This window comes from Aulonocara sp. 'chitande type north' Nkhata Bay, linkage group LG13 (genome assembly GCF_057382095.1).
Source record: "Aulonocara sp. 'chitande type north' Nkhata Bay isolate Kocher_YH1m ecotype deep benthic linkage group LG13, A_spYH_male_GT1.1, whole genome shotgun sequence".
Taxonomy (NCBI): domain Eukaryota; kingdom Metazoa; phylum Chordata; class Actinopteri; order Cichliformes; family Cichlidae; genus Aulonocara; species Aulonocara sp. 'chitande type north' Nkhata Bay.
Window position 1 is genome coordinate 24,036,167 of NC_141356.1, and position 262,336 is coordinate 24,298,502.

Consider the following 262,336-nt stretch of genomic DNA (forward strand, 5'->3'; position numbering starts at 1 on the left):
ATCCTAATATAAAATGTGAATATCTCATAATGTCATTGTAAGATGTGCACAAAGGACAAGACCTGGCTCTCTGATAGCATGAGGATGTATTAGTGCTTATGCAAATGGGAGCTTGCACATCAGAGTACAGGAGCCTGGGTGTTGAGCTGACCCGCCTGCAGTCCAGACCGTTCAACATTTGGCACATCATGAAGCAAAAATACAACAAAGAAGACCCGGTACGTCTGAGCAGCTAGAATCAAGAACAAGGGAGGTTACACAGGGGTAAACATGCTTGTGTCTTGACTTTTCTGAGACGTGCTGCTGCCATCAACTCAAAATGTTAGTTAAAAATTAGTTTAAACATATGTTTTCTGTGGGCTACTGTGAATAAAATATGGGTTTATGAGATTTAGATTGCATTCTGTTTTTATATGTTAAAAAAAAAACAAAAAAAACCAACTGTGGCAAACTGTGCTTGGTGTCACAGTTTGCCACTCTCTGTACACATGGCCCACGTGCGGTATTGCAAATAAGCATCTCTATTTTTAGGGACTTTAAAAGCAGTGGCACCCTTTTGGGTCATTCCATATCCTTAGAAAGAGCTCCAGAGATTAACAAATTCTCCTGGCACTCAGATGTGATCCCATTTCTCAAGTCTGTAGTACTGTGAAACCAAAACCAAGCGTAAAACCTCCCTCTATCCTTGGTGTTATTTTTGAAACTCTGCTAAAATTTGGGTTGACATGTTGATTGAAAATGCACAATATTTTGGTTATCTTGCGCATCAAAGGTCCAACTCAGCACATTCCCAAGGGGCTTGAATTGTGCTCAGAAGCCTCAGTCTAGCCTCCTGTTTCTGAAATGTACATTTCAGCCCTTCTCTATGCACATTTCCCATTCTAGCTGTCTCTTTGGCTTGTTTTTCCGCTTGTCATTGGGTGTTGGTAAATATTTGGTGGACAGATATTGCATTCTGAATTGGTACCCCTTTGCATAATAGTTGTTGTGAAGGCATCTCATTGTGTCTCATTTAAGCTGACCACAGTGTATTTTGGTGACGTCGGCAAGGGTTGGTTCTCCACCACTCTAATTAGCATTCCTTCCAGATTAAACAATGATCACTTGACTACGAGTAAGCTAAGGTTGCAGGAAGTGATTTAAAGAGCTGATAGGAACCCATGATTACAAAGCCAATCCTCCATGCATAATGTTTTAATTCAGCATAAACCCCATCACCCCATTTTGTCCCATCACTAATCTTGTCTTAGGTTATCTTCAAACTACCACTTTGCCCTGCAGCTACAGACCTTATCAATTATTGATTATGTCTCTTAGATTAAAGGACCTGCTTTCATTTCCACAAGAATGTGCCCCGCTCTTTGTGTCCACATGGAAGCATTTGCTGGACAGATGGGGTATTTTTCCCCTCTAGACAAGGTCCCACTGGTCAGAAAGGGATTCACAGGGACACGGTAAGTAATGGTGTTGTTGATATCCAATTGTTGCTCTCTTTGAAGTCCAACTACCAGGTGATCTGTATTTGACCATTGATGAGAGATAGAGCGACAGATGGGTAAAAAGGAAGAGAGAGCAGTGAAACACACACACACAAAGAAAAACATGAAAAAGTCATTGCAGTAACCCAGCTGGAACTTCTAACATTAATCACAGAAGCATGTTTTACAACAAGTCATCTTAATTCCTCCAGACAATCCAGGGCTGTCAAATGGCTGCATAATACTACCTCAACCCTCCCCTCCAAGCCTCCCAGACATAATTCCATGTGCTGAGAAGCTGAATTGCCTGAATGTGGGTTACACACAAATGACGGACATTTTGTCTTGGGGTAATTACTAATATGCCACTGTTGTTGCCCAGGCTGCCTGTATCTGGGTTTTGGTTTAAATGTTGGGTTTACTCTCCCTGGGCTGTGTGGCTTGCAGCAGCTTAATCACAAAGCCACAAGCATCTCAGCCATTTTGATAGGAGCCAAACTGGGAATGGCTTCATATGCAACGCTGTTTTTGTTCGTCCTACATATAGCAGCATTTTCTGCAGCATCAGCAGGGCAGCTAAATTGACATATTTCATGTTGACAAGCTGAAAATGTGCATATAAAATGAAAATAAACTCAATTCAGTTGTGGACTTTAAAGTATTAGAAAAAGTAATTCTACTTAACAAGTTTTATTTTTCTTGTGCAAAAAAAAGGGAAAAAGCTCTTTTTTAATCTGCTTGAAGAGACTATAATAGATTTGTTGTTTTCATATTTGTCATCATTATCACACAGTTTCCTGTAGTTTTCCGGTTTTCACTGACAATAGCTGAGGGCATTTGGAGAGAGTTTCCAGACCAGTTTCAAGTTTGGATGAGAGGATGAGTAAGAAACCAAAGCCTTGCAAAAAAGATGAAAGAGTATTAAGTGATGAAAGATCTTCAAATGGACATTAAGAACCACAAGCTTGTGTGAGATAACACAGATCACCAGTCTGTGAGCAAACACATGGGCAGCATTACTCTTATCAGCCAAGGACAGACTCTTCAGCATCAAGTGTCCTGCTCCCATACAATATTTCCCAGCACACAGGTGTTAACAATCGTTTTCAAACGGCCTTGTTTACAAAAACACCAGCATTAAAAAAAAAAAAGGATTCAGCGTTACAAGCGACGAGGCAATTAACGCCTGTGTACTGCGTTGAGCGCCTCAGCTCACTGCTAATGGTTTGAGGCCAAGTACCAAGCCTGCTTTTTATTGAGCCTTCTGCTTGTGAAGCGTCCAAATTTTGCCTCAAGAGAGGTGTGGAAACTTTGGCTCGCTGGAGACGAGAGGCATTTTTGTTGTGCTGTATGTGTAATTTACAATCAAGCTGATATACGAAGAAAACTTGCTACTGTTGACTCCTGCAGTGCAATCACATAAAGGTTCATTCTCATTTCCTTTCTCACGTTTTACTTTGCATCAAGTCCTCTGATCTGAATGAGGTGACCTACGAGTTCACATCACATATTTTTACAAAGAAACAGTTTTTCTAGTTTGGCTTCTTTACATCACCACAGCTGATTTTAAACAAACAATGAAGGTGTGATTGAAGTGCAAAGTTTCAGCTTTAATTATAAGGGATTTAACAAAAGTATTAACTTAACTCTTTAAGAATTACATACATTTTATATCTATTTTATATATGAACATCACCAAAAGCTGAGGTTCCTCCCTTGAGATGCTCTGCAAGGCTGTTACTGCAGCTGCCTTCAGTTGTTGCTTGTATGTGGCTCTGTTTGCCTTCAGTTTAGTCTCCAGTAACTGAAAAGCATGCTGTCTTTGACTGAGTTCAGGTGATTGACTTGGCCGTTGAAGAGTACCCCATTTCTGTGCCTTTAGAGACTCTTGAGTTGCTTTAGTAGTATGCTTCGGGTTATTGCACTGTGAAAACTGATCTTCATGTTTTGCAGCATTTGTCTGAATCTGAGCACAGCGTATAGCTTTGTGCACTTCAGAATTCATCCTGCTGCTTCTATTTGCAGTCACGCTATCAATAAACACTAGTGACCTGGTTCCGCTTGCAGCCATATATGGTCATGCTATAGCATTGCCTCCATGTTTGACAGACAATGTGGTGTGCTTAAAGTCATGTTTTCCTTTTCACTTCATTCAGGTATAAGTTAAACTTTGTTTAATCTGGCCAACGATGAATCCAAGCCTGAAGTATGCAGGATCTCTTAGATTCTTTCATTCTAATCTGACCTTCCTACTCCTGAATCTACTCCTGGTTTTGTGCCTTGTTGTGAACCCTTGGTATTTAAATTCATGAAGGTGTTGATTGCAGACTTTGACAATAACATACCTACCTCCTCACCAGTATTCTTGACTTAGTTTGGTGTTGTGTTGTAAAGGTATTTTTTATTTATTTATTTTTTTGGCCAAGGAAAGAATTCTGTCGTTATCCACTTTAATTGTCTTACACGTTCCTCTGGGACTTCCGGTGTTGCTAAGTTGGAGTTGCAGTGCATTCCTTCTTTTTAAGAATGTTTCAGACTGTTGATTTGATTAGAGAGCTTTAGCTATCTCTCTAATAGGATTATTTTTGTCTTTTAGCCTAATGATGAACTTCACTTGCATCAGCAGCTCTTTGGATCCCATACTGAGAGCTTCAGCAAACAGCTACAAACCAGTTCACAAAAATGACGGCAATTCTTAAACAAATACTGCAATACCTTTGTTAAACTGTTGAATTAAAGCTAACTCTCCACTTCTGTTATATCTTGATTGATTGATTGATTTAAAATCAAAGGGTGCACAGAGGCCAAATTCCAAAAATGTTTCAATAATATGTTGAGATGAGCTGCAAATGGAGCGAGCGGAGTGTATTTTTGTGAAAATAGTCTCTTGTGTTAAAGTCAGTGTTTTGCCAGCCCATCAATCCACACTGACCTCCCCCATACAAGCATGTAATCTTCCTAGTTTGCTTCAGTCAAACTTACTTTCTTATTAAGGGAGGACAGTCTCTTATATTTATACAAGTCTGTCCTCAGAAACCAATATTTCAAGTTTCTGTCCCTCATTTTACCACTTGTATTTTGCGGTTCAGTCCTTTAAAAAAAAGAAAAGAAAAAGTTGAGTTGTTCCTCTCATCATCCCATGCCTTTTCCTTTTCTTCTTCCGCTTCACTTTCCCTCTGATCTGTCACAGAAATTGCAAGGAAGTGAACCCCAGCTCCTCAGAGATCCTTGAGGACATTGTCAGGAATGTGTGTCCTTCCTGACATTACAACACTCTTTATCAACTAACAAGAGGAGTAGGAAGAGAGCAGGGAGGAAGAGAGAAGGATGTCAAGATGTTAGGAGCAGTTAGAAGTCGGGGGGAAAAAAGGGAGCTCTTTGTGGTTGCTTATCTGACAGGATATGAAGCAACCCAATGGCTTTGGCATTTGACAAAATAGCTTCCTTCAATGGGCATTCAGTAGAGGAAGCATCCCTTGACATGAGGCCACATAAGTCTGAGCAGCTGACGGAGGGACAAAGAAAGAACAGGAGAGTTTCAGGAAGAAAAAAGACAGCCGGAGGGTGTTTTAGAAGTTCCGTATTTTGTTAATTGCCCAGATAAGATGTAGCAATTTGCCAGTAGTTGTGATGATTATCAATGGCAGCAATTTAACAGATGTTAGTGCACATTTAGAGCTTTTAAACACATCAGTCTTTCCAGCACAGACTAAAGGGCACTTCTAACAAATTTATAAATCCAGGAGCAGAAGATCAACCCTCCAAAAGATACTTAAAGTTCGTGCATGCACGAATGCACACAGAGCATCAGACACTTGCACACACATGCACAACTGCTTGAATATTATTTTTGTTAATGGGATCTAAGGGGACATCATTCTCCTGATGTGGTGTAATTGAAGCTGCTGTATTAAAGGGTTGTGTTCCTCTCCTGCTGTTGAGACACAAAGTACTGCAAACCTCATCCCAGTTATTAACCCAGGAAGTCCGCACGGTGCCTGCACTCTAATGAAAGAGGTCAGAACGCATTATATTTATTTATTTCATTTAGACGTTGCCCTTTTGACCGAAGCGAAGCTATCCGGTCCTCTGTGTTCAAATCTCTGATGGTTCTGTTATCATAATTTTTGATTATTTTCTCTCTAATCATACCAGTGGATAAAAACAGGAAAATTACACTGTCAGTTTTTCATTCATTCATGCATGCTGTAGTAAATCTACCCTTTTTTTCCTACTTTTGGGAGAGTAAATAAAGTAATGGAAAGAAAATAAAAGAGAGATTTCAGCGCAGGCTTCCGAGGGAACTATCACCTGATCGGGAGCATTACCTTTTGAACTTCATGAGAAAGATACACAATAGATTTGCTGTCATTAGGATTAGCCATGTCTTCCCCAAAGAAACATTTAAACCATCTCATTATGTGGTTAAACCATGCATTTGTATCACAGGCTGTCCCCATTCTGTCATCTAGTTACTCTTTAATATTGAAATTGTACATATTTCTTTGCTTTCCTTCTCTTTAGCCACAGCATTTTTAATCAATTCTGTCTGTGTGTTTGCTTTTTTTTTTTTTTTTAATTAACTGCGCACAGATATTTTCCATTCATTATGAACTGATGTTTTCATCTGCCAACATTTGCAGATAAATCTAATTTGCCCTGTCCACACCCCATTCTTAACACAATAGGCCTTCTTCTCACAATACAACAGCTCCTTGTCTTTAAACAAATTAACAGTAATGCATCTTAATGGGGTTGAAATTACAACCCCTTGTTGCCAGAGGGCAATTTCTGACAGGGACTTGTTATTCTGGATCTAACCAAACATCTGGAGTTTTCCATAATGCACTTTTTATTGGTCCTCTAGCTCTATCTCTATTTTTCACCTGATTGGACGTGTTTCTTAAGTGTATCTCCCGAGGAATGCCATCCTTGTTGTGTATCCAAAGATGAGATTAAGTCTTCAGCTCTCAAAACACTCCTGATTTTCTCACACAGGGCAAAAACCAGTCACAATTGCATTGTTTCCTTTCCTTTGATGTAGGATTTGAGCCCTGACGGACGTTTAATATCATTAACAGTCAAAATCAGGGGTGGTCTTTCCTGATGTTAACAGCTCACCCTGCTTTTTGTCTCGCTGATTCCAAAAGACCTGATTTTTCCCAGGCTGTTGAACATTCACTGAATGGTTTAATTGCAAGCAGACTCAAAGAGATGGATATTTGAATCATGCTGAATAAAATATGTCTCCATCTGGATTCGATAAGTCCATAGATGAACACCATCTGATGCTTTACACTTCAAACAATTACATTAATTCCAGGGCACCTACTATACTTTAAGGCGCTAATCATAGAGCAGGCACTTGGTTAGAAAATATGCAGTTTCATGTTATGAATACTTCACGTTGCATCAGCCCAGAGGAGGGAAAAAAACACAATGTACTTGTTAAGAATAGCAAAATACATGAAACAAATTGGCCTCTTGATGAGTGAGAACTATTAGATTTTATCGCATGCATGGATAGTCTCCTCTGAGACAAGGGATTGAAGGGTTTCCACTTTTTAATACCAAAACAGTTTTTAAGAATGTTTGGAAACAACACAAACATTTGCCAAAAGATCTGCTGCAATCCCTGACTCAATAACATTTACACACCAATAGCTCTGATCACAAGAGTTCACAAAATATGTGTCAAAACAGGTCGCAGAGGAAGCATGAATCTATAATTATATAGATGGTATAATTATGAATCAAGCGCATATACAATTCATGGTATAATTATGAACCTCTGCAGCTATAAGCCACTAATGGGAACTGGGAGTGTGGAGTTATTCAACATGCAGACAGCTAATTACTGTGTAGGCCTCGTTAATTGGTTATGCCCCCTGTTTAGAACGGGAGTGTGATCAGGTTGGCAGATTTATGGAGTGGCACGACACAACACTGATGTTTTGAAGAAGCATTTTTTTGGGGCCATCTTTCAACTGCATTTACCAGAATATGTGTGAGTAGTGTGTATTACAGGGGCTGAACAGATAGATTTGTTTGCACTGAGGACATTTGATCTTGCCTTTAAAACAAATGGGGATGTGACATCTGCCACTGTTTGTGTGATACTGAGACTTTCACACGTGATAAAGATGAAAAGGGAAAAAAAAGCAGGCTTGCAGAAGCATCCAAACGATTAGCTTTGTGGTAGTAAAAAAGAGAGAGAAAGCATTTGGATCACCAAAGCAGCTTGGTTTTGTATGGAAACAACTGCGGCTGGATGTTTGGTTCTCATGGAAGCCACATGACAGGGAGGTCATGAGAAAGACAGCAGGCCAGGCGCTGTGTGTGATCCCACCACACTCGTTCTCCACCACACTTTTGATGTTTCTCTCCTCAACTTTTATCATTGCTCCATGAGAGACCCTTACTCTCACTGTCAGTGAGAGCAGACACTCACGCACACACACACACACTCCCTCTGCTCTTTCTCCATCTAAGTAGAAGCTTGGCTACTGCCGCCCATTTCCAGCTTCACACAACTATTTTAACAAGCACAGAAATCATTTAGCGGACACTTTCCTGGATCATAAAACACCAAATGATGGCTTTGGGATCCTTAGCTTTTATTGATCTGTGATCTCCGATCAAATGTATATAACCTGGGCCAAGTCTAGTCAGCTTTGAGGAGAGGAAATGGGGGGTGTAGGACGAGGATAAGGGAAATGAAGAAGGGGGGCTGTTCATGTGAGGCTGAAATGTGATATGGAGCCTGTGTCGCATTAGCCTTAACGGGCCGTGTGGCAGACGCACTGGCACCACGGAGTGGAGAAGACGGGTGGAGGAGGAGGAGGAGGAAGATGAGGGAGGCCAACCGGCCGACGGTCTGACGCAGGAGGACTATATGGAGCTTATGCAGCAGGAAGGAATGTCATCATCCCCACTGGATTTTCTGGCACCTCCCCAAACAAAGACACAAGAGAGAGGGAGCATGATGCTTATCCCTGGATCTAAGTCACCTTTGTACCCACAGCACACACATCATCACACATCTCCTGTCAGCCTGTCATCCCGCAGGGTCACGGTCAAGCTGGCGCTCCATCTCTGTGTGTCATGTTGTCTCTCTCCTGCTCTGTAATTTCCTCTTTTTTTTTCCTCTCCTCTTTCCCGGAAAGAATGTGCCTCCTGTTCCTCTACCAGTTAGTGTCGGGGGGCAAAACAACCCATTTCAGTGTCTGACTCAGCTACAGACTCTCAGAGGTGCCTGAAGGATTCCAAGAATTCCAGCATTTGCACCCACAACTGTGACGCTACCTGAGGGAATGCCATACAGATCATACCAGACACTTCCTGTGCATACTCATGGCTTATCTTCCCGCAGTTTCATCTTCAGATGTCAGAATTTAAGATCAGGGGTGAAAAGAAAGTAATTGCACTTGAAGCTGAGTGGATTATTGCACAAAACATTCTTTCTGTGCACATTGCATGACAATGAATGGAAGGAAGAGTGATGATGACAGAGAGGATAAAGGAGAAACAGAGGCAAAGAGAGCAACAGAGAAAAGGAGAGACAGAGCCAGAGTGAGATGAGTGGAGGGGTAATGACTAGGTCTGCTCAGGACAGAGGAGGCGGCAGAGGGGGAAGCGTCTCCGATCGTCTCCTCGTGGCTCCTCTTTGGCGTCTGTGATCCTCGGACCCTTCACGCAATCTCCCTTATTACAAGGCTTCCCCTCTCCACACGGGCACCACTACAAAATGGAGCAATTACATTTAATTAGGCTGCAGAGGGTAGCTAGCCTGCCCCATCCCAAAACCTCAGAGAAGTGCAGACTTCAGGTAACACAACGGTCGGGGAGGACTTCAAAGAGATGCAAAATTACAGCGCCATTAGTGGAGCCACCACAGAACTGCTGTGAAGCCAGGGAATCATTTGACCCAGAGAGGTAGATTCAAAGGAGTTAAACTGAAAAGCAGGCCAGTGGAAAAAAAAAACATCTCAACAGCAAAGATTAAGGGACAGACCAAGCACTTTTTTAAACATTGTTTGTCTTGCATAAGAGACTTTAAAAATAAAGAGTCTTTACAACAACTATTAGTTTCCCTCATACCTACAAAGGTATCTTTGTAGCCTCTCTGGAAGGATGCTCATTTGGGCCATGTCAAACATTTTGTGGTTTAAAAAAAAAAAAGAAAATTCATTTTGCTCCAAAACAAACAAATCAAAAGTAAGTGACCCGTTCTAGGCTCTCCTGGAAAGATGATATTCAAAGCTATGCCACTTTATCTGGCTTCTGCTTGTAGCCCTGGGGTTCGGTTCACACAGGGCATATTTACCCTAAAAATGTTATTGATGCTGACTCACATGGTCTCCAACCAGAATGGAAAATTCTGACTTGAATGCTATTAGGCATGCTTTGGAAACAGGAACACTGCTGTTTAAAGACACAACAGCCACACAGGTGAGGTAAGAAACAAAAATGACTCATCCAGCATTTTTTCCAATTTTTCTTGTTGCTTGTAGTGCAATTAAGTGGACTTAGTCTAGTAATGGATTGTGGTTTTTTGCAGCAAATTAAAGGACAGCTTATGTTCCACTATAAATGAGTGGTGGAACATAACAAATGGTGCTTGTTAGACGTCTGGAAAAAAAAAAGAATCACTTCACTGCACCTTTCAGTGTCTCATGTTGTCTTCACTTCCATCAGTCTTTTCTAGTAGGGATGCAAATGCACAAGAAAGTCCAACATTCATGTCATATTTCTGCATCTTTTAAAGCTCTAACACATAGCTGCACTATTTGTGCAGGCAATTGGGATTTTTTTTGTGCCTCCACTGGATAGATGATAATGAAAAGACAGGACACAATCAGAGATAAAGGAGGGTATATGTAGCAAAGGTCCCAAACTGGGCTAAACCACAGTGGTCACCAGCACCAGACAGTGGATAAAACCTTAAAGCAATTACTGATCCAGATTTAAATAAGGTGAGACAATGCCTTTTAGAAGACTAATTTGTCTTTTAGGAATTATAGAAGCTGAAGCTAATTTTGCATCTTAAACTACCACACTACCCAATGGAGTCGCCGCATGGAGCTGCTTGTCTTAATCTGTTGCCCATATTTCATAAACACAAACAATAGTAAATTTTTATTTTCATTTTCATGCCTTGCCTTGGTGCTTACTAAACCGTTCTTTTGCACATGTTAATGTGTCTTTTGTAGTTGACTGTGACTCCATAAAGGACGGCCAGTTCTCTCTTTTTTTTTTCCCACCACAAATTAGTTTCATGCTGCGTCATGATTTACTGTCTCCGTTATAGTAATCACAACCAGATCTGCGCTCACCGTAGACTTCTGCAAACTGCTGGAAACGTTGACAGCCAGCCAGTCATACCGTTGTCGCCTGAGCCGCCAGTGCTCTGAGCGTGCAAGGAACACTAGACATACTTCAGGGACTGGGCTGATGGTGGACTGTAGTGTTCGAGTGTATCCACCCACTGGATTTTCTTTTGTTGTTGTTTTATTTAGTATACTATGTGGTTAGCAATTATAATACTATCCCCTATAAAATGCAGATACAAAAATAAATTCTGTTGAAGAAAAAAACGGAGAAATACAAGCAGTATGCTAGAACATTCGACTGAATGTTGAGTGCATGTCATAGGAAAAATGCCTTGATTATATCCTTAAAATGCACGACATTTTAAATGCATACGTAGCTCACATACTGGATCAGGAACCAGGAAACCAACAGGAGTCTACATCCAATTACAAAAGAAAAAAGACTTAGTTGTTCTCACAAGGGCTTCTTGCATGTGATAAAGTGTTTATATATGCAGCACGACGACTTCACATACAGTAAACTATTGAAGAAGACAGTGTGTCTCGCTCCTACATCCTGAACTTGGTCTGCTGTGGTTGGATCTTGATGACAACATGATAAGACCAAAAGCATTCCAGCGTTCATCAACTGCTATCTGAACAAAGCCTGTCTCTACTTTAGACAGCATGCATCTCTTTAAAGGGACGTCGAACTTAAATGCAGCGTCTGATGATGGTCGCAGCCTGGAGATACAGATACTAATGTAAGTCTCAGGATAAGAGTGAGCAGCACTAATACTGTCTAGATAAAAGCACTTCACTTGTTTGACATTTTATGAAAAGCACATTCCAATAAAAAAAGAATGGCACATTAAAGTGTCATCGTATTTTCACCAGCAGAAGCTTTGTGTCTTTCATGACAGAAAGATACGGCATGCTGCACCAAGCTTTCACCGCAGCCGCATGTGGAATCACTCCCTCTTCATCTGGTTTTCAGCGAGTCCTAGGGTAAGGTGACTGACTTAACCTGTCAAAAATATTTTCATCTAGTTACTTTCCTGTTTTATCATCGTCCTGCTGGTCATTGAAGTGTCCTGTGTCTTTTTGACAAAACTGACTGAATCTCAGCACACGCTCACATCTCTCCATTCACTGTGTTGCTTCTGTCCGCAATGAGGTCTTCATTAAATGCCAGCGTTCCACACACATAAGCATCACCACTATATTTGACAGATGAGGCGGTGCTCAGGGTCTCAAACTGCAGTCCTTTCCACATATTTTGTTCTTTCCATCATTTCTATTTTCATAAGTTGGTGGCAGAACCCCACCTGTTTCTTTTATGTTTGTTTGTTTTGGGGTTTTTTGCAAACTGCTGTGTGGCCTTTCTGTTTTTTGGGCTTATCACTGGTTTGCAGCTTGTTCTGTATAATCCAAGGTTCTGTTAAGTCTGTTTTTCTTCTTCTTCTTCTTAACAGTGCCAGTTAATTCATTTTGGTTCGGTCATCATATGACTCATTTTCTTCAATCTATAAAGTGGTTTGCCCTTTCCAAGCTGTGTTTTACTATGAACCTCATTATTATCTTGTTCTCTTACATGGTCACCTTTTACCTCATCATAATGACAGCCAGGCACAGTCAAATCTAAACAGAAACTCTCACTACACGGCGAGCCACATGTGACCTCTTTTTGAACAAAATCACTAACCTAGCATATTTTAATTTGCAATTTGACCACTGTGTGTAAAAATGCTAATATGTTTCAAGCAATTCTATCAGTACTGATATTAACTTACTCCTATTAAAGCCTTTCAAACTGAATTTACTGAAGCACATGCCCAAAACAACAAAAAGTTAAGTAAATAAATAAATAAAAAAGTGCAAATATCCATACACTTGCAGTCTGGACTGGACTGCTCAGTGAAGTGAAATTAAGTGGGAAGCAATATCTTGTCTCTGAATGGTTCAGAGAACGCGGATATGAGGCATGTGGTGCACAGCTGTGTTTAGCCTGAAGCAAGTCCAAACTTTCCTAGAAATATATATTACTGCAACAAAGGTGTTCCTCGAGCTCTTCTATCAGGATGTACTCACATTCAGCTGTATAAATTTAGCAAAATCTACACAACAGACGCTTACGATGAATATAGCTACTGCATGATATGTAACATTTAAAAAAAATAAACAACTTTGTCAGAGATTCAAATGCGAGATAAACTAAAACATTTTGTAAACACATTCTATATTTTATAGAAAAATTGCTCCTCCAAGCAATATGTCATGCTTTATTCCCAAACCCACACATCCAAACAATGTCTGGCACGAGCCTCGCACATTACTGGGTCAGACAGTGCGCTTGTCCTTACTTATCTATGCAAGCATGTCATTGGTCACATGTGCATGGCATTAACAAAGACATAAACAAGGCAGGGGTGTACCACAGCCCTATGATTAAGCTGATTTATGAAGATGTCAAAATGCACTCTGCAAAAAATTTGATCCACTTTCCCTAAAAAGCAGAATGGATGAGCATTTAATGTAGCGGCCTTTCTTGGTGACATCAAATTGCAAAATGCTCTGAATTATGGCCGCCACAACATTCTTTAATAAGTAGGAAAGCTTAAATTTGAGAGGAACTCATATTTAAATATACACTTTACAAACAACAAATCACAAAGGCCACTGAGGTTGTAAAACTTTGCGAATCATCATCACCGCTGGAGTTCCCTAACAATGACATCCCAGCTCTGAAAAACAGGCCCGACTACAGCATCTCCGTCTCAGGAGCAATCAGTGAATTCTGAACAGACACTGTACAAAATGCACTGTGGGCAACATTTCTGCAACGTCCTACTGTATCATAAATTACTTGTTAGACCACCATGCTACCAAACCATAAGCAACTCCTAAAGGGATCAAACTTATGTTCAAACTCCTTTAACTGATAAAGAGCTGAAGCCATGAGTGACATTATACTTGTTTCTACCCCACTGTCAGCGATTTCTTGTAAAATTACTTTCTCGAAGACGTCCAGAATAAATTTTTACCTGCCCAACACTTTGAAATCTCACTTTTATTTCCAGAAAAACTACAGCTCAGAAATGTACAGTTTGGTTTCCTATCATTAACCATAATTTCAAGATAATATTTATAATATAAATCCTAATCCTGCACGCCTCTGCTGTTCCTGCCTGTACACTTGGAGAGGGTGATTGGTCAAATTTAGCTGCTGTACTCCACGGGAAAATGGACCATACAGGTTGCAAAACTCTCCCTCTTGAGAGGTCTCTCTCCATTTCTTTTTCTCCCTTGTCCTCCTTTCAGTAAACACCTCTACTTTGAGACGAGTGGCAATTTTCATCTCACTGATTGAAGAGTAAAGCTGCTGCTGGTCCGCCACACAGACTCCTGTCCTGCCCTGCCTTGCTCGCTCTCTCTGTGCTATCAGTCATTTGAAGTACCTCCCCCATAATCTTAATCCTTCAAGTCTCAAGGCCCCTTAGGGACTGAGTCTGAGCCCTCGGTGTCTGGTTTGTTTTCATTTGCTCTTCAGACACTAAGCTGCAAAAGTGACGAAATTTTAACTTCGAAAAAAAAAACCCCTCTTTTTTTTCAGTATTGTGGCTTTGTGCATACATTTACATGTGCAAGCTTTTAAGTATGTTAAGACGCACGGACAACAAACAAAACTTCCCTAACTCCCAGCCATTAATGAGTCAACTGCTTATAATAACACAAAAAGCCACTTCATTTCTCCTGCCTTAATCTGCCAGTAGCCTGTCCCATTAATAGCGCTGCTTAATTGTAATGACTGTGTTTGTCTTGGGATGAACGAAGCTCTTGGATGGAAGGGAGGCGGCAGCCCTAGACCACATCAGCAAGGCTGGGCAGTGGTGACGACTAACAGCTCATCAGTATTGGAGACGGAGGCCACCTCATCAAAGACTAAATCAACTAAAGTGTCCCCCCACAGATTAGAACCACGAGCGGCTGAAGCCTCAAAGCAATAGGATAATCTGAACCTCAACTAATAAGAAGAGAAAACACTAAACTAACCACAGATTGTGTCTAGACAGAGCCTTAATCAACTCTGATGACTTATTCTAAGGACTTGCAAACGAGTGTACTGACATCACTGGGTGTAGTTTCATAAGTATATAATGCCGAGAGGCACACATATGTTTGAATGGGGAAAAAACTGTTTATTTGGATCGCAAAGTTAAAAATATTAGACAAGTAGGGAAAAAACACTATCTGACAACAAAAACAAATGTTGACAATAAAAATGAACAGTTTTCAGAAGAAAACGGTTGTTTGTTTGTTTTTACACACGTTCAGCTTTGAGCTCTGCAAGCAGTTAATTTAAAAGACGTGCAGCAGAGATTATATGTTGTTTTAAATCTAGTGGCTATTAAAGGTGTGCCTCAGGACCCTCAAGCTTTTTGATATGGCATGTGTCAGAACTACACAGACCTCAAAGCTGATTCTCAAGTTCTCAACTGAGCTGACTGCGCAGTGATTTTCCATAAATGACATCTGCTTTCAAACAATTACAAATTTCTAGGTCATGCTGGATAATTAATTCTTTTTTTCTTCTTTTATTAAAACAATTTGTACCTCAAAATCAGCAAGGGCCTGCATCAAAGTGGTTACATTTAATAAGTCACAAAAGTATAGAAGATATTAATATTAATTCTTATTATTAAAATATATTATTATTAATATAAGATTGTTATTAACTCATTTGACTTTAATGTGTCACTTAAATAATTAATCTAAGCAAAAGTAAATTGTTAATAGACTGACATATGGTAAGGGTGATAAAAACTGTAATGAAAAAACAAACTAAAAAACTACTCAGCATTTCTCCACCCCTGCACGCTGGAATCCCACAAAATATTAGAAGTTATGTACAAACTTCAGTGAGGCCCGATTATTGAGATTATAATATTATTCCAGTATTTCACATTGAGCTGTTATAATACCATCTATTAGATGTACATATACTGGCCCTTGAGTCATATGTTGTGTGCAATATTTGCAATATTGAAGAAGTGGAATGAAAACCGCTTTCCTTTAAATACTGTACTTGTTTAGATGGACAGGAGAGCACCTGCAAAATAATAATTAGCTCCGAGGATAACTCCAGACTGCAGCATGTGATGATAACACTATGCTTGATGAGAGGCACAAAACAACATGCCTTCTTTGCATTTCTCTCACTGCCTCAGTTGATGTTCCTGCATGATGAAAGCATCCCATAATCCCGCTGGAATGGCAGTGGACAAAACACGGATAAGAGCAGGGAGGAAATTGCAGTACAAACAGCCTGATGAGTGCCAGAGACACGGCCCAATGAGTATGGTCTGGTCTATGTTTGCACAGGACCGAAACATGTAGATTGAAGCGCAAAGCCTCTCTCTCCCCCCTCTCTTTCTCTTTCCCTATGTGTGTGTATGCATTGAGCAACACACTGAGGTTGGTGTACTAACAGAGAGCCAGGGCAACAGGTGATTCAGTAGACACTTCTGCAGAAGTGGATTCCCATGGGATTTGTGGCCAATTTTTTTCCACTCTGCCTGTTTCCTCTCCCAGATCCCAGAGGTGTGATCAGAATGACTTTAGCTAAGATCTGTTGTGGATTATTGACAGGCAAAATCTGACTCACAATAAACATCTCTCCCTTTTTCACATGAATTGAGCAAGGCACAAGGTTTTGGATGATAATCTTTTCTTCCTCTCAGAAAGCATCTAATTGCATTGGCTGGTAAGCCCACACAGAATGGTATGCAGTTATGAATGGTGTGTTTACGCAGGTCGTTTTCATGTGAAGTGTATGTTTGCTCTCATATTGCATATAATTTGCCCAATAACACTCACATCTGCTATTAACTTACCACAGAGTTACTTCAGGCAAAAACACAAGGGCTTGATGCTTTGTGTTGTAGTCTGGACGGCAAAAACAACAACAACAACAGCAACACAGCGCTGCAGTTTTTGTGCCCAAAAATTTCAATTGTAGGTTTAGAATTATAAAATTCAGCTCCCGTGGAACGCAGACATCCAAAACATCATATTAAATAGTTGTTTTCGTTAACTCTATATATAACCAGCCGCGCAGTGGCGACATATGCAGATATTAAAAAGACATCAACATCCAAAATCATTGTTAGAGCAGCATGAAATAGGGGGATAGTGCCATATTCGCATTGTCCCTCCACACACAACCATAGCTAAATCAGTGGCGCCACAGCCACAGAAGCAGGTAGTAATAAGGCTCTGGATGGTGGCCCATAGATGTGTTAGCTGATGTGTTACTCAGAGGGCCCCTATGAAAAGACCCCAGGCGCCTATCCCAGTGCCTGTCTCCACAGCACTAAGCGACCATTAGGCTGGATTTAAAGGGCAAGACATTTAGGCTGCTGTCATCTTGTGTCAGTCCACCACAGGGACCGCGCCGTGGTTAAACGGGCTCGTAAATAAACACCACAGGCATACAGGCAGGGAGCTGAGCTGTGGTGCTGCTGCTGCTAGTAGTGGGGGAGTTGACCGCAGGTTTGGACCAGAACTCTTTTCAACGCCCCTCTCCCCCACCCCCGCCAGCATCTCCATGATTGCCAGACGTAACCTTCAACTTCATAAGTCATCGACTAGACTGACAGCTCCCCACACAGTCGCTTTGTCCCCGTCTTGCTTTCTCTTCTCCATCTTTCTTTCTCCTCTTCTCCCACGCACACATTTTGCATCTGCCTCACACTGTCCCCGGGCTCTGCTCAGAGACAACACCACCACCATGGTGGTGGCGACAGCAGTGATGGAAAAACTGAGGGCTTCTTTCTGAACAGCCCTGGGGTCCCACAACCCCTCCCCATCTCCTCTTCCTCTCCCTCTGTCTCTCCCCTGTCTGTCTTCTTCTGGAGTGAGGACCACACAGATGTTCCAAACCACATCCAAGCAGTCTGGCTGTGATGAGCACATTTGCACACATAGTGTAAGCTAACAATCTGCCAACAGCTAAAATGTGTCTGAATATGTCCTAGCACTAATCTTTGTCTAAGACAACGGCCACTGGAACTAAAATTGAAGCTGCTTACGTAATTCTGGTAGACTTACTGGGAGACACACACTTATAATGGCAAATTATCACATGGAATACAGGATGAGCTGTTGCTTTGGAAACAGGGCGAACAACTTAATACCTCATGGATGCCTGCTGAAGACTCTCAGCAGTAATGTTTTGATCATCAGAAATAAGACCAGGTATAACAATGTTTGCAGAAAGGCTTGTGGCTGAAATCACTCAAGAAATGAGTGTACTGAGCAAGAAAGCCATGGATTAAGAATGTATTACTGTCAGGAACAGCTTAAATGATGCGATTCAGTCAAACTCCACTGAATAAAAAGGAATATAACAAGAGTTACTGAATGCCACGTCCTCTTTGAGTAATCAGCCATCTTTACCAGCCTTGCAGACATCAATGCAAGTATGTCTCAGCCCCTGTCATTTAAGACAGCTACTGTTTTAATGCACCAAAAACTATTCAAACCCCTCAATTACTCTTCATGTGAATACTCGGTGTGTGTGTGTGTCTGTGTGTGTGTGTCTGTGTGTGTGCTGATCTGAAGTCTGTGGTTTGGTATGGTTTGGCGGGTGTGGGAAAGTGTGGTTAGAGCTACACTCACACAAATAGCGGTTTTCTGTGTGAGCAGACAGTGAAATTCTCATTTTAAGACAACAACACAGTGTGTACCTCGAGGCTCGCCAGTGGCCAAACCACACGATGTTTAAATCATTTTGGCTTAATTGCTTTTTAACAAGGCTCCCTCCTGCGTTGACATTATACATTAACACTGTGGGTGCTGAAAGCTCGCAGTCTGACAAGTTTTGCCACGTTAAAATACGTCTGATTCACAATAACAAAAGGGAGACTTTTTTTGTGAAAACTCCATTATGTGCCTTTTCCAGAAATACCAACAATAAAAGCAGAAAAAGCCTCCAAACTGCATTAGAATCCACTCCTGTGTCTCAAGATCTATCAAAAACACATTTAAATCGTTACTTTGTGTCCACGAATGATGTCCAAGTGTGGCATAGACATTGATCAGAGGTAGCTGGCATATATAGGATGTGATCTGACCTTGTATCCAGTGATAGAGCAGCGCATGATACATGGTACAAACACAGGACTGCCACTCATAAACCCCTTCATTAGTAGAGCCAGACAGTGTGGAGCATGTATTTTACTACACACCCAACATTTCAGAGAGAATATAACCTTTGGGCGGGATGTCATAGCACCGGACTCACTGAGCTGCACTGTGTGTATGTGTGTGTGTGACCTGTCTGTCAGTTAAACCTTACTTTGGGTTTTGAGTACATTTCCAAAATAACAATGTGCAGCACAGAAATTATAAAGCACTCAAGATGTACAATATATAGTTATGGAAACCAAAAAGCATTCGAGATGACTTCTGAAATGGCATTAAATCAGATGGCACACGCTTTGCGCACACAACGGCCGACCAAGGTATAGAAAAGTCAAAACAAAACGGAGACATCCTAATATCCTTGAATTATTTTGAAAGCACATCCCCAGATAGCTCTGACTGCGGTCATTGGGCACCTATTTTGGAGAGGCACAGTCTTAAATAGCTTCAGGAAATGAGGAGATGATGATGGACTTCTACTCTCTGCCTAAGCGCTGCTCGCTGAAAATAGGAGTGATGTGTTGTTTTCTACATGTCAGAAAGAAGGGAGCAGAAAATGATCAGTATAAAAGAAATGTTTACCAATTAGGTAGGCGCTGGAAGCAAAAAGCCACTGATCCACACAATAATAATATACCATATTTATACAGAGCAAAGCAAAAAAAAAAAAACGTAATTTTAATACACCAAAATGCAAGGACATTAAAAAACCATCAAAAGATGAGAAAAGATGTGACTTTGTCAAGTTAAACAACAACTTTCATTTCTATTTTGGTCAAATTTGCAGCACTTGTTCACTTAGTGAAATACTACCCCACACAAGATAAATAACCAGTCATGCTGCAGGGCCTCTAACGTCCAGAGACCATAACAGTGAATTGCATTATGTATAATTTCCACCCTATCAGCCACATTGGAAACATTTTTTATCACTTCATTTGCCTTGTCATTTCAAAGGCAGATGTCAAGCCCCAGCTGTGAGTTCCAGGCGCCATCTTGTGGCTATTTGCGTACAACATCTGGGATCACTTGAGGCCAAAAACACGCAATGAATTAAACATTTTCAGAGCACTTAGAGTTATTTAACGTTACAACAAAGAGCCAATCTTTCTTATGGTTTTATATAATATGAGGTTCAATAAAGGCTTAATATTTATGTGCATCGTCACATGACTTCTAAATGCATAGCTTTCATCCAAAATGAATTCTAGTCCATGAGATAATGACTAAGGTGTAAGGAAGTAAAAGGCATCATATTTATAAGTCATTACAATGTCACGTCTTTGTCTTGCTTCCATTTTTAATATAATATTTTACAGTATTTGATTTATTGTGAAAATCAAATATTATGTGTGTATGAGTGTCAACAACAATTAACATTTAATAACGTTGGCATGTATTAAAATTTAATAACTTGCACAATCTAAAAGAAGAGAAATGATGAAAGAAAAAAATACTGGTGAATCCTTGGAAATTTTGCAGCGCTGAACTCTGGCAGATTAACTTCGAGTACATTCAGATAAATTATCAGACACTTACAAGCTTTCCATACCTTTTATCCATCAGACTGATAATAAAGTTATTTATTGATTGTGATCCCTTGTCAGAGACACTTACAGCTCTGACTACTCCTACGACTTGTCTGCTTGTATAACCTGCCTCTGTATTTCACGAGTTTACAAACATGATATATTTTGCGCAGTTGCATGACTGATACAATCTATTCATAGGTAGGCACCTGCCAAACTACTCAAAACTGCCTCAGTGGTAATTCCCAAGTCTCAGACATAGAAGTTAATTATTAATTTTGAGTAGTTTTGTAAACTTTGATGGGTCACAGATGGATTCCAAAAGTTATTATCAGCTGAGTTCTTTTAAAATCTCTCCAATCAGTTTTGACTTTACTCCACTCCACAGGAAATATAAACAGTAAGCAGTAATGTGCTGAAATGTGAAGAGGTCAGTGTTATCTTAACAGGCAGATGAGCTGCAAGGCATAACTGAAAAGGTGAGAGCCAATTTGATCAGCAGGAAAATGACCGGCTTCTGTGTTGCCCTGCAGGGAGTTTACAGGATGTTTATGAATTGCGCTTAAGTGCTGTTAATCAAGTTATAGCCGATGGGAAAGCTTTGATGAATTTAGCATTGATCAGGAAAGGCCAGAGCTTCTACAATACCATCACTTGTCAGCTGGAGTAATGAAAGCAAGGAGAGCTGCACCAACATCAGAACTCGATAAGTGTTTCAGCTGTGTAAGCAATATAGAAAAGGGCAGGAGAAAAACACAGCGGAATAACTTCAACTGCTACAAAAGAAGCAAATAGAAATATAGTGAGATGCATTTTCGTTCCTGCTGTGTGCAACTAGTTTAATGTTTCTTTTCAAATAAAAAGGTACACCAACAGGAGCAGCTGCCTCTGAATTCTTGTTGGCATAGGAAATCTAGATGTTAGGTTTTGCATTTTGAATGTACCAAAGTAAACCTGTTAGCAATCAACACCTGCTGCATGCTATATATGTATTCATCGCTAGCACCAAGAGTTATGTACATTACTTTGCAAAAGTCTTGAGCCATTCTTTATTTCTTCATGTTTTGCTTCCAAGGAGCCAGACTTGTAATATTTTAAAGTGGTTTGAGCAACAGTGCTCCAAGGATTTCCAAAGTGTGTCAATGTTTCTCTTTGGACATTGGCTACTTTTTCACTCATTTTTAGTACCTGACCATTTTTAGAGGGATATTTTCTGTTTTTTAAGCTGCTTAACTCTAACCTATGACTCATCGAAGCATAGAAAAACACGAAACTCAAGGGATAAACCAGTGTTATTTATAGACATAACTGATAACTTTGCAAAGCACCAATTTCTTTAGTTGAATGTTTGAAAAATGCCAACAATAACACAGTGTGACAGAAGTTTGGTAGTTTGGTACCAAGGTTATGTGCCAAGGCTTTATACAGAGCTATTGTGTCCTTAAAAAATTGAGGAAACTGGGCAGGAGAAGGACAAAAGAAGAAGCGACAGACCTAGAAAACTATCTACAGCAGATGAAGAGTATCTGAAAGTAATTTCCTTAAAAAATAGAAAAAAATCCAGCAAGACCCAACACAGGATCTGAGAGAGGCATCTGGACCTTCAGATGATGAATCTACTGTTAACTAAAGCCTCATCAAAAATGATCTTAGGGGAGGGATGGCTGTCAAAAAGCCATTCATAAAGAAGGAAAACGGAGAGAAAATGCTGAGGTATGCCAAATTACTGGAACTGGACTGAAAATCAGTAGCAAGAGTGTGGTGTGATGTGAGTGATGAGTCTAGATTTGAAAAAATCTGCTTCAAATCATTCACGCACACTATACTTAAGGACGAGGTCAGCAGAGAGGCATGACAGTGAGTGTTTACAGCCATCTATAAAACACAGTGGAAGCTCTGTCATGTTTTGGTGCTGAATTTCAGCCACTGGTGTTGGGATCTGGTCAAAATTATGTTTTCCAGATGTAACACCATCTGGACAGCATCTGATTGGAAATGGCTTTAATTTTCCAGCATGGCAGTGATGCCAAAAACACACACATACTTGCCTTCACAGAGCCTAGACCCCAGTGGTAAGCAGTTTATGATCATCTTAAAACAAAGGGCAACTGACATTGAACAAAAGAGCTTTGAAGGTTCTTCAAGAAGCCTGAAGAATTATTACTCACTAAATTACTAAAATCTTACCTAAGAGAGTTCAGGCTATGTTGAAAAATAAAGGTGGTAATACTGAATATTAACTTTTAAGCTTATAAACTTATGAATTTAGATTTTGCCATATAAATCGTATTTTTATGTATGTTTCCACATTAATTGCTAATTTCCATTTTTTCCAGCAAAATATAAAGAAATGAGCGTTAGTTCAAGACTTTTGCACAATACCATATATAAAAAGTGAAGACTGGAAAAAAGTCTAAAATATTATTTTATGTGATATTTTCATTCCTTATCCTCTTAAACCCTTAGATAACACTTTAAAATGACTTTTTAAGCTCCTTTGGAGAGAGCCTGGGATAATTCTTATATAACCAATGATGGTTGTTGGGCTATCTATATTTTAAATGTAATCAATTCAGTCATTATTCTACTATATAAAAATAATTTAGGGCACTATGAATAGCCAAGCATTTGCAAATTATAACTGATGGCAGCACTGGGTGAGCTAGACTCTCCAGGAACACCACGCCATCAAACTTGTTTACCCGAGTAAAAAACGAATTCAAGCTATAAACCAAAACAAACAAAAACAGCAGCAATAACAGCAGTTTCGGTGTTTATCAAAGAAATGACCCTTACACCAGATGGTGTATGCTTGGTATAAACACCATTGCACAGCACCATCTAATGTGACTTCACTGAACCAACATTCAACCAGCCCCAATCTGCCCTGCAGCTTGCAACAGGGACAGATGGGAATAGTTTAGTGCTGCAGGGCAGACATGATCTAGTTTAATGAGTAAAAATGCCAGAGTTCACAGAATAACAAAAATAATGACAACGGATTCTTGGCATATGATGTAATTGCTCCAGTACCTGTGATATGTGGTCACCGCCTCTGCATTTTGTTTCGGGATTACAGAATATGTGGTAACGTGACCCTTTTGTTGTAACATTAGTCATGAAATAAATCATTATATTTTGGCGTCAGGATCTGGAGGAAATGCAGAGTCCCACCCTCCAGGTCTGAGCATGCAATAAGCAATGGTGACGGATAGGTATTATGAGGAGTTTCCTCCTGCCTCCGTTAGGGATTTGCAATAATCTCCTTTAGAATGAGTCACTGGTAGATTACCATATTGCCTGCTGTAGGCCAGGATATCCTATATAGGCTATGCTAATAGGTGAAACAGGAGGTTCACTGGTGGACTTGGAATAGCTACAGTGCTAACCTGTGCCTGGGAAGCACTTTCCTCTGCACTATTAATGTATTAGATACTCCTGCTGTGCACACAGAAAGCCATACCTGCATGCTTATGAAATGGCTGCTGTTAAAAAAAAAGGACAGAAAATCTCTTTATGCATTTATGACAAGCAGTATTTACTGTGACGATCAGGATGATCTTTTTCACACACACTCGGGAGCAAAGATCAGCAAATATACCCATAGAGATTTATACAGCAATTTGAATACCATGTCTTCTCTGTGCACAGACCATGCATTCTTTATGGGGACCATTGTTTCATATTGTACAATTATCAGTGCGTGTTTCACTATACATAGATAGCGTTAGCTAAGTTTGGAAGCTTTTTTGATCATCGGTGTTTTTGAAATTGAAGCCTCGTTATAACTGGTGTGCTGATTCTATTTTTCCAGAGCAGATTGTCTGTGCAGCAAATAAAATGATCCACAACCCCGAGAGCGTCTTAGTTCCTCATGTGGATTAGGTTATTATACATTAGTCATATATGTTATAGTCATTGTCATGATTGTGTAAGGGTTTGTTTTTAATTACGCTTATATATCTCAATCATTTGTAAACAAGATTGGCTAGTGAAATATGCACTAAAAATCTAAATCCAATTTATGAATTATAAATATAGAGTTTCTACTCCTATTTTTCCATTTACTATGGATATTTGATTACAGGGTAATTTCAAGTAGAATCTTTTCTGTGAAGTTTCCTCCGCTTCTTTCAGTAAGACTGAATGCAAAAAAAATCTGCAGCTATGTGGCACTACCTACTCTGCAGTGACACTACATTCTCAGCAAGCTAATGCATTTACTACACTTGCTTAAGAGGCGTCAGGAGTGTCTGAAGCTCTTTGCACTGATTAAACTAAAGGCCAGAAACAAGGCCTCAAAAGGGCAATTAGAATAAGCATGCTGCCACAAGCTAGCATACAGACAGAGCATGACCCTGTACATTTGTTTGGCGCATACATAGCACTTCTAGCTTTGCAGACTCCCTGGTGTATGAATAATTACCATGCATAAAACCTTTAAAGATTTATGAATCTCTGTGAAGCACAGCAGTATTTCTGTATCATGATTCACATCCGCAGGTCTATTACAGAATTACTGCTGCAGAAAATGACTTCACATAAACACAGACTTTGGCAGAACCTGTTTTGGAGGATATATAAATACATTTAAATGAACCCTGAGGTTAAGATTATACGATGCAGGTCTATAGAAATACTGCTTACAACTTCTGTGATCCTTTCTGTAACTGAATTTCTACATATCTGGTTTACTGAGAAGGCAGTAACATTTACAGAAATAAACATTCAGGAAATTGTAAATTATAGTAAAATTGTGCATTGTAGTACTGCAACCTTAAGTGTTCACGAAAGGTCACAAGAACATGAATTAAAACAAGACTGAAAGACTACAGGCGTGAAGGTTTAAGTTAAACCTGCCGCAGGTACACTCACCAGATGGTTTATTAACACCTGTTGTGTCAGGAACTGATTGTCTGTCAAAAAGCGATTAAATATGGCCTGTATAGCGCTTTACTAGTCCCTAAGGACCCCAAAGCGCTTTACACAACCAGTCATCCACCCATTCACACACACATTCACACACAGGTGATGGCAAGCTACATTGTAGCCACAGCCACTCTGGGGCGCACTGACAGAGGCGAGGCTGCCGGACACTGGCGCCACCGGGTCCTCTGACCACCACCAGTAGGCAACGGGTGAAGTGTCTTGCCCAAGGACACAACGACCGAGACTGTTCAAGCTGGGGCTCAAACCGACAACCTTCCAATTACAAGGCGAACTCCCAACTCTTGAGCCACAATCGCCACAATAACATTAAGATTCACGATTTATTGGCTTGTAATATGTGAAACATATGCCAAATGTATCCATCATGGATGACATCAAGCCATCTACAGCAGCAAACAATATTCCTGTCACAAGGTAGAAGCTGTTTTATATATCCAATATTTATCCAGTTAAAGAGTATCAGTGACATTAAAAATGTCTTCTTTAAGAGGGATTTTGTCAAGAGGGTAGGAGAAATTGGAATAAATATAACATAACAGTTCTATAGAGGTTTTTAAAGTCTGGTTGGTTATAGTGTTGGTACTGTATTACAGAGTCATAAAGATACTAGCAAAACATGTAATTTATTTTGTAATTTTATATATAACCCCTTTGTAAATCCTGCTGAGTACAGTCTATTTACCAATATCAACAAAGACATTACACATAAAAAAAAAACACTAGATGCACATCTGTGATGCGACTCTCCCGGCAACTCAAAGTTTGGGATGATCTCAAAGAGCGTTGCTATATGGTACGTCCTGATCTTTTGATACAAGGAAAGGTGGATCAATGATCAGGCAACATTTTTCCAATATTCTGTTGTCTAGTGAGCTGGTGTGAATTATAGCCTCAGTTTCCTGTTCATGGCTGACAGGAGTGGCACCCAGTGTAGTCCTCCGTTGTTGCAGCCCATCTGCTTCAAGGTTTAATGTATTTTGCATTTGTCTTTTGAGCTGCTCAAGAGAAACTAGCTTGCTACTTATTGAATATTTTCTCATTTTCAGACAATTCTTTTAAACGGTCCCTAGATACGGTTGTGCAAGAAATCAGCAGCAGTTATGGCGGCATGATTACCAGAGTCACAAAGACTCATCCTCTTTTTGCCGTTACTTTACAAAACCTTCCAATTGATTAATCTATCAGCTCACTGATGAGAAACTTCAGTAATGGTAAATGGCCTGCATTTGTATAGCGCTTTTCTAGTCCCTAAGGACCCCAAAGCGCTTCACACTACATTCAGTCATTCACCCATTCACACACACATTCACACACTGGTGATGGCAAGCTACATTGTAGCCACAGCTGCCCTGGGGCGCACTGACAGAGGCGAGGCTGCCGGACACTGGCGCCACCGGGCCCTCTGACCACCACCAGTAATAATCATGGTGGCAAACTAGCATGAATCATTGCTTTCCCCCCCCTTTTTTTTTTGTGCAAATGCTACAAATGTCTGCCATTTTTTCAAACCTTTACACATTTTTGTACTTTAAATAATAAATATAAATGGCAAGTAAATCCCGTTTGAGACTGAATTGCGGGTATGCTCAAGCTTAACCTTCTTTTAAAGAGAATTGTCTATTCTTAATGCTGTAATTTAATCTACTAAGTGAAATGATCAGGGTGAGGAGTGAAGCAAAAAAAGGTTTTGGACATAATCCTGTGACAAACGGAAACGCTTAGTAGAAATGCTTCCATTATTCATTGGGCCAGCTTTAATCCAATTCATTAGGAGAATTTCACAAAAGGTGATCGGTGAAGTCCTCTTATGTCCTTTTTTTTTTTCTTTTCTTGTTAAGATGAAATGCATCTGTGCCCCCCTCATATCCAAAGAAAATTTATTTGCATTCTTGTTAGGAATGCTCCTGTTTCATATTAGTACGGTATACACATAGAATAAAATTTTATACAAGAATTGGCAAAAAACAGTGCATAATATTGTACCCAAGAGCAGCACTGTGCACTGAGCTGACAGGAGTGCTGTTCTCCTGTCAGCTGTGAAGGTTCCTGTGAATGTGCATGCAGAGTGGACTAGCAAAGAAACCAGGTGGCTGTTGAGACACAGTAAACACAACATACACGTGAAAATTAAACAACCTCATCTTTATGCTTTTGGGTTGGTCTTGCTTCTATGTATGCATTTTTTTCTTTTTCCCAGTGCAGAGATCAGTTTGGATCCTTAAATACACCGGGCTTGTTGTTGTAGGAACAAGGTTTCCTCCTGACCTATTTATGGAGCATCTTTTCAAGCCGTTTCACTCGCATTCAGCTGCTGCTCTTTCTGAACATGAGCCGATGTAAAGAATTTGACTGACATTCTCATGGTGTGAATGAGTGCAAAACACTTATTGTTAATGCTATTCTGGATGTGGTAGATGTGCAACGCTATGATAAACCAACAATCAAACCAAGGATGTTATTAAGATTTCCATTTACAATTTTCATTTTGCCTTTTTTCCCCCTCTAAGCAGGTTGTGCTGATAGTTGAGAAAGTAGGCTCAGTGCTGTCAGTTTCTTGCAGTTCCAGTCATACTTCCCACAGTTTTTCAGAAATACAGTAGCTATCCACAACCCCATATTTGGTGACCTGTCATTGCTCTCCTTTAAAGTGAAAGCCCACTCGACAGAGAAAGCATCATTCTGAAAGCCCTCTTTCTGCAGATGCTATATTGTTTTGAGATTACTGCAGAGTTCTGCTACTTTCCTCCTCATTATACAATTGAAGGCTGTCTTTATAACCTCAAACAGTATCATAAAGGCATGCAATGATGTAGTTTCATGTTTGAATAAGACCCAGCTGCTATTAACATAATCCTTGTTGCTAAAAAACCTTCATGTTGAGCATAGGGCAACGTGGCAGAAACGATAAATGCCAGAAATTATGCTTCACAAACCAATAAAATAGGCAGAGCTTTATTGTTGAATGTGATACATGTTTTTGGTTTTCCTTCCACTGTCACGACATGATCAGACTGAACCTGCATCATGTAAAGGGACTGAAAATATCACATTCTGTAGGTACAAATGTCCATATAAAAACACTATGATCACACCGTCATATTCCACTGTTGAAATACAGCAATGACAGTCATGTGGCTATTATGTCTTTAATGTCATATGTTAGACTCTTCATATCTGTTAGATAGAAAATAGACAAAAATAATTTCATATATTTTTCATAAATTCTCAAAAACATCACCGAGTGATCACAACATAAAATAATCAGTAACAATTTGAATTATTCGCAAGTACAACCCCATTAGCAAAATAACGTTCTTTTCCCACATCACAAACTACATTACCACCATTTCTTCATATTTCTTTAAAGTACCTTTTTAACAGCATAGTGTAATGGACAATTTGTTTCAGAAAAAAAAGATAAACGGATGCAAAAAAAGGATTCACTCCATAAAATAAGTCCATCTTCTGTGCTGAATAAAATTAAAAGTACACTCAAGCACTCAATCACATATAATTTCATATTTCTTTGAGGCACTCATTGCCTTTCAGCTCAATGTTCCCACCTGTAACGGCCCTGTTGGTGATAAAAACTTGTTACAATAAGCTTTAACATATTAGGACTAAATAAAATGTGACTATAAGGGCAATCACCCATCTGTGATTGAAGCTTATCCAGCTTAGGCACACATTTTTATGACCAAGAAAAAAAACACTTGATAGAGAATGGAAAACAACCAAAAAAGGGGGATCAATTTTTCAGCATGGCCAGTCAGAGTTTTGTCATTGGTATGTGCAGGTTGTTCCAAGGTCCCATCCACAATTCCTCCTCATCTGATAATGTGTGGTCACTGTGGGACTCCAGTGTCTCCCTACTGTTCTTGTGGTTGTCAACTGAAGTCTCTTGCTGCTCAGTGACACACGGGCCACTGCTGTTTCTGTCAATTGTGGCCTTAGCAATATTGGTTTTGGACCCAAAACTTTTAAGCTCTTTAATGGTGGAACCCAGGGAACTACAAGAGGACCGAGTGTTGAGGTTGATGTCCATGTTGGAGGGAACACTCGTACCTCTTTCATTTTCTGCTTCGTTTCCCATGTCCTCAACACTAATAACCGGAGGCGGTTCTTCATGTGTTACGCCCAGCTTTTCTAGTTTTTTAAAATGCTTACCCAGCCGACATGGAGAACCCATCTTTAGGTTGTTTAGATGAGGCGGTCGCCTAGTTCGCACAATAGTGCCATTCTGTGCGAGGTAGATATTCCCGTTTATGTTGCTGTGGCTGTTTGGGAGTCTGTTCCGTTGCGTCTCTGTGCTGCTGTCCTCTGCAGTGGAGCTGGTCTCGTTTTCCCGATCTACAATCAACTTAATCCGCTTCTTTCTCCCAGGCTGAGGAGAAAGTGGAGGGTTATTGTTATTATATTTACTTTTTTTAAGAGGGTGCAGTAAGTGAAAAATCTTTTTTTTAAAAACCCACACACAGAAACAAGTACTGTATAATTAAAAAAAACTGGGAAACAAAGCTGTTTTGAAAAGAATTTGCAGTAACTGTTTAAATCAGAACCTGGCTAAAAACCTGTTTTATCATTTTTTTAAAGTTTCTGTTCTGTGCTAGACTTGCATTTTAGTGAGAAATCTCGTGTTTCCATAGAAAATGACAACCACACAGTAATAATCTGAACATCACAAGAAACACAACCTCCCAAAAAACACACTGAGCAATAAGTTAGTGTTTTGACATGCAAATTTCCACTCTAGAAACACGGCATGAAAACATCAAAGAGAACAGAAAGCCAAAGATGTGAGAAAGAGAGATTCCAATATTGCAGCAGGAAAATCAGGTCCTTTCTTGCTAAGGGGGAATGAGGAAAAAGTGAATGTGAACTCTCTAGAGGCAAGCAATATTTCTTCACTCCCATGCAAGGGTAATTGATTTTATTCACTCTTACTTCACAGTGGACAATATATCTCTCTAGAAGGCAGTTGACTTTCCCTCAGAATCTGAATCAGCATCAGATGTTTCTTCAGTTTCTTCTGAGCTCTTTGATGCACTGCGGGTCCCTGATCCAGAGCCCCTGACTGAGGATCTGTCAGAGGAGATGGCATCCTCGTCCACCTCTGTGATAGGAGACAGTCCTCCATATGTCTCTTCCGAGGTGTCACCAATGCTTCTGATCTCAGAGCGGGCAGGAGGACCAGTGTAGGACGTAGAAGGCCCAGGGTCTCCAGATGCCACACTGGATCTCCTAGATGATCCTGCATCACTGAGTTCGCTGGTGGACTCTTTGCTCTCGTCATCAGCCTCAGAGTCGTCTTCATCCTCCTCTTCACTTTCCTCTGTGATTGTGTCCTCAGATCCACGGCTCACAATAGACTTTCGGGAACTTCGGCTGCCACTAGTTGACTTGGAACCAGCTGAGCTCATGCTGCCCAAAGAACTCACGTCTGAACCAGACATTTTTCTCTGGCTGGACCGAGATAATGAGCCTTCACTTCCTGAACCTGATTCTGGCTCACTGGCTGTCCCTGTCCCTGACTCGGCTTCACTGAGGTCCCCGCTGGACTTCTCTGAGGTTACTGCTGATGATCTAACACTTGAGCCAGATAAAGATGCAGCAGTACCACCACTACCACTGCCACTCTCACTTGTACTTTCACTTCTGCTACCACTGACACTGGAACTCCCACTGACACTCTTTCCAGAAGCACCACTCCCCTTGCTGGCTTCAGTCGCAGAGGATCTCGTGGAAGAACGAACAGAAGAGCCACTTTCTCTAGTGCTGCCTGAAGCTTCCTCAGACTCGTCTTCAGAGTCTTTCTCTGTTTCTGAATCCTTTTCTGTGCTTGTTCCCCCCTCTGTTGCTGAGCCTGTTTGTGATTCTGTTTCTTCCTCAGACTGTGACTCTTTCTCGGTTTCTGACTCTTTCTCAGTTTCTGACTCTTTCTCGGTTTCTGACTCTTTCTCAGTTTCTGACTCTTTCTCAGTTTCTGACTCTTTCTCGGTTTCTGACTCTTTCTCGGTTTCTGACTCTTTCTCAGTTTCTGACTCTTTCTCAGTTTCTGACTCTTTCTCGGTTTCTGACTCTTTCTCGGTTTCTGACTCTTTTTCTGTAGCTGACTCCTTCTCTGAGTCTGACTCCTTCTCTGACTCAGATTCTTTCTCACTGGCAGATTCCTTATCCGTCTCTTCTCCTTCAGACTTGGACTTGCTTTCCTCATCGGAATCTCCTGGCTCTTCATCAGGCTCTTCCTCTGAGTCCACGGTGCTTTCATTGGCATCATCCCGGTCTAAATCAACTTTGAGATAATCTCTGTCAACACTGCTTTTCTCTGAGGTTTCATCGTCAGAGCCCTTCTCTTTACTGCTTCCACTAGCACCTGCTTCTGGCTCACTTTCTGTCACACTAATGGACACTTTAGACTTTCTTTCATCCTCACTAGCTGCTTGTGAGGCTTCCTCATCTAGTTCACTGCCAGTGGCTGAGCCACGACTCACACTACTCTGTGACTTTCTTCGGACCTGCAACTTTGTGCCCAAGTTGATTTTCCTCAAGACTTTCCCAAGCTTGCTACGGGCATCAGACTTGCTGTCTATTGGTCCCATAACTGCTGGTCCATCAGCTAGACTTTCCTGGCTGTCAATACGGCGAGCAGACATCAGTTTGGCATAATCCTTGTCCGTCTTCCCGGCGCCAAACATCTTGAACATCCTGGCTTTTTTCCATGGAGATGTGCCAGAAGCACTGGCATCAGATGGCTGCTCTCCTCCCTTGCTGGCAGCCAGAAGTTTGCTGAGTTTCATGACAGACTTCAGTTTCTTGGCAGCCTTAGAAGGTTCACCCTCCTCTGCTGGCTCAGCTTGTTCAATTTCATCCTCTGGTGGCAAATCCCTAAACGCAACTCTCTTCTGCGGACCTCTACCTCGCATGCCACCACGGCCCCTGCCTCTGCCCCGGCCCTAAGATAATCACATTTCATTTAGCAACCATGAATTTGTGAATATAAAGCCATCGTGCTGCATAGGTTTCACACACATTACTGTTCAGTAATACCTTGAACACACAACTTATTAAAACAAATATTTGAGATAATACTCAAGATAATCAGTGAAAGTCTGAAATTCACATTCAAGCAAGGGTAATACCTCAGGGCCATGTGGACTGTAGTAATACCCATCATCCTCCACAATAACCTCTCCATATTCATCATACATGGGTGATATCAGCCTCCGCCGACTGCCGTACTGAGGAAAGTCGTACCTATAGTTGTTCACAGAAAAGGGATTCGAATTAGTTTAGGCTGATGATTAGTTGAAAACACCAAAGTTGACACACTGCAATATTAAAAAAATAAATCTCAACCAGATTTATTACTTTAATATCAAAGACCCACTGTATCATGTAAGGGACCTGTTATTATTAGTGATAGTAAATATTCTGCATTGCAAAGGAAGATTATCAATCTCCTATGGGAACAGGAATTATAGCAATATCAATATACTCACAAAGAATCAAGCAAGCTAGAAGGTTATTTACCCCATATCAGTGTTTTAAAACCTGCATTGTATTTACAGTACAGTGTGATTTGCTCAGTAGCTAATAAAGGGGCTTAGTTTTGCTGTCTGGAATTCTTTCCATTATTATTTTTCAAGTCCTTTCTCTAAATTGCCCTCAATTATATCAGGCTGATCCCATTAATTACTGCTTTTGGTTGTTGTTAATATAACTGAGAACGTCTTTGGTCAGACAGACAGTAATTGCTGTGGTGATTTACTGCACTTTTTGAAATTACTTTTCAATTTAGTGAGAAAGCAAACAAGAGGGGGAAAGCATGCAGGCTAAAAGGCTAAAAGAGTGTTCCTCCAAAAGAAAAGAAGACAAAACAAATATTTTAGTATATTTGCCTGTGTTTGTCAAAATCCTCTATTGAATTACAAGAATGCAACCACATGTGGAAATGGAGACTGTAACAAGCAATAACTAAATGCCCATTAAAAGCACGTGAATTTAATTAGCTTGTTTAAAGACCACACACTATGTATGCAGAATGCTAACAAAGAAACACAAGAGAGAAGAAAAAAGTGTTAACGGTCAAATTACATAACATCGTATGGTAGCCGCAAACTTTTAAATATATAAATCAAATTTTGCTTTACTATATAATATGAGGCTGTACGCGTTAATGCGGTTGTTTAATGCCTCACCTAGGATGTGAGTTAATATTTACTTTAAAATACTAAATTAGAGAGGTGGCTACACTTTACGTCTGCTGTAAGGCCCGTGCAGTCTGGTGACTGCAGCATTAAAAGCTTAACTGCTAATAAAGTTTGCCCCTCATCTCAAATAGGAGCAGATCAAAGTCTTCACATAGTGATGGTACACTCACTGGCAGTGGCAGCTTTTACAAAAAAAAAAAGTGACATGTCATTAAAATATAAGTTCAGCTTGTTAGAAATGAAGGTGTGATTCAGACAATAATTAAGCTGGCTGGTGAGAAACTACAGAGGCAATTAGAACACTTGATTTCACTACGCACAGTTTTTTCCCCCTAGTTTGTTAGAGTTTCGTTCAGCGATTTAAGGCTGGAAGATATAAAAGCTTCATCCCGTTTTAATAAAAGTTGCAGCATAATTCCCCACAGCAGCGCAAGTCACCTGCAACAGAGCAGGAGCGTTTAATGAATAACAATTTCTCAGCAGCTGTTACAGCTTTGAGTTCCATGTTTTTCCTTTTTAGACCATATGGGCAAAGTAACCGGGCAGCCAAAACAGCCTTTATCCATTAAGCTATGGGAAGAACATTCAGACTCTCAGGTGCCTGACTGAAGGGAACATAACTGATCTCATTTTGGCAGGAGTAAAGAGGGCAAATGCTTGGATGGTACTGAAGGGGCAGCTTAAGTTATGTGCATCATTTTATTCTGAGCTTCTTTGAAAATCTCATAATTCTCCAAGGATCTCGGCTCTCAAAGAGAGCTAGAAGGCAAGGTCAGGATGAAGAGGTCCTAATGATGTAACTTAAGAAAAAAATTTTTTCTAAATGAACCAAGGGAGATCAGGTCCATGGATTAAAGTACAACTGATTAGAGATAAAACAGTCAGTCGGCTGCATGCTCACCCCTGGTCATAATTATAGTAGTCCTGTGTGTAGTAGTCCTGGCCTGGGTCGATACCTGACTCCATGGAGAGTTCCTGCGTTTCAGAGGGGCAGAGAGGGAAATTACTCAGCACTCCTCACAATAAGACATCAGAAGATGAGCAGCAGCAGCACAAAGGGCGGGGGGCATGCACAGCAGAATGACCACAATTGCTTTAAATTTAGAAAAGCAGGTGTGTTTCTACCTCAGGTCTCAGAAGAGATGGCCTCAGCAGTTGCTGTTGCTGCCAGAAGTTAGTAGAGAATAAGGATAAGGTAAAGGAAGGGACAGGCAGCAGAGAAACAAACATGCGACAGACCTCAATCTACTTCAGATTTAAAGCCAGACAAAGCTGGACTCACTGAAACATCTACGGAGAAGGAAGGTGAAAAGATTGATAAATTATTGATGGAAACAAAGCAAGGAAGGAGAGTGAAAATCCCAGCCAAGCAATGGAGATGAAAGAAACTGCGCTCAATAAAAAGGAAGGAAGAAAGAAAGAAAACATCCCGTGCTTATCTGACACTGACAGTTCAGATGATTTAAAAGATTATTCGAAAGGAAAAAAAGACTTTAATGTCAAACTGACAAAAAGAGTCACACTGTTTGGTTCCTGATTAGTTATTTTTCCACCAGAGGAGAAAAACTCATCCAACTGCTTATCTGCTATTTGACGGGAACATTGGAGAATACAAAAGACTCTCAAAAATCAAACCTAAACTGTAATGTCAGTGTTAGAACTTCTATCACCGCGATCTCATCTTAATCTCATTCACTGTTTTCCATAAAGTGAATCGCAGATAAGAATAATGGGATATAAGCTTCCTCATGCTTCCTCTAGTGTCAAAATGTCTGAGCACAACAATAAGGTGTAAAAACATCACGATGGGAATCCTTACCTGTCGGCCGTACCCTCGCCTCCTGCGTGTCACAGAAAGGAGAAAATAAGATAAATAATGAATATGGACTGACAACAACATTTCAAGTGCTTATAGATAAATTAAATGTTAAGTCTAGTGTGCCTACGTTCTGCTGACCAGAGAAGAAATAACAGCTTTACTTACTCTGCATTTTCAAGTGTTAAATTACAGCGTTGCAGATATTGTTCTGTTTTAAAAAAGGGTGCCTTAGGCTGCAATGTTATCACGCTGGTGTGGGCTGTTTTTTTCTCTCTCCCTCTGTTATCTCATCCAAACAGGAACAATAAAAAAATACAATAAATGCAAATATGGAAAGGGCTGGGAAAATTTGAAAGTCAGTGTTTATAAAGTCATATCTAATGAATCTACCAGCAGATATGAAAAGGACATTGTGATAAAGGGCAGAATTTCTGACTCAAAGAATTTTAATAAAAATCTCTTTGGTTATCACGTCATAATATGCCTACAGAAAGTAATGGATTTCTTTTCTAATGAATTGGGGAAAATCTTAGAAATGTCACTATATTAACCACATGAAAAACAACTCAGAACTCCTCCTGAGGATAAAAGTGCGCCTGCATTGTCTTCAGTACGAGTGAATGAAACGGCAAGTAATGGAGCAGCTCGGCTGAAAGCTCCAGCTTCACGGGCGTACAACTGTAACCTGTCTGGGCCCATAAATGATGATGACTCTCACACACTCAGATATATGGCCAAGCAATGATGTGAGATTCCTCTGGAGAGTTGTAATCTGTTATTATGGGCAAGGATCAGGGGACAGGGCAGAGCCATATGCCACACCTCCCAGGCAGAGTGGACGATGGGACTGGGATCTGATGGATGACCTGTTGGCTTGGCTGCTGGCTACTTCTGTTTCATGCAACATGAAGAAAAATGGCCCAGTGGACAATAGCCATAGGAAGTTTGCACAAGAGAGGAGTTGGCAGAAGATGTGTGATGAAGAAATGTTATAGAAAAAGAGGTAAGAGTGGTGAACTCAAAATTACAGCAAGACTGGAATATTGAACAGCCTCTATAACAGGAGGGTGATGTTGGCTCTGTTAATAAGTAGCTTTACTATCTGGCGGTGCAGATATTTACATGGAGACTAAAAATAGAATCTTTATCACCCTGCTGGTACAACAACATGTAGTAAAGCAAAGATAAACATGAAAAGGTTGAAAAATATAAAGATGAGGAGCTTGTTTTACCACATTTTTTAAAATTAGATATGTAACTGGAGTGAGCACCCTTTTATCTTAGCAAACAAACAGAAAAACAAAAAGAAACGGGGAAATATAATCACATTACCACCATCTTTGTGCAGAGATAACAAAGCTATCTATCAAAGCTCACAAATTAGCAGGATGCTATATTACTAGCGATCCATAACTGTCTAGCCAGGACAGGAAATGGCCAATTTTCATCATTCACAGGCACAACTGGTTACTGGCTGGTCAGTCTCATATACGTCTGTTATAAGCCACTCTATTTCATGCGTCACAACATGCAGACAAATACAACTATTTGTGCTGTGAGTGTGCACAAACTTCTACAGAGTGAAGACACCGGGTTTCCCAAAGTAAACCATCGAAGGTTGACCACGGTCATCCTTTGATGGTTTACTTGGTTTTAGTGCACTAAAACATTTGTCACAACGAACCTAATCAGACACCTAAATAGCCTCACACAGCTGAGCATGGACATTTTAAAGAAGCTAACAAAGACAAAGTGGCTACAGCTAAAGCTATTCAGGGCTCACAGCCAGCAGCCTCGGTAAGAGCCTCGGTATTAGTGAAGGATCGAAGAAGTCAATCTCCTCTTAGTTGGTAAATTTCTAAACATAATAGAAAGTCTACTAGGTGTATGAAATTTGTTTTGTTACATAAATCTGTTGTACCTGCTTTTGCCAGTAAGGTAACATATGTCAAATAAAGGTGGGTGTACAGCAACACATTTTCAGTTAAATATTAGTACGTCTAGTAGAAAACCACTTTATTTTCAGTTTTTTTAAGAGGGAGAGAAGATCTTACAACCTACTCATGCTTGAGGAAAATTGTGAAGTTGAATCATTTCTTCTTATTATTTTTTTCTTATTGTGAAAATTATATTTTACATTGAAAAAAGCTGATTTTTGTTTGCAAATGCTGCCAGTTATAGTTCTTAGAAAAAAATCAAAACGGCCAAAATCTAGTATTAATCTGAATCTGCCAAGGATATTGAGGTTGATGCATATCTATTTATCAAATGCTACCTTGTTTGTTTTAGCTGTAACCCTGATATTATAGCTAATTTATTGTGGCTTTCGGGTGTGTTTGTTTCCTTTGGACAGAGCTGTTTCTTTATAACAGGATTTAGTTAAATATCTATTATGTGGACCAGAATAGAAGGATTCTTTTCTAATGTAACTCACAGAAAGACAGCTGCAAATCACCAAATGTTTAACTTTTCTTAACAAACAATAAATCTGGTATAAAGCTGCTTACTAATCGGCATTTTTTGTGCACACACCCGCTGTTTTCTATAGGATACTGTATAATGATTGGTTTGTATTTTCTCAGTTGCAGCTTAGATAATTCTACTAAAAACATAGTAATAATAATGGATTGGATTTATATAGCGCTTTTCAAGGCACCCAAAGCGCTTTACAATACCACTATTCATTCACTCTCACATTCATACACTGGTGGAGGCAGCTACAGTTGTAGCCACAGCTGCCCTGGGGCAGACTGACAGAAGCGAGGCTGCCATATCGCGCCATCGGCCTCTCTGGCCAACACCAGTAGGCAAGTAGGGTAAAATGTCTTGCCCAGGGACACAACGACCAGGACAGAGAGCCCAGGGATCGAACCGGCGACCTTCCGGTTACAGATGCGATTCCCAACCCCCTGAGCCACGGTCGCCCAAACATAGCACGTTATGTGTATGTTACTCTTGACTTTGACTGGTTTTTTTTTTTGCATTCCCAATCAAAACTTTTTCTGAGAATAATTCTCTAGAAATAAACTGTTTAGCTTTCCTTTCTTTATTTTTTTTGATATTACTGCATTGAACTGTCAGCTGGAATACAAAACAATATTGATAAAACCAACTGTAAAAAAAGAATATAAAGAAGACAATCCATTAAGACGGCTCTTTGGGTTGAAAGAAACAGCGTGTGATCACCTAGCCTCTTTGCAAAAGAGATTACCCCATGCAGTGAACATGGAATACAGAATTAGAGGACCTTCGATCAGCCCATCAGGGGAACATGTGATGAATCAAACATTACATTGCTCTGGAATTGAGGTATGCTAAGACCATTTGCCTTAGGGCATGGAAGGTGAAACAAACACATAAAGGGTATATAGCAGAAAGACAGAGTGGAGAGAAAGTGAGAAACATGAACACAAGAAGAAGAAAAAAAAGAAGAGAACGGGAGCAGAGGCTGCATTGCAATGAGTCTAAAGAAGGTAATAGAATCTCCAGAGGACCAAAAGGAAAGATTAACAAGAAGAGGCCAAGGATTGGAAAGTATCAGAACTAACTGCAGGGAGAGGGGCGGTGTAAGAGACAGAGAAACGCAGGCAGGGAGAAGGTCAGAGGAATAGAAAAGGAAAGGAGAGAGTAACAGTAGTTGACAGTCCCACAGGCAGCAACCCTGGTTAACGATTGATTGCTTCTCTAATTAGCCTTTTCCAGAGTGCAGACGAACATCACAGTGACTACTTTATCATGCTGAGAGGATCTTTGCGGACATGTGAATAGACAGGTCCCCCAGCGGTTGGCTCTCTTAATTCAACATGAGCCTCCTGGGATCAGCCGATGTATATCTTTTTATAGCTTCAACCAACATAAGAGGCTTTCAAATAAATGTAGCTGGTACAGGCATTCACTTGTTTGAATAAAGACACTGTGTACAGCTTGTCATATTATATTATCCCGTATTTTTCGTTTGCTTCAGTATACATATTTTTGATTCTTTATGTACATATTTCACAGAATCCCACATCTCTTAAGGTTAGATTTCATTTTCAGTCACCATGTTATGTACTTAAATACACCTACAAGTAACAAGTTTCTGAATATGGGATTACCCTCACTGAAAACTGAGAAGCTTATTCCATAGATTTACATACCTTTGGGAAATTGGTGAAAACAGATATTGAGAAAAAAAAAAAGGTCTAATATTATGTTGTTCTTCTTGCCTGATTTGGATTCTGGATGAAGCAATTGCATAGTAAATTTTCATGCTCTTATCTCAGAGAAGAAGTAAAAGAACAAATTCAAAATCCCCAATATGAAGCCAGCCAGTGGTTGAAGAAACAGACCCCAGGGCTGTGGGACTTGAAAAAATGCTATTTAGTATAATTTAATTAAAATAGTTTTGGCTATGAAATGTTAATGTTAAGATTAAGATGGTGCATATGTATAACATGCTGAACCGACTAATCCGTGAACTCAGGGGCATACTTAATGCTATCACAGTCCTCATACCAGTTCACATAATTAAAATATGAAAAAAAAAGCCAAACCCATACTAAATATGCAAGCCTCTTTTTTATACTGCTAAGAAAGGATCTGAGGACATTCCTTGGCTGATGGCTCTAGAATTTAAAAAAAAAAAATGACATGACTAAAGCATACACTAACTGTATACAACATAAAATGCAGAAACAACAGGAAAAAAACAGGCATGGAAATGTAGAAATGAACATAATGAGAATATGGAGACAAAGGAAAAGTCAGAACACAGTGGACTGAGAAGTAACCTGCTCACTGAGCTCAGCAGTGTTTGGACTGTTTGAGTTCAGTTGGCTTGTCTGCTGAATGTCTGCTGCTACGTTCAGTTTACTTGCAGCATTTCCAGCACAATTCATACTTGTTGAGTTGATTTGGACTTCAGAGCTGGAGTTGTTTGCTTTTGGCATGCTCTGCTCCTCACTGGTGTCAGAGCTTTGCAGTTTGTTAGTACACTCTGATTCCTCAGTCACTTGTGGTTTCGTGCTAAACTTGGGCATCTTACAATTTTTGTCTACTTGGCTGTACAGGTTGGCAACAGACCTTTCTATGTCAGCTAGATTCTGGATGTTTTTCAGGATCCCTTTAAGCTCCTTCCTCCCACCGTCAGCTTGTGATGGTGAAAGCGGAGGAGGGTGTTTTCGTTCGGAAACAGGGCGAAGGGAAGACACGGGCGGCAAAGAGGTTGGGATAAACTGAACGACTGGGCGTGGCTGATTGCTAGCAGGTGATAGAGAGGGAGGCAGAGGTGGTGGGGGCGGAAGAGTGATGTGTTTATTGACAGGAGGAGGAGAAGAGGACTGAGAAGTACATTCAGGTTTATGAAGGGAGGAAAGTGGAGGTGGAGGTGGAGGAGGAGGGCTCGAGGGAGGAGGTGTGGGCGGGGAAGTTGGACGTGGCTGCTGCTGCAGTGGAGGAGAAGGCGGTGGATTTTCTGGTGGGTCAGGTATGATCTCCACAGTGATATGGCATGGCTCCTCTGTCAAATATTTGGAGATGCCAGAGCTAAACGTCTTGAGAATAGGCGCAGTTGATTTCTGGCTAGCCAGGGGGAGTGGCTCATCTCCCCGGGTAATGCTAAAGCTGGGGGGCACATCTCTGCCCACAGACATTGGACTGTAGGGGTAATCGATGATGGATAGCAGAGCCTCTGAGGTCAGCTCCAGCATGTCATCACTGTCTCTATCCCTGACAAGGATGGAAGAGAGGGAGCCTGCGGGTGCTCTATTTTGCTTGAGGGTTTGCTCCTGGAAGCCCCGATGCCCAAACTGGCTGGCCTGCTCACGGAATGACAACTTGGTCTCTGTGCTGCCACTCGCGTGAAGTATGTCTGAACTCGCTGGCCTTTGCTCGCCACTCATGCCTGCCTGGAGTATCTGCAGCTCCCATTTGGCTGGGTCTATAAGAGCCTGTCTCCTTGGTACCTCATAACCATGCTGTCCTCCATGAATGCGACCAGGCATTGACCAGACGAACCCTGACCCTGCTGTGTGGGGAGGAGAAAAGGAGAACCGCTTTTCAGATGGGCTCTCCCCACGTGCGTCAGGACTGCAGAGAGGAGTGTTATCATCATAGACAGGGTTGTGGGTGGTGAGTGGGTTGTGGTCAGAGAGGAAGGTCACGTTGCTCTCTGACTTGGGTAAGTTGACACGGAGTGCTCCGTTGCTGCGGGCTGCAATGGCACGACAGGCAAAGGTGCTAAGAATCCTCTGGTGGTCAGCCTCCTCAATGACAGAGTTTTTAGCCCTGCCCCGGCAAAAGATGGAGGTGAAGAAGAAAAAGACTTGAAACAGATAAAGACTGATAGGTTTGAGCTGAATAAAGCAAAGAAACAAAGGGTGAAGCAAAAGCAACTGTGTGAAAATATCTTGACAGACAGTCTCTCGTAGTACTGTGACTCAGAAATTTGTTTTGGGTTTGGATGATTAAATATCTGCACAGTATAAAGTAACTAAAGCGCATCTGCGTTCTTAAGAAATCAAAATAACAATGATTTGAATAAACTTTGCAAACTTAAAGAAATTACAAATCAAATATTGAAATTGTGAAATTATTACACTGAAATATATGAGCTCAGTAGCCATCATGAACCTATGCAGGATGCATTAGTGCCATCGGTCACAGCACAGAGAGATGTAGAGAGCAGTGAAACTAAGAGCAGCACAGTACAAAAGAACACAACAGTCTAATGGGACGCAAGAGAGGAGACATCTACGGCGATATCTTATGAAATGCACTACCTCTAACCAAACTAAGCCTTCTCTTTTTTCTCACAAGAATGAAGTACGTGCATGAAAACCCACTAGGTCTTTCCACCCTTCATCAAGATCAATTACCAAACAAACTATGCCACTTAAATTCCAGAATTTAAGTATATTAATTATGTGCATATGTTTAAAAAAAACAACTAAGCAGGCAGGGCAACAAGGACATTTTTCTTGCAAAATTTACGCACAATATTGTTCATATTTATTGACCTCTGTCATGTTTTGGCATTACTTACTGCAGTCTGAATCCAGAGAGACAAGGGAATTGAAAATGAATGAGAAGATATAAACACAGACAGATGGTAAGAAGACTAAAGGAGAAATATCAGAGGTGTTAATGGAAAATGAAAACATGGATGAAGCGTCGACACGAGGGTACGGCAGGTTTCTGCATTTTAAACTCAAATACCAGACTGATTAACTTCTGTCTACATTTGACACCATGCTGCGTGCATACAGTATAACTTTGAGAGCTTTTGTTTTTCACAGATGGAAATGTATAATTTTAACAATATGATTGTTTTTAAGAGAAACTCTTCTTCTTCCTGGTGAAAACTGGGAAATAAGCTCCGTGTACACAATTCTTAGCTACAATACAATAATGCCCATAAAAATTCTACTTATGCTACAGAATCAAATGTTTCTGCCTACATTTAAAAACTGCGGTGGGCATATTGTGGACGCTCTTCGTAGCTTAATGTTAGGTTTACATTTTTTTTTAAAATGCAAAAGTGACATTAGAAGCAGTATTCCTTGAACGAGCTGAAAATCAAAATTGCTAAGCCCATTACCTCAGCAGTTTAAATGTAGTCTCATTTAATCTGCAAACATTAACATTTCATCACACATTTAGGGCAGGATTTAATATTAAAGCTGAAATTCGATTGTGCTGATGGCAAAACACTTTGGACCAAAGTTAGGGAAGCACTTAATGTAGGCTACCGCAGGTTACATTTTTAAAGGTAACTCGTGACAATCCTTGAACTTGGACATTATTCTGTATTTGTTTCTATTTCTAGGAAACCATGTGCTTTTTTATTAACCTAAACACACTCTTACCTTAAGAGAGGTTCTTGCTAAAATGCATAGGCACTCAACTAGAAACACATAGATACGCTAAAATCTAGTCACCTGCTGTGCTGCACCATACGGTGCAGTTTGCAGACATCAAAAGTGGATCATAGTTACAGAGACAACAAGCAGAGAGATCCTTTGATGCAACTATTAATGTGTCTCAAGCAGTGTGGAGACTCCTGAGGTCAACATCCAGAGCAGCCAGTGGCCATTTCAGAAAAGAGGATTGATAGAGGGGTAATATTTTTTTCTGAGCTTGAATAAAACACTCACAGGGAGAAACCTGCGAGGCCAGATGCAGCAGCATCTGATCATGGGGACTAGAAGAAATGCGTGGGATGGGAAAATACTTAGAGGACAAGCTTGACTCACATGCTGCTGTCGCCCAACTCTTCATAGAGGTTAGCAGTGGGAGCAGCTGCCGGAGCTGCTTTCCCTCCCGGTGGTAAAGCCATCTGAATCCTGGCAGTTTTGGCACACTCTGCTTGTCGCCTGCACAAAGTGTTAATGTGGTTAAGAATAAACCAGACACATGACTTATGCATCAAGTCTCTACTATGAATTACCCATGTGTTTTGAGAAGTCATTCTCACCCCAGAAAGAGGAACACGAAGAGATATTCTAGATGCAAAATTCAGTTTTAGCAACATCAAGCTTTTAAACTATATAAAAAAAAACCTCCAAAACCATTTTGCAGCAATTAGCTGTGGTATTCTTTTTTATTTAATTTATTCACTAATGTTAGTCAAACAATTTTATTAAAATGTATCAAAACAAATAGCCCTTGTCTCACACTGCATTTTAGGCTGATTTGTTTTGTCAATTGCAGAGTAATAATATAATAATCAGCTTCTTTTGGCTTGCAAGGAAACAGTCAATGCTGCTGCAGTTGTGCAAGTAAGATTTGAAAAGCATTTTCATGGTTTTCAGCTATGTGCTAGATTATTCAAGCTTATTTCTTTTGAAATACAGACTAAAAATTATGCAAATGCAGTATACTGTATGTGTAGCAAAAGACATGATGAATGTGCCAACTCAACTGTATCCAGCAGAGTGACAAGTGTAACTATAATTTTTCTTTTGAATCTAATCAAATTTTCCACATTAAGAGAAACTTTTCAGCCAAAAATGCACATTCAGTATGTGACCTAGAAGATGCTTGCTCTGTGCCCTTAATGCTAGAGACACCTCAAAAGGTTGGCATTAGCTGGCAAGCATTCTGTTCATCACATTTTCACAATATTCAACTCGACTTTAAATAACTAATAATAAAGATGAAAGAAAGTAGTGTCACAACCACACAGACACACACATCGAGCAATGAGCAGCCACTTGTAAAACATGAGAAATTACTTACTCTTTGAACCTGATCACAGCGTTTTTGATGCAGAGCAAAGGAGATGAAACAAGAAGAGAGAGAGATGGGGGACAAAAAAAGACATGAAATTACATAACTATAATTACATAATTTGGCACGAGTGCAACCTCACAATTTCGATGCTTTGAGGTATTTATCTAAACGCAAAATAAGTAACATTTTTATACTTCAAATTGCCGTTACGTATTCACAACTACATTCAGGTGCTCGACGTGAATGTGCAAATTGATGTCTTAAATAATATATTCATCATATATTCAAATTTAGACAACAATGAATTATGTTGACAAACACAACTGAGAAAATTAACTTTACCAGAGTAATGTCGCCACCAACAAAGCACCATCTGCTACGACAGTTTGTGTGTTAGGTCTACTGTCACCATCAATAGTTTTCTGCTGTGTGTCTGATCTGTGCATTTGAATAAGTACAACCGCTCTACCCATCTGCCATGAATAAATATTTCTCAAATATTACCGTTTACGGTACACTTGCAGCATACCAACATTTAGATAAGAACCTGGCTTTTGCCAAATGAGAGTTCAATTATCACACCAGTCTGAATGATGCTTCAAAGCAAAAAGTGTCATATTTTTTTGAGGATTGCACTGCGCGCATCTAAGGGAGAGAGGGCACCGTCTGTTGTGTGTGTCGGGCAGAGATGATTAAGTAGCATGAAGACGCACTGTGACGGTCACAATTGGCTGTAGATGTTTGTCACAAATGAGTGTTAATTAATCTGCTTTCACACAGCATGAGCAGGGAGATTAGCCCAGCAGAGTGCGCAGTCAGCATGTCTGATGAGAGCGAGAGATACCGAGGAAGAGAGTTGGAAGTGAGAGAGAGATAGAGAGACGCACACACAAAAAGCTAAAACTAACACAAGAAGTGCTCTTATTTTATCTTAAATACACTTTTCAGTGATGCTGTTTGCGGTTTCGCTGCTTTGCTCTTACAAGCCACAGGAAACACGATATTAACATTAAGCTACATTCCTACAATAACTATCTGATTCGTCTGTGCAGAGCAAACCTTTCAATAAAACCCAGAGTGACATGCAATATCTCCTAAGACGATGACCTGCTAAATTAAAATTTATTCGCTGACATCCAGTTAAAGCCTAGTGATTATTATAGTAATACTGACTGTTTGTAGGTGACCATGACGATGAGAATGGCAGGGATGCAGCAAAGGATAATGATGATCGCCAGGGCCAGGAGGGCACCCTCTGTGTAGCCGACAGCCTGGGCAGCCTTTTTCACACTGGCTACAATATCTGGGGAGCGAATCTCAAGAATGCGGCCACCTTCACCCAGGTATGGCTGAAACTCCTTATTGATTTGCAGCACGTTCCCATCAAGAAATCTGTATTCCACATACAAAAAAGACACTTACTTTGTAATCAATGTCAAGAGAACATAATAAATGTTTTTTATTAAATATTATTAAAAATGTGTCAAAAGGCAATATATTACAGTTCCTCAACATGAAGCATGATGATGAATCATCTAAATCTGCAGCTGTTTTACTTCTTAACAGGCTTTGTAACAAGTTTATACTCTTTTACACATTATGTTTTGCCACAGCAGTCTCCTGCTTACAGAGGACAGCTCTAATTACTCACTGTAGGTAGTTTACAGCTAAAGGAACCTATTTTCTAAAGAATGTGTAAATAGAGAGAGTAAATACTGAACACAAGACATGAATCATACTGATCATAATAATTAGCATTAAGTGCAAATGAAAAGCAATTATAATACTTACACTTTTCTACAAGTGTCAATTTACACTTGTTTTTCTGCATAAACCAATGGCAGTATATGCGTCAATATTTTCAAAAAAACATACATGCATACAAAGCAATTCATTTAGAGAGGATGCAATGTTACTATGCAAAACAAACCATTCCAAAAGGACAAGCGTACATACATATGTAACCACCATCACTTTTGTTTTTCTGTAAGGTGATGTGGCAATCTGTACTCTAGACTGTGACAAGTGGGAATAGGTGGAATACGACTTAATGCACTGATCCACTTACAATGTTGTATTTCTCCCTCTCCTCCTGTGATCTGGCTATATGACATACAATTACCCCACAACATTGTCAGACATGCGCTGCATGCATAAAAAGCCCATCTCCGCTAATCTAAATTACTTTTTCTGACAGTATCTGTATCTAAGGAAGTAGATCTTATTAAATCAAGGATGTAGCAGACCTCTTTTAAAATTAGCTTGTAAGTCTTAAAAGCTAGAAGTACGAAGATGTCAAATAATTTAGGTTAAAAAAAAAATAATAATAATAATCTGATTTTATTGGATGTGCCACCTTACGTGAAATGATGTGGTGCTCCTCCTGATAGTGGAGGGCATAAAGGTGTTTGTAGATTAATTTACTACCACGCTGCTTAAAGAAATGCAGAAATGCTTTGCAAAATATAAAATCAAACTTTGCAAACAATGAATACCACTTTTTAAATTAAATATAGTGCCAAAACATCATGTTAAATGTTTAAAACTGTTACTTTTTTTAATGCATGATTATTTCAAATTTAATGCCATAGACAGCCTTTTAAAAGTCGGTGCAGGATCGTGTTTGCCACTGTGTTACATCAATTCTCCTTTTAAGAATTTGTGACCAGAGCAAACCAATTAAGTTTTCCCATTCTTGCTTAATATATTTCTATTGCCCAATAGTCTGGGCGTCCATAGCCACAATTTCCCTTTCAGAATTTAGGGCAGTCTGGATTGCATGAAAGTACTATTTTCAATTATATATTGTGTTTAAATAACTTACAAATTATTGAACTCTGTTTTTGCAGAGGACAGTTCCAGGCTGCTAAGCATAAAGTACACGGATGCAATTTAATCAAGAGTGGAAGCCGGAACTCAGAATGGGCATGCTCTCATATGCTGGTCAAGTTTATTAAGATCTGTTGCTGATCAGTTCAACAGAAGGGATGGGAAACATCAAAACAGTGAGTGAAACACTTTCCTGAGGTGCCAGGAAAGAAGGCCAAGGTCTTCTTTCCTCTGATAGGATGACAAAGTATCTTGTACTTATTTCTACTGTGGTGCTGTGCGCCTCTTTGGTGTTTAAGCACACTCTCTGGCAGACTGTGGGCACTCTCTTCAGCTTTATGTCCGGAAATAAAAGGAATAAAAATGTATTGCTGGCATATCTCCCAGCCCTCAGAACAGTCTTTGAGGTACTGCAATGATGGGTGGATGGACTGATTGAAATATTCCCTGCTCCAGTCTCACTTTGTCCCTCCATGACCTCATTGCTTCTTTTCGCCCTTGTATCTTCCACTTTCCTATGACATATTTCAGTTGCAGTGCACCAGCAGCATAATCAAAGTCTTTTAAAGAAAATAGAGGCAGTGAAGTGGAGATGCTGTAGAGGAGGAAGCTAAAGGGAGTCTGAAAAAGACATATTTGCTGACTCACTGCTTGAACAGAGGGTAAAAAGAGGCAGCAGGGACAACATGCAGCACAGCGGGGACATTAGGACATCAATTTAAACCAAATGGTGGACTGAACTTCTTGTAACACAATTCACCCACTCACTTGAAAAGCTCCTGACGTGAAATGGCCCTGTTCGTGAGTGGGTCAATGGCGTATACCATCAGGTCCGACTTAGAGTAGTCTTCTAACTCAAAGCCATCACCATGGCGACGTGGCCCGATAGCCTCTACAATCACCTTGGCACCTGGAATCTGGTCCTGGACGTGGCGCTCCAGAATACTGAGATACACACAGATGAAACTTTGTATCCTATACTTTACATTGTATAAATACTATATGTGCAAATACATACACAAACATTTTATACACTTAAAGAAAAAAACTGAGAAAGATGAACTATAGAAGGTAAAATCCAGGTTCAAACAATTTCTAATGCCCAAAAGCAATATGACAGCCACCAAGATTAAGTACTCCAATCTGGCAGTGATTATCCCATTGGGCAGCAGTTTGTCTCTCCACATTGGGCTCTGGCAAAGTAAGGCTCTGATAATCCTTTTCAGGAAGGGAAAAATCCACACCTCAAATTACAGCCAATAAAGGAAAGCCTTGCCGTCTGCCTTTGCCAAGGTGGATAAACAGTTTGAGCACTCAGGTAAAATGGCCCTGGATCATCATCAGCGCTGTGCAAAATCTCAAATGGCATCACTGTAAAGAGCGTAACACAACTAATGTCTCTGTTTTTCAGCCTAAAGAGCTGTGTCACTTCTGTGAGAAAGACACAGTAAGCTCTTAAAAAACAGCTATTAACACCCATTTGCCTTTCAGATTGACTAATTAAGCTAAACACTGTGCCCTAAGAGCGGTAAAAAGATGCTTCATGAATCTCTATCATTAATTAATCTAAACTGGGAGAACCGACTCTAGAGGACAGACTCATCTGTCTAATTGGCCCATCCATGATCTTAATTGATCAGTCAATGTTTACTGTACACAAAAAAGCTGCCCAAAAAAAACCCTACACAGGTTTTTATGAAATATCCATCTTTACTAATGCATATTTGCTTTTATTAATTGTTCAACCAGCTGACTCATATGCATCACTCTAGTCCTTACATTTTTAATGGAAATTAAAGTTCGGCCTTGAGCCTTATGTCGCAATAGACAAAACTCAAGCTGAATTTTCTTTTCTGTGCCAGCTTTAGCTGGGAAATCTTTTAAAGAAAATAATTTCAGATGAGAAAATAATAGGTTGCATAGCTGAGATTAAAAGAAAAAATATTGCAAAGGACATTTGATGAAAGGAATACTTCATCTTACACATGATCTTGCATGAAAAAAAAAACTGTGTTAGTAATACATACCGCTTCTTTTCATTAAAATTTGTTTTTTTTAACTTATGTTTAATGAAATGTGAGCTGTGTCCTACCTAATGAGCTCTTCCCTCTTCTCTTCCACTAAAGTGGGTGGGACAGTGGACACAACAACCTGCATGTCCAATGCGTTGACCACAGAAACCTGGGAGAAAGTGTGAGATAGCGGGAAAGACAGAAAAGAAAGATAAAGTTTAAAAATACACCGTGTAAGCCAGTTATTGACACATCCTACCGTATGTTAAATCATTGAAATGCTTCTTTAGGTGGACCCACTAGTCGCCAGCTTGTATCTGTGCCATGCAGCAAACTTAAGAGCACCTAATTCCAGTGCCAGAGTTAAGTGCATAGGCAACAGCCTCTGTGCTCTGAAGCCAAATTTCCCATGTGGCTCCTGTGAAATTAGGTTTCCCCTTGAAAATTAACAAGCACCTTAGTTAAGCACTCACTGGTCTCTCATATACAGCCAATGTCCCACACCCTCCTTCTGTCTTGTTAGAGGCTTGTTAGCTAGACATATTTCACTGCAGTAAAAAATAAGCTTGGCCACAGTCAGGAAAGATAAGCATTGAACTGGGGGCAAAGCTGAGCCCAAACACAGCGGGTGCATGCGTAAATGAGTGGGAAACAGACATGCACTCAGAAAAAGACACAGACATATATTTAGATGAACGCGCACGCAGGGAGAAGTGCATAATGTTTGCAGAGCTAATACTCATGGATAAAAGAAAGACTTTAATTGGATCATCAGCTAGTGGCAGAGGCCACATATCGGGGTGTGTTGTACGTCCTGTGAATAATTCAATAGACTGGAACCAAAACATTTAATACTCAACAGAAATAAAAACAAAGCAAAACAAAACAAAAGGCAGGGATCATCATGTAAGATCATAAACCACAAGGTATTATGAAGAGAAGCTTTGCACGAAACAAATCAAACTCGCTCTCACGTATTAACATCATTTCTGAGGTTGTTTCTTAACGCAAGATCTTTTTTTTAGAAACTGTCTCAGGTTATACACATTTATATACTGACATGGACATTAACAACACAGAAGTATAATATTCCAAATAACTCAAATAACAGGTCACACTGATATCAAACCAGAAAAAAAAACACATCTGAAAAGAATTATCTATAAAACTTTTTTTTTTAATATCACAAAAGAAACTCTTTTACTGAATATGTTTCTGCATCTTTTTATTTGAGGATGACATTACAGCCTCTTACAGCAACACATATTTACCAGAATTTCTTTTATGTATTCTTCATGGGTTCTCAATTGGGCTGATGTCAGGAGATGATGGAGGCCCACGCAATGATTTTTCTTCCTTTTGTGTGCCTCCCTCGGTGGTTTGGCATTAGGCTCAGTCCGATACTGTATCAAGTTTTTTCGAGTTTTGTGGGACTTGATCCCTCGCTTGTAATACTGATAACTCATTTGACCTCAACTTTCCTTAATATGCTCTTAGCACTACTTGTCAGTGCTCTAAATCCCCCACAAATCTTTTCATGGTTCAGTCATCTTTCTTCACCTTTCAAAAAATATCAATGTTCTCATGCAAAACACAGCACTCGTGCTTTTTTCGTTAGAAAGATTTCCCTTTCTTCAAATACTGCATGACAGATGTGACTCGCTTATTAATCTGATACAACCTCTTTAAGTAGTCTTAATGAAGACCCTCTAATGCAGTGAAGTAATTAACAATGCCGAGATTCATACAGTGATGCAAAAGAGATGAGAAATAGAACAGGCAGATAAATGAAAACCTCATTATGCTAAAATCCTACTTAAATGTCTAATTTGGACCATGATATGAAACAAAGTACACACTCAAGGCATACTCCAGTATTGTACTTTGATATAGTCCCAGGACTTTAGTTTAAAATCTGTGTAGCTCTTATGGGTCTTGCTCCTAAAAATAGAGATCATACTTCCTCTAATGAACCTGCAAATCTCATGCATTTTCAGTTTGGCACATAACCCACTGTGGAAGACAAACTGCAACTTTTTACACTGTGGTTTTTAAACAGATTCAACGAATAAATTCTAAAGTGTTCAATTAACAAGCCTGAGATATGGTAAATATGGTAATAAGCCAATTCGTCCTGATTTTTACAGTTTTTTTGCTTGTTGTAGTTTAATATTCTACATATGATACACAGACAAAAGTAGCTTTTTTTTAATTGAAATCCTGCCCACAGCCTACATGGATCTTTCTCAAACTGTTAAACATTTGAGCTCACAAAGCCAACATCTAAGATTACAATAATTCTGAAAAGAAAAAACCAAAAAAAAAAACCAAAACAAAGAAATTCCACAACAGTTTGCTAAAGGCAGTGCTGCACTTCCTTGTGACTACTCAATGCACTGGCACAGCCATTCACCTAGGCTTTCCTGTATAAATGAATTGTGGACAGTTGATGCCTTCGCTGCATAAATATGATGCTGTGGAAGCCAAAAAAATCCACAACCAATAAGCCTCTGCCATGCCAGCGGCATGCAAGTCAAAGATTAGCAGGGAATCCTATATTTATCTCTACATCCCTGCATCACATGGAAAGCATCATATGGATACTTACCACCACTTCAGCGCTGTTGCTAAGACCTTTTCCATAGTCATCAGTAGCAATAACCTCGAACTTGAAGTAGGATCTGCGCATGTTCCGAAACATGATGGCCGACTTGACGATACCAGTGTAGGTCTCAATGACAAAACTGTCCTGGCCCTCTGGGGTGGGTGGGATGATGAGGCGGTATGCCATGGCACTGTAATTCCCAGTGTCCTTATCGGTGGCCTGTAATACAAAACACCAAATAATCTCAGAAATATTAAAAGTTTAAGGTCATCAAAAAGAGAATATATTAATCAAGTCTTTCAAAAAAAAAATGGTGATTGTGCATTCCATGACAGAAACCAACTAGTGAAGGAAAATTTGAAGTTTACTTGTTGGTTGGATTGCAGGTTGGGAGAGGCTGCCAATCTAGGTCTCTAGACCTGTATGAAAGTGGTATTAGGCTAGAGTCACACTAGGGAAAGTTATTGTGACCATGTGAGATCAACTTGCAATCTATGTCTTCAAAGACAGGAAGCAGGTCTGAGACCACTCGCAGTCAAGTTGCCATCTTCAAACAGACTTAAAACAAGGACAGATGGCAATAACACAGAGTCACCCCGCTATCAGCTTGCACGTAAGCATCAAGTTGGCACTTGCATGCAATCTGTTTCCGATTAACTGTGATAACTCTCAAATCTGTTCTCTCTTTCAAATCTTTTGCCGTCTACATCAGAAGTGTAGCACTGTACTGGAACCAGGGGAAAACTTGTCACCTGTGAATCGCACAGAATCAATCACAACTCTCTCAGCTACAGATTGGGTCAGATCCAAGTGGAGCAAATTTATAATTTTCCCATTTACAAATAAAACAGGCAGGTAGTTCATTTAATCAATGACCAGCATGCTACCAAGACCAGAGCGAATAGGACACCCTCCAATAATTTAGTTCTATAAGCGCCGATTTAACCTAAAAAGCGGGCTGAGGTGCATTCGTTTTACTGTTATTCCTCAGCTATTCTGCAGCCCTGTGACAAATCAAAACACAAACAGATCTTTTTATTCCCTTTGTTCAGTAAGTTATTAAAATATGTTTGGACAGCATTCATAGATAGCCATTTTACTGCTATTGGTAGAGTCTATTAATAATTCAGTGAACACACCAAAAGAGAAAAGGAAACAAATGGTATAAGAGTGGAGCTCTTCATTTATGTTGATCTACTGGGGGATTTGTTTATAATTTTATTCCAAGCAGGTGTTCTCTAAAGTAGCTGACAAGAGAGAAAAGAAGTGCAGCTGGAGGCTCGTAAGTTATCTCCCCCTCATGTGGTTTGTTTCAAGCTGCCACAGCTTTACCCATTGTTATCCACTGTAAAAGGCTAAAGAGATGGCGAGGGTTGCTGCCAAATCTGAGTATTCTTAACAGTTTTTGAATGATTTCTGTAAAACACCTGCAACTACATTTATGAGCTTTTACATCACATTATTACCTGTAAGCTGACATGTAAAGCTTATTAGAAAAGGCTTGCTTATTCACACATCCAGCAGCTACAGATAAAAAATTACTGTTGATTTGGTGCAGCGCTTCTGGCCAATCCCAGTCGCAACTTTCTTTTTGAAAAAATAAAACAAAAAACAAAACAAAACAAAAAAATGCTCACTGATGGAAATATCTGGCTCTTCAGCTGCTAAGCAATAGGTTACACTACGTTTACCAGCTTGTGGCTAACACTCCGTCTGCCATTTGGTGCTGTATACAGTGATGTTTTTTGCTCAACAGCTGCCTGCTTTGGTCAAAATGATCCTGCGAGAGTAGTTAGATTGAATCAAACCACTAAATCTGTAGCCAGACAGCGAAACAGTGACCTGGAACGCACTATAAAGCTCCATAAAGCAGTGGGGAGCTGCAGAGGCAGGTGGTAATTCATCACTATGAGCAATACCTAACATCAGTTTTGATACATCATATTGATCCTTAAGTCAAAATTCTGAAGTGCATTACATTTTAGCAATGACTGTTTCCTGTTTGAGTGATTTTAGGGGTAACTGTTCTAAAATCAAAACCAAACCAAAAAGATAATTGATGATTCTCACAATCATCCAATGCATAGAGATTTTAATATATGAATCTTGTCAAAGCATTTTATCGAAAAGCAACAACAGAATTCACCCATCAACCTCTGAGGCATATGCTCTGATTGGCGACTGAGCTTACCGGGCAGGGATAGCTCAGTAGGTAGAGTGGCGGCCCCATGATCGGAAGGTCGGGGGTTCGATTCCCCTGAACAGCTATCCTGAGGTACCCCTGAGCAAGGTACCGTCCCTACACACTGCTCCCCGGGCGCCAATGGCTGCCCACTGCTTCACTGAGTGAATGGGTTAAATGCAGAGAGGGATTTTCCCCACGGGGACCAATAAAGTACACTTTCTTCTTTCTTTCTTACAGGCAGGCATCAATTTTCACAGTACTTGTCTTGGGAAAGTGACACTGATAAATAGGAGCAATCTCTTTTTTTCTGCAGCGGTTCGCACAGAAGAGGGTTGGAGCTAAGGGGGGGTGCAAGGTCCCAATGGAAGGACTGCATAAATCAACAGAGTGAGATATCCTCGCTGGACAAAATTTGGCCGAATATACTTTATCTGAGCATCATTTATGCATGCTAAAGGTTTTATGGACACCGGGGAAAAACTGTCACTTAGAGATGTTTGTTTCCAAGCTGCCATGAGACAGCAAAGGGAAAATATATGGACCCTAAAAGCTAGGTCAATATTAAAAACCTGTCATATTACCAAATATGGACATAAAGTAGCCTTGAGAGCTTGAGGCATTTCTTTCTTCTTTCCCCCTCATTTGCTTTCAGTCTAGGAGGGAGTGAGTGTCACTTTTTTTGGCAACCTCTGAGTCCTAAATAGTAAATACTATTACTATCACTACTACTATCTACTCTGTAACATTTACATACTCCTAAAATTACACTGCACAAATAAAGCAAACATGTCTGATATTGGAAAATTCATCTACTTACATAAAAATGTCTGCCAGTTAGTTGGTGTAACTCTTTTTTTAGTATTATATTATGTTACTGTTTCTGGAAAGAGTCTATCAGCAGAAGGTCAGTAGTGTCATAAATTTGTTATTACTTTTAAATATTATCCCGAGGGAGAGCAAGCGGCAATGAACTTTCTGAAATAATGTTTCACACCAGCAATATTCCAAAGAATCATGGGCCTCTGGGGGAATCTGTTGTGGTCCAAGAAAGTTTGAGAAACATTTAAACTATATTTCTTTTTCCATTCCTTTCTCGTTTTAGTAGTAGCCATTTTTCAATAAAGAGAAATATCAAATATTAAGGAAAAATGTATGTGAGCCTCTCAGACTGCCAATTATTTTCAAGATGAAGTCAGAACCATGTGTTCAGTCAATGGAATGAGAACCAGGTATCAGTGGGCACCCTCTTGCTTTTATTTAGGCAACAAACCCACACATCTGAGCAAGTGAATAATAAGATGGATGATATTCATGAGGAGGAAAAGAATTGCTAATGTTCACAAGGTTGGAAAAGGTCTCAGGGTCTTTCTTACATTGGCTAATTTTCATGTTTGTCAGCCCACCATCAGGAGAACCCTAAACAACAAAGGTGTGCATGGCAGGGCTACAATGCAAAAACAATGCTCCCTGTCGGTCTGCAGTTTGTACATCATATGGAGAAAGCCAAAAGGCTGTTAGAATAATGTTTTGTGTAGGCATGAAACCAAAATAGAAGTTTTTGGTTTAAATGACACGCGTTGTGTTTGGAGAAAAGAAAATGCTGCATTCCAGCATTTCATGCTATGAAACAGGGTGGCCCTGTTTGGCTGCAAACTGGCTGGGACGACTTCACTGTCACTGGAAAATAAAGAATATGTTAGGCCATGTGGTGGAATGGGTAAAAACTCCATGTCAGGTTGGAGGAGTAACTACCAGAAACATAGCTACAGTTACTAGCGTCCAAGGGGATTTTGACAGTAGCAGATATAGAATATTAGATGACCTTTTACAAGATATAATTAACCACGTGTAATGTTTAATTTTAGGTTTGTTTCAACTCAGTTCTCCAAGTATATAATTAAAGGGCTTGTGTATTGATGTGCTAATGTTTTAGGTCATGTTTATGTTTATGTTTATGTTACATAGTGTCGAGAATTCTAAAGAGTTCACAAACTTGCATGTTGGTGTCAATTACAAGTTAATCAAGAGGCAGAAAAGATGGAGACAAAGCTGTACTGATCATGTGTTTTATGGAAATCCACAGTTTTTGAAATTTGAAAGCTGCAATAATTCCCATCCCTGCCTGAGGTCTCAGTTTGTACTTTACTACCTGCCTACATCTAGCTATTATAGTGTATTTTGCAAGATTTCCTTTTTTCTTTTCACTCCCTCAGTCTTCTATGGGCTTTAGTTTGGTACCTTTTTTACATCAGAAGGAGAGCCCGAAAAAGCTCTTCCTGCAAGGCAATTATCAATATAAAACCCTGGGAGCACAGCAGAGTGCAGACCTTGTCTTTTTCTCGCTATGAAGATTTCTCACTTTTGGTCCAGCACCTGCAAAAAAAAGTCTTTAGATGTGCATAGCTTTTCTGCTTGTACCCACAAGTACAAGTGCACAGACTGTATAACATTCAGGATTATACAGGCTACTGAAAAATAGGTTATGTCTTAAAGGACATAAGTCATTTAAGGGCATTTATGCCTTTTTTATGAGATCACAGATATAATATTACTACTACTACTACTATAACTATTACTACTAGTACTCCTAATGTTGATACATTTTTGCAGGTAATGCATGAAGTAGCTCTTTAAAAACTCTGTGGACAAACACGATCCTAAATGCACAATCATACCCATAATGCAGAGTGTAAAGAGTATTGTACACAATGAAAAAGTGAAATCTTCTTGGTACAACAGGCTGACATTCAGCGGGATGTCCAGCCATGCATCTGAGAACACACTGAGATTACACTGCTCAGCTTACTCTGATCCCAGCTGTCTGTGGAAAGGCAAGCAGTGGGGGGAGTGAAACTGACAAAGAGATGTTACAAGCAACAGGGGAGGAGACCAAACTGTGTTGCACAGAGCAAAAACTGTCACACCATGGCTGAAGGGTAAGTGTAACAAAAAAGATCAGAGTCTTTACTTTTTATACAAAAGCAGAAAAAACAACAACGACAACAAAAAAAACCCCCAGTTAATTGTTTTCTTACCACTATCTTGAGCACTGAGCTGAAGATCTTAGTGTCTTCTGCCACACCGCCTATGTAGAGCTTCCTGGAGAAGACAGGAGGGTGGTCGTTCTCATCCAGAACCTCAATGAACACCTTGGCTGTGTTAGCTGCAATAAATGACACCAGAAGGATTTCAAATCCTGTTTAAGCTTTTATTTGTTAGTTCTTAGTTTCTTTCTTAGTTTATGCAGGGCTCAGCTTGCATACTTAAGTGCACCTACTTTATTCATGCTTCCCCTGACCCGGGTTAGCACCACGCTTACAAAAGTAGAGTCGGGACATGCAAGCTTAGAAAATGTATGTCATCGAAATAAAGTAAACATAGCTCATTTGATTATTGGAACTGGAGTTGTCCAATTTGTCTTCAAAACTGGCATGTCATAATAATTTTTCATGGACATCAGCCGGTCTACAACTTCAAAAGAAGGCCTGAAATAATTTCCCAGAATATTTTGAAAGTTATTTATCACTGAAACCATCACACAGTGTCAACAAAGTTGTTTTTTTCTCGTTCCTTCTCCGTAATCGACACCTCTGGATAGCTCTCACAGATTGTAAATAAAGTCAGGTGGGCAAACAGGTGTGTGTTTTTCCCTTATTTGAGGAACGCATCTTTGACCCCTTTTGTTTTACTTTAAAATTGATGCACCCACCTTTTGCCTGACTGAAAATAGTTTTCTGCGGGTATATTCCCCTTCTTCTTTGGAAAAGCCCTCTTTATTTAGTAGTAATTTCAAGCTGCACTGCAATAACCTTTTGAAGTGGATTTGAATTGCATGCTGAAAAGAGAAACGTGTTCCCTTATTACTGTCTCAGCCCCTTCCAACAAAACAGCGCGAGAAGCTATTTTGGCAAAGCCGACAACTTTGGGCCAGTAATGAGGAGGTTAATTTTGTTTTGATTGCAGCAAATATTCAGCATGGGGAAAAACTGAGTCTGAAGGATGTTGATGACTTCTCTCTCACTGCCCCCATAAGCAGATCAGGAAAACAACTGAGCCATTTTGCATTCTGTTTACCAACCAATAAGCAATAACACTCACACACTGAGTGGAAAATTGCTCTGTTAAATAATAAAAATTGATGATGAAATCTTAACTTCGAAACCATTATTTTTAAATGGGGTCTACCTTGTTGAGAGGTTTATTCTTCCTACAACTTGGTGCATAAAAATGCCATCAATAAAAGCCAGTGGAAGCTTAAGAGGCAAGCATTTTGCACATTATTGGGAATAATAATTTGAAGGGCAGCCAATAATCAAGCTGCAAGAGGGTCCCTGGAGTTACAGGAAACACTGCGAGAGGCAAGGAGGCATAAAATTGCGCATAATACTAAATTTGCTGGTTAAGTGGCCTTTTTGTGAAGCTTCTGAAATATTCATTCTGTCCCTTTAAAAAGAAACACATGTACAGAGTATTTCATCTGCCTAATTTGTCATAATTACACCAATGCAATGTACAGCATAAATATGAAGAGCGGAAAAAAATCAAGACTGCAATTTAGGTAAAAAAAAATTGCAGTGTCAAGGACCATTTTTCTCCTAGCGAGATAAAAAAAAAAAAAAAAGTAAAGCCATGTGGCATTGGCGCTAAGGATGCACCAGGGGAATTGGACAAACAAAACACAGCACATCAAAATTATAGGGACAAAAGCTGTAGTGTGAGACATCGCGGGAGGACTCGAGGGAACGGGGAAAGAGGTCTGCAGAGTGTCTCTCTCCTCCCGCTCTTTGCAGAAAGTGGCCATCCTCCATCAGCACATAAAAACATAAATATAGTCTCTCCGGCTCACACTCTGGACACTCATAAAGATGCATGAACAAAACAAACCTATTATGAGAAGAGGAGTGCTTCTAAGCCCGTCTAGGTTTGAGTGCATTATTATTTAGAAAACATGAAAGTAAATATTGTCTTAGTCTGGGTTATTATATTGTATGCATGCATGTGTGGATCCTGAACATTTGCATACATATGTAAGGTACTGGACCCTAAGAGGGTCACTGGTCCACTAATTGATAAAAACACGTTAATGAGAAGGAAGATGCTGTGCCTCACGGGGCCCTGATCATTATAACAAGAGAAGTATGACGAGTGAGTGCACTCATTCAAAACGGGGTGCCTGCTTACAGCGTACTTGTTAGAGAAGCTCTCTTCTTTGTGGGTATACAAGTGTTGATTACTTTTAATTATGGTCATTAGTATGTGAGAGACACAGTATGACAAAAAAAAAGAGCAGCAAACCATCTACTAAACCTTATTTATTGTTAGAACACTACCCATCATTATACAAAACATGAATGTCAGTAAACAGAACCATAAACGAGCCTAATGATATTCCAGCTAGGGCATGGCTATCAAAGAGAGAGCAGTCTCAAGTCTCCGGAGTTATTTCAAACCTCCACTGTGACAGTGGAAGCATCCAGCAATTTATGCATATTTCTCAAACAGGCAATCAAACAATCATGCCCACTTCACACAGCAATGGTATGCTGGAAGTATTTTTAAAGTTTTAACTTTTCTCTCAAGCAACTTCTGTCACTTTTCATGAGTTATGTCAAGAACAATAACATGAATGCCTTAAAGGAGAGACTACCTAAACTCACCATGTACGCAGAATTCCTGGACAGAAAGAAAAGACACTGGGATAGAAAAGGAAGAAACTGTGACAATCGGTTTTTGCCATGCTTCAAGAATCACCCTTGCCAACCAACATATTCTGCAGTTTATTTTTTTTCTAGTACACCGAGGCCTTAAGAATGGGAACACGCACAAATTCCATTAAGTGAGAATTTGCCATGATTAATGTTTTCTCACCCACCCTCGTTATGTGGTGATTTGTCTAAATTAAGAGAAATGGCCTATTTTTTCCATTGCTAGATCTTTTTGAGGAATTTTGACAAAGCATTTTTAACAATTTGTGATATTACCGGACACTGAAGCTTTTATTTCTCATACTTTGAACATTTTTATTAAATCACCATAACTACAAGATGGACATCAAATCTGTTGACACTGTTGAATAGTGTGTTAAAATAGCAGTTTAAATAGGCATAAAATGGTATTTCTTCAACAATAAGGTGATTTGCAAATAGATATTAGCTGAAAACTTGGCATATCTATGCGTGGTGTGCAGCATGTTTTGAGGAAATATGAGGAAATTAGACAAATGGAGGACAAAAGAAAAAGTGGTCTTCAGAAATGTTCTCAGCAGAAGGGTGGCTGTCAGAAGCCATTCTTAAAGAAGTGAAATGGTGTATGCTAAATTACACAAAACTGGTCTGAAAAATCAGTGGCAACAGGTCTTATGAAGTGATGAATCCAAATTTCACATTTTTTGATCAAATCATCATCAATGTGTACGGAGAAGTTCAGGAGAAAGGTACAACAGTGAGTATCCACAGCCATCTGTAAAATATGGTGGAAGCTGTTTCATGGTTTGGTAATGCATTTCAGCCAGTGGTGTTGGGGATCTTGTCAAAATTATGAAATATAAGTACAGAAAAGCTGCATCTCGCCCTTAATTAAACATTGTGGAATCATCTTGACACAGAAAGGAACAAAAGGCATCCGATTTCCAAGGAAGAGCTTTGAATTTCAATAAAGCTTGCCTAAGAGTTCAGGTTGTTTTGAAGAATAAAGGAAAACCAAATACTGACTTTCAAACTTGTCAGAACTGTACAAACCCTATTTTTACCTTATATACTGCATTTCCATCTATTTTTTGCACACGTTTCAGTTTACTGCTTTCATTTTCCTACCAAAATAAAAAGAGAGATGTTGGCTCAAGTCTTCTACATAGCAATGTAAAGATAAAGGATGAAAGCAAGTGATTATAAACTTTCTAATAATATAACCATAAATGGTCAAAGTGAGGAATTTACAGTAATATCTAAGATAATGGATGAGTTGGTCCCTAAATTGGATAAGCAGGTGTGAAAATGGATGGATGGACCTTGAATACCATAATTTCTGTCCTGAGTTTAAACATAAACAATCCAACAAAACTTCCACTGTGAGTGGCTTACATGCTAACATTTCTTACTTTTAGAAGGCACACGGAGGTTGGACATGACAACCACCATTGAGTCGGCCTGGACCCTGAGGACATAGCTGGTCACGTTTTCATAATCCAGTGGTTTTGCCGTGGAGATGACGCCTGTCCTGTTGTTCACCTGAAAATGACCTGGAAACAAACAAGTGGCGTTTATGAAAAAGAGGAAAAATTGCACACATATAACACAGTAAACAGATTCACTGGTGAGTTCTATAGTTTTTAATTTCTTGCAACCAAATGGTGATATGACCAGAACTATATGACTTATTTTTTTACACAATTAACTACAAGAACTCTTGAGGTGCATGTGGACAAGCAACTATTGACTGAGGGTTCCTTCTATATACGTCTTCTATTTTTGGCTGACTGACCTGAGTCAGCCTCACACCTCTGCTCTTCTTTGCCAACAAGTATGAAAAGTGATGCACAGTTCCAAGTACATCAATACTGTCCTCTCTGACTCTACATAGACTTCTAAACAAACATCTAGATGTTTTTCACTGAGCATTTTAAGATCTAAATCTCATTTTCACGTTACATAAACTGTTTGGGGTTTTTTTCACCTAAAGTGGAATTTAGCACTTAGGGTCAAAATGACTGCATTGTATACTGTATAATCTGCAGGCCATACCTCGTTCGTTTCCTGCAACAATGGAGTAGAAGATGGTTTGATTGATAGCAGCAGCAAGAATAATCCCTACTGAAGTGCCAATAGGAGCCAGCTCACTAACTGGAGGGAACCTGAGGAGACATCAAACACAATCATAAACCAAACAGTCTGCCAAAACATAGTGGACCTAAATTCAGTATCACACCAAAAGCATAAAAACTGGATATAAAAGCAGCTACACAAAAGGTACAAAAGGTGTGTATTTTGTCCATTTTACAGACTTTCATAACATTGTTGCAAGAGTTATTCCATCCATGATGCGTCCAACAACCCACCTGCCAAATATCTTAAAAACCTAGTGTACCTGATGTGGGGTACTTAAGTCAGATATATTTAAGAACCTTGCATTTTTAAACATAGATTTATTTTGCACTGCTAAGGTAGTGGGAGGGTAAATCTGTGAGTGGATTCTTTTACGCTCGATCGTTTATTCATTAATTCCTCACATTCTTTGATATGTTGTTTCTTGAGCAAGCTTCACCAAAGCCCTTTAACCTTTAACTACAAAGAAACTGGATGGTTATCATGTAATAAGGCTCTTTTTTTTTTGGTCGATATGCTACTCTTTTAACAGTTATGCGTGACTATCAGCCACACAAGTGTGTAATCATATCCAGCAGATATGATTGTCACCACTCTCCACAGAAATTACAGCTGCCTTAAATAGCAGGGAACCCTGTCGTAGCAGTGTGACGGTGAGGGATGATTGAAGACGATAATGTCATCACACTGCAACACCCTCTTGTGATACTGTGTGTGCTTTCTCGTTTTTACTCTCATCTCTACATGTATGGTGTGTATGTGTTGCAGTTTTTATTCAAAGTTAGACTATTACTCACAGCAGCGGTAGGAAATCAGTGACAGCGTTTGTGGGAGTAATGCTCACAATAATCTCTGACTGTCATATTCTATTAAACAGAATATGTTCAGTCTGACTGAACAACATGGACTGCCGACTATCCATGTTTATGACATGTAATTAAACACTTTTATTGCTTTACTCTTTGCTGACACACACAAAAAAAACAACAACAACAAAATGCAGCACATTTAAGAATCTGTTATTGTAATTTCATAAAGCAACTCTCCCATTTTAGATGGCAGTTGTGAAATGAGAAAGATTGAATCCATTTATCAACGTGAAGAAGAAGAGCAAGAAAAACTATATTCAAACAGAAACAGAGGAGTGTATTGTCAGAAAAGATGTGCAGGTTTTGAGACGATAAATTACACTGGCCTTACTGCTCAATGAAGTAAAACAGCATGCAGAATCATCTTGGACAGTTTGCAGGTGTAACAGTTCATAGAGCAAGTTTTAGAAGAAAAACAAAGGTTCAAATAATACAGTGTTGAAGGACAAAAAGTTGTTATTTTAAAATGGTCTATTCATACTATTGGCTATAGTTACTGTTTCTGAAGACAACCAATCCTCAAGGACATTTTAGATTAAAAATAAATCTGTAAAATAGGAGCTGTTCTCTTTTACAAAGAATGACACGCTATTCATCCTCGGAGATATTATTGTGGCCTGCACTGGAATGACTGCCTGCATTAATAACACTTTCATCAAAAATACAGCCACGTTACTGACACATCAATAACGTGTTGTTTGGATGATACTAAAAGACTTCTGTTCGGTTTCCCTTCGGGTATGCTATTGTGCTGTCGCTGAATAATTGCTCTGTCTCTGTGGCACCCGGGAGCAGGAATCCACGCCATGCTTCACAGTGATGGGAACCAATTTATTAATGTGGTCTTCACGTAAGTAGATTACCTGGCTCGGGAACAACCGGTTGACAAAAACACAGAGGCAGTGTGAGCACAATGTGAGAACAGTGCTGTGCAAAACAGCCCAAAATGTCAGTCTCATAACTGTGCCATTCATCGGAATCCAGGATCCAACACAATGGCTATCCTCAATTTTAAAGTAACCTTCACTTCACTGCTAGTACACTTACAATCCACTGTCTTGTATTATATACTGTACATATTAATATAGAACGCAGATTAATACCACAAAAATTGAAATATATATTCTTTAAATACAAAACTGTAAAAAAGTCTTGTGCCACCCACCTTTTCTTTACATTTTGCTTCTAAGCAGCCAGACTTTTTCTTTTGTTTTTGTTTTTTTTAAACGTGGTGTTGAAAAATAGATATCCTGGCTTTTATGAAGGAAACTTTTCTTAACAGTCCAGTCCTTTGTACATGACCATCATTTTCCATTTTCAGAGGATTTATGTTTTTGTTAGTTAAGCCAATCAGCACAGACCTATGCATCAATCAAGCACAAGCATGGTTTGAATCCATCATCTGTTTGCTTGCATCTTCTGCTGCATTTGCATTGGTTTTCTTTAACTATTCTGGCTTCCTCCCACAGTCCAAAGACATATTACTTATTGGTATTGTAATTGTAAATGTACCCCCTACTAATTTTCCAGTGATTCAAGATCTAAAGGAGGATTAATTGGTGTTTCTAGGCTAATAAATAAATTAAATAAACTGACAGTGATAAGACAATACCCCAAGGTTGAAATTGTATCTGCACACCCTTTATTGTTTATATATTGTTAAGTAAGTAAGTAAATAAGTTTAGTTAATGGTGTTTGGTCTACAGATCACAAAAATCTAATTAAATGCTAAATCTATATATGCATATGTCTTTATGTTGTCAGTATATGAAACTGATACCCAAGAACTCATATTGTCTTTGCTGTTCATACATACATCCTGCTAAAAATGTGTCCCGTCTGTAAAAGACAACTTGTGTCAGCCTCATATGTATCATTCTTGAGGCCTTAAGCTGGATTTTTTGCTCTTCCTACTGCAGCAACCGCATCCAAAAAATAACACATTTGGGCCTCGGCGTGAAGACCGAGATAAGCTGAGGTGGTGGTAAGCGTGAACCACCTCAGGTGAGCTTTATAGGCAGCAGGCCCTCCAATCTAGGCAAGCAACACAATCACACCAGACCATGGAAAACATTATCTACCCAAAAGCAATGGACCTCATGTGATGACCTTTTCCCTTTGATATTTAAAACCCCTCTGTTGTAATTCCATGCCAGATTCACCAAATTTGAGCAGATCCTCAAATTTGGTGAATCGTAAAAACCTCCTTTACGTTGTCGTTCTTGGTGACTTATTATTAGAAACATGCTGTATCCCAAATTGCTCCACTGGAACCTTTAATGGGAACATTTTATTCCCAAGAGTTAAAATACATGAATAATATTTATAAACCCACAACAGGAAGAAAGAAAAACAAAAATGAAAAATCCTTACCCTTCTAGTTAAATTTTACCTCACTTATTTAAGATGATTTCTTTAGCATACTGGACTCCCAAAGTCATTCTTCACAACTCTGAAGTCATATTTATTTTTCTGTAGTGAAAAAAACGAAGGTTATTTGTAAGAGAAATGTTTCAGCTTTGGCGATCGTGGCTTTGGTAAAACTTTGGAATGGAGCAGGAGAGGATAACATGCGCTGACCTATTCAAAGGTTTTTCTCAGTTGGTCTTTAAGTCTGAGTGGGGTATGAAAGACTGTGCACAGCTTGCAACAAGCTGCATGGTGTGATTGCCAGGAAGAGGCAGAGCTGACATGTTATCACTTCCCTACATAGTGGGTCTGCCTGAGGGTTGTGAGCTGCTGCGAAATGACAAAGAGGGTGTGAAGGCATCTGAAGTGTGCAGATTAGTATAAAGGTACATCCACATGTAGACAGGAAGAATGACAGAAGGGTTTGTAGAAACAATACATAGTGATAGCTAGGCATGATAAGAATTAGAGATTCCAATTCCATTGTCGAAGAAAACCGAGATTATGATTTTTGGTAGTAATGCCCTTCGTGCCAAACTCCGCGATGCCTTTGGTTTTCTTAGTTGTTCTCTCTCTGATACTGTCAGGAATCTGGGTGTCTTATTTGACAGCTCCTTTTCACTTGACAAACAAGTGTCTGCTGTTGTCAGATCTAGTTTTTACCAGCTTCGTCTTATCTCTAAGGCTAGGCGCTATATCCCGCATAAAGACCTCGAAAAGCTCATCCACGCCTTTGTAACGTCGAGGCTAGACTATTGTAATTCACTTTATTGTGGTCTCCACTCTTCCCTTTTACAGAGATTACAGACAGTTCAGAATGCTGCAGCTCGCATTCTAACTAAAACCAGCAAGTTTGCCCACATTACTCCTGTCCTTGCCGATCTGCACTGGTTGCCTGTCAAATATCGTATTCAATTTAAAATTTTGTTGTTTACTTTTAAAATTACTAACAACACTGCACCCAGCTACCTTAAGGACCTTTTAAACCCTTATGCTCCTGCTAGGGCTTTAAGGTCATCGTCACAGTTACTGCTGGCTCAGCCCAGATCTCGACTTAAGACTAGAGGTGATCGATCGTTTGCTCTTGTCGCACCTGTGCTGTGGAACAATCTCCCGATTGGCATCCGGGCATCTGATTCTATTCATTCTTTTAAATCACAGCTTAAAACATATCTTTTTAAACTTGCCTTCTCCACCTTTTAATTGCTGGTTTGTTTGTTTGTTTGTTTGGTTGCTGTGACCTATTGACCTCTTGTATTAATTCCCTCCTATCTTTCTATTGGTGTCTTTTATTATGGTGGTACAGCTTTTATCTTGCTATTACCCATGTGCTGTAGTCATTCTTATTGGTAGCTTTTATCTATGAACATAACTCGTTATTTTTATTTATCCGTTATCAATGTTTGAACCTTTTATTGTTTTATGTAAAGCACTTTGGTATGCCCAAGGCTTTTAAATGTGCTCTATAAATAAAGATTGTTGTTGTTGTTGTCGATATCACTTATCAATTTGATTCTTCATTGGCTCTGTTTTGAAAGTCACCACCAGCATGCAGCAATAAAGAAATTACATTCATGCAAATATATTGTATGCTGTGGAAACGTTTATGCATGTTTGTTGAGGTATTTCCCCTCTTTGTTGTGATCAGTGTTGGAGTCGTTACTCAAAAAAAGGTCATTATTACACATATTACACACAACACTTAAAAGTAATGTGGTACATTACTTAATTACTCCCGGCAAAAAGTAATTCGTTATAGCCTACTACTCGTTACATTACTTTCACATTGCTCTGTAAAATAACTCTGTAAAACAGTTGAAACACACGCTCTCATAATCACCATTTAACAATAGAAATCTGAGACTACAACACCGCACACAATTCCTAATGAGGATACACATATCTAAGATCTTTGTCTTCGTAGAATACAAAGATGCCCGCACAAAACAAAGATAAAAACCAGCATAAAAAGGCGACTGTGAACAGGTAGAAACGGAAGTTGCAGCCTGGCTGCTGATTGATTGTTATGTGTTGAAGTCGAGGGTCTGGCTGCTGAGGTTGGCATTCACTCCGGGTTCTTGGCTAGCTTAGCGTTAGCTTGGCAGATGCTTGCGAACCAAAGTTGTGTTAGTAGCATGTTGCGTTAGTTTCTGTCCTTGATGCAGTTTTCCACTTTGCCACTTACGTTTCCTTTTACGCAAAAAAATAAAAAATAAAAGTCAATATCCATGCAGTAGACTGTGTTGCTATTTTCCTCCACAAACACTAGAACTGAAATCAGTTTAGGAAGTGGACTACTAGCAACTGGTTTTCTACATGAACTGGTTCTCAATTCCCATTCCTACTGATAGTTTCAAAGAGTCAATTATGCATAATGCAATATCATATAGTGAACAGGGCCAAATTCACTTTTCATTTCTTTCGTATTCAGATGAGCAAAGATGCCATCAAGAGAGAGAGTGGGAGAGCGAGAGAAAGTAAACGAGAGAAAGAAAAATAAAGAGAGGAGGAAGATGCTGGCACATCTACAGGCAGCAGAGAATCCTGGTGTCAACATTAGGGAGGGTGAATGACATGCTGCTGAGAAGCGTGGGCAGCACACAGGTGTCAGCGAGCACTTTGCCCCAGGGCCAATGGAGAAGTGATGCTTACGAGACAAGGCAGAGGCGTATAATCCTTGTCGAGCACCACAGGGGCCTCTGTTACAGTGTCTACTATCCTTCTACCTCGCCTTCCCTTTTCTTTCATGCACTGCATCACAGCCAGAACAAGAGGTGAGGGATGGTGACCTTGCTGAGTCTTTGCTACGGTCCGTGCTCCTTTGGTGGATATGCAGATTTAGTGCCACGGAAGGTCTGGATCAACCTCAAATCCTAGACATGAGTCATTTAACTGTAAAGTGTTCACAAGCAAATTGCATAAACAGTGTGCAAATGTCCATAAATACATACTCGGGAAACTGTTGCAATACATTTCCTACCTGAATGTTGATGTTGGCAGTACGCTTCAGTTTTGGTTCAACAATTATAAATCAGTCTAACTCAATAACTGTTGAGGTGGATTTGTGCTTGAGAGTTTGTTAGTTAGCTCTTGTGTCACCCTGGTGTGAACTTGTTTGTTCCTGCCTGGAAGCAAATTCTACGAATGACAAACATTGACTCATCTGACTTGCACTAAATTATATATAGGGAATGTATTTAAGCTCCTGCTTGAACACAAGTTGGCACAGAGGAAAAACACTCAATGTTCATGCTCTCCATTAAGGCGGCAAATTTAAGGAATTTTGACAGCCCAGGCAAAGTCAGCTCAGTCACAGCATGATTTACACAGTGAGTAGCCTGTTCGGGTGAATCTTATCACGGGATATTAAAATTAATTAGTTGGCAACATAAAAAAAAGAAAAAAAAATGTGGAGGACTTCTATAGTGTTGCATGTATTTATGAGAGCCTTGTTCTAGATATTGGGAACTGTACAGCAGTGTAGTTAGCCAATTTATTTTAAAAATGAACAGTCCTTCAAATTTTCAGAACACCATCCAGGTTCACCCCATAGCTGCACTATAACCATTTTGCTTTTTTAATGTTTATGAATATTTTGCTTGATTAATTTCTGACTTCTCAGAGGTCCAGTCTGTTGGCTCAAATTTGAGTATAAAAGCCTGTATTCAGTTCATTTGCCCAACAAATAACCATATGATTTTAAGTTTTAAACAAGTTTTTGACACTTTTCTAAAATATTCACGTTTTATTGTTTTTATGGAAGGTGATGATAAGAATCAATTTAATAAAAATGAATGTATCAACATATACAGTATAATGTATTCAAGGCCAAAAGTATTCCTCTTTTTTTAAGCATGTCAACATAAAAAGCTAACAACTCTTTCATATAATGTAATATCACTGCACTGAGAGTTTATAGTCTTGTGTGCTATTGACTGAAGGTCAGACTTTAAAGATTACATGCTATGTTTGGCAAGACCAAAGAGGGGTGGAGAAACAAAGTGGGAATAGGCAAGTGAGAAACAGAGATAAAGGTATTATAGGGTCCCTGGACCACTCAAGATATTCGAAAGGTTTTGAAAACTAGTGCCATGATCAGAGATGGGCAGTAACGCGTTATTTGTAACGCGTTACTGTAATCCGATTACTTTTTTCAAGTAACGAGTAAAGTAAGGGATTACTATTGCAAAAACGGTAATTAGATTACCTTTACTTTCCCGTAGGAACGCTGCGTTACTGCGTTACTAAAACCGTGAATCTTTTGCGAGAATGTCTCATGACAGTGACGTAAGCGAGTGCGCCATTGGTGACAACAGCTGTGTGCAGATCAACAGTGGATCACATATCGAGTGCAGGAGAGAGTATGAGCGTGCAGCGTTTAAAGTGTGGAAGTACTGACCTTACTTTGAGTTTGATTCCATAAAAAGTGACAAAAACATTAGTGTCCGCTGTGCGTGGGAAGAAAACTTCTTTTTACAGCGAAAAAAACCCTAAACTTCCAAGGAAGCACCGAGTAGCTACGACGTAATGGGAAACTCACAGAGCTGCCATATCCTTCCACTGACCGCAGCACACCTGCACCAGGGTAAACCTCCGCCTACCCAACTCCTGCTTTACAGGTGAAAATAGAGCAACAGGACCGCTGAGTCTTTGACTTTATTTATTTTCTGCTGTGTTTTACTTGCATCTATTTGAAAGACTGAGTGTAAACACACAAAATATTTTATTTTATGTGGTGGAATGTGCAGAAAATAGGTTTAAATGTTAAACTAATTTCTTCCAGTCAGAGAATGTTGCATATAATTAAATTTTTGCTTGATGCATAAAGTTAAAAGATTAAAACTAATAAAACAAGTTAAAAAGAGACTTTTCCATTTGATTACATTTTGTATGATGGATTATGCAGAAAAAGTAGAATTGGGCTGAAAGATCTATCGCTTTATCACCTCTTCAGGTTGTAAATCGTGTTTTTAAAAAGTAACTAAGTAACTAAGTAATTAATTACTTTTGAAAATAAGTAATCAGTAAAGTAACGGGATTACTTTTTGGAGGAGGTAATCAGTAATTAGTTACTGATTACTTTTTTCAAGTAACTTGACCAACACTGGCCATGATAGCTTAGATATTTCAAAGTTATCTTTTTTGGCAAGACTCAATTCTCTTCCTAGAATACACAATATAATACAACCAATGTGAAGAAAAAAAAAAGATCCAAAAAGCCCACAATAAAAGCACAGCATAAGCTGTAATTCTGTCTGTTGAAAGTACACATTAAGTAGCATTAACAAATCAAATAGATACAGAATACATCTACTCCTTAAGAGCCCTCTACACTCAACAAAAATATAAAATTGACATTTCAACTGCTTTACTGCCTTCTGCTGTTACATATACAGAAAATGGAAATCACAAAATATGATGCATGAGTTTGCTTTGAGCAAAGTAGGAGTGCGGAAACTTATATGTGTAAGCGAGAGCCTATTTTCAAGCAATATAGAGCTAGAACCCCCCCCCCCCCCCCACCCCCAATATATTATTAGATTAACCAGAGAGTCAAAGGCATTATTTCAACCGAGAAACAACACTGTGCAATGATTCAGACATACTGTGGCAGCTCGAATCTGAAGGCAGATAATAGATATTACTATAACCAGATAGCATCAGATAGCATTAGAGACAAATGGAAATACCTTATAGCTAAAAACCTTTAGAAGTTTAAAAAATAGCAGGTGGTAAAGACAGCGGATATTACAGCTATGCTTATGAAAATGGAAGTGCACATTTACATCAAGACTAGAGTGGTGAAATGCAACAGCCTGATCATTTTTAGCACCTGCTGTAAGATCATTGCTGTATCTCATGCTCCTAATCATTCCTTTCTTCTTCTTGCACTATTTATTGTGGCGACCCTTTCATAAATGTGAATTGATTGAGCTAATAAAAGAAAACACTCATTTAAAGTAACATAAAGCAAGTTCTGACTGCTTAGAGGGTGAAGTGTAGATTCCAGAAAGAAAAAAAAACCTTATTGTGTAAGCTGTCTGCTGGAAATGACTGCCTTTGGAGTTGTATAGGCTACTTTACAAGTAAGCAAACAGAAGAACAAAGAACATACTGATTGCCACTTTAAATGTACAATCATGCCATCTTTATATTATGATGGTAAAAGTAGATTGTAACCATCTAATGATGTTGCTGCAATCTGTGTTATTAACAATTAATTTTACAATAACAATCAGTTTTGACAAGAAAACACTTTCTTCATTTTTTTGAGAAAGACGAGGCCAACACAGTTGTAATGTGAGAAAATGTCTGGGTCACGTCCTTCTGCAAATTGCATCTGAATAAAATAAAGTGCCTCTGTTAATGTACAGCACTCTAGTTTAAACTCTTAACAGCTGAAGTGCAATAACCTTTTGCCAAGTATTGTTCAACTTCTATACTGTGGCAACATATTATGTTTTTGTTTTAATTATACATCTTATTTAGCAATCACTATAGTTCAAGCTATTTCACCATTTTTGAGACAATATTGTTACATTACATGTTCATCTAAAAGTGTAATTTGGCACTTTTCAATTTATGGCTCGAGTGCAAATATCTCCCTCGAGGTTGCCAGCACTGCACAGGCAATGTGACATACTTGCAAGCTTTCAAATACAATATTATCATTAATGTAGAGCAGTTCAAAAAGACACATGTTTTTCTTGAAACGATCAAGGCTTCCCCATATTCCTAAGTTTGTGTACAATTGAAAAATCCATTACCCACGCCAGCAAAGTCTCTCTCAGCTGTATACCAAATGTAATGCAGGCAGATATTAACAAGCAATGTTTATGAACGTGTGACTCACAGTTACCAATAGGTTCTTGGAAAAAAGAGAATCTAACAAACAACTAATAAACTTCTTAGAAATCTGACACTCCTGGCATGAAGTGATGCTTAACTATGTGTTTTCAAATTATAGCATCCTGTTCTATAAAATGAGAGAACAATGTTTACAGCTTTTTCTGATCATGCTCCTCCCTGTGCTGTACTACGAGGGACTTATCCACCAGACGAAGAATTTCATTTGTATTCACAGCAGCCTTTTTTTCTTCGTTCCACAAGAAAGAAAAGCGGCTTTAATATGAAAAATATGAAAATACGAAAAACACTGGCAAAGCACATTTACTGTGCAGCCAGACGCTGTTTGCCAGGTTAGCCATGTCAGCCCACAGGACATCACTTCACATATCATCCACCGGGTTATTTCGCATACAAGAGGAGCAAGCAATGTTTGGATGCTGGCGGATGACTGTGTTGTCCAAACTAAGGCCAGCTTTTTGAGGCTTGCAATGTGATACCACAAGGTGCCATGAGGGCACTGCTGCCCTTCTGCATGTTTTACACTCAAATTAGCCACTCTACTACATCAACACCTGGAGGTTTTACTCACAGAAAGAGATTAGTACTACTCTACCTAGCAGAATAGAGAAAAGGCAGCATACAAACTCTGTTGGGCTGGTCAGCACAAACTATAAAGACCCCTTTTTAATGTTGTGTGTGAGGGTCCAGTCACATGTCTGAAGTCGGCACATGAGAAGATAAAAATACTTTGCTTTAATACTGGACACCATGACCTGATGTGGTATTGAAAAGGAGACAGCCAGCTGGGATTTACTTGCCTAAAAAACTGTAAAAACTGAACTGAGTTCGTATTGGTTGGAAGCATTATGGGAATCTTGTGAGCCCAAATTCACTCAAGCAAGAAGGACACAGATGTCTTTTTCAGAAATACTTTATATAGCAATGAAGATATAAAGAAGAACAATGTGAGTTCTTATTTCTTTATACTGAATTAGCATGTCCTAAAATATTGTGATACATGGGGGGAGCTCAAAACTAAAGTCAGATATGATATTAAATATGAATTCTGTTCATATTTGATATGTGAGTCATGGCATAAACTAAGAGACTATTATAGTTCATGTTCTGCCAAACTGCAAAACACTTTCTTCCCCCAAGCCGTCAGACTCCTGAACACTCAGTGACTGGACTGAGACACACACACACACCTTCATACACATCACTGCCTCAAGCACTTATCTACACAATCTCATACACAGACACACATGCATACCTTCATACATCAAGTTACTTTTTGCACAACTCACTGTCATTGTTGCACTTTTCTATTGCACTGTTGTGTCTGTATTGTTCTGTTCTGTCTGGTGTTGCACTTTGTTTTTTGCAATTTTTGCACACTTGCACTTTATGTAGTCCTGTGTTGATTGACTGTTATATGTTATATGTACTGTAGCACCATTTTAGGAACATTGTCTTGCTTCACTGTGTACTGTACCACTTCACGCGATTGAAATGACAATAAAGCCACTTGACTTGATTTATCATTGGGCTGCACATGGCCGACTGAAAACTTCATCTATCAAACGCAAACAACGTTTCTACACATAATTGCTCTATATTGTTATTGAGTCTTATTTGGAAAGTTAGTGTGAGCCTATAATAGTTATCATACTGCTGTCTTTCCCAGCTCTCAGCATGGACCTTTATGTGATATTTGGGATTTGTGTGGTGAATGAGACGTGTCTGTTAGACAGCCAAGTGATGCCTGCCTGTTTAGCAGAGACAAGTGAAAGGTCAGTGTGTTTCTAGTGTTTAGATGTTTAAGGCTCAGGGCACCAGACTCAAACTTGTGGCTAAAAATCAATCATGCCCTTCAGCAGCATGAAAGAGCTCCCCAACTTACAGCTGTGATTCAGGAGGAGGAAGAAAGGATAGCAGAAAAGCATGACAGATAGATGGAAAAAGAGAGGGCTTTTTCCCCTTCTTTAAATGTAGGTTTTCAGAGAGGCATAGTGGCGGTTGTGTGGGTGAGCATGCTGTACGGTTTACAGCTAACCCTTTAAATGCTTGGCAATAACGATAGCTGAGTAGGCTGTGAACACCTCTATCACTTGTATAAATGTCTGGCAAAACAACAGTCCCAAGAAGGCTGCCAATAAAAGTGATGTATGCTATGAAAGCCTGTCATCTGACTAATTATTTAAGAATTACAACCTTGTCTGAAATGAAAATGTGATTTGGATTGGTTCTGTCTAAAAATGATAAAAGCAGTTTTCCACCTGATGTCAGGAACAGTTGATGGAGGATATGTAGTTGAGTAGCATCTTCCTGTTTAGTTATCTAAAATGAGCAGTAATAGTTTTGTGGAGTACATCCTTATATAGGCTAACTCAGTGTTTTTTGATTAGTAGCAAATGGCTGTGGAGTCCAGCATGACTGGTATTTCAAACTACAGGGTATCTTGCAAGTTGAGGCATAGTGTAGCCATTTATGAATCAGATTACTGAGAACATTAAATCAGTCACTGTGGTCAGAGGGCATCTATAGGGAATTTATGCAGTGCTGTGGTCTATAAATATAACAAAACTGCAGACTAAAATACTACAGTATTACACGCTATAAACTATTACCACTGACATTCACATTAAGGACCAGAGTAACAACGTCTAATGAAGAAACAGGGAAAAGTTATGTTTCAAAGCTGTACAAAGTTGTTTGTAAAGGACTGTGCTTAAGCCTTGAGCCATAGCTAAATTCTTTATATTTTGCTAGAAAAATGGAAAATAGGTGTAGTGAATTATTGAAATCTGTTCAAACATACATGAGAATACTGTATATAAAAGAAAGACAGGGTTTGAAGAACTAATGAGCTTGAAAGTCAATATTTGGTATGAACACCATCATTGTTCGACACACCCTGAATTCTCTTAGGTGGGCTTTCTTTTTATTTCTTAGATAAGTCTTCAGAAATAGTTCTCCGGGTTTCTTGAAAAACACATTCAAAGCTCTTCTTTGGATGCTGGAGGCGTTTTATTCTGTTCTCTCTCAAGACTGGTTCAATAATCTTGAGGTCCATGGTCTGACGGGAGGCAATCCATGACTGATAGTGTTCCATTATGTGTTTTTCTATCCAGGTATGCTTTTACTACATGGGCAGTGTGTTTCAAATCATTGTCATTGTGAAAAATGAAGCCGTTGCCAATCAGAGGTTTTCCAGATTGTATGATACGGTGGATTCAACGCTAAAGATAGTTTTCTGCATTCAAAATTCCAGCAATTTTGACAAGACCCCCCACATTACTAGGGATGGGTACTGGTATCTGGTGCCATGATGGCACCGGTTCTGACATAAATGGTAGTAACCAGACCAAAAAGCAGCGCACATTTCGGTGCTTTATTTCGGTGCTTTTTTTTTTCCTGAGATGTGATACGTATCACATGTGATACGTATCACATCTCAGCTAGATTCTAGCCAATCATTTTACGTTTCCGAGGATAGTAGGCGGGCCCAGGTTCTTTTAGAGCAGAGCTACAGATTAAAAATGCCCAAGGCGAAGCGGTCGAAAGTCTGGCTGTACTTCATAGCAAAATACGCAAACTCAGCAGCCTGCAACAAGTGCTTTAACAGTAGCACCCCCAGGCTTCTACCTTTCTACCTTTAAAACCCGGAGAGCAGCCAAATGGCTGGTAGGCTTTTAGCTAAGCTTTAGCTTCAGCCAAGTGGAAGCTAAATTGGCTAGTCATTCATATGTATATTAGGTTGTTACCTGGGAATTCTGGAGGGAGGGGAGTGGGGGTTTGAGTGGATTGAGGAATTTCCCTGCGAATCTTGTTGACTGTGCCGAGGATGGTGGTTTTCCGTCTAAGAAGTTTTTGCGCAAGTGAAAGCGATGTGAAAAAATTGTCCGTGGTAACATTTCTGCCCTTGTCTAGGAATGGTTCCATCAGCCTCATTACTACATTTTCAGAAAGTCTCTCCCCAGTGGGACGATTGGGGTCCTTGCCAAGATATGGGAAGACATTGCAAATGTACTTGGATTTTAGGTCGCAAGCCACCCAAAACTTGATCCCAAACTTGTCAGGTTTACTTGCAATATACTGCAGGAAACAGCACCGAGTCTTTGATGGGAAAAGCTGTTCATCAACGGTCATATGTAGACCAGGGTTGTAGCACGTGATGCAGTTGGTGACAAATGATCCCCACACACTGGAAATTGCAGCGAACTTATCAGTCTTTGCTCGATCACTGTGGGTGGACTTGTCATCAAAGCGTAGGTGTTGCATGATGTCTTGGAAGCGGTTTCGTGCCATAGTTCCAATTATCTGTGGGTTTCCCAGGTTTGCTGACCAGCAGTCATTTAGAGATGGAACCCTGTTAACCCCCCGCAAGATGACAATTGCAATAAATGCCATTAGTTCAGGGAGGTCCATGAACCAATGAACATGCTCCATGCACCACTCAGCAGGCCATTTGTAAATATGTGTACAAATGGTTGGTTTTTTGTACTGTTTTTATCAATAAATCTCAGCAACAAAGGACATACACCCATGTGTGTTGATTTCTCCCTAAGATGGCAAACTGAAACACTCCAAGTTGGTGACTTTTGGAGATTTATTTCCCTGGATGATTGAGAATGCATCAAGATGAAACACAAAAGGAAGTTCACAGCTTTTAGCAGCTCCCCCACCCCCTCAATCACACCCCCACTCCCCTCCCTCCAGAATTCCCAGGTAACAACCTAATATACATATGAATGACTAGCCAATTTAGCTTCCACTTGGCTGAAGCTAAAGCTTAGCTAAAAGCCTACCAGCCATTTGGCTGCTCTCCGGGTTTTAAAGGTAGAAAAGTCAAATGGCTGCTCTCCGGGAGTTTAAGTTAAGCTGATACTGGAGGTAACACCTCGAATCTGATGAAACACTTGGCGACGCATAGCGTTTTTTTAAAAGCCGAGAAATGCGCCGTATTTGATAGCTTGCTGCGAGACCTCACACCGAGCACATGTACTGCGGGTGTGGTGCCTGTTATCGGACCTGGAGTTAGCAACATCCCCCAAAAACCCGAAGAGTAGAGTCCTGGCCCGTAGCCCTGCCAGAAATGATGACGGATGATGATGGCAGCAGCAGCCGTTCTTCTCTGCGTGAGTAGCTTAATGTTGTTCGTGTGTAATTTACGTTGAGTAGGTTAACCGCGTTATTACATTAATGCATGTAAGGTGAACTAGCAAACACCATCATAGCTACATGCAGCTGTCTTCTTGTTTGATGGCAGATACTCCCTTCACCCTGGCCAAAAAGGCTAAAATGACCAAAGAAAAAGTGGAAAACAGTTAAACATGAGAGGTTTTAGGACACAGTTTGCGTTTTTTCCATTGTTTAAGCACTGCTTCCATCCAAGAGTGATACCATATATGCCCTATAGCTGCAGAAAAGGCTAACATTGATATCTTTTTACAAAAAAAACAGCTGAACATTAGAGGTTTTTGGACCAATTTTGTGTTCTCCATTCTTTAAGCACCGGTTTGAGCACCGTTTAAGCACCGGCACCGTTTCAAAAGTATCAGTTTGGTACTGGTATCGGATAAAACCTAAACGATACCCATCCCTACACATTACTGGCATAAATTCAGCCCCAGTTAACAACAGAGCTTCCACTATGTTTTACAGACAGCTGTAGACATTCACTGTTGTATCTCTCTCCTGAACTCCTGTGTGTATGCTGATGACACTTTGAACTAGAAATTACAAATTTAGATTCATCACTGCATAAGAACTGCTGCCTCTGACTATCTCTCTAAGGGCTTATGTTATTTGGCACCCTGTTTTGTTTCCTTGACAGTAGATGGATCAACCGAAGGACCAGTCTCAGGTCCAGTAGTACAGTAACAATCAATGTTTCCCTTTATTTCTTAAAGACACGGCGTTCATCTGCTGTTGTTAGTTCCTTTTAGGCCTAATGCTGCTTCTTGTCCTCTACAACGCACAGCATGCTGAGATATGCCAAGTTGTCAGCTAACAGCTCTTTGACAGTCACCTAGTATAGGTACTTGGTATTTGGGAAATACCTAGTATAGCATTTTATGCCAGTTTGACAGGCATAAAGAACTATTTAATTCCTGCCAAACTAGGTAGTCTTTGCCATTTTCACGGGTTCAACTAGAGAAATAGGAGCATATTGTGTGGTTTTGTGACAAGCTGCTGGTGACAATGTGCCTAAAATTTCTTTTCCTACATTCCCTGGGTCAGCCCTTAACTTTGGTGCCTTTAGTCAGCTTGAATGATTCACAGGTCAGTGTTTAGTAGCTTAAATAACAAAAATTCCCTGAAAATATTCAGGTACTGGACTGAAACTTTTTGAAAATCAACTATAAAAGGAAAAGTACAACAACAGTAACTTTATATAAGGTTGAGTGTTTAAAAGTGTTTTTACGTTCATTTACATTATGCAAATAAAGGATATGCACACATGTAAATTTAGCATACTGCCACTTTGTGTAATGGTTTAATTACTTGAGGTGGGAATGTGGGTGCAAGCACAAGCAGTGACACTATGTTGTTTATTGTGATAATGTTGACACTCTTCATTGTGCTAGCATTAAAAATAAGAGCATTGCTTGATGATGTGCTGTAGTGCTCTCACCAAGATTACTAAACTATTTATTGACAGGTATTGCATAACGGCCACATGATATTCTTTCCATTTAGTAAAAAAGGCCAACTATTGCAATCTCCTGGAAAGTGTGCAGGTAGAATGAAATGTATATCATTTATGATAGTTATTTTTCTGATACAACACAAAGTAGAAGGAAAATACTCTGTATAAAACTGAATATTTGCTAGAAAAACACAATTATTTCCAGAGACATGTGCTTAAAATAACACCTGGAAACAAATAGCATTACATGTTTAGTAATGCAACATATATGCAATGAGCATTTAGTTATAATGAGCACATAACTTACACCAAAGTGACAGCTGACATTTACAGAAATACATCCCTTTGCTGAGGAGAAAATGAAGAACTATAAAATGAGGAGAGACGCAAAGGGAAGAGAAAGTGAGAAAGAAACGGACAGAGATATAAGCTGAGAAGAAAAATTCGGGGGATGTGCGAGCTCGGCAAGGTAGGGGGGAGGGAGGAGGATGAAGTGGAGGAGAGCAAAATGACATACTCAGAAGCAGTGAGGCAAAAGTCTCATGTGATCTAGAGTAGATTTAGAAGGTGAAGTGCCGTGGGGGAGATAAGCAGCACGGGAAACTGCTCAGATCACAGGTTTGTAACATAGGGCCAGAGATGTAGCCTCAGTACAAGAAGGAGGATTCACATAGTGGGTCCATGTTAGATAGCAGCTTAGCCCTCCTCTCTAGTCACACACACAGAGAGAGAAAAAATATATTCAGTAAATATTCAGTTGCTTCCCATGTGCCCAGTGCTAAAGACTTCCCTAAAGGGTTGTGTGCGTGAGTTCCATTTAAAGGAGCCATTCACTCTGATTTAATGATAGAGCTCCAGAAAAATCTTTATCACCCAAAAAACCTGAGCAAAATCATTGTCTGCTCATTCACATTGATATAATTAATCTCTTCACAATCTTTCACATAAAAACATACTGGAAAGCCTTAAATGAATAGAGAATTAGTTCAAGCATATAATATATTTAAACAGTGTCAAATACTCATCCTGTTGCCTTGAAAAACTAAAGCATAGTAATTACATCATTCCAGTTGCTGAATCAACAAGTCAGCAAGGAACTGATGTCTGACAGTTCAGAAGGCAAAAAGAAGAGAAAATCTGCTGTGTGTGATTGAGAAGAGAAAGTGAGGATGAGAAGGGAAAAAGATAAAGTTTAATATACAATCTCAGTTCCAATAACTTTGAGATTCTGTGTAGAATGTCAAAATCTTATAAAAACCATATTTTAAAAATAGCCATTTGACACGTTTTACTATTTTATGAAAAATATTGACTCATTTTTAAATTGATGGCAAGCAATATGTCTCAAAAAGGAGCAAAAAAAAAGCCTGAAAAAGTCAGTTGTACTAATGAAAACAGGTGGAGGAACATTTTTGAACCAAACAGGTTAATTAGCACAAGATCAGTAACATGACTGGGTAGAAAAAGAACATCCTAAAGAGGCAGAGTTTCTCTAATATGAAGATGGACAGAGGTTCATCATCTGCAAAGAACTTCATACACAAATTGTGGAGAATAATGTTTCTCAACATGACATTGTGAAAACTAGAATATCTCATCATCTACAGGGCATAATATGATCATTTAAAATGAAAACAAATCATTGAAAACGTACAATTTTGTCACAGAAATCACTGCATGGGATCAGGAAAACTTCCACAAATTCTTATTTGTGAACTCCATTTATCATGCTATTCCCAGTTACAGGTTAAAGCTCTCTCATGAAAAGAAGAAGCCATGTGTAAACATGGTCCAGAAACATCATCCTCTCTGGGCCAAAGCTCATTTAAATGGGAGTGAGGCAAAATGGAAACTGGTCTCTGGTCAAACGAATCACAACTTTTTTTTTTTTTTTTAAAACACTGATGCCGAAGGAACCATGTGGCTTGTTATTAGCTCTCAGATCAAAAGCCCACAACTCTATGTGGGTGGACCAGTGCTTATGGAATTGGCAGCTTGCACATCTGGAAAGGCATGATCAGTGCTGAAAGGTACACACAAGTTATAGAGCAGCACATGTTCCCACTCAGCATCCAGCAAGACCTTCGGGGATAGTCTTACATATTTCAATAAGAAAACACTAAACTGCGTACTGCGTCGAGAAAATGGCTTCATAGTAGATATAGGTTTAAGTAAATATTGAGATAATGCTTTTATCTACATTTCAGACAGACAAAAACAACAAGATGTTTATCTAAACTCTTCTGAAAAGCAAGTGGTAACATGCCGCTAAAGCAGCAACTACGGCATAAGCCATTTATTTTATCCAGCATTGACTGGGAGCTTCTCATTTCCCTCTGACAGATGGAGGAGACCAACCATAAAGCAGTAGAAAAAAATCATTAAGTCAGCCAAAGCCCTGCAGAGTTGTTTTAATTGTGTGCTTTGGTGCTGTAGGCATAGCTCACCTGATTGCTGCTATAACTAACTGCCTTCACAGAGACAGACGAGATCTTCAGTGGACATTTAGAAAGTGATTTGTGTTCAGAAGGTTCCTTGGGGGGGGAGGACAATGTGGAGAGACAGAGTGACTGGGAATGAGGAGACAGATCATTGCGAGTGAGCAGATTGGATACTCTTCACTGGAGAGAACCTTGTCCAGCAGGAGAGGCTCAAGCACCTGGCTAATGCTTTCACGGCTCATAATTTACAGCAGGCCTTCCACTGCGTTTGGTTAGCATTGTTAATGTGAAACCCTACAGAGGTCTATGCCTGTGGTCTCGACCTTCTGAGTGTGCTTCAGACATACCACTTATTCAAAGCATTAATCAATAGCCTTTTAACAGCTATGTTGCTGTGCCTGTGTATCAATCATTGAATAAAGCTGAGCAACGGAGGAACGTGAGCACACACACAAAGTGCTGGATTATAAACCATCAGGGAATTATTTATTTGGTGTGCACACACTGAACCATATGAGGAATGCACATATACACACACTCTACCAGGTACAAATTACCAAAGGTGAGATAGGCTGAAAGACAAAGCCAGGCACAAACAATGAAATAAAACCTAAAGTGCTGCGTTGACAGGTTGGTGAGGACTTACTTTTCCCTGTCTTATGCATAAAGGCCTACCGAACTCTGTTGCAGAAGACAGTCTTGCCAACACTCCCTAGTCTAACTGACATAGAAGCTAGTAAATCAATCCACTTAGAACAAGCTTTACTTTAAGCTCCTAATGACCGCAATGTGCCAGGTAACTATGCCATCAGACCTTAACGCTTCACAGTCTGAATGCTGCAGAACTTGACCTACAGCGGCAAAAAAATAAATAAATAAAAAAAAACAAAAAAAACAACCGTTAACACTAGTTTGCCCTCATCAAAGAATACTTTTCTCAGCAGTGTCAGCTGGCAGGTTAATAATCCATGTTTATTTTGAATTATAGTTTAATTCTAATTACATTTATATAATTCAATTATGTATGACTTCTTGGCCTCCTTCTGAGTCAGAGTATTATCAGCCCACCCAACCTTGTAGATGAGCATGTCTATAGAGGGTATATTGTATGCGAATCCACTAGTCATCTTAGGCCACTGTAGATTATGTCTTCTCATCTTGCATCTTCCTCTGCAAGTTTAACAGTCTAAGTGGTTGATCTTGTCAAAAGAGACTCTTAAGAAAGAGGAAAGCCCTGTTTCTCCCACAGACAGACACAAATGTGATTTACAGCAGCGATGATATGCAGCATCTACCCTGCAGCTCTAATATATATTGATACATAAAACTCAGTGATCAGTCAAGCACAGAGAAGAGCATCATGGAGCTGGGAGATGCCGTATTAGAAATGATACCTCTTTGCAGAATATTCATGACATGAGAACAATAACGCAAACGGATCTCCTCAGCTTTTATATCCCCGGGAGAGCGCTTAGATCAGCGGGCCAAATGCTCCTGGTGCGACCTAGATCTCGGCTCAAGACCAGAGGTGACCAGGCATTCACCGCTGTCGCACCCTACCTCTGGAATAACCTCCCTCTAGCTATTCGGGCGTCTGATTCAATTCAATCTTTTAAATCTCGATTAAAAACGTATTTGTTTAGCCTTGCTTTCCCCGCCTCCTAGAGCCCGCATTTTTGGTGTACTGTGAGTTATCTTTTTCGCTTTATTAATATTTATAATGTTTTAACTTTCAGCCTTTCGGGTTGTGCCTACTATGCCTGGTGTATTATTGGTTAGTTATGTGACCCGCCTGTTAGTATATTTTATTTGTATTTGTATTTATTATTGCTCTAACTCGTTCTGTGAAGCACTTTGGCATACCTGTGGTTTTTTAAATGTGCTATATAAATAAAATTGTCATGTATTGTAAAGCCATCATTAACACAGTTATAAATGTTCATGAAATTGCGACCTCAAACCCTTTGTGCATATCACCAACTGCTTAAATATTGATCAGAATATTGGGGAAGATGAATGTGATGTGACCACAGACACAAATGTGTCTTCAGGTGTTCTTGTCCACTTTCTCCAGCGTTTTACACCTATTGCCCCTGTCTGGCACTACAGCCTAAACTGCTCTTTGGTGTGTGAAGTTACAGGTTGGAGGCAGCTACATCAACAGCCGTGTCAAGGAGACTTACGTGTACTCTTCCTGGGTGAAGATTGGGATGCGAGAAGGCTGAAGGACTGTGATCTCCACCAAAGTGCTGTTAGACATCACTGGCTCCCCATTGTCATAGGCTATCACAAAGAGCTGCAGTGGAGCAAGAGAAAACATGTGAACAAAAGACACATGCAAATGCAAGCACTAAATTAATACATTTTTTTAGCCTCAACGTCTGCTCTCTGCACAAATAATTCCTTTTTTGGGGATTGCCAGTCATTTTTGCAAACATGTTCGGCATCCTAATAAAGACACAATGGCAAATCTGCTGTGGCGAGCAGGCTGCAAAGCTCCCAGAGAGTGAGAATGAACGTATTGATCTACATTCATAGACTGTGGAGAAAGGAGCTCGGGGAAGGGGGGGAAGGGAGGGTGGGGCTGAAAGAGAATGAACATAAAAATGTTGTTTCTTTTAAAAAAAAAAAAGAAAAAAAAAGAGTGTAAGTAAAAGAAAAAAAAGACAGATTAGGGCACAATATGCTGCAGCGCATGCTCAAGTGTTCACACCCACAAGCCTATGTAAAGTCACTGGAAATTGTTAAAAATAGCTCTATGTAAAATGCCTGGGAGGGGATTTGTTTTATCTAGAAAACTCTATATTATTTGTCACAGAGACAAGTTAGTTAAAATCAAAACGTTATTTGATTTTAAAGTATCATTTTAAAAAAAGACTACACACATTTCTAACCCACTAAAATTTAGTGGAACTTGTATCACTTTAAAACAAGTCAGACAGACAAAAGACAGCACTATGACTATGATGATTTTATCATTATACCATTATAATCAATTGTCAGTTCCACTGCTGCAATCACGTCATGATTACATGTTATATCACGTCATTACTAACTCGACGTGTCAAATTATTGTGAATTTTTTAAGCCAATAAATATCTTTTTAAATAGATTTTATGGCTTTTTTATCAGCCAAATAAAGTGCTACTTTATTGAGTAGAGTATTAAAGCAGAATTATGTCAGTCATGAATTACAATCACTGGCTATTTCCCCAGTTATATACTGTCCTGTAATAATCAGGCTTTCAGCACCGCCACTGTATCTTATATCATATTTCTCACAATCACTCAGCTGATAATCATAACTAAACACCGTTTACTGCCACTAGCACACCGGTTGTCTTATGTGCTATAAACTACTCAACCACAACATTTAAGGCACTGACAGGTAAGGTAAATAGCAGTGGTCATCCTGTTAAAATGAAACCTTGGGTCCAGGCATTCATACAGATGTCACAATAACACATACCACCCACCCAAACATAATTCAGCTTTAACTCCTTTAAAAGCTTAAACAGCACATCTTTTTTTCTGCCTCATCTCTGCAACCATTAAGTGACACTGACACTTTAAGCAAAGGGACCTCATCACCACCTCTGCTGACATAATGGCTGTCACTCACGTTAAAGGTGACACTGGGCTCTTCATTGAGGTTGACCTTAGTGATAATTCTCCCCGTTTCTGCTTCCACATCAAAAATACTCCCACTGTATGGCGATCTGTTCAGATCCACTCTGTAGCGAACCAAACTGGCCGGAGTACCCTGGAGGAAGGAGAAAGAAGAGCACGAACAATATCAATGCAATAACAATCCACTTATCTGGACCCCACATTTTACATATTCAAATGAAAAGAAAGATGATGAAAACAGAGTACTTCAGGGTAATCTGATACAAAATGCAGTCAGGTCATAAAGGACTAGTAAAAGTACTTGCTTAGCAACACGACTCATAAATGTTATATTTTGTTATTTTATTATGCAACAGAACTGCAGTGGCTTATGTTTAAAAACAATTGCTATAATAGTTCTAATATAATAGTTCTTGTCAATTTTAAGAACTGAGAGCTTTTCCTCATAATTTGGTTCTCATCAGATACTCCTAAATAAAATCATTGTTATTCATTGGTTCAAATCTAGTAATCTAATTGGAAATAATATTAAGAAAAATTCATAAATTCATCTTTTTAGTCTCCAAGGTAACACACTTTGCATTCATTAATGCCAGCCTGGACTTTAATATGAACCTCTGATTAACATTAACCACGGTTGCTGATTACTAATCATCTCTATAGCTTATCTTATTCTAGTTCCCTCCCTGTGGACCTAAAACTGAGTCTGATTTTTAATAATCTTCTTGAAGCTTCCCTTCTTTGGCTGAACAGCTTTTGCTCCTCGAGGACTGGGTAAAACCTGGAACTAGAGAGAGGTAAAGCTTGTAGTAGCAGTGTATCTCTTGGGAGGCTTACTAACAAAAATGTGTCTCCTAGAGGTTACAAAACCATCTGAGTGAATTCACTAAGGGGATAAAACAAAATCCAATCTCTAAAAGCTCTTCAGATTGTTTTCTGACATTTAATTGAAAAGATGTCAGACCAGGACCACCAATTACGGAAAAAAATATCCCCCACTAACTTCAGTAGTAAGACCTCTGCAGTGATGGCAGCAGCTTTGCTCTGGTATTGCCAATATCTGTTTTTTGTGCCCATAATTTCTCATTTGAAGTGTCTAAGTTAATATCAAGACCATATTGTTATAAATAAACAGAAATAAAAAAAAATAAGACCATAATGCTAAATAAAGAAATAAATAGGAATAAAAATAAAAACCCAGACAGCAAAACTATTCACTGGAAAAGAGTGCTTTTCTTTATATCCTCATATTCCTCGAGAAACTAGAAATTAAAAGCAATTGGTGCTCCACATAACTCAGGAGAGATGTACAAAAATATGTAAGCTGTTGAGTGTTGTTACAGGAATATTTGTCCTTGTCTGCCGTGTCCACAGAAACGTTCAGCTGCACAACCACTTGGTCTTGTATGACATTCTACACATGGGATATGAATTTTTTATAGACACCGCCTGAGTGAACTCACTGTCGTTAACATTGCAAACAGGCGCCCAAAATGTCATGCATGACAAGCAATGCTCAAATGCAGTAAGAGAGGGGGGGGGGGGGGGGAAACAAAGATCACCCTCACTGTTTAACAAGTGAAGAAAATGCAATTAAAAATAAGATGTGTGGGTGTTTATTTCTAATTCTCTTCAACATAAAAATAGCAAATTCATTAAAACTGATCAATCTCAGAAGCCCTGAGAGGCACTGAACAATGCTTCAGAGACAGGCAACACAAAAGCAAGCCTTGATCCGAGAGTGTAATAAAGTCAACACGTCAATACGACTTATTTTGTTGGTTTTGGGAAATTACAAATGACTCATTTGACTTGTAAGTGACTAGAAGGTTACTGAGGAAATGGGAATCGCTAAAAGAAGAAAACTGCCTCTGCCGTGATCAACCCAATCACAGAAGAAAAAAAACAACAGACTCAAAAATAACAGACTGTTTAAATCTTCCCCTGAAGAATAAAAGGTTTATACTGGAACATTTGTCTCCATGGTGATCTCCTCTCTCGTTCAGGGTGATATTAACATTGACGTTATGGGGTTGAGTGGTGTGCAGAAAATGCAGTTACTTTTTAAAACCCATTAGTATCACTTCTGCTAAAGTGCAGGTGGACAGGTATTATGCTAGCTTTACAACAAAGTACAAAATGTCCTCTACAAAAATAATTAAAAAAAGAAAACCTCATTCAGGAGAAATGCATTAAAACCTTCACAAAACACACTCATTACTTACATGTGTCAGATTGACATGACAATTCTGTTTCTTTATTATGCTGGCAGGGTTTTGCTAGCCTGCTTAACAGAGAGGGACATTTGTTGGCATGTTTAGAAATCACTAGACTCTTTCCACCTAACAGGTGTGTCCATGACAGAAACTGGGTTAGTCAGCCCTTGTTAGTAAACCAACACTTCTTTCTGTTAAAATATTTTCCCATGTCACTCCATGACTTTGTGGGAAGATATGGATGATTTCCAAACTGTGTTTTAGTGCTGCTAGATCTTTGTCAGTTAAAATAGTGACCATGAAAGAAAAAAACAAGACTTCATTTTACAAATGATGATACACAGGGTTTGGATTTTAGGAGTTCACTATCAACTATCTGATGGACAGGTGTACCTCCTGAGAGACAGAAACCCAGGATGTGGGAGTGTTTTCTCTGGGAGGAAAGGTAAGATGTGCAATCTGTGACATTCTTGAGATGCTCAACCACCTACAGCTGGCACTGACAGGAATCAGTATCTCTGTGCTTACATGCTGCAGAGAGAATGCAAGATTCTTCAGACCTGGTGAGATCCGACCAGCGGCTGTGCTATTAATAAGAAGCATCAAGTTTGCTTTCCAAAAAACATCCAGAGCTGGACACGACTAGCACATGGCGAGGAGGTCGCTAGGAAATTCAGATTTCTATTTTTGACTCTGAAAGTTTTTAAAGATAAATCAATAATCAAATTTGATCACTGAAGTAATTTGATAATGTTGCTTTAAATATAAAAATCACACATAAAAGCCAAGAGGAATAAACCAGTGCAGTCGAGAACACTGCTGGGTGACCAAGTCCAATAAAATATGAAGATTTTCTCAGCTAAATAATACTAAGACAAGAATTCATAAAAACTGTACTATCTACACATTTCCAGTCTCCCCCGGTTGTCACAATTTCTTTTCTGCATGGAGTAATGTTCCTTGGATTTCAGACTATATTAAGACAGCTCCCAACAGATCCTGCTCAGATAGTGAGGCAAAGAAGTTTGAGGAAATCTGACACTCTGAGGCGAGTGAATGACTCATACAAATGGAGATGCACACCTTGCAGTTAGAGTTGGTTTGGAATAAACTTTCACACAGCACTGCAATTCTAATAAGAGCACTGAGGTCCTGAAAACATCTTTTAAATGCATCATGTGAAATGACATTCTGACAGACACATGTAGGTCTGAAATCATCAATCAAAGCCCCCCACCCCCCTTTCATCTCTTTCTCCACTGTTGCATATCTTAATCATAACATGTGCACAGCATTTTTCAAACAGTACTCACTGGTGGGTCTTGGTCCTCAGCATAAACTGTGGTAATGACTGTTCCTTTCTCTGCATTGGGTGCCACCATGCCTTTATACAGGTCTTGCTTAAAAATGGGGGCGAAATTATTCATGTCCTGAAATGAAACACAGATCAGTTAATATCTTAGTGCCATTGTTTACCTAAACATTGCAGTTCATATGTTAAAGCACATCAGGTATCAGTAAAAAAAAACAAAAAACTTATTTTTACTTCATGTATTAATAGAGTAAGGCAGAAGGGAATAGAAAGGGTCAAATGAATTCAGCAATATTCTATCACCACTATGTTTTCTAATGCTGTTTGCATGGTGAATTAATAATATGATAGATTTTGCAGTTGCTGCTCTACTTGACTTCAGTTAACACTTCAGTAATTCAGAATGCCCCCTGGCAGAGCAAGTAAGTCCCCCAAATAAACTCTAGTTTGTAGCCTTGTTAACATATGCATTTGGTGTTTTTTTCCTACGCCAGAAGACATATCATTAGCAAACAAACAGCCAAGTCCATGGCACTTTTGCTTTTGCCTTAGAAGTGCTGAAACACAGATTAACTCAGTCAGGATTTCATACATAAGAAAACTAAAGAGTAAGTCTTTTCAACTTGCTTACTTACTAGAGCCAGTAATACAGAGGAGAGGCTCATCTAACATTAGCAAAGTATTATTATGTATTTGATAACAGAGTAATATCTGCTCACTATGCAGACCTCTCAGCTCAGTCACTTAACTTAATACCTTCATTTAAGAACAGTAACGCCCAACAGTGCCCAATAGTGTGTATTACGCTATTCCTAATAGTGAACAGAATACATCCACGTGCAACATAAAGGCATGTGAAAACAGCACAGCAGCTGTCTGAAAATTAAATGTTTCATTAGCAATTAAACTAATACAATGGCTAGGTTTTTTCTTGTTTTTCTCTGTGCCAGAATGTTTGATCTGAAGCGAAAATCTCATCCAAGTATGTTCACTTCACAGATAAACAAACACAGTTTATGCTATACTCAGTCATTTCATTAGGAACACATATTCAACTGCTTTAAACTTCACAAAAACCAGCCAGTCACATGGCAGCAGCCGCATTTAGGCATATAGACATGTTCAAGATGACCTGTTTAAGTCCAAAATGAGCATCAGAAGTGGGAAGATTATGGCATAGTTGGTTCTATCAGACAACACTTACTGCCACTAACTGCATAACCATCTCTAGGGTTTATAGAGAAGGTTCAAAAGAGAGGAAAATATCAAGTGAGCAGCAGTTCTTTGGGTGAAAAGGTTTGGTTGATGTGAACGCTCAGAGCAAAGTGGCCAGACTACAGGCTCAAACTCAAATAACCACTTGTTACAACTAAGGTATGCAGAAAAGCATCTGTGATGCATTGTGGGCTTTTAATGCTGGGGTGGTACCTGATCTGAGCTTTTATAGTTTAAGAACAGGAGACCAAGGCTTCAATTCACACACGCTCACTGAAATTGGACAATTGAAGATTGGAAAAAAAATGCTGCTTTGTTTTGATTTGAATGATAGGGTCAGAATTTTCCCTGGATAACACAAGGCTCGATTTGTCTTGCCTTGTGTCAACAATTCATTATACTGGTGGCGATGGGAATATGTTCTCAAAACCTCACTGTACCTATCTAGTGATGGCTGCTTCCAGCAGCATAAACAAAGCTAAAATCATCTCAAACTGGTTTCTTTAACATGACAATTAGTTCACTCTAGACAAATGACCTCCTCAGTCACCAGATTTCAAAGCAAGAGCACACCTTTGAGATGCGATGCTTTGATCCATCATCACGTCTCAAAGGTACACGAGCAGGAGATTCACATTATAGACGTGCAGCCTGTGAAATGTCATCATGTCATTCTGGACTAAACATCCCTGAAGAATGTTTTCAAAACTTTTTCAAAACTCTTGAAGAATTAAAGCAGTTTGGAAGGCAAAAGAAACTAACTCTAACTAATTAATGAAATAGCCACTACCTTTATTAGATAACATTACAGGACCTGCTAACAGTGGATAGGTACAAAACATTTACTGTCACTAGCAAATGATGAGAATAACAGATGATGGCAAAATTTAGTTTAATAACAATAATATTTAATCAGATCATTATGTAAATGTGTATGTGTATGCTGAGCTTTCAGGCTAGTATCTGTGTTCCAACATTTAGAAATTTTAAAAAAAGAAAACTGTTTTATCAGCATTCAGTTATTAATTGCTCCCTAGAACACGTGAGAGTGTCATCATAACAGCACAGCTTTAATCACCTTCTCCTAGTTAACAATGCACAGCAAAGCTCTACCATGTTTGAGTCTGCAAAGAAAGAAAATCTTGTCAACTATGCAAACCTTGCTTTGCTGTGTGAAAATGAAAAACTCAGTAAGCCATTCACATTTCTCTCAGGAATAGCTTAACTCTATTATAACTACTGGAGCCTGATGTTTCCTTCTCCTGAATTTTCTCTTTACTTTCCTCTGTTTTGGCTGAGCCATGGGCAACAGTATGTGTTCTATAAGCTCAGTGGTGGAGGGCAGTCTCCCTTTGATCTATACACAGGTTTAGTGTTTCCTAGCAGAAAATCTATGATACAGCCCTTGCTTTGAACAACAAAGTCTGATCCTTGTGCTGCAAGTGTTCACAAGGAAGCCGTGTCTGCACATATGTATGTGCTACATGTACGTGTAGAGTACATGCGACACTTTTGCCACACACACGCATACAAACACGTGCATTTATGAAGTTAAAAACAAAAGGAAAAACTTTGGGAGACTCAAAACAGCAGCACAAGGAAAGCAGTTAATCCATCACAGCAAAGTATATGATAAAGGAGGCAATAACAAAACAATACAAGGGAAAAAATCAAACATAGATGACTTCAAATAACTCTCCGGGTGTGTTACACGGGGAAGGAAGTAAAATCAGTGGAATCAACTCTATCTCCATCCCTAGTTCCCTGGAAGCCTGTATGAATCCATTAGACTCATTCTAACTCATATCCGCCATTTGAAATAGCAGTCGCTGCTTTGATATCAGTAGCTGTGCAATGTTTATCCTATCAAACACCATTCCTGGGTGACAGCAAAAAGAATGCAACAAAGCTTTTCCTTATCAGAGGACAAAGTCACTCTACAGGTTGGCAGACCATGTGGTGAGCCTGCTGGATAGGCATTTGCTCTCATTCTGTGGAATATCAAAAGCTTAACTCTACAGACTTGGAGACAGTCACTGTGGGTGGACCGAATTCATACACAGAGATAAATGTGAACACATTTTGAAGAATACCTCAGAGTTAAAACGCACGACCATTAACACACGCATACACACATGAACAGTATCACAATACAAGGTGTCTAATCCTTTCGTTGGGATTCAGCTGTTAATCTCTTGAAAGGCTGGGAAGGGAACACAAGCTCCTGAAAAACCTGACATAATTGCTGTCACAAAGTTAATGAGTCATTCAAGTCAGGGATAGCACTGTGTGCCAGACAGAAACACATATCCATCAATTCTTTTTTTTCCCCTTCCGGTGATGCTGAGAGGACGAGCAGGTCAGGAGGCCAAAACGTGGTTTACAAAGGGAATACAGTCGCGTTTGCAATAAATGGCATTAAATTGAATTTAACATCACAAAGCAGTGCAGGTACAATACTGTAATGTGTCTCTATTCTCCAATCCCCTTTTGAATTGTGGCTTATGCAAGCTATTACTAATGTAAAACTATGCTAACAATTCACTACATATTCACTGCCAGTGCTGCACATCCGGAGGGACAGTGCGGGAAGATGAAAGGAGAATAACACACAGGAGGGTTTAGTAGACAAGTTATCTGGAGGCTCCTACCATGATGTGGACTGTGACAGTAGCTTGCCCAGGAGGCATGACCCCTCCTTGGTTTACAGCTTCTACCTGGAATGTGTAAGAAGCCAGGGAATCGAAGTCCAGGGTCTGCAGTACAGCTAACACCCCTGTTACAGGGTTCAGGGAAAACAGCTGCCTGGCTGATTCAGTCTTGATCCGATAAGTGACATTGGAGAAGAGATCTAAGTCTACCGCCTAGGAGGAGAAGGAGGAAAGGAAAGCATTAACACTGGAGAAAGTAAGGTGATGAAAGAGGAGAGAGGACGAGCCTAACATTATAATTTCAAAATCAGAACCTTTCATATAAGCTGGTAAGCATAGGCCATAGACAACGAATGGTGATGCCCCTTTTTTTTACAGTGTAGGAGCTACTTGGATCAGTCATTAATCAGACACTGATTAAATTAAATCACTATGGAGAACTCATTGCATTAAATCACAAATTGCAAAGTAGAGCGATGGCTGCTTCAATAGGAGATATATTAGATGCAGCATAATGCAGGACATGTTTTTGGGGGATTCATTAGCCACTTACGCAGTATTTCACTCATAAGCAAAAAGAAGACTTAAGAGTTATTACATTTGTTAAGTAAGAGTAAACACAAAGCGCAGCTGAGGCGAACGGAAATCTTTGAGTATTAAGACCATGAATGTTTGTGACCTTGTTTCTCCTGTGCTTCCTGTTTTTCACAAAAGCAACAAAATGCCAACACTGAGAGGAAGAGAAGAGTTGACATAAGGACACATTTTGCATTTAATGTTAAGGAAAAACTTTACACTTTATATTTATTATTTCTAGCATAACCTTATGATATTTAGTCAACTAAAACTAATACAATTCAGATGCCATATATTATGACTAAAACTAAATCAAAATTTGCCGTGAAATGAACTCTTGTTACTCTCATAGCATTGCTAACACCCTCAGAGCTGACAGAATTGAGAGTGCCAAGTGTGGTCTGCACTTAAACATGCTCATCTGCACGAAAACACTAACACACACACACACACACACACTAAAGTAAGTTTAACTGTGGAAATACAACATTTAAGATTATTGCTAAAGGGCCAATGTCTTGAAAATCTGAAAAACAAAAATTCCTTTATGAACACCTTCAAAGTTGATAGGTTGCATCCTCAGGGGAAGACAGACATATGCACTGAGGAACCCACATACATAGCTATCTGATACAATATAGTTTATCTTAGTCACTTTTTCTTTCTTTTTGTGTGAGATTAAAAAAAAAACTAAGACAGACTCTGTTCTGTTCTATCTCACCTGTGCTATTTAGGTATTTTGCCAACCACCCTGGTGCGCTCAGAGTTAATGTGTCGTCTAGGAGATTAATGGTGTCACAGTGCCACTGTCACTCACACCCTTCGACCTCGGCCCCCACCTGCCCTTCTTCTCCCCCTCCCCCTCAAGCTTTATCCCCGTCTGGGAGATGTCACTCACAATATCCCAGCAATTACTCGCCCCTCTGCTCGCGTTTGCTCCTCGTGCACCGGGTTTTTCGACACTACACTTCGGCGCAAACAAATGCACTGCTGTTTGACAGGGTTGAAGCGATGCCAAAGACAGATTACACCAATTGAAAAAAAAAAAAAGAAAACGTTTTTCTCAATTTCTTTCACAACAAACAATAAACATTCTATTAACATTGGTTGTGAAGGATCGAAAAACAATTCTCTTCTGAAGCCAACGATTTGAGGATGTTTTCAGTTTTATTCTAAAAAAAAAAAGCGCAGAGAGCTGTCACCGCACTGCATAAAAGATTATGTATGTTGCTGGCTGCATAATTGCCTCTGTCTGGAAGCATTTGACATTTTAAACTGCTAAATTGCGAGCTCTTGAAGTTAAAAGATTCCAAAAGCCTTTTTAACACAAACACCTGTACCATACATCAGGGGAAAGGAAACATTTAGTGAAAATCGCTTGGACATCAAGTTCTTACACTTAGCTGCAGGACTACAGTTCCCACAGGGCTGTTCTCAGGCACATTCACCACATAAGTCTGCTGGGAGAACACCGGGCTGTTGTCATCGATATCCGTGACCTGGACTGAGACAGTGAAAGAGGTCCGTCGCGGGTCTACTGCCTCATCCGAGGCTTCAACCACCAAGTCATACTGACTTCTTGACTCCCGATCAAGTGGCACTCGTGTGTAGATGCTTCCATTAGCGCTTATTGTAAACAAGTCGGGATGATTCACGATCCGGTAGCGCACCTGGCCATTAGCGCCTGCATCTGGATCTGTGGCCTGGGAAAAAAATAAAATGATCAGAGGGCTCAGTTATGGGAAGATTAATGCTTATCTTTGTTTATTCAGTGCAGAAATGCAGAGAATCATAATATCTAGGCAGCTCGCCCACATAAATTGAAGTCTTTTCTTTGACCTCGCATGGGTTATTTGATCTCTGACACTTGCAGCCTTTGTTCTTGCTGATTTCAAACAATTAACATTAAACGCCGCAAAACCCAAAGCGAGTTACCACATTTTAATGGTGGAAGCAGTTAATATTATGCTAAATGAGCCATCAATGAAATGCAATCAATACACTTCTTTTCATTCCTGAAGCTGCTTTAGAAAAACCTGTGGGAAACAACGAGAAACCATTTACATATATCAATACTCCAAGAGAGAAATATTCATCAAATACATCATGTGAAGAGCTGATTATATAACTGAGATGCAGAGGTTTTCCTTTAAAAAAAAAAAAAAAAATTATTATTACAATAATTATCAGAGAACTAAAGACCCAAAGGAATGCTACTGTGATGTCATTATGATCATGCAGGGTTCAAATAAATACCACAGAGCCAATCATGGGTCATTACATATATATGCCCGTGTCTATAAAAGCAGCGGCTATATTTAAAAAACAAGAACAAAAACCCAACTAAGTAAAGTATCTGAAATATTTACAGTCTGTGGAAATTGAGGGAGGAAACAGCTTTTTTCAGGGAACTGCAGAGTTGCATATGTATATTTAAAGTTACAGATGACAAAACATTACATTAAATTAGCATTTGGGATATTAATGGCTATGTATCTGTTTTCAAGACCCACTCCAACCTCAGCATTACATTATATGATCCAGATGATGAGTTTTCTTCACACTGAAGCAGTTTCTGTGGGGACACATTTGGACAGCATTTCTTAGTAATCTAACTTGTGAGTTTTAAATTGTGAGCTCGTGGGCAGGCTCTATATAGTGACTCTGAGAGCAATAGATGATCCTGCAGGTACAGGTGGCTTCAGCACAAAAACAGCTTGAGTAGGTGGGTTTTAAAGAACAGACCCACGCAGACCTCTAATATAGTACAAGGGAAATGAGTCTACTTTGTGCTCTGCTGGTGTGGGTCTAGTAGATTTATTTATTTTTTGTTTTTGTTCTGGATCATTAATGTTGAAACCTAAAATTCATTCTGAATTGCCCCCTTCTATTGCACTTATTTTTTTCTGTTCTCTGTCCTCTACAGTATTTTTAAAAATAAATTCAAGCACTGATGTCTTCATCTCAACAAAATCTTAAGGGGTGTTTTTGAGGAGAGTAAAGAGCTGCGTAGCATCTCTTTCAGATGTCTCGAACAATCAGACTCACTTTATCAAGGAATCTGTGTGGTAAAAAATAAAATAACATTTTAAATCTTCAACAGCTTGTCCAATTAGCAACAATTTCTCATGATGCCTCCATGATGTGTGCGACACAAGCGCTAATCTATCTGTCCTCCAGTCATTTGCGTGCTCAGATTATGACTCCCTGCTAAGAGCAAATAGAATGGGCTTATATGGTTAGGATTTGTAAGTCACAGAACAAACGGCTCTATTAGCATAACCGGCAAAGCTGTCAGTTGTGATAACCTGGTAAATCATCTGCAGTCTATATGAGTGTGTACAAAATAAGAACAGGTGGGAACCAGCTCCAATTACTCTAACGATAATCCAAAATGCTTTAAGGCTAGCAATAAGCTACTTAACAGCATTATGCATTTCCACTGCAATCATCTCCACTGTTGGCAATTGCCTAAAGCTTTGTGGCTGGCTGGATTGTAACTTTCTTCCTACAGGTGAATTCAAAGTAGTACAGGAAAACCGAACCAATTTTATTGGTGGAAATCAGATTTGAATGTGAAATACTTCAGTTGAAACAAATAAGCCTTATGCCAGCAGTCAGCATCCCACCCTTCCCTCCTCTATCACTTAGCACATTATGTGACAGTAAGCTGTGGGTTACTGATTTGATAGGAGAGCATTTGTTCCGCAAGACAGTTATAGACATGCACACAGTACAAGGCTTCTACAAAATCTCCACATCACAAGATGTTTTCTAGGTTTTCTGAAAGAAAGCTGCAAGTTACTAAACATTGGTTGGTGTGTCAGGATAGATGATGAAACATAGAGAAATGTTTAAGCGATGTATGTTAAGTGACAATGCCCTGGATGGTAAGATTTGTTTTGCCCTTCTTTTCCATTTTCTTTGCCAAGATGTCATGTGTCATCGCAGTGTATGAACTCAATGCAGCAGAGGTATTGAACTGCCAGAAGCTAAATTCATTTTCATCTAAGATAAACTCTATTATTAAACACCAAGCCACCTATTATTTTTGTTCAATTTCTTTTGACCTCACACAGTTAAACAATGTTCTCCTGCATATTTCTATCTAATGTATTCATGCTTGCTGCTGTACATTACTGATGATTCCAAGTGGCTAAAAAGGTTAATATCAAATGTGATGAAGGTATCTATTATTGCACCTCTTGTCAACTGGAATGCAAATGGCACATGTCATTTTGCTGAAATGTGGTGATTTATATTTTAAGCTAAAAGCCCACAGTTATCATTATATACGCATTTGCACTTTTCCTGCAATAACAAATACTACTTTAGACACGACTCCTAATGTAATACAAAAAAGAGAAGAAAATTAACAATTGCGCTATCTGCGTTACAGACAGAGTTTATTTAGGCCCCTCATCCTGAAGGGCATGTTCGCTCAAATAATGTTCAGTGAGCAAGATCTCCAAAAATGCAAATATATGCTCCTTCCACAGAAAATAAGTAAAATGTCATGACGGGATTAAACCAAGGAGATAAACGAGAAAAAGCAAAGGGATTTCCTACACACAGGCTTAAGGTGGACATAGAAATAATACTTTAGGACTAACATTTTAGCCAATATTTAGACAACTATCTTAGGACTAAATTATAAATATCTGGAAGCTTTAATCCTTAAGCAGACATTTCTCAATCAGAGAACTATCAGTTCTCAATCCAGAAATGTATTTATGTAGTTTGCCATTAACAAACTGGAGCAGCACTATATCATCTGTTCTATATCATCTAGCAGTGCAAGCCTGCAGAATTTAAAAGTGGTATTGGATTTCGAAGAATGTTGAAAAATGATTTAAGAATTGTATTTTAGCATACACTTGTTTAAAAATTTCACCTAAATTCCAAGTCTATGTTTTTATTTTTGGACTGCTATAGCAAAAAGATTTTTTATTTATTTGTTTTTCATACAAGACCTTGATGGAGCCCCTCAATTTGTCAACTATATGGACCATTTTAAGTCACTTCCTCTTTCCTTTTATTCAGGCTTCTTGTAATTGGTTGCCAGTTGTTAAAAAATAGATTTTCAGGACTTTGTAATATAAGATACTACACTATTGTGAGTAAGTACGTATAAAAGAACAGCAGGTCTCCTTTAATGATGAATCTTACTGACTTTTCAGGATTTTGCCTGATGGAGTGTAACATATGAGAAATGTGACCAAATATCACCAAAATGACTAACATTAAAAACATCACATTATATAAGAATGACTATTCTTTTTTTCCCTGCAATTTCTGCAGCTTTAACAGTGTTGCACTCAACAAAATGCCCCAATACGCTCTCGATCAGTTGCTATGGGCTAGTACAAGGGAAATCTGTGGTGTCTCTGCGTGCATGCGCATGGAGAGCAGGATTTTGTAGCGCTAAGTACTTTAATGTACTTTTCTTTTCAGTCACAAAGGCGCAGCCTCAACTCAAACTGGCATGCAGCCAGCTGAGGAAGAGTCAGTGTGGTGGACTAAGCTTTAATCTAGCTGCTGGCTGCATTTGTGAGGAAATACTTGGGAGTAAGACTGAAGGGAGCTCTACTGCATCCAGACACCAAACTTCGTTCATATGTCCTTTTGTCGCATTTCACACGTCATAAACTCCAAACATTTAGCAGCAGCCCATTTCCACACGCACTAAAAATGTGAAGGGTTGCTTGATATGAAATGTGAATATCCTGACAAATGACAAATGTCACTGATCTGGTTATGCCTATTTACCTTTGGAGGCAAGATTCTTTTTTTGTATGAGCAATTACAAAAAAACTGCTATAACAAATTTTATGTACGTGGAGATTTTCTAAAGTGGTTGCTGGGTAAATCTGTAAACCTTTTTCTATCCATATGAGGCCATTGTTTAGAAACTGTTTAGAAATTGTCCATCTAGTTCAAATTTAGTCAAAAAACAAAACATGTAGAAGGCAGTGACTGAGAAAACCTCGGAATCTTTCATCTGTCAAGCAGACGTGTTAACCAGTGTCTTGTATCAGTGTTCCTTTAAAATATGAGGACATGCAACAATGAACAGAACACATCAGATTTACAAGGCAAGAACAGAGGGACATTACACTTACCCTTACTCGTCCTACAAACAAGTTGGCCTCTTCTTCTCGCACAGAAAAATTTGAAGGTATGGTGAGGTCAAACTTCGGGTCATTATCATTGACATCAGTAACAACTATGTTCACAGTAGTTGTGGTTGTCTAAAGGAAAAACAGTCAAACAGAGAGCACAATAAAACTAATGTTATTCACTTCACAGTGAGTGTTCCCTTTTCATAAACAAAGATGACAAGCACAACTAAAAAGGCATCAAATGTGATATAATGTAATTTGAGTAAATACACTTTGACATGAATAATTCATAGGGTGACTGTTAAAAGCTGTGTCATGCTCAAGTAGACATTTTAAAAAGGATTAGGATTATAATCAGACAACTTTTTTGGAGACCTGACAATTAAAAATAATAATTATAGTTGGAAATACTTTCAAAATACATTTTGTTGGAGATAAATGGAACCATTTAGCATTTATGAGTGAATCCATGAGCTCTCATTTAGATAAAAATTAAATACTTTGTACAATTCTAACAAGCTTATAATTATTTATGTATGTGTTTGGAATCAGCCACCTTTATTTTTCAGCATAGCCTGAAATCCCTTAACCAAGCTGTCTTGTCACTTTAAAAAAAACAAAACAAAAACAGTATCCAGGAATAGTTCTCCAAGCTTCTTAAAGGACATTCAAAGCTCTTCTTTAAATGTTGGCTAACTAAATACTGATTTTACCCAAAGATTTCAAATTTGGATGAATTACTCCATAGGAACTCTTATCATTGATTTTCAGTCCAGCTCTTATTACCTCAGCCTTTTCTTCTTTATTCCCCTTCCTGAAGGATGGCTCCTTGCTACCCAGACAATTTCTGACTAAAAATTTCAGCTAAAAACGATGTGAACAAAGAGCCTAAAGACACCATTTAAAATTCTCAGTTTTATGCTTGAAAGAGTCATAGGTCAGTGGGAAGTTGCCCAAAAAAACAAAACAAAAAGACAAACATTCCTCTGAAAATGACCAGGTAAGAAAAAGTTTGAATGACCTTTAGAAAGCCTGGAAAATTAATTTACCATTTAAAAAAAAAAAAAAATACAAGAAAGCCTGGTCCTTGGAAGCCAAATGTCAAGAAATGAGAGGTGGCTCAAGACTTTTGCACAGTACTGTATGTTTCAGAAGCAGCTAAAATAAAATGACTTTCAACCAAGTCCAGCAAAAACACTAATTCACTCGAAAATTATTCCTAGTGTAGGGAAAATGTTAAAAGCCAACCATAAAAAATGATTCTGCATAAAAAGCACAATCATTTGGAACAACTACTGTAAATGCTAAAGTGTTTCAAAATATCAACTTTTGGTCAAACTATTATAATGCTTTGTAGCTGTGACAAAGAAACTCACATGCACCAAGTAAACGTGTTGGAATTTAAAAAAAATTCTATTATATAAATGCCTTTAAACACTTTGGGTGCATACTGCATGTGCATACTGATAACGGGATTCTCAGTAATATTCAGTAACGTAAAGGCAGTCATACATGCCAGCTTTCCATACTGTAAGTGATGAGGGACCATAATTAAACTCAGTACACCATTGTGTACAAATGTACATAAGCAACTTGTCTGTATACAACACATAGAGAACTTCTTCATTCCTTCTTGGGAAAGATGCCCTGTTAGTAGTTATTAAGAGAAAATTGTACAAGGTTGGGGGCTAAAAGCATGAAACTAGATCCATCACATCATTCTTCCTCACTCATTTACAAGGCCAGTGTGGGCCACTGTGCTGCTGTTAACCTTCAAACAATGACACAGCACACACACCTTTAGCACTTCTATAAATCAACATAGAAAATTGGCTGGATATGCACAATCTATAATCTCTCAGTGCCCTGGGAGGAGCATGTATGCAAATAATGGTGTAAATGGTCTCCTTTGGGGGGAAGAAGGATAGGAAGGCTGTGGGAGGAGTTGGGCCTTGCAAAAGAAAAACTTCCTGGGAGACAGCTGTTTGGAGCTGCCCCGACAGATGAGACATTCAGCGGCACATTTCACAAAGAAAATGACCTACTTAATGTCACCTTCATCTCACCGTCCTTTGGGAAAACCTCCACCATTGTTGTTTCTTTGTACTACCTTCTGAGACATACATAATCGGCCTTTTCATGGAATTTCACACTGCAACTTATCACGAAAACCTGCCTCTGTTGCTATATCACTACTGAAAGTAGGAAGTTAAAGGAGGCAGTGTTGTGATAGGCTGTGCGTAGTTTTCATTTCGCAAAAGACCTGAAGCCAATTAGTGTCTTCATCCTGGCGTGGGTGTCCTTATCAAAGCCAAAACCCCCTACCACCATGGACACGAGTATGATTAATGAGCAGCTATTATAGATGGAGCTCTGTGATGCCTTGTGTTATGTCCTCACAGTCTAAAAGATCCAGAGGTGGGTGATGTTCCTTTTTTTGTTTTTTTAAATGACCATCCAAGCCAAAAGCCATGTTGCAGGGACTGATATGATAAGCTTGTTAGGAGTCATGTACTCTTTCCTTTTTTTTCCCTTCCCAGCATACCATTTTTTGGGACACATGTCTGTCTGGCAGTGTTTGATCTAAGCCTGTCCAGTCGAGATCACTTTTAAATTTACCACAAAGATGGGCACAATTTTTTTCATCCACGAGTACAAGAAAGAGTTAATACCGTGAAGGAAAATGCATGCGTGCATGTGTGTGTCCAGATTTGACTGCACTCAAAGGGAAGTAGCACCAGGGGGAAGTTGGCTTGCTAGCTCCTTGTGGCAGGTTTCCATGTATACCAAAGTTCTGGACTAATTACACATCCAAATCCCTGGTGTCCCCATCCTTTTCTCTATCGCTCTCCATCTCTTTTCTGTCCCCCTCCTCCTGTGCTTATTTTGATCCTTTCCTGTATCCAGCTGTCTAGGCAGCACTCTCTTGCACTGAATGACTTCCTCGCCTCTATTCTCCTACAAACCTTTACCCCGTCCTCCTCAATCAACTTTTCTTCCTGTTGTGACAACATTTCTTCCAAGTTGTGACATTTAGCCCACACAAGTCAGCCAACAATTTACTGTGTTTTCCCCCACACACATAAACACACACAATTTATAGGTGAAGGGTGTTGGCTTGTACAAACTGTCCATCAGTAGGTAGGACAAAGAGCATCAGCTTGTGTTTACCTCATTCTGAGAGGTGAAACCTCATCTTACATGCTCTTTATTTATTTGCTCTTTCCTCTCTGACCCCACCACTGTCCATCTGCCCCTCCCTCTCTAACTGCTGCATGATGTTCTCCCTTTGCACTGCTCTCACAATTACTGGGAAATACTACAAATTCTTTGTCATGTATTACTCCACAACACCAACACATTATATTTGCCAGCAGATACAAATTAGCTGTAGATCTCAGTTGTCATGAGTGTGCAGGTGAGAGGGGGTGGAAATCAACATCACCCTATTGACAGCTCATCAGCTAATGTTCACGGACTATCAGACACAGCATCTTAAAAAGGAAACCACATTTCACCTCTGCCTGGAACAGATACAGCTGCAAAAAAGAAAAAAAAGTGCCAAGTGAGCTGAAGTGTAATTAAATTAAGACAGTTTATGTGATTATCTGCTCTTCGTGGAAGACACAGAAGCCAGCATTCAATTTTTGTCAGAATGCCTGAAGTTTTTCCAGCCAAAATGACAAAAAACAGCTCTGTGAATATAAGGACTCAACTACCTGTGATACCTCTAAATGGAAGACACTTTTTAAAAGATGCACTCAGTGCTGAGAAAACTATACAATGGTGAGATCATTGATGTTATCCGAGCTATGGTTTGGACATGTGGAAATTAGGAAGTTTACTATATGGGGGTGGTTATAATTAAAACTTTGCATAACGGGACATGTAGCAATTCCAAGCGTTTGGATGCATTTTAGAAGCTCAAAGTATGTCAGTTTCACAGTTATGTGGCAGTACTCATTTAAATATCCATCTGTCCAAGATTTTTTTTTTGTGCTTTTCTGTCATTCTATATTAACAGACTGAGTATTACATAAGTCATGATGCTTTTATTACCACACAACTCACGTATTTAACACAAATACAGTAACTGTACAATATATGCAGAGCAATCTAAAAGGTAAAAGTAGCTGTAGGTAAAATTGATTTGATCCATTTGCTCTACAAAGAGCTATGCTCGAAATGGCATTGTGTAAGCTGCATATTAGTAACAGGCAATAACAATATGCTGGTTAAGGTACTTCTGTCTTAGCATTTGGTATTTGCCATTTGTCAGTTAAAAACTATAATTTTATTCCAGGTGAATTATTTCAGGCTTTTTAAAACACTTTTTGGCCAAAAATGTACTGCCTGGCCAACAAAGTCTTACCTATTTGCTTCAATTTAACCAAGCAAATAGGTATATGAGTCATTAATTACTACAGTGGCTGGCAACAGGTTACTTACTGTAACCCCAGTTGATGCACTGAATAGCTTTTCATTTCTTAAACAACTGATCTGTGTTCTCTGATCACGGAAAAGATGTCACTCTATTTCATGAGGGTCAAACTATCGGCCTGCTTCAAGGAAAGGAAATAACTAAAAACACTGCTGATATTGCTAGAAGGATTATGATGAACCATCATCATTCAAGGAAGAAATGTGTTTGGGGGAAAAAGAAGAACTCACAAATATATATAAAAGAGCATTTCCACACACAATATGATGAGAACTCAACAGGTTCAGACTGAACAGCAGTGTAGCCTTAAGAGAAGCACTTATCAAAAAGGGTAATCAGGGAAAAAAGCCTTCAATTTTCTAGGGAGCATAAAGATTGGACTCTGTAGCAATGGAAAAAGTCAGGTTGTCTGATGAGTCTAGATTTATCCTGTTTTAGAGTGATGGGTGCATCAGGATAGGATGACAGGTGGATAAAGTATTGCACCCATCATGCTTAGTGTCTACTATACAAGCCTGTGGGATGGTGTTCTGATCTGGGGTTGCTTCAGCTGGTCAGGTTTAGGTTTAACAACATTATGTGCCCAGAAAATGAGGTCAGCTGACTACCTGAACATTCCACCATGAGCAGGTTTTTTCCATCAATGGATTTTTTCTTGATGATGTCAGGAATCATCAGGCTCAAACTGTAAATGAGTGGCTATCTTCGCACATGGATTGGCTATCACAGAGTCCAGAACTTAATCCCACTGAGAATCCTTGTTATATGCTAGAGAAGACTTTACTCAGCAACTCTCCCAGCATCAATACAAACAAATTGGCACAACAAAGTTCTGGACAGAACTATATGTTGTGACACTGCATACGTGTACACAAACAATGCCAATGGAAATTTGTGCTGTAAGTTAAGCTAAAGGCAGACCAACAAAATATTAGTGAGAGTGTTTTTTTGGCCGGTGACACTCACTCTAATTTGAATGAAGGGGAATGAGTAATAGACAGACCTGGAATCGATTTCAGATGAACACAAGTGGGGAAAAAATAATCACACAGACAACTGCTACCAGAGAAGTTATTAATGAAATGAAGTGAAGTGAAAAGCTCAAGCCGAGAAGCCAAATTCAAACAATTCTAACTTCACTGCATGGGCTAAAATGACAGTCTGTCACAAAAATCACAGCATGATACTCTCAGAGCTCAAACACACAAGTGGATTTTACCAGAATAAGTAGCATGTGGAGTCATGAAGCCAAATGCACAAATTAACAAGCTTGTTTGAGAATATTTTGCTTGTGATTAATGTTTTCAAAAGGTTTGAAGACCATCAACCCTGAGGAATCAGGTCATCAGTTTAGATAGTTTAGATGTCCGTTACCCCTCCAGGGTGACCATCTGAGGCTGTGACAATCAGACGGTACTGGTCAGTTGTCTCTCTGTCCAGAGGCTTGTCCAGAAGTAGAAGGCCAATCCTGTGGAGAGGGGTCAGAGAAAAAACTTGTATTACTTTTATAAAGGAGGACACTTTGATTGTAATTATTCCTTTACTTTCTTTTTGTGTCAGGTCATTAATTTAGGGAAATATGTTGGATATATCACTTAACAACATGATGTATGTCTGCATTTCATTATTTGCATTCATTTCAGAAAAATTAGGAAAAAAGAATGTTGGCAATGATCAAAAAGAATGAGTCTGGGATGAAGAGCAGGTGTGAGCTTAAATGCTCCCACTCTGTCTTTCTCTCTGTAGCCAGTCTCTTGCTCCCAAAGCACACGGACAGGCAAAGATTCATGTTCCCCTTCTAATGACTGCAGCAGACACCGAGACCCTCCTGCTCGTTCACATGGTATAATTTGGCACTCTGGCATTCCAAACACAAAGTGTGGATGCATTCCCATGCAGAGCACTGAATTATCTTTGTTTGCACACAGGCACACAAGACATGAGTAAGTGCAGCCATACAAAAACACACAGCATGCACAAAACAATTCCAGTGACACACTCAGGAGAGGTTCTGCCAGAACTGCAAAAAGGAAGGAAAGAGGAATGCATCTGAACGCACTATTAGATTAATGCCCGTTGCAATTCCCTGCTGTCCCCATGGTCCTTCACATTTCTAATTTAAAGCTCCTGTGGCCAAGCAGTCCAAGCAGAACCTGGCCGCTACTTTTCTACTGCCTCTGCAGCCCATAACTGTGAAACTATAGACCCTCATTTAACAATCTGACAGGCAAGTACTGACACCTCCATCAACACTGTCTATTTTTCTAAGTACTTGCCCCAAGGTTATAGTGAACACACTGCTTTGAATCCACCACACCTGATGATCGGTGGTTCAAAAGGCCAAACGCAGTTTTCTAAAACCACCATAAAAATGCAGAACAGCTTCCTTCGCTGGCTGCTGTGCTCATGTTTATTTATACATAAGCTGGAGAGGAGAAAATAGCATTCTATTCTGAATGAAAGCACAAGAAACCATGATGTGTGACAGTGAAGATATACATTGATAACTGTCATTATTATAGTGATAATGATGATGATCTTGATGGTTATTAAGACAAAGATTAAAATGATTAATTCTGCTAGTCTGGGGGTTTTTAATTTTCCTCACAGCAGCTAAAGTATTGAACTACACTTGAGCGGCTGGGTCTGAGGAGTTCACTGATCATGTGCGATAGAGCCCTCCCTCCTCTCCCCAGCCAACACAAATGAAACAATGCTGTCAGATCTATGGGACACTGTTAACAGCATCATCTAGAGTGTCAGCGCTGCACTTTAGCAGCTATCTAAATAATAACACTAACATCTTTCATTTTGCTCTTATCATGACTCTTTATGGTAAACTGTACTTGATGTATAGTGTCTATCTGGCTAGGCAAGGAGCGGAAAGGCATAGCAGAGATTATCATCTAAGCCAAGATGAAGTTCATTCATGCCACAAGGAGAAAGTTAAGCTACAGCTGCTGCATTGTTATGTTTGTTGTTTGCACAGTGCTGTGCAAAAGTCTTGAGCCACCCCTCATTTCTTTACATTTTGCTTCAAGAAGCCAGACTCAAGTGGCCTTAGTTCTCTTTCAACCTATTTTCAGTCCAGTTCTTGTACCTGACCATTTTCAGAGAAATGTTTTCACCTAACACTGACCTTTGAATCATTCAAGCGTTCAAAAAGGCATCAAGTCAAAGGAAGATGAAGCTGTGTTGTTTCTACACAGACAGCTGAGCAAAGAACCAATTTTAAATCGTATCTTTAGGCACCTTGTTAGAAGTAAACTGTCACAAAAAACACAATAACGGTTCTCATGTCTTTAGTTGAATCTATAGAAATATCAATGACAACTCAGTTTGACAGGCTTAAAAAAGTATTTTTACACCACAAATCATATCTCAGCATGGTGTTCTTAAACAGTTTGAGGAAACTGGACAAAAGAAGTGACAGACTTGCAAGACTATGTAAAGTACACTGAAAGTCATGTGTTTGACACAGGCATGACACAGACCTGACAGATGGATTTTGTACATCAATTGAAGCGAGCTCATTGGAAAGGTGGCTGTCAGGAAGCTATTACAGTGGGGCAAAAAAGTATTTAGTCAGCCACCGATTGTGCAAGTTCCCCCACTTAAAATGATGACAGAGGTCAGTAATTTGCACCAGAGGTACACTTCAACTGTGAGAGACAGAATGTGAAAAAAAAATCCATGAATCCACATGGTAGGATTTATAAAGAATTTATTCGTAAATCAGGGTGGAAAAGAAGTATTTGGTCACCTCAAACAATGAAAATCTCTGGCTCTCACAGACCTGTAACGTCTTCTGTAAGAAGCTTTTCTGTCCCCCACTCGTTACCTGTATGAATGGCACCTGTTTGAACTCATCATCTGTATAAAAGACACCTGTCCACAGCCGCAAACAGTCAGACTCCAAACTCCGCCATGGCCAAGACCAAAGAGCTTTCGAAGGACACCAGGAAAAGTATTGTAGACCTGCACCAGACTGGGAAGAGTGAATCTACAATAGGCAAGCAGCTTGGTGTGAAAAAATCAACTGTGGGAGCAATCATCAGAAAATGGAAGACATACAAGACCACTGATAATCTCCCTCGATCTGGGGCTCCACGCAAGATCTCATCCCGTGGGGTCAAAATGTTCATGAGAACGGTGAGCAAAGATCCCAGAACCACACGGGGGGACCTGGTGAATGACCTGCAGAGAGCTGGGACCAAAGTAACAAAGGTCACCATCAGTAACACACTACAACGGCAGGGAATCAAATCCCGCAGTGCCAGACGTGTTCCGCTGCTGAAGCCAGTGCATGTCCAGGCCCGTCTGAAGTTTGCCAGAGAGCACATGGATGATACAGCAGAGGATTGGGAGAATGTCATGTGGTCAGATGAAACCAAAGTAGAACTTTTTGGTATAAACTCAACTCGTCGTGTTTGGAGGAAGAAGAATACTGAGTTGCATCCCAAGAACACCATACCTACTGTGAAGCATGGGGGTGGAAACATCATGCTATGGGGCTGTTTTTCTGCCAAGGGGACAGGACGACTGATCCGTGTTAAGGACAGAATGAATGGGGCCATGTATCGTGAGATTTTGAGCCAAAACCTCCTTCCATCAGTGAGAACTTTGAAGATGAAACGAGGCTGGGTCTTCCAACATGACAATGATCCAGAACACACCGCCCGGGCAACAAAGGAGTGGCTCCGTAAGAAGCATTTGAAAGTCCTGGAGTGGCCTAGCCAGTCTCCAGACCTCAACCCCATAGAAAATCTGTGGCGGGAGTTGAAAGTCCGTGTTGCTCGGCGACAGCCCCAAAACATCACTGCTCTCGAGAAGATCTGCATGGAGGAATGGGCCAAAATACCAGCTACTGTGTGTGCAAACCTGGTAAAGACCTATAGTAAACGTTTGACCTCTGTTATTGCCAACAAAGGTTATGTTACAAAGTATTGAGTTGTATTTTTGTTATTGACCAAATACTTATTTTCCACCCTGATTTACGAATAAATTCTTTACAAATCCTACCATGTGGATTCATGGATTTTTTTTTTTCACATTCTGTCTCTCACAGTTGAAGTGTACCTCTGGTGCAAATTACTGACCTCTGTCATCATTTTAGGTGGGGGAACTTGCACAATCGGTGGCTGACTAAATACTTTTTTGCCCCACTGGATTAAGAAAGGGTGACAGGAGAAAAGACTGAGGAAAGCCAAATTAAACAAGTACTGGACTGAAAATCAGTAGCAAAGGGTCTTATTAAGCGATGAATCCAAATTTAAATTTTTTGGTTTATATGTACAGAAGTTGTCAGGAAAGTTGTACAACAGTGAGTGCTTGCAGCTATCTGTAAAACATGGCGGAGGCTCAGTTATGGTTTAGGGCTACATTTCAGGTAGTGATGTTGGGGATCTTGCTAAAATCAATAGAATGATGAACACAGAAAAATACCTTATAGCTAACACAAACCCTGGAACACTGTCAGGCATGGACTGGCATCTCCAGAGCCCGGACCTCAATGTTATTGAAGCAGCGCAGCATCATTTTGATAGAATTTTTGCCTAAGTTGAGCTGAGGACAGTTCAGGCTTTGTTTAGGAGTAAAGATTGGTCATGCCAATATTAACTGAACAAGCTAGTTAGGATTTGATAAAACTGTATGTTTTTTAAATAAATTACTGCTAAAACTTTCCAATTTTTCCGACAAACTATGATGAATGAGAGGTGGCTCAAAACTTGCACAATGTTGTATTTAAAACTGAGTCTGATTACCATATTGTGCCCAATGTTAGTTTCACTGGACAGTAAAAAAAGAAAAAGAAAAAAAGAGTAATTTCACTTGAACCCCTTTTAATTTTGGTTTCAATTTCACTTTGAAGCAACACACTGAGCTGCCAACTAGAACACACTGCAAGTATCAAAGCTGGCATAGCCTCCAGGTTAGGTTTTTATGACTCTGAGAAACTACAAAAAGAGAACTGACTTCAAAGACGATGCTGTAATCAAACAAAAGTAGGCAGGGTCAGAGTACTCAAAGTAGCATCAAGATCTGCAGACTGAAAACCCACGATAAAATTTATATGACGAATATTGTTGTAGCTAATTAAATACTGATATTTGAGTTTTTGTGCATGTTATTTGACAGCGATATACTGGCCCAAATGTAAGACAATCTCAAACACTGATGCTTAAAGGATTTATGATCAAAGCAATATGCACCGAGACAGAAATTTTACATTTGAAATCAACTCGTCCGTTCTTTCTAGTGGAAAATCTAGACATAACAGTAAGTGAATATGAAGCATTTCCACCTCCTTTAGGGGTCTCTGCCCCATTTATAAGAAAGTTCTTACTGGAGGGCTCATTATTCATACAAGCTGGATTGAGCCAGCCTCCTATGTAGCCTGTTATCTGAACATGCAGCAATGCAAAAATCTCTTCACTGAATCAAATCTGAGTTCTGAGGGTTGAAAAATTAGAGTGTGCAATACGCTCTGTACTGTAAATTGCACACTCGTCAGTTGTACTAATAATTTTTTTGATTCATCATGTGCTATATCAGCACTTGCTTGCATTTATTATACTGATAGCCTGGTGAAAGCCTGTGATGTGACTGTAACATTTTTAACACACAAAGAATGAGCTAAATGAAGATGTGTCTATTTATTTTAGCATGATTTCTGTCATATCTGGTTTAGGAGATTACAGTGCCAGTGGCAAAAATAGCGATCCCCTGCTATTTTGATTGTGTCACCATGTTTTTGCTTACCGTGACTAAACCACACAGCAAACGACTCTCTATAAAAACATACAATTTTAACACCGTGGAGCAAATTAAGAGTGGAGAAAAGGTGGCAATACAGTACTGCAACACACCTTGTCCTTACCTAGCTGGGAGGTTGAAAACGCAGACAAAATAAGCTTTAATCAATTAGTGAGACACATGTCTGGCAAGGCCCTGCATTTTCAGTCTCCCCATGTCTCGTCACTCCATATTTCTTGTTCGTTTATAGATGAGAAAAGCACTCAGCGCCCACAATATTTTATGCTTTTTGCTTGCTCCGTAGAAGTAGGTGAGTGAGTTTTTTGTATGCTAATGTTGAGATCTCTCCAAAACATGTTTGCTGTTTTATGATAATTTATTAGGAAACTGATTCTTGTGGACTGCGGCCTGATGGCTGAGCCATTGCCACCACACCAGCTCGCTGCTCCTTCAGTCAGATGAGCTAAAAACCTTTTCTAATTATTTTAGCCGACCTTGCTCTGCAAATTATGGAAGAAATATGCTGGCAAGGTGAGAACATGTGATCACAGCCTTTGTGGGGTTCAAAATGTCCAAAAACAACACTCTGAAGCTAGCAGTGAAGTGTTTTCCAATTCAAAATCTTCTAAACTAAAGATTGCATTCCTCAGTACAAATGCTAAACCAAGCAAGGTCTAAAGTATATAAGCAGAGTCTCTGGTTGAGAAATAGTCACCTCACTGAGCCTCAACTGGTAGCTTGAGCCAAACTGTGCTTCAGGCTGTCCTATTAGCACTTAATTTGTTTGCAGTTTTCTTCTGTATGGAATTGCCTTCATATCTTAAAATAACAAAACTCCAACAAACTCTTTGAAAAAAGTTCTCTCTCTATGAGAACATTTGACAGTATAATTAAAACCAATGAATGCCAAGTGAGCTTCTATATTCCTCCATCACAAGTGCACATCTGTCACTTCACTTTATCTTCCCATCCAAGTCATTTGCTGTGTCCATTGTTATTGTGAAAGCCGTCTTCAACGGTTGTCATACTATTTACAGTATGTATAGCCTTTGCACTCACAAAGCAATTAAAGCCTTCCATTAAGTTGCCATTTTTCTTGCAGATCACTGAGTAAATATATCCTCTAATATCAGCCTTATTGCTAAAAATCAAAAAGTCTGACACAATCCCATCTGGACTTACGTTTCAGTGAGGTTAAAGACCTTCTGGGAATCCCCGCTCAAAATGCGATACCTGATCGGATCGTTCTCTCTGTCTATGGCCTAGAGGGGAAAAAAGACAACAGGAGTCTGAAGGCCATATGCTGAAGGGTGCAAAACAGGACAGCTGAGCTAAAAGGATGCTGCACTGGAGTGAAAACAAGCATAGTGCAGGATGTGAAATGTCAGTTAAAAAAAAAAAATCTGTTGTCTAAAGTACAACATATACTGACACAGCAAAAGTCACAACGATGCCTTGTGTGAATTTGTGACTCACCTGCAGATTGAGCAGAATAGCTCCTATCCTCATAGCTTCACTGACTTCTAGGCTGTATGTCAGGAGAGGAAAGCGTGGTGGACTCTGATTGTTGGGTGGCAAAACCTCGATGTTGACTGTTGTGATGGAGCTCCTGGCAGAAATACAGACACCAACTGACTTTCAGCATTAGTTTCTACTTGACCAACTGTTGAGCTGTAATGACCTCTTGCCCATAGGGCAGTCAAATAGGTTAAATAAACACTGTATTTATTTTTTCTAAATACTTTGATTTAATTCTTAAAATGGATTAAACTTTTTTTTAGTATACTCATTACTCATCAATGACAAAGCAAAACAAAACATTTTTTTTTATTAATGTAATAAAATAAATACAATTTAATTTTATACTTGGTTGAAATACTTTTTTCCAAACTTGCTAGGAATTTCTCACATTATTATTGGCAAAACTGCTCAAACTCAACTAGGTTGGATCAATTTTATTTTATTTTATTTTTTACTGTATTAGATTTAGATCCAGACTCTGGCTGCCTATACTGTGTTGTTGACTTGATGGCCTTAGGGGATGAAATTGAGGCCCAATTATTCCTTGGTGGCTGTATCTAGGAAAACTGTTGGTGGTTCCAAACTTTTTCCATTTGATATTGACAGAGAATACCATGGCCCTGGGCAATTTCAATTTTTCATGTATCCTTCCTACATTTGTTCCTATACACAATCTTGTCTCAGGTTTACAGTCATATCTCTGTATTGGTTTTGTCTCTCACATCAGGTGTCAGACTATATATAGATATGTGAATGTCTTCTTTTAATTACAGCAAATACAGTCAATTCAAACTCAAGACATAGTCAATCATCAGTTAACAAATTAGCTAAAGAAAGAGTTGAAAGCAACTCAAACACAATGTAATGACACATCAAAGTTCACTTGTATTGAGCCTTTACTGCAGAAATGTAGAAAAGGAGTTTTGGTTGCACTGGTTTTTCTTTGTGGTTGACAATCTTATAATGAAAAGTGCATTAAGTCTCAAGATCAAGGCTCTAATGATTGCTTAAGTTCGTCCGCCTTCTTAGTTTTCATAGAAACAAAAGTGTAACTGATTTTAATTGTTTTTTTCCAACATGTCTTGTTGAACTGGTACTTAACTTTTACTTACTTTTACTAAGTAAAAGCCTAACTGTACTGAACATGAAGTCCTACGAGGAGTAATTTTGTCACCATGTTAACCAGTTGGTGAAATATCTCTATGACAACCTTTCTTTGACTTAATGAAATCAAAACAGAAACACATTACAGCCTCTTTCACAACATTGTGCAAATTGAGTGGCGCACTGAAACACTGAAATTCTTTCCCTTTGACAGCTCCAAGCACACATTTTAAAAAAAAGAAAAAAAAAGAAAAGGAAAAACTAAAAAGATAGTTTAACCACAATGAAGAAAAAGAATACATTCACTCAAAGTAGCTAGGCCAAATAATTATTTTTTCCATATTTCAGCCCCCAAAAAACTTTCTGGGTCATTTCAAGCAATGTTGTGAATTACAATGAGTTCATATTCAATTAGATAACACTGGCAAATCTATTCATCCAGATGGCTTCGGCTCTATGAAACTGCTTTTCATTCTGAAAGGAGAAACAAATCTGCCTTCTTTAAAAAAAACTAAGAAAAAGAAAAAAAAAAGGTACAGACATTAATCACAATAGCAAAACTGCTTCCATCAATGTAGAACTCTTCAATGTTCAAATAAATCACCTTCTCTGGGTCTCTGGTGCATTGTCTGAGGCCCTGACAGTGAGTGTGTAAGATCGCCCGACAGTTAAAGTGACACCAGGTGCCACGGTGATGCGTCCAGTGCGATTACTGATGATGAAATCTCCTTGGGCGCCAGCCAGTATCTCATAGGTCACCAAACCATTCAGCCCTTCATCTGCATCCGATGCTGTCAGCTGAGAGAAATTAGGGAGATAAAAAAAAAAGCTACACATTATACACACAGTGCCTTTACATTTTCCTCTTTTTCCCTTTGCTTTACACCTCCCAGAAATATGTTTACTAAACCAGTCAAGCAGAAACTATTTCTCAGTGGGTGGGGATTGTGGGTTAGGACCTGTTTAGCAAATAAGTTGCAGAGGTATTCCCAAATATAAATATTTGCTGGACAATATCATCTGCATTATGCTTATTTTTTTTTTTTTTTAACCTTTATCTATACAAGTAGTCCCACTGAGGCTAAATGTCTCACAAGAGACACCCGTTTCAGATGTTAAATGTTAAAATTACAACAATAAAAGAGAAATTGTCTATTGTTTACAGTACAGCCATATCAAAAAACAGTGATGATTTCACAAAATGATTTGTATGTGTTAAAGTCTGTGAAATGACAAATGCATAGAAAAGGGTCTGCATTTAAGTGAAATCAAATCTAAAGGATTTTGGTTTGTTTAACTTAATGATGAGCAAAGTTGCAAACTACTTTCACTACATTCAGCCTTTCATATAAAATATGGGGGGCTGTTGACAGACAGCTGACAAACATAGTTCTTTTGGCAAGTGTGATGGAAAAAATGATACGTAAATATATCATTTATTTCATGCTCCCATATCAAACAAATTAAGGAACCACCCTTTCCTTCAAGGAAAATTATTTAGGACATCCCGCTGCTTGTAAATACGAGCCCTCATAGTGTAGTTGGCTTCATATCTTTAGGGCCTTGAAACTTTAATCCAAGTTACCATGACCTCCTTTTCCATGCTCCTGTCGTTGGAGTAAGAGCTGTAGCATCAAATAAGCAGCAGAATCCTCAGGGGGCTTCAGCTCTCATAAATGGCTTATAAAAATCGGTTAAGCGGTCATACCAGGCACTCTGTGACCCCTGGCCTCATTTCAGGGAGGGTGAAACGGCTGTTTTTTAAAACCGATTAAACTTGACCTTTTCAATGTCTGACTTTTTTTTTTCTCTTTTGAGGAGAGGCCTTGCTGAGAGGACAGATCAGCTAAAAGATGAAAGAATCATGCTCCGACTATCAAATGAGACAATACAATGATAGAACTCTTACTCCTCTGTTGTAGCAAAATGAAGTTATGGTTCATGTTTTGAACAAGTCCTCTCCTATGGCATAAGTTTGAGCAAGCTGTAATTATGACCTCTAGTTAGCTTTTGAAGTTAAGCGACCTTCAGCGTCCTTTTAAATAAGCGCATGTAAATTATGAGCTGGTGTTGTCACCTTCACTGGAATCACAGTAATTTCCACAGGCTAACTAAATATTGCCTGAGCACTTTCTAACCAAGCTGTGTTTGTTCCTACCCAGAATGAAACAATGAATGAAAAATGTCCCTTTCAGTAATGCCTACACGAGTCTGCTCACCGTTTATCGTTTTCATGCACAGATGTTAGATTTGGTTAACTTAAGCATACACGCATAACAGAAAAGAGGGAAGTATATCATGACCTTTAAAACCACTACACTAATGAAATCAAAAACGAACAATGTTCCTAATCCATAAAGATAATCAAAATGGACTAAACAAACAAGGAGAAAATTGTGTTTTATAAGCAAAATACGTAAGCAGGGGGGTTAATTCACGGTCATCACGAGTGCCTTCCACTACGAATGAACCAAGCTTGTGCACTGAAGATATAGATAAAAGCATTGTCTGTGACTTGTCTGACAGGACTACAGATGAGATGAAGGGCACTATTCCAGCACAATGCACTGGATTGTTGTGGTTATTTGTTTTGAGCATGAAAGAACGTGCGTGAGAGGGATTCTGTGTGATGAGGAAAAAGATGGAGACGTAGCGCGGCGTGCTGGTGCAAGAGGAAAGAAGCAAAAGAATGATTGTTGGATTGATTACCTGTAGCACCGTCTCCCCCGGCTGCATGTTGGTGAAGACTTCAACACTGTAGGAGACCTCTCCAAATGTGGGGGTATTGTCATTGGCATCAATGACCAGGATGTTGACAGTTACTGGCCTGCTCTGCTGGACGCCATCTGACGCCACCATCTATAAACACAAGAAAGAGAAATACCTAATAAAGCGTACACAAGTGAAGTCCATTTTCCTCAGATAAATCATAGATAATTGATTATTTTATTCAACCTTAGGCTTTCACTATTTGATAAGCCTGTGTCAAATAACGTTTTTACGACCTCAACACCAGTGCTTACAGTTTTCCTTTGTATACATTCATTTTTCTTTCCCTTGACATTAGAAAAGTGCTTAGAGAAGAAAAGGGAGTGCTCGTCTGAAGCTGCCTAAAGGACAGATTGCAAACTGAACAAACCACATGTTTATTTGTCCCTGGCAGCTCTGATCTCCAGTACTTGGCGAGGTAGAAAGAAAATGGACTGAGCAGAGCAACAAGTGCAGTGTAGGAGAGGGTAGATCTAAACAACAACTGTTGCAGCAGCAAGAAATACATGTTTTGACGCTTTGCACTAAGCGTCAAAATTGAAATGACAAATCCTGCTGGTTATACTGTATATCAGGAGATTGCTTTTAGTAGCAGCTAAACACTCACAGTGAAGGTGTTGAACAGAAACAAATGATAACATATAGAAACGTGCTTTTCCATCCTATCAAACTGTGTTTCTGTTCTTGAGCCAGAACTGAGATGCCAAGAAGTTTTAGGGAGACAAGAAGGAAAGCAGATTTGGATTTACTGAGACAATCCATACTTATACATACTTATATAAATGTGTAAGTACTGACTTATGTAAACCATGTCATGCCTGACTAATATGTTTACTATGAGAAGTGGATTAAACTGATTCCAACTGAGGGGACCCATTTCCGAATGCAGAGGCCAGTAAAATAGACCAAAAAAACCTTAATGGGTTGATTGAAAAAAAAAAAACAAACCCAAAAAAACCCAAATTTAAATATATAAAAATAAGAATCCAAAAAGAAGAATGAGGACTAAGGTATAAAAATGAAGGGCAAATAACAACAAGAAAGACATGAATATATATTCGGTGTTGATTGTAAATGAAACACAGATGGGTTCCCAATAAAACTCATTGGAAATCTAACCTTCAAAGCAAACAAAGCAAACAAAAAGAAATAGCTTAAAAATTAATCAAATCTATCACAAAAGCTAAACATGAATAGAGCTTGCTTATTGCAAGAGAAACGAACTAGATAAACACACGTTCATATAATACTTTACAAAAATATGCACAAAAAGGTTTTTTTCCCTAAAATCTTGGATACTATCTATACCCTACATCTAGAGTACAGTTTAATATAAATTAGAGTAATAAATTTGTTAAATAAATTATCCCTGAGAAATACAAACACACACACATTAGTCAAAGAAGTGAATCAATATGTTTTTCAAGGTTAGGTAGAACGTTTTATAGATTCTGATAAACTCACATCCCCAAAAAAGTTTTAAAAGTGAAAAATGTAAAGCCTGTTGTGAGATCAGCCTGAGACATATCTACAAAGCTGAAAACCAAATACTCAAATACTACATAAATATTTAGCATTATCAATTTCAAACACGATAGAGGCAGACTCTATCAGATACTCTATGTTCAGATATTAAGGAGGAGGATCCTGATGGTAGGCAACAGTCCATTTGTTTCATCTTGGTTTCTCTTCCCAGGTCCCTGTTGGGGGCAGGGACTGGAACTGGATAATGAGAGGTCTGGAGTCATGTGTTCTTGGCTTGCACTATCCTCATTGCTGCTCAGAGACCGCACTGGTGGCACTCTCCTTGTCCACATAATTTTGATAGCTATTCGCCCACTTCTAAGAAGGCGGAAGATCTGAGAGGCACGGTAATGCTGGAAGAACACTGTGTTCCTGCCTGCGGTCTCTTAGGTGGTGCCAGGAGATACCAGCCATACGGTTCCTGTTGACTTGCTTCACAGAGCTTTGGCCTAATTTTTCAAACCCCCCCAAAATTAAGAATACCAATATCCCACTATGAACCTTTCACTAAAGTCCACAGGGATAGAAAACAGGGCTGTCCTGTGGTGCTCCTACTAGTCCATGACTACGTTTTCATCCCATGCCTTAGTCTGATCCAGAGGACTGGGTATAACCAACATTTCAAGGTATGTAGATGAATATCTACTGTATAGCTCTGTCAATAATTAAGCTTTATGGCAGGAATCAGAAAGTAAATCAAATTTTTTTCAAGAATATTTCCCTAAAGTAATGGTTTTTTTTAGTCTTATATAAGAGTGAGTTCCTTATTTGTGTTATCAGGCACAAAATTATGTTGTACTATGAGGGAAGACAGGAGCAAGGTTAATATAGCAAAATCTTTCTTCTGAACCTACAGTAAGAACAAAGCATTGAACAAAAGCAGTGTCTCGTGTGAGCTCTGGCTCATAATGTCTTTTGCACAACTAACATTAGGCAACAATTTGTCCACCACGGAGGACAATCCCAGGGTAGGTTGCTGTCAAAACAGCATTTATCTCACTGGTTGTGTGATGCAATCACACAGGCCTAGAGGCCACAGCCGTCCTTCATACTTCACATCTGCCTTATTCTCACCAACAACTCCTCAGACAAATGGGTGGTGCAAATATCTGCACAGTAGAATATTGGGCATCTTTGTGCATGGAGTTCTATCAGTGCACTACATCTGAGTCCTTCTGACTCCGTTTTAAGCATAATACACTGTGTTGACAAATCTGGCACCTTTCTGCATGTGTGAAGAGCTGTTCCTCTAATCTAATCTAATCATGGATTAGTCAGGTACATGGTGTGTAAAGTACTGCTGTCCTGCTGTAGCAGGTGTGTTGTCTAAATTTCATTCAGTTTATTTTCCACATCACAGGCCTGACTTATCCAAATGACAGCTTATACAGGGGTTAGCTAAGATGAAACAAGACTTATTAAGAGGTCTAAACCCAGATTCTGCTGTGGCAGATCGCCAAACCAAGAAGGTGCTGGATGCATTTTTTGACCCCAGACAGCCAGAAGAAGGGACATTATGGTACCTCTTATTAGAAATTCAATTCAATTCAAAGACACATTCCTGCCATACTGAATGTCTGAACTCATTAACAATTTAACAATTACAACACCACATAGAACAATAGTAGACAAAACTCTTAGCACCCTGTCACCTAAACTAAAATGTGTGTAACATGCATACCGTCCAGGTGGCAATAACAACTCCTCACGCATTCAAAAGCCACAATCTAACATGTTAATGTAACAGCTCAGACATGTTGCCACGTGATAAACCTTTGGATCAACAAAGACTAGACAAAGAAAAGTTAAAAAGACTTTTCCTTGGAGCACAAACCTCGCTTTCATTCTAAAGACTGAATTAAATCTTACTTCAAGTAAAAAAAAAGTTGCCAACAAAAAAAAAAAAGGGTTGACTTTTAGTGATTTTCTTTCATGGACCTTCCTATCAGTGTTATACAGACACAGGTGGACACTTCTATTCACCCCCCTCCTCTATTTCAGTCTTCTTATTTTCCCACTGTTTGTGTTCCTTGGATATATTCATTGTACCTCGATCAGCTCTTAAATACAAACTTGTAATATTTACACATATATATTTAATTTTTTTAATCTATTTTTTATAAGGCACCCAGGCACAATAGTGACAACATCACAGTAGTGGTTAACAGTGTATCTGTATAGTTAATTTTATTTATATAGTGCCAAATCACAACAAAGGTCGCCTCAATGCACTTTAAACTTATAATAGTCTTAATTTCATGATATGAATACTTCATGTACTACTCTACTATATCAGTGAGCAGATAAAAAACAGCTTTTCAGGAGCTTAAGTGAATTATATCTTTGGACATTCAGTGTACTGAATAGTGTACTGAGAGGAGACTTGTATTAACTTCATTTGTGAAACATAGAGCTTTAATTAACTACGCCACTGAAATGCATGCTGGGTAATGCTAGCTAGCCAAGCAGATCTAATGCTACCCGAGTAAAGACTGATAGAGGATGGAGAAAAAAAGACACAAAGATGGTCCAGAATATTTTGCTGCCAAAAGATGAGCTGTGTTTTCTAACCACAGAATCATTTGTGCCACAAACTTTAGAAAAATAAGTCCAAATGGAGTTCGTTATAAAGTTGCACTACAAAGCTCTGCTGTGGAAACATTAACACCAGTGAACCATATACTAAGTCTGCAGCAGAAAAACTGGCATTGAGCAAAACTGAAAAGCATAACAAGCAGCCTGTTACGTACTGATCTTACATTAAAGTTTGTATTTTATGTAGTCCTGACAGAAAAACAAATATAAGCCATTATAAATCTAAAATGAAATAACCACTTATGGAAATTATTACTATTAGTAATAATACTACAATTCATAAAGTGAACAAGAAAAAATATAAACAAAAGAAAACAAACCAAAAAAAAACAAAAAACTAACAAACCCCAAAACCCAGCATGATACAAAGTTTTATTCATACCATCCAGCATCACATCATAATATCTAAATTTAGCTCTAACAAGCCACTAGCATCGAATGCTTCCCTGAACCTCATCTATGTGGTAGTCGACATGGCAAGTCATGGCTCAAGTAGCTAGAGCCTCGAAGACTGGTTGGGCTGTCGACTTACCCCGTGGGTGTAGTGAACATGCTTGCCTTCTACTGAATCACACAGCCCTAGACTTAACGTGTGCTGCAGGTGTAACGAGTAAAAAGACAAACTGTGGTGCACACACGCTGCCAGTAGCCAGTGGCACATCCTACCTTTTTAATATAGCAAAGCAGTAGAAAAGGTGTGTCCATTAGAGTTACAGCAGCATCACTGTATCACTGTGCTACAGAATTGATTTTATTTGATATAGTTTATTATTATATTATTTAGAGTTTGGACAATTCGTACAAGCTTAATGTCTTGTCATTTTTCTCGTAATTCTTTTTAGGTAGTCTAATTCTCCAGACTTCTTCAAGGATATCCTAAAGTTCTTCTTTGGTGCTGACTGCCTTTTGTTTTATTTTCAGTTTCAATAATGTCGAGGTCCAAGCTCTGGAGAGGCCAAGCCATGATTGACGATGTTCCACTGTGTGTTTTTCTATCCAGGTATTCTTTTACTGCATTGGCAATGTGTTTGGGATCATTGTCATGCTGAAAAATGAAGCTGTTGCCAGTCAGATGCTTTTGGTATTGCACGATGGATGAAAATCCAACAATACTTTTCTGCATTCATAATTCCATCAATTTTGAAAAACTCCCCAATGCCACTGAATGAAATGCAGCTCACAACTGTGACAGAGTCTCCCCTGTCTTTTATAGATAGCTGCAGACACTCTCTGCTGACATTCTCCATATATTTTGACAACAATGAACAAAAAATTTGAAATTTGGATTTGTCACTCCATAAGACTAGTGGCCTCTGATTTTCAGTCAACTTTGTGTGTTCTCCTCTGTTTTCTGTCTTTAAGAATGCCTTCTTGACAGCCACCCTTCCACTAAGACCATTTCTGATGAGGCTTCGGCAAACAGTAGATGGACCAATTGAAGGGCCAGAAGTATCACTCAGGTCACGTGTCAGGTCTTTGCTGAATTTGTTCCTATTTTTCAAAGACATGACTTTGAGATACTACTCATCTGCTGTGGATAGTTTTTATGCCTGCCACTTCTCTTATCCTCCACTCGTCCAGTGCTCTTAAATTTTTAAGGGCACACTGCACACCATGCTGAGTTTCTGACTAATGGTCCTTCAGGAACTTGTTCATTCAAATGGTGTCACCTTTACTCTATTTCATAGATTCAAGAGAAGAAATGGGAACTTGAAGCGTTTTTGTGAGATGCTGCTAGTAACAAAGTGGTTAAACATGTAATTTAAAATACATTTTTATTAAGTTGTCTGTTATATGTAGATCTTTTTAAAAGAAAAGTATCTCTTTAAGTATTTTATTGTTGTTTTTAAATTACTGAGTGATTTATTGTCAAAATGGTCTAAAAATGGTCAGGTATAAGGACTTGGACTGAAAAAGACTGAAAAGCAGCCAATGTTAAAATAAAAACTTTCAAAAGACCCTCAGAAACCCTGGAGAACTACTGCTCAAGACCACTAAAAATACCAGCACCTGCCTGTGCAGTAGATGAACCTATGGTATAAATGTGATAATCCTAGGAGATTTTCAGAAACCCTGACCTCTGACCTTGAGGTGGAGATCAATGGGACTCAAACTTGTCTGAGATTTCAGTGGCAGCACCTATGGTATGAGTTTGAAAATTCCAGGTGATTTCTTGAGTTATCCCATCATAAGATTTTCAGAAAACTTGGCCACTGTCCTTGAGGTCAGAGATCACTGAGATTTGAATTACCGCATTAACAAACTTGGGTGTCTACGCCTGCTGGCCGGCGTGTGACGACAGTACCCCATCAGCCTTTGATGGCTGAGGGATAAAAAGCACAAGAAAGTCTGGCTCCTTAGAAGCAAAACATAATGAAAAGATTGGTGGTTCAAGACATTTGCACGGTACTGAATATTGTAATAACAGTACAACATAGCGCCCCGATAATCAGTGACATACATTATAATGTAATAAAAAAACATTAATTAAAAAATCAAACAGAAAATGAATAAATGAAGCTCACTAAAAAATATATCTCTAGAATTTATTCAAAACCTTTATAGCATTTAATATGCAACTTGTCTGTTCAAGTGAAGCGACATGAAGAGGATGTTACCAAAAGATAGCAGAACAACTGCTTCTAATGATCCGAGAAGGGAATTTCTCTCTTTTACATGTGATACTGAATAAAGACCTTTCTACAAAGCTGTGCCAAACATGGCTATCTAAAAAACGCAACACAATCAACCCACAACTGACAGCTTCTCAGCTTCTCTGTAAAGTGTTGTCAGAATGGATCTTGAGCTCAAAAGCATTCTTAGCACTTACCAGCTTTTAAGCTTCTCATATATCCAAACCAGAGAGAAACCAAAGAGGATAAATAAAGCTGAGCACACACAGCACAAAAGGGTCAACAACGCACACACATAATAAATAAAACATTCCTTCATATACCGCTGGTGCTGATGTCCAAAGCACTTTCACCAACTCAACCAAATCCAGCACTACACCAAAATCAACGGCACACAAAAGCATCCGAGTTCAAACTTCTGCGGTCCCCGGGGAAACATTTCCAGCAAGCTTGCTGTAGTATCACTGCTGGTTTGCTAATACCCCTGGATAAACAAGTTGCTACCTCTCTAAGCCAAAACACTTAAAATTGGTGAACCAGACTGCTAATGTGAAATTAATAACAATGAAAACATCAGATAAAACATAGCTGTGGAGCTCAGTGAGACTGAACCATTTCATATGATATACAAATTACAGGGTTCCAATAAATTTGAATGACTTGTATTGTGAGTCAAAGTCAAAAAGAAGAAAAGAAGAAACAAGAAAGCCAACATGGACAGTGCAAACAATATTTTGATTATGATCTGAGAGCCAGAAGTATTTTGTCTTGTTTTTACAGATTTAGGAAGTGGTGTGCAAGAAGGCCAAGAAAGACAAGAAAATAATTCAAACGCAAGTAACTTAAGGAGCTTATTCGTATACCATATACCTGACTACATTCAAGAGTAATAGAGAAATCTATAGCAAATAAAGAAGAACAAAGGTAATAGAGAAATAGCAAGAAGAGTACAGTTCTAGTACAATTCAACTTTTGGTGAAATACTAATAGTTAATGGGCAGATCATTACTTAATAACAGGATAATTCTACATGTATAGTTAATAACACTAAGCACACAAAAGATTAAAGATAATATACGAATGAATCATCAGTTTAACATTTCATGGCTATTTTCAAGTTTCAGAGTACAACTCTCTGTTAGAGTTTTCTGTATTTGCAGGATGTTTTTCTTGCTTCATGGATGATGTTAACCTGATCAATAAGCTACTTGATTTTGTTTCTGATTTATCTGGGATTTGCCACCCCTACAATGTTTCTCACATTACAGTTTCTGTGTATAGTATTAAAATCTATGCATTGTTACATAACATTAAAATAAACATGCACCACAAATCTTACTGAGCATACAAAACCGATATGCCTCTGGTCCACTGTTGGATGGAAATGTATAAGTGGACAAACTGCCTCACTTCACTGCTATGGGTCCACTAATAAAGGTCATATTGCTCTGGAAGTGTCAGGTCAGCTTTGTATCTCCAAGTGCCTCTTGGTACATGGCTAATCTTGAACTTCTATTTAAATACACAAAATGGAAGATGTGGGTCACAGTACTCGAGTGCAGTTGTGCAGATAGCTACACTGAGTTGTGGGCCTACCGTGAAAGTATAGACCATCTGCGTCTCCCGGTCCACAGGTTTGAGGAGCCTCAGGTAGCGGATTATCCCAGTTGGGGTCAGGCTGAAGATCATGGTGTAGTCATTCAGGGTAATCGTCACCATGGGGTCTTTTGTCTTCCGAAAGAAAGATATACAAAAAAAGAAACATGTTGCCATGGTGACATGACTGTTTCATAATTTATTTTTCGAAGGCCGCAGCTGTGGAGCTGAGAAACCTATCAAATGGTACATTTTGATCTGCCAAAGAGTTGGAAAAAGTAATCTGTTGGCAGGTCACCCATCTTTCTAGAGAAAATAGAGAAGAAGGCAATGAGCCCTAAACCAATGTCTTTTTAACATTAATGAAACACTCAAAGAACCCCACATCTTTATGAATGTGACTGTATCATGAAAGCAATAGAAAGGCGTCTTTACTAATTACTACACCTGTTCCTTTAGGGGGAAAAATTAAGCAGGCAGGATATGGGGTTTTCAGCTTTTGGTTTAAGGTTTCCAGATGAAAACAAAAAGCTTGAGAAACATTTTGAAAAAGAGTCATTTTGATAACGATCACTGCTGTGTTAATACAACTGTGGTCCACTGCTGCAAGTTGGCTTCGATTCACATCCATCAATGAGTCCTCTTAAGAGAGTTTGGTAAACATCGGGACTGGGTGGCTTATTGATTTTGTTATCTCTGTTTCCACTTTGATGTGTTAATCTTCTGCAAAGACTTGCTATGTATTGAAAGATGAACTAAAGGTAGTAATCATTTGTTTTAGCTGCGTGTCACTGTGCGAGTCTAACAGTGCAGTGAGTGAGTTAGAGTTCTCCACTGAGGTGGATGCACACATGCACGCACACTTTGTAAGCTGTCAAAGAAATGGTTAACACCCCACACGGAAGAATCAATTTGTAAAGTTTTGATTTTAGAAATGCAGAAACAGCAATCTGCACATTACAAAAGACACTCCAATCAAAGCAAAACACTCCAAACACACACTCCAATTCCAGTACAAAAGTCAGTACACAGCTTGATTGATGTACAACACACCAATCATTACAGGAGACCCGATTACCATTTAATTGATCATTTGTGCAATTCTGCAGTAAAAAGAGGAGGAATTCTGCAGGAAATAGAGTTTTTTTTTTCCAAATACAAAGCAGGATTATGAAGTTGGTAATTAGACGCTGAGAATGTCTCCAGCAGTGATCAGTGCTCTGAATGTATTCTTACTTTTCACACCATGATGCATGCATTAAAAGTAGGTATGTCCCAAATCAGTTTTGGTAAAAGGGAAACAGCAGTACTGATCTGTATCGGCTACATGAAGTGAAGTTTAAATGAATGAGATTCGCATTGACATTGTGCCAGATCAGGTAAAGCGAGTGGGCAAAATAAATACAACTAAAAGGAATGCATTTAACCTTTTGTTTGAAGTGGAAATCAAGCAAGGAAATGTCTCGTTCCAAAGACTTATACATGTATTTTTAAATCTTTGGCCATCATATCACATTAGAAAGAAACCAGCTGAAGCCATGTTGCAAGTTTAAAGCAAAACTATTAAGCCAAATCTCTGAATTCAATTTCCTTTACTAATAACAGAGGCCCAGCACAGGCCCACTTTAAGTTATTAAGTGTACACACTGCAGCTGCATAATGCAGGAAAACATGAATATTGGATTAAACTCAGCATCAAAAGCTAGTCAATCTTTAAAATGATTTGCATCAAAGATTAGAGCACAAAACTGGATCAGGACATCCCTTTATAACATTGTGTGGGTTTGAGTGCGTGTGTGAGTTTGTGCGTGCCACAGCATTTAAAATCAGCCCTTTTACCTACAGGTGTAACACCGGGAGCCAGCTGTAACAACAAAACAAATATAGCGGGACAATGACTCATGCACATGTTATTTTCTGTGAGTACGCGATACAAGCACATGAATAAATGTGGCTCTGTCCTCAATATTTAATCAATGCACTACAAGTACTTTGTGTTTGTATGCAACCATGCATGGATGGGCATCTTTAAAGAGTAAGCGACAGCAAGCTTAGGCTGATAAAGCCTCTCTTTCTCTCTGTACCTCCTCAATGTCATTATCCAAAGCGACGATTCCCAGGGGGGCGGTAAGGTTGGCACTGGCTGAGATAGTCGTACCAACTGGGGAGGACTCACTCACATAGCCCTGATAGGTAGCAAACTGGAAATACGGTGCCTGGTTGTTCTGATCCAAGATTTCAACGATGACTTTAGCATATGCTGGGAGGGGATGACCATTATCCTGTTCAGCCTTGGGAGAGGGAAAAGAAAGAACAAGGGTGAAAGTCACTCTGTGGAAAATACCATATCAACAAGACTACTCTGCTGGAAAGTTATGCTGTTCCAACTCTCATGCAGGCACAGAAATAGAAAGGCATAATTTCTCTGAGTGTCATTTCAATTTTAAAAAAGCTATATTGACTAAATTTAATCAGGGGTCCATTTAGGATTAGAACTTAGTAATTACCGGGGCATTTAACAGAAATACCATCCTTTGTAGGAGAGGGACTGCAATTAGTGGCACTCCTTTGCTGTCAAATCAGTGACCAGTGATAGAAGGAGGCTCTTGGGAATATTACGAGCTGATTCAATGCCAAAATTAACCACTTCACTATTAAAAAGGCTCACACCAAATCTGTCTGCATTGCTGAAGGTGAAAAATCCCTGTTTTTCTGTAAAGGTTCTCTGTCTTCTGAATCAACCACAGAGCAGTCTGATATAATAAAATCCCCATGTACAGCTCATCTATTCAGCATGTCAATATCCTCAACCAAAAACAGACATGCAGCACTCAGCTATGGAACAGAGCTTAGAGAAATGTTCTGTTACAAGACCACTGAAAGAGTGAAAATTACATTGCTCAATCAGGTATCAGTCCATTTGTGAAAAAAAAACAAGTTTCTTGAAAAATCTAGCTCCCATTACATAAAATCAATATGTCCTCTTAAGCTATTAAAATGTTTACAAACTAAATCTGGAAAGATAAATCCAGAGCTGTAAAATCTCCAAGAAATGCACAAGTGAAACATGAACCTGCATCCAAAATCAGTTTGCATTTGTGCCATGTACAGAGAAACACACAGCAAACTAGAGGAATCCATAACAATCACAACAATGTAAACAATCCTTCCACTTCATTTTGCTGCACGGCTGGTGGGTGACATGGCCACTTTAGTAACATAGTACATTTCCATAAATCAGTATGTTGTCTCAGCCATTCAAACTGCACAAAACCTAATGAAGCTGAACTTACACTAGAGTCGAATCTGACACTGCCATGTCCCAGTAAGAGGAAACTTAATGAATGCGGTCTGGTCAGGCTGTCACTACAATCTTTCGCCTCCTAAGTACATATGTCACTTTTGCCACCCACACTGGGATGCTTCAGAAACATTAAGGCTTTGAAAATACAGAAGGAGTGGGGGACTAAGGGAACATCAGTTCAGGCCATGACCTGGAACTAATTCAGCACATTAGCTCAATTTCACTGGGCTTGTGTTGCAGAGTGCCAATTATAAGAAATGTAAGCGCTTGTACTGCAAAATTGTAAACAGCAGGTTCCCCATGACTTCATGTTTACTGCCTTATGTGTATAGCTTACTATGGGGAAAAGAAAAAAACCCCACTTGTAGCATATTCAGTTGAGCTTCCCTCCAGCTGAGATTCATACCTGTTATTATTTCAATCACAATCTCATGTCAGATTCTCTTCCCCAAACATCTTCTACTTATCCCCTTATCAAAGTGATAATAAGAACACCAGCACTATACTGACCCAGAGATCCAATCTGCTCACACAAACGCCTGAGGGAAAAAACAAAAATGCTGTCATTGACAGCCATAACATACACTTCACATACAGTGTTCCCTCATGATTTAGAGTGCCATTTCTTCATTCTCTTACTTTCACCAAGCCGTCACGTCTGCCTTTGACATTTGGCTTAATCTCACCGCAGTCACCTTAGTAGATGTACCTAAGTCAACATCAGTGATGACTTTTAAAACATAAAGCACATGTTGTCTAAAATAGGCTCCTGATTATTTAACTGTTACCTTACCTAAAGCATTAACTATGCAGAACCTTCAAGGCACAAAAGTCTAATTCTTACTCACCTGCTCCTTTGAATCCTAGAATAATCATTCCTTGCCCTGTACATGAATCAGGTAGATGAGGCTCCATCTACCATCTTCCAGACACGTCTCTCTCTCTCTATCTCTCTTGGTCTTTTCCTCCTTCTCCTCTGAACCGTCTCCTTTCCTCAAGCTATGCACAATCATCCCAAAGACATGCAGAAAGCTTCTCATATGATCAGCCTCCCTTCTTCTTGTGGAAATCTTCCTCTCATCTCTTTGCTCCCCAGCTATCCCAGTAAATAGCACGTTACACACTGCTCAGAGGTGTCTAGAGGTTAGTGATGGGTAGATGGAAAGTTCATCTGCACTGCTGCACCAGCAGCACATAGGCAATTCCTGACTATGCTCTAAATTAAGATTCATGAAGGCACAGCAGCCTGTCCTGCTAAGTCCATAAATCATAACAGATTTTTCACCCCCAGCTCCTAAGGAGCTAAAGATAAGGTTAATGGCCTTCAGGACAGAGGTTATCTGGGTAGAACAGGTAAGGGTGCACGCTAAAGTTTTTAAGAGATGAGTCAAACTTAATCTCGCAAAAGCCCATTAAAAATAGAAGAGAATTGAAATCTTGAATAAAGTAGTGTTGTTTGCCTAATGTGAAGGAAGGAGAGAAATCAATATTTTACCTTTAGCTGATGAAACAGACAATGAGGCTCTATCACGGTAAATGTTTTAACAATCCTTGTAGGACTGCGCATGTCTAATATGGAACGCCAGGACTGCCATAATGAATTAATTAAATACACCATTAAATAATTAATTAAATGTGGCAATAATTAATTAAAATTGGAATTAATTAATTAAATAAATAGTTATGACACATGTAATTAATTTATTATTGACACATTTAATTAATTATTTATGTATTTCACATTTTAATTAATTATTGACACATGTAATTAATTAATTATTGACACATTTAATTAATTATTTATGTATTTCACATTTTAATTAATTATTGACACATTTAATTAATTATTGACACATTTAATTAATTATTTAATGATATATTTATTTATTTCATTTTGGCAGTCCTGACGCCTGGCTCTCGTCATGAAATAATTTTATCTGTCAGCCTCACCCATCAAACTCAGGGGGCGGGGTTAACGCTGCCCATGCAGCTTCTCTAACATTTGATTGGTTGCCGTGCAAAGTAAGTCAAAACAGGTCGATCCTAGAAAATCGATTGCTTGTGTAGACTTGGGGCAGCCAGTTATCCCAGAATGCAGATCAAATCACAGGCAGCAATGGTGGTGGTGTAGTTTTAAAATACCCCGTTTTTCTGTCACCAGCTACACTTTTAACAGTGTTTTAGCCGCGAATGTCGCGACGTATGTCTGGTCAGGTTGTCAACATAGAACATGTTTGCAAAAGTGCTCAGATGTTTTCAGAGATTTCACTAGCTCTGCTAACAGTTAGCATGCAGAGTGCACCGAGGGGGTTACGTTAACCGGTTTGTTTACATATTCCACTCTCCGTGTTCCACATGTTGCATTCGCAGATTCTCATTTTCACCGAACGATCGTCTCTTTCCGCCTGGTCTTGTGTCTCTGTGCTTCTGTAACATAAAGAACGAGCTGACATTTTTCTCACGAAACCAGCGATCAGCTCAACAGACCCTCAGTTTACCTGCATGCATCCTCCTCCTCATCTGTCAGCTGTTTAACACCTGCTGCTAATTCAAGAAACACGCCTAGTTACCTGGTGATAGTCACAGTTTAACTGGGCAGCCGGTGCTCGATATAACGCAATGTCAGCGCATTTTTCTGCACAAGATAAGTAAATATAGTGTTTTCCCCGAGCGCAGAGCTGCTGGAGCTCGTTTCCTTACAGAGCACTTTATAGGCGAACAGCTTTATCAGCGGCTGATGTCCAATCACCGGCACAGCTTTCAAACCTCAGCTGAGTTTTAGCTCTCAGTGGTTAAACGCTGGACTTCATTCACTCAGGTTCTGTCTGTCGGGTCACGTTTACTTCGCTGTTTTATTTACAACTGAGCAAATCGGTTTGGCTGAGGTTAAAGTTACGTTTCATAACTGCATAGTTTCACAGACGTTTAATGGTTCACTGGCACATGTGTTAGACTGAACTATCATCTAAATATCATCTGTTTTTTAATAGTTATTCAACTGTATTCTAAGCACCAGCTGTCTGTTAGAATGTGATTTTTTTTCTCTCTCTGTTGGCAGAGGTATAAAAATGCGCAGGAAAATCTGACATGCATGGCGAACTTCACCGACGATATTTAGGGAGGAATAAACACACATCAAACATAAATGAACCATTTGTCTGTCTCCATAATTGAGAGAATTTTCTCTTCTTATGTCAACACTCTCTCTCTTTTTTTTTTCTTTTTTTTTGCTTTTTCGGTCATGTTATGTTTACCTGTTAAAGGCTTGTTACAAACTATGAAACACATTGTGCAGACTTCTGGATGTTAGAAGAAAACTAATACTGCTCATGAATGAGACTAAAGGCAGGAAGGTGTCCTTTAAAACTAAACATGTTAATAGGACCTCCCTATTTATATCATAGTTTATGATATAGCACGTGTATTTCAGTAATAGCCTGCTGAGGCCACTATACGTGCTGGCCTCATATCAAATGTGAAGGCAGACTGAGTCTATGTTTGACGTTTTTTATATCTAATCTTCCTTTTCAAACATTTAAACAGCAGCGAGTCTGCAGCTGAGGGAATACAAATTCAAATTGTCGGAACAGGTTTGCTCGTTTCTTGGATTCATTTGGTGATTTATTAAATGTATAACTGTTATTCTAATCTGCTGCTGAGTCTCTTACACTTTTCTTTATGCTGTATATTTTCACGTCTCTGGAATAGTTGGCAGTTAGATAGTCAGCTGGGAAACTTTGTGTTAACTCATGGAGCTGAGGATATCGTGGATATGCTGACCTCGCTGCGTGGTGTACAGAGCGAGGTCAGCATGATTAATATTCACAATAAAAATATTAGCCGAACATCATGAAGTCTGTATGTGTTTCATAGTGTCGAACAACCTTTGTACAGTTAAAGCCAGCAGTTACTACATGACGGAAACACCAACGTTATCTCTTTTATGTGTTTATACACAGGTCACGCTGATTACTGAACAAAAACCCAAAGATCAGATGTTAAACAGATTTATTTGCTCTCTCTCCTCCTTAAACATGTTTTTAATGTTAGTTATAATTCAGAATTGGCGACTGAAACACGTAGGACACATAAGAACATCAGGAAATAAAACATCGATAAATATAACCTCAGTAAAAGAAGTCAGCGGGGGTTACTACAGCTGTGTACCGGGGCCTGCGCTTTGTCGGTGGGATTGCTTGCGAGGCGAGCGGGTCTATCCCACGCTTTGCCGTGAGACTGGGCAGACATCTCCGAAATCATCGAAACACTTTTGCAAAGAGGCTGTATCTTGACAAACCGACCAGACACATGAAGATTAAACCACTACATTCTCGGCTAAAAAAATATTAAAACGGTATTTGGTAACACACAAACAGGGTTTTTCAAAGCTCAGTTCTGTTAGCTTCCACATGCCGGTTGTTGTGTGCTAGAAACAATGGCCACCAGGCCAAAGCAATGGTTTTGACTCGATCAGCGTTAACCCCGCCCCCTGAGTTTGATGGGTGAGGCTGACAGATAAAATTATTTCATGATGAGAGCCAGGCGTCAGGACTGCCAAAATGAAATAAATAAATATATCATTAAATAATTAATTAAATGTGTCAATAATTAATGAAATGTGTCAATAATTAATTAAAATGTGAAATACATAAATAATTAATTAAATGTGTCAATAATTAATTAAATGTGTCAATAATTAATTAAAATGTGAAATACATAAATAATTAATTAAATGTGTCAATAATTAATTAAATGTGTCAATAATTAATTAAAATGTGAAATACATAAATAATTAATTAAATGTGTCAATAATTAATTACATGTGTCAATAATTAATTAAAATGTGAAATACATAAATAATTAATTAAATGTGTCAATAATTAATTAATTACATGTGTCATAACTATTTATTTAATTAATTAATTCCAATTTTAATTAATTATTGCCACATTTAATTAATTATTTAATGGTGTATTTAATTAATTCATTATGGCAGTCCTGGCGTTCCATAGTCTAATAGTTGACACTAATTTACTGCAAATTTTTGCAAATGCAATTTGTCGTAATTACTAACATTACACTGCACTGTTACATAAATGTAGTGAACAGGCTTTGTATTGAAGTTAAGTTTAATGAGATTTCTCAAGAACTGTGTCTGTGTAGGGCAGATTGAAACAATTCAACTTTCGAGGAATGAATAAGTCAAATATACTTTTATACTTTACCTTGATGACTAATGTGAACTTTTGATACAAGTCCCGGCTGATTGGCTGCAGGACGCGCATTTCTGCAGTGGTTTTGTTCAAAGAGAAATATGCTGCATATGTGTTTGGTTCACCTGCAATATAAAATAAGAACATTTATGGTAGAATCAACCCCAGAAGAAATATTAAAAAGGAAAATCATGGCATCAGCTCAGCCAAAGACATTAAAAGTGTAAAAATCAATGAAAATACGTGATGAACCTACCAACTAGGATGTAGTAGAGAATGTTTGGTCTGGCACTTGGGGGCTGTATATTTCTGTCCATGTCCACAGCACGGATCGGAGGGGTAACATTCAGTGGGTTCAGTTTGCTCTGCAACAAGGGGTGGCTGAGTCAACAATACAGCAACATAATCAAAATGCAAATTGATTAATTTCCTCTAGATCTCACTGTTGCATGGATCACCTAAAATAACTCTGACTGCATTTTTATGCAGAGCAAAAAAAAAACCCGGAAACTGTTCTGCAATAGAAAATTCCTCTTTAAAAAAAAAGATCTGCCCCAGAAAGTTTTCTGTGTGCTCTATATCAATATTTTGGTTGCTGTATAATCTTATGTGATGTTTTGCACAGTCCTCGCAACTCTGCTCTTCCACATAAAAACAGCATTCTCCAGAGAAGCTACTCTACGCTTTCAGCCCAGCCCATTAAAGTGCTTTCTGCCTTAAAGTAGAGCTGCTGTGATTAGACGTCGCCTCAGTTCCACCTGCTTATACACTATAGCACTTATTAATATTAACTGATAGGAGAACTGCTGTTATTGTGCAGTGCTGTGCCTTGCTGGCTTTTCTTTTGCGCCTCTAGTGAATAACACTAGAAATGTAGAAAGCTACAGCCATGTGTTCCTTCCCCACATTTTGATAGTATCAACTCTTCTTCTCACCTTTAGAAAAAAATATATAACCTGCTGGCTATATACTTCAGTAAGCTTGTTGGTAAGCACCATAACATAATGATAAGAATAAGGAAAACAATGAACCGAAGCTTATAGATTTCTTATTTCCATGCATGTAAATGTACCTGATAGTGTTGGACATAAAAGATAATCTGCTAGTGGTGCTTTAGGATAATTTCCCCCGCTTATGCACACTCATACATCATCAGCACTAACTACCTTGGCTTTACCTTTATGCATTTGCATCAACATATGGTTAAGTGGGAATATGTTTAGCACATCACATTTAAGAATACCTTTCCTCATGCAAAACGCCTCCATATGGCTGACACAGTATGTGCGTGTATGCTAAGGGGCCACTGCTAAACTTCCTTAGTGTAGATAGGCACATGGCTAACAGCTCATTGGAAGAAGAATCCCTCCCTGAGGGGGTATATTTATATCCATCAGCTCTGGAGTAATCCTTACACCCCTCCCCAACCAACCCTCTCGCTTTTACAATGTCTGGAGGTGCGCTAAATCAAATCCCCCTAGCTCTGCACAATGATGATTAGCTATAATACCCTCCCTCAGCAGTCATTATCCAGGGGACTCCAGAGCCCACATTATATCCCCCCAGGGCAGAAAATAAATACAAATCAACTTAATAATGTCTGTCTAGCTATTGTGATTAATTACAATACACTCATCAATTATGAGAAGACAATTCTCCCAGTGGACAGACATGTTAGTGTTACACTGCAAAATTCCCCCCAAAAAATAAAAAAAAGAAAGAGAAAAAAACCCCCAAACAATCAGAGACCAAATCAGAAGTCGTATAAGCATGTATATCGACAGTAAAGGGTAAGGAGGTATGGTGAACCCATGCTGTGTTCACAGGAGGAAAAACAAACAAACTGCTAAACAGATGATGAAAAGCTTTGGTTTGTGTAGCTGGTGCTGCCGTGTCTTGCATAACAGTCTGAAAACCTTTTATCATAAATAATAAATTACAAACTATCAATGGAAGGTCTGGACAAACAACTGTGACTCACTATGCCACCCTAAATAAAAACCGCAACTTTAGGGTTTTGTTTTTTTTAAATACCCATCTATATATATCCCACTGTGTCTTTATTGCAGGATTTTGTGTTATTTAGTGTCACACTCTGGCTCCATTCAATATAATTTGATTCCATTTATCTCTCATGTTCGGAACATGTCACCACAGTACACTTAAGCCATACTTGATGAAACCGTTTCCACACAACTGCCTGAGCTGAGCTAAATGAATCCGATAATTCCTCACAATGCAGCTGGTCCAACTATAAGTGTGTTGGTTAGGAAAATTATACTTAAAATAACAAGAAAAACATTAACCATATACAGGAATAAGAGTAGGCTACTGGAAAGCAGATTCACATTCATGGCCATATAAATGGGGGGATATTTAAGCTAACCACAACACAAAAAGGTCCAAAATAAAAGGAGCGCTTCTACCTTCCTCTGAGGAAACCGCAGCTTGATTCACTTTTGTTCATTCTAATGACTATTACATGCATGGAGATACACAGCAAATATAAAATATGTTTTATAAATAAACAACTAATCGTGTATAGACTAACATAAATTCTGTTGGTGCACTAGTTGCTCTCGCCACCTCGGATCTATATGAATTTCCCTCTCTTTTTCCCCTCAATGGTTTTTAGATGTGATCCCAAGTCATCTCATGCTTCAGTTTAATTTGTGAGTACAATGGAAAACAAAATGCAGTAATAAACTGCAAATTGTACTCTGTCTTCAGGTGAGGAGGCAAAGACAAGGTATAATGAGGCAATTAGGGTATTTAAAAGGCGTGACATAGATTAACATATAACAAGAATGTGAACATATGGCACAAATGTCTCACAAATCTGAATAGCATGTATACTGTGCATATGCACACATACAGAATGACAGGTAAAAATCCAGCCTCCATGCATGAAAACATAAACATGCATATATTAGCAGGAGGAAATCTGTTAAAATGACCTTGTGGAATAGCAGTGTGTTCACACTTGCCTGTCTGCCTGGCTCTTACCGGTTCAGTGAATTCAGGGATAGCAGCATGGTAGGTGAGGGGCTTGCAGTCACGAGTGTTGTTCACTAAAACACAAGGCAGGAACATGGGACCCAGGTTGTCTCCATCCTCGACATCCACAGTCAAAGTTGCGGTAGCTGTTAGTCGGTTAGGGGGGAATGGAGCGCGGTCCTGGAAGACAAGCAAATGGCTACAGATTGAGCAACTTTCTGAAGCAGTCGAAAAATCCAAAACTACTTCATGATTTGGTCTCATGTGTCTATACTGAAATCTCCTGAAATATACCTGAACACCCTGACAAGCTTTAGTCATGCATTTACGCAAATTCTTTAGGACCGAGTCTTTACAACTTGAATCGAGACATACATCATCTTAGAGCTGGGCGATAGAACGATAACGATATGTATCGCGATATAACTTTTACTCATAGAGAAATTAAGCTATCGCGATAGACCTCGCCGCTCTTGTCCTCTTAAAAAAAAAAAGAAAAAAAAAAAAAAGGTCAGCTGATCCAAATTCAGTAGCAGAGCCGAACCAATCACAGCCGCAGCGTCACGTCGCGTGACTTGTTACGTACAGCACAAGTGCCAAGCCGCACGTGTGTTTGTTTGGGAAGCAGCCAGCGGGTAATGGAGCCAGCACTGGAGGAAATGAGTGTGCCGACTAGAAAAATCAACCGAGTGTGACCGAAGAGAAAACAGATGATGGTTCCAATGCCAGAGAGATTGTCGAACGGAAGAGCCATAGAAGTTCCGTAGTGTGAAGGTATTTCGGCTATTTCAAGTCTGACAAAAAACAGAGTAGCGTGCACTGTAAATTGTGCCGAAAGCAAGTCTGGAAATACAATAAACTGGTGCATGCGTCACACTGTGCGCCACGTTATTGTTTCGGTGAAATGAATTTCTACAATACTGTTAATTCTACTCTCTGCAGTGTTTAAATGCTTACATATACACACAGTTACTGTCCCTCCACACATACGACTCGGTTCTGCTTCTATGCCCCAGCTTTGTTTACTTTTTCCCACCAAGGCTTCTAGACTTCTGATTGGCCAACATTTCTGCACGGTTAGGAATCTAGCGCCACCTGCTGCTTTGGCATGTTCATAGCAGCGTTTTCTTTCATTTCTCCCTTTATGTGTGGACGGGATTATTTTTTAAAACGAAAACGGAAAATCTCCGTTTTCAAAAATACCCGTGTACGTGTGGACGTAGCCTCAGTCTCTGACTGGAAGCGCTAATTCATCATTCGGCTTTTGTCAGACTAAAGTAACTGTTACAACTGTTTGAAAAGCTCAGCTATACAACAAGGAGAGATTGAGAATTTCCTTTTAGTTCTCAGTTTACTTGATATTGACAAAAGTTAGTCAGTTTTGTCTGTTCTTCTGTAAAACAAACTAAGATTTATTTTTAGAATTAATACTTTATTTCTAAGTGGAATTGACAATTTAGTCTGTTTCGTTTGTTCTATTTTGAAACTTAAACGCTTTAGCGGCTGCCTTTTGTGTAGTTTGCAATATTTGCCTTTATTTATCTGAAAAAGTCTCATGTTCCTTAAGTACATCTACCCTGTTGAACTTATTATGGGAAATAAATATTTAAAAACAAGCTGCTGATTATTTCACATTTTACTTGTGAGCAACGGCACATTTAAATCTTACAAATATAGTTATTTGGCTTATATCGTGATAGATATCGTTATCGCCTGAAATGAAAAAAACATATCGTGATATGAAAAAATCTCATATCGCCCAGCTCTACATCATCTCCAGCTATGTTTTAAAATGATAGCCTCACTGCTGTTTGGCAACGGCAGAAAGCATTTCAGCTTCCACCTTCATATTTCTTCCACTTTCTACAACTGTGGCAATTTTTAAAGGGCTGATATCTCACTGTACAAGAAAAAGCTTCATCACTTCGGGGTGTCTCATGAGTATCCAACCATATACTAAAGGTGGTGTGTGTCATTTTTTTTCTCCAAACATCTGCACAACTTTAAATAACCATCTTTAAATCACTCAGGGAACACTGGCAGGATGAATTGGGCACTGAAATTACAGAAAGTATGGAAGACTGTCGTACTTCTTCTATAAATGCTTTGCATATTTCAATACAACTCAACTCACAAGTTTCATAGATGGCTTTTCTCATACCTAAACCCTCTGAGTGAAATATCAATTAACACTATCTCGCCGTTTATAAAGTTAGATGCCTGACCTGCTTAATGTTTTGTTTCATAGCAACTTTACAGACTTTAAATGAGACTGAAGAGCACTTATCAACATTCATTAAGAATCTTTTCTTACACAAAAATACAGCTCTGTACAATAAAACACCGACAGCGGCGCAGCTACTCTTAAAGATTCCCCCGTAGTATTGTTGCTTCCTTGAGTGGTATCCAGAGAAGTGAGCAGCACAGCACTTCAAAGATTTACGTTCTCAGTATAATTGAACTCTTGACACAAGCAGTGCAGAGTTCTAGTAAATACCATGTCTTCTTCCTTTTCTTTACCCTGACATCCTTTTGCAAGAGAAAATGAAATCCCCCTGGAGGACCTCTCGCCAGTTCAAAGAGTTGAGTCTTTTGCTCTTTCATGCAGGAAATGTAGAGAATAGAGGACGAGTTGAGTGTTAAATGATTATCTGTCCTGCAACACTTCACCTCACAGTATAGGGTGTTATATTTGACCGCTGCTTGTTAGGGAAAGCGGCTCTGTAATGGGTAATTAGGAAAAGATACTATGATATGAATCATGGTACATGTTGCCAGGGGAGAGGTTCGATATTTTAAGATCTGGATGTTGGCCGAGAAGGCTTTGAATCATTCAGCTTGGGTGTTTCTTTGATTGATGTGATTGGCTACCACCTGTGCTGGAACACTTGAATCAACACAAATCAGCTCGTGCCTACGCTGCCACCTGAAAAGTTAAACTTTTCATAACACTTCACCAGTAACTAGTAAGTAACTCAACTAAATCAAAGCAACAGCCCATCATTATGAGACTAGCAACACACAGCATCAAACATTCAGAGTGAATGGCGAGGAAGCTTCAGTGCAAGTCATACTGAATTAAGAATTATTCCCCCCCCCCCTTCACTTGTCCAAAAATCCATAATTAAATAAATTATAAATCAAACCTGTTCTGGTATACCAACTATGTCGAAGGCAGCTTAAAGCAAAACAAAATAAAACAAAAAAAAAGCTGCAATGAAACCCTGGAGGGTTCATTTTTCTCAACACTGCATCACAATCAACCTGAATATACTCTATTAAATACAAAATGTGCGTACACTGACTTCATCAAAGCAGCAAGCTACTGGCTTCATATTTAGTTTGATCTAATTCAAATAAAATATCACAACATTTAGAGAAATGGTTTTAGTGACAACAATAGTTCTTTAACCTCAAGTGCACTGTGGAGGCAGACACACTCAAAAGCATCTATAAATCATGGCCTATTTATACGTGATGACTCCATTCGTCAATCTGAACTCATGCAACTCAACTCAGTATTGGCTGTTTGTGTATGCAGATGCGTTTGCTTACATTGGCTTGGACCAAAACCAGGTACCGTGTTCTGTCCTCGTAGTTTAGTCTCTCTGCCAAAATAATGTTTCCTGAAAGGCTGTTGCTGACTGCTACTGTTCTGTTAGATGCCTGAAAGAGAAAGCCATGGACTGTGATTAATAAAGAAATCTGCATTTGTGTAGAAGATGCTTATTATGATGTGCGATCTGTCCATATACCGGGTCTCTGGGGTTGTAAATGATGCTGTATTCTATATGTCCATTAGGTCCATCATCAATGTCTATAGCACCATTATTTCCCGAGAAGCCAGTGAAAATTGTTGTTCCAGGTGGTGTGAGCTAGACAAAAATATGCAAGGGAAAAAGAAAAGTCAACAGCTCTAACAGCCCCCTGTGAGTACAACGTCAACTTACAGCAGAAAGAACATTCATATGGCTATTACTGCTGCCGCTCCATCCCATTAATATCCCCAAAAAATGGGGAAAAAAGGGAAAATGTTGGAGTCAGCAGCAGTCTGAAAGCTTACGTGCACTGCTGACAGAATAACAAAAAGTAAGTATGAGAACCACTGCTGTTCCCAAGAGCCCTTAGCAAAGTCCACAGAACCAGGCAGTGGGCAGGAGATCTTGTTCAGGGAAGTTGACAGCAATGTAGACTGACTCACTGTACTGTTAGGGCAGTTGCACGTGGCTATGATAACACACTGTGACAGGAATTTTGAACATGCAGAGCACACAAAGGGTGAACAGCAAAGAACAGAAGTTGTGGTTGCTTAGAACTCAGCGGGGAGCTCTCATTTAATCTCAAAAACATATGACTAGAAAGTCTGAAGATTTGATGCATTATCTTGAATCACTGCAGGTGTTGCAGGTGTATTTGAATTAAAAAAAAAAAAAAAAGGTTATCATTTCTAGTGCTCACTAGATGTATGCGAGTTGCAGATGGTGTAAATATCAAAGCCTAAACATAAATACTAAATATAGGCAATGAATAATACGCTGTTAACAACAAACAATTAACTAACAGCCATTTGAGTCGTACCATTATTTTAAATGTCTGACAAATTGTCTCAGATGTAAAGGAAAGAGGCATTAGATTTAAAAATCTGCCCCACTCTGCCTCACAGTTATCAAACATTTCTGGCAAACAGCAACGCATGACAGTACACTGTGTTTAAGATTCGTGCATAGGGGCACAGGGAATTGCTCCCTTACCTCATTTACTGCGACATAGTAGCGTGGCTGCTGAAAGCGAGGGGCGTTGTCATTCCTGTCCCTCACAACAATCCGTACCTCATGCAAGATGATAGTACCAACCAGCTGATTTGTGCACTGCACCTGAACCACGATGGTACTGATGGAGTTGGGGGGCTGAAAAACAAATAACAAGAAAGAAAAAAAATGCTATATAACACTGTGGAAATTGTAGAGTTCTAATTCCCATGTTTCTTATATAATGGAGTCATAATAACCTACAGCGTATTGTATCTGACAGTTTGTAAAGAGCAATAGGCATACTTAATAACAACAGTGGAAAGCGACACAGTTCCAGTATGAAATCTGCTTGTTAGCTATCATGCTTGCATAGCATTGGTAAAACCTAATGAGGGCGATTGTTTGTTAGGCTACCAGGGGCAGCCCAATATTTATTTGTGAATATGCAGTGTAAGAAAACTATTATAAAGGATGAAAGTGCAAATACACTATACTGAAAGGCAGCATCTCATCATACTGCCATTACTACGCTCATCTCAGTTTAGCAGCAAGGGTCAACTTTCCACATAGTGTAATTTGGCTAACTAGCTCCCTCCATCACTTCTCTTCTTTTCAGCTGCAGAGCTTTGTCCCACACATGTACTTCCATTATTATTTATTCTATATGCATTCATGGCATATTCCTGTTAATAGCTCCACATTCACCTCCTCCTCTTTAGTCCGTATGATCTGAACACATGCTTTAAAACACCTTTTCACTATGACAGCAATACTATGCACCCTGCATCATGGATCCTTTACTGCACCATTTACACAGGTGTGTATGTACTTAGGACCTGTAATGTGTTGCACAGACACATGGACATTTTTGTTTTTTTGTCATTGAATCACTTTAAGGCTAAGAGTGAATTACCACGGCCTATTGACACAAATTACAAGCAACTCTGTTGCTACACCATATCTTGTGTTATTCTAAATCCATCTATCCATACATCTGTTTCCCAGCTACATATTTGTTGGAATGGCTAAGGGTTTATTTTCTTACTGTATTGATGATTTGGCATAACTAAGGCAAGAGGAAGCTGAGAAATAAACCCTCAGTACTGTACTCACATCTCTGTCCAGAACACGCCCAGTGCTGTTGAGGTAGAGTCTCTGCCGTGCTGGTTCCAATATCACCCAGTAGTCAAAATTATCCAACAACGTCAATGAGATGGTTCTGCCTGGGTCTTGGGCACGGCCATTTATCTGCATGTTTTCCACCAAAACTGTACCTATAAATGAAGAGCAGTCATAAATAAATCAATGACTAAGACGTAAAAGGATTTTCACCTTAAATAATATTTTATTATACTATGCGGTAAACTGGTTTGTCAAAAAAATGCAATTAAATTGCTTTTTAAAGGACTCATTCTACATACTGGTCAAATATTTTGCTTTAAAAATATTTAAAAGCAAATAGGCTGGAACGTGAAGGTCATACAACTTTAAATGGCCATCATTAGGCAACCAGCAACCAACATTAACAGCAGCAGTCTGTACAAATTTTGTTTTTATTATGTGTCATGTGCTTAATATTGGGTATCCTTTCTCAAATAACTTTGCAAAGAAAAACATAAAATGATTTTTAAGTTTCACTCTTATATGAACATTCAAAGTCTGCCTTAGATAACTGAAAATACTGCCTCAGATCTCTGTGGACTATTCCACATATTATGTAGGCAAATCTCTAAAATTGATAATTATCATCCCTGGGAGCACAGTCACCTTCTGGTTTATATTTTACGGCTTTTAATCAGCAAGTAATTAAACTTTGCTACAGCCTCTGGGACAAATCCTGTAAAGCCAGTTAAATCTGAGGATTGGTTGACTCCTAAGTGGCCAAATTAGATTTTTGAAAAAAAAAAAAAATACTGGAAGCTTAATAATGCAGGAACTAGCAGCCAACCCTACGTCCTACTGCCCCAGCACCTCCTAGATGCTCAAGCCCTGAGCCGTTTTATTTAGAGCAACATGTACACAACACAGCTTTATTGAAAACACCAAATATGGAAAAATGGCACTTTACTGACGGAAATTGGGTAAACTTTTTTTTTTTTTTTAAGAAAATGTCATTGCACTGGCCATGACAGTTACACCGGTTATGTTCATTTCTTTTTGGGTTCTTGAGAGATACACACATATTGTGACATAGTGAGAGTATTCTTTGTGGCAGCCATCACAAACAACCAGAACCAAACACGAGTCACTGCTTTACCTGAAAAAGCTTTGAAATGAGATCCTGCTACGACTTTTACTAGTTTTAGCCACAAAAATATTAACACCCAGAAGATCTGTCCATGTTGTAACAACATTTGGGATTCAAAAAAGTCGATTTTTTTTTATTTACTTTTCTAAACCAACACATTTGATGTATCATATCTTTAAAACATTACAACAATAGGCACTCAGTGGCACTCTCCTTGTTATGGCTAGCTGTCTAAACTAAACCTGCCATTGCCTTTATCTGCTTTATGGCTGCTATTGTGACATAATTTTGGAGAAATTTATTTTTTACGCATTGTGATTAAAAATATTAAATGACTGACATGAATTGTATTTAAGACAATCAGTTTGTCTTTATACATATACAATACAAGATTAATTGTTTATAAGTAGAGTACTGTGCAAACGTTTGTTTTTTCCTTATGTTTGCACATTTCAATAAATCCCTGCACCTATTTCACATGTTGTATTGTCCCTAGCAAAACACAAAGAAATGAGTTGTTGGCTCAAGATTTTAGCACAGTACCGCAGCTCAGCTAATGACCAAACATACCTTACATCTGACAGTGTGTTCATGCATTATCATTTACTGACATTTCAACCACTACCTTAATTCCAACCCTTTTCCATTCAGTACATTTTACATGTACCTAACATCATGGATCACGTAATCCAGTGATTTTCAAATGTGACAAAGTGTGAAAAAGTGACTAAAGTTTAGAGCTAACAAACTTACAAGTATACATAGAAATTCTGCAGAGACTAAAAGCCCTTGACATGCCTTGCTAATCTACCAGCTGTAAAACGTAAGAGGGTGGTGGTATTTTAATGGGCTTTTTAATTGGTGCCCCCAACATCTTGTACTTTATCATTTCATAAAACCGGTTTAGTCATTTAGTCATTAGTCACTCAGACTCGAAGATCCTCAAGAAGGAGCACAGATGGAGTTACGATGGAAGCTTTTGCATTATAATTACAATACCCGCTGCTGCATTTTCATGCTCATATTAATGACTGCGATCCTCGTCTGTAGTAGTCAAGGTTTGATGCATCCGTGTGTTGTGATCACAAGGACCAAAAATTATGTGTCTCCGTTAGGCCAAACTCAGCCTGAAAAATGGTTCTTCTAAGAATTTAATTTAAAAGTCAAAAGAGCCCCCTGTTGCTGGTTCATTAATCTAAAACACAGCTTTTCATAATATCTGCCTCAGTAACTTGAGTGGTGAGCAACATTTTTTTTTGAAACTCTCGGGTTGTAAATTACGCAGCTGATAATATTACAAAGGAGGCCACAGAGAGTCTTCTTTCTTTCTCCAGTTAATTGAACTTCAGTTTTTCTGCTGTGACAGCCAAAACTCCTAGTTTTTTGAGCACACCCTCCCTCAATCTCTGTCACGCAGCAAAAAGTTGTCCTCCTCATCAATCGAGAAGATGCCAGAGTCTGTCAGACCTGTGCAGACCTAGCCATGTGTTATATACGATATGTACTAAATAAATAAAACAAGTCTCTTTAGTAGCCTGTGACTCAGTCAGTGTCATCTCTGGGCAGAAGCGCCTCTGATCTGGGCTTCACAGCAGACCAACTCCACAGAGACAACACAGAGAGCTCACTTTTATCCCAAATATCAATAATGCTGGCATCCATAGATGATGGCAGCAGATAAGTGTGGAGGCCCATTTCTGATAGGTTTCCAAACTTGGTATGAAAAAAAAGTCAGTTTCATTGGTAGTTTCACTCATTGGTATTAGCATGGAGTCCAGTCCTTTGAGTTGAGGCCACAATTTTCATTTTTAAAATGAGTTCATGGTGCCACAAGAAACCACATAAAAATATTAACAAGTTGCTAAACAGGAAGTTAGCTCACTGCAAATGTTGCCAGAGACTAGAACTTGCCAAGTACTTTTTTTATTTAAAAAAAAAACGTGGTTAGCACAAAGACCTCCAGTAAGAAAAGATTTTTTTCCCCATTTTAATAGGAGTAGACAGTAAGCACACGCGTAGAAATGGTGGCATACTGTTGAAGAAAGGAGTTTGAGTGGAAATAGCTGCAGTCATTATGCACAGCTCTCTTCTGAAATTAGCGGGATAAAACACTAACAACAAATTCACATAAAAAGTCAGCTAGTATAAAAGCTAAACCAGATCAGGTGTTTGAAGGTTTGCATTAGAAACTCTGAACAGTCCCAGAAATGTTTTGTGACCAAACATTGCTAAATTGTATGTATGAAAATGCCTATTTATCTATGTAGTTACTGGCTTTTTACAACACTAAAACGCAATACTGCAACATCTCTGGAAAGAAGTATATCCATTTCATTTGCATATATTTTAATATTTGATATGCAGTTACATGTATTTTCTCCTTTGTGTGGGAGGCAAGGTTTTACTTTCCTCAACCATGACTTTGGTCAGACCTGTCTCCAGGAAATGCATTGCTACTGCAGTTTAAGCCCAAGCAATATCAATACCATCATAATAAACTAAAATAACAAAAAAGTGCTAATTTCTGACCTAGTTTGCTACTTGGCATCTGATAAACAAGACACAAACAAGTAGCTATCCTGCCTTTTTTTTTTTCCAAAAAAAAAAGACAAAAAAAAGACAAAAAAAAAAAGACAAAAAAGGAAATTTAAGGGGAAAGAAAATCCCCCCAGTACAAACCTTGGGAGTCTGAATGCATAATTATATCGTTAATCCATCTTTGTTTGCATAATTAACAAATAAAAAAAATACATATGATATTCATTTTAAATTTTTCATTTTTGGGGATTAAAATGAGGTAAGAAATCTATACTGACATAACTTCATCAGTTACTTATTAATTGAATTGATTTTGGTATCTTACTGATTGCTTTTAAAACAAAACACGGCCTTAATATATGCCTGCTTCCTGGGTGAGGTCCAGAGAGGCTCCAATTTTGGATGTTACAGAACAGTCTAAAGACTAAATGAGGCACGTGCCTCCATATTTCACATTCAATTCAATTATTAATATGAGACTTTTGGTGCTCTCTATTCCACAGAGCAATGCAACCTCTGAAACTCCTTAATGTTTATGAACTCCTTTAATTGTGTTGTATGTATGTACGCATGTTTATGTACTAAATATAGTAATAGCTGCAGTATTCTGTTACATTGTTCTCTATCAAATAATCTGTGTACTAAAAATGGTCAAGCACCATTAGGGAAGCATGTCTGACAAGATTTCTTGTTCTGTGCACTTGCCATTGTTTATGAATACATGACAATTTAAAGAAGAAAAAAATAATACAAACTTATATAAACAGACAAAGGTTTTATTTTGTCAAATATATTCACCCTTTTGCAGGATGGTTTACCTGCATGTTAAATGTAAAATAAAAACTAAAAGCTATCTATTTACAGTACATCTATTTACAAAAAGTCTGATTTTACACTTAAAATCTGCTAAGCTTTAAAATAAGGCATTTCTTTTAGAAAACCCACACTGTTTGACTTTCTTTAAAACTTCCTAATCTCTAAAATATCAAGGTAACTTCTCTGCCACGTCTCGCTGTTATGCCCACATACTGACTCCTGATCTCACTCAGGCACAGACTCATTAACACATACAGCACAGACATGATCACCACCTGTCAAGAGACCTACTGTGCAGCATACATTGCCAAAATTAAAACAGTGTATGTGTATTGCAGCCATCACTGATTGAGGAGGGATATAACATCACTACTAACTTAGCACTCCACAATTACTCATGATAGACTCTGACATGAAAAACATCTGTCGTTATGCATTTTGGTAGAAAACTGGGGTCAAAGTAGCAGCAGCTGTTTGCTTCAGTAAACAGTGATTCTAAGTGTTCTGTGAAACAATCTCATCCTCTGGGGAAATGTCAAGTGTTTTTTTTCTTTTCTTCCATTTTTTTGTTTTTTTCCCCCTATTGTGTGCAATAGGTCACATGGAGTCCTGGGCATATTTTTAAAGTTACAAAATTGGTCTTCCTTGCCAATATCACCACTTGTCATCTGTGTGTACAAATGTGAAATACATACACAATATCCCTTTCTGTTACTGAGTTATGATCTTGAATGATGGTCAGAAATATAGTTTTGCATAATATTGCGATTTACATTGTACAACCTCATCCAATTGCAAAATTTGCAATTGTAAAAAGGCTTTCAGTGGACCAACTGGTTAAACTGGTTTGACTGAATTGTGGTTTATGCCCAATAAAATCCTACACTAAATGGACCTTGTACTGGTTTACCACAAGGTTGCTTCAGTTTGAATGCTTACTGACAGTCAATACCAGTGCAAGCCGCTCACTACTGGCTCACAGTGACAGCACTAACATGCTGATGTTAAAATTGCTCTTATCAATCAGTCAATCAATTTATTTATAAGCACATTTAAAAACAACAGGTTGAAAAAAATGCTGTACATAGTAAAAATGCAAAAGGTAAAAAGTAGAACAAATACACACAAAGAACAAAACAAAAACTCGAGTTTTCAGACGGGTTTTAAAGATGTCAAGTGTTGGAGAGATCCTAATTTGAAGAGGCAGACTGTTGCAAAGTTTGGGCACAGCAATCAGAAGCCCTGGGGCCTGTTCTTCGTACCGCGCTAAGTGAGTTAGCTGGATGAGATTGTTGACGATTTCGCGTGATCTTGGATCGTTCGGTTCCCCGAAGCCCATCCGGGACTTGCTGTCATAGCAACAGAGCCGTAAGCGTAAACCTGCTGGGGAGCAGGTTTACTTTATGTAAACAGGATTAGATCGCGGCCACGCAGGTATGTCCGCGTCATTCATACGAAAGCAACAGCGATATTCCACCACTGTTTCACCATAAATAAATAACATCAATGTAACTAAAGATAATGCAGCACTTGATCCTTTTATTGATTTCACACAGATACATACAGGTCATTCCCTAAAAAAGGGAAATGTACTATTAACATTCTATTACATGTATGTGATTATTACAGATGTAATTCATATTTCAGAGTAGTAATTGTAAATTACTTCGTGTAATCAAGATGAGAGACCACGGCTATAAAAGCGAAGGTGGATTTGGGAAGTCTGTCGCAGTCATATCCTGTCCGTATACGCGAGCAGCCCATTGCGGAAGGTGCAAGATTGATAAGGAGAGTCCTCAGAATTCAGCGTATATTGCGGGACAGACAGGATCCTTTAGCTCAGCGCGACAGTGTGCTCATAGAGAGATATCGATTTTCCCGTGAGGGTATTATTCACTTAACCAACTTGTTGACGAGGGGGTGCAGGACCACCACCTGTCTTTTTTTTTGCTCTGCCCTTTTCTTGGTTGCTGTTATGAACAAACAAACAGAGTATTCCAGGGTCTCTTTCCAAGAGACGAAAAGCAATATAAGTGATAAATATTACCATTCTGTAGAATATTCTTATATTTCACTTTTACTTGTTCCCATGTTCTAGTGGGTCCTGTTGTGGCTCTAATGTGAAAGGGGATATAATATAACATATTATAATATAATATAATGTAATATAATATTGGATAATATGGTGTGATATGATAAATCTACCCTACCGCCTACTGGTGTTGGCCAGAGGGGCCGATGGTGCAATATGGCAGCCTGGCTTCTGTCAGTCTGCCCCAGGGCAGCTGTGGCTACAACCGTAGCTGCCTCCACCAGTGTGTGAATGTGAGAGTGAATGAATAGTGGCATTGTAAAGCGCTTTGGGTGCCTTGAAAAGCGCTATATAAATCCACTCCATTATTATTGTTATTATTGAATTACTTACGAGTTTGATTTGTCAGCAACTTTCTGCCAGCCCTCTCTCCTTGCTTTTGCAGCCTTTGCAGTGTTCCCTTGCGTTTTAATTAAACTCTGAAACTCCTGAAATCCCTCACTCAAGAGTTCTTGCTCTGCTGCCGAAAAATACCGAGCGCGCTCCTTCGACATTTTCGCCGACCAATCAAAGGGTTGCCGATCAATGTTTCTACTATCGATGCGTAGCCCCTGTTGGGCCACCCAGTGATCTCACATTACTTCATCCAGCTATACTAATCGTCAACAACAGGTGTGTTCGGGGAACCGGAATAGCGAGCTCAGAGTTAGCGCGATGATTTGGTCTTGGATGTTTCATTTGATCTTGGATGTAGTAAGCGACGTACGAAGCACAGGGCCCTGGTCTCCACTGTGTTTTAGCCAGCTTCTAGGGACAATCAGAACAATTTATCAGCTGACCGGAGCAATCTATTTGGAGTATTTTTAGTTAAAAGAGAGGTATGATGGAGCTAATCCATTTAGAGGCTTAAAACAAGCAATAAAATCTTAAAATTATTCTATAACATACTGGAAGCCAGTGTAAACAAGCGAAGACAGGGGAAATGTGGTCGTGTTTACGTGTGCCTGTCAAGAGTCGGGCTTCAGCATTCTGAAGAAGCTGAAGACGAGAGAACAGAGCCTGGCTGATACCAAAATAAAGACTATTACAGTAGTCAAGCCTGAATGAAATGAATGCATTAATCACTTTGTTGAAGTCAGCAGATGACAAAATGTTCTTAGTTTTTGCAAGGGCCCTAAATTGGAAGAAGCTGGCTTTTACAACAGAATTCATGTGTTTCTCAAAAAAACTGCTATCAAAGAACACTCCCAGATTTTTTGCGACGGGAGTTCTGGAATTTTCCAGAGGGCCAAGGTCACCCTTAAGAGAAAAACAAGGGTCTGAAGGTCCAAATAATACAATCTCAGTTTTTTGATCATTTACATTCAAAGAATTGAATGCAAACCATGATTTAATGTCATCGAGGAAGTCTAGCAAAACTTTTAGAGAGCCTGTAGAATTCGTTTTAAGAGGAAAGTCGATTTGAAAATCATCTGCATAACAGTGAAATGAGATGGGAGCATGTAAAGGAAAAAAGGTACAGGGCCAAGGATAGATCCTTGAGGGACCCCACACGTAAGGGAGTTGGATGTGGATGTGCCACCGACCCTGACAGAAAAGCATCTGTCAGTTAAATAAGATCTAAACTATTCAAGTGCAACCATTCAAGTTCAAGTTCTTATGACATGACAGTTTACTATGTTAACATATTAGTTAGCACTAGATAACTGAGGACCTACAGTACAGGACAATCTCAATTTCTGACATAATAATGGTGACAGACTGGATGAAAAGTCAGGACAGAGACCACAGTACTTTAATATTTCACCATTATAGAGGCACTACACAAAAAGTCAAGGGGCCACTGAATCTGGACGTTATGTGTACAAAACTTCAGGTAATTAATCCAGTGGTTCAGATCAAAGTGGCCAGTCAACAACTGACAAAGACACATACCTGGACCTTAACAGAGCAACGTCATTAGCAGACTATGACTAGCCATTCAAATATTTACAAAAAATACTTTCATATTTTCAGAGCAACTTCAAATATTTTCAGAGGATAACCAAATGACCTTCACCAAGTTGCAGAGTACAGCCCAGTTTATTCTCCTGAATGATGTAAGATAGAAATGATGCAGTAACATCATTCAGTTTGCAAGTTTGAAGTAGAAACTATAATGTTTTGCACAGGTTGAGAACTAGAAACTGGGATGAGTACCGTAAATGTCGGGCTATATGCCGCTACTTTTTGCACAAGCTTTGAACCCTGCGGCTTTTAGTCAGGTGCGGCTTTTCTATGGATTGTCCGTGATTTTTGTGATATCGTAAGACGATTTGTTTTGTGTGTTGTACGGCACTACGTTGCCTGGCGGAAGGATCGGGGTTCAAGAGTGGTATGTTAGTCACATGTCCGTCCGCCAGGCAACGTAGTGCCGTACGAAGTAGCGCGAAAAACAAACTTCAAAGTAGCGGTACGCGTTCAGCGGGAGTCGTGGATGATGAGCGGCGATAAACTTGCAAGTTATGCCCAACTCCACCGGTGGATTCTGACAGCGTGGAAAAGTGTGAAAACATCCACGATCACCAACGGATTTTGAAGGGCTGGACTGCTGCATGATGGAGAGGAGGACACCGCCACGGCCCTTCAGAGGGTGTTCGACTCTGACACTGACAATGAGGATTTCTTTGGTTTTGAAAGTGACAACGAAGGAGAGAAGAAGAGTGGATGACGAAGCCATCCTGAGCCTGTTTGTATCCGACACTGGAGAAGAGGACTTTGGTGGTTTTAGTGCGCAGGAAGAAGAGAAAGATGGTGGTGAATGACTGACTTTTCTTCTTGTTAAAGCTGTGTCACTGCACCTGAGCCTAAAAGGTAGTCCGAATCTATTTTTCTGGTGTGCTGTAGGCTACTGTTATGTACTACATGTGCAAATATGTACCCATAACTTGTTTTTCAAAATATTAATAAAAGTGATGTCTCCAAACAGCCATCTCTTTCCTGACAATTCCCTTTGTGCATATTCTCTTACATATGATAAGTCAACATTGAAACACCTGCGGCTTTTGGTCAGGTGCGGCTAATGTATGTACAAAACAGGATTTTCCCCTGATTTTAGCTTGTGCGGCTAATATTTAGGTGCGCTTTGTAGTCCGGGAAATACGGTAATTCCTGATTGCAGTAATCAGGCCAAAATACTTGTTCAATCAAATATAATAAATGAATCCATAAACACACACACACACACACACACACACACACACACACACACACACACACACACACTTGTTTGACTGCATCAAGCACTGAAATTTACTGTGTGCCTACATCCCCTGATAACACTGCAGTGTAAAATATGGCTTGTGCACTGGTTACAGAATACACCTCACCTCTGCATGCTGGCTTGTTTGCAAATAATGATCATAGAAAAAAGGTCGGGAAAACTGAATCTTTTGGGCCAGCTGCCAAATATGGCTACTGAATCCCATGCTGCACAGATTTGTCACTCTACTTTTTTGCAGTGATGCATTGCTACTTGTTAAAGACTCTTGGTTTTATTAAAACAAGTATTCCCAGCATCTTACAATTTGTTGGCACCACAATATTTTCTGTTTCCAGAACTTTCTGGGCTGCAAGAGAAGCGTGTTCACTTTCTATTAATTCCACTGTATTGAAATGAGCTGCAATTAAGTGCACTGACAGTTTAGCCCTTAATGAACAAAGCGGGTGAGTTTAGGAGTTAGACAGCTTCTATACTTTCAGTCTTATAACTTTCCTGTTTGATTAAGCTTATAGTTAAGGGTTGGGTCAGGTGATGTTGAATTACCCTTCATTTATGTTGCTGTAGGTTCAGGCTGCTGTCGGACTTCCTGTGATCCAGTGAGCATTTCTTTCCCATGCGCATTTTGCACTGCTGTTGCACTGATATGCTCCATTGCATGGCATTAACTTTTGTTTTCTCTCCCATATTCTGTGTTCTGTTCTCGCCTCTTTATGCTCTTCTACTTTCTTCTTGCTTGCTTGCCATCATCACCAGACCTTTAAGTAACAGGATTTCATTTGACTGTAACATTGAAGGGCTTTAATCAGTAATAATAAAATAAAATAATAAAAAATAACACTTCACTGTGATAAACTGCTAAAATAATTATTTGAACATAATAGTTTTTTTTTCTTTTCCTTTCATACATAAAATCAAACAGTATTACCCTAATGAATGACAGTAACTGACAGTTGCTAAATATTTCAATTAAAATGACATAAGTGTGAGTACAAATATAACTTGTCAATTTGTTTTAATAATCTTATGTCAAGTGCTGCAATTAGATATATAAATGAATAAATAAGCTGACTTTTGACAGCGCTGAGTATGCTACAGTCAGTCTCAACTGTTATAAAATTAGAAAAATACAACTGTTACAACAGCAGCAGCAGATGCCACAATGTAATTAAATTATAGTAATGAACTGACAAATGTGTGCATTCCTAATTAATTTAGAGTCTCACCCATATCTGCCAAATTGTTCAGATGATTTCCCTTGGTGTAATATTGCTATTCATTTTGAAACAAATGGGTCCAGCAAGAATTTTGACAGTACAATTTGCATAAATTCATGAATGTAAATGTTCTTTCTTGGAAATCATGGATATCACGTCCTCCAGAAAAGCTACTAAAGGGCCATTGATTTGATGAACTCACAGTTCAACCTAACAGGGGGTGCATTAGGGCACACAGCATTGGCATTGCAGAACCATGATGCCATATATAATAAGGTTAACAAGATCACATAAATATGCTGGATGATTGTTCCTCATCCATGTGGCTTGTATCCTGAGCTACTTACAATTACTTTCTTACAATGCATAGCAGGGGAGTCAACACTTACATCTGCTCCCTCAAAGCCCTATAAACAGGTCAGAGCCTGTAAACAAGAAACCTGTTGCCAGGAACTGCTGAGCAATGTCCATTTGCTTCCTTGGGTAATCAGGATTGGAATGTGAGACCAAGCTCTTTTCAAAAGAGAGTGGACGGCCTTGATATTTGACTCAGGCCCAATCAATGCTGAAATATCAGACAGCCTGGAATATATCTATGCTGCTATGGCGATCTATCAATGACATAAAGTCCAACATTTGAGTCAAAGGTGGGATGCTTAAGATGACATCCTCGTTGTTAAGAATGGAAAGTTTCATATGACTCTTTATGACTAATACAATACTTAAGATCAAAAGTGAAACACACAATGTTGCAGAGGTTTTAATTGTTTTCATTTTAAAGTTCAAAGTGTGCATTAAACTTATGATGTGAATGTGTGACTCACTTATTTATATATTATCTTAATCAGTTATGCATACTGTAGTGGGCTCAGTTAGTATCTCTACATTTGAAAAGCAGCCTCTCTGAAGCTCAGCGTTCAAGAACCAAGCTTTTTATCTGCAATGACATTCTGATTTACGGCCCGGAGCCGCTTCATTGATCATGAATGGAGGACTGACTTGATGCATTCCTTGAAATATGTCATATTATTGGAACTGCCATCACTTTAAAGCAATTCTATATCTAACTGTACATTGGCATGACATGAGAGATGGGGCAAGTGGATCTCTCAATTTTTTAAGCTTTGGGAAAGATTGATGCATATTCACCAACACAGCCAAAACTGTTATAGGACAGAAAAACAAGTTTTTTGATGCTGACAGCTACGTTTAACCCAGACACTGTTTCCTGTTCTCGTTAAATGACATCCAAACATATTTTTGAAATAACGGTCCTTAAAATTCCCGATTAACGTTCTAAGATAAACACACTAACAAAAGTGCTTCGTTACAACTATGCCCATTTATTCAACAGCTGAAGTGAAACATTTTAAAAAACATTTTCTAAACCTAACAATGTGGTTTGGGTGTCAACAAACAATCACCCTAATACTCTGCAGTTTTATCACAGCTATTGCGAATTTGATTATTGCAAGGCCTTAATAAACAAGCCAATTAAAATGCTTTACAGAAAATAAAAACATTAGCAGTTTTATCCAATAAAACAAGTTTCTACACATTGTATTAGAAATACAAGAACCCTTTAGGCCAACTAAGAAAATGTTTAAAGATAAAATTTGGCTATTAGTCGCATGAAAGAAAACAATACATATGCAATCATTAATACAGCTTTAAGTATTCAGGTATATATAGAAAACATGAGTTTGTTGTGTGCATGTTACCACAGTCATAATGTCTATACAACAATAATTTTAATAATAATGCATATCAACACAAGCCAATAATAATCATCATGTCTTCCAGTCAACCGGTTTCTCTCATCTTTTCTGATTTGCAACAAATAAAATGCAGAAAAGATGAAAAGAAAAGTCGACATCTTGTCGATAACAATGAGCAAGTTAATATTGCAAAACTTTGTCTATTTTTGACTCTACAGTCTCAACAGTTAAGTAGGTGAGACAGCTTTCTTTATTTTGGAGCAAATAACTTCTCAAGAACTCATAAAAACTTGATTTTTACCCTAACCCTAACCCGACTATAGGCACTCAATAATCCATATAATGATATTCTTAGACGCAGTGCTTTCTGTGTGAATTCAATTTTATGGCAAGTTATCCAACATAACAGAAGATGATGAAAGATACAAAAAAGATATACACAATGAAAATATATATATATATATATATTTACTAATAAACAAAAGTGAAAGGTTTGACCTTTTAGAAATGTGGGTTTTGTGGTACTGGCTTCTACAAAATTCAATCCATCCAGTGTTTGTTCAGATTTTTCTGAATCTCAGACTGGCTAAAGCATCGTTGTCATCCCTTGAACAAAAAGTTAGAAATCGATTCTCTTTAGGAATTAGAGCTGGCAGTGGTGTGATTTAGTAGAATAAAACCTAAGAGGTGTTTTTTTGTCAATCTGCCACCACAATGACCCAGCCAGCCTCCAGGTGGCGAAACAAGAGATGTTACTGGATGTGAGGAGTCTGACTAGGGTAGCCAGTTTAAGCGCACTGGATTGAGCAAGTGAGTCAAAGGCTAGCAGAGGGGCCTGGGTTCAAATCTGCCCTCAGGCCATTAAGTGCATGCCTTCTTCCTGGTCTTTCTCTTAGCTACCCTGTCGTCCTTCCATTGTCAAAAAGTAAATAAATCAATAATAAATAAAAGCTAAAAAAAAAAAAAGTCTGAATAATTAGAAAAGGCAAATTGCATAAAATGCTTTATCCAACAAGTAGGATTCTGGTCATCTTATATAAAAAAAAAAAATAAACAGATTAGCCTAAGTGGTCATCTTTCTATTGTTGCACAACACTGCACACTCTGCTTTTCAGATTGTATTGCTTGCTCCAAACATGAAACATGAATGGCCAATCATTTTAATGTCTGTTCAAACTGATGTGAGGATTAAACTAATCCTTGATCTCATTATATGTGTTTGAAAATGAATGACGAATCCTCTATATCTAATCAAAAGATGAATGTGAATTACCAGCTGACAAACACAAATATATCCAATAATACAGGCAGCACATATTTATGCTAAAGAGCATACTTAACTAAGTTTAAGGAGAAACAACCTATGCTAGTTCCCACACATATCTATAATATGTGTGGGATATAATGATATAATTCCACCAAAACCTTTGGATATTACTGTATATACAATGAATAACTAAAACCATGATTCCTTTTTGCTGATAATAAGCAAAACCATTCAAAAGAGTCAAGGCTGCTATTAACAGGGCTGAAGAACAATGCACCCACAGATACTTTCATTTGCTCCAAAAGCTCCCAAATCTTGTATTGCTCCAAGGACAAGCACTATGTTAATGCAGTGTTAAGTCATGAAGACGAAGAATTACAACGATATTTTTATTCTGACAATAACAAATGGTAAAGACAAACCAGTATGTAAACCAGCTCCCAGTTAAATCCTGGAGCCCAAGAGAAAAGCACAAACGGGCTGATGGTGTGCATGGACAATCGGTGCAGAGCCAACAGCAGGGACTAGTGAGTGCAGACTTTACCGATCATAATTTCTCAGGGGTACTGTTCCCATTGTTCCCAAATGACACATTCTGCTGACCCTGACTGTGTGATATTGGGTTTTTTTGTGCTGTATTGAGATGTGACAAAACAACAACAACAAACAAAAACAAAAAAAACATTATCATAACGCAACATCATTGGCCAGTTAGCTAAATATGTTATAGCTAAGACAATTCAAACGAATCAGCCACAAGCTATAAAAACACCCATGAATAAAAGCACACATTACAAATGAACTAGCAGGAGCTGACAGCACCCAGAGAGGAACAGAGAAATACCCAAATACAAGTGCTACACAGTTCAGGTTGGTCAGGAGTCACTGGAACATGGTTGGTTATAGCAGCTGAAGCTTTAGTTGAAACTTAAAACACATGTGTTCCAGTAACTGTTTCAGCAAAATATCATTTATATAATAACGAAATATTCCATGTATGTGGAATCAACCTGACATGTTTTCTGCATTTCCTTTATGCAAATGATGCCATTAACAATGCTGGGTAACATTGTTAACGCTGCAGCTTTAAAAAAAAAAAAAACACACAAAAAAAAACCACTTCTATTCTCCCGTGAGTTCTACATCTAAAAAGATAAAAGTAGGTTGAAAAGCTTATTTATATATGTAAACCGCCTGGACAGAATGTCTAAACAATTTTCACACTTATTTGTTGACCAGGTTTTTCTGTGGCGCTGCTTATGTAGAGGCCAAACTTTTATAGATTTAAGTTTCCAGGCTGCCTGTGTGCACAATACAGTGTGGAAAATAATCATTCTGCTCTATAGTCTCTTCATGTATAGGCTACTACTGTGGGATTCCCTTAGAGAGATGTGAATAATAAAAAAAACCCCACATATTCCATGATGACACTATTAATCTAAGGTGACAATCCCATCATATTCTTGGGAAAACCAGCTGAATAATGTAGTGAGGGATGTATGCTAACATCAGCCAGCCTCGGGACTGATAAAACAGACTTTTTTTTTTCTGCTGCCTTAAAAAAAAATGTAGTGAGAGAAAACAAAATTGTTTGGGTGAGTTAAGTATGGAACGTTTAATTAACATGTTGTGATTTTCCCTGATCGTGCATAAAGTAAACACATTATCTTAGATTAGGCAATTTGACTCAGGGATTATTTGCATCTCAGAGGCTGAGCATTTTTCATTGATATTTAAAACCCCAAAGAATTCAAGTATTTTCATGCAAATAATAACACAGTGCAGCACACAAAAAAATGAATGGCCTGCTTCTATGGTGTAATGAGGATAAGCACAAAGCGATTTACAACAAGAACAGATGTAATTATGCTGACCGTTTATCTCAACAATATACTGTAATTGGTGTCTTTATTTGCACATCAAACACTAAAACATGTACTCCACTTCTGAACAAAAAAATAAAAAATAGAATTATCACACACACTAGTCTAATTAGATGCAAGTAGACAGTGAGGTACAGGCTGTTGCAGGCCACTGTCAATCTGATTAACAAAGACTTTCGGTGCCTGGAAAGCAGAGAGTTTATAATAAATTGAACCAAATTAAAAACAGCTTGTTAGGCACAAAATATACAGAAATATATAAATGTATTACTGAGGTATTCATTGTGTCCTGCATGGAGTGTGTAAGTGAGGCTCACTGAATGCCCTCCCCTCCCCTCCTGTTTTGCTCTCTAATCCACAAGGAACAGGTGTTGTGCACTAATCCGGGCCTTTTAGCTACGCTCTAATTATATGTTGATGACCTAGCAATCATGACAACTGGCCGTGATCATAGAACTGAGACCAATCTTTGTTTGTGTCTGTGTATGTGTACACGTCTAACACAGAACGGGGAACATAGCCTTTATATTGAATCCTTAATCAAACATCTACAGAAAATCATTTTCAAAAATACATAAATGTTCACAGACTATAACGTTACTACAACAAGCTATATGCACTCATTTCACTAATGCCCACATGCATGTGAACAGAAGCCAGCAGGACTCCTTTTGTTTGAGCAACAGATGTACAGATGTACAAAAATAAATTGGCCACTTAGGTGTCTCGGCCTTAGTTTGTCCAGATGTTTCCTCTTCTGTACCACCACCATGTTTGATTGACATGTTTGCTGTGACGTAAGGTTTACATCAGATATAACAGAGCTCAAAAAAATTCCGCTTTTGTCTCTTTAGTCCACAGAATATTTTCACAAAGGTTTTTTTGATCATCAAGATATTTTCTGGCAAATTTGAGATGAGTCCTCGAGACTCCCTTGATGAGTCGTCTTGTACTGTTGCTGTATTTTTCCTAGGAAGTTCACTGTGATTCACTGGACTCCCAAAGCCTGAGAATTGGACTTTCCAGACTGACTGACGTCAATAACTTTGCTTCTCACATGTACTTGAGTTGCTTTAGATCGTGGCATGATATATCCTTTGTTGAAATCTTTTATCTTTTACTGTTTCTCTGCACAGGTAGGTTTGGATAGCTTTGTCATCATTTAAAAACTGCATTTTCTATTTACTCAGTCACCTTTGTGTAATATTAAAATGTATTTGTATAAGACAAATATACAAAAGAGAAGACAGAAATCAGGAGGAAAATGCTTTTTTCTGCACCCTTGAATCTGGTGAATTTCAAAACTAAGAAAAGGTTAAATTCTTATCAGTCTTTTAGGTTTGAACTTCTCTGTTCTGAAATGTACTGCTAAGCCAGATGGTTTGCAGTCTTTAGCTATGTGTTCTACAGTAGGTTCTACTAGACTCAGGTAATATACTGTAAAATCTGTCAATAATCTCTCATCGCTTTGTGCCTGTTTTTCGTAGGTATAGAATGGATTTCACAGCAGTAGTATGGTAGTGCATATATTCCTTTATAATGAAAAAAGGTGGAATAACAAGTATTTGACTACATAAATGAGCCTTTATGCCCAACTAAGTGTGCGTGGAATATAAAATAAAACTGAAGTTGTTAAAGTCAGGAGAAAACTGATTTAATAAAAGCATGCTCTGCACAACAACAATCATAATGCTATTATGAAAAGCACATTATAATCTTATTTGTTTGCTTTTTTCATCGTATTTGTGAATTTAATGACAGCCCCTGCCAAAATATAGCACCATTCTGCATCTGAATAGCAGTAGTTTGATATATCTTCTTGTCACTTAAGTGATGAAACCATAAGTAACTCTTTTTTGTTTTCCATTTATTTCCACGTTGAAATGCAAGCATAACAATTATATTTCCAGAGTACTGATCTCAAAGGCAGCTCCAGCATTGCAGGGACAGTTTCAGTTCAGGGCAATAGTGGAACGCAGGATCTCATCTTTCTCTTGGGATCAATAAGTTTTCAACACACTTGGAGCAAGACTTACAAATTATACCTGTGCTATTTGTACAGGGTGGTACTGAAAGTCCCACACATCAATTTGCTCCCTTCCAGACAGCTACTATTGTTTGAGTCCAGTCACATTCAGGACTAAAAGGTGTTTGAAGATTCGTCTTAGTGAAGCAAAAGAAAGTGTTACATGCCTGGGGGTGTTTCACCAGACACCTACCCCACTGTTGGGCAAACCTTGGACGAATGTTACTGCCTTCCAGGTGCAATTAATTGAATAAAATTACATTTTTTTTCAGCTACAACCAAATGTGGCTCAATTTTAATTGAAAAAACTGATCCCTAATCTGAAGTACACGTTTAATTCCCAGCCAGTGCAAGCATCTTTAGTCACTGTGTCATAAAAAGAAAAAGAAAAGAAATAAGTCGACATAAAGAAAGGGAAAGCCTTGAAACAGACCAACTATGCAACATGTTGATATAAAGGAATGAAGCAACTTGAGAGGATGATTGAACTAATGACAACCCTGGTGGAGACACACAGTCTGAGGGATTGAGTTCACTTTAAGGAGAGAAATTAATGAGTCCTTGGTGGCTGAGAAAAACACACACGTACGCTGGATCTCATTAATTGTTTAAACATAACACATTTAACACTTACTAAAAAATGCCTACAAGCCCTTTGAATACCAGATAACCAGAATACTCCTGGTATTTTACACACGTGGAAACCCTTCACCACTCAGCACTCACTGAAGTAGTCATCACGGATGAGCTGAGAGACCTTTAAAAAGACATTCAGCAATGACACATATTGTGTTTGCCATTTGTTCAGCTCTCTCAAATCTTTTAATTCCATGTCAAGGTTACGCTGTGCTAGTTATCGTGGGTCTTAAAACCCAACACACCAATGAAGCAGCGAGGGGAAGGACTTGACAACAAACCAGAGAAAACAGCTGAAGTGCTCCACAAGTTTTAAGTGACTCACTCATCTTCATACAGACTCTAGTGCTGTATTCACTCAATGTGATGCAAGTTCAGAGACAAGCGTGAAGAAGCGGAGGAAGGAACATTTTATGAATTGTCTTATTAAAATAACATGAACCTCATGAAACTAAAGAAAGTTAGTTATTCAGTTTGCATGGCATTATATATTATATTGTTAACAGTTTGTTAATAAGACGGCCTTGTCATAACAATAAGTGTAAGTCAAGGTATATCTCAGTGGCTACAAATTTAAGCTAGACCTCTCCCCAGGATTTGCAATACACTCACCACAATGCAAGCCCCTTGGCCCTCTGGGTCAGAACATAATATTTTTTTCTTTTAAATATAATTAGAGTAGAAATAAAGAGGTTAAAAAAAGTGTATCTATAACAACAAAAAGTGAAAGAAAACCAGGCAATTTTTTAGACTTAATAACATCTACATGTAGTTGATCAGCTAATATTAGTACTCTTTGTATTGAATAATTACAGTAGGTTAGCTCATTCAGCAACATATACAGACAAAATTAACCATAACTTGGTGTTTTCCCAGCAACATATGGTGTCTATCCCAATATACTAGGAAGTAAACGCCCCAGTCTCTCTCTCTCTCTTAACAGTATGGCAGCACAGAAGTAATAGTGCCAGATGCACCTGTGGAATTTCTCTGTCATTTAGTGTATCCTAACCCTCATCCTGTCAACTGGCTAATTCAGTTTGTTCCCAATTATGTCACCGTTTTAAATTTTGCCTTCATTGGTCCTATGCGGGCGGCACGGTGGTTAGCACTGTTGCCGCACAGCAAGAAGGTCCTGAGTTCAATTCCACCATCAGGCCGGGGTCTTTCTGTGTGGAGTTTGCATGTTCTCCCCGTGTCTGCGTGGGTTCCCTCCGGGTACTCCGGCTTCCTCCCACCGTCCAAAGACATGCAGTTTGTGGGGATAGGTTAATTGGATAATCCAAATTGCCACTAGGTGTGAATGTGCCAGTGAATGTGAGTGTGAATGGTTGTCTGTCCCTGTGTTTTAGCCCTGCGACAGACTGGCGACCTGTCCAGGGTGCACCCCGCCTCTCGCCCTATGACAGCTGGGATTGGCTCCAGCACCCCCCGCGACCCTGAAAAGGATAAATGGTAGTGAATGGATGGATGGTCCTATGCAAAAAATATTTTGGCGTCCCACGGGACGAAAAAAACAAAAATAAAACCAAAAATAAAAGGAAATATATATATGCAATTACTGTTTACCAAAACCTTTTGGGTCAAACATTAAATTATACAGTATCAATGAAAATAAGATAACAGTATCAATGACACTTCATTCATTCATGTTGAAGGGAAAAGCCTCTGTTATCATCTACATGGGCAAATTCCCAGACTGGAACATTAGAGACATCGCTGTTTTTACCTGAAAGAGTGGAGACATTTCCAGATTGTGCCACACATGAAACGGGAACTAGAGTTCCTACACCTCAAGCCCCAATCCAAGCAGCAATAACCCTCCTGGGAGTGAGGAAAACACTATCTGCTGATGTGACTGCCCAATGATCGGGCGGGAAATCTACTCCAAAAAGATGTTACCTTTGGTCCCGAAAACAAAGGTGGGAGGTAGAAACTGTTTGCTTCTCCTGTCACATTACAACATGCCGTGAGCATAGCACGTATAGTGCATATAGTGTGTCTGTAGCTTTTTGTTGCTTTTTGTTGTTTCAGGTAAAGGCAAGTCACATTGTCAGGCACAAGTCAGACTCATTCTTATTGGGTGCCAGTCTCCACCAGGGCTGCCCTTTGTCAAAGATTCTAGTCATAATATTTATGGACAGAATTTTTAGGTGCCGCCTAAAAATGTGACGATGTCAAATTTGAGGATCTCAGAATCTCATCTCTGCTTTTTGCAGCTTGTACTGGGATGGTGTCTGGAATAAGAATTAGCAACTCCAAGGTTGAGGCCATGGTTCTCAGCCAGGTCAGGTCGGGAACAAGTTGCTGCCCCAGGTGAAGGAGTATGTTGGGATGCTGTTCACGAGTGAGGGAAGAATGGAGGTTAAAGACATATTGGAGCAGCGTCTGCTGTAATATGGACACTGTACGCTGTCTGTTGTGGTGAATACACAGCTGGACGTGAAAGTGAAGGTGTCTAGTTACAGGTCTAGCTTTGTACCTACTCTCTCCTATGACCACGAGCTGTGGGCAGTGACCAGAATAATAAGACTGAAGATACAAGCGGCAGAAATAAACTTCCTCCAAAATGTATTGGGCTCTCCTTCAGACAGCGTGAGGAGCATGGTCGTTCAGGAGTTCTGGGCATGTCCTGGAGGAGGCCCCAGGGATGACCCAGCACATGCTGGAGAGATTATATCTCTGCACTGGTTGATTTTGTGCTCATTTTAGCTATCTTAGAATGGGGTGAAATTCAATTCAATGAATTGAAGCACCAAATCACAACAACAGTTGCTTCAAGGCAGTTTATATTGCAAGGTAAAGAACCTGCGATATTACAGACGATTGCTGATTTCATCATAAAAATATGTTTAACTTGAAATTACTGAAAAATTAAGCGATGCCAAAAATCAAACACCAGTAAATAAGCTTTTAAGTAATAGCGTGGAGCATAGTTTATATATATAGGTATAGATTTTCTTTTGACAAAATATGCAAATTAACAATAACTTGCAATAAAAAATAAATAAAAATCTTTACATGACAACCAAATAAGTAACAACTTGAAGTATCTGTGGAGGATTTTTACTTTGATTGTGTTAGTGCCTGTCAGCACTGATCAAAATGCAACTACTTATCACAGTTCAGACTGGATCTACCTTAGCAGCACACTGCATTTCATTTTGCTAGATTGACTTCCCTTTATGAAAGCCCTTCAGTAACACTCATTTATGATTTCCTAAACTACGTAAACTGCTCGATAAACAGGGGGGTTAACGGGATATTCACACGCTTCAGGCAACAGTTGATACAAATCTACAGAGCCAAGTTCAGAGAGAGCATACTTATTTATGGATACTCCGATTCCTCGCTGCTGTTGCAGGAAGCTCTCTCTCTACTCGATTCTTTTCTCTCTCCACATATGCAGCTGCCCCTAAACAATGAGATAGAAATCTCTCCAATCTGATTAAATGCTTTTGGATTAAGCTCATGGGCTGAATAAGCAAAGGAGCCTATAGAAAACAAGCTTTGTCTTCCCAATTGTGATCGACTCATGGAGTGAGTGAGACTTTATGTGTCGCGCCTGGCACCTGTCAGTGGATCTGCAGAAGCAACAGCTCAGATAAATTAAACATGTTATGCTTCATTTGAGCAACTGTGCTGCTATCCGCTCCTGATTTCTCTCCTTTTTCTAAAATAAGAACCTCCAAGAACAAAAAGGAAAGAAAAAAAAAAAAAAAGCAAACCAAAATGAAAAAGGACAAGAAAATGTACTTCTTTCACAACGTCCATACCAAGTACTATCCTCTTAGCTGAGTCAAATATAAATCTTCACAGACAATCAATAAATGAACAACTCCTGATACAGCGCTTTGACAGTTGCAAATGTTATTATGTTTCTGAGCAGCACACCTCCTCCACGGGGAACCGTATACTATTTTGGCTCTTCTGCCTCAGATCAAATTTGTTCTTCTGAGAAGGCAGGGGGAAGAGGATTATATATTTATTTGTTTGTCTATCTTTTCTGACCCTGACCAAACAAAGCCAGACAGAAGAGTGATTATGTTGTTTGCTTTCCCATTCACACACATGAATGAATGTAAAGGCAAATGCTCCGAAGAGATGGGATCTTATTATGTGCCATTTGTATGGTTTCTGTGTGACAGAAGAGAAGAAATGAAACACATTTAGATGGATAATTGCTTTGGTCAATAACGGCAGGTTTCCTGTTTTACATTCCATTATGGTGAGGATGGGCTCTGCCTGTTTCATCACAGAGAGATAAATAAAAGGATGGTGGAGCCAGAAGAGACCCATATCCCAGGTAAATGAGAGCTTTATGAGGAAGATTAGTGCAAATCCCTCACACAGTGCATAGGCACATGTGGGGCGAGAGAGGCTTTCGGATACAGGCTTGGCTACCTCCATCTCACAAATTCCCCCAGCAATCGATCAAAGCCCCAAATCACAGCTGCATACACACACACACACACACACACACACACACACACACACACACACACACACACACACACACACACAGGAAGGAGTAGGTGAGACACTATGACGGCCTGAATTGTTTTTTTATTGCACTGATGAATAGGTGACCTGATCTGACACAGAGACAGTCATTTGTACTCTCGGGATACAAATATTCACATAATGTGCATGCATTTATGAACATATGATTCCTCTCTGTAAGATACACAGGCAACAAAAAACAAACAAAAACAAAAACAGTGCCCAGAGTGCATACAGTGTACTCTGTAAGTGGAGCATCTGTGAAATTGTATTTTGACTGTATAAATAAGCTCTGGATGCCATCTGTACTGAGAGCTGCTCATTAAACTCTGTTAACCTGCAGTACTAATATCTGCAGGGAGAGATGAGTGAGACAAAGACACACCTGCTCCATTTAGGGAAAAGCATTTCTCATTCCCTCAGTGAACATATAGCACCTCCCAAGTAACAGTTATCACATGCAGGCACATATTTACATGTAAAGACATACTCATCATGAGCAAAATCCAGACGGCAAACACTCACAAAAAACAGAGACTGCTATAACGTAGAAACAGTTAACGGAGAGGCCAGAGAGAAGATGAAGGGAGAAAAGAAGGGGAGGAGCTGAACAGTTTCACCTGACCCACTCAAACGCTGCATGTCTGATCTATGGTTCAGTGATTTGTGTACTGCTGAAGCACAGCTATACAAAATACAACCTGTGCAGGGAGCAGACAACTCATTAATGGAGCCCCACATCACGTCTGTATGCCAAACACCATCTGTATTCATTCAGATGCACACACACAGGCATATTTCTGATTCACCCTGGGAGAACAGTAGCAAAGTACACATCGAAAACGCAGGGAACCGATCTTTAATTTAAAGCACAATAAAAATTATGACATCTTAGACATAACATCTCTTATAACCAACTATCAGTATCAAGTGCCATCAACTGTGGCTGTAGCTCATGTGGTAGAGCAGGCCACCTACTAACTGGAAAGTTGGCAGTTCGATCCCAGTCTGCTCCAGTCTACGTGCCAAATGTCCTTGGGAAAGCTACTAACCCTGCGTATGAATGCGTGTGTGAATTTTAGATAGGAAGTGCTTGGGTCAATGTACAAGTTGTGTAAAGCACTGCTCAGCAGCAGTGCTCAGATTAAGTAGAAAAGCACTATATAAGAACCATTTACCATAAACTACAAGTCCACACTAGATGAAAAATTATATTATAATAAAAGCACTTTGGCATAGAAAATAGTGCTTGAGTGTATGACTGGCTGAATGAGGCTTATTTAGCTTGCGCTATATAAGTACCAATCTATGTATTCATGACAAAAAACACTCTGTACCAAATCCCAACAGTGCAATACACAACGTTTAAGTGCAGTAGCAATTACCATACATTGGAATACATTGTGACGTGGGAATACAGACAGAAACATAGGCGTGAAACTGGCACGTACCATTTGGGCTCTCCTCGTCAACAGTGACTATGGTTGCAGGGGGACCAGGCCGGGACAGCTTACACTCTGCGTATGCAAGAAAAAAAAATTAAAAACTATGTCTGCATATGATATTCATTTAATTCTGGTTACATCACCAGAATGACACAATGATAAAGAACAATAGTGAACACCTAAAGCAGAGATAGCAGTCTTACCAAACTGGGAATATAATCATTTCATATATACACTGCTCAAAAGAACAAACAAACAAAAAAAACATTCAAGGAACACTTAATCAGTTTAATTTACTTCATCATCACCAGTGTGTGAATGTGTGTATGAATGGGTGGATGACTGGATGTGTAAAGCGCTTTGGGGTCCTTAGGGACTAGTAAAGCGCTATACAAATACAGGCCATTTACCATCATCAACTCAATCAGTTAACTTAATCAGTTAAGTAGCAGAGGGGGTTGTTAATCAGTTTCAGCAGCTTTAGTGTTAATGGCATTAACAACAGGTGCACTAGAGGGGCAACAATGAGACAAACCCCAAAATGGGAATGGTTTTAAAGGGGGAGGCATTTTCCCCTCCTCATCTTTTAACTGTATTTTAACTAATTTTCAATTTGGCTAGGGTCAGTGTCACTACTGTTAGCATGAGGCAATACCTGGACCCTATAGAGGTTGCACAGGTAGTCCAACTCCAACAAGAGATTCTAAGAGACAGGAGAGGTGGACAGGCCCTAGAAGGTCCTTAACCCTTCTGCATGACCAGTATCTGCTCCTTTGCAGAGGATGAGCACTACAAAATTAGCACTCCAGCAGGCCACTGGTATGAATCTCTCTGAGGGCCTCACATCCTCTAGTGAGCGCTGTGCTCAAACCCTGCAGTTCTATGTAGAATAGGGGGACATGTTTAAGTTAATCCAATTAAATTTTGACAGAACACCATTTTTTTCACTTTGATTTTCGAGGTCTCTTTGAATTTAGCCCTGTGAGGTTGATCAGTTTCATGACAGCACACATTACCCAGTGCATATCAGTACAGATATCCAGCATGATTTGTTTTGCCTACTGTAATTTGATGTGTTTTCAAAGTGTTCCTTTAACTTTTTTTGAGCAGTGTATTATATTTTCAAATAATGTCTAAAGATTTAGATTTCATGAAGAAAAATAAATGCTGAAATTACAGTGGTATCATCACTCCTAGTGACAGCACTACATTTACATGTACAGTAGTCACAGTAGTAATCATAAATAAAGTGCTCATATATGGTATGTCACAGAATTATGCTAAAATTGCAAATTAATTGATAAAAAAAAAAAACCCTGACACTGTTCATATTTCGCAGCTGTAAGGAAATGAATGTCAACATTTTCTCTCAGTGTCACACAGATGCTGTCATGCTGATCATTTTACAACAGGTGGCATCAATGACTGCTGCCACAGAACCATCAGCAGCAATGGACTGTGCGATAGTGACACCAGACAAGCAGGGTGGTGAAAGCATGTGGCAACATCATAAGCAGAGCACTGACGAGAATGGCTTCACAGATGGAGGTCACAGCAGCTAGATGGTACGAGCACATGGGACACAGGTAATGGCAGCTTGACAGACAACAGCAGATGGGGCAGCAGGAGAGGTGGAGACAGGAGAAAGGAAAACGTCTAGCCCAGATGAATAGGTGCTGCAAGGCAACGCTCTCCACAGCCAATGTAAGGAAAGTTCAGGATTAAATGTCATTCATAGAAGAGGTAGAGAGAAATGGCAAAAAGGGAGAATATGGGAATGTTAAAATACAAAAGGAAAAGAGACAACAGATGATTGCCCTCTTACCCTCATAGTGCCAGTCTGAAGGAGTCAGAGGTTAGTGTAACCAGAGGGAAGCAGAGCAGAAGCATGAGAGGAAAACAAGCATGAAACTGTTAACAACTCTGATTTTAGGAAGAAATAGAAAAAAATATCATCATAAAATAGGAAGAGATATTAGAAAACAGGGCTGAAGAGAGGCAGTTTAATGGAATATAAACTCAAGAGACCTCTCAAAATTGTGGGTATTAGCAAACCCCACACAGTTTTTGGAGAAATGGCCAGTCGATCTATTCTTTCTGCCAGCAGCTGACTGTTTTGAGAAATGTTGTATGCAGGAAAAATGAAATCAAGTTAAAGTATAAATTCTGTGCTTGTGAAAGAGAAAAAGAAGGTCAGCAGAAGCCTTTTACTAGTTACTCAAAACATCTTTCTATCCTTCTTTTAAATGGCCTCCATCTTGTTATTCATTGAATCTGAAGCAGCTTGCTTTCAGGTGGTGTCGTCTGACATTACATGTAATCAGAGATGAAAATAATGACACCACATCAACAGTCAGCACTCTAATGTTTCACACCCACCTTCTGCTTGACTTCAGTTGTGCAACTATGCACCTGTTGCCAGGATAGTTTTCTTATTAAATATGCATACCCATGAGCCTTTACTAATGTCGTATTTGAAAGTGCACATTAATCAGTGATAAAAACCTGAATGTGATGTTGTTGCATTTTTAAACTGTAGATACACACAATAATTAGCAATTAAATAGCAATGAAAACCTGAGGCTAGAAGAGGGGATATTTTATGCAAATAACCGCATTTTCAGTTTCTTGTGCTCTCTAATCTAAATTTTATTAACGTTTTATCTGGGGCTAGAATTTGCATCCATGTAAAACATCTTTGCTTTGGTCCTTTACTGTCAAAGTGAAGATCTATTGTCAGTAAGAGACACTATGTTAAAAGGCATAGACTACATTTTCTAATCTAAAATTCCTCACAGTTATTAAACCATCCCGAAGTTGCACAGCTAATTCACGAGATGTACTGACGAGTAAATTTTAAAGTTCCATGAGTTTATAGCAATTAGGAAACCTGCACCTTTCGGCTGAAAAAATAGGATTTCCTTTAATAGCGACAAAATGAACAGAGCAACTGGGTCACACCACGCAATCTGAGACATAAACAACAAGCAACATCAAAATCAGTATGCAAATCTGCTCTGAGAGAATATACTCTGTGTGAAGTAGAAGTAGAAGAGTGTGACCGCGTGCATGCGTGTGTATGCATGTGTATGCATGTGTGTGCAAGCGTGCATAATAAAAGTTACTTGCACTCATTTTGAGAAGCTCTTTAAGGGATCATAGGCAGTCTGTTTTGTTAGTTTTGCATATGTGTGTTCGAGCAGTGTTTAGCCGGGTGCACGGCCGTGTGAGCGCGCGCATGTGTGTGTAGCTTTAAGTGGTAGTTGCGGCAGTGGGAGAGAAAAGATGTGAAGAGTCTGGTTTGAAGACAAAAGGCAGAACCAAGCAGAGATAAAGAATAGCACCTCCATTTGCAGTGATAACTTTCCTATGTTGCGATCAAAGCACAACCGTAATGCTGCACTCAAATGGATACGAATACAAACACACACAAACCCAAAGCAGCAAAGTGTGCTCACTGTCGTGTTCACTACAAAATGGAAATGATCCCAACTTCTTGCCACATTTACACCTTTTAGCAGCGGGTGATATTTTCTAATGACGCTTTACGTCAGGCTTTCCTCCCATCGAAAAATCCTCCCAGCAGAATGAAAGAATATAAAAGACATTTTCTGGCCAATTCACTTTACTGTGGCTCTTTGGATTTGTAAAAGAATATGCTAAAAGGCATCACCAAAAATCCCCAGTCTGTGCTTTCCTGCGGCATTCAAAATAATAATGCAGGGTAAAATGGGCAGACCATAACAAACACAAATATAGAAAATAAGTAAACACCATCAGAAAACTACTTATGCATTCATCTAACAATCTGACCTGCCCCCATCCTAAAAGTAGAATAGAAAAGATTTTTGTGTGTGTGTGTGTGTGTGTGTGTGTTTGTGTGTGCAGAAGGAAGTCTGTTTTACACTGCAAGGAAAGGGCAAGTTTTTATGCAATGCTATGGGGGAAAAAAACAATAGGATTGTATACAGGAGCGAAATGACGCTACACATATGTGACGTGTACAGCTATAGGGAAGAAAACAGATAAGGATCAAAGTGTAAATATTCTGCGAGCTGTGAATGTTGTCTTATGAAGACCATTCAAGCAATAAAAATAGGAAACAATTCAAAAGCAAAACAGAGCAGAAAAGTTGGAGCAAACGATACAGTTGATTGCAAAGCTGAAAAAGAGCGATAGGCAGCAGCATGAGATCTGATATCTGAAGTCAGTTAACGCTCTTAGGCAGTCTTTGTGTATTTTTAATCAGATTTAATAATAGAAAGCCTATGCACACACATTGAAAAGAGCTGTAGGCAACGGCCAATACAAATCGAAAGTGAATGAGGAAGTCAGTGATGTAGTGTCATACGTCAGTAGATGAAAGGACTGGGTTTTTTTTTTTAGGTCCACTTCTGTTTATCAGCTTCACTTCTCTATGTACAGGTAAAGTAAAGAAAGTGGGATATTTGAGTCACACCATCAGGAATAGTTGTGAGAAAATTTCAAGAGAATGTCCAGTAACGATGTCATGCTGTATGCACAACCACACATGCTGGCATGGAAATTTCATGTGTAAAGATTGTGTGAAAACAGCATACTCCACTTCATTCACTTGATTTGTAAAGAAAGACTGAAAAGTGCTTTAAGCAGCACTGAATAATGCAATCAGAATCAGCTTAAGCTCCCGAGATGGACAAAGTGCAGACATATTTGTTCCCACCTCTCTTGCTGTGTTGAAAAATTTTATGTACAAAAGGCATAATGGCCTACGCTGAAGCTACGCCAAGAGACACAAAGTATTCATTTTGTTTCTAAAGTTAATTCACAGATTTACTGATATGATGATTTACATCTATTTTGAATATAATAAGTATTCACTGGCAATTCAGCAGACCAACAGTCAAAAACAGGATTAGGTAGGTTTGGCTGGTTGACATACCGATGTAGTACTGCAAATGTTTATTTCGATGAAAGAACTGTACATTTTAATTTGTGTTATTGCTCTCATCATCATTTTTTATTAACAGGTAACAGTAAGAGGTTATATCAGTAAATCTAACAAGAAAAAAAATCATGACTCAAAAATCTGCTTTCCAAATGAAATGATTATTGGGTGGCTATGGAGTTTTAAGATTCATAAAGATGAGACAAATGCAGCAAACAGCATTCAATCACTGAAGGAAACTGGGGCACTGTACACTTCAGAAGTGTAATCCACAGACAATCAAAATCTTCTAATTTTGACCTTGGGGTAATTTGCTCTCACCTAAAGAGATCTTCTCACTAATCAACCTAACAATGTTGACTCAAAGCCGTAAAACGTCAATTACGAAATGATTACTGCTCGTCTTAAAGAAAGTCAGTTGGAAAAAAATGATTGCAAGCAAGCCTCAATCAACTTGCAAAATGCTTGAAATTGAACAAAAAAGTCCTTTCCCAGCTAGAAGATAACATTTAACAAAGGAGCAGAGAGTTGAGAATTCTTCAGACAATGTAAATGAAAACATTAAGTGCTTTGAGCCTGACATTTTTGTATTTTAAAACCAGGACCACCAGCACTTTAAATCACCTAGATTTTAATGCCATCCTGCAACAGCAGCAGTGAGAGCAAAGAAGTCATTTTTTAAATAACTATTTTTTGTAAGCTTTGACAGAAATCAATGTTCAACATTAGGTTTTAGAGATTTTAGTTTTACAATTGTTTTATATTGTTTTGATTACATATCATAAAGGTCACAGCAACACTACTACTGTAAAAGAAGAATGTTATGGAAAAGTTAAAAGTGGATGTAATTTTTGGACAGGGCACCAATTTGTCAAGGGACAACCATCCGTGTTTAAATCCACACCTATAGTTAATTTAGAATCACCACTAAGATTGGTGGTAGACCGGGGGAGAACCGCATAGTCATGGGGAAAACATGCAGACTCTAACCAGAAAGGCCTCTGACTGGATTTGAACTCAGGACCTTCTTGCTGTGAGGCGACAGCGCTCACCACTGCACCACCCTGCTAATTTTTTTTTGTTAAGTAGAAGAGTTCAAGTTTGTCTTCTCATCCACATCTGCCTCCTCTACACTGGACTTGCAGCCTCTCTCTCATTGAGTGTCCACACTGGCCCGCCCCAGTTTGCAGCCACATTTCACTCTTTATTTGCTTGGATTAGTACACTACACTGGGCTCTCCACTCAGTTCAGCTATGGTTCCCCCGCTAGCAACCTGCCTGGTTCTCCACTCGACCTGTCACACACTCTGCCCTGCTCTTCACTGTCACAACATCCCATCAGCGACCCCTTCAGCCCTGCAGTAATTATTTAAATCTAACTACAATCCTCGATATATTCACTTATCAGCTCTGGCTTATGCAGTCTTTAAACCAAGATGTGTGTAAACAATATCTGTTACTAGGCAACCAGGTATGCTGCAAATGCTGAGCATAGTATTTTATACAGATTTCAATAAGGGTCATAAAATACTCCAAAAAGACAGTTACAGATATAAGTGGTAACCCCCCCACTACCCAAAATTCACTATATGATAAATAAAGCCATGCTATGAAAAGTCATGAAATATGAGATTATAGGTTTTATCTGAACAAACACCATCCGCTTAACTTTTCAGGATTTTTAAATAGTCATAATGGTTAAATAAATCAAAGTTAAAATTCGTGATGGCACACTGGATTATTTAGGGCTTGTTAAGGGAATGTCTGCACTCCTCGTACTACAAGTAGATAATACCAGACATAGTATATATGTAGTATGTTTTTCTCCTGTACACATTTCTTTCAATGTTATTTTAATAATCAGACGGTCTTCTGACAATCTTTTAAGCAATTCAAGCCTTTTTAAGGCAGCTTACTACATTGCTGGAGCACCATATCTATAATGATATGAATTTTGCTCACTGACATATAGTTTCAGAAGGCATTTTTTACCTGCCACCCCTCCAACAGCCTGTGCTTTCCCGTGGCTTCATCTCCAAATACAGCTTTTTAGCAAACAATAAATCGAACTGCTGCTCCAAGGGAGTGGATATCTCAGAAAACAGACTTTAAAGGACAACTAACCTAACAAGCATGTGGTCCAGGAGGGCCGTGCTGTCTCAATCAATACCGTAGACATTTGTAACAAACATACAAAGGATAAGAAGTATCTTATTTAAATAACTAAGAAATGCAAATGGTTTCACAAACTGGAGTGAACTGTATTTGCCCTCTCTAGATGTTGGCACTCATTAAAAACTGTCAAAATAAGCATGGGATCAAAAAAAAAAAAGGACGGGGGGAGGGGGGGGGGTGAATGAGAAAGGGCAAAAGCAAAAGAGAGGAAAGTTGGAACTCATCTCTCATCCTGTAGATGGATGGCAAACAGCCAACTCAACACAAAGCTTCTCTTATCATAAAATGACTTGTACCATATGTCCGTACATAATCATGAACGCTTCCCCACTTTCATATAAATATCAGGCTCTGTGTGATAAGAAAATGTCTAACACAGCCTATGGAAAGTTATTCTAACAGGAAAATCTTGATGACATAATTTCTCGTATTTTCCATATTTTTTCCCCCCCCTCATCTTTCAGACACAACACCAGTAGGCTCTCTGAGGGAGGAATGTCGGCTGATCTCCGGTTTGACCAAAATCCATTTAGAAAAACTTCAAGGTTGGAGGTTAGAGTCATGACTAATCCTTGGGGTGGCAGAGAGCCCAGGGCAGGGATGAGTAGAGACAGAGCAAACATGGACACGGTTTTAATTTCCCAGTTGGATTGGCGGAGTTTATTTTGCACAGATCCATGTCCAGTGGGGAATTCTGAAACAGGTCCAGTTGGGCTTCGAAAAAGATGGTCAGAGGGCAGAGGGTAGCTATCCAGTTCCTTACATGTCTGCCAGGAAATGGCTGCATATGCAGATGAGAATTCTGTGTTATATCTTAAAGGGTTAAGGACAGTTGTCCACAAAGGCTCGCTATCAAAGCCTAAATTGGCTCTTGATGCTAAACGGTAATCTATAAGATCAATTAATATTTTACGATCAATGCCTTGATTCGAATTATGTGCTGTTATATTTGTTAATAGTCAAATAGTCAAAAAGCCCCGAGTTTAGAACCAACATTTAGCTTTAAAAACACACATCAGTTGTAACAAGATAAAGCTTTACACCACTGCACAATGCACTGTTTTCAGGTAGATATGCTTCATTTTACATACAGAAAATTCTGACTTGCCATCTGCTCTTCAGTGCAGTTTTTAATGAGCAAACACCATCAGTGGGAAACTGATTTCAGATGTATTCACTAATGCTCTTAGCATGGTTGTCTTGCTTTTTCACGCATATATACTCCAGTTCAACAAGTCTTTACAGAGAAGCTCAACATATTTTTCATGCTGTTTTTATTATAACTACGTGGTGTCATTTAGAGCAACTGCAGACTTTTATTTCCTGAAGCTTCTTTTTTCTAATCATGCATTATGCAAACGAATGGGGTGTGGTTATAGTTCGGGCAGTGTCTCTGTGCGAATTTGGCACAGCAGTGCATCCCAGATTGCATTTCACACCAACCAACAGCAGCGGCAGAAAATAAAACTAACAGTTCTAAAGATTTATTTCCCAGACATTTATTTATGTGTTTACTCATGTAATTAATATTTATTCATGTATTTAAGGATTACAAAACAACAGTTGAGAATCTGTGAATCCAGGGAATCCTGTGTGCTCCATATACATTTATCCATTCACTATCCGGTTGTTCAGTGATGACGCAACGAATCCTACTTCCGGGCCTAAAGTAGTCTGCGTTTAATATGGCGTTTGTGTTGTTGACATGCTTAATGTTATGTATTTTCTTCTATTTGATCTCAAAAAGCTCCTAAAACAGTCAGTGATCACTGTTGACCTCCCTCGGCTTTTATTACCGCTAATCATTTATTTAAGCTCAGTTTTTAAAACCTTAGGATGTAGCTACAGCCCAGCCTATGCAGCAGTATATGAATGACTAACCTCGTATTATGGATGGATTATCTCAGTTGTTCTCCTGGCTGAAGTTTGGTCCTTTTACAGCATCCTGCCATGCGATTACATTTGTTCCTGACCACGGAGAACACTCACTTAACTTTTATCGAGTGGAAAAAAAAGTTAGCTTGTTTATATTATGCTAACATAGCTGTGTCGCTAGCGGTCACGTAGCACATCATTATATACCAGCTAGCCAAACTTCAGTAACCCTACAAACGTCACTGCTGTTTAGTTTTCTGTCTTCATTTATGTTGGAAGTGATAACAGAGCTGTACGTTTTAATTTGTTTCCAAAACCCCGCAGTCAGGACATGCTATATTGTATTTAGATAGAAGCTAGCGAGCTAACTCCCTGCTAACTTCTAACTCCGTTAAATGTCATAAATTCCGTTTTCATGGATGCCTGGATGTTAAACTCAATTGTTACACCTGGTAGAGCAGAACGCTGATCATTTTATTAAAGATGAAAGACTTTAGACAGTTTTTCAACTCTCAGTAATGCCATAGTGATCGTTTGATATATGGACCTGCAGCGGAGTTTAGGTCCAGACACGGCTAGTGACATCAGACTGAACAATCGGATTGTCATACATGAGAGGGGGGGAAGGGGACACATACACACACGCACACACACACACAGCTAAGTTTATAGTATGTTGAGACAGACTGTGCTATTTGCATTGTTCCCATTCTGGTTCAATCATTGTCAATCTCAATTTCAGTCTCTTTTTTTCCTTAAAAATCATTAGTGGTGTGTCTCTGTGGGTCTCTCTGTTTAATTAATTTGATGTTCTAACTTTAAACGATCACATGTGGAAAGAATGACTATGTGGTAAAAAAAAAAAATTGACTGTAGTAGTTATTGTAAATGTGAAGATGAAACTCAGAAACTGAAATGAATTCCTGCAGCATCATCAAATTCATTAGTGGCTTACAATGTAAGAGAGAAGGGGATTACTTTACTGATGTGTAATCCCTTTCAGAGACTTCCTCCCCTACTCTTCTTTAGTTTCTCCCCCACCCCCTTGCTGCCCCTCTGTGTCTGTGTGAGGTTAACCACACAGACAGCACGGTAAAGGTTGCAATCACGCTCCCAGTGAACAGTTCACCAGACACACGTGTTCACATACTGAGCTTTAGGATGAGCCTGTCCTGGGCAGTGCAGGAGCCATCTTAACAAGAGGGCCCCCACTCCCCCCCAATCACGCTTCTTGTCCTACCCGGAGCCTGATTACAACCTACTGGCAAGCAGATTATAACCCCTCCCCCCCGTTCAGTCCAACGCTTCCCCATTCCACAATCCTCTGCCGCAGCCAGTCACAGTCTGCACATCTGGGTCCTAATCAGACAATTCCAAAAATAGACAAACAATTGTGGGTCAAAATGGATGTGCAGATGGGAAGAGAAGGAAAGAGAGGCTAACAGGCATAAAGATGCAAACTGTAGGAGTGAAGAATGTAGGCTGATGTCACATAGCACATATTAAGTAGTCCAAACTTCACCACACATATTCTGACATGGTACTCAACATCTGGATTTAGTGACAGAGGGATTTGTTTGTATGACTGGACAGTCTGGCCACTGTGGTAGGACTAAAGTTTGACCTTTCATTATCATTAACCTGCTGCAAGGGAACAATTGACATACATGAGGAGCACTGCATGGTTTACCTGCATATAAATAGTGAAGAGATTTTCTGCCAGGAGAAAACATTGAACCAAAAGCACGGCAAAGTGAGAGCCTGATGCTGCAAGGTAAGGAGGAGAACATGAAGGGATGGTACATGGGAGAGAGGATTATTAATTAAAAATGAAAACAGCAAATCTGTTAAGGACAGGAATTAAGGGACAGAATACAGAGGGAAAAAACAAAACAGAAATTCAGTTCTCCATTAACTGAAACTAAAAGGCAATTACTGATTTGGCAGAGTTTGAAATTATTAGCACAACAGTTATTTTTTTCCACAGAGAATGAGCTATAAGTTAATTAGAGGAAAATGACACAATAACAAATAAGTTAATGTTTTTTGTTGTTGAATAAACTGTATACTTTAACAGGTCCCTGCATGAATGCATTCATTAAATCAATTAATTCATTAGAGAAGAAAAGCATTTTTTTAAAGCCAGACTTATTTTCTCTCACAAAGTCCTCATTCATATTACTTAAAAGACTAAGTATTATAATATCTCTTTGCTTGAAAGCCAGTGTGGCATCCACAGGAAGTGCACACATCTCCTTACAGCTTGATGCCATTAAAAAAAAAAGCTCTGGTTGCTGTTTTCATTTGATAGAGAACAAACACACTGACAGAGTCAAATACCAAGGGCGCCTTGAGGTGGGCAGAGTAAGAAGATTTATGAGTGAGAAGATGAGAGATGTGCTGTTGAGGGAGGTGGAAATCCCTGCTCAAATCAAGAGCATCCCTGGATGACAGTGAGTGGCAAAGGGAGGAAACAACAGCACCCACGTTTACCCTTACCCTTCAAAACCACAACAGTTCGTAAACATTCAGTCTCACCGGCTGTTTCAACTATGACACAGTGGATAATTCAGTTCACAGACTATGGTCTAATCAGAGATCGTTTTTGAGCCTCATAATTATTTCTGTCTGCTGCCACTCAAATTACAGGCTGCAACCACATCAATAATCAGCATAAAAAGTCTGACATGGTCAGTCTTCATATTCAGCGCAGATCATTGTAATGTGTCAGGTTTATGCTTGCTGTAGCTTGCTTCTAAGCCCTTCTAGCCCTGAAAGTTGGACAAACATTGCAAAATTTTGCTGCTTTAACACACATTACATATTTCCATCGACTTTCCTGTATGGCCCTAACCTGCAGCTTTCTAGCTCACACCGTATGGGGTCGATCAACATGTGGAGCTCAGACAGAATGCAAGCACAAATCCTCTGTGAGGGCTGTGTCCTCAGAGTAAGGTATCATTACTCTGTGCAAATCCGGAGCTGCAATTGAAGGCCTGGCTTTAATGATTAATTAAACAATCATGACTGTCCTGCACTTGTCTCAGTGGACATGTTTTAACTTATGAGTAAACAATTTAGAGCTTTACTATAGAACATTACTGACAACTGTTTTTATTGTATAATATTGTTTTCTAATTGATAATATGTTAGCACCAACTTAACTATTTAAGTAGCAGCTATGGACAATAAGTTTGTAGGTGGACATCAAAGACCGTGTTGAATCATACAGAGATTCCACTGGTTACTGGAAGTAGTGGCATATCCCTTCTTTACCTTAACACACCTGGAGTTCATAGACAAAACTTTTAAGCACACAAGGTCTGACACAATGAGATGTGATGGGTATATGGGTTGATTTCTCTGAAACTCACAAATGCACAGCCTAACGTTTAGAACCAGAGCATTAAATCCTGAGAAATTCTAATAACCAGAAAGGGCAAACTATTTTAGCATTAATATATACACTCAGCAGTTGCTTTGTTAGTTAGACCTGTTCATATATATATATATCAGGAAGTGGCATACACAAAACTTAACCACAGTAAAATTAAGAGTTATGCCACAAATATGTTCAATTTTATATAGAAATCAGAATTTACATTGTCTTTCGATATGCCAGAATGTGCAGTTTGAGAAACAAAAGATCACTCTGCACAGCGAAGGGTTCCTGCTGCAGAGCTCTGTGTTTATAGAAGAAAGAGTAAGGGGTGGGCAACTTTGCAGGGAGGTTCTAAGCTGCCCAACTAAAACAGTACTGGTATTTTCTGTGCTATTTTTCATTGGCTGAACATTTAATTTTATTGCTTTACTACTTTACTGGGTTGGCATGACGAAAAAATTTGGCTGGGCTAAGCAGTGTATTTCTTTAAAATAACTCCACCAATAACTAACCTCACTGCAGCACACTGTAATGTTTGAATACTGGGAGGGATAAAAGAGCATCATAGAGCAAATGTCCTCAAGCAAACATGTTTCCTGAAGCATAGTTTAATTTACCTCAAGGTCACTGAACCTAAAGCACTATTTGTACCGTATGTTCACCAACACTGTATGAGATGTTTATAAATCAATACGGTTTAAATCAATAGTATGTTTGTGTACAATAGCCAATATAATAAAAGAAATTATCCACAAAACCATATCCCACAAGGATATTCCCCAGCTGTTATGCTTTGGGTCAACAGTTTCATCACTACACATACCAACACCGATCTATTAAATGCGGTTGAAGCCTCAGTGTGAACTCATCCAACAAGGAAACCACAAGGTTCACCTTCAAAGGTTCAGCGAGTCATAAAGGATGTCATCTCTCTTCTCTTCTGTGCTAAAAAGATATCACATAAATCCAAGAAAATCTGAATTCAAATATACTCTTATATGAAATGCTTTTATATTAATAAAAATTTCTTGTCAAGAAAGCCTGGGAAGCAGGTACAGGATGAAACGAAGAAGGAAACGGAGTTGGGAAAAAGGGAATTTGCTTCAAGTACAGCACCTTAAAGTTGACCTGAATTGCAATATTGCAACACAGTCGGGATTTGAAGCATGTCTGTATGTGCTGCTTCCTTTAACCGTTATGTTTAAAGACATGCCGATTTTATACAGCTGGAAATCACTTTTGACTAGCACCTGCTACAAACTCAGTGAGTAGAAACTACAAAAACCACCTTTCTAATAAACCTGAGCATTTAACTACAAGGCAAAAAATGTTAGCATGATCAGTGAACTTAATGAGCATCCTCTTTCTAAATAATAACCTTTGAAAACAATTAACGCCTCAGGTTACCACATACTTTATAATAATTAGCGTGATGTAGCTGTGGAAATTTTTTTCTAACAATGCAGGTCTGTTGTAGCAAAAAAACCCAAAACATTGCCTTTCACACATTACAAGTGTCCACTGACGAGTCAGCTACAGTTAACTGAAAAGGAGGAGTGATGGCCTTAGTGCTGGCTGCTCATACCTTCTGTGTTCTGGCCCCAGCTGTGGGTTAGCAAAGAGAGGATTGCCATTCCTGTCCCCAGCCATCTGACGAGCCACCACCCCCGTCGCATCTTCCGTCAAGCCTTATTGCTTGCCCACCTGCACAAAACAAATCACCAGAAATAGTTTTTCATTCATTTGGTCAGTCAGTCTCTAAGTTACTTAAATGCACAGCTGAGACCGACCCATAGCCTAACATACATATGCATATCAATATATGTACAAACACAGGGCACTCCTTTCCCAAGCAGTTGATCTTGTTACCCAATACAGCATCCACGTAAAACATTACTGAAGTAGAGGCAAACTGCTATGACTAACATAAGAATTTCAAGGAAAACTAAATACAAACATGCTTTTAATGTACTTAGAATACTGTGTCACTATAAGAGTGGTGTTTTAAAAGCTTGCCTCATTTCATCTTCAGCTTTTACAACTTTCATTTAATGGAATTTATTCCCTCTCCTATCGCTTTAAGCTGACCTTCTTCCTTCATTCTACTTCATGGAGCAAACCACCAACCTTTTAAAGCACCTTACTCTACAGAGAGTGAATACTTTTTACACATGAAGAAGAAAAAGAAAATCATGTAGCATCTAATAGCCTAACACTGCACACTGGATGAAAAAGAAGCCCCCGTGTTGTATCACAAATATTACAAACTGCAGTACAGACAACATGAGCTCAATATATTATGATGGTGCGTGGACTACTGGGGGATTTAAAGTAAATACACATATTCTGGATCTAGTGGAAATTACAAGCAAAGCAGTGCCTACAGATTATATGTTGAGCCTTGTTGTGCCACTCGCGCACCGTACCACAGCAAACAGCATTCACTCCGAGCTAAAGCAAGGTAAAGTGTCAGTATGAGGAATAGAAGGGTTCTATCTGTCTGTGCTATTTGATGTCACACCTCACTCACAAGGCTTATTCTCATTGCAGCTGATAAGCTGTGAAATCAGCTTTCATAGCATATGCTAAGGGGACAAGAGGGGGGTCACAAGCATCAACACTCTCATATCAAAGCACGCTTGACAAAGTCAAACCTCTAACTCACACTATCAGCACCTCTTTATTTGTAATGTTGATTTCCCTTTATTTTCACTCATTTTTGTCTTTCACTCACATTGGGAAGCACACCTTTACCTCTCACTTTCACACGAACCTGTGCAGACACGTATCTAAACACATTTTAAACAAACGCACCTGAACAATAGTTGTCTCCCACGAACACTCTCTGGACAGCCGGAGACTACTGTGGTCTCGTCTCTAATGGTGCAACAACAGGGGTGATTTCACACTGGTTTCCTATTCACTCACTGCTTTCTCATCTCTCTTGCTCCCAGTGGTGCTCCCTTTTGAAGCAGATTTGATTTCCCACATTCGTACATCTTTCTTTCTTAAGAGGGCTGAGTAAGATTGCTTTGATCCCTTTCACATGAGAAAACCCAGACCTGCACAACCAGCCACCCTGAGGAGAGAAGTCATTTCTTTCGCAGCTTCTTCTTGGTTGACATGGGAACACAGTATCTAATTTACATATGCTAACAAGGATTCTCCAACTTTAATGAACAGGGAACCTGGAGAGATGCTGACCAAGTGGCGTAAAATGCCTCCAATACTCTGTTTACGCAGCAGTACTTTCATAGTGGTCCACAAGTGACATCATCAAAGTCAAGTCAAAGTCAAAGTCACCTTTATTGTCAATTCTGCCACATGTACAGGACATACAGAGAATAGAAACTACGTTACTCTCAATCCCTAGATAAAATAGCAAATGAAATGATCATCAAGAGATTTCAAGGTTTTCAGCAACAACGCAACAAAAAAAAGCTCAAACAGAAACAGTTTATTTCCACTCTGCTCCACCTTGATGCATATCATGTCCCAGTAATTCAATCACAACTACCCCCGCAAGTTGCTGTAGAAATTTTTTAGATGTTTATACAGCATCTCTGCCATCCTCTCTCTTTGATGAAAAGTGATTAAACTTTTGGGGGAGGACAATAATGAGAAGATTACAATAGCGTGGGCAGAGTTGAATGAAGCAATCAGAGTTATGGATTACATAGATAGTGAAGATGTAGTTCTCTACTCCTCAGTGCAGGGGCTTTGCACTTCCTGAAAGGAAGAAAATGTGCTCGTCTCTGTTTTCTCCTCTGTTTGTGTTACTTTGATCGCCTCTCATCCAGAATAGAGTTGTTCCACCTCTTCCTGTTCATGTGCTTTGGTGCAGATCAGCTGCCAGAGATGTCAGTACTGAACAAGTCCTAAACACAACCCAGCATTGCTTCATCAAACTACAACAAATATAAACCAGTTTCAAAGTTACCCTTTATAGCAAAATGTTTAAAAACATTATATTAGAAAAATGGAAGTGTTCAATCAGGTTTTACTACTGAGACAGTCTGTATTAGAATCCCAGATGACATTTAAATTTTTTTTAAGTGGTTCAGGTAATGTTTTGATTTCTGCTGGTGACCTTATCTCCCCTTACTGTGTAATAAAGTGCGGGTGCTTTTTTTTTTTTTTTTTGCTCTGTAAAGTTGGCTCCATGCATTTTTGGGGAGAATTAAACAAGATTGTTTACCTATTTAAGCATTTTCTTCTTTAAACCATCATGGTAGATTTGAAATACAACAATCAAGATTCATTAATGATCCAATAATGATGATGATGCAGACCATCATCATCATCATTAACCCAGAGACAGAAAAAAACTTTAGTACTGGCCAAATTGTCTGGTACCTTCTTGAAATGCACTGCCTAGCACAGAAATGCTAGAATGCTAGGAAGACCATTACTTTTGAGTCTCTAAAAATAAAAATAATGAATCAAAGTGTCTGTAGTTTTAATTTCCATTTTATATCATTCTAAACTGTCCAAACCTTTGTTCTGCATGAGCTGTTAAATTAAAGCAAAAGTCTGCCCTTAAATCACATCTTGACTGATTGACTGTAACGCCACCACAATGGATTTTAAAAGGCAAAATTACAAAACAAAAGAAGAAATTCAAACCTTTATAGACTCACTGTAGATTATTGTTGTTAATATGTATTTCTCTTTGTAGATACAAAAGGAAAGATAACACTTCTGTTCAATTTATTCTACATAAGCACATTTTGTAACAAACAAAATGATTTGATTATAGGTTGGTCACCAGTGGCAAAAGACAAATCATTGCCAATTTATATTCATTGTCTACTGTTTGCAGCAGAAAATACAAAAAAAAAAAAAATTGTTCTTCCCTTTCACAATATACTGTTATGGAAAAAACATTTTGCTTCTGTCAAGAACAATTTTACAGTGCCATTGCAGTCTCTATAGCCTTTCCTATTATTATTTTTCAGTCTGACTAGGAAAGATGTGTGAAAGCTACACAAAAGCGAAAATTATAAGGAGAGGCTCCTCCATCTGGTGTTACTGAGGTGCATAATCACAATGGAGAAAGCTATATGAAAAGTAGATTACCATAACTTAGAGTTCTGGCCCTATGCCCATTATCTTCCTAAAAGCTGTGCTTTTACCCGCATGATAAATGAACAAAGTGACAGCACAATTAAAGTTGTCCTCAAGCATAGTGTAATGGACTGGGTTACAACTTCTGTTGGAGGGACGCTACACTGGTGTCAGAAGTGAAAGTGAAGCTTTCGCCTCCAGAGTTATCTGTGCTCGTGCCGCCCTGACTCACGGCATCGGCTGTGGACACTGGAGATTTTTGCGGGACTGTGCGGAATGCTTCCAATGGATTACTCCAAGATCAAGGGAGAACCTACAGCGGACACTCACGGACACGGCTACTCCGCCGGGGAACGGAGGTTCACGGAGCACAGAGAGCGGGTGAGCCAAATATGGCGACAGAAGCCAGCTTTGCATCCTCTCACCATTCGGGTGGCCGACAGAGCTCTTTGGGGACTCCTACAGCGACTGGGGGGGGTGTGGAGAGAGACATGCTGATGTATAGAGGCACTTTCCACGCTTCCATGAAGACCCCCAGGTATGATGGCATGGCTGACTGGGAAGCTTTTCATGCACAATTTGAACTGTTTGCCAGGGCCGGTGGGTGGTCTGCTGAAGAGAAATCCCTGCAGCTACCTATGTGCCTTACTGGCGATGCCGTGTCTAGCTTGCTGCTTTTGAGCCCAGAGGGAGGGGGGATTATGATGCTTTGGTTTGGGCTCTGAAGAGGCGGTTCGGTTCTTGCTCTGCTCCAAGCCTGCTGCGCTCCGAACTGTGCAGCCGGGGGAGTCCATTAGGGACCTAGCTAATGACATTGAGGGGCTGGTCCACCGCACCTATGCCCACATGCCCCCCACCATCCAGGGCGAATTAGCTTGTGACCACTTCCTCCAGGCCCTGCTTCTGGATGAGCTGCGGATCCAGACATTGTTAGCTCATCCTAAATCCCTTCAGGAGTCCCTGGAGCTGGCTACAGAGAGAGAGTTACTGTGTGATGGGGCTGGCCCTTGAATAAGGTGACAAAGAAGGACCCATATCCTCTACCGCGTATAGATAAGACCCTTGACCCTGTGGTGGGATCCTCATGGTTCTCCTCCCTAGACCTACACAGCGGGTACTGGCAGATACCCCTCGCACCAAATGCCAGACCAAAGACTGCATTTATTACCAGCGGAGGCTTATGGCAATTTAAAGTTCTTCCTTTCAGTCTCTGCAATGCCCCTGCCACATTTGAGAGACTCATGGATAAGGTGCTCACTGGAATTCCCCACGGAGAATGCGTGGTGTACCTGGACAACATCTTGGTCCATGGTGCTTCTTTCCACGCTGCCCTTGGGGCCCTCAGACAGGTCCTGGAGAGGGTATTGGCAGCAGGACTAAAACTCAACCCAAAGAAATGCTGCTTAATGCGACGTGAGGTCACGTTCCTGGGCCACCGACTGGGGGGCGGGGGGGGCGGCACCATGGATGATAAGATCCAAGCTGTGAAGGACTGGCCCACCCCAAAATCTGTGCACAAGTTAAAGAGCTTCCTGGGCTTGGCATCGTACCACAGACGGTTTGTAAGGGGTTTTTCCTGCATAGCCGCGCCACTGTTCCACCTGTTCCATAAGAGTGTGACCTTCAAGTGGACAGCAGGCTGCCAGGGATCTTTCACCTCATTGCAGAAAGCCCTACCGGGGGCCCCAGTGCTCTCTTCACCTGACCCCCCTCTGCCCTTTGTCCTTGACACAGATGCCAGCAGTGTCGGATCTGGTGCAGTGCTAGCCCAGGTGACACCCGGCGGGGAGAAAGTGGTGGCATACCATAGTCAGGCCTTCAACAAAGCTGAACGCCAGTATTGTGTCACAAGGTGGGAGCTGCTCGCAGTGGTATGTGCCATACGCCACTTTAAGTATTACCTCGGGGGTCTCCACTTTATTGTCAGAACTGACCATGCTGCCTTGCAGTGGCTCGTGTCTTTTAAGGAGCCAGAGGAGCAGCTAGCACGCTGGATTGAGGAGCTGCAGGCTTATGATTTTGAGGTTGTACACAGACCTGGGGCCCAGCACAGAAATGCAGATGCGCTTTCCCGCAGACCCTGTGCCCAAGATGGATGCCACTACTGTGAGAGGAAGGAAGCTCAGGAGGATCAATTGGTGCCCGATGTAAAGTGTGCTGTGACGGGGGTAGAGGAACGGCCATCCAGTCAGAGGCTGGTTGCTGTGGATGTAACAGAGTGGAGACATAAACAGGAAGAGGATGCTGACATCAAACCAGTGCCTGGGTGGATTGAGGATCAGCGACAGTTTCCGGCAGGGTACCCTATTTAGAGGGTGGGGATGGACATCCTGGGTGTTTGAGTCCCGTGTGTTTGCGGCCATGTGCGAGAAACTAGGCTCCCATAAGACCCGTACAACACCCCTCCACCCACAGAGTGATGGACTCGTTGAGAGATTTCACCATACACTGGCAGAGCAACTAGCGCTAGTGACGGCTAAACATCAACGTGACTGGGACACTCATGTTCCCCTGGTCCTCATGGCATATCGTTTGGCGGTCCAAGACTCCACTTCGTGCTCCCCTGCCCTCTTGATGTTGGCCAGGGAGATCCGGACACCAGCGGAGCTGATGATGGGCCGACCCCCTGATGCTGATGGGGATCAACCGGGTCCTGACTATGCGAGGAAGCTCCAGGATTACATGGAGTCTGCTCATGACTTTGCTAGGAGGAAACTGATAAGTGCGGGGGTGCGGCAGAAGAGGAACTATGACGTCCATTCCAGAGGCCGACATTTTGACATCGGGGAACTAGTCTGGGTGTAAAACCCCCAGAGGAAAAAGGGCAGATGCCCTAAGCTGGACAGTGACTGGGTTGGACCCTGTAAGGTTCTGGAACGCTTGGGGGAAGTGGTGTATAGGGTACTACTGCCCACAAGGGGATGGAGGGTCGCCCTGCACCGGGACAGACTGGCCCCCTATCGCGGCCACTTCACTGGGACAACAGGGTGGGCCACGGACAGACCTGGACTCCACCCCTACAGACTCTTCCACCACTATTGTGACAGATGACAGAGAGTCTGGAAGAGATCATATGTGTGGTTGGCTGAGAGTGTTTGGGGGGCGGGTGTTAGAGAATGTTGTGGGTGTGTGGGGAAAAAAGGAGCGAGAGTCGGGGGTTTGTTTTGATTCTGGAGAGCACGTTTTTCCCTGTTGTTTTGGCGTTGGCTACGGCCCACAGTAGCCTGTGTTACTATTCTTAATAAACACCGACATCTCTTTCTTCTGTTAGAGGGACACTACAATATAAACAATACATTATAACCTAATAATTTATATTTCACTTGCGTGGAGCCATTTCTAACAAATATTTGTAAAATTGAACGGACTAAAACATTTTTTCTGCACAGACCTTTGTGATCTGCAAGTATAGTGCCATGTTTTATAGTCCTTCTCTGTTTCTTTGAACTGCTTTGCTTGTTTTTGCATAAAAAACAACTCACTTTTAAAATAATGCTCAAATTGTCAAAGAATGTGCATCTGAAATGGTGACAAGTCAAATACTGTAGTAATGACACTTCATTGTTGATTTCCAGCTGCTAAGTGGAAGTGTTGATGCTGTTCCCCTTTGATTGCTGCCAGAGGAAGATTTTTAGAGTGAAAAGAATGTAAGACTAGTGTCTGATAAATATGTAACAGAACAGTCAACCACTGCAGCAGAACAAAACAGACTAGAGGCAAAAAAAAAAAGCCAAGATTCACTGATAAAATGTGACTGATACGACACTCAGAAATTACTCTTACATAAGCTGGATGACAAATTAAAGGAAAAGGAAAAAAGAACTTGCCCCTTATATCGTTTGGGTCCACTTGTCTCCTTAGAAGGAAAGCTCACTGCAAATCAATGTAACAAAATCCCCAGACTGCACCTTAAACACCTCCTTCTCATATCCAATTACAGTACAAAGCTACAGCATTCATTAAGTGACCACATGAGAAATCACGCTCTTAAAATTATGCAAACATCTAAGTCATAAAACCTGGGGCATGCTGCCAGCATGCTTTTTTAGAACAGACATCATTTTAATAAACAGTGCCAGACAAACTGGAGCACAGGAAGTTTTTCTTTCAGTCGTGTTTCATGTTAAACAGCCATGTTTACAACCTTAATGCATCCCAATTAGCAGTAGCAGATTGTCCTGACACATTCAAACTGATTCAGCTGATTCTTTCTATTTAAATTCTGTGAAATATGTTTATATTATATGTTGTTTGCTGCTGTTTATATATTGGAAAATCAATAAATAAAACGGAGCATACAGTTCATAGTGTTGGTAGATAAATGCACCTAAAGAGAAAATAAATATTAAAGGTGCCTACAATGCCTCACTGCTTGGCTTTCAATCGGTTTTCAGAACAGTTGCAGTTACAAAGAAGTGGACTTAAAAATAAAAAAGCTTCAACTTATGTCAGACTTTTGTAACTAGAGACTGCAAACTGATCTCAACTTGCCAACTATCTGAAAATCAAGCTCAAGGGTCACAGTAATGTGATACCCACTCCTCGATTCTAGCGTGCAACTCAAAGCGTCTAAAGTCTAGAGTCTAAAAGAAGCTGACGCCACTTCAAGCAAGATCCCAGATAAACACAGGCGTGCATGCACTCTCAGAAAGTCCACAAAAAAAAAAAAAGAAGGAAGAAGAAAAATAACTAACTGTAGCTGCTGGTAGTGATGCATGTACCAAAAAGCTAACCATGATATGGTTGTCATGGCAACCTGACATGATTATGCTCTAAGCACTAATAAACAAAAACAAAACTTTTTCCAGCATCCCTCAGTAGTAAAATATACTATTTTATATATTTACACACATATATACATATATACACACATATATACACACACACACATATATACACACACACACACACACACACACACACACACACACACACACACACACACACACACACACACACACACATCTAGACTTTAGACACTTTGAGTTGCACACTGGTATATATATATATAATATAGCAAACTCTCTGGAATACGTATATCAAATCCATAGATTAATATAAGGTTAGTTTAAGAAGCACTTCCTGTTTTGTGGCTTCAAAACCTGAACCACGTGGCTATCACATTTTATAAGCTTTTCAGAATCCTAAATCCATATCCTGACTTTTGTGGTCCTTGAGCTAAAGATCACCAGTGGCATTTTTGGTGAAGAATGTGGAAAAAAATAAAGATTTATTTAAGGTGAGTCCCTTGTGTGCATAAATGCACATCCAAGATATAAAATTTGGATTAAAGAATCAGGGGGCTGTTCTCAGCCACTGTGAGGGAAAAAAAAAGTTGTTTTATTCTGTAATTCTAGGTGATGCCATAGATTCGTGTGGCAAGAAGAGAAAGAAAATGAATTAGTCTAAAAAAGTGCCTCTGCAGCTTCATTGCTTGGCTCCCAAATTTAACAAATGTTAGTTTGTGTGATTAGGCGTGCTAGACCAGTTCGAAGCTATTCATTACCTAAAAGATGAAATCAGAGGCAGCAAGGGAGCTCCAGTGTTCTAACGATGGAAGTGATTAGCCTTGGCTAACAGACTCATCTGCACATGGCTCGCACCCAAGTAGAAATACACCAGGCTAAACATCGAGACAAGCAGCCCGTATTAAAACCACATCTTTCTCATGTATCTGTAAATTGTAATTCTATAATTCCAGCTCCTACAAACTGCAATACATTAACCAGTTACATTGTATTTGATCACTGAGACAAACATATTATAATCCACTGCACTGCCAGGCCAGATACTCCCATCCCATTTTTTCCCCCCAAATTGATTAAACAGGAGAATAGGTATGTACTAATCAATCATTTTAAAATAAATAGAACAGACTAAAGGAAGTACAGTTTACCTGACAAGGTTAAATAATGTATGAATAGAGTATTTATTAGTCATTTGACACATTTTTCAGTGACTAAATCAAATTTTAAAGAATATTAAAAAATTCCACATTTTCATTTGCTGAGAGTGGCTTAGGTTAGCAGTGCAAACACCAGAACCCTTTTTTGATTGTGGGTTGTCGTTCCGTACTAAATTCTCATTACTTTGTTGAGCAGGGTTTTTTCCAACTTATTTTGTCAAAGAATGATATTTTCATTTTCTAGATCAAATCTGCAAAACTGCACCACTCTTTCGAGTTCACAAAATCAGGGGGCGAAAAGGGGGTGGCTGCATAACTAAGAACTTACACATAAATAAAATATGAAAAATTTACTTGGCCAACTAACATTTCTGTTGACAAAAAAAAGAAGAAAAAAAAAAAGCTGAAAAATGTGTCTACACTGTTAACCTTTGCTGTATTTTTCACAGTAAAATACCACAAAATGCCCAGTAACTTACCTGAAAACATTTCTACAGTTAATTACTGTAATTTGCTTTGCATTATGGGTATATTAAGGTTATTTACATTTACTTACTGTATTTTTTAAAATTGCGGTAGTAGTTATACCTACCGTTAACACATTAGCAGTAGTGCTACTGTATTATGTGATTTGAATGGTTCATCATACTGTTTGTGTATTTTTACTCTTTCAGTGGTTGGTTGCAATAGTGCATTACATTTTAACTCTTTCACTGCCAACCATTTCCAGATTTTCCTCCAACCTATGCCATTTGTCAGTATGATACCAGTGAAAGTATTATGGTTTTGACTTTTTAGGGGACTTGCCTGTGTGTAAGGTTCAAGAATTCTGATCATCTAATCTGCTGCATGCAGTTGTATGCACATGCACAGCTGCTGCAAATGTGTGCTTGCCACTGCGTTGCCAAAGGCGAACTTCAGTCAGTGGAGAATATTGTAATAATTTGGCGGAGGCTTCTCAGTCGAGCAGTAACTGAATTGCTCATTTACTGAACGTGCAACATGTACAGAACTCTTCTGGGAACTAGTCAACCCAACTTAGTGAAACACACACTGAATGCATGCTGGCCCCGCCCACCCACCTACCTCTACCAACCACCACTCCATATCCTGACTGACATGACTTGTGATCCAGTGATTGACAGGAGAGGAAAGACAGTCCAACTTTGTTAACTCTTCATTACGAAAAAAAAAAACAAAAACAAAAAAAAACAAAACAAAAAAAAACTCTTCATTACGATATGCTCGAGAGGACAAAAGATTTTGCACCTCGTTATTGTTGGACCTCTGTGTGGAAACTGCAAACAGGACGTCATAAGGTAATGCAAAGGACTCTCCTACCTAACATACTCGTTTATTAATTCTTAAGAGCATATATATTTTTTGTGTGTGAGGGGGGGGGGGGCTTAAAATCGGTGTTAGCTTGGTCGAAATAGCACATTAGCTGAATTATTCTGGAAAAAATAGGTTGTGTGTGTTTTTTTCTTTTCTTATTTAAATATATATTTAGATATATATTTTCCACGGGGAGGGGCGAAGAACACAGGCGCAACGACAGTCTTTGTCTTTTTCCCGCCGAGTGTGGTGCATTGTCCTCCTGCGCTTCTGTTCTATGACTATTGAGAAGCTGGCCATGCTAACAGTGGGACATTTAGCTTCAGCTAAAGCAGCAGGTAAAAATACACATTTAATGAGAATAAAGAAAGACAACTTTTTTTTGGAAATTTAGAGACTGCTAAAACAATCTTATCCAGTTTTGAGCTTGCTCATGTAGGTTAGCCTGCTTTATTTAATTTTGTGTGAGCTGCAGTACACAACACTAAAAAGTTAATATAACATTAGGTTGGTGGCGTGAGGAACTCCAACCTAAGTTTAATATTTATTATTTTTTTAAGTGGGAAGGGGAGCATGTTTTTTTTCCTTTAATACAACGTCTTCCAGGGTCTTTTTCATAGGAAAACCGTGTAACGTCTGTGTTAGGTTGGTCAAAAGAGCAATTAGTTGAATTATTCTTGAAAAGATGGGTTGTGTGTTTTTTTTCTTTTATTTACTTATGTAAATATATTTTTCAAGGGTTAAATAAATGCAACATTAAATTAACAATTGTCTCTCTGTCTTTTCCCGCCCAGTGTGGTGCATTGCTGTCCTCCTGCCCTTGCTGGCTGCGCTGACAGTGTGATGTAGCCTCAGTGTTTGTGTTTTAAAGGCTTTTTCCACCAAGATGTCTGTTGAGAGAGAGATGACCTTACCCATCACACCAAGGGTAATAGCGCTTGGTAAGTAAATAGTTTCAATCCTCTTGTAATATTTTTGTAAAAAATCTATGTAATTATTGTGGTATTTGTACCCACAACAACTTACTTAACAGGGGATTGTCTGTTTTATATTGTATAAAAATAGAATACACACAGTTTGCTGCTGTTTCTCTTATTATTTATTATACACAATGACCAACAGGAAAAAACAGCCTAACATTTCAGCACAGGCCAAAATGCCAAAACATTAGGCAGTTTTTTCCTGTAATTGATCATAATTTTCATTACATAATAAATAATAAGAGAAATAGCAGCAAACTGTGTGGATTCTATTTTTTTACAGTGTGAGGCCTGCTATCCAGCATTCTTGTGGAAACCTTATTTGTAAGGGTGAGCACATTGTCTTATTGGACTCTTGTCTGTTTTTAGGGAATAATTTCATGTCTGCAAGCCGCTGGATGATCAGTTTGGAGGGCAAGGTATTTTATGAGCCTGAGCAGATGCATGACTTTGCCAGCACCCTTGCTGTCTTCTTTGCGTCATACTACGTTTTCAACCTTGAGTATCAGGAGTCAGCGTCCATCACACAGGAGATGATACAGAGGTAAATACTTTACACCATTAAAGCTTACACCATTTAAGAATGAAATATATGTGATAGCTTGACTACAGTTGCAGAAACATATAGGTGATTGCTGTAATGTATGTTTTAATTTTGAAATTAAAGCAGCCTTTTTTCCGTTAAAAGGTTCTTTGTGAGGATCAATCCAGACATGGGAACAAAATGCCCTGCAAAACTTGGTACAAGCTGCAAGACAGGTCGTGTCGTAAAGAGGAAGGTTACAAGCATCAGCCCTCGGATCACCACCTTCCTCCAGCGGCTCTCTGAGTTTGAATGGAGGACTTCCAACTAGGTAAGAATACAGAGATGATAATATCTTTTACATAGCTGATAATTATATACATACTGTACACACATCCATACAACAGTATGAATGATCTCAGACAGATGTGAACAAGTGAATAACCTGAGCAAACATGAATATTGATGATGTGTCTTTGACAAGTGGTGATAAAGACTACGCTGAACCCGACCATCCTGGTAACGGAAATCTAAATCCCATGTCACATTCTATTTCCTGGGACCCACTGATAATTATTACATTTTGTAAATGATTTTTGTTTTACAATTGTAATAGTTTATTTAATGTTCATGCTGGTGGGTTTGTCCTGTTTTTAGTGGAATGAAAAACTGTTTTCCTTAAAAAAATCAGACACAACTTAGACATTCACATTACTCACACCCTCATTACACATACATATAGGATCTTGGGGGTGGGCACGATACACGGAGTCCAAGTTACCATCAGGGTGTACGCCTCACCCCTGGCGTCGTTGCCCACCTCTCAATTTTAAATACATGTAGACATTGAGGGCTAGCAGGAGGGACTATGCGCTTACCTGCTGCTCTCTGGCAGGTAGCTCTGTGCCCTCCTGGGTTTTAATTGCACCTTAGAACACACATGCATCAACACTACAATGAGCGGGTGGAGGGAGGTTTGGAGTCTTCTCTCACCCCCATTCTCTGCGGCCTACTGGAGCGGGGGGGCTAGGAGGAGTGGGCCGTCCGACTGCGGTCTGGGGCCTCCCTGCTGCTGCGGAGTCGGGGCGGTCTGCCTCTCCCCACCGCAGGGAAAAGGGTAATACCACCTGGGTCTGGGTGCAGTTCCCCCCTCCAGGGGCAAGGGTACCTAGACCCGGTTAGTAGAGTACGCTTGGGGAGTGTGATCGTGTATACAGCGTCTCTTTATGTCTGTCTCCACGTCGGTTGAGTGTGAAGTACATATGAGAGCATGAGGGTGGGAATGGATGTTTGTGTCTGTGTGTGCCTGTATGTCTGTGTCTATATGTCAGGTTGGGTATCAGACGCCACCTCTCTGGGGACATCTCGGGCCCTCCAAGGTTTGGAGGCCTATCTCCACCCACCACCACTTCCCCTGCCGGTGGCGGACTCCCTCAGGTATCGGTGCGTTGGTGGTTCTTTGTATCTGGGGGTGGGCGTCCGGGTACACACCGGCTCACTCCTTGGCGGCCGCTTATTGGGGCTCGCTTGGGCCACTTTGGAGGTGGGGTGCCCCCGGCCTCTCGGCCTGGGGCTCGGTCACTCAGGCACAGCTGGCTGCCGGCGGAGCTCACGGGCGCGTCACTGCAACTCCCCCTGGCTTCTGCTCCGCGGCTGCTGAATGAGCCCTCATCTGGGACTCTCCTTAGCTCTTACTGGGACAGTGGCGCGGCTGCCCCTCTGTGGGTCTTCCTTGGTCTCTTGTGTTCTGGGGGCCTCTGGATGTCTGGAGTTTTGATCTCCTCCATACCTGCTTGATACCATAGAGGACAGGGCTGTGGCTCCCCACACTCTCTAGCAGATCATTACATGGAGAAACCTTTGGAATGCAAGCATGCTGATCCACACAGGTATGCACACAGGTGTACACATGGGTATTCACAGATGCGGACTACAGCTTTCTTGGCTGCTGCCTCAAAGCACACTGTGCGCTGTCTATCTTGCGTGCTGCACAATATCGTTTATTATTTAGTAACTATTGATATCTATGACTAGCTAGTTTATTGTGATGGTGCTTTTTTTTTTTATTATTATTATTATGTTGCTCTTTGTTGTTTGCTGTCTCCCCTGTTTTTTTTGTTTTTCTTTCTCTCCATACAGGTGACCCAGGAGTTTTTTTTTTTTTTTTGTTTGTTTGTTTTTTTTTCTCTCTTCCCCCCCTTCTCACCGTCTCTTCTCCCCTTTGGTTTTCTTTCTTCCTCTCCCCCTCTTTCTTTCATTCTTTCCCCCTGTCCTATTAAAAAAAAAAAAAAAAAAAAAAAAAAAAAGGATGACAAAGGATGAACTGAAGCTCCGCCATCACGTGATGTCACATGCTGCTGTTTCTGATGTCACTTCCAAAAAAAAAAAAAAAAAAAAAAAAAAAATCAGACACGGAAAGGTGAAGGACTGTGTAGTTTTCATGTACGCTTCTATTTATTTTGGTTATTGACATTGTTTTTATTCAGTTGAAAAATGTTTTTCTTGTTAAAAAAATAACAATAAATGTTGGTTTAATTCACTATTCTGAGACTACTTTATTGAATTATATTGTTTTTTGTAAATGTTCTTATATTGAATATGAATGTTAATATTATTTTATATGCTGTAAAACACAATTACAGTCTAAACAAATTATACTGTACACAATTACAGTGTTATACCATAAACCACACTTGCAGTACAGTGATACTATAAAACTTAATCACGGTAAGTCTTTCTAACTGTAAACCACGTTTACAGTAAAGCTGTTATACTGTAATATATGTTTACAGTAAAGTGGTTGAACTGTAAAACATCACAACAGTAAAGATAGATTAGTAATTACAGTAACTTACTGGCAATAGTGTTGCCAGTAAGTTGCTGTAAAAATACAATAAAATGTCTAACAGTGTAGTTGGTTTCACATCTCACCAGAATTTCAATATCATTACAAAAATATTTGTGTGTTATGAAAAATATTTGTTTAAATATTGACTTGCCATGAATAATGTGCATAACCGAATCATATCATACAAATTCAGCTGAGTCAGTGTTGGTTCAACCAATGACAAGAATACAAAGGAAAATGTTTCAGGTCCATTTGAATGCTTTTTATTTCTGTTCTTAGTCACAGTAAAATGAAAAAATAGCCTTTTATGCCTTGCTAGGTTTTCAGTTTTCTGTACTATAATCATGGCCATTTAAGTATATATAAAAAAAAAAACACCCAGCACGCCCCTGCGGGCGGTTTATCCTTCAAGCTCGGGTCCTCTACCAGAGGCCTGGGAGCTTGAGGGTCCTGCGCAGTATCTTAGCTGTTCCCAGGACTGCGCTCTTCTGGACAGAGATTTCCGATGTTGTTCCCGGGATCTGCTGGAGCCACTCGCCTAGCTTGGGAGTCACCGCACCTAGTGCTCCGATTACCACGGGGACCACCGTTACCTTCACCCTCCACATCCTCTCGAGCTCTTCTCTGAGCCCTTGGTATTTCTCCAGCTTCTCGTGTTCCTTCTTCCTGATATTGCTGTCATTCGGAACCGCTACATCGATCACTACGGCCGCCTTCTTCTGTTTGTCTACCACCACTATGTCCGGTTGGTTAGCCACCACCATTTTGTCCGTCTGTATCTGGAAGTCCCACAGGATCTTAGCTCGGTCATTCTCCACCACCCTTGGGGGCATCTCCCATTTTGACCTCGGGACTTCCAGGTTGTACTCAGCACAGATGTTCCTGTACACTATGCCGGCCACTTGGTTATGGCGTTCCATGTATGCCTTGCCTGCTAGCATCTTGCACCCTGCTGTTATGTGCTGGATTGTCTCTGGGGCATCTTTACACAGCCTGCACCTGGGGTCTTGCCTGGTGTGATAGACCCCAGCCTCTATGGATCTTGTGCTCAGAGCTTGTTCTTGTGCTGCCATGATTAGTGCCTCTGTGCTGTCTTTCAGTCCAGCTTTGTCCAGCCACTGGTAGGATTTCTGGATATCAGCCACCTCCTCTATCTGCCGGTGGTACATACCGTGCAGGGGCCTGTCCTTCCATGATGGTTCCTCGTCTCCATCCTCTTTCTTGGGTTTCTGCTGCCTGAGGTATTCACTGAGCACTCGGTCAGTTGGGGCCATCTTCCCAATGTATTCTTGGATGTTCCTTGTCTCATCCTGGACTGTGGTGCTGACACTCACCAGTCCCCGGCCCCCTTCCTTCCGCTTAGCGTACAGCCTCAGGGTGCTGGACTTGGGGTGAAACCCTCCATGCATGGTAAGGAGCTTTCTTGTCTTTATGTCAGTGGCTTCTATCTCCTCCTTTGGCCAGCTTATTACCCCAGCAGGGTACCTGATCACGGGCAGGGCGTATGTGTTGATGGCCCGGATCTTGTTCTTACCATTCAGCTGACTCCTCAGGACTTGCCTGACCCTCTGCAGGTACTTGGTGGTTGCAGCCTTTCTAGCGGCCTCTTCATGGTTCCCATTTGCCTGCGGGATCCCCAGGTACTTGTAACTGTCCTCTATGTCTGCAATGTTGCCTTCTGGTAGTTCAATCCCCTCAGTTCTGACTACCTTCCCTCTCTTTGTTACCATCCGACTACACTTCTCCAGTCCGAACGACATTCCAATGTCATTGCTGTATAGCCTGGTAGTGTGGATCAGTGAATCGATGTCTCGTTCACTCTTGGCATACAGCTTGATGTCATCCATGTACAGGAGGTGGCTGACAACTGCTCCGTTCCGTAGCCGGTATCCGTAGCCGGTATCCGTAGCCAGTCTTGTTAATGATCTCACTGAGGGGGTTCAGGCCTATGCAGAACAGCAGTGGGGACAGAGCATCTCCTTGGTAGATCCCGCACTTGATGGTAACTTGTGCTATGGGCTTGGAGTTGGCCTCTAGTGTTGTACGCCACATCCCCATTGAGTTCCTGATGAAGGCTCTTAGGGTCCCATTGATCTTGTACAATTCTAGGCATTCCAGTATCCAGCTGTGGGGCATTGAGTCATAGGCCTTCTTGTAATCAATCCAGGCAGTGCACAGGTTGGTCAGTCTGGTCTTGCAGTCTCGGCTGATTGTTCTGTCTACCAGTAGCTGGTGTTTTGCACCTCTGGTATTCTTGCCAATTCCTTTCTGTGTCCCGCTCATGTATTGACCCATGTGCCTGTTCATCTTAGCCGATATGATGCCTGACAGGAGCTTCCATGTAGTACTGAGGCAGGTTATTGGTCGGTAGTTGGAGGGGACCGGTCCCTTCTTGGGGTCCTTGGGGATCAGGACCGTCCGGCCTTCAGTTAGCCATTCCGGGTGTCTTTCGTTAACTAGCAGCTGGTTCATTTGTGCTGCCAGACGCTCGTGGAGTGCAGTCAGCTTCTTCAGCCAGTAGGTGTGAACCATGTCGGGCCCTGGTGCTGTCCAACTCTTCATACTGGAGACCCTTTCTTGGATATCTGCCACTGTGATGGTTACTGGACCCTGTTCAGGGAGGTTGCTGTGGTCTGCCCTCAGATCCTCTAGCCACTGAGCATTGCCGTTATGGGTTGCATCCTTCTCCCATATGCTCTTCCAGTATTGCTCCGTCTCCAGCCTTGGTGGTGCTGTTCTCATATTGTTCCCCTGCCACTGAGAGTACACCTTTGCTGGTTCTGTGGAGAACAGCTGGTTTATTCTCCTGCCTTCTATCTCTCTGGTGTACCTCCTCAAGCGGCTGGCCAAGGCTGTGAGTCTTTGCTTGGCAGTTTCCAAGGCCTCAGGTATGGACAGCTTGCTGTATTTCTTAGGCACCTTATTTGTCGCACCTTTCTGCAACTCCGTTAGTTGGCTAACCTCCCTCCGTGCTACTTTGATCTTGCCCTCTAGCCTCCTTCTCCATGGAGGGTACTGCCCCTTGTGGCTGTTCAACTTGTAGCCAAGCATCTCACTGATCACTGCTGCCGTATTGTAGATCAGCTTGTTAGTGTCGGTAACCGTGGTTGTAGGTATTGTACGTAGTGCTGCATTAACATCATCTAGCAGACCTTCTGAGGGTACTTCACGTAATCTTGGTAACCGGCTACGGGGGATCCAGGTTTCAAGCTTGGCCATGATCCTATTTTTCAGGTCAGTTCCTCTCGCACTCAACTCTCCTATCGCACTTGGGGCTATGTACCCAATCTCGGGTGGGGGTGATGATATCTCCCCCCTGACCTGGCGTCCTGACTCCTCCTTGCCGTAGCATTTGTGTTGTACCTCGTCAATCTCTAGCTGTGAGAGCAGTCCCTTCTTTCGAATGTTGGAACACTGAGCTACTAGTTGTTTCGCCGTCATTGTGGATGTTGGGTATCGAAGAATCCATAGGTCCCTCATCCTATTCATGTAGCCCCTTCCGCCGGGGAAGGGGCTACATGCATTCCAACAACGCCCTGTTTTCGTCCCTTGCCCACCGATGCCTTCTTGTTCCAGTAGCCCACTTTTCGTCAGGGTGCCCTGGTTCCTCAACACCTGACGCGGACCTTGTTGATCCGGGCGACGTCCGAGCCGGCATGCCTTCATATTTATCTGTCTCGCTCATGTCTGCGGTAGGCTTGCTTAGCATAGGGGGTCTAGCCTTAGGACCCTTACTGGATACAGACGCCCCAGGCAGGAATCGAACTTGCGATCCTCTGTTCCAAAGGCGTGTAGTCTAACCACTACGCTATCCAGCTGCTATCTCTCTCTATATATATATATATATATATATATATATATATATATAAAAAATCATTTCTCATACATTTTCCAACTGTATTTCAGTTTTACTTTCTACAAAAGGCAGCTCTTTGTCAATCTTATGGCATAAAAGTAGAGCCAGAAAAGGAAAGAAAATCACTTCAAGGACCCTATTCAAACAGTCATTTTAAGCTTCTGATTGATCACTCACTGCGCTACAACATACCCCCATCCTTTATTACGAGACTTTAGAATGTCCTCAAAGGCATGAGATGTCATGTGACCATGGAGCCACAGACTGTAATACCATCATAATCAGATATTACGTAGGTAACACATTTATGGTTGTCACTTCCAGAACTAATAACCCATCCTTGCTGCATTTCATTAATATCCAGCTACGCACTAAAGAGCAAGTAAAACATGACTTAACACGAATCGGACAAGTTTGTTTATGCATTCTAGAGATAAAATGGAATCCCTCTTGCATGCAGCTGTAGCCTATTTATACAAGCTCCTGTTCTTTGGTCTGGATTAATAGGTACCACACAGGGTTGTAGCAGGTAAAAGGTTCCATAGCACTCAATTAGATACACCTAATCAAGCTTAATAAATTGTGTACAACTCGAACTGTGTGTAAACAGCCGATGCAGCTCTTATATTTAGATGGCTGCACAATTTCTGGGACAGTGACTAAGTGAAATTATTTATAACTACCATAAGCTTTTGTGCAGTAAAATCCTTGTTAAAGTAATCAGCATTCATATTATCAGCATCTATAGCATTTACATGAGACGTTTTCTTAACAAGCTGGTAGTAGTAAACCTCTACTGCATTGCTCTAAAATGTAATATACCATCTTGTCTTTAGTCACTAACACTGCAGGTGCTTCCCTCTGCAGGATGATGTAACTGCTATTATCAGATGAGTGTTTCCTAAGTGACTGTTCATCGTATGTATGTGGCTGTGCGAGAGAGTAGCGCTTACTGCGAGTAGTGATCTCAGTGTGCACTTGACACAGAAATGAAAAGCTGTTATGCAGTAAATTTTCATTCAGGTTCCCTAATTATGCAACTTTTTTTCCCCCATCCCACCTGTGTCAGAGGTGCGTTTTATCAATTTCCCTGTGAAGAAGCCTGCTGGTTCAGATGCATAAAGGCTGAGTTGTTTAGCATGGGTATTTTGGCTGGGAAGACTGACCCTAATGGGAAAATGTATAAACACCATTATGTGCTTTTGTGCTGCTGCTAGCATCAAATGAAAGATTTGATGTGGGCCTCAAGTGCTCTCATAATTATTGTGATGGGCTGGGATGGTTTAAACAACCCTATGCACCTGTTTATGCAGAGTACTTTCAGAGATAAAAATATACTTGAGCAAAGTAAGTTGAACGAAAGAAATCAGGGCTGCTTGTAGTAATGATTTAAAACTCACAAGCTGAAAAACATAGCATGTCTACATCCATTTTTAGTAATCATCAGCACCACTAACAAATCTCTTCTATATAATAATATATTAAATGTAAAAGTTTTGTTTTATAATAGTAGAAAAAAAATAACATTTGTTTCTAGGTTTTATAATATAGAAAAAATAAACTAATTTGTCAAGTTTAATCAAAGATCACAGTTAGAAAATGATTAAAAAAAGAAAGCATATAAATCATATAAAATGATTAAATATAGCAAAAAAAATACCCTGAGGAGAGATTTAATTTGATTAACCAAAAGTACTTTGGAAAATTTGTTTAAACTGTTAAAAAAATGTATGGCCAAAATCAATATTCTGTGACATTTATTCAGGATAACGTTGGTTTGTGAGCACTGAGGAAAAGAGAACTTTGATAAATGCTTTCACTAAAGCAACAATGAAAATCCATCAAAATTCAGAGATTATAATTCATGAGCTGCAGAAAGAAATGTTTAGATTTTCTTGTTTACTGGCTGGCTGTATTGTACAAACTAATGACAATTAATATCCACCGAGGACAAATTCTTCCTGTTTCACTAAAACTGGATCAATATTCTGGGAGGAGTAGCAATACTTCTGAAAATGGAAGAGAGTTTTCAACACGAACAATACAATCTTGACCAAGTTGAGCACAATTTCGATAAAGATCCTTTAGGTGATCGGGGTGTTCCTCTATGAGGAACGCATGTCCCACTTGTGGGGGGGACGCACAGATGACTGATAAGCTCACTGATCAATCATCCATATGAGTCAGGCAGGACAAAGGGTGTTTGACAACAGTACAGTAATCAAAATAAAAAAGAAAGTCTTTTTAAAATTTATGCAGTTTGTTTTGCATATGTTTGTCATTGCACCAGGACTGTGTTATGCAAATGTTATTGCACAAGGAAACAAGGCAAACCAAAACTAGGAGGTAGATTCAGAAAGAAGCTATAATCATCCATTATTCTTTATTGTCATACAAACTATTACACATTCTAAAGCATACAAGGATAACATATAATTAGTAGTAATGAGTTCTTGATGTTTATGCCTTATTCTGTAATTTAGTGTCAGGAGAAAGTGATGGCAGCAAGATGGCTGTGTCTGTGGTGTGCTTGTTTGTGTGTGCATGTGCATGTGTGTTTGTAGTAGTCATAGAAGTACCGTGCACAAGTCTAGGCACGTTTATATTCTTCCTCATTGTGCACATTAAAGTAATCTGAAATGTTCATATACAGCATAATTCCACATAACATGATGTCTGATGTTTTGGTTTTGTTTGTTTTTTAACAATACTACTGAATATTGAATAGGAATTTCAAAAAGTAGAACAAAATGCAAAGCAATAAGTATGAATTCAGCTGCATTTAATGTCAGAGCCTGGTGGTCCACACTAAAACCAATTTTCTCTAATTCAGTGCGAGCGAGCCACAGACCTCAGAGGTTCTAATCCTTTTTAGTTTAGTCATCTCATGACCACGTTTTAAATCTCTAAACCCTCACTGAGGTCAGTCCATGCGGGTGCTGCTGACCGCACTGCATCTGTTTAGCATCAACAATATCCTATCCATGTCACATGAAACTACTTAGCCACATGACTTGAACACATGCAGCTAATGTATGATAAAAGAGGGCTTTTTGATTTTGGTAATTATTTCACCTCAGTGGGCGACTTTTAACCCTGCAAATCGCACAATGACTTTTATTGTCACAGGGTTTGTCTCAGAGCTTTTACACATAAAGGAATGACTAATCCTTAGATAGCAAAAAAAGAGAAAGTCTAAATAATTAAATTAACAAAGGAGAGGTAAGTGAAAATCCATAAGCTTAAGCATTAAACTGGTAACAAGAGAATTTTGCTAGAGAAGTCCTTGTATTTCAGTGAAATACATCCCCAGACATGATTTGGCGAAAAGCCAGTGTAAGTGGAATGACCAAGAGGACAGAGGGTGAGGCCCACTCTCAGTAGGGGCCCTCCACTGAGTTCCTGTTTGGCTGTACCAACAGCTGTCTTATCCTGAAGATGAAGGATGAGATTTCATTAACAAGTGCGTTTTTTTTACTCTAATTAAATTTTAAAGCCTAGCAAAAGTGGCTATAAAATAAATGTATTTAAATTAAAAATATAACATGTGATATATAACAGATAAACATACGTTTTGATGGTCATTATACATGCAGTGTTACTGCTGTTATTTTTAACTTCAAAGTACATCGCCCTGAGCAGCATGGACAACAATAGTTGCGTGAAATGTAAGTAGTCTTAAATTCTTTGTTATGAAGAAATCAGTCAAAACCTTACTAAACAACAGTGAGGTAATGTTTTTTTAATTCATGCTTACTGCAGTCCAGCAAATTTCTGTGTCAATGTCTGTGCTATTGTAGGCTGTATTATATTTGAAAACCCCCTTGTATAGTTTTGCACTGTTGTGTATTTTATGCTTTTGTTATTCCTATGCAAGAAAGACATGGTACTGCGACAGTGCACCTGCTAGTTGCTGTCTACGTGGTGATGTTAAAGCATTCACTAATAAATGCAGAGCGCTGCATGCTTTCCTCAACGCTGAAACATTTGAACGCAACTGACAACCGGTTTTATTTTATGTTCTTCAAAACAAAACAAAAACAAAACAAGTCTGTCTGACAAAGGGACTTCACTGTATGGGTCTCTTGGTTGCATCAGCAGTAACCAAGTAACCTACTTATATGCTGCGCTGTGAGATAAATTTGGGTTCTTTATTAACTTGAGTGCCTGGTATTTTTACCATTTTCTAAACTTAATACTTATTTTCACTTTTAATTTTAGAAGCTATGTTTTAATAAATATCAATTATCTGATATTATGGAAAGCTTCAATAGTTGCGGGAGAGGTCAAATACTTAGTTTACAAAACCACTAACTACTTATATAATTGCTTAGAACTTGTTTTTTCTGTCTAACTATACCAACATCTGAACATTACTGCTTTTGCAAATGTATGAAAAAAAAAATCTTAATTTTTATCATTTTAACAATTTACATATTTAAAGTGTCTGTTGGATATAATGCCTGTAGGCATACATTCAACATGATTCCTCTGGTATTTTGGTTCATATTGGCAGGATTGTATCCTGCTGTTGCTTTAGATTTGTCATCTGCACATCCATGTTGTGGATCTCCATTCCACCACATCCCAAAGGATTGAGATTTGGTGACTGTGGAGGCCATATAATGAACTCAATGTCATGTTCAAGAAATCAGCTTGAGATGATCTGAACTTTGTGACATGGCACATTAGCCTGCTGGAAGCAGCCATCAGAAGATATCTTCCTTTCTGATGGCAATGTACCTAACACAGTGCCTAAAGTGTACCAAGAAAATATGTCCCAAACCACTGCACCGGGAAAACTGTTGATATAAGTCAAGATGAATCCTTGTTTCCATGTTATTTACACCAGGTTCTGACCCCACCATCCAAATTATGCAGCAGAAAATGTGATTCATCACACCAAGTATCATTTTTTTCAATACTGTATTGTCCAACCTGTTGAGCCTATGTAAATTATAGCCTCAGGTTCCTCTTCTAAGCTCACAGATGTGGCACCTATAACTGATGTGCTCCAAGGTTGACATGTTGCGTGCACAGAGATGCTCTTCTGCATACTTTGGTTGCAACGAGCAGTTGCTTGAATTACTGTTGTCGTCTTATCACCTCAAAGTCTGGATATTCTGCTCTGCTCTCTGACTTCAATGCATACTCTCTCACAAAACTGCCACTCAGTGGAACTGCTATCTAAATTGGGACCTCCTTGTAAACCCTAGAGATGGTTGTGAATAAAAATCCCAGTAGATCAACGGTTTCTGAAAACTCAGCCCATCACGCACCATGTCCAAATTCACTTAAATCACCTTTCTTCCACATTCTGATTATAAAACTAAAGCAGCCATGCTGCCATGTCATTGGTTGGTTGTTCGTTAACAAGGAGTTTAACAGCTGCACCTAGCAAAATAGCTGTGTGCATTTTCAAAACATCATCATTTATATTTGCGAGGTGACTTCGGAGTTCTAATGTCTAAATTCTTTTTTTTTAAGATGTTTCATTGTAAAAAAAACAAAAACCTACATTTCCTCTCCTAAAAGGCTGCTTAAGTGACAAGTCAGCCAACGCACAAAGAAATCCACTCACCTCTGTTACTTCCTCTGACTGCTTCCAATGCTTCAAAGGATTCTGTAATGGCCGGTTTAAAATACAGAGTGCACTCACTTGTACTGAAATAGGTCTTTCATGTGCCAACACAGCTCTGTGGGTAACATTCATGTGACTAAAGGTACTCTTAGGAATTATCAGGATTTCTATAAAGATCTGTCTTAAACTTTAGCCAAATCTTCACCGAGGTTACAAGCAGGAACAAAGAATCTGCTTAAACTAACTGCACATCAATCATTGTATTGTTCTTGCCTAAAGAAAATACACATTTCAAAAATCACCATGTAGGCTGTAGAGAGTAAGCTAACGGACCAGCAAACCTAGAGTCCAATCAGTTGAACAAAATGTGGTGATGTGGTTTGATGCACTCTGCCTTAGAAAGTTAAAATATTATGTTTGTTATCCTCAAGAGGAATCTGCTGACCCAAGCCTTGTATAAAATATAGATGTCAGCACAATTATGAATGTATTGATTTGCATAAAGCAGGATAAGATTACAAGGTAGTCCTAATCTTAAAATGCTAAGCCGACTCCAAAAACATGACACAGACGATAAGTAGGCTAAAATGAGTCAACAAATGAGCAACAGCTATACAAATCCTGTGAGACATTTATGTGTTTATTTTGTGCAAATTATGCAACATACTTACACAGAACGAAAAGCTAACGAACTAATGATACCAATACTGAATTGAAGGGAATACAACTTTGATATGAAACACAGCATGGTGTAAAAATGGCATTTTGTGACAACAGACACTGAGCTGATCAGCGTCCCACCTGCCGATATTACAAAAACTTCAAAAACAGAACTAAATGAACTTATGGACAAAAGAATTATTGAAGAATGAAGGCCCTAATGGGACAGATAGTCTAAGTAATACATTGATTTTTGAAATGTAAATGCCAACAGGTAAGCCTACTATTTTTAGATTTTTAGACTTAACTACTTTATACTTAAATGCAGTCAAACTAGTGGCTTCTTTTTGTGTAATTAATTATGCTCCAGGATATTGAGCAAAGACTCAATAAATTAAGTTGATTAATAAGATAATAAGTTAGCTCTAGCAGTCTCTGTCAGGACTGTGTGAGTCCAAAGTGTGAAAACAGCTAAAAATAATGACTTAATTATGGAAGGCTATTAATTCAGCTTTTTTCCCCCCCTTATTAAATTATCACCAACAGTTGCCTGACCTATGAAAAGTGGGCCTGGTAAGAAAAAAAAAAAATGCATATGCCTTGCAAAACAATGGTGACAAACTCACAGCAGTGGAGTGCCATTAGTTTGTCACCATTTTAGCTTTAGACTCAGAGAATGTAACAGGTACATTGATGATGTATGACCTGGTGCTTTCCCACATTAATAACTAATAAGTAAACGATAAGTGAATCCATAAAAATCAGAACTATGAACAATAGCGCTTGCAGCTAAAATGATTTCTTTGGATTATTGATGGATACTGTTAGAATTTTAGAGTTAACAATGCTGTACCTTTGAAAATATTTATCCTCCATAACTGGGAAACTGGATGAAGTTGAACTCTAGGACGAACTGTAACCCTTAATTACCACCATAATAAGCTAGATAGCAACATTTAACTATTAAATAAAAAATGAATTCAAAAGAATTTTTCACCATTTCAAATTTATGTATCAAAATAATCATTTAATGAACAAATATACAAATATTGCATGCTAGCATGTATTTAATGGTATGTTGAGAAAGAAAAGTCAACAAGAACTACAGAAATATTGAGAGCTAGAGCAATACATCTGTGATGTGATGCAGATGCAGATCTTTTCCTAGCTCACTGACAATTTTCCTTTTGGGGGAGAGCACTTGTTAATTTGTAATGTAATGTTGTACTACCTTTGTTAAAGCTGTCACTCTGTAGAGTGGACAGAGAATTGACATGTTGTACTGATGGACAAAATGTAGATAGATCATGCTCCAAGATCAATATACCAATATTTAAGTAATTCTCTAATGTAAATGGCCAGCATTTATATAGCGCTTTTCTAGTCCATAGGACCCCAAAGCACTTTACACTACATTCAGTCATTCACCCATTCACACATGTACAGAAGAACAAGTGAACTGGCATATAGAACTTGGGGCAAATGTGTAGTTAAATGTATTGGGGATGGTTGTCGCAGTGCTAAAACAGTAAAATGAGGAAAGGCAGATGATATGGAACTTTGATGAGAGAAAAAATATATATCAGCACTCAGGAATTTCATGATTTTATTAAAATATATCCTGTCAAATTACATTGCTACCTCTTGGTGCAGAAATCAGATTACCTGCCAATCACCTGTACTGCACCTGTGTCTTTTGCTCATTTCCATGCTCACTCCAGCGTGTCATACTTCTTCAATGCTAATGGTTTCCATCCACACTCTCTACTCATTTCATTACACCGCAGGTGGTGAAGATGAAATGAAGAGTTTACTACCTCTGATACCTGACACTGAGCTGATGATCTGATAATGGTAGTCTGGCTGTGCCATGCCCACCGTTCCTCACATGGAAATGGAGAAGTTGACAGTAAATCATAACAAAAGCATACAACCCACATTATTTCTTCTTAATCTGCAAAATAACACTGGAAGGCGAAAACACCAGCACAAAGATGAAAAGGAAGAGGAAGGCATGCTACAGTTGCTCCTGTTTCCTCTTCCTCTCCCTCTGCACTCGGACTCAAATCATTTCAGGCATCACTACCCACAGGTCTCTTATCAAATAATATTGAAATGGTTGCCCCGAGGTGTCCATTGTGCATATGAATAAAGTCATATTTGTTGAATGATAAGTAAGTTTATGACAGTAATGCACTGTGGGGAAGATATTCTTTATCCTATGATGAAATCCCATTTTAATAACTCGTGGTGTATTTTCACTTTGTGAAATCTGAGACACAAAAAAAGAGGTTCAGATGTTTTAAAGTGTCACGATTATATCTAGCTACACTTGAATGTGTTCTAACAAATACTCTTTTATAAAATGGATCACATGACTGCTATATGTAAAAGCTCATATGAAGCCCCATGATCACCTATGTTGCAGTCTCACTGAGCTCAGTAGAGGGCTTTATCACCCCTACAGCTCATTCACTGTTTTGTTTTTCCCCCTTTGGCATACAATTTTACAGTTTCGGTAGATTCTCAAATATGTCATCAGTGTTGCTTCAAACGGCGGTATGCAGCTAATGTTCATGTCAGTTTGACGTGCAGCCCGTAAGTTTTTGCTCACACATTTCCCACAAGACTTTATGAGGTGGTAATATGTCAGTGTTGCGGCTTGATATGTGGAGAGCAATTAATTAAACTTTTAAACAGTTTGAGTCTTTGTAGTTATTAAAATCATTTGTACAAACAGACAGATATGAGTCAATGTCACAGCTTTGGTCCTGCTGCTGGAAATACCCACTTGAGCATGGCATGCCTGGTCATATATATATATATGTGTGTGTGTGTGTGTGTGATTTATCATCCCCCTAACAGGTTTGAACTTCTCTTTTCAGTAACATTTGCAGAAAATGACTTACATAGCTGCCTTCTGTCAAATAAAGCACATAAGCCTAGGTTTTTGTGACCTATTTTCCAAGATTTACTTCTTCAATAAGAACAAATGGCTATGAGGACCGCAGGCATTAAGACAGTGTTGGCAATGCTCTTCATTAAAAAAAAGACTAAAATTTAAAGTGGTAACAGCATCAACATATAACTAGCATTATATTACATTACACAATTTACAATAAGAAAACACATTAACCCTAAAATTACAGCCGTGACTAAAGGCCCAATATTGTTTCATATGTTAATTTCTCAAGAGCTGCAAAACTGGTGCAGTCTTATTAGTTTCAGCACCGAACACACATTTTTTTTTTCTGATGCAACCAACAAGATTAGATCATTAGTCAGTCATGGGAGTATGGCAGCGCTTGTTAATTACTGTTTTATCACACACATACACATACCGATCTGCCTGGTGTGAGCATAATTATAAAAAGGTGAAGTCTAATTGAATTCAAAAAGCTCATACAAAGTGATCTGAGCACAAAGTGCCTTAAGCTGTGTAACTGTGGAATGCTGAGTATTATAATTTAATATTGAATGAGAATGATGAGACAAAGTAAAATGGAAAGCCACCCAGCTGTCTTAAAATTCTTCATTCTTGGAAAAAACAAAGAAGCTACACCAAGTTAAGAGTGACCATGCAGTGGCGGTCTCATTTCGACTGCCACCTGTATGCACTATACCCTACGGGTTCCCCTCATTCTTCATCCTTTGTTATGAACAAGACACTTCATTACTTCTAAGGATAATTCACCACTGCCTAATTTTTCCCCTCTGGTTCACTTCAGTTACCAGAGTATTTTATAACCTCTTTACTTCTTCCTATTAATACTTAAAGAGAAGCTGCCCGGAGCTGCCTGTCCTTTATCCTAACAATAAAAATGGTATATACAGTCCTGAAGTCCAAACCAGAGTAAAAGAACTCATTTCTAGCAGTATCCACCAAAGCTTCAGTGCAGAACGAGCTTAATATGTAATTTGTCCATTGAAACTACACGCAGGTTTAATGAAAACCTCGAATACAGTTCAGGGGCTTTATGGGAATTCTACAGCATCTCGTCTTAGTGGCCATTCTGAAAATTGCTGAAATCTAGACAAACTTACAGCTGTTACAGGTACTGCTCCCAACTTTTATACTGCCTGAAACAAATAATGCTTTATGTCGTCTTCTGAAAAAAGGTTTAAAAATTAGAGAAAACTAATCAACAGTAAATGAGACTGTTTCATCAGTTCACTGACTTAAATGGAATATATGATGCAACACATCTTACATATACCACAGAAACAGTTTTACAATACATGAAATATGCAATAAATGCACAACGATATCTATGAAATTACACATTTTTCCTACTCTATGATTGGTTAAGTATACAAAACCGTGTCTAGGGTGCTGGATCTTTCCATTTGCTTTTATACTACTTTCTTTATGGAGCATAACTTGCCTCTCAGGCACCTGATAAACTAATATTTTATAGATCTCCGTCATCCAATCATATATTGTTTGTTAGACATCTTATTGAAAAACAACAGAACAATTGACTTCTGCTGAAAGAAGAGATACAGAGCAAATCAAAAACACATGACCACAAGTTTGCAAGCTCACATAAAGACACTGCATGTCAAAAATGCAGGGCCAGATGTTTCATTATGCATCTGCAGTCCATTGCCTGCCTCAATTTAAACTACCAGTGGATTACAAATAAAACAACAATGCAAAGGCTAGTCTGTGGCATGCACATTTAAAGCTATGAGTACTATAGTTTAAAGCAAACATCTTAACTCAAAGGCCACTTGCTAGCCTTTTCTGGACATTTTAAAAGATTTAATAATAAGACAGTAAACTGTATTGGACAGCACTGCGTCTTCACAGGGAACTTGACTTGTCATAGCAAGAACAGCTCAGGTGTTACTAATAGCAGCAATGAAGTTCACTCCATTTAAGCATCAAAGTAAGCCAAGCCACTGAAGTCACTAAAGGGAGTACAGCTGTCATTTATGTTATCAGTGACAGCTGTTTGTTTGCTGCTGTGAGAGAGGAAGAAGTCCATTTCTAGTCTGAGCAACAAAAATCAACATGAATATAGTTTTAGCACCGAATGTGTTCAAGAATGATCAAAATCAGGGTCTTAAATAATAATTTAATTCAAACTGGCTGAGCAGGCTGTGATGATGCTTTGTGAGAATGGAGTGATTAGGTCTCACAAGTAACTGGACTACAGCCTACAGCCATTTACAATAATATGGACTTGCACTGCTTTATACTTCTACTGTCGTTCATGCATTTTGAAAATTAGCCCTTAAAATGAATAAGTTCTGATAAAAACTGGGATTTTCAAAAAAAGGTTTCTACACTCTTGCATGAGTAGATGCTGGGATCAAGTCAGTGTCTTGTTACATTTCTGTAAAAGACTCGTGTGAGTCACTGAATAGACTGAATGAGTGAATCACGTTTTGAAGCATTATCTCCTGCAGCGCGATAAGCTCCCTCTCACACACTCAGGGGGAAGTTACTGTATGAATATTCATGTAGAATACCGTTATTGATATGCATATGAGGCGAGATTAAAAAAGAAAGAACGGGGGGGAAGTCAGCTAATAGAAAACTGCAGCTGTCCAATTGAGAAACTCCGCGCAATTTAAGTGATTACGGTAATCATACTCATCAACAACTGGATCACTGAAATATTTTTAAAAACACAGCCGCAGTCAGCCAAACTACAGGTCATACCTAACCACAGGCATTAGCTAATGATATATTAGTGAGAGATGCTGCTTTCAGTCAGTGTTTGAAAACTTCACCCTCCGGAGATTAGCGGTACACATCAATGGGCAGTTAAGGTAAACGACTGCGCCTTTCTAATCGATTACTCGCGTCACGTTGGGGAACATCTATAATACAGTTTTAAAAAGAAAGAAATACTAGCAGTGACATAAACACGCTCCTATTTCATGGTAAAAGAAGACCAATGCGCAGTGAAGACACTGTTCTACGCGTGCGGTGCTCCGAGGCAGTGTGGAAATTTAAAATCACAATGACAGTCATCCAAAACATAAAGAAGACGGCTTACCATGTTTCGGCTTAAGAAGTACTCAACAAAAATCCTTCCAGTGCCCGGAAAGGAGCCACCAATGCCGGCTGTCAGTGCAGCTACAGCCTCCCCCTCGCGCGGGCACATCAGCACTGCTGCCCCGATCTCTTTAACCAGTCACAGCAAGGCACAGCAACACTCCACCCGGACCCTAGCCTGGCTCCACCGCGAGATAACTGCCCCCTTTCTGTCTCTCTCTAGTCATGACGTGTGAACCAGGTAATCTTATTACAAGAGGTCATGAAAGGTGAGACCGGCTAAAGCACAGTTGCCCCTCCTCCCACCATATTTACTGGATATGCACCTGGCCAGCTTGGGTCAGTACTCTCTGAAAAAGACTCATCTTCAACAGGATGATAAAGGATGATGCGGAAAAACCTAACTAATTAACAAGCAACAGCAACAAAAAAAAGTCCCCTTATCTTCTCATTAAGGTCAAACTAATCCATAACTTATTACATTGTGAAATGCACAGCCATTCTCTCACATAGCTAACCTACACTTTCTGAAGGTCAACAAAAGCCATTTACTGTCAGCTGTCGATTATTTCTGAGCGAAATCTATTATTCTGCTCTGTCTGCACCAATTGGTGCTGAGAAATGACACCACTGACTGGAGGCAGTCAGCTATGATTCACCTGTCACTTTGCAACAGTCGCTGGACTTTTCTTCCCTACAGCTTAACCAACAACAAAAAGCCTTCCATCAATATACTCTAATTAGCTACCGTGCCGAATAAGTCACAACTAAAGGTTGCACAGATATTCAATAAAACAGTTTCTACACAAGAGACACTGCTGTGGAGGGGGCGGGGGTCTTGTTCGCAAAGATAATGTCAACAGCGATGAAATTTTAGACAATTCTTCTAAAAATGTGAAATTATCTTTCTCAGACAGCAGATGTAATTTGGTGAGAACAGCTTGTCTCCATTTAGCAGGCGCAGAGAGGCACAATAGAGTCATAACAAAGTCAAATTACATGACAGAAACGAGTATCACAACCATCTAATTAATGAAAATTAAATTTAATACTTTTTAGTCCATGCATGATCACAGTCAAGACAGATGCTCTAAACATTTGAACAGACTGATGAAAATAGTGGACCCTCTAACCTCACAGTCCCATCCATGAGAGAAATAAAAAAAAAAAAGATCAAACCTACACCTGGACACCTGCATCATGTTATCCACTAAAAAAGTGTTGCCACAGTTTTGAAACATCACCAGTATTGTCAGTGAAATTATGTCAAAAATAGGGCTTTAAGAGCTTCCACATTATGAGTTTTACAGAACAGAAAGCATATCCATGCTTGACCTGTGAGAACAGAAAAAAAAACTCTCAGCAAACAGGCTCATTTACTAGTATTTTGAAATTGAAACAACTTTAAACTGCATCCTTAATAAATAAATGGAATCAGATGTTCTTCAACCTTTCACAATCACAAGCCTCATTATAATGTTTCTCCTGTAATTTTGTGTGAAACTCATAAGTACCAACCACCTTTTCAAAAGAATGCAGCTTCAGTTCTGCGTTTCATGTTTTCTGATTTTAATCTAAAAGACCCATTTTTAAATGGCACATCAGACCCATTATTAGGATTTAAGATGTGATAAGATTATTACACATGTAGTCAGCTTTTGAAATTCAAAACTGAGTTTAAAAAGCTCTAACTGGCATGTTTCCGTATCAGCATGAAGAGATAATTTGAGTTAAGTCATGACTACCAGCACTCGGCAAATGGACTAAAGTTATGTAGCGCTTTTCTACTCAATTTGGGCACTAAGCGCTTTCTTACTACATGCCTGCATCAGGGGCAACTCAGGGTTCAGCAGCTTGCCCAAGGACACTTTGATATATAGACTAAGAGTAGGGCCAAGGATCTAAACCACAGACCTTCCTATTAGCAGAGGACCTACTTTAGCTCTTGAGCCACAGCCACCTAAAGAAAAGCTTTGAGCAAAAGCTCTCTTATAATCAGGGCCTGCCACAATAACTCCCCTTCTCATCTTTTCTCTGTTGCACCAAAGAAAACAAGGGGGCAGAGTTCAGGCAGGACTGTAGACACTCCTCAGAGAAGCATGATTAAGGGATATTCTGCTCTTGGGAAACGCTCTCGTCTCAGCACCCCAGTGAAGTTTTCTTAGTGAGAAATCCCCAAACTGACATCATACATATCCAGGTTTGTGTTTCTATGTGTGTTGTATGTATCATAAATGTGTATGCTTAAGTGGTTATAGTACGTCAGATAATGAGTAAATATCATGCTAACAATGTTTTTATATCTATCTATGAAGGGGCTTGAGTTGGACAAGTAATGCATAATTCATATAATAGTTCCAAAGGTTTCACCATTTGAAACTAATTATGCAGTCCACCCCCCCAAAAAAGTAAATATATAAATAAATAAATAACCAACCAGGAGCAGTTGAGTTGACTTTGAGGTGTCATGTATTCTTCTGGGAATGCTCAGAGTTGTATCAATGTTTGTGGCTTTTGCCTGTATAGCCGGGGAAGCCTGAGGGTTCCTTTATGAATGGTGCACACTGCTTATTTGTATTCAGTTGAAGTTTCAATCACTAAGCAGGCAAGCCTTCTACAGGGTAATTCCTTTTAGTGATGTTGCATTAATACAACACCTTTAGTCATTTCTTTCAAGCTGAAGAAACTGATTTTGCCAAGCAGATATAGACTGCATAAAATGACAGACAGCGGCGCTTTAATTATTCTCAATGAATGCCTTCTTTTCTCACATAGAGGAGATGCAAGAAAATACTCACTCATTCTTTTTTCCCCTTGTTTTGGGTTGAAGGTGCATTGTTTCCATACTGAATTTTGCCAACATATTAAAATGGATGTTTCCAAACTTGGATAGTTGGTGGGCAAACAATTACCCAAACACCATCTGCAGGATTATTCAGCGCTATCAATTTTGATATTCAAACAGCCATTCGGTTAACATGGAAACATGGAAAGTGCAAGAACTGATGCTTCCTTCGTACTGAGGAGTCAGCTGGTGGGGTGTGTACTTCTTTTCAAGTTATTGAATCACTTGCACAATAAATCATTTAGATAGCAGGCTCAGAGAGTGTGGTCATACTCAAATAAGCAGAAAATGAACACTATTCCTTGGAAGCCCTCTCTCAAAAATCTGTTTGATATTGCCTTACCTATTTAAGTCGTGCTCTTATAGCGTTTTCTGAATAATCTTGTTAAAGAAGCAGCTCCAGTAATGCTATGCACCTTGTAAAAGACAAGAGCATGAAGATATGTGCAGTAGAACAATCCAAGTTTCATCTCGAGTTTTTTTTTTTTTTTTTTGTAAACTTGGGACAAATTGAGCAATTCTTCTTGGTAAAGCATCATTTCCCTGGTCTGTGCGTATGCACTCAGCTGTTCAGTCCCTAAATCCTCTCTGCCTGTGAGCTCCCTTTAGGCAATCCCGTGGGAGTTTTTACATGTGCATAGATGTGCACGTGCATCTACAATTCCAGACAGAAACTCCCAAGTGTAAAACAACTGAGGAGCTCAAAATCTTAGTTTTGCATTTTAACAGCAAGTTCACATAAGCAGTGTACATGTTGTTGATTTTAGAGGCTGATGTTACCACTACAATGAGATTGCCAATAAATGAATATTTTCACTTCTTCTTATTTGTAGTGCCTGTACTGCACCAAGTTCCACAGGTGAAAAAGATGAGAAGCCTGTGGTGATGTGTGAAACCATGCGTGAAGAACGTCTAGGGTATGATAGGGATGGCTCGCTTTTTGAGCACAGGACGGAACACTGACAAATTCTGTCTCTTCCTCTCTCAGTACATTTTCTGGAGCTATGTGAACTGGACTTCATAATGCAGTTCCCAAAAGAGCATCAACCTGCATTTACTAAGCCGCCACCCACACAACTTCAGACACTTTTTTTTTTCCTTGAAACTTTTTAAGTTTTGGGACTTTTCTCTGCACAAGGCCTTCAACCGTGAGTGAGAAGAGTCCTATGCTAGCAATTATTTAGGGGAAAAAAAAATAGCACAGTTGAATTTTGAATTAGTGTGCAAGGTTGTTAGCTACACTGTAGTGCCACTGTAGTTGAATCATTGTGGAAATTGTTGGCGCTGTCCATGGTGCTGAAAGAAAGCCTTTAACTATAAGTGTAAAGGAACAAAGCACTTCCACTGTTGAGCTTTCTGCAAACACCTTCATGAGCACATGAATTCGATTGTGAATAGTTTATTATTATGACATAAACTTTTACAGTTAAGGAAGAATTACAGTACAGTTGCAGAATCCATTTAGCAAGTTCTTACTTATACTTGCCAGTCAGCTGAAAGGATCGTGGGTAGTTAGTACAATAGCAGAAATTGCTACAAGATGGAGATACAAACAAACAAACAAACAAACAAACAAACAAACAAACAAACAAACAAACAAACAAACAAACAAACAAACAAACAAACAAACAAACAAACAAACAAACAAAACAGACAAAGGCACATACTGGCAAACTCACATAATTCAGCTTTGGGCACTTGTTACTATTACTTCTACTCTGGCTTATTTGGACTGCAGGGTTTACACTAGCTGCCACCCAGCCCTCTATAAAAACTGAAATTGGCTGTGTGCAAATGGAAACGCTGAAGGGTGTCTGAGTCAAATAAGTGTCGAGGGACATTCATAGTTTGGCACTGACAGCTTGTGTGATATTGAGAGGTCGGAGCAACTGAGACAGCAGACAAGAAAGAGGGAGGGAGCCACAGGGAGATTGAGAGGTCAGAGAAAGCCAACAGGACATTCTCATTCTCTCTCTCTCTCTCTCTCTCTCTCTCTCTCTCTCTCCCCGTGTGTGTGTGTGTGTGTGTGTGTGTGTGTGTGTGTGTGTATATAAAATAAAGAGGTGGGTCAAAAAGCAAGTGAACAAGAAATATATAAAAAAAAAGAAAGAAAGAAAGAAACATTATGAGCAAGTGAAAGCAGAAGAGCATGAATATAAATAATACTGCCAAATCTAATACACAAATAATGAAGTGAGGCCAATACTGACACCTCAACTATCTGAAAAAAATGTAATTGCTGTTTCTTTTGTTCTTATTAAGTATATCATTCAGATGTGATTTTAATCAAATTATAAGAGTGGGGGTCGAGCTCAGAGCAAGACAACTAACTCATCAGTGTGGCACAGAATATCCACAGGCTTAACTCTGCACAGGGGGTGGATTTAAAAATAACTGTCACTACTTTGTTCAAAATACCACAGTGGGGCATCTCCTTGCTCTTCACTAAGGTGGGAAATATGCTAAGTCTAAGAATGTAAATTCAAGCTCAAAGTCTGATAAAATTAAACATTTATATGAATTTCCAATAAGTAAATACACTAAAACATATCCACAGTTAGAGGTTCTGAACATACCTGGAATCAGGTAACATTTTGTTGCCTTTTTTCTGAAACGGCTCAGAAATACTTCTTTCCATTGCAAGAAATAATTGTTGGTGTAAAAAAGGCTTTTAGCTGCCTACACTGGATGACACTAAGGAAAACAAAGTCAACCTGTCGAATGCAGCAGTTTGCTTATATAAGGCCGTATGTCTTAGAATGTAAACTTGCATTAATTCATATTTTGCTAGCTTGGGAAGACATGATATGAAGACAGCACTGAAACATCAAATGTTATACAAAATAATATTTCCATTACAAAAATCTGCATTTTAGATACACCCAGCAGGTTCAGTGTAATATTGACATTTATTAATTTTAGTTGATCTTCACCTCCACCTACTCAAGCAGGAAATCAGCTGTCGCTTACCTGCTGTATGCTTAAAAATGTGGTGTCCCATTAAAATTTTAAAAAGAAAAAACAAACAACTATGCTACAGTATGAACACTCAGAGAAGCCTTTTTAGAATAGCAGAGTTGGTCTCTTCACATAAGAACAATTCTGCTAGGAGTGTATTAACTGGTTGCACCTGCAATGAAAACAATTGCAAAGTTATTTATGTAGTACTTGTAATTCTTTCTTTTAGTTGCCCTGCAGCTGTGTGGGAGCAGATACTAGTAAAATATGTCTCAGATGGGTGGAAAAGCTATAGGGGTTTGATAATTGGATCACATGGGGACTATAGCACCACAACCCAATCTGTTACCAGCAATCCCAAAAGCTTTAGAAACCAACAGAGGCATGTAATGAAAATGTTCGCCCTTACTGATTTTTTTCTTCTGTTTGTTTCGTCTCGTCTTTAGAGTAAATCTTGGCAACCAAGGGGAAAAGAACTTTTTTGACAGCTACCAGAGTTTATTACTGTTATGACCAGAGGCAATCATACCTCTAGAGAGTCCATTAGCACCTAAATGAACAGTTGATCTCTTCAAGAGACTGGCATACGCTTTCAACTTTTAAACTGGACAGAATCATATCTAGTGCTTATTATCCATCAAAACTTAACAAGTTTGGAAACTTGGATCAATTAATAAGTGCCAAAGTAAGCAGTTTCTGTGGACACTAATTGGTGTCAGAGCTCATCTTTTAGATGTCACGGTGTTCTTTTATCACTCCGTGAAATCAATACACGATTCAGGATGTTTTGAAGGAATATAGATAAAGGGGAGAGTAGAAACCATTATAAAAATGATTAAACAATAAATTCATTTTAAAATTCAGATTTACTGCTTTGTAAAATTACACCTTTGTTAAGCAGGATGACTGACAGATGAAAACTTTTTTCTTTTCTCCCCCCCCCCATTTTAAACACACAGTGTGCATGTACTGAGCTCTATTGTAAATGCAGAAAAGACTTAATATTTTGTTCCTCACTCATGTGCACAGCTTATTTTCCATTTCTTCACCTCTATGAAATTGGGAGTCTTGTTCTGCCTTTATCTCAGTTTTGTGGATTTCGATTCCTTGTGTCTGGCACTACAGATAAGATGCCTGAGATAAGGGACGTAGATGCTATCGAGAGGTAAGACTAAGATGGGGAGATGGGGCCAAGATAAAGAAGTTTGAGCCAATACAGAGAGGACGGAAGAGACAACAACAGCTCTAAAACTTTCAGAATCAGAATCAGAATCAGAATCAGAATGGGTTTATTGCCAGATGTTGAGGTTTACAACATTAGGAATTTGCTGCGGTGCTTCAGTGCAAACAATAAGAATTAAAGTGCTATGTAGAAAGAAAGATATGTGCATGAGATATACATTAGATATATACATGAGAATAAGAATTAAGAGTGCTACGTAGAAGGATATATACATGAGTGCAGGTGGTGATCAGTGCCAGACATGAAATGATGCAGTGACACAGCGTAGGGTCATGTGTGAGTGGCGGGGACAGTCATGTGGTTATTGTTCATGTGTCCAACAGCAGAGGGGAAGAAACTGTTCTTGTGGCGAGAGGTTCTGGTGCGAATGGACCGGAGCCTCCTGCCTGAGGGGAGCAGGTCAAACAGACTGTGTCCAGGGTGGGAAGGGTCAGCTGAGATCCGGGCTGCACGCCGCAGTGTCCTGGAGGTGTACAGGTCCTGCAGAGATGGGAGTCTGCAGCCAATCACCTTCTCAGCAGAGCGCACAACACGCTGCAGTCTCTGTTTGTCCCTGACAGTGGCTCCAGCGTACCACACGGTGATGGAGGAGGTGAGGATGGACTCGATGATTGCAGTGTAGAATTGCATCATCGTCCGTGTTGGCAGGTTGAATTTCTTCAGCTGCCTCAGGAAGTACATCCTCTGCTGGGCTTTCTTGATGACGGAGGTGATGGTGGGCTCCCACTTCAGGTCCTGGGTGATGGTGGTACCCAGGAAGCGGAATGAGTCCACAGAGGTGATGGGGGTGTCAGTCAGGATGATGGGGGGGAGTGGGGCTGTGTGCTTCCTGAAGTCCACAATAATCTCCACTGTCTTCTGGGCATTCAGCACCAGGTTGTTGTGGCTGCACCAGGACACCAGACGTTCAACCTCTCTCCTGTAGGCAGACTCGTCCCCGTCCGAGATGAGTCCAATAACGGTGGTGTCATCTGCAAACTTGATTAGCTTGACAGACTGGTGGGTGGAGGTGCAGCAGTTGGTGTACAGGGAGAAGAGCAGAGGAGAAAGAACACAGCCCTGAGGGGAGCCGGTGCTGATGGTCCGGGAGTCCGAGACATTCTTCCCCAGCCTCACGTGCTGCTTCCTGTCCGTCAGGAAGTCAGTGATCCACCGGCAGATGGGATCAGGCACATTCATCTGGGAAAGCTTGCCTCGGAGATGGTCTGGAAGGATGGTGTTGAAGGCAGAGCTGAAGTCCACAAACAGGATCCTGGCGTAGGTTCCTGGGGAGTCCAGATGCTGCAGGATGAAGTGTAGGGCCATGTTGATGGCGTCGTCTACAGACCTGTTGGCTCTATATGCAAACTGCAGGGGGTCCAGGAGGGGGGCCGTGAGGGTCTTGAGATGGGAGAGAACTAGGCGCTCAAATGACTTCATGACCACAGATGTCAGAGCCACGGGTCTGTAGTCATTTAGTCCAGTGATCCTAGGTTTCTTGGGGACAGGGATTATGGTAGAGGACTTGAAGCAGGCAGGCACATGACATGCCTGCAGTGAGGAGTTGAAGATGCCAGAAAACACTGGGGCCAGCTCGTTTGCACAGTGTCTGAGGGTGGCAGGAGACACACCGTCTGGGCCGGGAGCTTTCCGAGCATTCAGATTCTTAAACTGCTTCCTCACATCTGCTTCATGAATATGAAGAGTTGTGGTCGGAGGAGGTGGTGTGAAATCCTCTTTTGTGTGGGGTGAGGGGGCGGGTGTTGTAGGTGAACAGTTTGAAGGTGGTGATGGCTCTATGGAGGGGGGAGAGGTGGGGGAATGAGTGTCCAAAGTGTCTCTATTGTTGGGGTCGTTGGAGGTGTGAAGGCTGCCTGATGGCTCGTCAAAACGACAGTAGAAGTCGTTGAGGGTGTTGGCCAAGAGCAAGTCGTCAGTGGAGTGGGGGGTTTTAGGCTTGTAGTTTGTAATATTCCTAAAACCTTTCCACACAGAGGCCGAGTCATTCTCTGATATCTGCTGCTGCATCTTCTCAGAGTGCTGATGTTTGGCAATGTCCACTTCCTTAGTGAACTTGTACTTGGCCTCTCTGTAGCAGTCCCTGTCTCCGCTTCTGAACGCCTTACTCTTTTCCAGCCACAGCTTTTTGAGTTTAGGGGTAAACCAGGGTTTGTCATTGTTATAACTCACCCTGGTGCGTGATGGCACAATGCTGTCCTCACAGAAGTGGATATAGGAGGTGACAGTGTCCGTAAACTCGTCCAAGCTGTTAGAAGCAGCCTTCAAAGTGTCCCAGTCTGTGGTCTCCAAACACGTGCGAAGCTCCTCCACAGCCTCGTTGCTCCACAGTTTTTTGGTCCTCACGACAGGTTTGGAGAGCTTCAGCCTCTGTCTGTACGCGGGGATTAGGTGGATCATGACGTGATCAGAAAGTCCGAGTGAAGCGCGGGGCACCGCCCGATAGGCCCCGCTGATCGTGCTGTAGCAGTGATCCAATGTCCTCTCCTCTCTGGTCGGGCATTTAATATACTGTTTGTATTTCGGAAGCTCATGGCTCAGATTGGCTTTGTTAAAGTCCCCAAGAGCAATGATGAGAGAGTCCGGGTATGTCCGCTCCGTGTGGAGAATCTGCTCTGCGAGTGCGCACTGAGCTGCTCGCGCATCCGCGTCTGGCGGGATGTAAACAGCGGCCAGGATGAATGAAGCAAACTCCCGCGGAGAATAAAACGGTTTGCAGTGAATGAAAAGATATTCCAGAGAGGGAGAGCAGTGCTGAGCAATCACTGTTACATCTGTGCACCAGCCACTATTGATGTAGAAGCAGACGCCTCCACCTTTGGTTTTACCGGAGAGAGCGGCCTGCCGGTCCGCGCGCAGCAGATGAAAGCCCTCCAGCTTGAGCGCGCAGTCCGGGATGTCCTCACTGAGCCACGACTCCGTAAAACATAAGACACAGGAGGAGGCAAAGTCTCTGTTCATGCTTCTCATCAGGGCCAGTTCGTCTATCTTATTCCAGAGTGAGCGTACATTAGAGAGGAAGATCCCAGGAAGGGCCGTTCTCAGTCCGCGTTTCCTCAAACGCACGAGTACGCCGGCTCGCTTACCTCTCTTTCGACGTCTCACTTTCCTGATCAGAGTCAGCAGTAAATCTGCCGCAGATGCGACAAATATTGGAAATAAATCCACAGGCGTTGTAGTCCTGCAGTTAAGGAGCTCTTCTCTGGTGTAAGAATATCCAGAGGAGTTCCCAGACACAGAGGAAATGCACAAAAACAAGACAAAAGTAACGCACTGAAGCACCAGGGCATCCATACGCGGCGCCATCTTGGTTCCCTGAACAAGGCTCCTAACCTCTGCCCAGTAGGCAGAGAGCTAATTATAAATTGGATTTCTTGTATGAAATTGAATGTCTAGCAAACAGTTTCTGGCAAAAACCAGATTCAATTAAAAATTGAATCTTTTTTAAAAATCTAGACTTTATTCCAATCATCCACCAACATAGAAGCAAGATAACCCTTTTATTTCCACCTGCAAACACACCAACCATGGCAGCAGTCGCATTTTGATGCCCGCTTTTGCCATGAGTGTGGATGTCCAGTACATGTCTGTACAAGATAGGTAATACATAATTTATAAGATACACATAAATGCTTCTGACACTTGAAATCAGATATGGGTGACGCGGCAAGGACCCAAACTGAAGGCACAACAGAATAGTTTCAGACCAAGAGCAAACTATTTCTTCATTCATTTCTTGGGCTTCACTGAAATGAACATTACTTGAAAATTATATTGAGTAAAAGAAAATTATAAATGCATATCCATTAAATCTTTGTGATCTTGTTTTGTTAAGATTCCAGACAATATGGATTGACAAAACCTAAAAACCGAGTTGGAGATAACACGTATCACCACAGTGGCTGTCAGCTTTCTCTGTCAGTCTAGGCTTTCTGCTTCAAGCTCTGAGCGTGCTCACATAAAAAAAAAAACAAAAAAAAAAAAGCAAAACAGTGTATAACACTGTATAACAGTGAAACACCATACTGTTGCAAATAAGATAAAAGATTAATGCTGCAGAAAATCCATTTTGGGATTTATCACATAGACTGATAAAAATAACATTTTAATTCAAGCTATTTTATTGATGAGTGTGCTCTCAGTGGTGCTGTTTATTACTCAGGTCCAGCTGCACATTGGAGCTCCGAAACTTTGAACTCAATCTATTTAGACATCAAATGTCTCGTAGCCCAATAAAAGAGGCATGGACATCACTTTATTTTATTAGCAGATCAAATTGAATTTAATCTTACTGATTGAACAGGTATTCTTGGTGTGTGCTCTGGATTCTAGTAGCTCAAATTTCAACAGTGGAAAAAGAGACTTAGCAGCAGTATACCACACACTGATACATTCCCGTTACAATGTGACACTTCATTAAGTGGTTTTAGCAAGGTATGGCTTACCAAGTTGTACATATAAAATGCATTCCCCCAGAAGAGAATGTATGTTACGCTTAAAACATGCTGTAAATAAAAAAAAATCAGTGAAACGTGATGCTGCCAGACGATTTTAAAACAAAACTCAGAACATAAACTACTCTCGACCACGTTATGTGTTCAACATTAAGTCATTGGGATGATTTAGCTGGGTAAAAAGACAGTTCTTTCATTTCACAGAAAACTCTGACTTTAAGCTCAACATAGCCCATTAAATAAATAATATCACTTTACTGCATGAATCAGGTCACTGACTAAACAGTTAGATTCTTTAAGACAATAATAATAATAACAATAATAATAATAATAATAATAATAATGTCAATACTCAAGAATGACAAAAGCCTAATAATAGACAAATATATTGGCCAATATGGCTAGGCGATATGAGTGTCACATTGGGTAACACAGTAGCTCAAGTTTTTGTTAACATTTTTCTGTAGTCATTTTGTAGCTTATCTCATTAGCACTCCTAATGTATTAGTGTGCAGCAGTGCAAACATTAGCACATGTGCTGCTGCCGGCTGCTCCTCCTACTTTGTATGGGTCAACCTACCCTGACATGACTCTAAACCTATTGACTGTTTTGGCTCAGCTATTTTCATTGTCAATGGCCTTAGTGTTGTCTGTAAAAAAAAAGGTGGCAAGAGCTCTCTCGACTTTATGTTGGCCATGTTTGCCAATTTTTCTCAATATTACTGTGAAGGAAAGTTTTTGCATGCTGAATATTTTTCATCATTTTATGAGCAGATAAGGACTGAGCATATAACACCACCACATTTGGTATATAACTTGGCATTTATGGTAAATCTGTTCCCCATGAACTAGTTACTGTTTAAAAATTAAAAAAAAAATAAAAAAATAATTCACTTAAATATTCATCCAATATTTGGGAAATTAAGTTGTACCATATTAACGTGTATATAAATAGCATATTGGTGATTTATTTACCATTGACATATTATTCATGATCATATTCTACAACTACTGGACCATAAACTAGGCATTTTTAAGATGCATTTTTCATTCTAGTACTAAATAAACTACGAAAAACTAAACTATAATAAAATGTTATTTATATCTTTCTAACACTGAAAATGTTTTCATTTTAATGTGAGGTGCTGCTCATAACTAATTTGCTGGCATTGACACTTTATAACCCAAACTGGTTTACTATTCTAAGGCTGCCTCCTCTTTATACTTGGTGAATCAATATAGCACACAATTACTACAATTAAGAAAGTGTATTCTTGAATGATAGGTTACACCTTAAAAACATGGAGGACAGTTTCGTTCCCATTCAGGGGTAGAACAATAAAATAAGCACAAGTATAACTATCTCTTTTCAATCCATCCATTCTCTTTCGCTTATCCTTATTAGGGTTGCGAGAGAAGACTTATTTTTCCTGGTACCACCAGGTCAGCCAGTGCTGAGCAAATCATATGAGGTTTTGTGTCATGAACAACAACTTCTTTGCTATCAGCAAGAAGCAGTTAAGGAGGCTATTAAAGGAAACCTCTTCAAAAATGCTTTGCAGTTGTAGAACGATATCTTTGCAGTTTATGGAGCCATGTGCTTTTTAGGACCAAGACAAATGAAGACCTAGTATGCTACTAATATGCATACATCATACATAAGCAACTACAGTGACTTGCAAAAGTATTTGGCCCCCTTGAACACATTTTGTCACATTGCAGCCAAAAACATGAATCAATTTTATTGGAATTAAATAGTGGTAAATACTTGACTATCTCCACTATATCTATATATATAATATATCTCCAATATAATATATTATACAATACTTGACTATCTCCACTCATATTTCATACAGTGGCCTTTGTCATGGATGCGTGCACCATGGTGGTTTAAATGTACAGTAAGATAAAATGTTCACACACAATGACCATGAACTAAGAAATAGAATAAAATAACTGCAATCACTCAGTGACCTTCACTTCTAAATAAGAAAATGATAATTTTATTGCAAATTGGTTCAAAACTGCTGTGTGCCATGCACCCACGCACCACTTGGGTTGTATGTTTTCTGAACTTGTTAAAAATTAACTCTCCGGTAAAAGTGTAAGTCAATCTGGCAAGTGTTACAATGTGCTAATACACATACACACACAGCGAGAAAAGGCTAGGTTGTCAGATGGCACAGCCTCCCTCAATCCCCATTTGTGCTCTGCATGCTGGAGCCAAAATTAAATTGACGAGTGAAACAACAGTCATAAACCAGAGCGTTCTCACTCCCGAGGCGTAACTGTCATGGAACGCTGTGCGGCAGGCAGGAGTAGGACCCAAAATGCAGGACTCACAGGCACGAGGGAATAAACTCAAAAGGCAGCTTTATTGCGGAACAGAAGATGATAGGCGATACAAAACTAGACTGGGAAAAACTAACATAAGGCTCACTAGGAAACACGGGGGAATCACACACAGCATGAGGGACGACGTCACGCTGAACAGAGGGAGACGCAGACAGAAATACACAGAGGGTTAACGAGGGGAGTGGGAACACACGGGGAACACAGGTGACACTGATAACCATAACGAGACAGGGCGGGGTGAACTGAACACTGACGGGAGAGGTGAAACAAGGAGCACAGAGGTTCAGACAGGAGGAGAGAGAGCACGAGCAGAACACCAACGCAACAGGCAGGGGAGACACGGAACAAACACGAAAGGGGACGAGGGCTCATAAATACATAGAGGGCACACAGGGGGAAGAGAGAGCACGGGGAGAACTTAGACATGATGGGCAGGGGAAGCATGGAACAAAACACAAGGAGAGACGAGGGCCCACAGACACACAGAGGGGCACACAGGGAGACATGAAGGGCAAGGGACCAAAACCAGAAGCCATGGAATAAATCACACACAAGTACAACAACACGAAAATCACAAAAAACCAAAAACGCTGGGTCAGGAGACCCAGGACCGTGACAGTACCCCCCCCTCAAGGGCTGGCTCCAGACAGCCCAAACACAGAAAAACAAAACCAAACAGAAAACAACCCAGGGCGGGCGGCGGGGGCCCAGGACGGAGGGCTCGGAACAGAAAACAAAGAGCACAGCAAACACCGGAGCCCAAGAAAATAACTCAAACACAGAGCAGTTCAGGAGGCCGGCCGTGCGCAAGGCAACGGCGGCGACGCGGAAACAGTTCAGGAGGCCGGCCGTGCGCAAGGCAACGGCGGCGACGCGGAAACAGTTCAGGAGGCCGGCCGTGCGCAAGGCAACGGCGGCGACGAAGGAGACGACGGAGCAGTTCAGGAGGCCGACCGCGCGGGAGGCGGCGGCGACGATGACAGCGCTGGTCCGGGGGCCGACCGTGCGGAAGGCGACGGCGGCCACTCAGGCGATGACGGTGCAGTTCAGGGGGCCGGCCGCGCGGAAGGCAGCGGCGGCGGCTCTCCAGTGTCAGGCGCACCGGCCGAGGCCCGGAGGGCACAGGACCAGTCGAGACGGGACCAGGCGAAGCACAGGCTGAGGAGGCTGCAGCAGACGAAGACTCTGAGGAGGCTGCAGCAGACGAAGACTCTGAGGAGGCTGCAGCAGACGAAGACTCTGAGGAGGCCGGACCAGGCGGAGCTGCAGAGGCCGGACCAGGCGGAGCTGCAGAGGCCGGACCAGGCGGAGCTGCAGAGGCCGGACCAGGCGGAGCTGCAGAGGCCGGACCAGGCGGAGCTGCAGAGGCTGAGGCTGGCCCAGGCGATGACGAAGCGGTCGCAGATGGCGGCTGGACAGGCTCCTCGGGCCCTCCAGCGGAGACAGGAGGCTGAACGGGCCCCTCGGACCCTCCAGCGGAGACAGGAGGCTGAACGGGCCCCTCGGACCCTCCAGCGGAGACAGGAGGCTGAACGGGCCCCTCGGACCCTCCAGCGGAGACAGGAGGCTGAACGGGCCCCTCGGACCCTCCAGCGGAGACAGGAGGCTGAACGGGCCCCTCGGACCCTCCAGCGGAGACAGGAGGCTGAACGGGCCTCTCGGACCCTCCAGCGGAGACGAGGAGGTGCTGGCCGGGCTCACTGGAACCCCCAGCGGATGAGGCGGATGGCGGTGTGGGAGCCACGGAGTCCTGGATGAGCTCATCCGAGCTTCCAGCAGGAGCTGATGTAGAGCCAGAGAGGTTTGGGACCCCTGGCTGAATGTTAAGCCGAACAGAAGACCGTATCGCTATCGGGGACTGGGCCAATGGTTCAGGTGCGAGCTGAGCTGCTGGACACACGGGGACCTGAGCTGCTGGACACACGGGGACCTGAGCTGCTGGACACACGGGGACCTGAGCTGCTGGACACACGGGGACCTGAGCTGCTGGACACACGGGGACCTGAGCTGCTGGACACACGGGGACCTGAGCTGCTAACGGTGGAGAAGTAAATGACTGCACAGGGGACTGAACTGATGTCTGTAGTAACGGTGGTGGTGAGAGTGGAGTAGGTGGTGGAGTTAATGACTTCACAGGGGAATGAACTAGAGGTAGTGATGGTTGTGGTGCTGGTGGTTGAGTGGGTGACTGTGCTAAAGGGGACTGCACTGGGGACTGCACTGGGGACTGCACTGGGGACTGCACTGGGGACTGCACTGGGGACACCGGAGACTGCACTGAGGGTGGCTGCGAGGGAGCTAACTGAGCTGTCGACAAGGCTGATGATTCCTCTACCAACTGAGCTATTGACTGGGCTAAGGATTGAAATAAGGTTTGTAGTAAGTCAGGCTGTGGATGTGACTGTGCTATGGGAAGCGAGGCTGAATGTGGTGGAGGTGGCGACTGAGCTTCGGGCCGGGCGGCTAACAGAGCTTCGGGCCGGGCGGCTAACAGAGCTTCGGGCCGGGCGGCTAACAGAGCTTCGGGCCGGGCGGCTAACAGAGCTTCGGGCCGGGCGGCTAACAGAGCTTGAGGCGAAAGTGGTGGTGGTGGAGTTGGTGACTGGGCTACAGGCGGCTTCCGAGCAGGTGACACTGGCGACTGAGCTACAGGTGGCTGCCGAGCAGGGGACACTGGAGACTGAGCTACAGGTGGCTGCCGAGCAGGGGACACTGGAGACTGAGCTACAGACGGCTGCCGAGCAGGGGACACTGGAGACTGAGCTGAAAGCGGATGGGCAGCTGACTGAATAAACATAGCTCCAGAATAAACCGATCCAGACGGAACAGTCTTAACTCCTGGATCTGAAAAAACATCAGGCGCACAGTCTTCCGAACCAATGGGAAAATAGTCATTCTTAAAACGAAAACTTTTATTTTCCCGAACCGGAGAAACATGAGCTGTAGTGTTTATGTAGCTGGCGTTCGCAGCTTTGGGGGAAACAGTCTGTCTATCCCTTGACAAAAAAGGCGAATGAAGGGAGACTCTGTCACTCACCCTAGGCGGTTGTTTGAGCTGAATCCCAGGCTCCTGCTGGAGCTGTGAGTGCTGGCTGCGTGTTCGCTGCCTCCCTGTTGAAGAGGGAGCGGCGCTGGCGGAATGTGACGAGGGAGGACTCTGCTGTGGCTGCTCCTGCTGTGATGTGGAAATGCTGGGTGAGTCAGGTGGCACGATAATAATCCCTAACATCTTGTAAAAGGCTTGTGCAGGCGTGAGCTGATTGCTTGCAGGCTCGTAGTAATCCTCCCGGGACCGGCTGGAGCGTTTTCTGCGAGACCTGGGCGTCCGCGGAGAGGAAGCAGGTGAGTGGACCGAAGGGTAGGCAGCTAGTGAGGAGCGGCAGCACGGAGGCCCTCCAAGCACTAGCCGAGTCCCGTCAAAACGGGAGCTGCGCTTCCACGGTGAGTCCGCTGGATCCATTACTGGTGACGTCGTACTGTCATGGAACGCTGTGCGGCAGGCAGGAGTAGGACCCAAAATGCAGGACTCACAGGCACGAGGGAATAAACTCAAAAGGCAGCTTTATTGCGGAACAGAAGATGATAGGCGATACAAAACTAGACTGGGAAAAACTAACATAAGGCTCACTAGGAAACACGGGGGAATCACACACAGCATGAGGGACGACGTCACGCTGAACAGAGGGAGACGCAGACAGAAATACACAGAGGGTTAACGAGGGGAGTGGGAACACACGGGGAACACAGGTGACACTGATAACCATAACGAGACAGGGCGGGGTGAACTGAACACTGACGGGAGAGGTGAAACAAGGAGCACAGAGGTTCAGACAGGAGGAGAGAGAGCACGAGCAGAACACCAACGCAACAGGCAGGGGAGACACGGAACAAACACGAAAGGGGACGAGGGCTCATAAATACATAGAGGGCACACAGGGGGAAGAGAGAGCACGGGGAGAACTTAGACATGATGGGCAGGGGAAGCATGGAACAAAACACAAGGAGAGACGAGGGCCCACAGACACACAGAGGGGCACACAGGGAGACATGAAGGGCAAGGGACCAAAACCAGAAGCCATGGAATAAATCACACACAAGTACAACAACACGAAAATCACAAAAAACCAAAAACGCTGGGTCAGGAGACCCAGGACCGTGACAGTAACATGTCGACGTTTTGTCACATCCCGCGGCGTTCCTGAGGAACGCGAAAGGAGACCTTCGGCGTTCTTATGGTACGCGGCGGGTTATGGCTGGAATCCAGTGCAATGACGCTCCCGCGGGAGTAGACGTTCCAGCCCTGTATTCCAGCCCTAAACCTAACCTTATCCCTAGCCCTGACCATAACCTTATTCCTGACCTTAACCAGGACTTTAATGATGTTAAATAGCGTGTTTCTAAGCGATTTGAAGAATAAGAGCGAACATGTGTAGGTTCATTCCAGACGGTTCTCATATTTCCTCTTTTTCCGAGGTCGTCATTTAGGAACGTGGTGGGTAGCCGAAAACGTAATATGGTGACGATTTGTCACCTAGCGTAAAATGTTACGCTTTGGGAGTGAGAACGGGTTGCATAAACACGCTGCAGTTTTTAACATCCCACTAAGGGATCCAAGGCAGAGGAAACTATTTACTGATGGATGTTGTGTAAGAGAGATGAATTCGGGGTTTGAGGATTGAGATTATATTAGTGTTACAGTAAAGCTGGAGAGGAGCACTAAATTGGATTGTCTCAAAGGCACACTTTTTTCCCTCTCCTCTATTTAGATGGAAATCCCATGAAGCAAGAGGGACTGTTTTGACAGACAACAATAGCAAATATGATTAATCATAAAATGAAATGAATGAAGGCAGTGGCTTTGGCTCAGCTGTGGCCTTACAACACATAGCACCTTTACTGGCTTTTCTCATTTAGGGCAAGCTTTTAAATGTGCAAGTTTCCGAAATGGTGCAAAAAGTCATCCAGACACCATAAGATCCTGAGGTCTCTGGCTTTACCTGTCCAAGCATGCTACTTGGAGCATAACCACCTAAACCTATATGGTGGTACATGCTCCACTTCCTGCACCACTGCCTCTTTATTTATCCCATCTTGCTTCTCCTTCTTACTTGTTCTTCAGTTCACACACACACACACACACACACACACGCACGCACGCACGCACGCACGCACGCACGCACGCACGCACGCACGCACACACACACACACACACAACCTGCTACTCTGTAAGAAGATTGCAAATTTGTGTGCAAAATTGATGTGTGTGTGTTTGTGTGCAGAAGTTACTGGGCCTGTTACCTTCTGAAGTGCTGGAAAACTAAATTCAACACTAGAATTGTCCTATTTACACAACAAAGACATGGCAGAAACTGAGAGAGGAGGAGACCGTTAAAAACAGAAAGTGAGCTACACAGAGAGAAATTCAATTTCTCAACACGTGGGTTGTAATTTGCATTTGGTAAAAAAGGCGCATACATCTGGTACCTGTGAAAGACTTTCAGGTGACAGTGAAGGAACTTGCATCAATTACAGTAGTAGAGAGTTTTTCACAACACAAATATCAACTGAATTTTGTTATGTGGTTTGAAAGTTCATTTTATAACATATTTAATGACAACAATCTCTGTTTTTCATATGCTCAACTAGATTTGTACTTTATATAGCTGATGTTATTAAGCAGATAAACTAATATGAATATTCACAATGATCTAAAATCAGTTTTATCTGACTGTTAGGATATCCCTCTTGCCCAGTTAAGATACAAATATTAATTATCAAGCTGTACAGCTGTTTCTTTCATTTACAAACTAACTGATTTTTAATGAAAAATCTACTATCAGGACAGTAACAGTAATGAACCACACTCTTTAACCTATCACATGTCTGACAAATTCTTAATCCTGAAGCTAAACACACAGGTAGAGCTTCATTTTTAATATTTTTGCCGCTGAATATAACAGTTTGTTTTGATGAAGCCACTGACATAGTTGATTCCGACTTATATAGAAAATGTGGTTTAGGTGATTTTTTTTAAAAAACAATGTCTTTTTATTAAGAGTTTTTCCTTTATACATATAAAGAAAAAGAGAAGAAAGGGATTACAGATTATCTGTACATTTGGGGTAATTCGCCCATAATGTGAAATATAAAAGAAAAGAAAGTGAAATAAAGAAAAAGAAGGAAATATAAATATAAGTATAATATGATAACAGAATGATAACACCTGTCTTTTAGAGGCCAGTAGAAGCACCTTATTCCCACTGATGCCAAACAGGGCAAGAAGGGTGTTAGGGGCCAGCATCACACTGAGAATCCTGGACAGGGTATGGAAAACCTCTGTCCAGAACTGAACGAGACTGGGACGAGACCAGTACATGTTCGGTTTCAGTAAGGCTTCAGCAGTTTTGCATCTGTCACAATAGGATAGATACAAGATAATCTGGATTTTGAGAAATGGGCTCTATGCATCACTTTGACCTGAATTAAGCAGTAGCGGGCACATAATGACGTTGAGCTGACATGTTTGAGTATGGAGGCCCATGTTTTGTCAGAGATTGTCATGTCTAAGTCTTCTTCCCACAGTGCCTTGAGTTTGGATGAAGAGGTATGTTTCAAGTATAACATTTTATTGTAAAGCAGGGAGATCAGCCCTCTATTGTTTGGACTGAGTTGTAGGATAGTTTCTAATATTGTAGGCTTTGGTGGAGGGCTTGAGCCTGCAGTCTGGGAACAAATAAAGTGCCTGGCTTGTAAGTATCTGAAAAAGTGTGATGGTGGCAGACTGTATTTGTTAGCAAGTTGTTTAAATGATGCTAGTTTGCTGGCTATGAATAGGTCCTTAAAGCAAGTTATTCCACTTCTGTGCCACTCCACAAATCCACCATCCTGGATAGAAGGTTTAAAGAGATGGTTAGATGCATCACTCTCTAAAATTAAAGCTATGCAAAACTTATATTAGTAAGCTGAGGGAATGTATCACTCTCGCCGTCTCTCTGTTCCTCTGTCTTTCTCCCAAGGCTTGAGATGGCTCCTCTACCATCTGTTACCCAAAGCACAGTTAGAATCATGTGTTAGTACATCATGTAGCTAACTGTTTCTCTGTAAGTGTCACATACATATCTGTTCCCAGGATAATGTTAGAAGAAGTGTTTAAATAAAACTCGCTGGATTGCCCCGGCGAGCACTCAGCAAGAAGTTCACTGTGTATGCTATTGTTTCCTTGCAAGTAAATAAATGCATGTGTCTCACTTCATAAGATAATTTTTCTAACATTTCCTTTAGTAGTTGACTTCTTTTCAAACATTAGAGAGAAGATAGAACTTCATAATCCATAAAATTGTTATGGTCCAGGCAACTCAGTCGGGGCATTGGACACAAATTATCTAGGGAATGGTCAACACTGACAGAGAGCCTCTTAAATATTTACCAAGTGCACCCTAGACAAGCAGCTTTATGATGGCAGGAGATTTGCTTGAGACAGAGAGCATCAGCAAATGTCAGGGTGAATCATCTTAGGGACATAAATAAAATATGGCAAAGCAATGCTTTAAAAACCTCAGTGGTCCATCCTGTCGGATTCAGTCTGTCTCTGAGATGACCCACTCTAGGTCAGCAGACCAAAATCACAGTGTAACCGATTAGCTAAGTAGAACATAGAAAGTAGAGCCCAATAATCCAATACTTTGTAGGTTTTTACAGAATTTTAGGGATTAAAAACAAGCAAACAAGCAAACAAAAACAATGTTCTGCTGACACCAAGTCACTCCGTAATTTGTATTTCATGTTAGAATTACATAAAAAGTGCAGATTACAGGGTAACTGTTTATTGTATTTCCAGCAATGGATTTCACAAGCTAGTTAGCAACTTACTGTGGAGATACTACTGGTCTTTGGACTACTTGTCTGTTTAGCTGTGGCATATGTTTTGCAGACAGTAAGACCAATGGAGTTTGTGGCCTGACTGAACAAGCTGAGAAATAATTCCTAAAATATAATTTCTACATTAATTTTGGAGAATGTGTACAGCGACACATCTGCAAAATAGCCTGTGGCAGCCTAATTTGAGCCAGTAATAACAGTAGTACATGCCACAAAACACGGCAACATAAATGCAACATAAAGTAAAAAAAAACACAAAAAAAACACAACCCTGAAAACTTCAGTCTTAGAGAGAAATACCTGATGATTGTTTCTTTGATCACACCACATCTCGTCAAATTCAGAGCTATAAACCAAAAGCAAGAAATACTGTGCAGTATTATAAATCACAAGTAGGCAAATGCTGAATAAACAGCGGTAGCACCTACTTCAGTGTAATACAATCTTCCTATGACAATCTGTGTGAATTCAGTGATGCATACAGTAACATGCTTGCAAACACCTGAGGTTGTCATGTGCAAATACAGAGAACAGCCTTGTACCATACTAGGCTATGTTTTGGGTGCTTCTTGGGTGATTTTTCTTTTATGTGATTGAAATCTAATTTTCTGAACCAAAGCTGAACCCATTTCGACAAAACACACTGTGACAGAAACTTCATGCTGTTGTGTAAATGTAAAGGTCAATGAAACGTGCTAAAATTGCATTTTACAGCACTGTGCCTCATGAGATTGAAATTTGAAAAAAGTTAAATTTTAAATAACTGAGCCATGCACCCTCATAGCTTTTTATATCAGTACGCTTATGTCTGAAATGTAGAGAAACAGACATAAAGATTACTATTTCTTTGTAGATTTTAGTGACCACATTCGATTGACCATGATGTGTAAGTAAAATGGAATGCAGTTAATTTTGTTTGTAATTTCATTAAAGTTTCTCCAGCCTAGTTTTGAGGGAGGAAAAGCAACAAAATAAGCAGTTACTCAAAGCACCAGCAAAACACACTACAACTTTAAAGCACCCACAGCTTTCGTTCTTTGTGTATATCTTAATTTTCACAATAACTTTAAATTTGCCTAGCTATGGAGCTGTGGTTAGGCTAATGTAAAGGCATTACCAATAGGAAACAATATGATAAGGGTTAAATTACTCAAGAAAAAGTTCACATTGAAGGTTTCTGATGGGCAGACCACAAATCATAAGCCAGAAGGGAGATGCTGAAAACAGACCAAACGTCACTAGAGACCATCTTAGATGATCCATCCACAACACATTGTTGCTACTCACCGAGTACTCCCCATAGACCGATTAATCTTTTCTGAGCACATGAGTGGTGGTAATAATGATTAGTCGAATAAGCTGAGAATGACTAATTACTGTGTGGGTGCTTGTTTATATTATATAAAATAAGCATTCAAAAAAAGCATTAGAGCACTAAAGCCTCAACTAACACTTTAGAAACTTGTACATGGAGAAAGTGTTCATATATCACTGAAACTGAGTCCAAGGTAGAAAAGGTGATGGCACACAGTACCATAATTACACCCCTTTACACATCCTCTACAGTGAAAAACAACAAATAGCAAAGTTTTACAGTTTAGAGTAAAATGTCAATCACATATATTTAATCTCTGTAATATCTGCAATTTGTATATATTAGAGCTATTTCTTATAGGTCCTCTTATAGGTCTGTTACTATCCTTATAGTCTTGAAGCAACTGTAACCACATAATTTCTTCAGGGATTATTAACCTCCTAGGACCTGGCGTCCACATATGTGGACATCACATTTTGGGTTGTCTAGACCAAAATACTAATTTTCTAAATTTGCTCTTACAAGGGATTGATATCCACTTACAGGGGCATTATACTGCCACTGTTCTATTGAAATTTTAAACAAATATCCTCATATGTGCATCCCATTTTTCTCAGAAACAAAAATCAGGTAAAAAAAAAAAAAAAAAAAAAAATCTGGTACTTCTTTGTTTTTACACTCATCAGGTCCCAAAAAGCCCAAATATCAAAGGGAAATAAAAAATGCATGCCATGGAGGAGTTCGGGTCTTAGGAGGTTAAAGTATTCTGATTCTGATTGATAAAGCAGATTTGAGTAAATGCTTAATGCTTTTATATTCATCAAAAATATATCTACATGGACAAGAAAAAGGGCATTATACTGTTTAAAAACAAAACAAAACAAAAAACAAAAACAACCAGATCAGTTTGATCAGTTTATTATCAGAAGTAATAAAACAAGAAACAGCAGCAGGAACAGTTATTAGATGTAGAGCTGCAGGGAATAAGTTCCACACCTTCAACTTCTCAGCAAGGTAACCAACTCCTTTCCCTGTGCCCTGCCATTGGCAGGCCCATGCAGAGTGCAGCATAAAATCAGATCATGGTTACTCACAGAATGATAGAAAAAGCCAATTATAGCCAGTCCCCAGAATTCTGTGATTTGTAGTAGAAAGCCACAGTTGCTGTTACCGTCACTGATTACAGGTGCGGCCAAATCAATCAAGAGACTGTCACTGGAACCCCGAATACACCGAGAAGAAATCTGATTTAAGAGCCAACCCTACAGTAATAATTTGTGCTGGTTATAATGATGTTTCGAGAGCTGATCATTGGATACACTTCAGCACTTTCCTTCAGACTGAACCATGTCCAGAACTACTGGGTGGACTTGCAAAAAATTTGGTTTTTGGTACATTCATTGTTTCAGTAGCATACATTTTTATAAAATTCTTGCAATCCCATGATTTGTCGTCTCATACAGTACCACCAGAATGTCAAAGTAATATATGTGACACATTTGTGGATAATATGGAAGAAACAACCACCAATAACTGTGTCTTTAAGATTCTCATATGCCTCTAATGTTTATCAGACAACAACTAACAGAGGTATTGATAAATGTGCTGGCTTCCTCACTCAATGTGCCCTTCAGTTTCGTCAGCAACCGCAAGCTTTTGCTAACGATGGTGCTAAGATTGCATATATAGTTCAACTACTCCAGGATCGGGCTCTGATTTGGGCTCAAGCTGTGCTTCACGCCAACCCTGACATAACGTATTCTGACTTTTTGGATAAGTTCAAAGGCGTCTTCGATAGAAAATCCACCACGCTCACAGCCGGCCAGCGCCTGCTCGCGCTCAAACAAGGCAAGCGGAGTTTGGCTGATTTCTCTATTGACTTCTTCACCTTAGCTGAACAGACAGAGTGGGGGGAGGAGGCTTTAAAAAGTACTTTGCTTTCTAATGTTAACGAAGACATAAAGAAAGAACTGATGCTTCGTGAACTGCCTTCTTCCCTAGACGCGCTTATGACCCTGTGCGTTCGGCTGGATGACAGAGTACGTGCACACCGGAGCGCGCACACACGGACGGGACAGGAATCACTGGATTATCACGGGGCCTCTCCAGCCGGCCGCGGGCCGCGCGACTCTGACGCCGGTGATGAGGAGGAGCCGATGCAGCTTGGACACTCGCGGCTAACGCCTGCAGAGCGCCAGCGCCGTCTGGCCGCCGGTGAGTGCGTCTATTGTCTCCTCGTGCCCGACGCTGGCAAAAGGGCGCGCTCGCCAGTGATTGAGAGGGTGCTGGTGGGCGATCTGTCTAGTAAAAACCCTCTCCCCAGACTTCTCTTACCGGCCAAACTTCAAGTACAATCTGTTTTTCACTCGCTTTCAGTACTCATTGACTCTGGGGCTGAGCAGAACTTTATTGACGCCTCGCTCGCCGCCAAGCTGAACATCGCTTTGGAGCCCTTGTCACGCCCTCTCCGCGTGCACGCGCTCTCTGGTCACCGCCTGCCCGATATCACTCATGTCTCGGAATTCCTTTCGTGGTCTCTCTCGGGCAATCACACGGAGAGGATTTGTTTTTTTGCATTCACGGCTCCACTCACTCCGCTGGTTCTCGGTCACCCCTGGCTTGTGCTCCATAACCCGCACATTGACTGGGAGAAGGGTGACGTCCTGGGTTGGAGTGTTAATTGTCACATGTCCTGCCTTCGGGCGGCCACGGCGCCCATTCCGCTTCTGCCCTCTGGTTCGCCGTCCGACCCCCCAGATCTTTCGGCGGTTCCGCGGGTCTATCATGACTTGCGTGGCGTGTTCTGCAAGGATCGGGCGCGGTCCCTTCCCCCCCACCGCCCGTATGACTGCGCTATCGATCTCCTTCCGGGGGCTCCGTTGCCGTCTAGCCGCCTGTACAGCCTCTCCCAGCCAGAGCGGGTCGCTATGGAGCGGGTCGCTATGGAGCGTTACATCTCTGAGTCGCTCGCTACGGGCTTGATCCGTCCCTCCTCCTCCCCGGTTGCGGCTGGGTTCTTCTTCGTGGACAAGAAGGACGGTTCGTTGCGCCCGTGTATCGACTTTCGCGGCCTTAACCTGATCACTGTCAAGAACAAGTATCCTTTGCCGCTGCTTTCCTCTGCTTTTGAGCTGCTCCAGGGCATGACTGTTTTTACTAAGCTGGACCTGTGCAACGCCTACCACCTGGTTCGCATCCGGGAGGGGGATGAGTGGAAGACGGCCTTCAATACTCACCAGGGGCACTTTGAGTACCTTGTTATGCCCTTCGGCCTCACCAACGCTCCCGCTGTTTTTCAGACCATGGTGAACGAGGTGCTTCGTGACTTTGTTAATCGCTGTGTCTTTGTGTACTTGGATGATATTCTCATTTTTTCTAAGTCACTCGCGGAGCATCAGGTGCATGTGAGACAGTTCCTGCAACGCCTCTTGGAGAACCGGCTGTTTGTGAAGGGGGAGAAGTGTGTGTTCCACGCGCCTGCGGTGGCTTTCCTGGGCGGTTCTCTCACAACAGGAGGACGGTAAGCTTCACCCATGTGCTTTCTTCTCTCGCTGTCTCTCACCCGCAGAAAGCAATTACAACGTCGGGGATCGGGAACTCTTGGCCATAAAACTCGCCTTGGAGGAATGGAGACATTGGCTGGAGGGGGCTGCTCACCCATTCATTGTTTGGACGGATCACAAGAACCTGGAGTACATCCGTTCGGCCAGACGCCTCAGTTCTCGGCAAGCCAGGTGGGCATTGTTCTTCGCTCGCTTTGATTTCACCATCACCTACAGGCCCGGATCTCGCAACATGAAACCGGATGCCCTGTCCCGGCAGTTTTCCACCACGGAGGAGGAGTCGGTACCCGAACCAGTTCTGCCGGCGGCCTGGGTGGTTGGAGCCGTTTCCTGGGAGATTGAATCCCTCATTCAGGAGGCACAAGAGACTGAACCGGATCCTGGGACCGGCCCAACGGGCCGCCTCTTCGTCCCCTCGGCGGTCCGCTCCCAGGTACTCCAGTGGGCTCACACTGCCCGTTTCTCATGCCACCCCGGGGTCTTCCGTACCCTGTCCTTCCTTCGACGCTACTTCTGGTGGCCCACCATGGCGAGGGACGCCAGGGAGTTTGTGACCGCCTGCCCCGCCTGCGCCCAGAACAAGCGGTCAAACCAACCTCCGTCGGGCCATCTTCTACCTCTCCCTACGCCGGCTCGACCATGGTCACACATCGCGCTGGACTTCATCACTGGACTGCCTCCTTCTGCAGGTTACACCGCCATACTAACTATCATCGACCGTTTCTCTAAGGCCGCACACTTTGTCGCCCTTCCTAAACTCCCTACGGCTCTGGAGACGGCTCGGCTCCTCGCCTCACATGTGTTCAGGCTCCACGGGATCCCCGAGGACATTGTCTCGGACAGGGGACCACAGTTCACTTCCCGAGTATGGAAGGAGTTTTGCACCGCATTGGGGGCCAAGGTCAGCCTCTCTTCTGGTTTCCACCCACAGAGCAACGGACAGTCCGAACGGGCTAACCAGGAGTTGGAAGCTGCCCTCCGGTGTGTTGCCTCCCACAATCAATCGACCTGGAGTGAACAGCTGCCATGGATCGAGTACGCCCACAACAGCCACGCCTCCGCCGCCACGGGCAGGTCACCCTTTGAGGCATCCCTGGGCTACCAACCACCCCTGCTCCCAGCTGTCGAAGGTGCGCACTCTGTCCCCTCTGTTCAGGCTCACCTCCGCAGGTGCCGCCGGGCCTGGCGTGCTACTCGGGCCGCTCTACTCCGCACTAAGGAGCGCAACAAAGCCCTCGCTGACCGTCACCGGACACCGGCCCCTGAATACTCCATCGGTCAACAGGTATGGCTGTCTACCCGTTTTGTGCCGTTGCGGACGGAGTCTAAGAAGCTGTCACCTCAGTTCATTGGCCCCTTTCCCATAGACTCCATTGTCAACCCTGTGTCCGTTCGCCTCAAGCTGCCTCGTACCATGCGGATTCACAATGTTTTCCATGTGTCCCAGGTCAAGCCGGTGCTCTCCAGCCCGCTGTGTCCTCCTGCCAGGCCCCCGCCGCCCCCCCGGCTTGTGGGTGGTCAGCTGGTCTATGACATCTCCCGCATCATGGACTCCCGGCGCCGCGGCAGGGGTTTTCAGTACCTGGTGGATTGGGAGGGCTACGGGCTAGAGGAACGTTCCTGGGTGCCTCGGGCGGCTATTCTGGACAGGAATATGCTTCGGGACTTCCATCGCAGGCATCCAGGTAAGCCTGGTGGGTCGCCGGGAGGCTCCCGTTGAGGGGGGGGTACTGTCATGGTCCCCGTGCCTGCCCAGCCGGCCTCACAAGGCTACACTTGTGTTTTTTTTTCTCTTTCTCCCCCTATCTCTCTGCCTGGGCGGAGCTCACAGCTGGCTCCCGCCCTTGGCTCTCACAGCTGTTGGCGATCAGCTGATTATCCGTCTTCTATTTGAGGCTGGGTCACAGATCCTCTCATCGCGGGATGATTGCGCTACTGACGTTAGTCTACCTTTCCAGCTCCCGTGGTCTTACACCTTTATGCCTTCGTGATTTGTGAGTGATGTCTCCCTTTCCCTGTTCCAGCTTATCTTCCCGGACCTGTGACCTCCCCGCGGTACGAACGTGTGTGAGGATGTGAGCGAGCGTGAGAGAGAGAGAGCCTTCCCCTAATCCCCTGGAACCCTGAATTTCCCGTCACTGTATATATTATTGCACGGGTGTGTAAATAAATCGTGTTCTGAGACATCAACCTGCTCTGCGCTTGAGTCCCTGCTTTCAGCTCGTGACAGGTATGTTAAAAAACAAACAAACAAACAAACAAACACCTCAAGTCAATGACTAGTCACTTAAGCATCTGGTTGCATAACTAACTAAAGGTAGCATTAGATTTTGCAACCCATTACTTGATAGTTTAGCTAATGCGCTTGAGTGTAAATCTCTTGTAAGCTGCTTTGCAACCCACCTCAAACAATTCAATTTCATGCTATTCATTATGTTTATGATTTAATTAACATCACACCCAATGTCAGTCAGTTTGCTCTTTTCTGTGAGTTCTTCCTGCTGCTGCCCTTGCCTTTTTGCTTTTCATGTATGTGCATGGAAGCGCAAAGATGTGGGTCCCAGAGAGCCATAGCAGTCCTATTTTGACTAAAGCTGTTCTGACAGAAGTACATTTCTGACTGACATGTCATGCAAGACCAGTGTCATCCCAAATCAATACTCGGATACATGCTGGATAACACCTGTGCTTGACCGAGTAGAAGACATTATTCCCCATATCTGACTGACGTGTTATATTGCACCAGCAGACAACAGGTTTAGTGAAATTTAGATGTTCTTCATTCTGACTAATATTACTTATCACATGCCATGACAAGAACGACAGAAAATTATTACCTAATAAAATAATAATAAATTCTCAAGTCAATGCCTTTGAGCCGTTGTCAGTGACCTGTACTGTGACACCACTCTCCCTTACTTAGTTGTGCTTCCAAATGGAATAAAATGAACAGCAAAAAGCTTTAAAAAACTGGTCAGCATGGAAAGACCTTAACACTTCACCTCAGAGTAGTCAAACAGATTAAATAGCTGTTAGATGAAAATACAGGATACACTAAGAATCAAACAATGCACTTGCTACAACTGTCATGGTTGTCAAATCAACTGCAGATATTCTTTAGAGGCAAAGGAAAAGAAAATGTAATACAGGCATTATACATGTGAACTAAAACAATATTACTATAATGAAATACGGGACGATATAAATTGATATAATTATAAGTTCCCTGTGTACAATGTGTCACATTTTTCGGAAGAAATTTCTTCCACTGGATAGTTTTTTATATATTATATATTAAATTATAGCTCTCCTCCTGAGAAAAGACAAAATTAAAAGCATAAAGGGCCTCAAAAGAACATAATTCAGAGATGGCATAGTGTCTATGAAAAAATGAAACAGACAGACAGAAAGGAAGAAATTGGAAAGGAAAGAGGATGTATCAGATTGCAGAGTGAGGTGCGAACAGCATAATGTGAGTAACTGTGAGATATTGCTTCAAGAAACATGTGGGAGTGGATAAACACATGTCCCAGATGCCTCAGCAGCCAATGGTATATGCCCCAGTCATGGAACGCTTCCCAGAGCACTAATTTTGCTTCATTTCCCGTTCCATCCTTTGGTAATGAATAGCATTTATCACTGCAAGGATGTGTCTGTGGCTGCATACAAGAAAAAGAGGCAGAAGGGGTAAGACGGAGACAATGGAAGGACAAGTAATTTTCCTCATGCTCAACGGTGACAAGCTGGACTAATTAAATCTTTTATCTCAATCATTATAATCAATAAGGTCCTGACATGCAAATCTTTTGGTCTCCATAATTACACCCTTAAAGTCTCTTATACATTGTGTCAAGAAATGTCAAGGTTCAACATTCAGAGCAACAGAGGCAGAAAGAAACAGTCTCTGGAAATGAGTGCTCATCAACTATGCTGTGCGGATGTAGTCTGAGTTTCGGCTAGGGGGATCAATGCTCTGTGCAGCCATTGTCACCGCATGCTGACTATACTTCTGATGCTGCCTCCTCCCTTCTCATCCACATGTGGTCCAGAGGACAAGATTCAGCTGTGGTGCACTGTGCCAAGCAGTTTCAGCCTGGACTTCTCTATGAGCTTAACAGGGAGTGCAGCCCTCTCATTGTTTAGCACTTCAAAGGAAACGAGAAAAAAGAAAAAGAAAAAGAGGGAAGCAAAAGGAGGAGAGAGACAAAAGGGGAGTGAGAGAGAGAGCGAGAGGAACTGACAAACGCAGTGTGAGAAAGTGTAAAAAAAGGGGGGGGGGGGGGGGGGGGCAGAGGGATACAGAGTAGAAAGTGGCTGCAAAAAATATGTAATAAACATGAACCTAGCAGACACATGAGGTAATATACCGTGAGTCCAATTGAAAAAGAAAGACACTGTCCTATGGTCAAACAGTTCAGATTCATAAGGTCCCAAATATATTATATTCACTATTCACTACATATGATATTTTGGTTTTAACCATCTTGCGGATAAACTTTCAAAATCAAAGTACAGCACATTTCTTCAAATGTTTTACAGCTTTGACAGTGATATATTCAGCATGTGAGCCATACTTTTGCTTTTAGCAAGAGCCTACAAGTCTTCATTCCTAAAAAACAAAAGGAATGGTTTAACAGTACTTCCCAAAAACAAAGCAAAATTAACATACCTCTCATGTGGTTAAGTTTGAGAGATTTGCGACATAAAAAGAAACAGTGCCATGGTTGGAACTGGTGTTTTACAGGGTTTCGAGTTTGCATGTCTCTTGGTATCTGAGTTTTTTCTTGCTACTCTAGTTTTCTTCCCTCTGTCCAAAGACATCCATGTTAATTGGTGATTCTAAATCGGCCACAGGCGGCTGTGTAATAGACTGGCCAGGGTGTTCAAACCAGTTGCTTAACATCAGCTTTATCTGTCAATCCTGTCACTCTACTTGGATGAATTTAAGAAAACTACTGTGAGAAAATTGTTAGCATTGGGATTTTTATTTAAATTGTTTTTCCTTGTTTCTTGGAAAGCCATAGGAGAAAACAGACACCCCTTAAGCATAGAAAACTAGAGATTTGCAGAGCAAGAAAAAACAAAAAAAACAAAACAACCCCCCCCCCCTGTCAAAAAAAAAGCAGCCGTTTTGCTGGGATAAAAAGAGGACATGCAGAAGCACAAAAGCCACTCCGAAAAGACAGCCATCCCGTACATCTGTGCCAGCAGGACTACCACTCCGATGTGCGATTTTACAGTTACGAGAGGAACCATAATGGAGCGCCGATCCAATGGTCCCACAGGATCTCTGCTAGTAGGGGTGAGTAGACAGCGTAGTCTACTGCCTGAAATCAAAGTAGTAAAATAAGGAAAGTGTCTTTAGTCTTTTTAGAGTTTTTGTTAGTCACCTGTTCTCACTGCAAATAAAATACTTGAGGTGATGAGTGCACCTTACCAAGAAATGGAAAAAACACATTAGTCATCGTAAACCAACAACTTGTCATTTTTAGATTTTCATTTTTCAGATTGTCGAGATTACTGATAATGAGACATATTTTTGTAAGTGTTGAAGAAAGCTGGTTACAGTATTTCCCTCACAATCTGCCAATTTAAACTGTCTCTGTGTAACCTCTAACACACATTATAGTGTAGATCTATACGACATGGCTATTTACTTTTTTTTTTTTTACGATTTATATAAAAGTCTCTATTTAGTGTTTTAGAAAGGACCACTTCATGTTGGCAAGTGAACAAATACAACGTTAAATCACCAGCCTACTTTTCAGGTTAAAAAACATTAAATTAAAAACTGCAGAAAGCTCTTTCCTTGTTAATAATGAAGCGGTAGGACTTCAGTTCACCCCTTTTGCTCCATCACATACTTGATTATGTGTCTCAGTCAGTCTGGCTGTTAGGGGGAGAGAGTGTCCGTTAATAGAAGAATAGAATAGAAAGCCTTTATTGTCACTATACAGTTGTACAATGAGATACAGAATCCATGTAATATAAAGACACAGCATTCAATTCCAATGTGAAGCTGTTTTCTCTCTCACTCTGCAGTACAGTGAGGTCCATAAACATTTGAAAGCTACTATTTTTATAGTTTTGACTCTGTACACCATCGCTGTGGATTTATAATCAAATAATGTGCAACTGACGTGCAGACTTTCAGCTTTAACTCAAGAGTCCTGCATGCACCGTTTAAAATTCCAGCATTTATATACATAATCCCCAATTTTCAAACGCTGCAAACTAACTGAAAAAACAAAACAATTTTACATAAGTTGTTAAAAGGTGTAAATTAATCTTTATTCAATAATCTCTGAAATATATTAATGAGCCAAAATTAGTTAGAAAGCATTTTGTGACAGTTCCCTTCATTAAATATTTAAAATGTTGCCAGGTTTTCTGTGCAACTGAGAACTAATGAGCAAGATTTCAGTGGCAGTCAGGGAGTTCCTGCACTAAATGAATGGTACTATAGGAATAGACTTTATCGCAGTGAAAAGTAAAGAAACCCCCCCCCCCCCCATCAAACCAAAGTAATATGACACCTAGCCTCATGAGATCATTCATTAGCACAGTAAGCCCTGGGTGCTGATGCAGCTACCTTTATGTTATGATTTCATTCAGCATGTGACATTCAGTCTGACAGCCCTGGACCTGTGGTGGTGGCCATCAAGCTTGGATATTGCTTATTATTAACACGTGTCATAGCTGATGTGCTTTAATGGACAGTAAAAGCCATTGAGACACTCTCTAGTGAGAAAAGGAGTCAGAGTCAAACTGCCACTTGGAAAAAAAAAGTTTGGAAAGCCTCAGTAAGTCAGAGGCAAGTCAGAGTGATAAAAAGAGACAGATCTTTCCATTTAGTCCTGGAAATTACAGGAGATGCCATTAAACTCAACAGACTAAGTAAAAAACACTAATGCAATCTATTGAGGTTTATCTTATCTTTCTCAACACAGCAATGATCAATGATGGCTGTTTTCCAGAGTCCAGAGCACATGTAGTTGAACGTCTAAAGCACTTGCTACCTTCAAGATTACATCAAACTGTTCAGCGAGTGTCCACAAAGGTTGAAGGAAACAAATTTCCCCATCTAGCAGCATGTCACATCTTTCAATTCCTATAGAAAAAAAAAAGAAAAAAAACTACAGTGAACCCCCACCTATTTTAATTTCTTTTTCACTAAAAGAAATTGTGAGGTGTGCACACAAACTAAGTAGACACTTGAGGAAAGCAGTGTTTTTTCAGAGACGATTAGCCCTTTTACTTCAAGTCTCTCTGCATACAGTGTGTGAGGAGAAACAGAGTAAACCAAGGTCCTGATCTATAAATGATGTGTATGCAAACAAACCAATGAAATAATATGCAGGGAGAATACTTGGACCTCATGCATAGTTCAGAGAGCACGTACACACATTTTTGAGAGCCAAATAAGGTGAAATGGAGATCAAGGACAGAATAAGGTGAGTCAGAATTTCATCAATCTTGTTGTATTAACATAATATGGGAGTTTTTTCCTGTTTATATAAGAAGAACTACCAATATTAATATGCACCCTTTACCTTTCACAAATGCCATTGAAAATAATTTACTGTGCCCAAAATGTTAACCGGTCTCTTAGTAGCAGTGACATTGTAATTATGGGTGCAATAAAGAGCTATAGCCAAGCAAAATGGGCTGTTACTCTTTTGTAAACAGATGTGGTTTTTTGTCTCTTCCTTGTAAGTTTAGAGAAGAAATACTTGGGCTTCAGAGTGATTAATTTTTCAGAACTGAGAAAACCAAATAGATGTTTCCTTTTTTTATTCACTTCTACAGTGAGTGTCTCAGTTTCACAGTTGGTAAAACTGCAGTTTATTTTGTTGTTTTCTTATGCTGAACTAGAAACAGCAATTTTCCATGTAAACACCAAGTTACAAGACTGTCTGTCCACAGTCAGTGATATGTTTCTGTAATTCTGCCCCCTTACACCACACTAAATTTTAAACAATCAAGATGTGATTGAAGTGTAGACTTCAAGTCAATGACCGCCCGATCCCATGGACATCACCATATGCCACGTTTCCTCACTTGAGATGGTCTATCAGGCCTTTACTTCAGCCATGTTTAGCATCTTCTTGTTTGAGGGTCCCTCTGGATCCATTTTGTCTTTCGTAACTAAAAAGCATTATCTACTGGGCTTAGACTTCTGAGATGTTAAGAATAAAAAAATGGTTTGATGTAAATAAATTATCTTTGAATCTGACAAAAACGAAATATATGATATTTGGCAATCGTGTAAAGGAGGATAAAGTCATTATGTTTATAGAGGAAGAATTGATTGAAAGAGTTACTGAATTTCGTTTTTTGGGTGTAATAGTGGATGAGAATTTGACATGGAAATCTCATATTGAACATATTAGAAAGAAAATGGTCAAAAGTATTTATATTCTGGGTAGTATAAGAGATTTATTAAATTATAAAACAATGCGTATTTTATATTTTTCTTTGTTTTTTTCATATATCAACTATTGTGTTGAAGTTTGGGGGAATACATATGAGAATACCATAAAACCTTTAAACCTATTACAGAAGAAAGTTATACGAATAATTCATAATGTTAAATATAGAGAACATACAAACAAATTATTTATAGAATCAAAATTATTAAAATTAGGAGATTTAGTGAAATTACGGACATTATTAATTATGTTTAAGGCTAAAAATAATATTTTGCCTTTTAAGTTACAAAGAGTATTTTTGATGTGTTCAAGGGGAGAAGAGAATAGAAGGAAATTTTATTTTAAACATCAGTTAGCCAGGACTACACAAAGATTAATGAGCACAACGGTTAGGGGTATAAGACTGTGGAATTCACTTCATTATAATTTAAAGAATTGTATAAATCTACAATGTTTTAAAAAGTGTTATATGTTTAAAACGATAACTCAGTATGAAGAATGCGAATGAATGTGATGTTGGTTTGGGATTCGACCGGAGAGAAATGTCAATATTAGTTTGTTCCTGATTTTTGGTGCCCATCGGTGATATAAGTTCGATGGTAGATAGGGGGCAGGGTTTAATAAGAATATTTTCTTCTTCCTGCTCCTTTTCACACATGGTTGTTGTGTTTTGTTGATAGAAGATGTGGTTGTTTTGTTTGATTTGTAGTACCAAGTGTGAAATAAATAAAAATGAAATGAAATGAAATGAAATAGATTAGGTGGCTATTTTTGTATCCAATTTCTTTGCATTGAGAAACTCTTGGGTTGCCTTTATTCATTTGCACTGTGAACTTCTGTTCGATCAGTTTTGCAGCTGAAGCTGAGCACAGAGTATAGCCCTGTATGCTTCAGAGTTCATCTAATAGCACTCATATCATCGATAAACACTAGTGACAGTTCCACAGGCAGCAGCTCATGCCTGCACCATGTTTGACAACTCATGATCCGAATGCTTTTGATCAGGAGCCAATTCCCTACGTCTCCATACTTTTCTCTTAGCATCAAGTGGTACAAGCGTCACCTCTTGATATGGTTTGCACCTTGTTGTGACCCCTCTGTTTTTCCATTCATGAAGATGACTCTTGATTGCAGGCTTTGACAATAATACTCTTACCTCAAAAGTGTTCTTGACCAGATGTTACGAAAGGCTTTTTCTCATCCAAGGAACAAATACTGTCATCATCCACTTTAACTTTGTTGAGCGGTCTTTCAGGTCTCTTATAGTTGCTGAGCAAGCAAGCATTGTTTCGAGCAGATACAATCATCTTCACCATATAAGAGCCAGAACATAACAATTCTTTCCAAAGTATTTACAGAGTTATTTCCATGGCCTTGTTTCTAAGGGAGAAGATTTTCTTCCAGTTTGCTTCCCGGCTTGAAAAAAAGTTGTAAAATCTTTTATCCATCTCTGATTGTTTCCCCCCCTTTTACTCAGAGCAAACGAACCTTAACATGGCAGTAAATAATTGTACCATCAGAATGAGCTGTGGTTTTGAAACAATTAGCTATTATGTCCTTAAAATTTCAATGAGATCACCTGGTGACGATATTACCATGACAGCTACAATAGTTACTATAAGCATCACCTTAGATTGGGTATAATTGAATTATTCGAGTGCACTGTCTCTTTCACGAAGAGATGAATGGTCATTTGAATTTCACATGGGCCCATTTAAAATGTGTAATAAGGATCTTTGAATAACCAGAACACCAAGATTATCACTTACTGGACAGTGATTATATTAGCAGCAATTATCGTTGACCTGAATTTGCAGGAAATGAAAGACCATGGCTATGCCAAAAAAGCCTAATACTCTATTTCAAAGTAGTCCGAGAAGACTTTACTCAGTGGGTTCTTGCCAAAACTTGACCTCAGACTGACCGGCTACCAAAATAAACACAGACAGCAATTAGGTGTGCATGTAGAATTGGTATAACTTCAGGTCAGCGTTTGCTGAGTACTTCATTCTGTAAAACTCACAAGCTTTTCCTGAAAATGTCTTAGATGGAGCTTTTTCTCTCTTTTTCATTTTTCTTTTCTTAAAAAACAAAAAGGGGAAAAAGAAAGAAAAACAGGAATGCTGGTCATTGATTGTTGAGGTACTGGTGGCCTTTTCAAAGGTAGTCCAGATTTTCTCCAGGTTCTGCAAATTAAAATCGATTACAAGAAAACCATAAACATAAATAGACCACAGCAATTTTTCTTGTTTTGTGTTCTACTGTATGAACTTAAGGTCACACAGGAAAACATCTATAAGGCAGGGTGACATGTCCAATTTAGTCGTATAACCTATCATGCTCAGCAGTAAGGTAAGAAACAAAGGCTGCTAAATGGGAACACATTTGAGGGCACACAGGCACAGAATAGACTGTGTCGGATACAAATAATTTATATTGTATATTTAATGGACTTGCAGCCTTACAGCAACCCCAAAGAAGGCTGACAGGAGCAGAGAATGTGATTGAAAGTGTTTGTGTTGTCTCTGGCATGATCTATGACTGTCTTTTTTAATTTTAGTATTGTGTCATGCTCTATTTATTAATGTAGAAAAAAAAAACGAGATGAGGGCTTCAATTAAAATTGGACATCAGCAGTACTCTATATTTTACAGCCAATTTGCTTAGATCACAAGGTGTATGGCTACTCTACAATCCCGCTGAGTGCCAATAATAAAATAAATAAATAAAAATCTGGCCCTCATTTCACTTTCAGAAATCCTTCAGTGAGTCCTCCAGCAGTGAGAAAATCATTACGCTGAGCTTTACAAGTGCAAAGTGGTGCTTTCTTAAATGTCGCTCTCACATGTTGCTTTTTTGTGTGTTCATTGTCTTCCCTCAGAGGAGGCCAAGCACGAAAGTGTTCTTATTTTATTTGTGACATTATTAAGTAAAATAGTTTTTTTTATTAATACTGAAAATAATTTTCAAAGCCAAGTGGAATACATTTGTGAGCTTTCTTTCTCAACAACTGTGGGATTAGCTGATAGAGACTGCATCAGACTGGTTTGATGCAAACCATGCAATTTCCACCAGCATGTGTGGTGCTTGTATTGCGCTTGTGTGATAAAGTCTGTATGCAATCACTTGAGGTTTCAGCTGCATGCTGGCAGGTTGACAGTCTCAGAGCACGAGGACCGTACCAGCTCCAGAAACTATTTTGCCACCCCATCCATCAGCATGGACCTTTTCTGGCAATTTCCTTCTAAATATACACCACAAAACCAGCAGTCATCAATAATGCTCTATGTCAGAAACATTCACTACCAGATCCAGACATGGAATTGTTCAATGGCATTTTATTAGACTGTACCTTTGGGTCAGTTTAGTTTGATTTAACGTAATAAGGATAAGGTAGCAAAGTTCAGCTCTAACAGGAGTGAAATTCTTAACTTTAGGGAGGGCAACATTGTCAAGCAACGACGAGTGAGAAAGAGAGTAATTGGTCGTGAAATTGTCATCACACCGGCAGACATTCTGAGACTGCTCAGAAAGTGATAACCTTCACGATGGGATGCAAGGTTATGGATCCATTTGCTCCCCATGGCCTCCCCGCTGAATAAATGCACTGTCAAACTTGAGGAAATATTTGTAAAGGGGCCCCTGTTGGGGGTGTTATGAGAATAGTGCCAGCCAGGTTTTGAATGCAAATGACAATTATAGTGTATAAACAGCTCTCAAGCATTGGCTTTTGCCAAAGTTGTTTGAATTCATAAGCAAGGCGCATGGACCAATGGTTTAGACAGGAGCACATTCTGGCCATAGGTTGGAGTCTTCTCTAATGAATTTCTTCCTCAAAGTAAAACATAATTATTTTTAATTTAGTTCTATACAGTAATTTATGTATACCAGCCCAAACAACATCATCATCTGCAGCTGGCTTGGAAAAGTCCCTACATTCCCTCTTACACTGAGTCATAAATGCCATGTAACTTTTAATAGTTACAGAAGTTTAATTTCTCTGAAAGTTATTTTGTAACAGTTGGTCTCAAAAAAAAAAAAAAAATGTAGCAGGAAGAGATGTTTTTACTGGATGACCACAGGAATTAAACACATCCTGTGATGTTCAATGGAGCATTTAATAATTATTAGTCTTCGGTTGAGTGCTCCTCTGGCTAGCAAGAAGTATGAGTGTGGGAGGCATTATCCATGATGAAGAAGAGTTTTGACAATATCCTTCTCTCTAGTACTGCATGCAGATTGTCCAGATCCACCTCCAGGACTGACTCAGACAGCCTTCTGAATATGTTTGAGGTGTCATCAAGCCCCCAGTCTTTTTGTCCCAGCACAGGGGAGGGAAAAAAAGAGAAATAGCACTGGCCACCACAGATTCATAATACATGTAAAATAAATAATGCCACACACACTGGACCAGAATCCTTTCAGGAAAGAACAGATTCCAGACCTTAATGTAGAGAGCTGCACAGTTTCCGATCCAGTTTGCTTTCTCTCACCAACTGAACTTCTAAGTTTCCAACATTGTAACAGCAGTGGGAATCCTGGATCTCCTTTTATTTCCTGGTGGTGGGCCTGCACATGACACAAAACCACCCTATACTACTGTCCTTGTGTTGCACTTGAAATCTGAAGTGTACAAGGACAGGATGGTCCATTTTGGTGGGAATCATTACGATATTATAACCTTTGAGTTATTTGCCAGGAAGTATTGGTCGAGATTTCCCCACCTTTGCATCCTTATCTCATTTCTGTCCATAGATTTTAAATCCCATCAAGCACTGTTGTTTCAACATAAAACAAACTACAACTAGCTGAATGAAAAATAAATAAATAAATAAATAAAAATGAAAGGATTCAGCAGATCATCATATTTTGCAAGACCCTCACAAAAACCCTTGAAATATTAGCACTCAGTGTGAAACTCATACCTAATCATCTACATCAGAATTTCCTACAAAGGTGAGATCTGAAACTTCTTTCAACTTGTTGAAATGAATTCATGTACTGGGGCTGCTTTATGCGACATCCTGCTAAAAAGCCTTCATATGCAAAGCATCTCTGAAGAAATGCTGGAGCTGCTATGAGGGGCAGATACAGAGGACCAGCCATACAATTACGTGACAAGATGTCAAAACATGTAATGTGATTAAACTCCTGAGAGATTTAACCGAAACCAGTCCCCACAGAGAACAAATGTTGATTTGCTATAGCTTATTTTATATGTGCAGACCTGAGACCTTTTGTACGAAAAAAATCTGTTTTCTAACTTGCAGTATATTTTCTTGCATGATTAAATTATAATTTGATCTAATGAAATTAATCTCAAGTACTTTAATTCCCTCTCTTCCTCACTCCCTCAGTATAAGTACACTATAACATTTCCCAGTTTATCTGTTTTCAGTCTTAGCACAAGCGCTACAAGTTTAGGTAATTGTGACTGAAACACAGCTTCTGTTTAACAAGATTCTCTCTTAATATTGGTATTCAACGGCATCAAAAAATATGTATTCATCTTAGTCACTTGAATGTGGGTGCATAATTTTTTTTAATACATATACATACACACATACATATGTACAGTGTCACCTCTAAGCAAAATAATGTGGTCCTTGAAAAAGCTTGTGTCGTTTGTTGTAAACTTTTATCAACGCAGGAGTTCAGATTACAGCAGGGTACCCATTTTATGCAAATAAGATCCTACTTTTCATTTTTGTGTATGTGCCTTTTGTGGAGTGACAGAAACTGACTGTTTTGCCAGCTGTATTTCCAATCCCCAATGGCAGGAAAAGTGTTTATCCTCATACACAGAAAAAAAAAATCACTTATTTCACTGAACCAAAAAGTCATTTTCCCTACTGAATGTACTACCACTCACTGGTGAGGTAATGTGCCTTGACCATAAGCATTTACACGCTGCTGTCAACCAAGAGTGTCATATCCCACATGGAGTAAAAAACACAGAATTCCTCATCTTGTCGAGTGTGAAACAAGATACATAAGCACTGACGTCAAAGGCATGTGAGAGGAGTCTTTATGCAAAAAGGTTAAGGATTTCTGCTAAGCAGAACAACGTGCAGGACAAAAAAAAGGGGACTTTTTTCAATTTAATTGAGGCTCTCACATTAACTTCAAAGTGACAGAGAAGTAATTCCCACTCTTTGCTGGTGTTCATTTTCCCAAGCTAAAACCTTATCCTCTTCATTAAAGGCCCATCCTTCCTCATTCCCTTAAGCCTGTCATGTTCAAACAGTGTTCTCAGCTCCTTGCTAGGCTGGATTAATGAAATATTTGATCTAAAATGTCAAAATAAGAAGAAAGCAGCATGGACTAGGGACCACAGCAGTTATCACTAAGAGAGAAAAATATAATGAGGTACAGTATTTTTTTAGTCTTCCTTTGCCTTGTACAGTGCAGCTTAAAAGTTTCAACAGATTGTGCCAAGAGGAAACCTTGCAGCATGCCTTGGAATGACAATTACAGGTTGAAAACAAATCTTCCCCCTTAGGTTGACATAGCCTGGTATTCTCAGATCGTTCTCTCTTCATTTTTATTGCATTCTTAAATGTTAAGATTACAATTCTGCAATATTAACTATGATTAGCAGTTATGGGGAAAACCCAAATGTAAGATAATTAGTGTGCAGTAAGGAGAGGTCCAGACTATGGCTAAAGAGACACTCGGTAAATCAAACAGCATAATATTCATTACCATTGTTATGCAGCTGCATACACGGCTATATGTTTCTCCAGTTGGAAAAAAATTAATTAAAAAAATAATACCACCACTCTACAGTACCACCTAGTGAGTTCAACCACATTTAGGAGTCTTTTAATGGTCTATACAGATCATCTTCTTTCTTAGTATCATACTGGTCTCCTTCTGGTACATCTAAGACTTTGTTTTGCACATTCATCTGTTCATCTGTGATTTTTTTTTTTAGGATCTGTGGTTTATTTTAGGTATGATTAATATTTATTTCTGTGATTATTTATACGTCTGTGCATACAGGTATACATATATGGGTTGCCTGTTTATTTAAATCTGTCCCCCAATCTTTTTTGAGTGTATTCTTATTATATAAATGTGAAGCTCTTTGAATCTCAAAGTGTGATATTGGCTATACCAATAAAAACTGAATTAAACTCAACTTAAATGAGGCTACACAGCTGGACCCCACCTGTCAGAAAATTGCAGTCCATCGACTAAGATGGTCACATCATTGCAAGTAAGTCAGAAAATTCTGTAAACAGCAGCAAGGCTGCTATATGCTCCCTCTGCTCCATTTTCTGTTGCAAATCCCACAACAACACTAGACTAGTTCCTCTCTTGGGAATAAGTATCTAATTTCTTTTTCAGCAGAAGTTTCTATATACAGTATCATGCCCTTTTCAAGGTGGTGATGGTCAATTTGTTACCAGAAATCTCAAAATTCCCACAGACATGAGTCTTTTGCTTGTGGGAATAAGTAACTAATTTTATGTTTCTATTCAGGAGTTGTCTTTGTGCACAGTATGTTAGCCTTTTCAAGTTGAAAGGCCTGTACTGGACCCTCATTATTCAGTAGCTTGACACGAACTTTAACATTTGAGTCTACAGGCTTTGCAACAAGCATCTACTGTTACAGAAAGAGGTTAATTCGATGAAGGTGCCTCTAATTGACTGGCTTGATTACGCATGACTCCCTCACTTCCCTTAAAACACTCCACAAAGAAAAGCTCAAGGAATCTTAGAGACGAATTGAAAAGGTTCAGTTTAACTTCGACTTCTAGACTCCTTAATCTTCAGTGACTCTAGTAACTACTTTAAGCTATAACATCCGTAAATCAGGGCGAGGGTGGGGCACTAGCCACCCCCTAAAATTTGCTGCTACCCCCGCCTGGCAAGACTGTCCTATGGTTTCTAATAAACATGAGCACAAGAGAGAGGAAGTCACCCTACAATTAGTTGAAACACTAACTTGTTATTTACTCCTGCTTAAAACAGATTATTTTGGATTTCAAAATTTTATTTGGTTTTCATATGGACCCATTTTCCACTTTAATTGCAGGAAATTAACTAGGCATATAATTCTCTCTCTCTCTCGCCGGGCACATTTTTCAAGTAATAATAATAATAATAATAATAATAATAATAATAATAATGGATTGCATTTATACAGCGCTTTTCGGGACCCCTCAAAAGCGCTTTACAATGCCACTATTCATTCACTCTCACATTCACACACTGGTGGAGGCAAGCTACAGTTGTAGCCACAGCTGCCCTGGGGCAGACTGACAGAAGCGAGGCCGCCATATCGCACCATCGGCCCCTCTGGCCATCACCAGTAGGCGGTAGGTGAAGTGTCTTGCCCAAGGACACAACAACCAAAACTGTCCGAGCCAGGGATCGAACCGGCAACCTTCCGATTACAAGACGAACACACAACTCTTGAGCCACGATCGCCCCGTAATCTATATATTTGACAACAAGATAAAACTGAAAATTCTGTTTTTTGTGTCCCACCACAATATTTTTAGAGGCCCCCAAATGGCCACCCCTATGAGAAAATTCTGGAGGGTCCACTGTTGACAAGCATAGAGAAGTTGTGTGGTTTATACTGGCTAAAAAAATAAGATAACCACAAGTTTTGGCTATTCCTAGTCTAGAACACTTTACTACCAAGAGACATTAATTGATTAATTAACAAGCTGTGCTGAGCCTGAAGACAGATTTTCAGTGTCATTAAAAATACTGTGACACTGTTTTTACCCGATTCATTATTACAATAAATTATTCTCAACACCAAACCTCATCCAGAGCAAGTTCTGTAGAGTTTCAGTTTAAAAATCGTCTGGAAGCAGCACATTTTCACTAATTCTTTTCCAAACAACATTCAATCAGTGCAATAAAGATTCTCCACTGAAGAAGTGCAGAGTGTTTTATAAAATACTACCAAATGCTATCAAAAGAAGCTATGCAGGTGGTTATGAAGAAGTGTTTTTATGCTTGATGTTTTTATGCTTGATTCCAATATACTGAAAATAAAACTGAGTTTTTTGGCACAACTTGACCTACGTCCAAAGGTGCACGGAGGAAAAATAATGGTCTAAAGAAGACAAAGCTCCAGCAAAATGTATCGTATAAGGAACAGATTTATAACTTGACTAATGTGTTTCAACCTGTAGCCGTCATCAAAGTCATAGAGAAATGGATTGCAGACAGGATTGTAAACACCATAAATACCCGAGTAGAAAAAAATGAATCCTAATGAGAAAATTTAAAACAACCAATCATACAGGTCCAGTACATCTGTTCACCAATCCACTCAAGTGTGTGATTACACAGAAAAAACTAAGTAAATAAAATAAACAATAAAAATTACATCCAGTATATTTATCCACGAATGGAGCACCAGCAAGGATGTGCTGGACATATGGTCATGTGATATAAGGCTAGCTGGTTTTTCTTTCTGCAATATAGTTCTTGGTGATCCTGCTGAAGGCTATAGCCCCATTGGTCAAGTTTAGCTGTATGTTAGCATTAAAAGACAAGTTTCCCATTCTTTTTTAAAATACTGTTGGAACAGCAGCTAATAGAAGACAGATTTGAAAGCTGATCAGTATATTTGCCGACTATTCACCACCAAAATTAATTTTCACTTTGGTGCTGCCAAAAACCTGATGTGATCTTCACATGTCCATCATTAGACAACGGGGGCAGAGACACCTCACCTGAATGCACTGATGAGTCAACCGATCATGCCTTGGGATTGTACAGATGGGAAAGCAACTGATTAAAAAAATAAAAACAAAAATACAGCACTGCAACCTTATGAGTCTCTGATCATGACATCAGAGCAAATCAGAAGAAAGTCATCAGTTAAGTTTATCAAAATTACAACACCTTTAAGGAGTGCTTATTGCAGGGCAAATATATATTTTTTAGTCCCACATTGGTTTCAATCAAGTCAAACTACTTCATTTTGACCCAATTAGCTGTAGACATCAAAACAATGACATCCCCTTTTATGATGAGTGGGTTTAGTTTTAGATGTTTTAGATCTTAGATATAAAGACATTAGTTGTCTTAATAGTAGTATTAACTTAGAATTTGTGTTTAAAAATAAAATTCTTAATTTTTTGATGTCCAAGTTCTGAATTGTTTTTTTTTGTTACATACTAAAAAAACAAAACAAACAAAACAACTTTTAAAGGCTTATTTAGCTGAAACTTGAGAGAAAAGCGACGCGCTAACAAGCCCTTTTCTGCATGCAGCTAACAGCTGGATATTGTTTTCATGCAGAGAAATAGACTGAGGCCCTCTAGCAAGATTATCTTTTGAGACAGCTTAAGACAATATTTGCATACAGCACCAGAGCAATGAAAGTAAACTTTTATTTTTTGTCAAGAAAGGTCTGACAGCTAGTACTCTCATCTGAATATGTGGCATTGTTACTGTATGAATATTTGTACTTCAATTTAAGTTGTCAATCACACAAACCAACAACACAAAAAAAAAACAAAAAAGAAAAAAAAACATTGTTTTGGTAATCAAATTGTGACACAAGTTTGACTTTTACACCTTTATCCCCAGCTTAACGATATGTGCCTCGTAAACATTTCTGTTATACAAAATGTTCCTTTTATGATACATCTTTTCATTTTAAACACATTTGGTAACTTAGAATAATTTTGAGGAAATCTACAAAAGAAAATACACATTAATGCGCATCACCACATCTGTATGTGACATGTAAATGTGATATGTAAAGGTATTGCTGGAGGTGACAGAGTTGAAGATGTTAAGACTTTCTCTGGGTGTGACTAGGAGGGACAGGATTAGAAATGATTATGTCAGAAGGACAGCTCAGATTGAATAGCTTGGAGACATTCAGAGAGGTGAGGCTGAGATGGTTTGAACATATGCAGCGGAGGAAGAGTGGATACCTTGGACAAAAGATACTGACGATGGAGTTGCCAGGCAGGAGGAAAAGAGGAAGACAATTGAGAGGGATCGGGGATGTAGTGAAGGACGAAACGCTAGGTATAGGGTGAGATGGAGAGAGATGATCTACCGTGGCCACCCCTAAAGTAGGCAGCCAAAAGAAGGAGGATAACATCTACTGTATGTCTGTCATGTATACAGTCAAAGCTGGTTCTTGGTCAATGCAACTTTTCCTCCCCACTCAAGCATCATTTTTTTGGGTGGGTTTCCTTTCATTCCTCTTACTTTATCCAACTCCCTCCTTCTCTCCCGCTCCTTTTACACAAATTCAAAGCACACATAAAAGGAGGGAGGTGGAAATACATCATTTACTGCTCCGCCTTCATTGATGGCATACAACATCAAGTGTTCAGAGCTCCAGCGGAAGAGACCTTAACATTACCTGTAAATGCTGAAGCTTTAGTTCTTGCGTTGTTCATGTTTTCTCTTTTAGTACTTTGTCTGACTTTATTTGTGTGAGGATTTATACTTAAGGGCTATGAATTTAATTTGACCGCCACATAATTCCCTCACAGGGGTATTGTATTACAGCTTCGGACTTTTATAAACTTTGCTATTGAGTAACTCTGCATTGCAATGCACATTAATGTACTAAAATCAACTGATTGAACTATTTTCACCTCTTTGTCGGCTAGTAAGGGACCTGCTCAATCTACCACTGTGGAAGACTGTACGCCCCACATATGTAACTTGAGAATTACTTTAAACTACTGTATGCATTTTGTTTTCACATTAACAACCACTTCAATATTTATTCCAGATTCAATATTTAATGTGTGTTCCAGCTCATTGTTTTACAGTCATAGATCAGAGACCTCAAGGAGTTATTTTTATAATGCTGAATGAGTAAACACTGAGTGTGCACAGCATAGCATGCTTGAACTAACCTTTCAATAAAAAAGAAAAAAGTTAACAAAAAAGTGCCCATATATATACACATACACACACATATACATATATATATATATATATATATATTCACAAACTAATTCTAAGCTAAAGCTACACTGTCTGTTTCTTTCCTTTAATTGCTATATATCCTATAACTTTCGAAATCAACTGATGTTGATACAAAACGTCTAAGATTTCAGTATACACAAATATTCTCTGAGTAGTTTTGACTTTTGTGAATCTTACTAAATGTGTCTTCAAAACAGAAAACCACTCACTCACTTGGAAAGAAGAAAAATATCAGACCATTTCATTCTTGTCCACAGAAACACTGAATGGATTCTCACTGCTTTTAGAAGACAGTATGAGTGTCTTCTGGTTAAAAAAAATGCTCCTAATGGCACTGCTCTGTTCGTTTCACTCGTGTTTTTGCTATATAAATAAAGCAGACATCTCAGGTCAGAAGCCACTAATCTATCACCAATCTGCCTCATGATCTTTGACTTTCACCAACAATATGTGCACTTAAGCACATTTAAACAACATTTAAAGGTTGCTGCTTTGCCATCATTCTCCTTGAGGAATTTACTTGGGTCCAGCATTACTTTTTCACAAGCTATTCAAGAACTTTAGAAGAATCAATGGTCTTTTTTGCTCTGCTGTGAGCTTAACTGAATGCTTTGTATGCAGACAAGGTTTTCATAATTGTCTCATCTGGGGCGACCTTATAAACAATCAAATTAAAAGACGAGGCTATAATCAGATATAACTGATGTTGACAACTCAGAATAAAATATAAATAGATGCTTGCCTCAACAGCAAAGAGGATTTTCCTCTGTGCCCAGCAGTGCTCGAGTTTACAGAGTGGCATTACTCCTTTTTCCTGCAAGATGCTACTGAATGCAAACAAAGCACTGAATTTTAAGCCAGTCAAATAGTACAGTGCACATTTTTGCGTCGTTGCTTTTGAATAAGTTACCGATGTCTATCTCTGAAATAAATGTAGATTTGGTCTTCAGAATATACCGCAGTTTACATGCAACTATTTTAAATCCTAAACATATAAATAATCAATAATAATGTAATGTAAGAGTAATTTTTCATTTCAACACATAGATAAAACATCACTGACTGACAATTATTCAACTGGACTGAGAATAAGAATAAATTTAAATTAAGCAGCTGAGCTTATGTGGTTGGTGATGTTTAACACGATCTGCTGCTTAAATGCTATAAGTATATGGGTATTTTTAGCAAATTTTTCATGTAGACTGGTGAGAAAATTTTAAATTGAAGTATATTAGTCTCTAATTTATACCATGTCAATTACCATAATCTGTGATTAAACCTTCATTCGATGGAATTACATGCATTTACAGACCTGAAATAGACATTCAAGAAAAGATATCTATGCATCTGTGTCTTCAAAAAGGCATAAAATACTTAACTGGCTTTAGCATGTTGTCTTGTGTGTGTGTGTGTGTGTGTGTGTGTGTGTGTGTGTGTGTGTGTTTTGGACATTTCCAGTCTAGATGTTTCAAATTGTGTATATTCTGAAAGAAAGATCAGGCATAAAATTCTGACAACTGACAGATGAAGTTAATGACACTTTTTATCTCCTCAATGTGACACCTGTTAGTGGGTGGGATATATTTAGGGAGCAAAGGAGTATTTTGTTGCTGTGTTAGAATGAGTAAATAGGTAAGCACAAGGATTTGTGAGAGTCTGACAAGAGCCAATTTGTGATGGCTGGATGACTGGGTGAGAGATCTCCAAAACTGCAGCTCTTGTGGGGTGTTCCTGGTTTGCAGTGATATCTGTCAAAGTAGTCCAAGGAAGGAACACTGGTGAACCAGTGACAGGATCATGAGTGGTCACTGATACACGAGGGGAGTAAAGGCTGTTAGTGCTGGTTCTGATAAAATGGTGTAGGAATACAGAGTGCGTCACAGTTTTATGAGTATTAGACTCTATAGTGTCAGATCAGTGAGGTTGCCCATGCTGACCCCTGCCCACTGCTGAAAGTGCCAACAACGGGCATGTGAGCATCAAAACTATACAACAGAGCAATGGAAAAAGGTGGCCTGGTCTGATGAATCATGTATTCTATTACATCACGTGGATGTCTGGGTGTGCATAGTGCTTACCTGGGGAACACCCAGCACCAGGATGGAAACCAATGGAAGCAGGTAGAGTTGTTTTATTGGCTTTTCACCAAAAGTCATGTAACCCTGGCAACAAACCACACAAAGACGGATACAGAAACAAGCAGCCAAGACCCAAGTATGTTCCTCATTAGGACATGCTAGAGAGTGCACATTTGCCATAACGACTGCACTTTACAGTATGATGTTAAAGTACAGTCATTTTCTATTTATGGAGGTTGCCACTTTGCACCTAAATGGGCAGGTCTTTAAAAAGAAGTAAAAAAATTGACCAAAGTGAGTATTTTTATCATGTCAATTACATTAGCCGTTTTTCTACTGTGATTTGAACCATTGCGACCGACAACATTATGTGTTTACATAGTATAGAATAGATTAAAATAGCTCTTTTGTTTTTTTTTTTTGTTTTTTGAAATTCATTGAACTGAATCTCTTCCCATAGTACAGAGAGAAGAATAGGTGATGTCAAGGGTGGGCGTGGTCAATATAACAATCTTTCCTATGGAATCAGCTATTGTGAATATCAATGAGAGAGGGAGTCACACTGATAATATGCTGTTCTGCCCTCACCACCTGTTGCAGGTCATTTCTTAGGCCTGGGCACCATGTACAGTTAGTTAACCATTCAGGAGGTAAATGAAGGGGGGGGGGGGGGTTGTTACTTTAAATTTACAACGGGCCCACCAGCAGGCCCATTTTACAAGCACTCTTTAAATGACTGTAATTCTGTTACTGTTCCTCTTTTTTAAGTTACAGAACTAGTTATTGCAGATGGAGTAGATGATGGGCCTAAGGAAGCTCCCCTGTGGTGTGCCAGTGTTCAAGATGAGAATAGAATGATGGGTGATCTCCCATCCTGGGATCTGTTACTCAGGAGGTAAAGTATCCATATGCACAGTGAACTGCCCTTAGTGTAGGGGGTTAACAGTGCATTCACCTCACAACAAACGGTCCCTGATTTGTGACCGGGATGAATCGTAAAGTCAACTTTATACAGAGTGTCACAAGCTAGTGCGCAATCCCTGCTGGTCCCAAACTCAGAGAAACAAGCAGGTTGCATTTCATGAAAAAGTTGTAATTGTAAATGCAAAATTTGATGTTACTGACACTAGAATGTATTTCTAGAACCTGTTTCTACTGTAACTGGGAACACTAAACAAAGATAAATACTATTACTGAAGTGTGATATGAAAACATAGTGACAATATTATCTGTCTACACCTACAAATGCTGAAACAAATGTTTAGTCAAACTATTGTGATTGTACGGTAATCTGCTTCCTTCCTGTCTATTTGCCTTTTCACAAAAACATTTATTTTGAGCTGAGGTAAATATTGATTTATGCTAATAGAATTTCAGTCAGCAAGCATACGGACACTTGCAAACACCCTCACAAAAATCAAGAAAATAATTTGCATATCTGCCTCTGTCAAACGTCCCCCCTCAAAACTCAGGCTGACAGTGTTTTCATGAGAGAAATGAAAATATATATTTTTCTTCTATTTATATGTTTCTTCCAAGGGTAAATGCTGAAGAGAAATGTTGCTTAAAGATAACCTAAGGTTAATAAGTTAAACCAATAGTGGAATATGCTAATTAGACTGGCATCAAGTGAATAGGAAAGTAATCCATCTTTCATCCTGTCAGGCTGGGACATCAACAGCATTATAAACATTCAGTTTTAGCTTCTCAAAGTTGCCATTAAAGTTTTGTACTGGTGGTACAATTGCCAATTCAATAAGGAGAGGAGACCATTATTCAGATTCCTTATTACTCACAGACACAACTGATGAGGGTTTCTTATGGAGGAAAAGTTCCACATGGCTTACACTCAAACAATCAGACTGGGGAGCTAATCAGCACAACTCTTATTCCTCTGTTGATCAGTATACTTCTCAAAGGCACTGAGGTCATTATTTTTGAAGGGACGGACTTCATTTCAACACCAATATATTCTCAGTGATTCCAATCAAAGGTTTGGTATTCCTAAACATACCGGTACTTATCTGACCTTCCATCCATCCTCATGAGGCCAGTTCCTGGAAGTAGTTACTGTACTCTATACATTCACAGATTTTACAAGGTGAAAGCACTAGAGCTTAGAAATCAAAATGCCCCTCAGCACTGGGTTAGATTTTACTATACATAATCTGACTGCACTCGCAACTGCTATGAGGTCTGTCTGTTAAACATTTTTAAAAAGAGATACAACACATTTACAATTAACCAA

The 262,336-nt window shown here is 39.9% G+C and overlaps 2 protein-coding genes across 3 annotated transcripts; one reads left to right on the forward strand and one right to left on the reverse strand.

Annotated features, from left to right (window-relative positions):
- Positions 1–29,867: 29,867 nt before the first annotated feature.
- Positions 29,868–211,232, reverse strand: LOC147316116 (protocadherin-15-like). The gene is made up of 38 exons (XM_086259324.1): positions 211,029–211,232; positions 179,848–179,966; positions 167,729–167,743; positions 165,910–165,975; positions 141,429–141,589; positions 140,316–140,471; positions 139,320–139,439; positions 139,120–139,230; positions 135,574–135,744; positions 132,824–132,932; positions 132,580–132,692; positions 126,135–126,341; positions 124,051–124,185; positions 115,643–115,792; positions 113,538–113,731; positions 111,785–111,917; positions 111,491–111,570; positions 104,927–105,020; positions 99,112–99,240; positions 94,387–94,692; positions 92,414–92,626; positions 88,549–88,665; positions 85,012–85,152; positions 83,573–83,685; positions 62,086–62,195; positions 61,443–61,583; positions 57,382–57,509; positions 52,165–52,380; positions 49,637–49,725; positions 48,313–48,489; positions 45,889–46,107; positions 44,722–44,730; positions 43,737–43,856; positions 35,503–35,524; positions 34,809–34,847; positions 34,585–34,658; positions 32,613–32,727; positions 29,868–32,426 (listed from the first exon to the last, which is right to left on the reverse strand). Exons 2-38 carry the CDS (start codon positions 179,936–179,938, stop codon positions 30,441–30,443), a joined length of 6,570 nt encoding a protein of 2,189 aa, XP_086115450.1. The 5' UTR covers positions 179,939–179,966; positions 211,029–211,232; the 3' UTR covers positions 29,868–30,440.
- LOC147316117 (uncharacterized) lies at positions 190,453–192,520 on the forward strand. Of its 2 annotated transcripts, XM_086258095.1 has the most exons (4): positions 190,453–190,553; positions 191,364–191,510; positions 191,919–192,093; positions 192,238–192,504. In XM_086258095.1, the coding sequence occupies exons 2-4, from the start codon at positions 191,456–191,458 to the stop codon at positions 192,401–192,403; spliced, it is 396 nt and encodes a 131-aa protein (XP_086114221.1). In that variant the 5' UTR covers positions 190,453–190,553; positions 191,364–191,455; the 3' UTR covers positions 192,404–192,504. The 2 variants fall into 2 exon arrangements, with proteins under 2 accessions (XP_086114221.1, XP_086114222.1); XM_086258096.1 differs by lacking the exon at positions 190,453–190,553 and having other exon boundaries at positions 191,444–191,510; positions 192,238–192,520.
- Positions 211,233–262,336: the final 51,104 nt, after the last annotated feature.

Coding starts and splice junctions, on each gene's coding strand:
- LOC147316116 (XM_086259324.1), bottom strand. CDS start 179,938: ATGCGACGGGGGTGGTGGCTCGTCAGATGGCTGGGGACAGGAATGGCA. Junction 111,571..111,784: donor CTATTCTGCTCAATCTGCAG/GTGAGTCACAAA, acceptor TTTCCCCTCTAG/GCCATAGACAGAGAGAACGA. Junction 105,021..111,490: donor GTCTTTAACCTCACTGAAAC/GTAAGTCCAGAT, acceptor CCCTCTCCACAG/GATTGGCCTTCTACTTCTGG.
- LOC147316117 (XM_086258095.1), top strand. CDS start 191,456: ATGTCTGTTGAGAGAGAGATGACCTTACCCATCACACCAAGGGTAATA. Junction 191,511..191,918: donor ACCAAGGGTAATAGCGCTTG/GTAAGTAAATAG, acceptor GTCTGTTTTTAG/GGAATAATTTCATGTCTGCA. Junction 192,094..192,237: donor ACACAGGAGATGATACAGAG/GTAAATACTTTA, acceptor TTCCGTTAAAAG/GTTCTTTGTGAGGATCAATC.